The sequence below is a fragment of the Styela clava genome, chromosome 11 (genome assembly GCF_964204865.1).
Source record: "Styela clava chromosome 11, kaStyClav1.hap1.2, whole genome shotgun sequence".
Taxonomy (NCBI): Eukaryota; Metazoa; Chordata; class Ascidiacea; order Stolidobranchia; family Styelidae; genus Styela; species Styela clava.
Window position 1 is genome coordinate 2,147,347 of NC_135260.1, and position 253,068 is coordinate 2,400,414.

The 253,068-nt window shown below is 36.2% G+C and overlaps 3 protein-coding genes across 5 annotated transcripts; all 3 read left to right on the forward strand.

The window, feature by feature from the left end:
• Positions 1-9,499: 9,499 nt before the first annotated feature.
• On the forward strand, positions 9,500-194,595 carry LOC120347789 (extracellular matrix organizing protein FRAS1-like). 2 transcript variants are annotated; one of them, XM_039417879.2, is made up of 79 exons: positions 9,500-9,977; positions 16,064-16,095; positions 98,138-98,245; positions 98,372-98,464; positions 98,854-99,016; positions 99,467-99,550; positions 100,589-100,707; positions 101,219-101,423; positions 106,690-106,823; positions 107,206-107,416; positions 109,271-109,444; positions 109,842-109,985; positions 110,418-110,555; positions 111,010-111,150; positions 111,517-111,657; positions 112,144-112,308; positions 113,158-113,462; positions 114,305-114,461; positions 115,241-115,399; positions 116,223-116,363; positions 116,653-116,760; positions 117,168-117,332; positions 117,942-118,021; positions 118,351-118,524; positions 119,163-119,371; positions 119,659-119,809; positions 120,058-120,204; positions 120,545-120,699; positions 121,140-121,332; positions 121,696-121,916; positions 122,545-122,814; positions 123,835-124,007; positions 124,387-124,538; positions 125,311-125,421; positions 125,917-126,057; positions 126,575-126,690; positions 127,078-127,240; positions 127,678-127,813; positions 128,348-128,526; positions 129,162-129,384; positions 130,133-130,206; positions 130,919-131,059; positions 131,607-131,778; positions 132,134-132,319; positions 132,853-133,008; positions 133,424-133,564; positions 134,196-134,323; positions 164,751-164,891; positions 168,286-168,452; positions 168,836-168,920; positions 169,227-169,319; positions 173,156-173,306; positions 174,301-174,467; positions 174,912-175,064; positions 175,660-175,780; positions 176,105-176,230; positions 177,169-177,315; positions 177,805-177,926; positions 178,338-178,436; positions 178,605-178,748; positions 179,396-179,543; positions 180,129-180,334; positions 180,848-181,004; positions 181,702-181,820; positions 182,080-182,184; positions 182,712-182,879; positions 183,612-183,785; positions 184,174-184,292; positions 184,833-184,977; positions 185,351-185,425; positions 185,899-186,097; positions 186,629-186,843; positions 187,257-187,407; positions 187,894-188,042; positions 188,767-189,005; positions 189,363-189,523; positions 190,113-190,318; positions 191,363-191,539; positions 191,899-194,595. In XM_039417879.2, the coding sequence occupies exons 1-79, from the start codon at positions 9,911-9,913 to the stop codon at positions 192,523-192,525; spliced, it is 12,402 nt and encodes a 4,133-aa protein (XP_039273813.2). In that variant the 5' UTR covers positions 9,500-9,910; the 3' UTR covers positions 192,526-194,595. The 2 variants fall into 2 exon arrangements, with proteins under 2 accessions (XP_039273813.2, XP_077974229.1); XM_078118103.1 differs by having other exon boundaries at positions 122,545-122,790.
• A 6,380-nt stretch (positions 194,596-200,975) lies between these two features.
• Positions 200,976-206,245, forward strand: LOC120347800 (uncharacterized). Of its 2 annotated transcripts, none has more exons than XM_039417901.2 (6): positions 200,976-201,262; positions 202,004-202,077; positions 202,163-202,178; positions 203,140-203,493; positions 204,481-204,725; positions 205,171-206,245. In XM_039417901.2, exons 1-6 carry the CDS (start codon positions 201,208-201,210, stop codon positions 205,351-205,353), a joined length of 927 nt encoding a protein of 308 aa, XP_039273835.2. In that variant the 5' UTR covers positions 200,976-201,207; the 3' UTR covers positions 205,354-206,245. The 2 variants fall into 2 exon arrangements, with proteins under 2 accessions (XP_039273835.2, XP_039273836.2); XM_039417902.2 differs by having other exon boundaries at positions 203,140-203,487.
• A 29,179-nt stretch (positions 206,246-235,424) lies between these two features.
• Positions 235,425-244,641, forward strand: LOC144429746 (uncharacterized). Its single transcript, XM_078117937.1, has 7 exons — positions 235,425-235,541; positions 237,804-237,862; positions 238,015-238,054; positions 238,451-238,576; positions 238,794-238,919; positions 240,720-240,964; positions 241,436-244,641. Exons 1-7 carry the CDS (start codon positions 235,472-235,474, stop codon positions 241,616-241,618), a joined length of 849 nt encoding a protein of 282 aa, XP_077974063.1. The 5' UTR covers positions 235,425-235,471; the 3' UTR covers positions 241,619-244,641.
• The last annotated feature ends 8,427 nt before the right edge of the window (positions 244,642-253,068 follow it).

Consider the following 253,068-nt stretch of genomic DNA (forward strand, 5'->3'; position numbering starts at 1 on the left):
AATTGGTCGGATCAACTGTGGGGAAATATTTTATGGTTTACGACTAAGGTATGCGAAATATATCTCGTGAAATTCGGGTTTTGCGGTTAAAGATTATTGATACAAATATGAAGTTTTCTCATGAATCGTTTCGATAACGTGTTACTGTTTGGTTTTTCTTTTCTTTTTTGTTAGAAAAAATCGCGTTTTTCCCGACTAATAAATCAAATGGGTTTTGTGGTGGAAGCCGTGGTTGAATTCTCTAGAAATTTTTCAAATTTCGTATTTGAGTCCTGGACAACCTAATATTTCACTGTCGGGAAATATTTTATGGTCTACAACTAAGGTATGCAAAATATATCGCGTGAATTTCAGGTTTTGTGGTTGAGTCACGCAAAAGATCTATCATTTGTGGACACGAACGACCCTGCGGTTTGTTTTGCTATATTGTTGTTGTTGTTTGAGGTTTTCTTGTTGTTGTTTTTTGGATATAAATCGATTTGTGGATGGAACAATTTCAAATCTTTAGTTTATAAAAGAAAGTAGCTTTTCACTTTTTTGCTGTTTTATTTTGTTTACTGAAAACCTTTTTATATATCCTTTGCAATCGGAATGATATATTTGAGCATTTGCTTCTTGATCTTACTCTGCCTTTGTGTGACTTCACTTGTGACGTGGATGCAAAATAATATTTTAGGTTCACATCCACGCAGTCTATATCAGGACTGTAAATGGGGTATTTGGAGTCGTATTTTCAAACTATCCGGAGCCGGAGTCGAACTTCTGAAATCGGAATCACAAACTTCCAATAGCAATAAAACAAGCCATAATTCTTTTCTAAAGCTTAAAAAACAATAATTTTACCATTAATTTATTTGAAGTGGAGTGCTGAAGTGGAAACCTACAAATTTTTCTCTCCACCCGGAATCGGGAAATTTACAATCAAACTCCAGCGTCATACAAATCGTACTGAATATTATAACCGTTAGTTGGCGCGCGCGAGCATCCATAAACCAACCATTTTCACAAAAGCAAACAAACTTCGATCTCTCTCGTTTTCAACCTAAAAAGTTCTCTCGTTTTTATGGAATTTCGAGAGGCTTTTAATAGAGAGGCGATACAGGAAGATGAAATATTTCATACTGAGCTAGTACGCGGTTGAGTTTTATTAACGTTAGGTGTATAAAATGACGATGCAGTATTTAGGCATATTTTACTGTAGTATGGATATATTCATTGGGTTAGTGCTTTAGAATATGGATTTGGCGCATCCTGGAAAGCATAGCATCAAGTAAATAGATATTTATACATAATTAGTTTGATAGTTTTGTATGCAGTTTTGAAAGTTACGAACAAGTTAGAATAAGTCGAGCAAGTGAAATAAATCAGCGGAAAATACTACCATTTTTAAAATTAATTTTGGAACTGTTATGGAAGTATTGTCTTTGAAATCGGACATAGTAGCTGTTAATTTGACAATATTGGAAATGTTTTGCTGGTTGTATGAAAATGGACAAGATATGTCGATTGTACGTACAAATTTCAATGTATTAAGTATATATATTAAGAGAGTAATGCTATAAAAAGCAGACATCGGTTATACTGGTTGCAAACAGTTTTTGGCAGGAGTATGAAAATAGACAAAAAATGCCGGACGTAATGAATTTGAAAACGTAGAAAATATTGTATCAGAAGTTACCTTTTCTGTATTTCACTGATCGTCGAATTGTTCTCGGCAGCTGAGAGACGGTTTGACACTCCGGCAACCTTTTGGGCGTTAATTTAACGTTACCGATCTCTTAATAACGTATAATTTGTCTAATTGAATACGGCGCCTCGTTTAGACTTTTTTAGGTTAGCATTAGGACATTGTTTATCAATTGAGTATATTCAATGTTAGTTTAAGTTTATGTGTTATTGAGAGATAGATTTGATGAGTTGTATTAGCTAAATGTAAGGTGTACGGGTTTTCAGTATTTCGTATTTCAGTATTTATTTTCTGTATATCTGGTAATTATGTCATATCGCAAAGTAGTGTACGCAGGGGTTTAAAAAACAATCTTTCTTGGTTTAATATTGCGGTTATGCGTTAGATTTGAGTTCGAAGGTAGCTGACAGCAGACAGATTTTATTATCGTAATAATGGCGTTATAATGTAGAATACTTACTGGCTTGGAATTGACAAAGTAAAGTTATGAAACCAACTAGGTGATGAATATCCTAATTGAGCATCTATGCTGTAACTCTTGGTCAGTAAGGAGTTAAATATAATAAAACGCGCAGCGGGGGTTATTGGAATATTGCCCGGCGAATCGTGTTTTCGTCGCGGTGAATTCACGACCGTTTTCCGGCTACGATTGGACGTTATCGTCGGTGTCTGATGGATTTCTTTCACGCATACAATTTTGGGTTGGATTATCACAGCGCGGACTACTCCAAGAGCTTCGTGACTTGCGGTGTTTTATACAGCATGTACTTTGGTATCATCTCAAATATCGTGATGTAGTGAATTCACTCAGGATTAGACTTAATAATATTGGTTTGTATTCAAGTTTTTGGTCGGCAACGTACAATCATGTTGTAGAACAGTATATCAAATCGGTCGGTGTCTTACTCGTAAACCACTATTTTTGTCATTATTTTTACTTCAAAGCCTATCCTATGTATATACCTTACATTTATACTCAGCTAACCCAGCAGGTACTCTCGAAGTATGTGAACCAAGATGGCTGACACCGGAACGTAGTATGTGTACCAAGTTAGAGTTAGGCCAAAATTTTATTCCGAATTTTTTTTATATTAGTTCTATTACGAGTTCGGGGACTAGATGAGTGACTCCCGTAGTATTTGTACCTGAAATTATGGCCTAACCCTAACCTGGTACACATACTACGTTCCGGTGTCAGCCATCTTGGTTCACATACTTCGAGAGTACTGCGCAGCAAACACCACGAATCCCACCTCATACGCTTACTTTAACCGTTTGTCTACTAAAGTTTTACATTCATCCCAACTTAATCAAATGCTATTCACCAGCGAGCGCTATGATTTCAATCATCTCTTCGCTCAACGTTTTCTCGCCTAATTGCTCATACCTCGACGCACCGTTAGTGATGATTATTATTAATCATTTTATTGGGTTACTCTATCCCTATTCCTATCCTACTGTCTATATGGCAGCCCTATAGCACTGAACGCAGGAGGCCGTTCAAATAGCGATTGAGCCCAAATTTTCATTCCCATTTCTGAGTGCACTCTTAACTATATAGAAGGCAACAAATTGTAAGAGAAATTCAAAAATAGAAGCTGATCTTTCAGAGGCGAACTAGCTCTTTCATATCAAAATGTTTGTTTGGAGCGTTGCTCGAGGTAAGAATGGGAAACACCCTGCATTAGGAACACCTGCCCTATTATGTAGTATTTCGGGTACTCCCGTAGTATGTGTACCAGGTTAGGGTTAGGCCATAACTTTATTCCGATTTTCCTTATTTTAGTTCTATTACGAGTTCGGGGACTGTCTGTAATAACCAAATGAATATATCCCCTGCCCATAGGTTTCAGTCACTTTACACAACTTGATGTAAAATAGGCGAACAAAATTAGTTACCTTGGTATTTGGTACACACGTGAGTTTGTTGTTGTAGTAGCGCTACCGCACTAACCGACTGGTGCTTTGAAAGTGATGGAAACCGTGCAGGAAAACCGCATTGTCGTGTTATGGTATGATGCTTTGAATCCCAGCGGGAATTAAATGAATCCTTTGAATTTGGTCGTCGGTGGAGAATTCTGTGTTATATCTAATCATGTTTGGTTGATACTAAAAGTTCTATTTTATCGCACAATCAAGTTCGGCCGACTGTGTACTGTTTGGCGTTGAATTTGTAATAAAGTTGCACAATAAATTCGGTATTATATCGTTATTGTGACGGACATAGATTTTGAAGTGCTTATTCAACCTTTTTACACCATCTCTATTTGCGCCTTTTGTTCCCGACTAGGCTAAGTTCACACAGACACAGCCACGGGTATATAGCAATATATAAGTAGCAAATATTTATGGAACAATCAGAGAATCTTTCCGTTTTATTTTTTGACTTTATTTATCACCAAGTAAATTGGTCCACCGATAACGAAAAGTTCGAAAAGACGATTCCAACTGTGGTGAAAATACGCTAATTAAACTCTGCTCTGATCTGAACTTACCGATACCTCCTTTGACCAGAGGTTCTTTCATGATCTGTGGGCTGTGTCCCTTTTCAAAGACTATAAACACAATTTTCTATGCAAGGCACTTCCAGCAGAAATTTTATGCGCCACGTTTAATTATAAAAAGTTAACAAACAGAAAAAACGAGATAGGGATCGAAAGCCGCCGACTTATCGATCTAGCGGCGTGTATCCTTCACTCTGACTCAATAGCGACACAGCGTGTCCCATCACTAATTAATTATCAACTCGCTAATTATACGACATAATTTATCCAAAATTGATAGGCTTCTGATCCGAGATATGATGAATGCACGTGCAAAATTTGAAGCAGAATCAACCTCGCATTCGTGAGATATCGCGTGCACAGACAGACAGACAAAAAAATACCTATCAACATACTTACCTATCGAGATCGCTAAGTAAAAAATGTATCACTGTGTAAGATTGGTCATCGCGAACAGTACAGTATATAGTGCAGTTACATGCAGTAACTTAAGATGGCCGAAGGCCAAGTTTAAAACCTCTGGCTTTGAGGTTAATATAGCCATGATTCCATACCCGTTCCGCGAGATTCGTTTTACATTTTATGACTGCAAAGCTATTAAACTTCCCACTCGCCATAAAATTTGTCCTCGAGCGGATGTGGCTTTGTCCCGACTTTGAAGCCGTGTTTTTACGAACTATTCGGCGTTGCGCGCTCGGTCATCACCCCGCTGTGTGACTCCCAAGAAGTTCAAATTTAAGTTCCGTCTTTGAAGGCATGTAAGGCCTCAATGTGCCTGTGGCCTGCCGACTAAATAAAGGTAAGACTTATAGAATATAAACATATTTTCCGGGCCATTGGGATGCAACTGGGACTCGATTTACTGAAAAAAAAAAAAATTTTGTTTGTGAAAATACTTATTTAACGGGATTTTTGTTCTAATAAACGGAGGCCGCTAGCAAAGGCATTTTACCATCGGCTGATTAATTTAATGTAAATTGACTAGCATTTCTTTAGTTGCAATGCATTTATTGTTTTGCTTTCGTTTGTTGGCTTTTCTTTAATACCCGATACAAACGTTAAAAGCATAAGTAGATGAATATTTTATAGAAGAGCAGTCGGCACTAAGTTTGAGAGTCGCTGGAATGGACAAAAATTACAAAATTATGAAAAAACTGTTTTACACAGTTGCGGGGAAAAATTGATCTTTTGCACACCACTAATACAAAAATGTGAAATTTAAGATAAACACCCCCGCCACGTTAAAATAACAAACTAGAATATCGGTCAGGGACCGAAGACTAATCGATCGAAGGTTAGGGTATCCCCCAAAACAGTGGTCTTACTCCATAGTGACACCGTGTGTCCCATCACTAATTAATTATTAACTCGCTAATTATACGACATAATTCATTCAAAATCAACAGTCTTCTGATCCGAGCTATGATAAATGCACATGCAAAATCTGGAGCAGATTCAATCTCGCTTTCGTGAGATATCGCGTGCATCTAACAGACAGACAGACAGACAGACTAACAAATACCTATCAACATACTTACCGATTAAAATCGATAAGTAACTAGTAATTATGTAGTCAGGTTATAGGAATGACTTGGAAATTTGAATTTACAGCGCAATCTGCATTTTTGAACCAAACCCAAACTGAATAATCACAAATTTTCTTATTATAATGGGGATGTTTTATCTAAATTTCTAACTGTTCCAATATTTTAAATATTCCAAATTTCACTATGCGAATTTGTCGAAATTTAAACGAGAAAATGGAAGGTTGAATACTTGTAGTACAACATTAATAAAACAAATTACATTTTGTCAAATTAAGCAGAAACGATACTCTCCTAATATTTGCATACCACATATGAAATTCTCCCATTATAGGATTAAAATTTCATCATTTCATCTGCCAATTTTCGCGAGATATTTTGACTTTTTGCCAAATAAGAAAGCTTATTAAAAGGGTTACTGTATCAAACATGGCACTAATATAGAGCGCGTCTCGTAGACGCGCTTTATATTAGTGCCATGCTTGGTATATGTTGTAAAAATTTTGAACCGAAATGTTTTTGTGGTCTTAGATAAAAGCCTTCTAAATCCTTTAATTTGTCGAAGGACGAAGCTTTTAGTGTAGAACATACACCGATTGCTGATACTCCTCTGCTTTTACTGGAATTTGAAATTAAAATTGAAAATATTTTGTTACTCCGAGTTGAGATTGCTTGTAATTTACTGTGAAATCACTTTAAATTACCGCAGAAAAGTAGTAATTTAAAAATACCGGTAAAAATAACTGTGATTTTATATCAATATGATTTTTAGCAATTCATTCATATTATATTCATGCCAATAGATCTCCACCGACAAGACCATTCAAATGGCGATTGGGATCATATGTCTATTCCTAACCTACTGTCTGTATAGCACAACAGCACTGTATGGAGTAGGCCATCAATTGTGATTGAAGTTGGGACCATATATTCATTCATTTTCCTAACCTGCTGTCCGTATGACAGCACAACAGCTCTGTACGGAGGAGGCCGTTCATAAAATGATTGGACTGGGAACATAATATTCATTGCTACCGTATTACTAGCTCTATTTCCCCTAGGTTACGAAATATAGTTCATGGCACCGCATAGTCTGGCCCGGTATGTATATTCGGAACTGACTACCGCACTACAACACACGAGATGCGGATGGCAAATAACTCTGTCAAAAAGCAAATATTGCTCACTATAATGCTATTAAAAATTTACAGAAATATGAGTTTTATTTCACAGTAATTCATGAGACCATTCAATAATATCATTTTAGTTTTGATTATGATCGTTCAAGTAAGGGCCGTAGTTAAAGTACGTGCTTTATCACTGGGATATGTGCGATGTTTTAGTGATCTTGTTTAAAAATGATTGACTATTATATGTGTACTCCCGTAGTGTGTGTACCAGGTTAAGGTTAGGCCCTAATTTTATTCCGAGTTTCCTTTTTTTAGTTCTATTACAAGTTCGGGGACTGTCTGTGTTAGCCAAGTGAATATACCCATATGTTTCAGTCCCTTTACACAACTTGATGTAAAGTAGGCGAACAAAATTAGTTACCTGCATATTGGTACACATACTTCTGGAGCGCCTTTTTATGAGTGAGGCGAGTAAATATTGGGTTTTACCGCCGAGCACGTTTGACGCTACAGCTGGCACGATTGCGTTCTTTTGCGACGCTGTTTGATTTCATAAACATGGTTGCCAGGTTTAGGTATATTTAATACAAATGACGAATAATGGTGGATGGCCGGTAGTGTGTCTGTGGACGGTATTCCACTTTAATTAATAAAAAAAAGCAGTATTGAATGTGATGTTCATGCCACATCGTGACTCGAAAAATTTACTTTTAGGTATCCACCTATCGGCACGTGCTTAGTTCAACAAGTATCATCTAAAACAGGGGTGGGCAAGGCTTTTGAACCAGGGGCCAAAATTTTGCCAACCTAGACTGGCGGGCCATGTGAGTGTGATGTAACAAGTTACATTTTATTGTTACGAAGCAAATGTGGAAAACAATAAGCCTCATGCCAAAACTAAATTTAATCTCAATCTTAACAAATTCCTTGAGCTATTTTTTTCTAGCTAAAACATCAAAATTTGATTTTAGTTTGGTTGCGGCAGCATTAGGCGGGCCAGATTGGATTACTCAACGGGCCGGATTTGGCCCGCGGGCCGTACTTTGCCCATGTTTGATCTTGAACCCCCCTATCAATGTTCGTAAATATAAGAAATTTTTTCAACAACATAAAATTCACGAAAATTAATTGTAACTTGGCTTTCAATTAGCAATGACTACCAAAACCCACCTATTTACACAGCACCAGTTTTATTATTGGACATAGCGATCGTTTCAGTATCATGTTGTTGTTGTTCTTGTTATTTGACACTTTTTGGACACCTAGTGGAAAATCTAAAAAGTCGCTTTTCTCTTTGATTACTGGACCAATTGCTCGGAAATTTCCAGCGGTTACAGATAAAATTTTTCTCCAGAAGGCTATTACTTTTATTTATTTCAAATATTTCTGTTAGCTCTGTGAAATTTGTTTTTGTTTGCTATGACGTCACCGAACGTTCTGCGAACATCGGACGCCATTTTGTGTCCGACTGTACTGCTTCGCTTGGTGTGAATATATTTGTAGACCGTGATCTGACGATACGGTAAACCGTACTCTCTCGCTAACATACGTGTCCATATATTTGGGCGTAGCTCTCTTGTTATATATAAAGCATCAAAATCTTATGTGCTAACAAGTAACAGTGATGTCAAGTATAGTGTGTCTGTGGGCGGTTTTCTACGTTCAATTAATATCAAACAATATTAAATATTGATGACCCCCCCGGAACGAGTGCATTATTTATAATATATTTCATAAGTTCATCAAGATTCGACAATAAAGCCCTATCGTATAATAATCTATTTGAGCTATAGAAATTTGTACATATTTACTTGAACTTTGGCTGTTGGTATAAATATTTACGGTCATATTTCCGTCGGAGAATTTTTACTACACTGCGTTCAATAAAGCCGCATTTTTTGCATTTCAACATTGGAATATCGACAGTCGCTACGTAATTTAATGTAAACATGCGCAAAGTCCTATTTCTCATAGGACTGAAATTAAATCATTCTGGTTAGGCTTTGCCTAATCAATTTATTAGACCCTGGGAGAGATGGTTGTTATGGGATTGTTATCTCGCTATGTCGAATTTCCATTAAACTTTGGGTACTTTTCCCGCATTCAACCTATATTTACCAGGTATGTTACATTTAATAGTGTTTACACACGTTTCATGAGCAGATTTGTGAGAGTTTTTCAATCTAATTTGATATTTAATATTTGCATTGACTGTATACTTACCTACACGAGTTCTGTAAATGAACTTCAGTTCATAATAATTCTTATGCAACCAGTGCAACTGAATGAGCATTTGATAGGACGCGATGCAGAAACTTCCAAATTTAAAACTTTCTGGTTTATAAACACTTGGTGTTTTAGCGGCCGGCTCTAACTTTTCTCAATTTCACCATCGTATTTCCATATTTCAGTTTCAGTGGCGCTGTGGGATCTTTTGTACAAAGGCCTCGCCAACGCTAAAAATAAGAAAATTTCTAATTATCAACTTAGAGTTTGGAAATGCAGTTTGCGCTGAAAATTCGCTGAAAGTTGATGCTTATTGAGAGCCTTGTTCGGAGCGGTAATGCTACTATTTCTCATCATAAATATCTTTTATTTTACAGATTGCTAGTTTATTTTAGCGCTGCTAGTTTGCGTCAGTAGCTATTTTGGTTCAAATCAAGAATTTTATTTTCGGACGTAACGAGACAAGTTGCGAGAAGCAACGCTAAAAGACAAAAACTTCGGACGAAAACCCGAAATTAACTGTTTGAACCATTTTGGTTGGAAACAATTTGGAATTTAACTCGGACCTTTACAACTGAGAAGATTTTTTATTGGAGAAACTTTTTCATTTGTCCGGATATACAGTTAATCCGGGCCGCTAAGTCGGCTACGATTTCGGACGATAATTTTGAACTACAAAAGGAATACTATTTTACACCAATACAAACTTTAAAACCCTATTTTGGACGCTAAAAGAGAGTTTTCGAACGCTTGGGAGTATGCAAGCTTATCTATTGGAATAGAGGACGTAGCGAACGATACATCTTACCATAAAGCACAATGTCCGAAATTACCAAGTATATATCCTACCTGCTCGTCCTCATAGCAATTGCAACTTCTGTACAAGGTAAGTTCTTCATAAAGTATTTTCTATTTATGTTACGAGATATTTTTCTCAAAATGAAGTCATGCGCACAAATCCCGAGCTCCTAATTCCAAAATGTGGGATTTAAGAAAAACACCACCCTCGACGTTTTTAAATAACAAATTAGTAATTATACAGCTGGGTTGAATCAGGGTCAGGGTTAGAAATGATTTGAAAAAAATGAACTTCCACCGGAATCTGCATACCAAACACTAATGTTTGAGCGTTGGCCGGGGCTTTGTACAAAAGTTCCAAGAAATGTTCCAGTGTCCTGAAAATATAGTTTTATGTTTGGGGACACAATTTGCCCAAAATTTTGTGGTTCGACAATTGTCACCGCCGCCATGCAACGACGCGATCATGAATAGTCTTCAGTAGTAGGCCAGGTGGTTTACCACAAGAATCATTGTTGTATAACAATCCATCAATGTGGTTGTGATATCATAAACGTAATCGGCATTCCATCTTATGTTTGCACAAAGGGAGTTTCATGTGTGTCTAAAAATCGTTAAGGATTTGGTTTTTGCTGTAATTTTAAGCTTCAAAAATCTCCAAAAGTCCCAATTTTATGAAATTACTATGCCACGCCCATGTATGTTTTATCCAATCATGAACGAATCAATTTATCATTAAATTACTACTGATTTGTTACGAAATTGCTTTTGAGACAAGAAGAGAATTTGCGTCATTACATCCAATTGTGGTGCGTCGTAGTCACGTACAGTTCTTTACTTTGCGTAATTGAATAACGCACATCGTACGTTATATTGACGTAAACATACCATCGTCGTCAATGATCATTTGAAACACTAGAGGTATGAAAATCATTGCTCAAAAGTATTCTAACATCAAAGAATTCACGCCGCGGGAATAACAAGTTTTGCTTTGGGGCAAAAATATATATAGATCGGAGTTTAATGGCGTTATTTGGGCATTTCGCTTCGAACAAAGGCCATATACAAGCAGCCATTGATGTCTGAGGATATGTAATAAGCCACTATCATCGAGGACCGGAGTCTCTTCAGTGGGAGAGGCCAATACTCACCGCATTAACTATGACGCACTAAAATGGGCGCGTGTTCACTAAACGCCGAAAGTACTTCTAATTGGCGTGGCACAAACATTTTTGCATATGTTATTCCTTACTCCCACCGGGTTACGTAATTCAAAAATTACGTCACTGCGACGTCACAATCACGTCATAGAGCTTGCTAAAAAAATGTACGATCACCCGAAAAGGCATCTCCGCCGACGATAACGAACTCGCTAACGCGAGCGATCTTTCATAGATCGGGATCGTTACGACAACGACCAGGTAAGGGTTAGGCAATAATTTCAGGTACAAATACTACGGGAGTTACTTGGCTAGTCTCCGAGCTCGTAATAGAACTAAAATAGGGAAATTTAGAATAAAATTATGGCCTAACTTGGTACATATACTACGATCCGGTGTCCGCCATCTTGGTTCACATACTTCGGGAGTACCGATCATCTTATAAAACCGACTGAACATAACACGTGGCCTCATCCCGACCTCACCGCGGACATAAGTCAACTCACTAACTTATTTGCTGAGGTTCTCGTTCTATTTTTAGTTAAAACAGATTTACTGTTTACTTTGCTTTGATGTCTTCTGAGCGAGGATTTCCGTATTCCGGGTTGAAAGTTCACGCTGGGGTCGTGGAACTCAAAAAATTTACAAAAATCGTCGTAGTCGTCGTAAATTTACAAATACGTGTAGTCGGACCTCGGGGCACAGCGCGATTGCAGAGAGTTCACAGATACAGTGATAATTATATTAAATAAGTATATTTATTATTCAACTAATGAAAGGGCAAGAAATGCCTAAATAAAAATAAGCCTGTCATCCCCAAAATAGTAGATGCTTATACGGAACTTTTTTCGAATAAAGAGATGAAAACGACGCACAGGCCAACGCCTTATGAAAATGTCACCGCAGTTGGTTATCAAGGATGGACCATTACTATTTATTTCGCTAACTCATCAAAAATGTATTTGGGTTGTGATAGATTTATAGGTCATGGGCGATAAAAAGTTATAAATAGACGTCCGAAGTCGTATAGCATAGAAAGGACAATATTGAATTTGCCTATTGTACGTTTGTAACTAAATTATACAGACTTCCTAGCACCTTAAACATTATTTTTAATTCAGTCTGGACACATTTGAACTCATTAATAAAAGAACGAGAATATCAGTCGGTGACCGAAGCCTTATCGAACGAAACTGCGGTTTCGAATCATGATTCTATAGTGACACCGCGTGTCCTATCACTAATTAAATAATAATTCGCTAATTATACGACGTAATTCATCCAAAATAGGCTTCGATAGGCTTCTGGTCCGAGATATGATGAATGCACATGCAAAATTTGGAGCAGATTCAACCTCGCCTTCGTGAGATATCGCGTTCATCTAACAGACAAACAAACAGACAGACAGACAGACAGACAGACAGACAAATACCTATCAACATACTTACCGATCTTAAGATCGATAAGTAACAAGTCTTCGCATTAACTTGATTGCACTTGATTGGCAGTTTTCGCGTAGCAGGTTTAAAATCAGACTTGCTGCCCAATTGCCCTCTATGTATGTGCCATTTTAAATGTCGATTGGGACTACGCATTAATCTCTAACTTGCTGTCTATATGGTAGCCTAAGAGCACTGCATGAAGAAGGCCATTTAAATGGCGATTGGCGTTATGTATTCATTCCTAACCTGCTGTCTACATGGCAGTCCAACAGCCCTGCACGGTTGAGGTCAAATAGCTCGAAATGATCCTTTTATAAAAACTGTGGGGGTAAGTGACTACTTGACCAGGGCTTTGCTCAGAGCAAACACCGCAAAATTTTTCACTTTGTAGTTATTTCGGTTGAACTTTCCGGCTGAGTAAAGGGAAAATTGAACGAATGCATCAAAGTCGGTGAAAACGTCGGGATTCTTTGATCTTTGTTTTTTGTTTGTTGCGTCATATCGATCGTAATTGTTTAGTCACAAACAAAACTTCTGCGTTTCCGAGTTCCCAATTCGTTTTGAAGTTCTCACTTATGTGGCGATTTAGTCATATCAACCATGGGCCAATGAAAGGTCTCTTCAAAACTTTGTTATTACATTTTTATTAACAATAAAATTCTATAATTTTATTTTTTGACTGAATTCGTGAACTGTTTGCCAAACAAAAGACAAAATACACTTTCGTCCGGTTAGCGGACTTTGATGTCTGTCTGACTCAGCTGCGACCAATTATACTAATTTAAAACCTCTGGATGAATAACCCCGGAAAAGGGTCAAATGACGTCCTAATTGAGTAAATGAATATTTTCCCGCCCTTTCTCAAATTTTTTATTTTTCACAATTAAATTTTTATATTTTTTTTCGGCTATATTCCTAAAATTTTGAATATAAAATCTGAAAATTTGGAGCAAAACCCCGAGAAAGATGTGAATTGCAGTTTGCAAAATTTAATTTTGTTTTAATTCCCCACAACTCTTTTATTTTTTCAATAGACCTGTTGTTCTTAACCTGTCTTAGTACGTTTCATTCACCCTTATTTCTCTCTCGCAAAAACTTTGTTCTCGCTCTCTCGCAAAGCTGGCTTCCCGATATTTTACCCGCCTTATATTCCGCGTTAAACGTTAATCACCTATTTCACACCCTAGAAACTGTCAGAATCACGTTTCTATTCAAATGGTAGCAGCTAAGTCAACGATTTCTTAACGAATATGTATAGACTAAATCTGGGTTGGGCACTGGGGCGGTACGGTAGGCCGGTACGAAGCTATTGTCCTATGTTAGCACACGTGGTTCTCTAACCACAAATATTTTGAATTGTCGTGTTATCAATACCTAAGTCGTTCAAAACATGTTGTTCGCGATGTCCATAAGGTGACTATTTTAGTCAAGTTATTAATTCGCGCAAATTGTCTGTGCGATATCCACTGATGCGTCTGTATTTCGGAATTAATGTATTTATTCCAGTCCGGCCTATGTGTATGTGTAGGTCAGGATTAGGCCATAATTTTATTTCAATTTTTCTTATTTTAGTTCTATTTCGAGTTCGGGGACTGTCTGTGTTAGCCAAGTGAATATTCCTCTACCCATAGGTTTCAGTCCCATCACACAACTCGATGTAAAGTAGGCTAACAAAATTAGTTACCTCCATACTTGTACACACACTTCTGGAGCGCCCTGTTTTTTGTGGTCACCCTGTGAATACTCACGAATTGTCCATAATACCACTACAAGCACGTTCGACGCTTCTGAAACGTGCACTACGTAACCAAAACTGTATTGTTTTTAAGCCACTCCTAACCCACACACACAGTAGCAGATGACGTCTGGTTTCCTCACATTGGGGGCGGGGTAATCCATCACTCAGTTTGATTGACGTTTTGTGTATTTAATTCTATTTTTAGAACCTGGCTACATTGTGGAATTATTGCCGACCATTTTTGAAATGAACCATTCGTTTGGCTCTGGCCCGTATGCAGTGGTCCCCAACCTTTTTTGATGCCTATGGACTAAATTCCGGGCGCTTTCGGTCATGTCAGAATCAAAATTTCCCAAACTTAAGCTTGCATATTTTCGACTTTTATTTTTTCATAATTGCGCCCCTTGCGTGCATTTGTCGTAACATGCCTTCGTGATAACAGGAAATCGCCCGTCTGAAACAGAGGCCGCTTGTCTCGTTTTTTAGCTTGATTTGGCATCGCAAAATTGCAATATCGTTCCTTATAATCAACTTTTAGCGTTTTATAGTATATATCTGCCAAACTATGATGAACTAGAAGTGTTCTCGATTAAAATTTAAACGAAAATTTTAAATTTTACTCAAAATACGATAAATTTACTTTTTTCCTGATAGTAAACTTTTATACCTGTCGCAGTTTTTGCAAACAATGCTCTCGCTGTCCGAGTGTATTCACAACAAACAAACCACCGACACTGGACAATTCTCAATACATGTACAACCAATATCGGACAATGGTCAGCTGTGGGTGCCCACGATTTTGGAAACACAAGTTACCTTTGTTGAACAAGCGATTTGAAATTCCTGACGTTCTGTGTCTTTTTATGCCGGGTTTTTCTCTAAGCAAGGGTCCTAAGCCAACATTTAAAAGTAGAAGGCTTCTCTTTATATGAACGTTTCGACCACTCAAATAAAGGCGCTCCGTAAGCATTCGTACCAAGATAACGCACAACCTGAACAACCCTAACCTGGTACACATACTATGTTCAGGTTGTGCGCCATCTTGGTACGAATACTTCGGGAGCGCCCTAGGTTTCTCTCACGGATCCCTGGCGCTCTGTATGGAGCACTTTGCGTACCTATGGCACCTTTGCTAACCTGTCTTAGATATCATAGAGTGCTTATACAAAATCTTATTCAGTGTTAGCATCTTTTATAAAAGGCAACGTGAATACAACAAATAATCGTTTTAACGTATTTCTCCCGGTATATCAATAACTTCACGTGTTATTAGGACATAAATCCATGATGGTAGGCGAACAAGCCGCCTTTGTTTTTATAGAAATACTTGGAATTCCTGACACGTTTCGCACTTCAAGACTTTAGCATGTATTAGTGTGTTACAGAAGTTATCATTTTCCAGTATGCGTGCCCCCTTACAAAGGCTCTCAATAATAGTGTCCTTTGAGCTTATACGAAAAAAAAAGTTTCAGCCATTTATTTTATACGCCACGATACACGATTTCATATGAATTACTTCGATTGAATACAGTCATCGCGAATGATTCTTACAGAGAGTCTTTGCTTGTGGCCCCCAGAGGATCGCTCAATGGCCCTGTAAGGGGGTCTGGGGCCCAGTTTGAAAAACCTCAGTAAGTTGTAAACGAATTGGTTTGTTTAAAATCTTTAGAACAAGCGTTTGAGCCGAGATACATTTAACACATTGATTCCGGGTCAAATCAAATTTTTGTTAACTTCCGGGTTTTACTTCCGGGTTCAAATTAATTTGTTATTCAAACTCAACACTACACATCTAACCATAATTTAAATTATTAATTTATCTTCCTTTTTTCAGGTGAATGCATAGAAGACGGGACAAGACATAAGGTATGGTTACTTAGTTTATTCGTAAGGCATGGATTACATGAACGCTTCGTCTCAAGTTTACCAAGAACATTTCAGAAAATGTTAATTATTTCGCTATAAAATGAATTTCGTAGAATTTGAATATAGCAGGTTAAAGACTAAGTATGGTTCAAAATCCGGTAACATTTGACCAAATAAGACGTGTAAATAAGGATCAATTTTTCGTACGATATTTATATCATATCTGATATGTCGCAAATTAATGTTTAAAGTTCTCAGATAGTTTGACAGACAGACAGCTTGCTTGGATGAAATATGAGTTGTGTGTCAGGAAATTTGTTATACTCTATGATAAGATTTTGCATGACAACCAATAGGACGTACCAGTAATTGATATTTATGATGTGTAGGATTTATGACATTGTGGGTTTTGGATATTATCCGTTTATATATTTTGCTTACAATTTAAAGTGTTAAGTGTCAGGCTGTCTGTCAATGTATGTTTCTCGGATTTATTCTTCTATGGAGTTGGAATCAGGCAGAATTGCTCAGTCAGCTGTTTTTTATCAATCATAAAAAATATACATCTTACTGGTATGCTTATAGTATTATTAAGATTAATAACAGGCAGAGAGGAAACATTTTACTGGATCACCGATTCAAGCCTTATTGTTTACTCACCTTATTGTACATTTGTCTGCATTTAGAGTCAAACATTGTAACTCCTAGCCACTAACAATAGCTCTTAATTTTTGTGTAAGCAGATATTCTGGCATTCAGGGCAGGATTCGAGTGTATTTTTTATAGAAAAAAATTTGAAGGAGAAAAAACTTTTAGTCTTTTTGTTGTTGATTCTCTTTGATTTCAGCTTCAAAGCCTTGATTTCAAGTGCTTCATCTCAAATTTGCGACAGAAGGTGTCATTTTTCAGTAAAATTGCATTTTACAAATGTTTTGTCGAAAATTTGAAGTGCGGGGATTAAATTTTGGGTTGAATTACAAACCATGGCACATGTTGAGCGTCATTTTGTGACAAGATTGCCCTACTGGGTTAAAAGCTTCCAAAATGCAAGTTTTTTGTATTTATTTAAAAACAAATTTTATTGGAGTCAAGGTCACACAGAGAACCTCAATGTCAAACCGACCGTATACTAATAACGTAACCAAAATATTTGCTTCTAACTGAATGAATACATTTACTAGAGCTTCTTAAATAAATTAAAATCCAATGGCTAACTTGATAATTATATATAAATATATTGCTAATCATGGCGGAGGCATAGACACCTGACTTTCGTACTGGTAAGAGAAATAAAGTACCGGTCACACGAAAGATTTTTACGCAAATTACTCTAGTCTCTAATCAATCGAGCGTGGAGGCTTGTATACCGAGCCCTCTTCTGAGTAAAATTGTGAAATATGCCACAAAAACTCCAGGTAGTACAGAGATATATTAATTCTCGTAGTTTTAGCATTTACAAGATGTAATATTAATTACATATATTTTGGCGTTACTGTAAAATTCTAGATATTTTCCTTAATTTTTAAAAGTGAGTCTGGCTCTGGTTTCAGAAGGTGGTTAAGGGTTGATGGTGTGCGGTATCGGGTTCACAGTAATAGTCACATTACGACCACAGAATATGTAATTAGTTAGCGACTTGTAATATTATAGTGTTTTTGAAACGTTGGGGTTTTCTCCCATCAAAGTGGAGTTTGAGGATTTTTTATTATTATTTTTGTACTTTGAGTTCTTACCTACTGTATGATTAAACAAGGCAAAGGCGAGATAATAAAGAATATACATTGCCTTTCATGGATAATGCGTTATAATTATTTAATGGGGCTTATAACGTTGTTTTATGTACCAAGACTATGATATTTCTCGTTATATGCTCAAATGCTTCCACCCGTTATGAGGACGTATTCTATTACTAAATATATAATTCTGGGATTTGTTAGAAAATTGATAATATTTACTATTTATTCAGTTCTTTGCAATGATTAGTTAAAAATGATCTTGAGACGTCCCAGCAGGGACAATATACCATAAAATGATTGACGTTTTTTCAACAAGTGTACATCAAACGCGCCCGACCTGACAATACGTACCTCGATGCAACCGAACAGAGAGGACGACTCTCCGGACTGTCACACTAACAACTCGTAACTTTTCTTTTTTTCACGACGAACGTACACGCCATATATTGTAGTCGTTTGTGCAATAGTACACATTACGACGCAATATGAACTCTCACAATTCTCACGCAACGAACTCATAACTTTCCCATCGTACCCACACGCCATATAGCGTGATGCATTGTCAAGGTTGAAATGCGGTACAGATCAGATTCCAACTTTCAACACTGCGGTTTCGAAAACATCGAATCGTTCTGTCATGGAAAGATGAATAATGCGCTATTCGTTTTTCTGTAAAATAAACTTGAATTTAGCTGTAATAAAACATTCGTTTAACGTTTAAAAGCAAACCAGAACATATCATCCCAGTTCTATCGTATCAGCTTTGCCCAAAAACGAGTTTCCTTCACTTCTGAGTGAGTGCTCATTACATTACTCCGAGATGAGCCTCCTCTACTTTTAAGTGAGTGAACGCCAGTAACTTCGCTCAGAGATAAGTCTCATTTAGTTATAAGTGATTTTTAAAAACAATGTATCGGTTTATTGCCAATTTTATTACTCCTGTAGTATGCGAACCAAGATGGCGGACAGCGAAATGTAGTACGTGTACCAGGTTAGAGTAAGGCCATAATTTTATTCCAGTTTTCCTTATTTTAGTTCTATAGACTAGCCAATTGATTAGCCCGTAGTATTTGTACCTGAAATTATGTCACATTCCGGTGTTCACCATCTTGGTTCGCATACTACAGGGGTACCAGCAATTTAAACTTAGACCATGGTCACAGTCTCCCACATCTCATGACTCTGGGTAAAAACCGAAGTCATGGAAAAATGAAATTTCAATGACCTTGTAATATTATACGCTTGTGAAATATTTCGTGGCTTTTTGTTTCTCATAAAAATGACAGCTATGCTACAGAACTGTTGTCAGTGAAACCGCAGAAAAAAATACGAATAGAATTCATAACCATAACATTAAACATGAAATGCCCAAGTTTCCAATGAAGCATCAATCAGGTGTGTGACATAGACGAAATGTCGAAATGTCGATGATAAACGAAGTATTGGCCCGACGAAGGTAATACAGTAGGCTAAAATTTCGACTGCCACAGACCTCATTTGAAGCAAAACTAAAAAAAAACAAGTGTATCTCAACGTCCCCTTGAATTACTGAAAGAGAAGATGTGGGTCATACAGTATTGCCTTAATTAACTAGCCCTGTGGGTGCTTGCAAGTTCTCTATAGTCTATTTTCTTTTGAATGAATAGTTTGCCTCGTACTATTTTGTGTCGGCAATCGCTTATAGCCATCCATTAGTAGTATACCTGCTTTTACGTTACCTTACATCATCGAGCACATATAAAGACTTGCAACCTGGTGTACATGACTTGTTTACCCGCCACTCGTCTCATATTGCAAGTGTGTAGGGGCAATGTTTTGCCACCACCCCCTTAGAAATGCATTTTCAGCAGTCAATTGCACTTTCTTAAACTAACAAACCTGCAACATGATCTTCTGTCGCGACATCACGTTTGGTGATTAATTCAGGGTGGTTCCAGTGACCACGGTTTTGGTTTACAGTGCGTGTGGTCGCGTTTAGGCTGGGGTCACCATATTTAAAAACGCAAAATTCCGGACAGTGCATTACTATTTTCATGACCTCGTAGTAAAAAATATGCGCACGGTACGAAATAACAATGTTCTGTATTAGCAGTGTGCACAGTACGATAGCAGATGCAGTAAAATTCCGGATTCCGGACTTTTGAGCATTTTTTAAATTCTTCCCGGACCCAAAATTTAACCCTAAATACCGGACATGTCCGGAATTTTCCGGACGATATGGCAACCCTAGTTTAGGCACCGGGTTTAGGCCTATGATGGTTTTGATAACTTATTGTTAAAAATTGATTGATTTCCCCTTCAACTAATGGACCAATCAGTTTCGGACTTTTCTTTTTCTATGATTGGTAATTTTATTTTATTTCTTCGACGGGCCAGATATTTCACCTGAAATTTTGATGTTTTATTTAAATTGTGGGGATTGGGGGACGTCGTGCCTGTTCACAAGGTGGCCGAATAAAAACCAAAATCTATGCCATTTCAAACATATTATGGAGAGAACATAACTTTTGTGTGCGGCGTCTCAGATTACTGACATTTTGGGGTTCAATCATGCACAAACAGAAGCTGAACTTTTACATATATTATACGTGAACAGAAAGGTATTGAATTACAGGCATCAGCTGAAGGCGGGCGTAAACGAACCGATCCAAAATCAAATATTCGTTTCGTTTACGTTCGCTACTTGTATACGTCTGAAAAGACTTGTGAATTTTTGTATAAGTAATCGGAGCAATTTATGGGTTGCATTTTTTAAGCAATGATATGTCCTGACTCCTGGGTTCGATTAACTTTAACTATTAATACCAAATATCAAAGAAGCAACCCCTATTCGGTTAATAATAAAATTGCAATAAATAAACGAATAGCTCGCAGAGACCCTAGGTATCTTTCACTGAGCAATGGTAATCCGTATGAGCACTTTTAGAACCTATGTTCTGGAGAGAACTTTATTCGGCGCTCCGTAGTATTCGGACCAAGATGACGCACAACCTGCTAACCCCAACCTGATACAAATACTATGTTCAGGTTGGTATGAATACTACAAGAGCACCCTTCTGTACAAAGCGTCCTAAATCACAGAAAATTTCCTTTGCATTCGAAGAAATTTTCGAATAATAATCTCTTGTTTTAGAATCAATGATGTGTCCTGGGTTCGAATAATCTCAACTAATATAACAAAATACCAAAGCAGCGACCACTATTTTTTCTATAATAAACACCGGTATTTCATTATAAGTGATGTCTACGTAGAATATAAAATTAAGTCCGGAATTTGTTCAACAACTGGCGTCTTTCAGCTTCTTCGTTTATTTACTCAGTTCGCCACAAGCACGTCGTAACAACATAAAGCTGTAATTTGAGAGCCGCCGGTACCGCTGTGAAGTAGAAAAAAATCAGAAATTTTGGTATAAATTTTGAGGTAATTGAGACAAATTTGTTAACTTTAAATCGTTATTTCTCACAACAGTAAGAATTTTGGTTGCCTTTTATCAAAACCATCTAAAGTTTGAGAAATTTCTATAAAAATACCATCGTGGGTGTAGTGCAAGTAAGATTAGTCTAATAACTATGAATTTATAGTATATTTTACGCATTTTTATATATTTTGTGAAGGAGTGTACAACGCCATAGGCCGGTTACGTCGGCGCCACTGACTCCAGGTTTAGCGACGTAAATTTAGTTTTGTATTGAATGAAATATCTATTGGGCCATTATTATTTATGTCTGACGTATGTAGATTCGCTTTTGTGGCGAGGTATTCACAAATTAGCATTCTGAAGGGCAGGAATGTCTGAAGTGAATGAAATATTTGAATACATTTGAAATTAGGGGTATCTTAATACTGAATGCTAGATTTTAGGGAATTTTGCAGGCAATGCCGATACCTTGTTGCATACCTTAAGATCACCTTTATACAAAAAACTATGGTATCATTTTGCAATACAATAAAAACTTCCTTTTTTTGGAACAAAAATTAAATTTTTCAAACTTTTAGAGTAGATTATTTATTTGTGTTATAGTTGAGAAGCACGTCCGAAAATGAAATAAGTGTTTGTAAATTGATATATAAAATAACTAATACATGCATAAAACACTTTTTTTTGCGCTGTGTTGCATAACCTTTCCTTTTTGTATGTAATTTAATAACTGGGTCAAGTTTCGCTGATGTATATTTGTTCAGCGGCTCTTAAGAAGTAAATCCATTCTTAGGATCATCCGTAGAAAGACTTTGCCAATTTCCCTTCTGTGATTTTAATTACTAAACTTCTTAAGTAGGATTACCTGAAATTGAAAGGCTGAGAGCGCTTGGAATCTATAAAACAAATAGTTTTTCTTGGTATAGCTTATATAGCTTGAAAACTAGTTAATTGAACAGCAGTAAATATATTCACTTTTGTTCGTCGACCCTGGCCTGCAAATATCAAAGCCCAAACTGGCCGAGTCTGACTTGAAAAGCCGAAACTGGCCATGAATCTGACTATAATAACGTTAGAAATCTGACTTTGTAGAGGCAGAACATTATTATTAGTTGATATACATTTTCAACTAGGATATGGGATATGTGGCAGAGGGTGACCGTACATTTGAACCCACGTACATTTGAACCCATGTGTACATCCGCGGGTTCAATATATATGCGGGTGCTGAAACCCATGGGTTAGGGTTAGTATGGGTTCAAATATCCGCAAAACAAAAAAAATTCCATAGGTGCAATAGTATACAGGTGCAATTGTCGTGGGTTCAAATGTACATGTGTTCAAATGTACGGGAACCGTGGCAGAGTAACATTTCGCAAAAAATATAAAGCTAATCCTTATCTATAGTAAGCTCTGTGATTTTGTCAGACCAGAAAATGTTATATGTATTCTATTTCAGCACCATAACTTAATCACAATGCGTTTTCATTCAAAGTGAAACATATTATCTTTTGAAAAAGTGAAAGTACATTCTAATACGCCGTAGTGAATGGACGGCACATTCTGCATTAGACGTCTCTGTATATCTCGCATAAATTGCCTGCAGAATTTTTCATTTTATTTTTTTTGCACTAGTGAGACTTTTTGAAATTATTCAATGCATGAACCGTCCGCGAGTTCATTTCTCTAACGCGTTATCAAACAGAAACGAATATTTTACGTAAACAAAAAGATATAAAATAACAGGCATCAGCTGAAAGCGAGCGTAAACGAAACGATACAAAATCGAATAATCGTTTCGTTTATGTTCGCTACTTTTACACAGTTTCGTTTACGTCTGAAAAGATTTGTGTAATCTGAATATCCGATTTCTATGTTTTCAAACACCGATAAAAATATGGGAGGGCAAGCTGCCAACGGATGGTACAGGATAACAGAAATGTAGAAAAACTATAAACAAAGGCTGATCGAATATCCTCCAATGACCAGTCAAATAGGCTCCTCCAATAAGGGTCTACGCGACAGAGGGAAACTGTGGATTATTTGAGTTCACTGAATTGGCAGCATTTATTCTTTAAAATTTTTTTGTCATCTTTTGCACTAAACTAAGCCTTATTCAAAAATGTGAGATTCATAAAATAAAAAATACAACCCGAGCTACGTTTAAATATAACAAATTAGTAATTATCCACGCCATAAGAAATTACATCGGTGATATATCCGTTAGTACATCGAAATTCAATAAAGTTTTTTTACAGAAATAGGGTAACTGAACAGTTTGGCTATGAAATTTGCAATTTTGCCCGGATATCTTCGTTGATTTCAAATTTCACGTAAATATCCTGGGAAATTGAAATATGGTATTACTTTCACCATTGTTCCCCTAACTATAGCAAAGACAAAATTGATTTGAATGAAATTGAAAATAATACAAATTGAAGAAATCCAAAATTCAAATTAATATCGTAGACAACACAAGATAGGGTGAAAATTGCGCTATTCTTTTTTAAATCACTCGCAGTTACAGAACAAAGCAAAATTGTTTAATTGTTTATCTAGTCAACCCAACCGCATGTTTCAATAGTTTGATGTTGTGAAGAGAGCAAAGTAGAAACTAGGCCAACACTTCATATCTCGAGTATATGGCGGGATTAATTATGACAAAATATCGATAAACATAGATTTAGATGAGTGGATTGTATGACGTGGACAATGACGGATGGATTGAATCATTCATAAATTAGTTTTAGCGCGAACGTTTTTTTTTCAGAACATTTTGAATTTTTGTCTGCTTTATGAAATAGGATTGGATTTGCCAATATTTGTTATATTTTATTACGACGCTTTTTTAAGTCTTTACGTAACATCCAGACCTATTGAAAGTAAAGAGCTTCGAGGGGAAAAACTAAATTGTCATTTCATATTTATTTGCGTTCTTCACATTTCGCTTTGCTAACGTGGTTTTTACTACTGGGAAATAAACATTGGTTCAGTTCAGATTCAGAGTTAAATTCATAATTTATAAAATTTTCCGATTAATTTGTTATTCCAAGTCATTATTTAAGTGCTCAATGAATATTTTCACTTATAAACTAATTCAAAACTTTGTTCCCAAAAATACAGTATCTTAAAACGGTTTCTTTACATTTGAACCCACATACTTTTAAACCCTTGACAATTGTACCTGCATACTCTTGCACCTATGGAAATTACGGAAAAGTCTTAGGGATATTTGAACCCATACTAACCCTAACCCATGGGTTTTAGCACCCGCGTATAGATTGAACCCGCGGATATACACATGGGTTCAAATGTCCGTGGGTTCAAATGTACGGTCACCATTTAAAACATATCAACTCACTGATTGTTTATTAATGGCTTCTTGTTAAGAGCCATGTTCTGAGTTTAAGTATAACACACCTCATAATGTGTTTCCTGGACTACCGTATTGCACCACTTTAGTATCCCTAGGTAACCCCTCGAAGTGTTGACATAAATTCTTGTGTAGACTAAAATACATTTATGACGTTGCACGAGCCGCTTATGACAACAAAATTGTAAATATATAACACTTTGTTTGGTAACAATGGAATTACTAGGTTGTATTGATATGTCATAATGCGTTTTGAAAACCGCAGATGTTAATACCAGAAATGTCGAGAACCGCAATCCATACATTGCCATATCGCTAAAATCACAAAGCCATTATTCCAAAAATCATTTGCGGGGACTGAATAGCGAGCACATGGCCATGGGTGTCAGTTGAGTACAAATCCGAGCCATTTTATTTAGATCATCCGAGTCACTTCGATACTTTGATTAATAATTCACAAATCAAATAGAAAGAATTTCCCCCGACCCTTGACCCCAGAAAAATTCTTCATACACTTGACTATTGCAAAGTATCTGAGCGACTGAAAAAATTGCCATTATTACGTCATCGTTTACGTTTTGCTGACTGGTCATTGTTACATGATTAAACAAGAAAATCGATGCTCAGAGACACATTTATAGTCATATTTTTCTCACTACATCATCCTTGCATTATGATACACATATGAATTCACCAGCGCAAATGTTTAGGGGAATAATAATTAGTTAGCCCGCAGAAACCCGATCAATAATTTACAGTCGTGATTCGCATATTTCTGGCATCCCTCTACCAATGTGAAAATTTGATAACACCAAAAATTTGGAAATTCAACAACACTCGTTTATGGATGTTTCCCCGAGCATCGATTTCCTTGTTTTTTTCTGTAACAATGACCAATCAGCAAAATATAAAGATGGCGCGACAACGGCCGCTCAGACAGATATTATTAAAGCATGTTGTAAACATTGCCTCGTTTGCGCGGTTTTTCGAGGTATTTGTCAGTTTTCAGTTGTGTTTACAAAAATTAGTCGTAAATGAAGTAATTTAATTGCATAAGCTTTCAAAATGTAATAGTCGGGGAAACATCCATAGTTACCCGAGAACTTCATTCATGCTGTCTATGGCAACTTCAAAATAACTAGGACATAACCGGCGTGTTCAACCCGCAAATATTTCAAGAGTCGCTAAGTGCTGTAACTAGCAGATGTTTGTATGTTGGGTCACCTGGGTTCATATTTATTCGAGGAATTTGAAATTCTAGCGGTCATAGATTTGATTTTGAAATGTTAAGTGATAACATAACATGTACACGCTGAGTGATGTAAATAAAAGTGGCTTAGGTGGGTTCCTATTATAATTATCTCAAAGGTTATTCGATGATTAATTTCGATTTTAATAATCTAAATTAAAGTATTTTGCAGTAAAATCGTGGAATTAAGTACCAAGTGAATTGACTTGAATCATATAAACGAAATGAATCGCCAGTGTGTCTTAACTCAGAAATTGACTTTGGGATCGACTTGACTCGACACTCCGACGGCACCTGACTCGACTTGACAGGCCACTCGGGGTTTAGAAACTATTACCTAACACTGGCCGAATTCTCACAAAACTTTTTTTTAAATGTGATCGAATCCATCTTTCTGTATGCTGTCTTCAATTTAAAAAGAATGTCATCTTCTGATTATGACAACACATTCCCACTTTATATTTGAGTGTTACGTAATAATCACAATCGGCACACGACCTCACACTCTTAACAAGAATCACTTAGTTGTCGTTTTTGGATGCCACGGTGTCGCGATGAATCTTGTTCTACGGTGAAGACAAATGACCTGGATTAGTCGATATTGAAACACGGATTAGTCTTGTCATCACATATTAATCACACCTATAGATTCGGACAGGGGTGGGCAGAGTTTTTTTCGCAATGGATCACATTCAGAAAATCCTTTTTTTGCAAAGGGCGTATGTGGCGTAACATTTGCTGTTCCCATTTGCCATAATAATGACGAACTTAATGGTCGCTAATATTAATGGACTGAAGATGAAAAAAGCATAAATGTCATTTGAGCAATCCATAGTTAATATCTTGAATGAATTTGAAAATGAATCTAAATTTTGTATGTAGTTGTAAATAATTTTCACAACTTTCTCCTAAAGCAGGGAGCCGCACAAAATACCACATCTTGTCCGGGGCCATATTAGTTGAGTACGAGTCATTCCATGTAAATGTCTCAATACACTTCAAGTCTATGATAAATGGGGACTCGAGTCCATCTTGAGTAGTCGAGTCAATGAATCAATCCTCCCCAAAACCAGTTTCCAGAAATCAAATTTGACAAAAACACTCTTTATTACAAAATTTTGCTTTGGGTTTTTGTAGTAAAACGAACAATACAAAACTGCAGGCACTGAAGCGTATGTAGGGAAAGTGTGTTTTGTCTAATCTCCGTTCTACGCATATTTGAACGTGAATACAACACAACATCTGTGGGTGAAGTGGGGCTTCCAATACCGGCTCAAAATGTCTGAAACTTTGATAAAGTATGATAAAAATGCCAAAAATAATACAAGCTGGCCTCCTGTTTTGATATAGTCGTTTGTATTCTTATAGCGTGAGTTCGAACGCTGTATGTCGCCTACCAAAGAGGGATAACTGTCAGAAATTAGTGATATCCGTTGGGAATAGAAAATGCAACAATTATTACTACCGTTTTTCTATTTTATTACAAAACGACGTATACTATGCGTGGGCTTGTACTTTTATTATAAAAAAGTATTATAAAAATATACAAAATATTACAAGCTGGCCTTCTGTTTTGATATAGTTTTCGGGGACCTTCTGAAGTATTGGGGCATAGGGTTCAGGTTGTGCGACATCTTGGTGCGCATACTTCAGGAGTACCGTTTTCGGTGCTACTATAGCATGGGTTCTACCGCCATATGTCTCCTACTTAGGTAGGGTAACTGGTGGAAATAAGCAGTATCCATTAGTGGTTAAAAATGCACCGGTCATTGGTACCGTCTTCTCCTCTCTTACGAAACGAATTGCGCTATAGGTTGCCTTGTACAAAAATAGACAGTCAGTCAATCGCATGTCCAGCTGAGGAAGACAGATTTCTCCACGCGTGAATTGGAATTTGTAAACATTCAGATATGTCGTTTCAATTACGTCGGCCCTGTTGAGTGACATTGTGAAGCAAATTACGAGTCTTTACGCCGTGTGATATTGTGTGATGTTTGCCAAAGTAAAACCGGCGTGGCGAGTTGCTTGTTGGATATTAGGTGGACCTATGATCATTTTTATATACAATATGCATTTTTTACTGAGCGAGGGAGGAAAGAGAGTTAAATAATCAAAGGGAGGGGAAGGATTCATCAAAAAAAGGTTGAAAACCACTTTTCATAACATATACCCGTCATAATATACCAACACCATAAATCCCAATGACGTCATATACTCTGGTCTTAATACGGAATGTCCGTATAACTATTAATACTCACTTGTTTCTAAATAAAGCCGTGTCACATAAAGCAAGTTAGCGTATAACTCAACTCTATTCATTAACAGACCTCTAACTGGCCACTCCCGAGCTAATGTGGCGTTATTGGGTGTACGTGGCGGTATTTATGAATTCTGTTTATTATACGTTTACGTACGGGGGCGTGGTATAGGGTCGACAAAGGGCCACGGACGGTTTTGTGAAATAACTTTTTTGTATTTGATAATTATATTAGTTACAATTTTGTGTATCACTAAAAGAGAGTAAAGTCAATAAATCCCATTCCAAGCAATGAAACAAGGAAAACGGGTTTTATATTAAAAGTAAAAGCAATATCAGTTCTGTGTCTTGCATGGATGGCCTTCTTTCAACTGCACTGTGGTCACCTTGGTGGGACACGAAACCCCGGATGTGAACCACTAAGGTAGACAATGCCTGTACAGTGGCCTTTTTCGGAGTAAAGTTCATACAAAATACAGTATGGGTAAATGTCACTGAAATGCCGCCATTAAATGTTATCGAACAGCACTCTGACATATCACGATATTCGGCGACGCAATTTACAAAGCTGAATATATTTGAAAATAATGTTTAAAATACACAAAATGGCATTTATATAGAAGACCGATCGTCTTCTGCGGTGGTGCGACCCGCCCATCGCGATGGCGTCGCTTTGCCCACTCATTCAGTCATGTATTCTAGACAGTGTGGTTAGGAATCGACTTGCGGTTTCGGAAAAGAACACTGCGAACAAGGCTATGTACAAGAAGCCAATGTTGGGTAGAGATCAGGGGGAACTGGAGCTGTGAAAGTCGGGACGCCCCCATTGAAATGTAAAAAACATACATATTACATACCAATTTTTTGTAACTTGACAGGTTTTTAGACCCTCACGACTTTCCACGTTTTCCGTCCTCCGCTAGCTGCTACAATTTAAATCGGCAATTAGCAAATTTCAGAAACCCTACCTTTTCGAAAATTCCCTGTATATCCCAGTTAGAAGGGGCAACAATTTTTGGAAACCCAAGGTCGCTGGTATGACGTTTTTTTACCGAATTTATTACAACCAGGTGAGATGATGGACATGATATTTGAAACTGTGATTTTACAAAGCCCCCCTAAAAAAACACACCCGCGCCAACGCTCTAATTAACAAAATTAGTTATTATACGGTTCGGGTTTGGGTTAGGAATGCAGATTGTGCTGGTAAATCAAATTTTCAAATCATTCCTCTAGAATAATTTAAAATTTTGCAACGTGGCGGGATGTTTTTCTCAAATACGACATATTTACATTAGGCTTTGTACGAAAGATCTGAATAGCCAGGTCAACACTTTAACCCCTATAGACCACACGCTCAGTAAGAAGAAAAGAAATGAGAAATGTGTACCCAGTGGCTGGCTATCCCGCAAATTTCCTGACGTAATTTACAAATATCAAGGCGGACGCGAACGAAACGACTAATTTAGAAATGACTCCGTTACTAAATTATGACTGAAAACGGCCAAACTTACAATATTTGCCACGTAATCCCATTACGGCATTCAATACTACATTCGTTCCTCGCGCGAGCGGGAATTTTTTTGTTTATTCTATTGCGTAACAATTGTAATAATGGCTCTCGTATTGTTACGTAACGGCGTACCCATTCATGTGCTAATAATAACTAGGGTGAGGTCAATCGTGTATAGAGGTCACGAGTTATCGCGGTAACGTTCGACAGCTACTGTTCAATATTACTTTAATTATTAAGTGTGATTTTGGAAAGATTTTTCAAAAGAATTTGCTCAAAGCAAGAGGAAGGGATACCTGCAATTGTTACGTCATTATCACAGTTCTACCACGAGTATATAGAGTTTATCTGAATTCAGTATAGCAAGTTAAAAAGCCCACATATCTAACCATAAATCTGTGAATATAGGCTATTACTATTTTAAAAGCTCTTTTATTTCAGCTTGGCACGAATATGCCCGTATTTTGTTTGTACACCTTCCGCTCCGAACAAAGCTGTGTAAGCACCCACTTAGACCGGAATCTTAGTAGCAAGTCACAATACACTACCTTGCACGGAATACCTATATTATGTCTTCGAATTGTAGACATTACTATTTAAGCCTATAACGCTTTAATTTTCACATGGCACGAATATGCCTGCATCATTCAAATTTTTTGCTACGCACAAGGCTTAGATCGGAATATTAGTAGCAAGCCACAAAGCCCAAATATTACATGGAATACCTATATTCTATTTTAGAATAGAGCCATTGCTATTACAGCCTATAATCTCATATATTTCCGATTAGCGCGAACATAGCCTACAGCCACCGCAATATCTTATCTCTCAGCAATTTACAAGGATTTCATTGTGCAACGTTATCTCCAATATTTACCGCATTTGCTACTGTTTGTATACACGCATATTCAAGTTCATTTGACTTGTATGATTTAATTTCAGAACTTTCACAGTCTAGGGTGTAGAACTTTGTAAAAACATGGCGTCGCAATAACAAGTAATGTTATAATGCATAGATGTGACGTAATAAGGCAAAAGCAACTCGTCTTTATGAAATAATAACAACCCAAGTTACGTCATACTATAAAATCTTTTTGTCAGAGTGCAAAAATGCCAGTGATACTATAAAAACTTGTCGTCATAATACATGAAATTTCATTTATATTACAAAATGTGACCCCATAAATACAGAAGCATGTTGACATAATACGTAAATTTGTAGTATTAATACAAAAAGTGACGCCATAATACAAAAAATGAACGCCATAGTGCATTTTCCATAAGAAAGGCTAATAAGCCTCAATATTCGCGAGGTAACACAGCCAAGTTGCATGGAGGCACGCGGGTTCTTCTTACCGCTACTGTGACGAGGAGGATTAAATCTGCAAAGCATGTCCAAACCACAAGGAATCCATTAGTGCATATTTGCTTACGTAATGTGTACCTTGCGCACAAGTTGAAAACACATTTACACTTTGACATAGTCATGTTTATTGGGATTGATGTTCGACGCAACGTGCTAGGGAACGTATATGATTGCGCCTCCTTTGCATGTAATTTAGTCGTCTTATTTTTATTTCTTAATTTTACTTACACTAAGCTAACGCTCCCTGTAAAATGTTTAAAATAACCGTATTTAATTGTTGGAATATTAAATTCCGTCTCTTCAAAATATTTTGGTAGCCCTTTTCGAAGTCGGTTGCAAGCTATACAAAGCATTGTTCCGTTATTTAAGCGTTTAATCCTAATGCATAAAATCAGATTAGGTTTTGGGGAACAAATTTCTATTCTTAGGCTTTTTCAGAGCTGTTGAAACAAAGAGACTGAAACACTCATAAATATTGCACCCCGTGTTGCGCTTGTGCATTTTAATCCTTTTTATTGGTTTACGTTGTAAAAATCAGATCTCGCGTATTTGGGCCCCAATTAAAACCCGCCCCAAGATGCGCATTTTTAATTATGAATGGGTGATCGAAGATAAAAACGATTACCATAGAAGCCACAGAAATTTTTGAAATATACGAGGGTAACAACCTTCCAGCGAAAAATACAATCTTCATAGCAATTAGCCGCCAGTAGTTAATGAGAAAAACGATTTAGAAAAAGAAAAGAAATACTAAAAACAACAACAACAACAACAACAACAACAACATAATACTAAAACGAGTACATTTCGAGTACTCCCGTAGTATAAGTACCAGGTTCGGGTTAGGCCATAATTTATTCCGATTTTCCTTATTTTAGTGTTATTGCGATTTCGGGGACTCTCTGTGTTATCGAAGTGGATATCACCCCTGTCCATAGGCTTCCGTTCCTTTACACAACTTGATGTAAAGTAGACGAACTAAATTAGTTACCTCCATATATTTCATTTCTGTACAGACATTTCTGAAACGCCGCATTTCGTGTCCAATAATGCACCGCGAAGGCTTTATTGGCCTACAGGTCGCTCCTTAGACAGTTCGTTAAAAGTATATTTGAATTGATTCGCAAAACCAACGATCATGCCAACAGTTAAACAGTTGAGTTTGAAAAAATGACCCCAAACAAAAAGCATAAAACACAGTTTTTAGACCGAGTTTTTAATCCGGAAGCGGTTTTCCAAACAAGGCCGTATTTTTAATAACGTCCACTGAATATAATACAATCTCAGTCGTGTGCGTAACCGCTGACATGATAGGTTTAATACCTTATGTGTTTCGTAAACAATGCTTTGTTTATGATATCATGAATAATTATGCCCCGGGGAATTTGAAACTGTATAAATTTTAATATATAGGTACAATATCGTGTGTGCCAAAGTCAAAAAAATATTTGAAAAATAAATATTTCACAACGTCAATTTACTTCTAATAGATAATCAATATACGGTTACATTTTTCCAAATAGAACTAGATTTGGGGATTGAATTATGTAGTTTATTTCCATCTTTCCGAAAATTTTCAAAAACGTAGAAGTTCAAAATACTCTCAGGACCCGACTTCTTTCATATATCGTCATCAAAATAACCGAATACAACGTGACTTTTTAACGCTACTTAACCGGCGCTTCATAGGTGTGTGTGTGTGTGTACCAATTTAGAGGTAACTAATTTTGTTCGCCTACTTTACATCAAGTTGTGTAAAGGGACTGAAACCTATGGGCAGGGGCTATATTCACTTGGCAAATACAAACAGTCCCCGAACTCGTAATCGAACTAAAATAAGGAAATCGGAATAAAATTATGGCCTAACCCTAACCTGGTACACATACTACGGGAGTACCCAATTCTCTTTAACGTAATCTAACCTTTGTCAATCACACGTTAAGATACCGGTGCTCCTACATCTATATATTTTGTACAGAGAGAACAGAAATTTTTTGATTTTTAGATGAATATTATTTTGGACGGCAATTTCTCATCATCCAAAGTATGAAAAACAATATCCCGAACCCAATGCAGGTGTTAAATATCCTTCAATTTGTACAATTAGGTCGGTTAGGTGTTGATGTTATCGGGGCAATTTTCAAATATTTCTGTCGCAATTTGTGACACATTAGGTCAAATTAACTTGAGATCGTTCCAAATGGAAATTAATCATAACATATCAATGAGAATTTTTCTCAAACCAAAATCGTAAACCAAATATCTTGAACCTACTGATATTTTATAGAGGTCTTTAATATGGAAGTTTACTCAAAGCAAGGCCCCGAGTCCTCAACTAAAAAGAGAAAAAATACTACTAGAAAGGCAAGTTGTTTCACCGTTGCATGGGCTATTGGCGAAATGCGACTTGAGAAGAATATAGGTCAACGCTTTTCAAGAAAATTGCAATAATGAAGGAACCATCTATAAGCCAAAGTTCTCATAACTTTGACGGTAAAAACTTTGCCGTGGCGCTGATTACTCTTCTAATTAATAATTTTCAAAATGTTTCACGGTATAAGCAATTTTTCCATCAATACAGATTACAATCTTCGGAACAAAATGTCCCGCATTGTTTTGTTATCATATCTCAGATCTTAAATGTTACAGAAATAGTACTCTGTCTATTTGCTTATGCAATTCTTAGGAAACGTCGCCTCAGGGTTTTAAAACGGTGATGCAATTGCATTGTAATGGATGGGGAGTGGTCAGACCTCAATGCTTTGAATTTGTGACATTACCGTGCAGCCAGCGATACATATACTTTCACTCTGAAGTGGGCTTTGTGTATACATCCACTTAGGGACTTATATTTTTCTTTTTTCGAGAAATCGTTACCTATGTTTCAACGGCCTGCGAGGGCTACACGAACTCTTACTATGAAGTAGGCTTTGTAAAAATCGATATATTTTCCAATACATGCGGTGTGTAAGGTATTTAGGAGTCTAAGATACACAGTAAACTTTGTGTTATACAGACTTTCAACACGTAATTTACACGTCAAATTATTATTCTAAATGCCGATCTTGATTCGCTGCTGCAACCTATGCGGCCACTGTGGATCCCGCGATGTCATAAGGCCTGTGTTTTCACTCTGAAGTAGGTGTAAGGTGCTGTGTAAGCACACACAACTATATAAGTATGCAAGTATACGGGTCACTTTCATGCATGAATAGGCACGTGTCAAAGGTCATTAACTATACTCAGCAGTAGTTCAGGCCGGCCTGTCAACAACCGTCACTAAATATGTAACGTAAGAAATCCTTCGAGTTTTTCGTACGTGCTTGTGCCTTGCTTAAGGTCTGCTTTTAAAGGGCCTAGTTTCTTGTGTGAAAGCCATTTAGTGAAATTCTCAGATATATTCATAAAAATTCTGGCATCGTACACCAAACTCAAAAAAACTTAGAACACACACGAACTATTTGACGAGATTATTTACCTCAAAATTCTACGTAATTTATGATTTTTTTTATCAAAACAAATTCGTGGGAAAGTTTTCCAAACAAAATTGAATCAATTACCCCTTTTTGAGCGACAAAACACGCAAGTATACACTCCTGCATAGATATCAAATAAACACTATTGTGAGACCCGATAATATAGGAAGTAGACCAGCAATTTGCAGCCTAAATTGCCGCTTTCTTTAAACTAATTGAAAATAAACGACTTTTATATAGCTTTTCACGCCCTTTGCTGTCCTCTCGGAGATAATTCAATTCGTTGCACAATTGCATCAGCATATATTGCACCTATGGAATTTTTTTTTTGTTTTGCGGATATTTAAACCGTACTAACCCTAACCCATGGGTTTTAGCACCCGTATATAGATTGAACCCGGGGATATACACATGGGTTCAAATGTACGTGGGTTCAAATGTACGGTCATCAATTCAATTGATAGGGATTCTGCATTATTTGACTAAAATAGTATATTTGTTGGTTCTGGTTCTGAACCTTTGGGTCACTGCTGAGTCATAGAGACATTTCCAAGTGGGCCGCAAACCTAATAAAAATTGGTAAAGTTATTGAAAATTTCAGTTTAATTTGTGTCACTTCAGGTAAATTTTGATTGTAGTTGCAAAATGAATAATGATGCTGTTTTGTGCTATATTCCTGCGTGATCGAATGTTGGTAATTACCTTACATAACTACTTTAAAATGAGAAATCTTATACAAAGTCATAAAAAAATGAAAAAAAATCGAAATTATCGATATCTGCACTGCACCTGTACAATCCCCGTTACACCATTTTGCGCGAATAATTTCCCGCCTTTTTATCGATATAAAAATATACAAATCTGAGGTAATAATCGTTTTCACACCTTCAAGACCGCAATTTGATTTGTTTCGGGCGATCAATCTTCTACGTTAAATAGTAATTACTGTGTTATTATATGTCATGATGACATTAATTGAAAATAAAAACATATTTGAGAACTATTTTCAGTGAATTTTATTCGTTTCACTCAAAAATATCAGCTGCAAAAATACTATACTGGAACGATTATTTGCAAATTAAATTTGGTTGATATAAAATGTTTAAATGAACACGATTATTTGCAAATTAAATTTGGTTGATATAAAATGTTTAAATAAACACGAGGATAGAAAAAATGCGATCCGTGCATTCGTTTGATAAACTTAGAATTACGTTGCTAATGGTCGTGATTTAGAGACCGTTTTCTAACAAGATAGTGTTATTTTCAGTTCCTCACGACTAGGTGGATTTCGCTCGTTCGCTCGTTTGCCTCCCCCCTCTAACAAAAAAAAATAGGTATAAATTTCACTTGGGTTTGAATACTGAAACAATTTGCTTTCACCAGTTCAAAAATGTAGGCACGCTAAAAATTTCAAATGAAATTCATTCATAGAATTTGCGTGTCAGCTAAGTCCCAATAATCACATATTATGTTTTTCTTGGACGCTTTTACGTGTCGGTTTTCACACAATTGGAAACCTCAAATGACACGGGGAACCACAAATGATACAACGCAAATAATAGGTCGTCATTATTATTCGATCAATGATATGCTTTTGAAAAAATCAGAAAATTTACAGTAATTTTAGTGCTGACAATGAAGTTGAACGTATTCACGAGATAATTTTGTCGTTCAAATAAGGCATGTACCAAGCAACGAGTATTTTGGAATAGATTGATGCCATGTTATTCTGTCAATCTAAGCGTGAAGAAAAAGTCGGCTAAAGCCAAGTTATATGTAGTCATGAATAATTTTTTTCTCCCTGAACAAGGCTTGAAACAAGCAACGTTTATTCCTGAGTGCATTGGTCATACACAGCCATGAACCAAATTGTGGCGTGACGTCACATTTTTTACATAATGACGTCATTTTTATATAGTATTATAAGAATTTTACTTTTACCAATTATTTTTCTAATTACAGACTAGTGAATTATGACGTTTTGTAATAAATACATTTTTGTAATATGACGTCACACTTTACCATCTTTTTACCGCCACTAGTTTATACATTTGACGTTTTCATTTGATGTAAGATTACTGTAATATGGCGTCACGACACACTATTTTTTTTTCTTTATTTCTCCCTGAACAAGGCTTGAAACAAGCAACGACTATCCCTGAGTGCATTGGTCATACATAGCCACGAACCAAATTGTGGCGTGACGTCACATTTTACATTATGACGTCATTTTTATATTGGGTATAAGAATTTTACTTTCAACAATTATTTTTCTAATTACACACTAGTGAATTATGACGTGAAATTTTTGTAATATGACGTCACACGTTACTATCTTATTACCGCCACTACTACATACACTTGAAGTAAGAATTTTGCATTATGACGTCACAGCACACTATTTTTTTTTTCAACCCCCTCCACACTAATACACAGGGAACCTTAAACTAACTATTACCCTTGACATTCATCCAAACAAAACATTGCATGCTATCATCGATTACCACACGGTGGCCACACCTATCTGTGTTGTGTTTTGGGATCAATGGCGCGACGAACGGTTGGTATTTTAATAACCCCTGGTTACCGTTATAACAAGAAGGGAGTGGCAAAATGTATGTAATGGTACTGTACTAACAGTTCGTTAGCGTGTGGATGGATTAAACCAATGAATGCTTATTGTCGGTGCCACGCCACATTAGGTTTATTACGTTATTTTCGATACGCGGAGTATTCATAAAGTTTCTTTACAATTACAATTTTGGTATGAATTCAGTTCTCAATATATCTTAACCAGGTTTGTTGTTTTTTATTCAGTAATTGTTTAAGTATTTTTACTTCATTTAACACATCTGTGAGGGCCAAAGCATTATGGTGTTGCTAAATACCATTTGCAATTTCAATATTTTTTAGAACTTTATGGACACCCTATATAGCCTAGTAGTGTGATTAAAGCATTAGACTGCGAATAAAAAGTTATAGAGTGATTTATCAAAAATAGTACGTGGATAATTAGTTGTTCCAACTTTTTCAAAAAATGAAATTCAATGGATTTGAGCCCGTAGTGATTCCGAAAATGATTTTTTTAGGTTGGGTTGGTAAAAATTATTATTTCGTATTATTGTCTTTATCGCTAAAAAAAATATTAATCTTGAAATGTAAAAATAAATAAATAACTAGACAAAGTTTCTAAATTATTCGATAATCTTTTCTTCCTTAAATAAATATTTCCAACCAAATGAATTATGATCAGATTACAGCCGCATTGTGGGCTACTTGTTTCGTCATGATGATTCGGGTTTTTAAAATCACTCGACACGTGGTAACAACCATAACGCTCTGTTTGTTTTGTAGCAAAGTGATATCACCATGGCAACGAGTCTTTCCGCGGTCAACATCGTATTTCAATGCCAAATACTTGAGCCTTGTTTATTTATGGTTACAGATGTTCGGAGATTTTGTTTGAAACAAAATTCGAAATTTATGCATATCGAAAACAACATTATTGTATCAAGGGCTTCGTGGATACGATGGCTTAGTGTGCAACCTTTGAGCGCCAGATAAAAATAACTGGGTGAAACCGCGGGGTGCACTTTTATTTAACTTTGGCTTTCTAATAATTGCAGGCACAAAATTTTGGGCATTGATCTTATGATATTCGTTGTTCACTTCGCACAAGCTAGCTGTTTGGGCATTATAACGTCATAGGCATTACGTATTAAATTTGTCTCAGGCATACTTTGCAGAGAGATTGGAATTAACTAGTACCAGATTAAACTGAATTAAAAACTCGTATCACTACTCAAAATGGGCACTTCTCCGCGGCTCGCACAATTTTTTCTTGTCGGCCGCATTTGGCTTTTGTATTTTTGCTAGCTTCTTTCACCTAATGTACGCCGTGCTGTGTACGTCTATATAATTAATTTGGCAAGGCAGAGTACAAAAGACGAAAAAATATAAATAACAATTGTACGATTACGGTAATACAACAGATATACAGTCTCATTTACTGTTGTATAAAATATGTATATCCATTTGTAGCATTTTGCAGGGAAACATATTTATTGGTTGTTCATAAAGTCTTATAAAATTTTAAAATTGTGAAGGAGAATTTATCGATACCATGTATTGTTTTGGCCCCCACAGATGTATTGAATGAAGTAAAAATACTTGAACAATCACTGATTAAAAAAACAGTAAACCTGGTTAAGATATATTGAGAACTGACTTCATAACAAAATTGAAATTATAAAGAGACTTTAATAAGGAAACGCTGTATATGGCCTTGTCCTCGTATCTCGCGTGCAATATTTCGATTGAGTCTGTCTCACTTGTATAGCGAGACATACAAGCTGGCGCTTTTCTCGCCACAAATATTGCACGGGTCACGTCCCATATCGATATTGTCGAATTCGTAGAATTCTTGCTGCACGTTTGCACGTTTTTACTGTGTATGTAATAATAACCTGGGAATTTGATATTTTGATAGGTTTGCAATTGAGGGGGGAGGGGGGGGGTATAAAAATATTGCGAAGATACTTTGCGTATGTATAGTGGGCCTTTGATTTCTGAGTAATTTCTCGCTGGCAAACTGAAGAAGTAACGGACCCAAATATTTATCAACAATAATTTATTGAAATTGACAATTTTGAATATTTCCAAACTGAAGAGTGGGAAGTTAACTATTTTGGCATTGAAGATAATAAATAACCTTTCAGACTTCATGTCCGCCGGGGTCGTGGCCAAGAGTATTCAAGGGATAGAGAAATTTCTAATTGCTAAGTTTGACCGTAACAGCTAGTCGGAAAACATGTGTTTTTTCAAGAGTTCTGAGGGTCTTGAAAGCGTTTCAAGTTACCAAAAATTGCTATGTATGAGACAGGATCCTTGCTATCCTTTTTTCTACACTTCAAAAGGGGGTAACTGGGTGTCCGACTCTCAACCCTCCTGGCTGCGCCCCTGTTGCTTACCATTTGCGTGTCAAATTCAGTAGGCAATATGGAATCGTACAGATTCCAATCCTCTATTTAAAACTATTTACTTGACTAACACAGACGGTCCCCGAACTCGTAATAGAACTAAAATAAGGAGAGTCGGAATAAAATTATGGCCTAACCCTAACCTGGTACACATACTACGGAAGTACCGTGAAAAGTGCGTAAAGGCCGTAGAAAAAACTCATTATTCGGTTGCTTTAACGTTCGATCGAGTTATCGTAGCTTTGATCAAATATTCAAAAATGTCTGAATCAACGAACTGAACTCAATTTCGCGTGACCTTATTAAATTCATATATGTCACTAACAACATAGATTAGATTTCTGTTTACTAACCGCGCCAAGTAAACATCGCGTTGTGTAAACGCATTATTGCGTGCAACACAAAAATTTGTGACGTCATAATATGGACTTTGTACTTTCCCGCCAAAATTTTTAATTGGTTAATAAATGAATTTCATATACAGAATATAACATGTGTCCTTGTAATTTTAAAAATTACGTCAATTTTTCGTTCGCGTCCGCCCACAAATTACGACTTCAGCTGTCGTAAATCATCTTTTGATCTTAGTATGTAAGTTTTCAATCAACATATTTGGTCACTTCTAAAGAAATGTACTGCAAACTTGCGACCAAAGTCTGTAGTTGGGGATATGCGGTTCCTTGTGAAATGTACAAATTTATGCGGTCTGCCGTTTTCCGACGATTCCCTGGAGAGTTTACCTTAAATGCCAGCACACAAATATGTGATATATACGATAGATTTTCAAATTCGCATATCCTTGAGGCAAAAAATAGTGGTGTGGTGGCGATTAGAGATTAAAGGTAATGTAGTTGGGTTAGTGTCTTCTTTAATTGAGATTACTAGCGTCAGTGCACAATGCATCTGGATACATCAATTTCTTGTTATGTGATAAATCCCTTTTTCAATGTGAAATCATGTGCAATATGAATAATGCTCAAAGGCTATTGTTTCAACCCGTCTGCCCTGCCATTCAGGTAATAATTACATAGTATCGGAATATCGGCGGCAATATCGGCTTTTTTGAAATATCGGTGAAGCGATATCGGTAACGGTGTTTTAGTTGCTATCGGTATCGGCGACAAAAGTGGTATCGAAACATCTTTAGCTTGAACTAACTTATTCTAACTTTTTACAGGAGATAAATAGAATGAAAAAAAAAACAGATTGGAAGGAAAAGTGGGGCTGGTTGATGGGCTATATTAGTACCTAACAATCAAGTCTTCTTAGCTGTGGTTTTCCATTCTGAACACCGAACCTACCACAAGTACCGTTATTATAAGTTTTACCTAGTATGTGACCCGGATTATGTGTCAAATGCTTGATTACATGTTTTATTGTCAAACTGTTCCTATATTACGTCATAATGACAATGAACACATTCCCGCCAAATCATCCGGCGCGGGAAACAAAAAATTTGTAAGTAAACAGTATACCCAATGCACGCGACATGGTCTTTCTATTTACATGGGAAAATTCATATTCCTTTCTTTCTATAGTTTGCGGGCCACAACATTTATTTTCAGAAAACACAGAAAAGTCGTAAAACATCGTGAAATGTATTCTTTTAACAAATTCTTTCCATTGAATTACCTCACCTTTCACTTGAAAAATTCACAATTCGCGAAAAATAAATCACAATTTAAGAAAAATTACAAAACCCTTTTTCGTGTTTAATAAATATAGGGTAGAAGGCTTCATTCATGTATGTATTACTCTGTCGATAAATATATTTTCTTACTTATAGAAAGTTCATTCGAATTCCAATTTTTTTTTATTTAGACCAGGACTTCCCAGACTTTTAACCTCACAATCCGTCCGGATATATTAAAATTTTCTGCGATCCCCAGTTAAATCGGTTTCGTTACGCAAGCGCGTCGCTTTCTGATTGTTTGTATTCTTTTAAAATTGTGATATTTTTGTTTTGCACTAGTTTTAATTAATAATAGTGTCAATCGAAGCAAAATTCTAAAAAAAAGTACAATAAACATAGTACTTTGTGTAAAATTGGTGTACTTTTTGGGTCGTAGTGGGGTCTCGACCCCTAGTTCAGGGAGCCCTGATTTAGACAATCACTTTTAATATATCGATTCATATAAAAAAACTCTGGATTATAATATCTCTACATTCGTAACTCAACACTATACCAAAATTATCCCAGATTTGACACTAAAAAGTGATATCATGAAAATTACAACTTTAGGTTTTAAGATCTACCAGACGAGGCACAGAAATAGGCCTTTATGTGATATCTTCATTTAACGATACCCCATGTTTGGTAGGGTATGAGCTCTGATTACCAAAAGTAAGGCCTTTAAGCTATGGATTTGTCTAACTGGGTCAGACCACCTTGGCGAACTGTTAGGAATTGAAAACGATAGCGTTCTTGTTGCTTTGTGTGTAATAATCACCGTGACGTAATCCCTTTAGATAAAATTCAGTAATATTACTTGCTGTTTAGAGTAAAAGTTGATCTTTTCATTAGATATTTATGTCAAAGCTGTAGGCTTTAGACGTTTGACTTGTGCTCATCACCTACGGTAACATAGGATGCCCAAAATAAATGGAATCCACAAAATTGGTATCGAATTAATGGGTTTTATTTATTTTGGGACACCCGTTACAACTGAACTCATATATGGTCCCAATCGCCATTTGAACGGCTCTGTTGAGATCTATACAGTGTTGAACTTACAACGTTGGTATCGCTGGTTGTAAATTTTGTAATCAAACCCAATGGCCGCTACTTCGCCCGGGTTGTGATAAATTGGTGATTATTTCAAAACTTGCAGTTATTTTCACGACTTTTTTAATACTTTATATCTTGGAAGACGATCCGTCGAAAGAGAAAATGAAGTATGCTCGCAGTGTTTTTGTGTAATTTATAATGAGCCGTAATTGACGCGAATTATTGACACCTTTCTATAGTTAGCGTTTGTAGCCGATCACTCAGTCGTAAGCTACACGTCGTCATTGTGTCAAATTAACTGTTTCCTCCAAAGGATAGCCGATGAAATTACGTTCTGTTGGAAATTGCTTGTTTACGGAAAGAATCGTTGAATATGTCATTGCTTTGGCGTATGGCGTTTAAAAGACCCCATACGAGTTTGGTATAAACGTGGTACTCAGATCTCTTCATTAGTTTGTTTGTAAGTTTATTTTTAGCAACCATGAAATCAAACGTACTTTCCGTGTGGCAGCCAAATAGCCCTTTATGAGAAGGGCGATTGGAGGCCATATAGCCGCTCCTACTCCTAATCTATATAGTTTGAATTAATGCCAACAGACTTCTTTAAAGATGCCGAAAAATTCTAGATGAATGCTTTTTCGCTTATACCAAGCTTCGTGCGGAGAGATGCCGTGGTATTATGTAAAAATACCACCTGATTGACGACGATTATACTCGTCTATATTTTTATACCTGTGAAAACTTCAACTTCACGACACACGTTTTCTCGCTTCGATCCAGCTGCTTCAACGTGCTTTCATTGCTTTGCGTCTCTTGGGAATCGGCTTAGCAGACAATTAATGTGGCCTTGGATCGGTTATGATGGCATAACACACAAATAAATGACGGAGAATGTGACCTTTATGTTTAAATTCACATTAGAATCGTTTTAAAAGCTGGAAAATCAGCGAGAGCTAAGAACTTATTTAAGTCCCGCGTCTAACGTTATTTACTGAAGCAGAGATGGTCAAAGTTCATGTACTACTGGGCCAAATATTAACATTTCCGGTAGCATGCGAGCCACAATAATTTCCACCAATTAGCAATCGCCATGCGTAGTTTGCCAACCACTGCACTATAGGGTTGTTAGTCGGCGCTCCAGAAGTATGTTTACCAATATGGAAATAACTAATTTTGTTCGTCTGTCGTCTTCTTCACATCAAGTTGTGTAAAGGGACGGAAGCCCATAGGCAAGGGGCATATTCACTTGGCTAACACAGACAGACCCCGAACTCGTAATAGAACTAGAATAAGGAAAATCGGAAAAAAATATTGGCCTAACCCTAACCTGGTACACACACTACGGGAGTACCTGTTAGTCTATCTTTGTTATTTCTTATTGTAGTTTTTGGAAATTGTTATTGTGAACAGTGGGCAATTTTTTCTTTTTATTTGCAAATTCTCATTTAGAACTTATCACACATAGGTTGAGAATATTCGTGCGGAATCTGAACCCACGATAGTCTCACAGCATCAAATCTTAATGTAAGCTAAACCACCTACCTTTCCTAACCAATCAGAGTAACTTTCCCACGGTTCACATACAAAACATTACCTTGAATACTGTTAATAAAAGGGGGTAAATTTTACCTGATTTTTACGTAATTCTTACATTCTAATTTATGTTCCTTAATTAGTGTGCAGTTATCCAATCCCTCCATACTTATTTGGGTTGTAATTCTTGCTATAAGGTCGTTTTTACAAATGTACACAATGTAATAACAGTGAAATTTTGGTGATTTTACTAAGCACTTTTAGTCATGCTTCGACCAATATTTACAAACAATCATGTCGGCCCGTATTTGACACATCCGGTACATCACTGGGTCATCCGTTCGAAGAAAGTTTAAGCGGGTCAAAATGGTTTTAATTGCAAGCAGTTTTTTATGGATAAAGACTCGAGTCATTGAGGGTCTTAGACTCTTACCCCTCCCCCTCTGAAATGAAAAAATACATAAAATTTTCTAAATCATGCATAGCAATATGAGATAGTCAGGACTTTTCAATACCCACGTTGTCCCTCTTAACGGTCTAGCTTGATAACCAAAGAAATTTCAGAACAAACTTCAGTAGAAATGTCCACAAATCGTAATTAAATTGCAAATTGGGAAAACTCAATTTCCTCCTGCATCAAGATTTAATATTTACAATATATAAATAATCTTCAGTTTTGAACCTCATGCCACCCATACAAGGACAACCCATATAGTGATATAATATATACGATCTATGGTCAAATAGGTTCAATTCCTCTTTCAAAAACATTTGTAGGGCAAAAAAATATTTACGAGATTCTGAACGAAATTCCAAATTAGATTCAATTCCATTTAAACTAAAATGGTTTGGCATCACTAGACTATGACCTCTGTGTGACCCCACCAACCCGGATACCGGAAACCTCACATTTCAGCAGGAATGTGACAAAAATTTTCAGTAATTCGATTCAATTTTTGTCTGGGGGTGACATGTTTTGACAATATTGTCGTGCGCTGATAGGTGTTGAAATAATCACTCTAGGAAATGTGGACAGTGTATTAGGGAGAAATGCCAACTTGCCTCTCGCTCTCTAACCGCCACAATGCCGGCTGATTAAAAATATTCACGCGCCATGCTCATGGCGTCACCCGAGGTATTAATTGGTAGGCAATGCGGAAACGGAAAGATTCATGTCTCCAAGAATAGTAGCGCTTCATCTACAGCTGCTCTTGTACGGAGTTTTGGTAAAAGTAAAGGCGAGAAAGCATCGCATAAACGTGCCCATCCCTGCACACAGGGTGTAATAATAATAAATGAATACCCAATGCAGAAATGAGAAGATTCCGCTTTTTTCAAATATAGTAGCTAAAAAAGAAAAAAAAAATGCCTAATCATATGACGATTCACGGCCTCTCATTCCATTGTTTTGGATCAATATACTCGATGATGGAGGAAGTCTTAACAAACCAGCGAGTACGTTAACCACCCCAAAGTTAGACCATGTTTTTTTTTTCTGAACTGGGCGACCGTAAAGTATAATTCGAAACCGCAGTTCATAACCTCACGTTACTTCATACATCACAACAAACTTAAGTGCGGTATAAATATATCTTTGTTGATGTTCAAACCAAGAGAGGAATTGGAACGGATTTATGGTATTTGCTGATGGCATATCCGATTACCGGAATGAATATCAGGTATAAACACCTTTACATTGCTGTAATGTCACTTTAAGGCATATTTAGACGTCATACGAGTCCAATAGGAGATGTAACAAAAAATGTTCATCCGACGGCAATGTTCGAAATTGTTTGAATATATTGAATTCTTTTGTACATGTCCCAATAACCGAAAAAAAAACAGCACGCTCAAATTTCTTGAATATTTTTACGAAAATGAAAAAAATTTATTTAACATATTCTTTTCAATTTGTGTATGATTATGATTGACCCAACAGTTTAAGTAATCTAAGCGTGCCATTCAAGTTCAGTGTGAAATGTAACCAAATGTGCCATCGCCGAAGTGTTTTGCATGCGGTCCTCACGTTGAAAACAAAGTAAAAAAAGTCGCTGCTCTTTATTATCCTTATTTTAAAATTGTGAACTAAATGTGAAGACTGTAAAATTTCCGTTATTTTCAAAACTAGCAGCAACTTGCAGTAAAGATCGAGGCTGAAACCCATCTTGAACCAATATTTATGTTCATCACATCATGTATTTTGGGGGATTAGTCAAATATATCGACTATTAACTAGAATTCTTGTTTTTCTTATCTTTATACTAAAAGGTCACGTAAACTTACAAATTAGTATGGTATTCTGGGTCAATATTCCAATTTTTCACAATTGTAAAAAGAGTTAAACGTTAAAATATACTGTATGAAAAAAAGATTGTTTTTTGACGTATTTATGAGAATCTCTGGTTTTATTTTGATTTAGTTATTGTTGGTTTTTGTGGGATGTGTTAGCATGAACAATGCTTTAAATAAGCAAACACCAAAGCATAACTTCAAAAAGCTGTCCGGTTTTGCATAGATATCCAATTTTATTGATTTTATCGCAAACATATCACATGCTATATGGATTTTCACCAACATGAGCACATTGGAGCACATTTTTTAACCAGAAATGCAGTTTGGGGTAGGATTGTTGTTATTTTGCATTCCCCGTTTGTTTGAATTTGGGTCAAAATTTTCGAATTGTCAATAATCGGGCCAAATCCCGCGCAAAAAATCTGTAGTAAGTTCATATTTTACAAGATATATTTCCCGCCAGGATTAGAGGTTGTTCGGAAGCGTCCGCCACCATCAATCTCATTTATCGAGCATTCGTGTCTAAACTTTGAAGTAACTTGACCCAATGCCAATAGAGAGAGAGAGCGGTGAGTCTGCAAGGGGCACTTGTCCATCTGCACTCTAATACAAATATATATTTCGTTTGCTTTGTCAGGCCAGACTCAATTCAGGAAGGTCCTATTCACTATTCTTACAGCATTTTTGCGTTATACACAGGATGCGCTAGAAAAAATCATAATCAGACCCACAGAAACCCAATTAATATTCGATTTTTAATTATTGAAAATTCCACAGTTTCGCGTTATTAATAATTAAACACGGTATGTTGACACTATAGCCGGGGTCAAGTGAGGAAAGATTACATTGAAGTACATGGAGTATTCGGGCAATGTAATATTGTAAGTTAAGTATGTCCACTCATAGTAAATAATTAATAGAGTATTTTATGGGTGTACGAGTGACCTATAGTGGAGGTAGTTTTTGGCGTTGTATGTTTAAGATCCTGGGTTCAAAATCGATATCCGACGCTGCACCTGCAGTTTTACGAATTATGTGAGGTAATATGTGAGGATAAACAATTCTTGCTTTGTTTTTGAAGAGGAACGGAAAGAGACTGCTATAATACATATCCCTTAATTAGTTTTATCAAATTCCTATGTTTGGTCCCTTATTCACCCAGGTAACGTGGCGAACACAGGGTTTGAACCCGATTTTTTTTTCACCTCGCAACGCTGAGACATTCAACTCTACCCCAATTAAGCCATTTTAGATGTTTTATTCTATTAACCTTGCCAACGGGGCAGTTCAATATCGCATCATTGCCATCTCGTAAATCAAAGTATCGGTCGCTGAAAGGCGACATAATTCTTGGCACCGCCACGATTGTTATGACGTACTATTGTGGCAAAATATCTCCCAGGGGAGATAGGAGCCATGTGTATTATATAACCTCTGAAGAGCATAGAACTGTTTGAAAATGTGTAAATTTGAAAGATTTTGATGTAATTTAAAGATTTCTGATTGATATTATGGGGGTGGATTGTACTAAATAGGCACTCATAAGCCTATGCAAGATTGGATAGAAAAACGTTCTGGGAAAACAATGAATTGAAATAAAAATTAACGATTTTGTATTGTGTAGTCTTCTCATATGTACATGGATATATGGTAATTGAAATTTTGAATAATTAAATATTTTTTTTTTTTTGAAAATCACTATTTTATATTTCCATGGCTGCAACAAAACAAGTTGATATTCCTAATTTTTTCACTAGAGCAAGGAAGTGCAGTCTCATCTCTAGGGATTTTTACACGTTTGATGAAAGAATTAAACTATAAATGTGATTATACGCAATGTGATACTTTTGACTTTGCTATACTCCATACATTAAATTGATAGAAAAACAAGTCAAAATTTTACCCAGGTTTTTTGAGGCGTTTTATACCCGTATGCGGATATCATTGACGCGATGACTTAGTGGTTAAATCGTTAGACTTGACCTTGATTTCATAGCAGATTAGAATCTCGGATTCTAATTGCATGACCACTACATTACCAGGGAGTAGTAAATTGGGTAGGCTATGTCAAACTTGGAAGATTACGTTTAAAAAATTAGTATGTATAACATATATAAAGGACGCTATTTTACGTAACTCCCTCTTTACAAAATTACCTAATCTTTCCCCCTAACAGTATTGATTTTAATTGTTTCAAGTCTCGTGCTCATGGTTATATTCACAATGATGTAAATTTATCCGCTTCAACTCTTTTATATTTTCTCCTTTAATATGAGGATTACGAGGCTCGGTGGCTCTTCGGGTATTAGTGGTCGCAGTAAATTTGTGAACAGTCTCACATACAAAGGCATCACCTTAAATAACCTTGTTTTGTGACGAACCGTTAAATTCCGGTCTTCGTTAAATAATAGCTATTCGCAAATTTTATGACTACTTGTATAAGGCCTTGTTTACAACGAATATATGAATACCTCACAAAACAAAAATTCGTGAGATTTTCTAAAAGTTTTTGGCTTTTGTTCAAATTGGCTAGATTACAAACAAAAAGCTTGAAAAGGCCTAGAATTATGTACGTGGACAATGAATAGGCTCATTTCCGTTCAACACTGACTGGCTTTAACTAACAATAAGTGGATTCAAGTAGGCACTCGTGTGCCAGTGTTCCCAAACTTTGTAAAATGCATTGGTGTTGCTCAAAATAGCGGTTCAAAGTTTGCATTTCCGTTAGAATGGATGGCTTTATTATGGGTTGGGTGTTTCACTCCGAAAAAGTCGTTAAACAAGCTATGAGATGCTATTTATCGGAATTACCGTTAATTTTCTAGTTGTCATAGCTTGCCAAACTTATTGTAGCTTTGTTGTGGTGATGGGCACGGTTTGGACTTGAAGCATTCAATCAACATTGGACCAAAGCGCTCCTGCATGTGCTAGGTTTCTAATTTACCTGGGCAGTGGCGTCGCTATGGAGATTGGGGAGGACTGAAGCATTTTTGAATATTAATTGCCGATTTTAAATTACGCGGGGAACACCCATGTAGTCAAGATATCTTTGAACCACTCGGGAACTTATTAAGCATTGTGAGGTAGATAAAATATAGTTTTATGACGTCATAAGTTGAGTAACAACAAAGACAACAATTTCGTCAACAACTCGAGAACCATTGAGATCTATATTTTCCTGAGTAGTTTGGCGAGAGTTTCCCGTTTCCATGTGCCTTCGACATCATTGTAAATTGTTTTGAAGAATTTTTTGTTAATCATTTCCAAGAAGTCGTGAGCGATACTAAGACAAAATTAATACAAGAATCTGTATTTTATAATCTAACTTTGGGAATACTAAATCTCGTACGAATTATTAGTTATGCACTTTGTTTATGTATGATTGTACCCAAAAGTTTTGGTAATCTAGGAAGCTTTGCTAAAAGTTATGATATTTTTCGAAATTGTTTTAATTGACTGTTCTTTCTTTCGGTCGCCATGTGCAATCAAAATCTCTCTTAATACAACTCTTCTGTTGTTTTATTCATCAATCTTTTTGTCGTAACAGTTTGCATTGTGATATAATAACAGAAGTACTCGAATGCTAAAGAACATGCTTGTTACGTCATAAGTGCTCACCGACATGAACATTTATACTATGTTGTCATAATACACGGTCATCAATCGTCTTTATATATCTTCAGAATGTAAAATAATACACATGTAGTGCGACACTTGACTGACTCAATAGGCATTTTTGTTGGTCTTACTATCATTGTATTTGTTTGTGCTCACTCTGGAATGCCATACCCAAAATGTGAGGGTTGCGATGGCCTAGTGCACTGGTTCTCAACCAGTGGGCCATGGCCCACTCCTGGGCCACGGAAAGACTTTGAGGTGGGCCACACAACTATTAAACATTGGGAGCTTATCCAGGATGTACAGAAATGGTCAGGCAATACCGAACCGGAAAGATTACCGTTTTTTCTGAATCACAGTGGCTTATTGGCTAAATGTGATTGTTTGACAGAGCTTATAAAACGCCCCCTAAAAATAGTCACAAAGCATTACATAAATATTACTATATATAAATTTCCATACACAAAAATTGTACAACTCTTACTCTTGCATAGTTCGCATAGTTCCCCGTTTCTCATTTGTAGCCGGGATTACCGTTTCCAGATTTTTCGTTTCAAATTTGAACCTTCCACACCTATTTGCTTTCATTGTCGACTTTTGAATGTCTGGCCGCTCCTGATTTTGACAAGCATAACGCTTTGCAGAAATTCTGGCTAAATCTTAAAATATGACGTATTTTGGATTATAAAATTGTCTTGACGGAAAGTTCCGACCCGGAACTCCCCATCCCCTGACTCAAAGCAGTGTCACCCACTGACATTATTCAGAAAGCTACTGATGCTATATAAAATCGTATCGTTGGTGAGCTTATGTTTGTGTTTCACCACGATCAAGCATTTTAGCAATTACTCAATTTTACGGAAAACATGAGACCAACAGTACGCTAGCCATAAGGCCATTTAATTAACCCGATCTTATCGTATAAATCTCTCCATTCTGTTTAAGAAACATTTGACGTTTCACAATCTAACAAGAATTCGTTTATAATTGATTTTATCGTGCTTAGTAAATTGGCAAGCACCTGGTAAGTGTCAACATATAAACATAACCTTTGCTCATTAACGCCAGTACAAGCAACCCGATAGAAATAAAGCGTTATTAGCTGTAAAAAATGATCGAAATTTTATTCCGAATATTAGGAATAGGGACTGACACCTGTGGTTGATCTGCTTATGATACAGTTGTTATTTGTGATTGATTTCCACTGTATTCAACAAAATCTTACCAAACCTGATTCAGTGTGAAAAAAATATATAAATAAATAAATGTATTGTGATCAGACAGGCATATAGATTGAAAAATTCCGTTTGGGTAAACCGATATTAATGAAAAATGAATGTCTGCTCATCAATTTTTAAATATAGACTCAATTATGTCATTTGAAAATAGTTTTATGAACTTGAATATATATTTACCAAATTCTTATCTTATATCACTCACACATGTTTATTTATATGTATTTCAAATTTCTATGTTTCAAAAGGTGTTATCTTAAAATGGCATCAATCGAGACAAAAAAGTTACAAAAAAGCGGTTTTCACGGTCAAAAAGTATGTTTGTTATTACTTCGATGATTCATTGACTTTGAGACAAATTTTTTGTCTAAATTATCTCATTTTTGTTTTTTTTTATTCGAAACCGGGTTCCGGCTTCAAAAATGTGGTTTTGAAATGTCACGTTTTCGTGATTATCAGGAATGTAATAATGGTAGTCACAAAACCACTAGAATAAACAAAATTAATGACAGATTATGAAATAATAAATAAAGTAGGTCGTTTTTTTATATCTTTCATTTAATACTACTGCACATGGAATTCATATTAAGTTAAAGTACTATCCGAGTTAATATACAGGGCACGATATCGTCACATTCAAATGAGCAAAATTAATGATTAAAGATGATATAATGAAAAAATAAATTGGGTAGTTTTATTATATCTCTTTTTACCTACAACAACATTTGAAAATCATATTAGGTAATTAGTTTTATCTGAGTCAATATGTAGAGTAGGATATCATTTTCATCTAATTCGAGTTCTTATGTTTAATGAAAAAAATAATTACTTCGTTTGGCATTCACATCTAATTTTTTAAATGACCCTTGAATTTTTTAGTCCTCGATGAGTTTGTGTGTATTAAAAATCCCAAATTGCATATATACCTTAAAAGAAATTTTGGTTTAATGTTCAATCAGATAAATATCCTAATCAAACATTTCAATTTACTCTCACGTACCTGAATCTATGAAGTGAATTCTGTTTAGGCAAAAACAGCATTCGGTTTGAAAAAAATTGAAAGTTTTGAATACATTCCATTGTCATGTAACATGATCGACAACTTGAGAATACAAATTCGTGGGATTCAAAGTTTTCTAAAAATGAGTCATTTAAGCGTTTGTTTTTGGTTTCCTTAATAGATAGTATCAACAAGGTAAATTTTATGAGCAATACTTCTCGGTAATCTATTGAAACATTCTTTGGAATCACCAAGATCATAGCCAGCCCAAATTCAATTTTAGAGAAAGGGAAGCAATTAATTTTCTTCCTATTGACATGATACAACGCTTACTCATGACGTAACAATTATGTATAACTGCAATTGCCCGCAAAATTACTAAATTAAAATATTTTTTTAAATTGTTGTTTTGATACGTGGTGAAATGGGACATGATGTGGCCTTGTTCTGACGTTTCGCGTTTACTCGTAAACTATTGTTTATCGTGTAATAAACATATTATGTGGTCACAAGGGCTTATATTGTAATGTAATAATATACAAGCAAACTGATTCATATGTTTTCCGTGCTACCAATTGTTGCGTCATAATCGTAATCTTTTAAGTACATTGTCAACAAAAGACAATTCTTTGTGCGACAGAGGTATTGTGAGTTCATAATATTCAATACGTTTATATTAATTTGAGGTCGAAAACAGTTCGCCGAAATTTATTTTCACTTAGCGTTTTGGAAATTCGAAAAGTTTTTCGCTGAACCGCACCGCTTGTCTGAAACATTACATAATTAAATTCGTGAAAGTTCGTTGTCTGACTTCCGAACCACTCAACATAGTCGTCTAATTCTTGCAGTCAATCCTTCCACTCACGCAAAGACATAAAGAAAGGAAGAGTACATACGTACACGTTACGCAAACCATCCATATATTATTGTCGTCGAAGGCGAAATATACGATTTGAAGCCCTTAGATTGAAATATTTAAATAATGTTTTTGTGACGTCATGATGCTGAATATGCCGTCATAATTTAGATTTAAAATTGAAAACGACATAGTCTTCATAAACCAGGGGTGTCAAACTCGTGGGTTTTCAAGGGCCGCATTGCATTTTGGGAATTATGCAAAGGGCCGCAAACAGATTTTGATATATTTTGATAATGTATACTTAATAGCATATTTTTAGACGTGTGTAGTTTGTAACAAGCCATATATTGTGATGCAATTAAAGAGCCGAATAAAGTTTCGTTATTTTCTGAAAATTCAAATGGCATTCACATATTAATTTCTTGGTATTTCACTACTGTTGCAAATTTATTTTTTTACAAAAATCAAAGTTTTTTTACAATTATCCAAAACATTTTTGAACAAAGATTTGATGAAAGAATAATACATAATAAAAATGACCAAATCTAAACTAAATATATACTCCTAAAATACTAACAAATGTTTTTTTTATTGCATATGTCCTGACGTTTGGCATCTCTTTTGTGCCACCAGCTTACAAATATCGGGCTGAAATGATTTTACAGTACCAACTCTTATTAACGAGGTCACATGATCATCGGTCATACTGGATCGTTGAGAATGTTTGATTAGTTTCAGTAATGCAAAATATTACATTCATCATTTCATGTATAGATCAGTTAACAAAAGTAATGACTGACTTTTCGGACCATACATTTCCAGACACATTGTCTACCATTGGCATATGACCGCTTGGGTTATGATTTATATATATTGATTTTTAGTAACTAGGTAGTTGTATAATTATAATAATATACTAACGCATAAAAATATTCTATTCGAAGTTAATCTTCAAATTTGTCATATTTACTGCTGAGCTTATTCTGATTTTGTTTACTTATATTCTTTCATGGTGCTGATAGAAATGTGCCAAATTAAACAATGTGATTCAGAATTTTTAAAAATACAGAAATATTGCAATCATCTTTTTTTCGAAAATGCCACTTTCTTCGTGTACTTTGCGTTACATTTAGTTCCTTAAGTGTTTTTTATTTCAATTATTATTTTTTTGCTAGCTTGAAGTGTATCAATAATTGGATCAAATTAAAAACAAACAAAAAAATTAATTTTTCAAAACTACTTTCTGTAAATTGTCCTTTTTTTGTGTGAATAATCAATTAGATGAAAAAAAAAGCTCACAAAATATTACAAATATTGTTAAGCGTTTGAGGGCCGCATTGGGAGTTCTCTGGGGCCGCATGCGGCCCGCGGGCGCATGTTTGACACCCCTGTCATAAACAGTTGTGAGGGTAGAATACTGCGGGCGCCTAAATAATAACGTTCCATTGTTACGTCATTGTACTAAATAGGACTTCATAACTTCATTTTAAAAATCGAAAACGGCATAGTCTGGTTCTTCTGTTTAATACACAGTAGAGCGCCTCATTTTAGCCTAACGGATGATCGCTTAACGATGACTGTAGGCGCCTGTATGACAAACTTACAACTTCCTACGGAGGTGTGTCCCGGTCTCGTAAAACTGATTTATTTAATTTATTGACTTCTTTGGTTTACCAACAACTATATATCAACCAGGTATTTTATGGAGTTTTACTACATCGGAAGTAGAGATGAACCCTGTGTAGGGTGTGTTCTGTCGTCTTGAAGGTTGATTTATATATACTGAGGCATCAATGGGTCCACAAGATGTAGTTTTACTTTTTGTGGTATTCGTAGACTGTATATGGAAGCTGGTATTTGTCCAGCAGTTTAGGTGTTGCCCTTTTCCTTGTGGCGGAAATACCATTATTGAAATTGTTTCAAATACTGTGTTAATCCCTATCCACTTACACTAATAAACATAGTTTCTGCGCGTCTGTAGTTCCTTGCAACTCTTTTATCACCGCTTTTAGTTGATTGCATGGTCCGGGTTTTGAAATCGTGGATTTTTATGAGGCTTGAGGGTTTAAAATTCGTTTGAATCTACGAAAATTGCTATATATGATACAGAATTTTTTTTGTTTTACATTTCAAAAGAGTTCAAAAGACCCTACCATGAGTGTGGGAATTACATGCAACATTGGTATCTGTGATTTAAAAGCTTGACAGCCACATAACAATAAGTGTATGCTTGACTAGTGACGTGTCTGGAACGATAAACGTTGTTTGAGACAAAAGTTAGGGAAGATATCCAATTACAATTTGAATTGCGATGATTTATCGTTGAAAAACACTTAAGGCAAAACAATTACAAAAAGAGCGCTTAGGAGAAACGAGTTGAATAATGAATTTGTTGAAAATTGACCGCTTGACTGCGGAAGATAATGGAAATTTCACACTGTTAAAAAGATTGGTTGAAATTGTGTGCATTTTGTGGTATTTTGAATTTTTTAGGCGTCCTAGGGTATATATTTACATTGTGTTTGAACCCACCTGACCTCGCAGGCAAAGTAAACTAAGGCAAAAAGTGAGGTTTGAAAAAAACACCCCCGATACGTTTTAAAATAACAAATTAGTAATTATCCTGTTTGGGTTATAGTTCGGGTTAGGGTTAGTAATGATTTGTAAATTTGGTGCAAGCGCAATCTGCGCTACTGAACCTAACCCAAACCTTAACTGGATAAATATTAGTTTTCCTATCTTGGACGTTGATGGTTTTTTTTGCGGGGGCTTTGTTCATAGGATCCATAAACTGGTTAATCAAAATTTATTTTTAATACCTAGGCCAGTGGTTCCTAACTTGGACCTCCTGAATTATGCGCACCAAGATGGCGCACAACCTGAACTCAGGTTGTGTACCAGGGTAAGGTTCAGGTTGTGCGACATCTTGGTGCTCATACTTCAGGAGTACCCCCAACTTTTTATGACTCGTGGCCCCTTTTTCGGTGGCTTTTAAAATGCTCATCCCTGTTTATCATTCCAGTGGCATTTATAGTGTTATTTTTATTGGTAGATTCCAATCCCATTATGTTCAAACAATTCATGCTGAAAAAAGTGAAAACAGCCAGTGAAATAACCTTTTCAAGCAATGAAACTAGAAAGAAAGGGAAGTTTTCTTGTGAAGGGGAAAATTAAAATTAGTTTTGCGCATAGCATTGTGGCCCCCTTCAACTGCTCTGTGGCCCACTTGGAGGGCCATGGGCCCCGGTTGAGAATCGCTGACCTAGGCTATTCTGGAAAGGTTCTGGCTGTTCCAAAACTAGCTTTTACCTATAAGTGGCGGCTTATACAGAGCCTTTTTCAGAGTGGAAGTGCGCAATCCATACATGAGAAATCATTTATTTCTCTTATTCGTCTATTATCCAAAATGAATGATCGAATCCTGCTTTCTGTTTTAAGTGGTTTTGAACGCATCATCGGCCAAAAAACCTCAAAACTGTGTAGACGTTAATCTCGATAGGTTTGCGGCCAAATTGTTGAGTTGCTGTATGTTTGCGGTTATTCACGAATAATCCATGGAATATATCCGTGCGGTGTGGCCCACCCGGCGTGTATACTGAACATACATTTGTAAATAGTCCTTTTTTTCTTGTCTTAAAATCGCCAGAATTTAATAAATTGGGTAGATATTGCCAAACCGATGGATTCCAGCGCCTCTGTAAATAGTACAGAAAAATATCAGTGGCCGCTTATACAGGCCGTGTTCGGAGCCAACAGAAAGAAATTTAGGTGTTCAAGGAGTATTCGTACCAAGATGGCGCACAACCTGAACATAGTATGTGTATCAGGTATTCAGGTTAGCGTTTTTCAGGTTGTGCGTCATCTTGATACAAATACTTCCGAAGCGCCGAAATCTAATAATACAGTAGAGTGGATTTTGAATCTAATCCATACTCAAAGCCTACTTTTCTGTATAACAAACCAGCAATTTGTCGATCACAATAAGCTTTATTTAACCTTCGTTTGGTATCTTGAATTTTGTGGACACAAAACGGATTCTGAAACAATTTAACATGTTATTTGATTGTCATACGTGTATATTTCTTGTTATAGTTGAACCGCAAATCAGACAGCGTGATGTGACGGTAAATTCTTTACGAATTTGTAATTTGTTCTTTGTTTCGGTTTTGGATTTTAAGTTGAGTTTTTGGTTTTGAAAATTTTCAAAGTGAAATTTTACATTCATAGTGTTTTTTTCAAGAAATGTCTGGAAGACTTTGGAAGATTTCAAAGTATGATGAAAATATGATGAAAAACAACCAAAAAAATCCAGCAAACTAGAAAATTATTGTTTAATGCGGGTGAAATCAATTTCCGAGATTCTGATATTTTTTCCCAAATTTTTTCTCACTCATCGTCGGAGAATTTTCATCATTAAACACTTGGAATTAGAAAATAATAACCAAAATCAGATTATACATATAAACTTTAGTCATAAATTGACTAAAAATCGAACCCATTCTTTTCCAACTCCTCTATTTTTAGACCCCCTGAAGTATGTGCACCAAGATGGCGCACAACCTGAACTCAGGTTGTGTACCGGGTTAGGGTTGAGGTTATGCGAGATCTTGGTGCACATACTTCAGGAGCACCCTATTTTTTATGTCGCAATTTCAAAAGTTTGCTGTGAATAATACTTTGTACATGCAATCACTTGTACGTAACTAGCTACTACATTCTGCAAGACCGGAATTTTTTCATTTCGTCTTTGCTTATACCTGATAGTTATACAGCCTGGTTTATAAGTTCAAGAATATATTAAGGTGAAGGCATTGTCGTGTCATCAGAACCTTTAAAAACAGTCAACCCGGATTACGACTCTGCTTTCATGCTTTCCCATAACAAAGTCTTGATTTTATAAACAATTCGCGAATCAAAATGTCACGAAGAAGCTTTAGAAGAATTAACTTCCACCTCCGGGGTTAAAGGTCAATCATGGCGCCAGATTAAGAAAGTAAATACACGGCAAATCTAATCCAAAGTAACGGATTGGTATTGGCACTACATAAAGATTTGGCCGGAATTTCAAGAGTCATTACAAAGTGCAATTACAGTTTTGTGGTACTAATACTCACCGCGCTGCATGGGCGGTGCGTTTATCTTACCATGTTGGAAATAATAGAAGTTCAAGTATAAGTTTATTAGTATTTTGTTTTATTAATATTTTTACAACGATCATTTATGTCGGTCGCTTTGAACAAGGTTCTGTATGTGAGGTACGGAAGGAATTATTATTTTTTGAAGAATTGGACGCTTTATGATTCGACATTGTCGATCCAATCAGTATTTTGTATATCAGTTGTTCCCAAAGGGTGCGCCGCATTTTTTATTCACGTTAGTGCGACGTGTGTTTTCTTTTTCAACAATTTGACGTCGCACAAACAAACAGTTAACGGCTGTTGTAGATAATAAAAAAGTAAAAAAATTAAAGAATTTATTTTCTTTAATCTCTACTCAAACTGGGCCCCACACAATCATTTGGGCCTCGCAAGAGTTTAGGCGGGCATTGAACGCACCGACGCCAACACAAGTACTTGTATGATTGTATAAAACCTGTTTAAAACAATGATATATTTACAATGACACTCCACAATCGTAAACAAAAACCTCAGTCGACACCTTGATAATGATAAACAAATATAAAAATGACGATACCAACCCCTTCATTGCTTTTGTATTGTCAAGGACACTTAATAAAATGCAAATAGCAACTCAACTGAAATTTGAAATTCAAATAAAATAATTATTAGATCAACTGTAAATTTGATAAACGCCTCTTATATCAAAAGTGTGTCCCTGACTAAAGACAATAAAAAAGGGAACGTCTAAGTAGCGTTATCTGTTCCTTCGCGATACCGGATATATTTATCATTATATAATTGAGTCTTCGAATCAGATTCCCTCTTCCCCGCGAAGAAATATGAAAATCACTTCTGGACATTTTCGCTAAGCATGTTACGATTTAAAAATTACTTGACACACTATTGAGCCAAGTTCCACATTTGAAAACAATATTGAATCGGATATACAGAGTGCCCATAAAGTCCTTTATAGTTTCAATTTTGTTACAAAATCAGTTCTCAATATATCTTAAACAGGTTTGGTTTTTTATAATCAATAATTGTTCAAGTATCTTTACTTCATTTAATATATCTGTGATGGCCAAAAAAATATATGGTTTCGTTTAATTCCCTTTGCAATTTACAATTTTTTCAAGACTTCATGAACACCTATTATAACCACATCTTCAATGCGCAAAATCTCCAAGCAAAGGTATTGGTTTCTTAACGGTATTTGGATATAAAAGCCCGACCGTTAAACCCCAAATGTCACCCACTTCACAATGTTATACCACAAACGGTTTGCGTTAGGCAGGAAGTCAAATAAATGAGCAATAGTCCTTGAGATGGTCTCGTGAAACCTGTCATTATCCACGTATACAAGAAGAAAAACTGCGCAACATTGTAGTATATTTGAAACAAGAGAGTCATGCTTGAATACATGGACACGAAGGCCGCCCATTGGTACCGGTACAAACGCAACAAAAAAAATTGTCCCCATGAATTGAAAATAATAAAATTCCTATAACAACGACAATTTAGCAAAATGATATGTTTTCTATTGCAAATCGCGATTTTGCTCTTTTTAATTAGCTGATAAATAAGATGACGAGAGTAACGAAAAAGTTACATTCTTAGGATTGTTTTACCTAAGTGGAGGTAGCAAATAAAAAAAGGAAGCACATGAATTGAGATTCTTAACAAACTTATTTTTTCGCACGAAATTTTTTATCACAAATATTACCAACGTTCAGTGAACAGTCGAGATGTCACGCCGGACAGTATCATTCTGTATCGCACTTTATATATATATAGCGACCCTATATAGCTCGTAACGACGGCGAAAGCATTATACTAATATTTGGGTAGTCATAATCAATATTTCACATACTTCTATTCTATAATAATCAGTTTGCAACGTTGCATTATTTGCTAATAAACATATTTTCACTGATTATGACGACACATTGTTTATGAAGCGATAAGAATTATTATGTGAATAATGGACACACCAATATACATGTTGTAGCTTGTCACGCAAGCCTTCATTCATATAAATAGATTTTTATGTGATTAGTTACAACTCCACCACGAACTAGGCTCTGCAACTTTCACTGATACTTCGGACAACTACTATGGGGGTAGAAATCCTTGCTGGTCGATGCAAAAGCGGATAGATGTCCTATGCCATAGTAGGAATTCGAAAGTGATTTTAATAACTGACTCAGGGATAAAATGAGCTTTATTTTAAGCAGGTCTATCTATACCAGTGCTTCCCAAGCTTTTCCAGCTCGCGACCCACTTTATGTCTTTTTTTGTGCGACCCCCATTGAAATGTTACTATATGAGGAAAGAAACAGTTCCTATGCATTTTACTATTAATGCGATATAATAACGACACATAATTCTAATTGTTTCCTTGCTGCATAATTGTTACGTAGTAATGATGCAACAATTTCCCGATCTAGTCGAAAACTGCATGTAACATTCGGAAATATTTCGCGACCCACTTCTGAAAAGGACTCGTCTATACAATATTGAACTTAAAAACTTTGTTAATAAGAACTAACCTCAACAGTTGGTTTATAGGCAGATATCTGAGTAGCGGTCATTCTATTTTAACTTGGAGTTCCGAGGTATTTTGTTGCTTACAGTCAGATAGTAGTAATAACTTGGATAGGTGAGAAGGTTTAAACATTATAAAGGCAAATAAAAAATGACACCAATGCCGCAAATACATTATATTTGAGACTGTCAGTCACGGAAGCCAAAAATAGCCTCCATAATCTCTACAAATAATCATAATTAAGCTGACTGAGGTGAGACTAGGTAAATATCGAGACGAAGCGTTCACGGAGAAATATTTACTTTTTGAATAGTTTGAATTTTTTTCATTCTTACATAACAAACATTTTTATTTCTTTTTCATTGTTCCTGTCGTCTGCTGCACCATCTGTGATTGTTCACGCTTCTGTTTCATAACAAACGTGATCTCTATGGCGTTGAAAACAACAATTGTTCCACCACAAACAAAAATATTGTGACCTCACAAACCAATGAACTTTTAACAAAAACAGGTATGAAAGTTTTGCTTTTTAAAATAATTTTTAGGGAGTGTTCTGGGCAAGTAGAAATTCTTCGTGAAATTGTGTTCAGATTTTGCATGATATAATAGATATAAGTAATTTGCAAAAAGTCCAAACAAGCTCGGATACAATGATACACATGCGGGAATATAGTCGTTTATTTATAATTTCACTTTTTTTATTTATCACAATTTGAGAAATAATTTTTTTCTGTTCAAACGTCGTCAAATTTCATTGTTTTGCTAACGACTATTATGCTTAATATAATATTAATACCAAGAATTGGATACAGTAGCAAAATAACTATTTAATTATTCTACAATTTTGAAATGTTTTCTTATCTGACGACATTCTTCACCGTCCATGAGCCACAAACAATGAGCCAGTTTGCAGACGATTGTCAACATCGCAAAGCATATTTGCTTGTGTATTGTATTTGTAATTTATGCCATTATTTCTTAATAATACGTGGTTTATGAATGCGAGGCATTATATGTGATGTCACAACACACTTGAATGTTATCTATTTTGTGGTCATCAGTTTGTGTGAGCGACTATTAGGCAACAATGCTGATGACAATTAAACATTGACAATAATTGTTACAAAACAATCGTCAATACCTTAATGTCGTTCGCGTTATCAGTCGTGATATCATGGCTTTAAATAACTGCAGAAAGATGGAAAACAAAAATATTTTTTATCTTGTTTTTTGTAAATATAATGGAAATAGTGTAAGTTCTAACTGATCGTAATCGCGGAAATAACAAAAGCTCATTGAATTAATCAAATGACAGAGTTAATACCACGATTATAATTGTACACGGGTGCTAAAAAACATTTTCGAGTAACTGTCGTATTCTCCAAGAGCCATTTCTTATTATAAGCTCAGATTTATCAGTAATAACTAAAATAAACCTATTGCGACTAAAAGAACGTTGCAATTCGCAGAAATCCCATTCTTTGACTGATAGAGTTAATAGGTTCACATTTAGTATTGGCCAGGAAATACGATAGAAATTGGGTCAATGTTAAAAATATAATTTAACCCAAGTTTATCAGCCTGAAATAGCTTGCGGATAGCAATGTCTGCCTCGTTGACTCAACATCTCAGTCTGAAGATTCTGATTTCCAAAACAATTGATATAGCGAAACTGCTTTTAACTACTGTGTTTTACTATATAAACCGCCTTCATATATATGTATTATTGACGTTATATTATGCTTATATTGACGGTCCATAACGTACTATATACCTTAGTCAAATAAATATAAACAGTCAGGATTGAAATGTTATGAGCACCAGAGTGCCACATGCCATACGTCGCGGGGATTTCTTAAAACACTATTATATATATTCATAGATGAGTTATTTTCTGTTTATAAGTAGTTATTAAACTGAAGCTAATAAGCTTTGCTTTGAAAAATTGTTACTTTTTAAAAAGATTACTGATATTGCTTAATATAGCATCTCCATATACCTAGTAATTTAAGTAAACTATACCATTTTGTTTACTTATTTATTTGTCCATCTCAATATGTCCAGTATTAAAACCCTTCTGCCTGATAATTATTTAGGTCCATCAAATAATTTTTATGAGGAAGGCTAACACAATACGGGAAATATTTGATGAGAATCGGAAATGCTCAAAAATTCCAGTTTCGCCTGTCTAAATTTGGGACGCGTTGGCAATAATATATTGTTTTGCTGCTCTAGTGATAGTTACGCGTATATCGAACAATATGGCCTATATGTTTCTTTTTCTATATTGATCCTATGTTCAGAATGAGTCTCGTAACTTTCTTACCTGCGCAAATAATATGCACAGTGTGGCAATGGCCACTACTTTGTTTATTATATTTTGTGGGCCCAGTTGAGTTTTTAATTATAAGACCAAAACATTTATGCAGGAAATAATCCTTCATCAATCTCATTTACCGTGCTCATCCCATCACGCTACGGGTTAAAGTGATAAATCATTTTGAAATTGACTTTCAATTTCTCGAATTTCCCAGTGGAACGTGGAATACAAAATATAAAAAAGATTTTTAGGAACAATGCCTACTACTGTTGGAGCCTACTATGTCCAGGTTGTGCGCCAATACTACGGAAGCACCCATTAAGCCTTATGCCTATACTATATCAATTAGAAATTGCTCTGGTGTGGGTGATACACTCCTCGGGGTCGCACTCCTTTTTTCTCGTGTTTTCAAATATTTACCGACTAGAATGGAAGTAACTTTACCCCGCAAGCGTGCGGATCCTTGCTACTGACACGGAAATATGAGAAAGTCATTTGCATCATCGCTAAGAAACTTTCACCCCCACCCAGCTTGTTATCGGATTGTTTTTACCGCTTTGACAAAATAAAACATTCCCGATGTTTACTTCAACATTCTAATTTGCTGATTTTTTATACTACTCCGAATAAGGCTCTGTATAAGCTACTAACTCTAGGTAAAGAGCTGCTTTTTTTGGAATTACCGAAATCTTTCCGGTGCAGCAGTGTGAACCCAATTTATTACACTGTCGGTTATATGGGATCTCAGTGGTAGGCAAATCACGGCCCGCGGGTTAAGTCCGGCCGGTTGGGTAATTCAATCTGGCCCGCTCGATGCTGCCACAACCTAAGTCAAACTAAATTTTGATGTCTTGAATGAAAAATTGCGATTAAATTTAGTTTTGGCACGAGGCCAATTGTTTTCCATTTTTGCTTTTGTAACAGTGGTGGCGTATTAAAAATTTCACTAAACTCAGCAATAATTTCAAATTTATTAATAACAAAACATCACGTCGAAGAATTTCCATAAATCCATCGAAAGCATAAATTTGCAACCATATTTTCACAAGGTTTACCTCAATTATTCGATCAAACTCAAAATCAACATTAAATAAAGAATTCCGATTATTTGAGTTCATTCTACTCAAGATTTCCCGCCGTTTGGTTGCGTGACAATCGCCTATTGTTGTCGTAACAATCCCACAATCTTCTGATTTGTTAAGTGCTTTATTCAACATTTAAGTGAGTCTTTATGACGAAACACAATAAAATAAACATCTGGGCTCTATCATTGGGCAAAGTTAACAGGCGCCCAGCAAAGTGGGCAATGCTCTCCGTGAAATTGAAAAAAAAATCGAAATAAAAACGCTTAAACGCACGGTTTAAGGTTTTGTTAGACTCGATTTTCAATGATAAAATATTGCCAATCATGACGAATGCTTTCTCTGTTGAAAACACATTTATCGTAAAGGGAATGCACAATGGAAATGACAGATTGAGTGGCTGCATATGAAAAATTTCATCCTAAAAAAAATTAGCAATACCTAATAGCGTCATCCTCCAACCGTCGACCGCCATGCCATACCTTTGTACAGCCTTGTGACTACATTTCTTCTTCTTTTTTATTCAGCGCTTAATTATAACGCTTGGAAATGTTCTTTTGGGTCGTTTGTGGGTTAAAAAATAGGTACTCCCGAAGTATGTGAACCAAGATGGCGGGCACCGGATCGTAGTATGTGTGCCAGGTTAGGGTTAGGCCATAATTTCAGGTACAAATACTATGGGAGTCACTTGGCTAATCCCCGAACTCATAATAGAACTAAATAAGAAAAATTAGAATAAAATTAAACGTTAAAAAATATCCCAAACACCTTCAGAACGTTCGGCAAAAACGCTCGCACGAAACCTCACCATCAGTTATACGCGACAGTGTTCTTATCGTATCAAATTATACCGAATGAATGCGGGAAACTATTCAGGCAGGTTCGTCGTCTAATATGATAAAGGACTTTTTGTTCGCCCAATACGATCCCTAATTAGATAGATATCAAACTGGTATCGAATTTCTCTGCTTCTAAGATAGCATGGTCGATAACCATGGTTACTAAATGATCATCGAACCATAACTGATATTTTTACAATAACTTTATTGATAAATTCCAGTCATTAGTCAAAGGGAGACTTGGGATTCAAATGTTGGGTTGTTCTTCGGGGCAGTTGAACAGATACAGTTCAATTTAAAACGTAGGAATTGAAACAGCCATCCTTTGACATACATACGCTATTTATCGGCGTGACAGCTAATCAGTATTTTATTTCACTTATACTGAAAGTAGAAGACATATAAATAAAAGAACATCCTCAAATATATGAACACGAAGTTATTGGATTGTTACCGGTTCTTAGCTAAGCACCGGGTGTGTTGAAAGGATCGGTGAATAACCGTGACGGAATAAGAGTGTTCCACTTTCATTGAAATAGAAAAGCAAAATTTTTACTACAATTTCAGACCCCACGATATCCTAGGTAGAATAAATTTGAAAGAAGGAGTAGCTTCCATATAGCGACATTTTCCATTCTTATGTGATGAAATTTGGAATGGATTGATCTATTCGTTGCAGAGATATTTTCACCGACCACAACAACAGTTTAGCACAACGATATTTGTATAGGTCTACTTATGTCTAATATGCAGTTTTGAAAATGCCATTTAACGTTTCAAGCAAACGCAAAAATCGAAAACTAGTTCTCGAGCATCGACGACCATTTTTACCACATAACGTCACCACCTAGGATGTCCCGGTGCAACCATCAAAGGAAATGAGTAGTTGAGAACTAAGACGAGTCACTGAGTCTTCTCTTTGATATGTAAATGAGATTTAACGCTTATGGTTAATCGACGTGGGCGGTGTGATAGTCAAACTTTTGTAATGTATACCATAAAGCATTCCTATTAACATAGACCTAATAGACGGCGGGCCAAATCCGGCCCGTTGGGTAATTCAATCTGGCCCGCCTGATGCTGCCACAACCAAACTAAAACCAAATTTTGGTTTTTCAGCTAAAAAAAAAAAGCTTAAGGAATATGTTGAGATTGCCATTAAATTTAGTTTTGGCACAAGGCTTATTGTTTTCCACTTTTGCTTTTGTAACACTGGGAATATTGTTCATAAAATGTAACTTTTCATGTTACACTTACATGGCCCGCTAGTCTAGATGGGCAAAGTTTATGGCCCCAGGGTTCAAAAACCCATAGGAAAGACGCAGTTGTTACTTCTGACAACAAACTGTACTATAGTTGATATTCATATTTGTTGTATGGGGGCGATAGCCTGGTCATTTGCAAGTTTGACATAACTACGTTGGCTTTAAGATCTCTCGTTCAAACTTAATCCACAGAACTTTACCCAGGATGTAATAAATTGGGCGAGCTTTATGCAGACCTGTTTGTTCTACAATACAGAGCCACGTGCATATCGGCGACTTCTCGCCTGTGTTCCGAGATGAGTTGTGAAACATAGCGTCGAAATTCACGAACAATTAATGATCGGACGTCAACGAAACGATTTCAGACCGCAACGAAAGGAAATAAATAAACTTGCTTTAATTTAACAAATTGTTTTACGCGAACGAAACGATAAATCAAGGAAATGTAAGAATCACTTAGCAAAACCACTGAGATAACCTTTGAATATTGTCTCTAACTGTCGGTATTTACTTATTTAACACATTTAACACAGCTTCGTTCAAAGTAAAAAGCGTATAAAAATTGTGCAAAAGTACAAAAAATACCACGATAGTTAAAATGTTACAGTTTTTGTTTAAATAAACTATGTTAAATTCAAAAATTCTTGAGTCAATATTTTCGATTCGGTTCAGTTCTATTAACAAAGTGGGAAGGAAATATTTTGAGAATGTAAGACATTTCTGTCGGCAGTTTGCGTGCGTTGTGCTATTTAGTAGAGAACGTACAATTGACGTGTAAATCCTTAAGTAAAGAAACCTTAGAACCTGAGGTGTGAAAATGACACCCAGTATGCTATCAGTTTATTTTTGTTATCCGTGTATCAATTAACGGTGAAAAATGTGGCCGGAATGAATTTGATGTCAGCTTCGACAGCGAACGAATCAATTGGGATTGACCTATTGCCACATGTATTAAATAGGCATGAGTTCGATTGTTAGGAGACAGTGACATTATATGGCATTATAGTTAACGCGGAAATGTCACAAAAATATACAAAGTCTATAAAAGACGTCTGGCACCGAAAACTTCTGAACTACTCAATATAGCCGCTTTTATTAATGGCACAGTGTCTTTGCCATCAATGCATACGGCCCAAAAATGTAAAAGAGCAGTAGTTTGGTAATAGGTATAAATCGTATAATCACCAATATTTTCTAAGTTTTATTGGATGGTATAAATGTCATTAAATTTCTCAATCAAGCAAGACTCTGGGCTTACATTAGATTAACAGTGGTAATGGTAACAATGGTAAGCAAGTCAACAGTTGCTGACATTCTGGTATAACTTTTTATTACTTTAGTACTTTATGGGGGCTATTGAGGTCATAAATTAGATAAAATTGAACCCCTACGTCATATGAAAAATAAGCAACGCGAAAATAACAAACCAAAACAGTGATAACATCGTTACCTGTTAACTTAGCAAGTGCTTGCGGTGATTGATCGTCTATCTGTGCGTTCATGCAAACCATCCGTTCTTAGAATAGTGATGCAAAGACCTCATTCTGGGGGTTTGTTATTATGTTTGGGGTCATTTATAAAGTTAAAGCTGAAGCCAATGCTCTTTCAAATCATAATTTTTTTTTTTATAGATTTCGATTGGTTTGTGACTAGTTGTTTAGACTAAACGGTTCATAAATGGGATCTTTTCTGAAAAAAACACCAAAAATGTGAGTTTGAGAAAACACCCTGCCACGTTTTGAAATAACAAATTAGTAATTATCCAATTGTGATTAAGAATGGTTTGAAAAATTCGAATTTCCAGCTCAATCTGCATTTCCAACTCTAACCCAAATCCTAACCGGATAATTTTGTAATTTTGATCGAGAGTTTTTTTTGGGCGGGATGTCTGTATAAAAATCCCATGAATGTTATATTAACTCGGCTAGTTGATATTAAAGAATATTGCGATTTGGTTGCCACAAAAATTTGAGGCCAATGGATTTTTTCATTCTAAATTTTTCATCGCGTGCACATCGTTTAATTTTAATCCACTTAGCTTTTTCGCTATTATGGTTACTTTGAATTGTTCCAAGCAGCCTGTCACCAGTTCTCTTCTGGCGTATCTCGGCAAGATTTAAATTGTATATGGCTCTCAGAAAGTCAGTGATTGACGATTCTCTTCTATCAGTATCTTTCCGAGCTATTAGTTGAGATTTTTGGGATCTTTCCTCGAGCAAACTTTTATAAATATACGTGTATTCCTGTTTAAACGGCAGTAAGACGATCTGATAGGTGTTTGATTGCGATAGAGAGATTGGGGATTCGCTTATCCGTGAAGATGATGGTAAAATCAAGTCTGTGGTGCGTGGAATATAAATAACTTATATCGACAATTGATTCGCATTTTACTAAGTTAGAGCAGGCTTCAAACAAATCGAAAATGAAAGAAGTACTGCATTGCATTAGCTACATACCAGCTTCAAATATAATCCAATCACATCACGCGCTGAAAATCGCGATTATGACATGTCGGCGGAATGCTTTGTTGTCAAATGATCGGACGTCAACGAAACGATTTCAGACTGCAATAAATCGATATAAATATACTTGCTGCAATTTAACAAATTATTTTACGCGAACGAAACGACAGATCAATGAAGTGTAAAAATCATTGGCATTTTTGGAGGACAGCAATAGTAAAACTGCAACTTTTTGTTTCTCGAACTTACCGTATTGATTATGGTTGAACCATAGGGTTAACAATTTCTAAATAGCTTGGGTACTCCCGAAGTATGTGAACCAAGATGGCGGACACCGGAACGTAGTATGTGTACTAGGTTAGGGTTGAGCCATAATTTTATTCCAATTCCCCTTATTTTAGTTCTATTACGAGTTCGGGGACTGGCCAAGTGACTCCCATAGTAATTGTACCTGAAATATGGCCTAACCCTAACCTGATACACATACTACTTTGTGATGTCAGCCATCTTGGCTCACATACTTTGGAAGTACCATATCGTGTAAGTATGCAGTGATCATTTTTTTCTGAGGTAATTTCATTCACTTCCCAAATAGATGGCGTCATTTGTGAGTGCCGATATTTGGCAAAGAAAGGTTTTGGCAATTTTAAATTAAGACCACAAAATATGGTGGTTCTGAATTATGTGCACCAAGATGGCGCACAACCTGAACATAGTATGTGTACCAGGTTAGGGTTCAGGTTGTGTGCCATCTTGCATTCAATGCATAATTTGTGCATATATACATATTTTGGGCGCTCCGGAAGTATGTGCACCAGGATGGTGCACAACCTGAACATAGTTTGTGTACCAGATTAGGGTTCAGGTTGTGCGCCATCTTAGTGCACATACTTCCAGAGCGCCCAAAATATGCATATATGCACAAACTATGCATTGATATACCGTCATTAGAACATAGTATGACGTACGAAGATATGTTCAAGTGAGAATTTTTTTCCCAAGCATGTCAGTAGCCCTAACTCAATATCAGCCCTAATGCAACATCGAGTGGACAATACTACCTTTGTAAAAAAAAAAGTAGATTTCACATTATTTACTGTTGTGAACCTGATCCCGTAAATTCGTAAACTCTTAAACGCGAGGAAACCGCTAACTATCATGGAAGTACTAATTAAGTTGAGCAAACACGTTAATCGCCCCAAAATCAGAACGAACCTACTTGGCTGCTGTATTTGGTGTTTGAGCCTAATTGGATTTCGTTTTAAAGTTTTATCTTTTTTCGCCCCATATCGCACTCTCATCTGCCCCTGACGTTATATTATTTTATACATTGGATGGATTTGGGCAAATTGCCTTCACTTTTAAACACTTAATCTCGGTATGCGAACTCTCACTAGTTCCCAGCTCCAGAAATATTATTTACAAGAACACGAAGTCTAAGATATAGGGTCGTTGGTTGAATAGCGTTAGTTATCTTATATGATGCAAGATTATCTCAAATGAAGGACTTGAAGACTCCCAATAAAGTTTGGGACGTAGATTTCTCCCTAATCAAATCTTGAATGATTTAAATAAACAATAACACATGGGGGAAATGCACTGACCAGTTATGGTACCTCTACTGTATTATACTGTTAAGGAGACAACATATCTGGGTGCTTGCTATATCCTTATCCACCCAATAGCACAATCATGTCTATGTCTCTGCCCCCTGAAGGAAACCAGTGTTCACTTAATCCGGTCTTTTGTCCGCGTGGAATTACTTAAAACAATTTAATTCATCTGATCAAACAGACCGAGAGCACGTACACAAACTCCGGTGTTCCCAATTCAAAGCCAACTCAATGCTTAATCATACATTCCAAGTATCATTTACAGATAACGTAAATAATGCTTTATCTTTATCTGACGTCATAAATGACGCCACATTAGAATAATCCAATATTAATGTTTTAACAGATTTTTTTGCATCATGTCCAGTCTGAATTCAGATTGCCCCATTACAATTATTATTAAGTTTTACCTCCTTGAAGCCCGTTATACTTGTACACTCCGCCCATGCCTATGCTAACGGCGCCGTAGCGTCAGTCGTTGACTTCAAAAAACGCCGATTTTTAAAGTCCGGCTTTGGTTAAGCACACAAATGCGTGTGACCAAACTCAGAAAGATAAACAATAGCTTTGTAATACGCCGAGTTTACAAGTATACTGTCTTTAATCTTTACTTCTAGAAAACTTCGTGAAATAGACCAATTTCAAGTATTATATGCCTTATGAAAACAATATTTCAAATGTCATTGAAACCTAAATTTTTTTATTATTCACCAAGTTATTATTTACTGTTGCCAGATTTCTCGCTTATAAAATTCTATTCGTTACTGTTGCCAGATTTCATAAATATAAAATCTTATTCTTTTTCGTGGATTGTTCATAGTAGAGACAATAACATCTCTCCTTATGTAAACTTCCCAGAGTATTTATTTTCAGAAATTGTTGCGTGTACTGTGGCCAGCCTTTGGAATCATTGTCAATACAGCTGGTTTTAAATCAGATAAAAATGGAAGTATGTTCATTTTGAACAAAGCTCTAAACAACTCGTAACATTTGACCATATTATTTCAGTTTTAAAACGGTGATAGCTGAAAAATATTTTTCCGAGGTTTCCAGTGGGCCTTTGCCCCCACCCCTCCAAAGGGGGGCACAGAGCAGTTTGAGGAGGGACCACAATGCTAGGTGCAGAACTGACTTTTATTCTCCCTTTACAAGAAAACTCCCTGTTCTTCCTAGTTCCATTGCTTCACAGAATGTTTTCACTTTGTTGAGCATGAATTGTTTGAACATAATGGATTTTGAATCAACCAATAAAAAATATGAATACCACTGGACTGATAAACAAGGGGGCCATGAACTATATAAAGTTGGATGGCTAAAATCAAGTTTAATTTAAACATAAAAAAATAACACTATTTTCGTCAACATCATACTTCTCCGCATAAATGAGATAATTTGTTTGTTTTTAGTTTTTACTCTCATATTCCAACTTTGTTGCATAAAATTAAAAACAATGTTAGATTTCACCCTCCAATGCGCACAAGGTAGATAAGTCAAAAATAGAAACCCAAAGCCAATTAAAATATTTCTGAAATGCCAAGCAGTATTTTACGGGAAATTGATTCATGTTTCACAACGAGAGGTTATTACCTGGCTTACTTATAAACACATGCACAAGCGGTTGTAACCGTTGGTTAAACAATATCGTTCGCTTCGTACTGCAGGCTATTTATTTTATCTTCCTCGTGTATGTTGCATATAAAATACTTACGGGCTTGTGCACTTATACTTATCTGCGGGCATTTCTAATTAAAAAGTTAGATCGTAACTGCAAAAAATCGTCTCGAATAAGCGTCAGTCTCAGACTTTCCCTCTGTCACCCCGCTCCAAGCGAGCTTCTTTGGGCGGGGTGGCGCTTCAAACCAAATTCCTTCACTCTTCTAAGCTAAACCAACATAGTTAGGTCAATTGAAGTTCTATATTTGCATTTTTTAAATTTCTGTAAATCCGTAGTATTTGTATAGATCCAATCTCTATTTCATTCAATTGATTTTAATCCCTGGCACTCCCCAACGTATGAGACTGGCTTGTCCTAAGAAGGAACAAATCCCCCACACCCTACTATGACGTTTTCGATAACGGTGCATTTATAAGGGTTTACTCAGTAATCCTCACACTTACGATAGTCAAGTTTTTTTTATTCTTTTATGTATTTGCTTACTAAAAAATTTCCTGGGCTATGGAGTTGATTACGAATTTACTTGGAACTCAAATATGATATCATACTAAATTTTGCCAATTTTGTAAAGTACAAAACATAACATCATATTATGAAGTCACAACTTTAAAGCGTGTACACGGGTCATCATGACGTAATAAATAGGGCGACCCATGTGCTTGTTGTAGTCTTGTTCTGAGCGAAGACGATAACAAACACATAAGAAAAAAAATACGAAAAAAATCGACATCCTTAGTCCCAAGTTTGGTATCGGTTTCCGCCGAGAACCTTCTGCTAAAATATCCATTGTTACGTGATAATGTGTTGTCGCTTTCCAGAAGACAACTGGCAATTACGATTTCAAAAGCTTCTGTTACAACATAGATAACATTATGAGATCATAAATCGGCAACTTCATAAGCTGTGTATACAAATACAAGTGAGCTATGCTCAAATATATGGACACGTAGCGCCTCCCAGTGGCAATAATTTTGATGACGTCATAGCGGAGAAAAAAAGTAAGAGCCTTCTGGAGAAACATTTTATCTTTAACCACTGAAAATATCAAAGCAATTGGTCCAGTATTCGAAGAGAAAAGCGATTTTTTAAAAATGGAGACGGAGACAAATAACAATAACAACAAAATTTTGAAACGATCGTTATGGCCACTAAACGTGTCCAATAACTGATCAATCAGGGTCCATGCAGCGCATTTAAAAAAATGGACGCACAAATATTGCCTATAGGGTCTCAATCAGACGATCAAAACAGCAATTTTTAGATATATGGACACAAAGTTAAATTGACTAATACGGCCAGCACAATGGCAGCAAAATTAAAGCCGAATGGTAGAAAAAGTGTACCGAATGTCATATGAAGGTGGTCCCGCGAATTAAAAAAAATAAAATAAAAATGCCTTTATAAGACTCATTTTATCTTTAAGTACGGGAATTTATTAGCCCAAGTTAAGTATTAAAGTTGATTGGGACATTAATTGCGACAAAAGCGATTTTTTTCTCAACGCTGATAACAGCAACAAATTCGGGTCGAGTTATATATTATGGCACTATAGCAAACCAAACGAAAAAAAACGATTTTTTCCACGAGAAAAGCAACTATAATTTAGCAAACAATCCATAGCTACACTTCGTGTACAATGAGTTTACTTTACTCTGTTTATTATTATATTTCAAACTCTTCCAATTTCGATTATTTCGAAGTCCTTGTTTTCCCATTGAGGTCATCTCTGAGGTGAAATTTACGTGACAAATCATCTCAAAATATATTTGAACCTTAACCCGAGTTCAAAGGTTAAGTGGAAGTTGACACACGGAAGATTATTATCTTCTACGAACGGTGGCAAGCTATATCAGCTACCGTGGGTAAGAAAAAAATGAATAAATAAATAAACGTTCGCTCATGCGGCACATGAAGAACATAAAGGTTTGAAAACCTGGTATGTAGTGTTGATAGTTTGTTCTTTCCGGTTTGATTTGATTTGTTTTTTTCTATCGTAAAAAGGTGCGAATAATTGTCGTACCAAAATATTTATATATCAGGTTAATTTTACTGGTCCAATAACCCAGTGATAAAAGCTCTATCTTGGCGTCTTGGCGGAATACTTGTAAGATGTGTAGAACCGAATTTTTTACGATTACTCACTCTACTATGTGTTGAAAAACAAACAAAACCTCTTTGGGGCCGCTTTCTCGAAACTATATTTTACTCAAACTTCATCATTTTCTCTTCGTTCTTAACCGAACATAGACAAAATTGTTGTTTAATTTTTACAGTGTGACCTCATTTCCAAATCTAACTGGTTCTTCACCTTTTAATTACAAAAATAATTTCAAATCATTTCAATCTATAAAATCCTGAAACCTAATATCCTATCTAATGCAACCCAGTTCAACGTTGCAAGCAGGTGAATTTTACAAATGCTATCTCCCATGTCCTGTCGCCGTGACCGTACCATAAATCATGTTGATGACCAACTTGGGAATGACAAGATCTCTCGATACGTCTTTCCATTCGCAAATGATGTGATTTTAGGACCATACGGGTTGTCGGCATTACTTCTGAAGTCAAAATTAAGATTGAAATTTGAGTAAGTTCATCGTCCACGTACAACCACAAAGTTTTATGTCGTCATAAGTGCATTTAGACTACCCCCTCGGAAAACAAAACAAATTAAAAAAAAAAATTCATCGACATGCAAGATGTCGACGTATAGCATATATATGCAAATTACGGCCCGCGGGCCGGATCCGGCCCGCCGAAGTGTTTCATCCGGCCAGCCGTGCCTGCTGCAATTACGACTATAGTTTATTTGAATATAAATTTTAGTTAAAAATATCGATAAAAATAACGTCATAATGACCCCGATTGTTACATTGTGTTTCATATTATTATACAAACGCTAGCCTAGCTGTTGGGCCAGCTGTTGTAAATAAACTGCTTTTTATTCATAATTATTCATATTGAGTTATGAGCTTCCAGCCATGTAAACAAGTCTACTAATTGTAACTGGCCCACTCAGAGAAGTAATTGCCCACCCCTGACTTATAGTATCACGGGTTAAAAATCATGCTCTACGCCTCATTAGTAATATAGTAGTAATATGGGTATACAATGCCTATAATCTGCCAGAGTATTACCCTATAAATAGACACTATGTCCGTCCCATCACTAAATATATTTTAAAACTTGCGTGCTTGTGAGTTGTGTGTACATCGGCTTAGTAGTGTCCACTTTCACCTCGCTGTCACGGAAGCTATTTTGGTCATATTTCATTGAAAAGTTTCACATCCTTGCTCAGAAAAAGACTGTGCACAAAAAGTTATGTTGTATGTTTTCAATATCACGTGATAATTTTTTTTTTTTAAGTTTCCCAATGTAAAATCCCAAGTCCCCTGGAGTTGCACGCAAACACTAATGCGCTGAAAGCTGTATATATTTTCATTTATACATGTTTGCTAAAAGCAAGATCCCGAGCCCACAACTAAAAGTGGAAGGAGTACTGATAAAAAAAAGTTACAAGTTTGCTTAAAGCAAGGTCCGGTCCCTCAGCTAAAAGTGAAAAGAGTACTAAGACAACAGTTGGATGTTTGCTCGAAGCAAGGTCCTGAGTCCTCAACTAAAAGTGGGAAGAGTACTGATTGAAGAGTTGCAAGTAAGCCTTAAAGAAAGCACGCATTACCGTGCTAAACAACTATATTGTTTATCCCACGACTTTATGCTCCAGAGATGTCAATACAAAGCGATTGTGACTTGAAACAATTTTAACACTTTACTGTCCAGAAAACTGAGCGTTGTATTTAGAGCTCGACCGATATCACTTTTTGGCACCGATACCGATAACGATATATCGGCCAACTAGTGACCGATAACCGATATCGACATACCGATATCTACAACCTGAACTCGCAGTAAATACAAATAGAAAGAAAAATTCAGTTTCAGTCAATCAAAAGTTTATGTTGAAAAATAAAGCAGTCCTACACAGTGCTCGCATCATTGATAAAAGTTTCACAGCAAATAATAAGAACACACATTAATGCACAAAACAGAAGGCAATGTTTGAAAAAACCCAGCACAAAAGAAAAAAGGCATTCAGTAAAAAGCTTATGGAAGTCCATTTTTATCCATACGGTAGTAGGTGGGAGTAGGCTTGCACTTAATTTACGGAATTATTTCGAGTTACGGAAGGGAAGTTATAAATTACGTAAAGTCGTAATTATTGGTCGAGCACTTTCGCGTTTGAAACGTGCTCCTTCAAAGCAGTCAATTCCGTCGATTGTAAAAAATGAAAGTTTAACAAGTAGAAGAAGTTAGAGTTCCGGTATTCGCAGCCGTTTTTCTCTCTCTTGTTACGCAGGTGGGGAAGGCATGACGCGTTGCCACCCCGTTTGAGCGTTTGGTTTCACGGTCAAAACGATATTATTATGAGCGTTATCACCGTAACGCAATTAACACCGACAGACTTTTTTGTCTGCACGATTTGGTATCTTTTTTATTCGGCGCTGATAATGACAAATAAGAATGCGTGATAGTTGATTGTAATTCCGGAAGGCGTGTTTTTCTTTCTTTCGGTGAAACAGACATGAAACGAATTTTACCTCCGATATGGACGCTCAAAAGGAGAGAAGGCTACTTTCTTTTCCCGACAGCGCATTAAAAAACAAAATAGAATTTATTAGCATTAATTTACAACGAGTTACGGGTAAGCATTTACCGCCGGCTAAATAATTAATATTTGATATAAATTTATCGCAAATAATGTTATAACATTTAGGCCGCGAAATGATTTGATATAAAATGAAGCTTGGTAATCGGAATATCGTCAATAATTCAGCATAAATAAATATTATAAAATGCTAACTAGGTAGCAAAGTCGGATAATGTAAAAAACGGAGCAATAACAACCTTCGTCGCGAGGCAAGCGCAGGTGTAATCAAACGAGAGAATACGCTTGTCGTTGATTAATAACTTAGAAACCCGAAATTTTCATTCAATACGAAAGTCGATTTAAAAAAAGGCAACTATCGTTTCATAAATATGCGTATACCAGTGTCGGTAATGATAAAATTGATCGCATAAAATTGGGACGGGTAATTCGCGAAGGTGATAAAGGACAATCAAAGCCAACACAAAAGATAAAAATCAGAATAAATTTAATTTGAATTCACTCCTTGGTATTTGTCTTTAACATCTGTCGCCGGCGTATAGTACTGTCGGTAATATGAAAACCAAACTTCGATGTCCCATTCGGAAAAGAAGTGGATTCAAATGGTTTTTACGATAGATTTAAATGTGTGAAAAAATATCGCAATTACGGGGTCATTACGTAATCAATTTCGCCGTAATTACGGAATTGAATTTTGTCGATTACGAGCAAGCCTAGTGGGGAAGCAAGATATTCGAAGGCGAGGATTTTGCGCCGCACGAAGAGATAGGAGAGAGAGAGAAATAAGAAGAGAACTCTCTGTTTATTAAAAGGCAAAATGAGAGAAGCGAAAAGAAGGAAACGCTCGGCCGCAGATATTTCCCGGGGAAAAATACTCGTGGAAAAGCGACTAACGTTGATATATATCGGCCAGATATATCGGCCGGTTGGGCCGATATGATATATCGGCAAACACGCAATATCGGCCCGATATATCGGTTGGCCGATATATCGGTCGAGCTCTAGTTGTATTGTGTTCCCACAAAAGTGAAATTCACACATTTTCGAAGCGCGCGTAACTCGGAAGTTTCCTTAAGTATCAGTTCGTTCGGATAATGTCAGCCTTGTTGACTGACCGATGCTATCGCGGGCTTAGAAGGCTGGTCAGTTTACAAACAGTGCTTTGAACACTCGTCAAGTTTCACTAAATCGGTTTATCGCGTCCACGGTAGCAATCGTTTGAACTCTGCGCTTTAAACATGTCCTTGGCCGGCGTGTTCGACGAGTACCTTTAAACCTGATTCTCTACTATTCATTGGTTTACGGAGTTTTTTGTAAAGTATATTTCTTTCCGACATGAACTAATCTCTGTACTTCCGTAGTATGTGTACTAGGTTAGGATTAGGCCGTAATTTTATTCTGATTTTCCCTATTTTAGTTCTATTACGAGTTCGGGGACTGTCTGTGTTAGCCAAGTAAATATCCCTCTGCCCATAGGTTTCAGCCCTTTACACAACTTAATGTAAAGTAGGCGAACGAAATTGTTTACCTTCATATTGGTACACACACTCCCGGAGGGCCCCTTTGTCTTTGACTACTTTTTTTCAAGGGTCATTGTAGGGAAAGTACATGAACATTGCCGAGAAATTTGAACACGTTTTCGTTTGGTCACTTCCAACCCCCCAGCGATGTCTGTTAGATGCACCGCATTACATATATGTATTACATATTTCACATTTGTCGATTGTTAATTACCTTGTACTCACCTACAATACAATACATATTACAACTTATTACAGCTGTCTCAATGTTTATTCAATTTCTTTTGTCGCTCCCAACTTTGCCAAGGTAACCGATTGGAAAGGAAACCATAATTCTTTACCAAAATGGTTAAAAGTTTTAATTAAGCCGTACAGGTGCTGATGAACACCAAAAAGGCGGTTACAAGCATCTCAGGAACACGAAATATCAAAGCTTTTGCCGATAACACTATCTTATGCTTGAAATATAAGATTCTAAGATACAATTTGGCAATGATCCAATATTTTAATGTTGAGACCCATGTAGCTTTGGCATCTGGCGGTGAAGTATCCATTTACATGATTGTCACACAACACGTTTGATGCATTGTTTCGTAACATAAATTTTGCGTCGAGGGTGATTTGTGATATTGTCTCTAATTGTTATGTCATAATTCATAATAGTTTTGGATTTCATCCCCTTATGATAAAACAATATCGGTTATGACACATAATGGTGTATTTTGTGGAAGGATACTTTCCCACGCGCCCTGGAAAATAATGTTTATTTTGCTTTGTTTTAATTTGTAACCGATATAGAGATGATTTCAGCCTAGTGCGCCATATTGTTTATTAGATTAGACTTTTATTAAATATAGTATAACGTTCAAATCAAACAACATTATGTCACACGGACATGTCACATTATAACATTAATATATATTAAGTATGTAATAAATATATAAGTCAAATCGAGTCGCGGATCGTTCGAGTCTAGATTTGAAGTATGTCAAATCACTCAAGTCTCAGTTAGTTAGTCAATTTATTTAGATGACTAAACTCGTTTGAAGTTTTTGATAAATGAAACAGTGTCGTAGCCAGTAGAGTGAGGGTTAAAATACCCCAAACCCCTTTTGAAACGTAAACAAAGCATTTTTTTTTTGTATCATACATATCATTTTTTTGTAGCTTGAAGCGTTTTTTAGACACTTAAGACTTTTGAAAATACACGTTTTCTGGACCCGGTAGCTATTACGATCTAACTTGGCGATTAGAAATATTACCCCCCCCCCCCTCATCAAAAAAATCACCCTACGCCCCCAAAATGCTGGTTCGGGTGGAGTCAATGACTCGAATACTTCATGCTGTTATACAATCATTAAATAATATTTGATTAATTAGAGTAGTCTGTTTTTCGGTCTTTGACGCTGCCCAGTCCCCATCGAATTTGTCACATTACCGCTCAGTATAGCACATAGTGTCACAATGCCCATTGGTTACCATAGCTGTCAATCATTTTTAACCATTGTTACGGAACTATTGAAGTGGGAGGGCAGATAAATGTTTACAAATCGCGTGACAAGAAACAATACCGATTGAATCGTTAATTGGGAACCGGTAATCAGATCGCCAAACATGAGAAAACTACTAATAATGAATAGATAGGCCTTTGCGGTACCGCTTTATTCTGAATATTGGTGAATGGCCAGTTACTTGGGACATCTTTAAAGAACATATTATCAGTAACGTGATCGCTAGAATTTGGGTTTACATAGATTTGCCAGACGGTGGGTTCCAGTATATACACAAATTGTTGGAAAGTTGTCAAGTTTCCCTCACGGCACTCATTTTATGTATTTAGAAATAGAAAGAATGGGGGTGATGGTCCGGAATTACATTTTATTGCCACCTGGTGGTATTAAAACACATTATGAGTGACGTGTGGGCTAAGATTTGGTAAATTCCAATAAATACAGATTCTTGAATTGTCAAGATACGCCAATTTCTCCCCTAACTCTCTCCCCCAAGTGGTTATTTGAGGACACGAAAATGGAAAAAGGCCCAAAGTTGCATTTTAGTGCCCTCAAATGGTAGTAATCCTGGTGACGTAATCCAAAATATTTGTAACGATAAAACATACCCTGAGGCGAAATAAGAGGAAGTAAACTTTCAAATTGTCACTGAAATTTGACTTTTGGTTTCCGGAACCATTGAAAGGGCCGTCAAAAATAGTTCATTTTTAGAATTGTTTTTCATGTCATTTATTTTACGACGCCGATCACTTCGAACAAGGCTTTGCGCAAGCATTTACTGATATCTGATGTTAGGTAAAGAGATGTTAATTTTACTATTCGAAATGGCTGCTATCAAATATGGCCAAGGTCGGATTAAATCTGAACGTTAGATTCCAATACATATTCGATTTACTGAAACTTAATTATATATATAAAAAAGGATCCTGAAAATACTGTTTTTTGGGAGGATATCGTTTATTCTTGATCACACTAACACGAACGACTCTAAGTTTTAGACCAATCCAATCGGTATAATCAATAAATTCACCGCCATATAGCTCCAGGGAATTTTGGCACTTCTTCGCCCGCAACTTTACTCAGAGATGACTCCCCTTTACTATTGAGTGATTGCCAGTAATTTCGCTCAGAGATGAGACTTCTTCATTTTTCAGCAAGTGCGCGTGGCCTTAATTTGGGCAAATTCTCTTATAAAAAAGTATTCATCGCCTTCAGATTATGGGACCAATATTTTTGGTAATCCGATGTGTCTGTGGTCTTCTAATGTTTACATGTTCCGTGACAAGGTGACAAAGGCTGGTTACTCAGGACCTTATGTGACGTGACAGTAATACATTGTGACGCTACAATCTCATGTTATTTAAAACTTTATTATGACGAGACAATATAAATTTATTAAGGTATTGTGACGCAGCTGTGGGAAAACAAGCGTTAGGGAGGTTTACATGGTGTACTTTACTTATGTTCGAAACTGAAAGCATTTTCCCGGGTCGTTCAGGTATTTTTGAGTTCATGTCGCAACCATTTATGGAAACTAATCCTAATGGCAGATAATCCTAAGTAATGTCCGTGATCGCAAATGTGTTGACGTTTTTTGAACTATTTTATTTCTAGAGCTCCTTTTTGCCAAAGAGTTTGAAGTAGAATGAATACCCTTAAATAACTTTTCAATATTTTTAATCTTTTCAAAGCAGTCTTGTATACTAAAGGGGCAAATTATCAGGTGCGAAATATCTAAGCAGGCAAAAAAGCACTATAAAAATCATACATAAAATATAGGTGACCGTACATTTGAACCCATGTACATTTGAACCCATGCGTATATCCACGGGTTCAATCTATATGCGGGTGCTAAAACCCATGGGTTAGGGTTAGTATGGGTTAACTATCCGTGAAACAAAAAAAATGCAATAGCAAAGGTGCAATAGCATACAGGTGCAATTGTCATGGGTTCAAATGTACGTGGGTTCAAATGTAATGGAACCTAAAATATATCATGAAAGTTCAAATGCATAATTGCGATTCGCATTTATTCCAACTTCGTTTAGAATTAGATAGTGCTATCAGTCAGAATTCCCTGCGGATTGACTTTGAAGGCCCCGTAAATTTACCTGTTTTCCTAATTTCTGAGTTAGTTCGCTATCAATTCACTTTTATTACTGTAAAATGCCATATATTTAGCTACAATTTTATACCAGTCTTTTTTAGTACTCTCTCTATGGGTCGGTAATATTACACCTCAATCCTGCGTCTTCTTTATAACAAAATCTTGTAACGAAGTGTCCCAACTAATCCTGTGAAATTTAATAGTGTTTTAGGCGAAAATAGCGGGCCGGCGTCCTAGGTGGATCGTTCTATTGCCGTCTTGTTTACTTACTAACATTGTGGGCTAGTTCAAACGGTGCAGACTAATTAGCGATGTCGCGGAATTTCTTTTATTCATTTTGTTTTCTTAGAACTAACTTTATTCTGGCTGTTTGTATCTAACGAAAGTTGGTTGTTCAACAATAATTTTTGTTTGTTTTTATTAGTGAATGTTTATTAGCAACATCGCATATTCGAAACCTATTAGCTAAATGCTATTTCCTCCGAAATCTTTGTACAGCAGTGGCCACTCGTACAAACCCTTGTTCAAAGCGAAAAAAATATGAAAATCGCCGTGTGAAAAATGAAGATTTATTCAAAACAGGAATTCCAAAATGATAAAACACAACTGAATTCAAAACAAAAGTATTGTGCCTATTTTATCATAATATACACAATTTTTTTCTCAATAGTGCACAAAATATCAAAAATTTTTAGAGCATTTCGATGACTGTCGATGATCGAAAGGCGGCATCAGTCTATTCGTTGTTCCATTTACGTTCAAAATTTCTGCAACGTTTGAAAGTGTTAGGTTACCGAAACCTCTCAACAACCTTGCTCTAAAACTTCCCTTGAGAATAAGATAATTGTTTCATCTCGTTTCACGTTTGAAAGTGACACCGGACGCGTACACACGCGACGCGAGATCGGCCGCAAAAGCTCGCGAGTCCGGACGAATACGAACGCGAAATCGGACACTTGCATTAGACCATACGTACGATTTCTGCCGTTCCAAGTTCGCGAAAAAATGTATTCGTCCGTTCCATATTTCAGGGGTGGGCAAAATTTTTCAGTATAAGAGCCGCATGCAGCAAGTCAGAAATATGTGAGAGCCGCATAATTGATGAAATTAAAAATATTAAATTACCGTGAACTAATATAACTTTACACAAACGTATAATGACATATTGCAAAGTATATATTCTTTAACCGCTTAATGAATTTCAAAATAACTGTTACGCTACAGTTTCTCTTACTTAAATTTGGATGATTTATAATTATTGCCAGCGAGGCGTGCCGCGGTTTGCCCACAGTTGCGATATTTATATATAACTTAGATGAGGGTTCCACAAACGGGGCGGTCTGCCATCCTCCTACCTGTCAGGAATGGCGGCCACGGAGCGGTTCTCTGGGGGTGAAACTAATGGCCCTTTTAATAGCTGTAACTGCTTGTATACGACTTCGGAGTAAAAGACGTGAAACAGCTTTGTATAATAACATTATGTTGTTACATTCCGTGTGGTCTTCGCTAATATTAATTTGTAAAAGTAGTCGTTACAAATTTATTGTTAATTGTTGCACATCAATAGGCGGGGTACGAGTGTTTGTGACTTCATAGTTTAATTGCTACATTTCATTTGAATACCGTGAAATGATCAGGCATTATCGCGTCATAGTCTGTTGGATATAAAACATCAACAATATGTCAATATAACTTGCTTCATTAGGAAATATAAGAAATGCAAAAATATTGTCGGCGTGCTGTGTATCTGCCATGGTCGAGATATGGAAACAATAATTCCTATGTTCCAGGTATAATCTTTTTCAAAAACCCATTGTTGCGATAAGGACGCTCCCATTTGTTACTTAACTAAACCCCCAGGAAGAATAAAAATCTGTCATTGTTCAGTCAAATTCAATTTCCCTAAATATGTGTAACTCACAAATGTCGACTCGCACTTGCCCCTACTTGCCTAGCCAGAATGGCATCTGAATTAATTTGCATTATTAATTTATTAACCACCAAATCAATTGATTTGTTTGTTATATTCATTATAATGAATAAAACAATCTTTATTTCCCGCAATTTTTAATTTAAAAATTGTCTTCATATTATGATATCATGATATATTGATATTGTAACGTCACAAAACCATTTCAAGTATTTCAAAATAAACATAATCGCGTGTAAGCTCCAGCATTGAAATGCCAATCACATTTACACAAAATTTAACCCTGTATCATGTATAAAACATAGTAAACTAACTCGTTTATGGGGTTTCCGTGTTCGATCGACTGTGATTGTTCAATAAGTTTATTAAAGCTACCAAACGCCTTTTCGTGTCAACTCGCCCGTTCTGATGAAAGGAGTTCACAGGTGACGTGAAATAATAATAATAATAGAAATTTCACGCTTTTTATGTATAGTTTCAGTATCTTGGAAATAAAAAGAACAGTGCTTAGACGTTCTGGTAATTGACTCGATTAGAGTTGGACTCGAGTCAAAGTTTATAAAAGACTTGAGTAAGTCGAGTAACATACAAATGAAATGACTAGGACTTTTCTTGGGAAAGCCCCATAACAATATGCAAATACTATCGAAAATTGAAAAGATTTAGAATTCCAATATCTTAATATTTTGCCTTTAAGCGCCTCTGTGAGCAGTTTGCTTTCCCTTTTTTTAATATAGTCATAAATAATATAAATTACTTTATGTTAGGGATTGAATGAATCAAATTATTCACTCAAACCATGGAATTTTTATCACATTTGGTTCTCGAGATACTCATTTCTTATTTGGTTTCTGGGCATCGAAATAGTGCTATTTACGTCGTTAATTGGGTTTGTTTGTAGCTACCGGTATCTAATTCTCTTCCATATGCCTTATATGCACTCATGAAAATTGCACTAATACTATGATATGAAGTAAAATAGGTAAACAAAGACATGTAGCTGACTGGGCCTTCTTTTATGAGATTATTTTGGGGAATCGTACTCATGGAGACAAAATACAATTCAAAATCGTGAGACTACAAAACCTTTTTTATTGTCCCAAAGGCTATTCCACAAACTTCTGTTACGTCCAACCAAATTCAACTCTTGTTTGAAGACCTTTATATAATATATGCGTAATAAGGGTTAAATTAAATTGGAAGATGGAGGTTATGAACTCTCTCGCTCTTCCCGGTTAACCTGACGACATGAATAAATAAGCAGGGTCATTTGTTACCTCATAATGGTACGTTTCAACATCCAGTTGTGTCATCATAAAATCTATTTGTAAATATTGTTCTCTCAAAAGCTTAAGATACTGTCTCGTTCGGAATGTACTAAATATCGCCCTAAGTGACCAATGACTAGTTGACCATCATATTTATTTGGATTGATAATGATTGATGAACAAATCGCATGGTAACATTATAGCGATAACCTTGTATAATAATCCATTGAAATGTACTGTCAAAAGCGGTAAATACTGATGGATTTTTGAGTACTGTAACGAATAAAATAAATCATAAAATAAGGTATGAATTGACAATTCTTGCCTGAAAACATAATCTAATCAATATCTAAAAAAGTAGTTTATGATACAGTCATACTTTTTATGAAAAAAAAATCGAAATAATGATTGTATACATACCTGAAAATAGCTTTTAAATTACTCATTTTTGTAATAAGTGTTTTCATCCTTCGTTAGGTGACATTCAGGAATGCGATATCTGTTTGCACCCGGGTTTGGCCCGTTTGTTACTCCAGGGGTTGTATAAACGCCCAGTGACACATTTAAGACAATCTCACGACCTGCCTAATGGGGTTGTGATTCTTGTACTATATAACTCTTGTACTTGTGCGTGACAAACGGAAATTACGGGGAAGTCAATCGTTGGCGCATAAACCGTTTTCTTCGTATTTTTTTAAACTAGTAATGGGGTTTTGAGTCTCCTTTCATCCTGAAAACACATTTAATTTCATTTTGTATGTAAAATGTATATTTTTAGTCAGGTAAAAAACTATTGATTTATGTATGTCCTTCCAAGAGGCGCGTTATCTGGTTAGCTACTACCATGCATTTTTGAACTTGAGTATAGAATAATTAGGTGGAATATTCGGGGTACGTTGTCTTAAACATGCATAAATCTTCAATGAAGCCATTGGTTGGTTATACGCTACGAATGTGTGTAGTAATTAGTAAAATCGGAATTAATTCACGTTTTACTCAAATTTTGATAGACAAGTCGACTTTCTCGTGGTCGTGCTGACCATTGGGTTATAAATTACCTTCACTGAATTTTTATTTAGTCCTTCTTTCATTTCCTAGAATACGAGATACATTACCAAAAGGGTGAAGTATTTACCCAACGAATTAGTCGTTTGCATAATGCGTTTCCGGCTTAGTGGGTGGGTCAGTCCGCCACTTACCGACCTTTTTATTAGTATATATTACAATCGATAGCCATTTCTTGATTACATTTGCGATAACAATGTTTATGTCTGTCTGGACGTGGTTTTGTGTAAATAAATTGGTCCGATAACGTTAAAATACTAATTACTTCGGCCAAATGTTATTTCGTGCACGTCCGCGCTTTTACTTTGGCCGAATGTCGTTTCGTGCACTTCTGCGCTTTTACTAGGGCTGAATGTCATTTCGTGCACGTCCGTGCCATTACTTTGACGAATATCATTTCGTAGGCTTCCGCGTTCTTACTTTGGCAATCTGCCACAGAAGAGGTAAAATAATTACGCATTTACTTGGCTAGACTTGGTAAACTGGAGCTCCATTGCCATTTGTACTGTTGAAGTTGCAATGATAAGAGTTCGTCTAAGTCGGCCTAGACTTGCGCTATCACGTTACGTTGATGGTCAAATACAAATTGGTTCGTCTACGTCTGAAATGCTAGAAATCACTATTTTGGTTCGCGTTAGTAAACATCTGAAATCCGAATGTAATCTTAATGGGTTCAAAAATAAAAACGGGGTCATTTGGGCAAACTAATTTAAGGAATTCTGAGAAGATCGTAAAAGGAGAAAATGGTGTTACTAAAGTGCTTGAATTGACACCGCTCAGACTGCAAACATAGTCATGTCATCCATATCTTTTCACTGAACTGTCCCAACTTTTGCGAATAAAAGGGGGAGAAGATTCCCTCCAGCCATTATTGGCTTGGACCAAATAGCCTTCTATAAAATAACTTATTTATATAAGCATAACTAGAATATATGTTACAGCAATATTGGTTTGTTCTCGTTAGAATTATTCAATCTCAAGTAAAGGTTTTGAACTTGAATATCTGAAATATTTAGAAGGTTTTGGTGAAAACACCAATTAATAGACTGGTAAATTCTCGCAAATGAACTGAAGGGAATATTTTTAACTGTGGTACATTATTTTGCATCAGTGACAGTCTTTCTCATAGTCTCCTCCTCTTAAAATACTTATAATAAATGGAGGCAAGCATAGAAGAATGACCCTAGGGTTAAAGTCCTAAGTAATATTTGATCTAATCAGATGTCCATCTCAAATACTTTTCTATCTCGTTACTAAATCATGATTACTACTTTGTCAGTTTAAAATCACAAAACTTCACAAATATTAACAAAAAACTTACCATTTACCAAGTTACCATTTTTACTTTTCTAAGTATGGTCAGTAATCGTGAAGATAAAGTTTTCAGACGTAAACAAGGCATGAACGTAATTTAATACCTATAATTGGTTTGGTTATCAAGAATAATAAATTGGGTTCATCTCTTTTAGTTGAAGATTTTTAAAATATATAAATACAGAAGCATGCTTGGGAAATTCGTTTCAAATCATCAGTAATTATCTTAAATCCAACCTAAGTGTTCTATTTGAATAAACAATAGGGGTATTATGGCCACCATTAGTGTTCAATTTCACTAACTTATTGGGGATTCATACTTTTGGTGAAATTTTCAAAACTAAGAACAGAATGCATTCATTTCCACATGCGTTCCAATGCGTTATTTTTTTCAAATTTTTCAAAGTGCCTAAAGTATCGTTCTGGTAACGTGTCAACCAGCCCGGGTCAGTATGCGAGTCTGAAAGCTTTGGTAGTCGTTTATTTCCCTGAATCCACACTGTAGTTGTAACTTGTTCTGTTTTGAGAAATAGCACAGCAAATAGTTGAGTCATGTCTAAGAAAACCATAAATTGACCATTTGTTGATGTCGAAACTGTCTGAGTGAGAAAATTGATGTGGGAATCTGACAATTTGAATTCTGCGTCGATGTATTTGGTCAGCTCATGTTACGTTGTTCATTAAAGTTTGATGACATTTCTCTAAGCCCCTCATTTGTATAGATTGAAAATTTGAGGTAAAAATTAAAGTAGAAAAGTACGATACTTCCGTAGTACGTGCAACAAGATGGCGGACACCGGAACGTAGTATGTGTATTAGGCTAGGGTTAAGACATTAAGTCATTTTAAGTACAAATACTACGGGAGACTTGGCATGTCCCCGAAGGCGTAATAGAACCAAAATAAGTAAAATTGGAATAAAGGTATAGCCTAACCCTAACCTGGTAATTATACTATGGTTAAGTGTCCGTAATCTTGTTGCACATACTATGGGAGCGCCAAAATATGCCATTAAAATGAATTTCTATATTGCAATAAACCAGTATGAACATCAAAAGTTGAAAATTTTCAAAAAAAAATTGGTGCTGCCAATAGCTCTCTCGTTTTTCCTTGCTCTAAAATTATAACAAGGAATTACAGTATCTACAGAAAAAAATTGTTTAGTTGAATATTTATGTAATAAATTATTATTAACCGGGAAAACACTTTTGGGCGAGCCTACATATAATCGGCGGCGATTGCCTATACAGCGGTGAATAAATTTAACAATTTCGTTGATATACATCAAACCAAAAACATGGAGTGAAAAAATGGGAGTGATTACACAGGGCGTCCAAAAAATTTCGCCCACTTTTACAGTAATAACAGTTGCAAGTTTAAATAAATTTTATTGTATGATAAATGAGAGCTGTTATTAATATAAAATCGGGCGATATTTTTTGGATGTTTTGGAAATTTTTTTAATAGGCACTCCCATATTCATAACCGATTCGCGCTACTGTGACTGCGTGTCCAGAGCCCTGTTTGTAGCAAAGCTGTAAAATGATCATAGAAAATCGCAAGTTATAATGGTCAGTCACCCAATACGCGTTGTTGGCAAATAAGAACACCGAATCGCGTGACTGGCATCAGTATATAGTTCCGGTTAGATACACTTGAGAATATCCTGCGGTTGTTGGCGTATATATTAAATATAACTCAGCTATGTTTGTATACAGAAATAAAAGTGTATTGCACACTGCCGTTTTTGAAGTACATAAATTTGGTTGTATCTAAGCAAATACTTCAGAAAATTCGGAAACGAACGGTTATTTCACCCTGTGTTGCGTTTTGCGTTTTTATTCAGAAAAAATGAAATATTAAATCAAAAAAATTTAAGAAATAATTCTTTGTCTGAAACGGCATTTTGGTTTTCTTGAACTTTATGACATAATGCAAATTAACTTGAACTTTTTAATGAAATTAAAAAAGTAATCCTTCAACAAATTTGCTTTCGGTTTCCGGAATAAACATTCGCGTGCAGCCAGGTGCTGTGATGCGATAATACTTCATATGACAAAACAATAAATAATTTCAGCTTCTATTATTTGAATATAATCCTGCTCGGGAAGACTCAATGACTTTCTCTTGTACGGCATTGTGTTGTAATAATCCTAATACCAGCTTTGAATGTATGGTCATAATTCCATTATTGTCAAAAGACTGAAAAAGGCGCCAAGCGGATAAACTGAAGAATTACCGGAAGTATTGTGACGACATAGAGCACGCAATGTCACGCAGACGACTGCGAACATTCCAAAGAAAGCCGTTGTTTCTTCGACGTTTAGTTACATTGAAAAATATGTGGAATGTGACTACCGATTTTATTTAATGCAATCAGGAACTTTTATTTTTGGGTATCCCAGCTCACTATTTTGATTGGTAGGCTATGGAAACTGAAAAATCATTCCGAGTTTGGTTTTGGATTATCAATCTTTGTTCAGTTCAAATTTTGTTGAATAGATGAAACCTTGCTGCCTGACTTTATGGTGGTTATAGAATACATTGTCTGGCATGAATTAAGGCTTTGTCTTTTAGTTCATCTAACTTGGTGGTATATGGTGCCCTCTGAATACTTTGTCAATTTAATTGAGCTTCGAAAATCAGATTGTAATTTGAAACGGCAATTTCGTAGTCATTTGCAATTTGAGTTCGGAAATGGGCATGCGAATTTCGTAGTTTTGTGGTCAAATCACAACTTACTTCCAGCCCTCGTTATGTCATTATATATTTGTAAATAGCCCAGTATAATGAGAAAGATACAGAATTATATGGAATGCATGGGCCGCTGTATATCTGGCCCTCTCACTTATAACCTCTTGCTTATGATATATCAGACAATATTTTCGCCCGTGGATGACCGATAGTGCATAAAAGCAAAGAGATATGTCTTCCGTTTTGTCACTGTGGATGTCTAGCTTTTCATAATTTGCCCGAGGTCATACTAAATTACGGAAAATGATAGCAGTTACATGAAATAGAGCGTAATTGAAGGACGCAATTTGCGATTGGATTGGTAAAGAAAACTGCCTTGCCACGCGCGGAGCTTCAATTTGCAGGTCTTCATTATCGGTAATAGTGAACTAGGCTACTGGTTGAAATATAATGTTTGTTTTTTCATTTTTATACGTTTTTTCACCGCAAAGATTCACAGAAAAATTTAGTCATTATTTCTCAGTCTTAATCCACTAAATTTCAATCCGAAATTTTCAAGGGTCTGAGTTATTCACTACCATCAGAAGGTTTTCTGGCCGGATTGATTTAAACTTTTTCAAGGCCTCACACCAGATTAAATTGATTGGAGAGTGCATTGGATTTACAAATTCATTTCTATATGCAAAAATATATATATAATTTGCCCTAATCACGACGAAACCTATAATGAACGACTATATTATTTGATCATAATAGTAGGCTTTTTAACCCTTTGTATACACCCTGTATATAAAGTAACGTTTAAGTATGTATAATATGCCCTATTATGCTAATATTTGCTAAATCAAACACTTGCTATTGCAACAAACCCCCTACTATTTTAAAAATTCACTCTATGACTGACAGAGTTTGAATATGTGCGAATGTTTTAATCCCTTTTCAGATTCGTATCATTTCACTTAGAAAACCTTTGATAAAATGCCAAAAAATTATTTTTATGAATTCACCTATAATATATCTTTTAAGCCGCCAAAGTAGCATAGTTTTTCAACTATAAATAAACTAGGGATGGTAGCAGCCATAGAGCCAAATTGCTGTCAGGAGTTTATTCTTTTATTTTGTTAATGTCTGATCATTTAATTTAGATAACTCAGTTAAATTATGATTAAATAACTTAGTTACTTATTATGTAAAAGTCTTTTATAAATGGTGATTTAATTTTAACTCGATTCAATGATTCGATCCTCTCCCGCACTGACATGCAATAATGCACAGGCCTCCTTGGGCGTGTCAGTGTGAAACAGGATCAATATTAAACAGTAGAATTCCAGTTAATTACACACCTTTTTCACAGTACAATTTTTTCTGAATTGGGCAAGAATAACATGACCGACATAGGTAATCCCATGTAAGGTTCTGGTCGATCAAATGTGTAAGTTAACACTCAGATATCAACTTTATTCGACGTCTGTCAGGATCACCCTCTTACACAAATTATTGTGTTGTTTTGAGGTGTTATTATACTTTATTCTTAGTGTAAGCTAAATTAATGACTGCTATTGTTTGCAGAGGTGGGTAGCATACCATGGTGTGTTGGTGTTGGCTACTAAATAATTTATATTAAAGTTGTATATTTACATGAGATCTTTCAATTGGTGATCTCGATGTTTTCCGTTATAGTTATGACCACTGGTATATACGAGGATCCCGGGCGTAGCCAAGATTTCTCAGGGGGGATATCTGAAATTTATAATTGCCAAGTTAGACGGGAACAGCCAGCGGGTCCAAAAAACGTTGGTTTTTAGGGGTTTTGAGGTTCCAAAAAGCACGTCAAGCTACGCAAAATTGCTATTTTTGACACATAATTTTTAAAAGGGGAGGGGACCGACCCGCAAATTCACCCCGTGGGTGACAAGGATACTACTCCTGAATGTACCAAAATTGTTCAGGCATAGCATCCCTATACCTAATATTACAACACTCTTGATGGAGTCGGATGGTATGGGGTTTCATCCGATTATTCAAAATATTTGAGTGCAACTTATGATGAAGGTATTTTTTAAAAGCTGTCATCTCGAGGATGTTTTGAAATGGTCTAACGGTGGTTTCCTCTACGCTATGATAATATTATTACTGGACATGCTGGACACGAAATGGACTTTGGTATGGGTCATGCGGAAACATTGCCTAGTTTTTTTTTGTTTTTTTTTTCTTGTTTCCGTTAAAATTTTATACGTTTAAACTTTTTGATTGTTCGTGAAATTTGAATAAAATTAGCACAGCCACGTCGCCCACTTTTTTTCGAACAAAATTTGATACAAAATAGTAAACCGACTTACTCTCTCTTACATTTCACTTGACGATAAACGAGAGAATAGAGTTTGGAAACCCTTAGTATATTGTCACCATCAAGGAAACCATATTTGTGTATATATTAATATTTATTTCCTATGTATATACGGGATAGGCAAAATTTTTGGGCACATAATATTCATACATGAGTTATACAAAGTTCATGAAGCCTCTAGAAAATTTCTTACGAAGTCAAATAATTTTTTTTATAGAATTATTCCGGTTTCCGCTATCGATCAAATCCAATGCTAAAACCATGTTTACTTTAAAATAATAATACACAAAAATTTAAAAATTTGTCGCCAGTTTGACATCGACGCCAAACACGCCTACCAAGGTGTTGAAAATGAAGGGCGGAGATTCAATTTATTTCAGTTATTTTGTCATATTGATAAAATACATATTGCTTTGTGACGACATAAACATTTCATTTATTACGACATAAATGATAAATTGGTCGTCTGTTGATTGAAACGGATGAGAGAATTACTTTTAACATACGTGGTGAAATGTGGTTGGTTACTTTATTTACGTTTTATTGTGACGTGACAAAGTTTTTATATCAACAATGCGCTATTTGAGACCGCGGCTTCCTATGGAAGTAATACCGAACAAATATATTAATTTTTTAAACACGGCGATTATAACTAAATGTTACTGGTATAGTTACCAACATCGAAGTGCCTCAAACAGAGCAAAAGATTTATTAATGAAAATTGGCGTCGTTTTGTCTGGTAAAAATATATATTAAATTATTTCATTTTATAACTAGCCCTCCAAGATAATATTGACAAAATTAGGTTAGTAGATGCTAAACTTAGTATTTTGTTTTGTCTGTTATATGTCATGTTGTAGGCCGCTGTTTCCGAATTTTTTTTTTATTTCATCCAAGGGATAAATAGGCCTTTATTGAAGAAATGAATATTATATTCCAAATATCCAGATATTTTCAAGTGATGACAAATTGGTTCCCTTGTTAAGTGGTTGTCGCTGTGTCCTTATCAACTATTTCGTCATAAACATTGTGTTGTCTTCCGATTGTATAAACAATTGGACACTTATAAACCCATTGTGGGAAACCTTATCAACTATGACGTCACAACAAGGGTGTAGGAATAAATTTGGGCAGCTGTGAATTCCGATGACGTGTTCTATTGTGCCGCAAGAATTGGGTCTATTTTCAATCGTCTTCAAGTCGACGAAGTGTCTGTTACACAACAAGTAACTAAACATTCGAAAAGTTCTTATCAAGTCTTTTGGTTAGAAACTATTTGTACATATGACTTATAGTTGACACGTCGCCATATATTTGTACAACGTTATATATGACTAACTATGACGTTTTATAACACTGACTAATATCGTTTTATACGACTTTCACCTCGAACAAGGCTCTACACAAGCTGTCGACGACCAAGTAAGAGGTAACCATATATAATCGTAATTTTCACGGTTCGGCAATGCCCACATAATTTATTAGGTATACCCGTAGTGTGTGTACCAGGTTAGAGTTAGGTCATTATTTTAGTTCTATTACGAGTTCGAAGATTGTCTGTGTTAGCCAAGTGAATATAACCCCTGCCCATAGTTTTCAGTTCCTTTACACAACTTGATGTAAAGTAGGCGAACAAAATTAGTTACCTCCATATTGGTACATATACTTCTGGAGCGCCATTTATTACACTTTGGGTAAGGTGATGGGAATGGGATTTGAATGCATGTTAAGACCAACGCTTCTTTTCTATATTAAACCACTCATCGGAGTAGAATATATGACCTTCGACAAGGTCAAATATTGTGTCATGTTGACATTGGAGTGCGGTAGCGTGACGGGTAATCCTTAAAAATCTCGAGTGGATTTGGGATAAAAGCCTGTTTGTGCGTGTGGCGCATCTGAGAATAGAATTATTATCCGGGATTTGACATTCTTTCCGAGCGTCGCTTATTCCAATTCTGAGAACTGCAAAAAAATTTAATGCGAGGTGAAATTGGTTTGATGTACCCACGAATACAGTTTTTTTCAATTTAAATTCGAATTTCAGTCACTTCAGCTATGGCTATAAATGTCTCATCGCTTTATTGCGCGAGCATAGCTGGGTGAGGCAGTCCATTTCGAATTTTCGCCTTTCCGTGGCAACTTCACTCTTAGCGTTATATACTACAGGAGGTAGAGTTTTAAAAAATGACGCGGGCATTGCAATACTGAACTACCACGTTGTGTAAAACCGTGTACTTGGCTAAGTAATCGTTTTATTTTGAAATATATAATAAATGGATATTAAAGCCCACAAGATTCAATGTACTCTTTATCGTAGCATAAGCTTATTTACTCAGATGTGTAACTCAAGCCTTGGTTTTTAAGTAGGAATTGGAATCAACCTTGAGTTCGGAACCTATGTTGCGATTACGTCATGTTTTATCTTTCAGTTGTTTCTGTTTCAATACAAGAGAAATACCTTACCAAATAAATATTGCGTGTATGGCAGACAGTTGTAAGATAACCAAATTCATTAATGACGTTTGTTTCAAGCAAACCTTCACAGAAGTTTTAACATTTTTTAAAATACCAGTTTGCTACATAAGCCCTTAACAAATAGTAGAAAACATTCAAGTGTCCATAACGCGATGACATTAATCCTTAGAGATCTAATCTAGTCCGAAAAGCAAATTTTAGATTAAATATTGCAAATATGGACCATATTGGGTTTTCATATTCAGGTGAATCTATCTTTGGCCCGGTCCAGATAGTATTTCCTCTTTCAAATCCAATTCAACTATTTGGTATAAAAAAGTAGACAGATTACGGCTTTTGTATTAAGATAGCCTTATAAGCTCTCTGTAAATATTCCTAACTGAATTCTCGTGTTTGGGACCCTATAAATATGAATGTTGTATTGTTGGGCGACAGTTGAAAATGTGACTTTCGTTAGAACACGCCAACTCTGTAAATTAAAATTTAATGACGAATTTTTATGTTAAAATTATATAGTAAAAACGAAAGATTCAAAGTAAATATTTTTCACTAAGAATAACGCTAAAAATTATAAAAAAGTAAAAAGTAACGCTAAAAAGTATTTCTGGTATAAAACCGTTTATTTATTTAAAAAAAAATTGCTCATAGCAAGGTCACAAGCCCTCACTCAGAAGCATCTCTGAACGAAGTTTTTTGTGCATTGAAGAGTCGAGAGTCTTTAATATAAAGAAAAACAGCTTTGAAATAAATCCACCGTCCATCACTCTTTTGTCGTGCAATGCATCAAATCTTGGAAAGCCTTCGAATTAACAGTCGTTTCCTATGAATCACTTTACTAGTTTCTCGTTATCACCATTTGTTTACCACGGTAACCAATTTCGACTTTAGTCAGCCCACATGAATCAAGCTATCCCAATAAAATGAACAGAAATAAAGATGAATCGATGAAACGTGAGAATACTATGATACAGGGATTACCTGCGGCGCCGAAACTATTAAAACGTTTCAATTTTGGTTTTTCTTGCGGTCACAACAGGCGAGAAATTTTGTCAACTCTGATTTTGACTGGTTTCGATTACGCGATGTATATTGTTAGTGTTAAATTTATATACCATCAGTGGTGCGCATGTCATTTTAGTCGAATTTATTTTTAAAACGTTACGTCATATTGACAATATTTATGAGCAAATAATAGACAACCAGTCTATAACAGCAAGGTTATTTAGAGGTCACACGAGAATGGAATGTCATAAGTTAATAAACAAGAGAATTTCGTAATATCAAGAGAATTATATTTGCAATACATTTTGATTAATTGCGCGTGGGACTTAATTGCCTTTCACTCACATTTTTGGCCGCGTGTAAACAGTAGCAAATTATTATTAACGCCGATATAGATAAGCCAGATATCTTTAATAATGTTGCTTACGTACGGAATATTTGTCTCTTTTGGATATTCATATATTTTTATGAAGTCTGTCAGGCACGCACATTCACCCATATCATATAGATAAGTGGCTTTAAACAAGAGCAGTCGATGCAGATTTCAAATTAATTTCGGAGACGTCGGCTCCAGCAATTATATTATTTCGTTTGCGTCCGCATACCAAGGCGGGCGTAAATGTCGTCAAAAAATTGCGTTTCGTTCGCGTAAATTAAACCAAGATATGTTTCATATTGTTTCGTTTACATCCGCGTTCCAGTGTGACAGAATACATGAATCTACGTTCACAGAGTACATATCGTTTCGTTTAACGTGTGTTAATTCGAGAAACATAAAAATATCGTTTCGTTGACATAAGCCATGATGTAATTGTGAATTGTGAGTCACCGACAGTGAGGAATTTTTATTAAGTCTGTATCTATATACTTAGCCATTTAAAAGTTATGCTCAATACAGTGAGCAAACTCATATAGAGAATAAGAGTATATATAGTCAATTTGCCTTCGGCAGCTATGGAGCATTGATCAAATTGGCCTTAGAAAGTGCCTTTCTTAAACGTTTCATGCTTAAATCGATTTAAAATGCAATAAAAAATATATTTCGACTTGTCCAGCCGGTGTGATTACCAAGTCCAGGCCCGCCTTAAAGGCATTTTGTGTATGTTTGTATAGGAAAAAATATTGCCAAAACTCTCAATTCTTAGCAATAAACAATGACGGCTGGTTCAGTGGCCATTTTTGACATTCCTCATCAGAAGCTTCTTCTATATGGTCAGTAGCGTGTTAACTACCATGTATTCATAACTACGGTGTCCACATATGTTGCAGTACTTGTATCACTCTCATATCGGGGTTATTTTTATTCTTCCTTTTACTCACACGTTCAACTTTGTAAACCCTGTGTCACTTGTAGTCCGGCTTTACGGTTTTAAATTTCAAGTGTTCCGGTATCTGCGGTATTTTTGTGAAATCAAGTTTATAAACTCAAACGTGGCCCTGGTATGAATTTTATTGGTTTTGCCCAGGGGTCAAGGGTCGTGTTTGAAAAGCCAAATTCCGGTCGCGGTATCTCAATATTTTCAAGTTGAGTAAATAACCAACATATGTGTCATGTGGTTTGGGATATGGGAACCAATATGCTGAAAGACAGAATAATAAATAATAATAGGATTGAACATTGTAATTCGTGAGCCATGTTCCTGATTATATTATAAAGTACAAATTAAGGGGCCCTCTCCAGCAATGATATTGTAATTTGGTCATAAAAATTGGAATTAGAAACTCTAAGTTAAGTTACTTTATTAAATTATAAAATATTATATTATTCTATGACCACGCCGCGAACGCGTATTTAAAAAGTACGGAATAAAATCATGTTGCCTTTCGAGTTATTCGTTCGATCTTGCAAATCTAAACTTTGAAATTTTCAAAGCTTATATACATTTTAGTTATTTAAATATAGAATAATGCCATTATTTCATGGCACAATCCCACTACATCGCACTGGCAAAAGTGCGTTTACTCGTTGAGGAACACACTTGCATTCTTAAAAGCATTCTCCTTTTTGTGATTATTCTCTCTCTCATTTGTAAAATTCTTTCATTTCATTACCGTAATCACTTAATTTAAAGTGTAAGCTTTTAAAAACTCTTCAATTATCGCACACAAATTCACTAAAAACTGTAATTCTAGTCCATTAAGTATCCAACATTTCCTATCAGCATTGCAATAACTTTGCCGACCCATCTGCCGTGTCCAAGCAAATCCCATAGATGAAGTATTGCTAAGGACCATTCTTTATTTATCCGCCAAATTTGGCATGGTTTTATCGTCGATTTGTAATTTACTAGTTTTTGTCTTTTAAACGGAGGTCAGACTGAATATGTGTCTTAATTACTATCCGGTATCTACTAATTATGATCGAACAAATGTTTTTATGACGTACCAAAGAAATGAAAAAGACTTTCCCGCATTTTTGCTATCGTATCAGTTGTGATTGAGTATGCCATTATGACGTTGTGGATAAGAAAAATATAATATTTTCTTTTGCAATTATTACCGAACAAATGACGTAATATTCAAACTTTGCAAATGTACTTTTTCAATATTTTGCTAAAATTGTGCATTTGATTATGTTTTTCAGAATTCGTCTATATGGAGAAAAGATTCCTGCACCACTTGTTCATGTAATAATCACATAATTATTTGTCATAAAGAAAAATGTAAAGACCCTCAATGTGACGTCACTAAGGTAATTATGACTACTTAATAATAACGTCTCAATTCTCAACGTTAAACAAATGACAGCACAACGCATATTTAAGATTTGATTTCTCTGGTAATAAATGGATATTTTTTATAACTTTGCTTATTTCAGGGAGGATCACTTATTATACCCTCAAACAAATGTTGTCCGGAATGCACAAAACAACAAGGAAGATCGTGTCTGAAGGATGGAAGTGTTGTAGCGGTGAGTTTATTTATAAATATAACATTTAGATTTTGTTCTGACATTTATAAATTCATCTCAGAACAAATATGCTATTCGCTGATTGGTTTGTATGTATAGTAGATCCCAATAAAATGTATACCAAATGAAAGCATTGCACTTTTTTCTTTGTCCAACCTTATGTAAGCTAAACATGATATCAAGTGGAAACTTTAAGCAATACCTTGTAATTATCATATATAAAACATTATTTTATGTTGGTTCATCAGCTTTGTAGCATGTTCGCAACTATATCTTACAGTGAATTTTTAATTAACCTCTTAAAATGAACTACTCGTTTGGGATTTATATCAAAGAGAATTAGGCATAGCTCCGAAATAAAACTGTACTTTTATTTTTCTTCATTTTAGCACAACACACATTGGAAAGGGAGTAACTGCACTGAATGTGCATGTAACAATGGTGCCATCCAGTGTTCGCCGTTGACCTGCAACCTTGACCTACAATGCGGATATGGAGAATTACCATGGAAACGACCGGGTGACTGCTGTCAGAAATGTGTCAGCACCGGAGGTAAACAAATTTTTCATTCCGGGGAATTCCCCTTTATTTGTTTTGTTAGTTAATATATTTCAAATGTCCTACCACTGACATCAAGTGGTCATTAATAATTCAAAGCAAACAGCACCGAGAAATGCAGTTAAGCAGACCCGGGGTTGTTCATACGAAGAAAATTTCACTCGACTCGACCTACCAGTCATTAAAAAAAATCGAATCCGTATTCAACAGGTTATTTCTGGTTCGAAAAAGGACCCGACTTTTACAATCATGTTATTGATAAACAGCTACCGATGAATATTTGATATATATTTAATGACAGGTTTATTTGGATTTAATATTTTGGATGTTTCCTAAAATATTTAATGAACCGAACTTTGAAATAGATATTTTGTTTAAAGTAAACACTAAATTGTTCGGACAAGTTAAAGTTATATTTCATTTTGTTTGCTTTTCTTTTTGCAGCCTCTTGTAAATACAACGATGTAACTTACCGAGATGGCGACGTTTGGACTCCTTCAAAGTGCGAAAGAGCTAAATGCAGCAACGGTAAGATTCTGAGCGTATTTGACCGCCTTTTGTATGAAACAGACCAATTTTTGACCTGATTATCCATGTTTTCCCGAAAATAAGACCTCGCCTAAATTTAAAAATGATTCTATTATAATCTTCCCCCTAAAATAAGACCTAGTCGATAAAAGCGTGTTATATACAAGTAAATGAATACCGGTTTTTATATTTTGTATATTCAAAAATTTTGTAATTTTCTACTTTGTAATTTTGTTTTTGATAATTGAAAATAAAAGACGTTCCCCCATATAAGAGTTAGTGTATTTTTCGGAAGAAAATTGAAATTAGACCCATTTTCGAAGAAACACGGTAGTTCTATATTATTGCTGATAGAATCCCATAGATAATTTATTCCAGGGACTATGTCTATGATTACCATCTGTCAAGGAGTATAGAATGATTTGATCAATATCTTGAAATCCAAAACCGTCGCCATTCTTAGAATCGGAATCACGTGGAACTTTCCTGTCGACTTCTTAAGCTCAACGAAGTCTCTATGTTTAAAGCATTTCATCTTTGTCATGAATTATGTAACATTCAAATTCTGACTTGGCTCTACCTTCTACATTATTGATGCTGCTCATTATATGAGAGAACGATAGGACTCCTTTTCCTCATAAACACCTCAATGAAAAAGACCACAATGTCAAAAATACTCCATTTCAACCTCAAATACCCTTTTAACTGAAAATAGCGAAAATTGAAATCAGTTATATTAAATATTGTTGTAATTATGTTGAACTGTCTAATAAACGTAGGTTGGGCCAATATTTTGAAACAATCAAACTTAAAATATCTGTCAACGTCTTAGAAATAACAAAATAAGTTAAGTGCTCAGAAACATGCACACGACAAAACTGAGCTCAAATTTTATGTAATATAATTTTAACAATATAAATAAGTTCATTATGTTAAAACAAAATGTATCAAAACCGGCATTTATGGGTGGAAAGAACTCTAAGAAGATAAAACTGTTTTTTAACAAGTATTTTAACAAAGAATTTTACCAACATTCAGGTGAAATCAACTACCAGATCGCACACTGCGAACCAGTTGTTTGTCCACCGGGTCAACGATCTGTTCTGCTGCCTGACCAATGCTGCCCTCAATGTGTTGGAGCCCCCTGCATATCAGAGGTTAGTACATCAATATATATAGTTAAGGTATTAGAGGCGTTCTTTCGTGAGGAGTTCCACATTCCAACCCTAAACTGTGTCTTTGCTGAACTATTCAAATCATAAATATCAATACATAGTATATTAGGACTGCTGAGAAGTCTAGTACTCTAAGCACCACCAACGCTCTTATTGCACGAATGAGATGGAGGATTCTCAGATTCGATTTTCCGAATATCTTTTTTTTTTTTTGAATTTTTTTGGTTTTGTATCACCAATTCCTCCAATTCCAGTAGTAATGCATTTTGTGCAACCAGGGTTTATATTGAGATTTGACTCTGCAATGTAAATTTTAAGTTGAGTAGGATAACGTCTTTATAAAGCGCATGTGCGTAACTTATAATCCACAATTTATTAGAGTACTATTTTTTATCTAAAATAATGTGTGTAATAGAAAAGATGATTTTCAGCATACCTTTCAATTATGTCAACTCCAAAACATTATATCTCAAATAAAATTTTCAATGTTCAGGGAAAGCAGTACAAATCAGGGGAACAGTTCAAACCTGATTCATGTCGTCATTGTACATGTCTAAATGGTGACGTCACTTGTCACACAACCAGTTGTGACGTCATCAACGAAGAAACATTGGACGGTTCTCATCATGAATGTCGATCGGGAGAAGTAAAAGTAACAAGACAAGAAGAATGTTGCCCCGACTGCGTTTCATCCCAAGGTAGTTATTAGATTAGAGTTACCACATTTTTTTTGCAAAATGTTGCAGGAAAACTTGAAAAAGCTTAGTTAAAATTATAAGACTTGCGGGAGTACAAAATATAACACTGCAGGTGCAACAAAAAACAAAAATAATATATTAAGCAATCCGGATTCCAATCATTTAATGGAAACTTTATCCGGCATTTCCACTCAAAGCAGATTTGCATTTAACTTCGAGGACCTTTAAAGGTATAAATATTTAACAGAAAACCCAAGAATAATTGAAATATCTATCATAATTTCCTCCATAAAAGGAACTCTGTCAGGCACTTTTCGATTCTCAAAGTTTCTCATTGTTACACAATAGTAGTATATATTACGTCACTACCGAATCTTACATGTCGTCCGGTTTCACACGATAGACTTGTCACTTGTTGTCTGTTCATTGTCGCATCACAATGAAAATTACACAGCGTTATGACCGCATAAACTGATATAAAAACTCATTCAAAGGAAATCCAATGTACATTGTGTGATAACAAAGGGAGTGTAAACCACGCTGATGACAAGTCGTCAGTCAAATAAATTGATAGAAAAAACTTTGCTAAATTTTCTTCTGTCTCACGTCGGCCAGAGATAATATCTACTTATCAAGCTTGAAGCGAATAAGAACCAATACAACACGAAATAATTTTTAATAATCATTTACATTTGTACAGCTGTGAAAGTTATCTGTTCCTACAAATTTTGGGTGGCAAAAGGTCAGCAGACAATTATATAAAATGTGAAACATGATTTAACACGCAACCTGTGTTATTTATTTATGTTTTCCTTTATTGCCTTGCTCGGATGAACTCGTCTAAAAATTTCCTACTATGAAAATTTTACTACTGTTAAATGTAAGTGTACAAGCTTTGGTACTCCCGTAGTGTATGTACCAGGTTACGGTTAGGCCATAGTTTTATTCCGATTTTCCTTATTGGACACGTTTAGTGGACATAACGATCGTTTTGTTGTTATGTTGTGCTTGGTGTTCTTGTTGTTCTTTGACACTTTTTGGACACCTAGTGGAAATATTAAAAAAACGCTTTTCTCTTCGATTACTGGACCAACTGCTTTGAAATTTTTAGTGGTTAAAGATGAAATTTTTCTTCAGAAGGCTATTACTTTTATTTATTCCAAATATTTCTGTTAGCTCGGTGAGATTTGTTTTTGTTTGCTATGACGTCACTGAACGTTCTGCGGACATCGGACGCCATTTTGTGTCCGACTGTACTGCTTCGCTTGGTGTGAATATATTTGTAGACTGTGATCTGACGGTACGGTAAACCGTACTGTACTGCGAACAGACGTGTCCATATATTTGGGCGTAGCTCTCTTTAGTTCCATTACAAGTTCGGGACTTTCTGTTTTAGCCAAGTGAATAAGTTTCAATTCCTTTACACAACTTGATGTAAAGTAGGCGAACAAAATTAGTTACCTTCATACTTCTGGAGCGACAAAAGTATCACTGTAGTTTCAGAGCCTTTGTCATCGCATCATGTATGTATACAAACACCGATAACACCGGCATTCTTTGATCATGTTTTCATCTTGACCCTGTCTTCAAAACCAAAACAATTTGGTATTGATACGTCACGATTACATTTAAAATCACCTTTACGATGCAATAATAGATGTCAAGATGTCGCCTGTAGTAAATTTAACTGAAATTTTGCAGCATAATGTAACTAAAAGGACTATTTCACTAGATTATATGTTTTTACATCTTCATCATTTGAACATAGCCAATCAAAGAAATAGAACTACTGATTATTTGAAAATACCTGAGCCTTCTGGGCTCGGCATTGGCTACCCGAATTGTTCTGAATTTAAGTCAAAATCATAATCTGGATTTGGAAATATATTATTTATTATATTTTCAATGAGGTAGTACCTTTAAATTTGATATACTATTATTGCGTTACGTTATTGGAATCAAACCGTTACCATCCCAAGTACCCCAGTCGCCACTCCATTTTTTGGACTCAAAATCAGTTATTAGGTATTCAATACAACTACAAAGTAATTATATTGAAACGCAATACTATTCAAATTGGATTTTCTTGTTTAATTTGAAATTACCCTTAAATTACAATATTATGGCGACATTCTGCCCGGGAAATCAAATTCTTGCGACAATCTTTCGAAATCTTATTTGAATCCAGTATTGGCTACCAAAATTGCTTTGTCGGATTCTAACACGGAACGCAGCACGATTTGAATTTTCTTGTTTCATTTGAAATTATTCGGAAATTAGAATATTATAGCCACATTTCACCTGAGATGGTTTCGTGAAATCGATTATACTTTGATGAGATAATGATTGCTTGTATTACGTGAACCGGGCCACAAGTTATAATAGGGCGACCTGGTCCATGTTTCAGGGTTACATATTAAATAAATTTCTTTTGATCTGAATTTTAGGTTAAAATTTGAAAAATAAACAATTTCTCGTTAATGGTAATAGAGCTTGGAATATTTAACGAAATAAGAATTTTATGGTGAACTTCCACCCCAGTTGTTTCGTGAAATCGATTATTCCTTGATGAAACATTGTTTACTCGTATTAGGTGAACCGGGTCAGAAGTTAAAATAGGGCGACCTGGAACATGTTCACAGGTAAATCAGATAAATTTCTTTCGACCTGGATTTTGAGATTTAAATTCAAAAAACAAAAAGGAATTTTGGTTTGAAGGAATATCTCTTGAAGTTTCGAATCGGCATGTATTGTGTTTATTTTTAAAAGTTTTGCAAAACGAAATTCGTGTCGATAATATTTCAATAAGAATTGGGTATAAATGTTGTGGCGACCTTTCACCTCAGACTGTTTGGTGAAATCGATTAAACTTTGGTGAGAAACTGATTCCTTATATCACGTGAATCGGGTCAGAAATCATAATAGGGCGACTTTGTTCATGTTTTAGGTTGACATTTTTGGTTGATTCGTTCTGATATGAATTTTATGGTTGAAATTTGAAAATTAAACAATTATTTGTTTATAAGTGCTTGAAGCTTTGCAGCGCTATGTTTAGTATTTATTTATGGAAGTTTGAATTAAAATTTTCAAAACGAATGGGTGGTATTAGAATAAGAACATTGTGGCGACATTTCACCAGAGATTGTTTCGTGAAATCGATTATCGTCTGATGAAACAATGATTTCTTGTTATTAGGTGAATCGGGTCAGAAGACAGCTTAGGGCAAATTATGGTATAAATTTCTTCTGATCTGAATTTCAAGTCTTATGTATGGGAGAAGAGTTTGAAAGTTTAACAAGCTATGCATAGTGTTTATTTTTTAAAATATAAATTTACCTTTTTTTCGTAAAGAATTGAGGAATCAGAGTTTTATATCGGAATATTACGGTGACGTATGACCCTTAATTGTCTCATGAAATCGATTAAGTCTTGATGAGATAATAATAGCTTGTATTAAGTGGACCGGGCCAGAAGTGAGTTTAGGGCAACTTTGCCCATGTTTCAGGGTGACATGTTAAATAAATTTCTTCTGATCTAGATTTTAAGGTTAAAATCTGAAAAATAAACAATTTTGAAGTTTCAATCAACGAGTTTGTTTTATTTTTTCGACCATTTTTTCGAAACTGATTGATGATGGCGCCGTAAATTAAACAAAAATGGACGTTCAATAACTTTTCGGAATGTTATAGTAAAACCCCCGCACATTATTTCAAGTACAGTGAATTAAAAAAAACTGGACGTCAAAAAGTATTCGAAGTGTTATAGTAATACATCAACACACATTTATTTCAAATACTTTTTTACGAAGAGATAGCAAACGTGTCGCCAACAATTAAAAATTGAAATGTTTACAACCGCTGTAGATGGCTGGTCAGTGGGTACTCCCGTAGTATGTGTGCCAAGTTAGGGTAAGGCCATAATTTTATTCCTATTTTCCTTATTTTAGTTCTATTACGAGTTCGGGGACTGGCTGTGTTAGCCAAGTGAAGATACCCCCTGCCCATAGGTTTCAGTCCCTTTACACAACCTGACGTAAAATAGGCGAACAAAATTAGTTACCTCCATATTGGAGCGCCTTTTTTATATCTGCAGAATGCAAAAGGAATTTCAATATGCCTTTGATAAACCCTATAGTTATAAGCGTACCAACCGAAAAAAAAATATTATTCACCTTTGACACTTAAATATGGGAATCGGTGGAAATTGTTGAAATTTGTAAAATTATTTATTTTTATAACGCGATGTAACGTCAAATATAGAAAGCTATCTGATTTTTGCCACCGTGGTTATTATCAGCCAATTACTCGGAAGGTCATTCTACAGAGATTGTTATCGTTGGCAAACAATTTTACGAAGGTTATAATGTTAGGATTGATCCTAAGATCTTCAAGTTTGCAAAATTTGTGTTCTCAAGAAATGATATATTATTAATTTGGAAAAAAAAAATTATTGTTGGGTCAAACACTAAATGTCGTCTCTCTTAGGCCTTTGGGCCTAAGCTTCAGTGAGATAGTAGTGTCGAGGTTCACTATATATCACTACTTTTCACATTGCCTTTATAACTCTGTTCCTGTCTATTGTTCTATCCATAATAGACGGTTATCTAGCAATACGCGCCACTTGCACTCTGGCTTTTGTAAAGTTGGAATAGTTTGTAATTTGCATAAATATGTATTGGAACAATACTGAATAGGTAAAAAAATATTAGAAATTCTACCCTCAAATGCAAAGTGCTATTACCTTAATAATAATAAAACAGTAAAATTTCAATTTGAGAAATAAAATCTGCACGAATTCACCACACGCTAGATATTATAGGACTAAAAATTTGGCAAAATTCTACAATTTCAGGTAAAACTCAAATCCAATTATATACTGATGTAGCCCTGTCAATCAACCGAATCGAGTTTTACGTAAATTATATTGTTCGAACTGAAATTTTGAGCCAAATCGGATGTCGGTCATTCGAAATTGCTGTCTTCTCGTACTTAGTACAATTGGATAAAATGCGGACCAGAGTGGTTTTCAATTTCACGCTTTGGACGAAATTACGAGGTGTTTATTTGATTTTGAATGCTTTTAATGAGAATTCAAATCATACCGACATCCACGCACAAAGGCATAGAGGAAGAATAGGTTGTTATCTCGTTACCCCGTCTGATTGTCACTGCGTACACGCTACAACTGTTTACTGGTCTGCGCAAAGAGTAATAAAAAACGGTAATGAATATATCCGCATTTGTAATATTACTTTGCTTATTTGCAGCTCATTGCGACTATGAAGGTGTCCGTCATTACCACGGTGATCTCTGGAACGGAACCAAATGTCAAATGTGTTCCTGTAACAAAGGAATTGTCAGATGCTTCGAATTACAATGCTCAGAAGTAACATGCGAAAGAGTAAGCTTTAAAATGTTGTTGAATATTTTTTCACCCGATTCGAATTTATTTATGTAACTGGACTTTATCCGCAAAAATTGGAAATTGGGCTTGTATTTCGCCAGTTGTTTATACGGCGAGGTCACGAAAGACATGTATGGCCAAGCGTTTTTATGAGAGTTTGCTGAAAGCAGACGGACTAAACAGACCATTTTTGCCTTCCATATTGCTACTTTATCTCGCAAAATTCGAATCATTGGGAATTCGAGAAATTCCAGTCTTTGCTTGTACTTACGTTGTGAAAAGGTTGCTTGACGCAAACCGTTACGATACCGTGGGCCTCACTAAAAAGTATTTTCATCTGCCTTCTATTTTGAGTATACAACCATGAATAATTTTGCAGAATCAAAAGCTTATTCACAAGCCTGGATCCTGCTGCCCAGAATGCGTGCCTGTGACTTCTCAGTGCTTTCACAATGGCTTGTTATATCGCCATGGTGACGAATGGCAGACCAGTCCATGTGAAAGATGTGCATGCATACACGGAGTGACACAATGCTTCAATGCCGACTGCCAACCTTGCCCAGAACATACTGTACCCGTACACATGCAAGGTAGGAAAATCCTATGTATTCAGATTGCTGGGTCTTTTATTTAACCCACCAAGTCTCAAACTTTGATGAACTACAGACTCCTTCCAAAAACTCATCGTCTTTCGTTATGCCTAATAGTCAATAATCAATTTCAATTTTTCAATACTCAAAGATGGCAGTAGTTGCCAGAAGTCTTATCATCAAGTCAAATTATCCTGCTTATAACCATTCATCTGAAATTGAATCATTATGGCAGCCGATTGTATTTATTTCCAACTCAGAACTTTTTCCAGACTTTTTTGCGTCACCGTCCTTAACCTTGTTGCGCTGCCAAAACCACATCAGTGTAACGCGACCTCATTTCGTCTCTTTTTTGAGAAAATTAGAAATTTGATCTTTAACGTTTTGGCACAATAATAGGCCTGTCGTGCTGAAGGTTCACTGCATTATTTAGTGGTTGAATCTATATTTAGTTCTATACGTGGCACAAGGCACAAGAACTAGTGGTTTCAAAGTTTGCAAAACTATCTTTGCATCACAACTAGAGTATCTCAATTTTATTTGACGTGGTGTCTTTTTATTATGACGTCACATTTTATAGTATGCCGTCATATTTTATTATGACGTCATGTTTTTGTATTATGTCGTTGCAATTGCAGTGCAAAGTGCAACAATCTGTAACGTATATTGACAATCAATTTCAAAGCTACAAAATCCCAAATTGACTGAATTTTTCGACAGCGCATGAACTCAAAACACTACAAAGATTCTCTTCTTACATTGTCAATGTCGCATGACATGTATGACACGTTTCACTTGTACGCACGCTATTGTTGGAATGTTGTAGACACGCTATGAGTTGGCAGGCGCTGCGAATTCTGAGTTTGGCATATTTACACTGTAAGCTCAGCCGAAACTCTGAATAACCTGGGTCGGTCTTTTAATGGTCGTAAAATAAGTCAACTGATGGTGCTCCCGTAGTATGTGTACCAAGTTAGGGTTAGAATATGATTTTATTCCGATTTTCCTCATTTTAGTTCTATTACGAGTTAGGGGACTGTCTGTGTTAGCCAAGTGAATATCCCACCTGCCCATAGGCTTTCGTCCCTTCACACAACTTGTTGTAAAGTAGGCAAACAAAATTAGTAACCTCAATATTAGTACACATACTCCTGGAGTACCCAAATGATTAGATTGATACGCATTGAATGCATAGCGGAACAAGTTGCCTGAAAGAAAAAGTGCTCGCTCCACGTTACAAAAGGACTTTTAAGCTCTAGTACTTGAATTTTAAATTTGCCATAGAATATGGAGTGAGAGTAATTTCCCTTGATTTACAAACATTAAAACCACCCATGTGGACTGTTAGGTCATGGTCACTCATATGTTAAAGGATGTGTGACATAAACAGGCTATATTTAGCCGTTCAAAGACTTTGTGTGATGATTAACACCTTACTATTAGAGTATTATTTTCGGCTTTCAAAATTTTTATATGGAAAACTTTACCCAATGCTAACACAAATATCACCATTTTTCATTTAGGCTAGAGATATTTGAACATTATTAAAAGAACTTTAAAAAAGTTTTCACATGAACATTGCAATTGATTGGCAATATATGTTCTTTGTAGCTCCGCCAAAAACCTGCAGTCAAATATGCCAGCCCTGTATGCAATCCACCTGAGAAGGTCTTTCATCTGCCGATTGAGACTATATAACTGTGTATACAACTAACTATGCTTGACAGTTTTTAACCGGGCTCTCGAAACTGCGTGCCCCTCAATAGTACAGCTAATTTACTACGCTTGTTTTGATTAGGATATCTTCTTCAAATAAATAGCACTGGCAGCATAATTTTCATTTTACACTTACAGGTGAATGCTGTCCAACATGCGAACCCGTTACCTGCCACGCGGATTGTTTAACATGCAATGGGCCTAAGTACGGTCAATGCACAACTTGTAAGAACACGAGGCATCTACTACAGGAAGGGAAATGTGTCAGAAGATGTTTGCCTGGGTTTTATCAAGAAGGAAAGACTTGTAAACGTAAGTTGCTTATTTCATATTCATGGGCAAATGGTTTTTAAACATTCATATGATACGTAAACCCCTTCCAAAGACTCGCGACCATCTCTTCTAAAACAAGAGATCGATGCTCAAATATATGGACACGAAAGCCACAATGAAGTACAGGCATGCAATCTGTCACAGTAGTCTACCGCCACAAAGTGCGCAATTGTCAATTTAAATGGCGTCATTGCACACAATAAAACGAATCCCATATCCTTTTTCACCCATTATATCTTACACCAAAGTTGGTTCTCTAACTCTAAAAGCGGCAAAACTGATGGACCAAAATCTGAACTTGATCCACACGTGAATTACATTATTCGTACTTCATTCTTAAATTTGAAGTAGCAATACCATTACATTATATTTTAAGGTTGCCATTCTACTTGCGAAACTTGCACACTGGCGAACTCACCCAACACTTGCACTTCATGTAAATCTCCTCTGCAACTACAGGACGGAACCTGTGTCGAGGATTGCATTCTCGGATACTTCGACGACGATGGACTTTGCAAACGTAAGATGACTTTTATAACATGCAAAAGACATATTAGTCATCATTACTAGACCATACAGCCCTATCGTCCATGCTACAACAATAAATGTAATAGGAAAACAACCAGCGAGACGATAAATGCCCTTTGATGGGGAGGTAATAATGAATGCTGCATAAAAACATCCAAATATGGTAATAATGGCAGCGGTGTCAATCATGTTCCAAAGGCTCAGCACAATGCGCCAGTGGGAATGTCAATTGTAACTCCTATATCAGTGATTCTCCTGCTTGCAAATAAAGGCTGAGGTCCTAGACTTTCGATATCTTTGACTGTTATACCGAAAATAATATAACCATTGCCTTAGATTACTTACAATGCATGCTTACCGCCTCAAAACTTCACTTTTCGTGTCTTTTCTGCTACTGACCTATGACCCCTGATTCCGTTTCTAGATTGCATGAAAGGATGTGCAAGATGTCTGAGTGCCAGCGTTTGTGTCGAATGCACGAATAAAACTATGCTGGTACAAAATGGAGATTGTGCGGAGCGATGTGGCAAAGATTTTTTCTATTCTGATAACATCTGTAAACGTAAGTAAAGTGTTTTTATTCCATATTTATTATTAACTATTGCACATATAGCAGTTATATCGATCTGTGAGCACTGGAGGGCGATATACAGCTCCTTTAGAATTACGAACGGTGTTATGACGTCATTTTTTATCATGACGTGAAACTTTATTATGACTTCAGCTTCTTGTGTGAATAACTACATTGATGGCATGTCCAATCATTCGATGAGATTGTGAATACACTGCTGTGCACAGTTATCAATGATGCATACCTCTTATTTGTTCTATCGCCTCTATGCGCATCTACCTCTGTTGTGCGAAGTTCCCATCTTTCAAGCTGTTTCCCTAACAGGACTTACTTGAAGTCCCACATCAGGCTGTTTTTCGTGATATCATCATAACGTACATATTCTCATTTGTATTCTTCTTCTATTTTATTATATTCAACTCGGTATTTTTTATTCATTTTGTAGCTTGTCATTCCTCATGCGCATCCTGTTCATCGGACTCCAACATATGCGATGCTTGTCCGCCAGGAAAGATAATGCAGAACCATCTCTGCGTCAGTGAATGCTCGCAGAAATATTACAAAACTAAAGACGGGAAGTGCGCAGGTATGCATTCTTCGAATTGCATTACTAGTCTGCACTTGATCTTTTTCACGTTTTCCTATTTTGAAGAATTCCACCTAATTCGGGGATTAATATTTGAATTTAAAAGGCTACGGCAAACTTGATTCGTATGATAAATTTATATATTAAAAACTTATTTGTGTCATGAAATCCACGAAGGCCACAAATTTAAATTATTATATCTCTTTCATTTTGAAGACAGGGAAACTTTCTTTTAGCCAATCAATGTATTACATCTCAGATAAATATGTCACAGACACCCCTATCAATGTCTTAATCGACACTAATCCATCAGATCCTTTTAAAATCATCTTCTAACATCTTCATCTTTTCAAAAATCTTTAACAGCTTGCCACGAGTCATGTGCATCATGTGTTGGACCTTCAGTAAACCAATGTTCGACTTGCTCGGAGAAGAAATTGCTTCATAGCGGGAAATGCATTGATAATTGCCCGGCAGGATTCTACCCGAGCGACGGGGTATGCAAAGGTAACGAAAATGTTTTGCTATGATCTTATTTTGTTTGTCAGATTGGAATCGATTATAGTCAAATTATATATCTACTGATCCGTTCCACCTATACTCAAATCCAAGTCTTGTTCCGAGTAGAGGGATCGGATAACATATTGTGCATATTTTGCCCTAAGAAAAAGGTCGATGAGACGGGTTATTCGTATAGGCAATCGCAATATATAGCTCGGCTACCAGTTCCGGTTCGGGTATAGTTAACCAGTTAACTGTCCTGAATTTCAGTGCACTATTTCTTGACCTAAGATGCAGTAAAAATGATAGGTGATTTGAATTGTAATGAACAAAACCTAAAAATTCAAGATAATCAATGCTTTTCATGTGCGATTGGCTGGAAGTCATGACATTACTTTAACTACAAACTGGTATCAGAGCAATATTCAAATTCTTGTGTTTTATGTTCACGAATAGAACTTCAACCAAACTTTTCATTTTTTTGTCTTGCAGCCTGTCACTCAAGTTGCCATCTTTGTGTTGGTGGATCCCCCTCTGATTGTACAGCATGCTCATCCAATACGCAAATGCTCCAATTGAGATCCGACTTGTTCGCCACTGGTCAGTGCGTTGAAAACTGCGATGAAGGACATTACATGGAAAATAGAGTTTGTAGAGGTAAGAGTGATCGGCATATGATGGAAGTAGGTTGATATGGTTAGCTTACATGTCATAGGTTAAAGTTTTAGGGGTGGACAAGGTTCTTGGACTAGGGTCCAACAATTTTGCCCACCTAGACTGAAGGGCCATATAAGTGTGACTTGAAAAGTTACATTTTATGGACAATATTAACAGTGTTACAAGAGCAGAAGTGGGAAAAAAATTACCCTTGTGCCAAAACTAAATTTGGTGGCCATCTCAACTAATATCTTGAGCTTTTTTTTAACTTTAAGCTTCAACGTCAAAATTTGGTTTAGTTCGGTTATAGCAGCATCAGGCGGGCCAAATGGAATTACCCAACGGACCGGATTCGTCCCGCGGGCATAGTTGGCCCATGTATAGGTTAAACGGTAGTGAGTGGACCTTTTACGAATAACCCGTAAGATAGAAGCATCAATGTTTTTCATGAATCCGACTTCAAAACTTGATCATTTTCCCAACGTTCCATATCTATTCTACATCTCGAACATACCGTGAATCGCCACTTCTTATGTTTTCTCTAAGCATTTACCTAAAGTTTTATATATATTCCAACCTAAAACATACAATGAATCCAAACTCTTCATGCTCACTCCTTTCATATGCCTACGCTAAAGTACTGTATCCATGCCTCTGGCTGAAATCTTCTCCCATTCATATATATGTAAGTCATGTAACTCTGACTGGTTTCAGAGCCTGCCATTTAACTATGTCTTTATGAATCCTGCCCAGCTCTTAAGGCTCATTATATACAGTTTGACTCATACAGTCAAAACCAATCACTGTACTAAAAGAATCGTAATCAAATGTTTGTTGTATTTGTTCCAGGCTGTCACGAAACTTGTGCCAGATGTGACGGACCATCAAACACCAATTGTACATCCTGCTTCAGTCACGGTTTTCTTCTAATGACATCACACATGACGTCACAGTTGAGACAAATGTGTCTGTCAGCAGACGAATGCTGGGCTCTCAGCCTTGTCGCTGATGAAAGAACGCAACAGTGCTACGATAAAACGAAACTGGCTGAATGTGATCAGATGAAAAAGTCGATGATTCTGACCTTGGGCTCAAGCGATGACCTTGACATTGAAAAATGCGTCACGGTTTGCCCGAAAGGAACGTACAAAAAGGTAGGCTGATAGAATTGAGTTGAGCAATATTTTTATGTTTATCATTATTGAACAGGGATTTGAAACTATGGGTCGTTTCGTTGAATTCTTGCTGTTGTTATTTTTGATGTTGTTGTTGGGAAAATCGCTTTTATCTTCAACTAACGAGCTAATCGAATTCTCCTTTTAGTACTCCATGGAGGATTTTGCCATGAGGCCTTTTTTAACTTTCTTCATAGGACTCAGATTTGTTTTATAGGACCATATAAATTCACCCAAAATTTTACACTAACACTACGCTGAATCGTAGTACACATCTTGTGTGCCTGCTGTTACAATCAAACCTACTGTCTATATGACAGCTCAGTAGCTCTCTACAAATGATGCCATTGGAGTGGTGGCTAAGAGTATATATCTATTCGCAAACTATTATTAGCGACAAATGGAGAAAACAACAAAATAGGCAACGTTCAAGGGCTTAGAACGGGGGTGGGCAAGGTTTTTGTGCCAGGGGCCAAAATTTTCCCACCTAGTCTTGCGGTCCATGTAAGTGTGACGTGAAAAGTTACATTCTAAGAATAATATTCACAGTTTTACATAAGCAAAAGTTTGAACCAATAAGCTTCGTGCAAAAAATAACTTTAATCACAATCCCAACCAATCCCTTGAGCTATTTTTCAGCTAAAACATCAAAGTTTAGTTTTGTTGTGGCAGCATCAGGCGGGCCAGATTAAATTACCAAACGGGCCGGATTTGGCCAGCGGCCGGTAGTTGCCCATGCCGGGCTTAGCAACCACCAATCTATCAGTATAGAAACCCAAACCCATTTGACACTGTTTCATTTTAAGCTTTATATGTTTCAGACTACTCCTAGCGGTTCTATGTGCGTTCCTTGTACCAGGGGTTGCGCATCATGTGACTCGAAAGACAATTGTATCGAATGTGACGACAAAAAATTACGCTCTCAAATGACGTCACAATGCGTAGAATCGTGTGAAGACGGATACTTTGCTTTGAAAGGTGCGATTTTGTAATAATATTTTGTGTTCATATTTTTGCAATAAATTGCATTCAAGGTTTCCTAGAAAAAATACTATCATTCTATCTATTACATTGGCTGGTAATAGTCCCAGCAACCCCGAACGATCTAAGGTTCCACATAAAAATATTATCGAGAAAAAGATATTAAAATATTAGTTAACTTGATATTTGAGATTATTACTTTCACCAATCTAGTAGAAAAAAATTACTTTGCAAAAACAGAAAGGTCAGTCGACCAGTGTCCGTTCTATTATCTTTTAAACAATTCCCCAACAACTCAGTTTTTGGGCCAATCTTCAGATCGCCTTATAGTCAGTGGTTCTCAACCTTTTTTCTTCCGTGGCCCACTTTTGTTGCACGAAAAATTCTGTGGCCCACCAACTTCCTCTTTCAAGAGGAAAACTACAAGAAAAAACTATTTTGTAAAGATTGACACTTTGATAATTAAAATGAGAATTACCACACAGTAGCAAGAACGGCATCACCATTCATTGCTACTACAATAGTTTCACTAATTTGTCTATAACCCTAGCAAATTTCAATAGGTTTGGGGCCTACCTGAAAAAGTTTTATAGCCATGGCCCACTGGTTGAAAACCTATACCTTATACGATAAGCGTTATTTCTATCTCAGTCAATATCACCACAATGACTAGGATTGGTTTAATGTGACGCCCAATCGAATGAAAGATAAGTTTCGATGACTTTTCATTGGGTAAATATTATTGTGATTGGAAAGTAAGTATATTTGTTATCTAGGTCAATGTGAATCCTGCCCTTCGGCATGCACTACCTGTGAGCTTCCACCTAGTGGAGGAACAAGACCTCGTTGCACATCATGCAAAGACACAGGCGCAGTTCTTCAGTTCGGGGAATGCATTGCTGGATGCGCAGAACAGTTTTACTCCGATGTAGCAGGTAATGAGTTAATTTCCATTTTTTGAATCAGAAATTTCAACTAATCATTGAATAATATTATGTGGATAAGGAATGGATACGGCGAAAAAATAAATAGTTCACTTATATTTTATTACAGAATATTACAAAGATTTGTATACAAACATTTTACTGTATTATATGTAGCATGTCGTGATTCAAAACATATTCACACGCCCTATTTGTCAATTATAATATATCAATCACATGGGCCAGATAAAATGATATGGAATACAACTCAAAGTATTTCCTCGGATACTGATCCAGGACAACTAACTGGCTTCAGACTTGCAATATTCTACCAGTAAATTCGTCACTTTGCTATTTTTATTGATACTATATCGCTCGTTCTTTGTCTGAACTTTATCCCCACATTTCCACCAAAAAGGTTCTTGATCGTTCCTCCTCGATTTACAGCTAATTGTATAAAAACACTAATTATAATTTAAAACACGGGTGTGCAACCTGCGGGGAGCCAAATGCCTTTGCTCCGCTAAGCCTATACCTGAGTCCAATTTATTATCTATATGTCTATGACTTTACAATGCCTTACCAGCTGACTTGTGCCAACAACGCATGTCGCAAGATTAAAATCCAAAATTTTTATGCTTGCAACCACTAGATAAAAAAAAAAGTGTGGCCCGCGGTTTCACCCAGTTATTTCTATAAAGGTTGCACACCCCTGATTTAAACTATTCCTCTTTGAGCTCATGATCGCGGTGGTTTACATTCAATATTATGTATGTATTCTGTTTGTCCATTTCTCATATGTATCTGTATTATTTTTTTTTATCTCAACACTTAGGGAGCTCGCTTGGAACTCCGATTTGCAAAGAATGTGATTGGAGTTGTAACCGGTGCTGGGGTCCGGATTCAAACCAATGTCTTGAATGTATGCCTGGCTCAAAACTACAGAATGGAAGATGTGTGAAACAATGTACTTCAGGTAAGTAACTGTTATCTTTAAATTTCGATTTAGTCAAAATTACGCTGGCCTTGCAGTAAAACCTGTTTTAGCCCTGGTCATTCCATAATTTAGTCCACCTCTTCACATAAGATATAAAAATGGTCCAGACGTAAAAATTCTCTGCATTTGATGACGGAAATCTTGCTCCTACTTATAGTGATGGCCACAGAATTTTTTCCATACTGTAACTTACAAAATTAGTAATCAAAATTATATCCATACCTTGACAGCGATAATATTTTGTTAACACATTATTTTCTGTTTTCAGGATACTACCAATCATCATCTGTTTGTCTTCCATGTAAAACCAAGCATTGTGTCTCCTGTGCTGATGAAAACAGTTGCTCTGCATGTCGTCTTCCACATCATATCCATGGTAAGCTTTAATTTTATGGTTTGAAGATTCAGTGAAAAAAACATAAATACAACATGTAAATAATTCATTCTCTCCCCCGGATTAAAAATACCACAAATCTATACATGAAATTACTCGCAGCAGACATTCTACTCACAAGGATTTATTCGGTTCATGATACCTGGCATTATTAAAAACTGCACAACAGATTATGATATGGGTGTCGCTGCTAGATAACCAGCTTTAGTTCCCCGTTCCTTCTCCAGTGAAAATTGTATTCAGCATTATTTCTTTAAACTTTGCATGTTATTTTTTTACTGGATGGAAAAAATAAATTTGACTATGACATGTTTTATTTTAACCCATCTAATAATACTCACTCTCTCTATCAAAATAAACTTAAAATAAATGTTTAAATTCACTTGCAGAAAACAAGTGCGTCTCATCCTGTCCACAAGGATACGTTCATGATCCAACAACCAACACATGTGTAGCATGTCCATCACATTGCCTTCACTGCACAACCCCAACATCCTGCGACCAATGCGATGCTCAAACTTTCATGCAGGCCGAAACCGACCCATTGGATAAAAGTGAGTTTTTTGTTATACTTGTGAAGTTCCAAACAGAACCATGTTTTCTCATACCAGATTTTTGTAAAAATAGCACGGAGCTGGGAACGTGTTGTCACATCTGTACAGGGGCGTGCCCAGTTCGGTCCCCTCTTCTTTTAAAATGTAAAAAAAAATGTATCATACATAGCAATGTTTCGTAACTTGAAACCTCAAGACCCGCCAGCTGTTACGGTCTAACTTAGCCAATAGAAAACTCAAAACTTGTGTTGATATTAACTCCTGACTTCAAGCGTCCTTGTAGTTCCAAAAACCTGTCAATATCACCACCATCACCACAAATTATGTGTCAGTCAAATAGGTTGGAGTTCAAATATATAAACCGTTTTTGTCTTATTGAGCTCTTTTAAAAATAATTTCCTTGTCTTTCACGATTTTAATACGCCTCTTCTTCAGAAAGATGCGCTTAACAAGCAATGTTTTCAGTTGGGCATTGCCAATTTATCACACTCTTGGAGAGATGGTGGAATTTGAACCAGAGATTTCATACCTAGAATTCCAACAGCAAGTTCAAAATATTCAAGGCTTTACCTACTAGGCCATTGGTTAAAACTATCTTCGAATTTACAGCCCCAAGACACAGACGAAGTTCACTTTGCGGAAATTGCAGAAACGGATACTTTGGAAATGAAATGACAAGACTGTGCCAGGTATTGTTTTCTGGACTGATTTGCATTCAAATGGTCTAATAATTGTTTCTAATATAAAATAAATTTACACAGAATATATGTGTGTCTGGTACTATAGGAATGCTCCGGAAAATTCATCTATGGAATATTTATTTCAGTCTCTATCTCCATACTTTAACAGCGCCCTGTTCGAGTCAATAAAAGTTGTGAGCAAGTTTGATTCATTTCTGGCTTAGATAAAAGTTGTCAAACCCAATACTATCAATTTTAAACTTTTGCAGCCGATCGGCATTTTCCCCCGTCTTCATATTTCACCTTAAAACTTTGAAAACCATTTGTTATATATCCAGGCGAACAACGAAGCACCAGCTCTTTCCATTCTTCGACCTATCATCGTCACAATGAACGGAAGATCAGTCATTGATGACAAAATAATAGAGGCTTCAGACAAAGACTCAGCCGATGACCAACTGAAACTTATTTTGGAAGCACAACCACGAAACGGGCGGATTGAAGTCGATAATGTAAGTAGTGTTTTCAATGATTTGACTGATTCACGCCCCACGCTGGCATCATATGTCCTACCATATTTATATAAACTAGCTAACTTCCTTTGGCGATAAGAATCATTTACTTATGAGTGAGTGCGCGTGGTCTTGTATTTTCTACTAAACATTGATGCTGAAAAATGACGGAGGTCATTCTGCCTGTAATCCAATTGTGGTTGAGATAAACTGACGAGTTTGTCTAGATGCGGAAATGAGGTCGATTTTATGCGATCCTCTTGTCTGACCCCACCGTCCTATCAGCTGGATATGACTCATACCTTTCTTGGTATAGGAAATGCAAACTACTTCTATACCAAGGTTTATTTTGTACACTCCACCATCACTAGCGTACCGAAAAGGCATTGTACAATGTCCCATTCCAAGCGACTTTAAATCGCACGAACGAATTCAAGGTTTTCTGTCGTGACGTCGGGATCTATACTTTGGCGAGGTTTGCATTATGATTTGCGCTTATCTTCTTCAATGTCCCACCTCTGTATTTTGGCATCTAGTTTTTGCGAATTCTTTCTTTGTTTCCCCGTAATTTTCAGGTTCTTCTACATCAGCTCGCCATGCTATCTATACCGAAACTGATTTTTAAACTTTATTTTCAGATCAGAGTTCGAATCGGTGACGAAATTCCACTATTAAAAATCAAACAAGGAAGTGTTTGGTTTGTTCCAGATGAGATTGTTCGTCTACCTCGTGTTGCAAGGGTTAAAGTAACGGATGGTCATCTTGAATCTGCATCACAAGACATCAACATACTGATTGTATCCACTCACCCACCTATGGTTGTCAGGAACAAGCCGCTTGTAGTCAGGTGAAACAGCTTCTCTTTTTTGGCAAGTACTTGAGTGGCGTAGCCAAAAATTTTCAAAAAGCGGGGTCTGAAATTTTTAACAGCCAGATGTTAGATCGTAACAGCTAGCGAGTCCAGCCGAAAGTCAAAAAATTGGATTTTCAATAGTCTTGAGGATATCGAAAAATCGATTACGGGAAAGCGATTATTTCAACGAGAACAAAAGCTAAGAAAATGGTACAATCCGTGTCCAATTTCATGCCAATTGCTCATTAAATTAAAATGCATTTTTATTTTTATCATTCTAGCTCTGGTCAAACAACAGAGATATCGTTGTCAAATCTGATGATAACCGATGACGACAATTCAGCTGACGTCACAATAACCATTGTTTCATCACCAAAGTATGGATTTATCACTAATACGAATCACGTGGACACAGAGGTTTTGGACTTCACGGTAAGATTACATTTCTTTATTCATTAAAAAAGCTATTGCGTTGGCACTAATCCGACACAAGTCTGAGTAATATCAGTACCGTACGAAAAATGCCAAATGATATTCAGCTGCCGGAGTAAATAAAAATAAAACAAGTATGCTCACTTATCGGTAGTCTCCTTCTTATAAATATATGAGAGTTGTACTTTAAAATATGTGTTATTGGCCGCCCGATTTGAAGAATAATATCCTCTGTTTGCACCACCCAGCTTGAAGACATCGATCAGAATGTTTTACGTTACACTCCGAGGAAAGGACTGAAGTCGAAATCAACCTTGTATGACGTCATCGGACTTCAAGTATCGGACAAATATCACGTGATCAATGTCGCACTCAGAGTGGAAATCGTACCCAAGGTAAATGAGAACTTACAATTATGCTGTACTTGAACCGTTCAGCGTGCTCATGTACGAAAGCTCTTGGGAGAGCAACTTCGCAATGTATTTATTTACTTAAACTTTCGTTAGTTCGCAGTAGCAATAATTACTAATCGACTAATTGACTAATGCATATGGTGCTAATTATGAATGGGGGAATTTGAAAATCGACGAGGCACGGCGTATTTCATTTGTATATAAACTAGCTAACTATGAGTTGAGCATAGCGCATATACAAAAACCTAAAATGAAATTTTTAACTCGTGTTTGTTTTCAGACTAAATATTGAAAAATTGAATTTTACTTTTTCCATTTTCAGGCTTCTTCTGCACCGTCATTAGTTACCAACAAACCATCTCGTGTAAGAAGCAAAGGGCTGTTGCACATTACAAGCGAGTTGTTGAACACTGTCGGGAAAAGAGTGAAAGACAAATCCAAACTGGTCTACGCGCTCAAACCTGTGAACTTTACAAGGTTGGTAGCGTTATTTTTTACTTGTTTGCTCCAATTGTCCCTTTATTGTAGTTTTCGACTCATTATACTCTTGATATCTTCTTCTCGCATGATGGCATACTAATTAGACTGCTGGACTAAATCTAGATTTTATGATCAGAAGAGTGGGGTCATCCGAAAGTGCTGATATAGGCCTACAGTAAATGGTTCATTGTATAAGAGCTGTGGAATTCTTTTCACCAACCTTTCTATTGTAGTACTGACTCGAAGTGTTTAAAGTACCAACTCAACAATACGTACTGTCATCTTAGCTTCACTTGTTCGAAGGATTGATCCAAATATACCATAAACATGGCCATAGTGGTCGCTTGCAAGTTGTCTGTCAAACCGCAATTAATTTAATAACAGCCAATAGTAAAAAATGATTTCCGTCGCTTATTTTAAAACCCTTTTTTTCACAGCGGAGAAGTCGTTAAAATTTCACCCATGTCATCTGATGACCCAATGCTAGTGACTGACAACTGGGTAAAGATGGAAGACACCGTTTACAGATCTCCGCCATTGATGAGGTTTTCACAAGAGGACGTAGACGAGGGCGATGTCTGGTATCGTGATCTAGGCGGCCTTGGTGAAGTTGAGGCGTTTGAATTCCAGGTAACAGTAACTCAATATTTACAACCTTTCGCCTCAGAATTGAAAAACACTGGGAGTTTCAGATTCAATTCAAATAAGCCAGATTCAAAATCAAAATTTTCAACCTGCCAAAGAGACTTCTTGAAGTTAGGGTTCGGAACTCGCAACTGATAGAATGAGGTTTGGTAGTGGTTTAAAGCCCATGGATCAAAATATTGTCGTTCCGAAGTCGGCCAAGAATAGGGCCAAGTTTATTTACGACCCAAATGTTATTTTTACACTATGGAATTGTGAAAATAGTTTGCGACTCCAGTGTTCTGATTATTAAGCAAAGCAAAAATCTCAAAACGATGGTAACTAATATAACAACAAACGTATATTCAGGTTATTGATGAAAACTACCGACCAGCTCGTCACGTCACGGATGACGTATTCCGTGTGTCTGTGATCCCAGAAAACACAGAGAAGCCTCACATAGCAAGAGGAGTAAGTTTCCCACCGCAGATGACAGCAACCGAGGACCATGTCACTGTTTTACACAGTGGATATATCAGATATACTGATGAAGACACTCCTGATAGAGATTTGATTTATAATATTACGAAGTAAGTGATTGATATTGAAATCAGTAAGATTAGTGGATATATCCAGTAGTGGGATTCAGCCGGTTCGCACCGGTTCTATAAAACCGTCTCACGGAATTTTATGAGATCAGCAAACCGGTTAGCATTAATGGTTTATTTACTAAAAAAAAAGATGACTTTTTGTATCAGAACCGGCTGAAAAATACGACTTTTGTGATGGAACCGGCTGACAAAAAATTTGAATCCCAGCTCTGGGTATATCTATTCTTTATGTGGTTCAACATGGCTCGTGTAAACAGCTTGAGGCTGTTTGGGCTAGTTATTTTATAAGGGAGCCCCATCATACTACCTCAGTCGGGTGTTTGTATACTTCAGCTTAGAGTGTGCTTACGGCTTTCTTTACCTTTGACAGCGTATATGGAATGCACCATCATTACATTGGTATTATATAGGAAGTTGAGGCAGCAGTATAAGTCTTTGAATTAAGTCTTTCGTGATAAATTGACAGACACCTATCCAACATACCTATATGAGCGACTTTAAAAATTAATAAAATTTCATTTCTATGCCATAATAAAAGCCACTGTTTTGGTTATACAACAAGCACACTTACTTCCAAGAGCATGTAATTTAATAAATACATTAACAGGTCCATTCCGCCATTCTTTGGAAGTATTGAGCACGCAGACAACCCTCTCGTCCCGATCACCGTCTTCACACAAAGTGAAATCGATTCAAACAAGATCATCTTCCGACCTGCCAGTGAAATTATGATGTCATCAATGGGTGATGGTATTACTGATGAAGTCATAATGGATGACGATTATGATGATATAATGGACGGCGAAACCGCAGAAGACCTTTCGGAATACGGATACACATACGATCATCATAAGTATGAAGCATTCACATTTGAAACGTGAGTGGCTTCTCATGCATCTTCATATTCTACCCAGTGGCATAGTTTAAATATCTCAAAATATCATACAAAAATTCAAAATATTCAAGCAGGTTTAAACTAGTCTACCCTCTGGATAACCAAATTTTTATGAAATGTAACTGATACCCTTTTACATACAGTACATTCTCAATATTTTTGTTTTTGTATATATATACATATATATATATATATGGAATGAGTGATTTTTAAAAAAAGAAAACGATAGTTTTGTTCCATCACTTAACCATTCAATATCGAACTTGGATCTAAAACAAAACAAAACTTCTAAAAACTGTAACTATGACACTGGCTTCATTTGCTCAAACTTTCGCATAAGCATCGGTGTATTTATAAACGCTTGTTGTTTGTTTTCACTCATGGCTGAATAATGTATTGGTGGGCATTGGCATTTTCGTTTGCAATCAGTTTAAAAAATAACGCTTCTGCATTTTTGCTCTCATCTCATGTTATCAACGCTATCATGCTGTTAAAATTGCTTTTTGCTCGGGGATTTCTTGTTTCATATATCTTTCACTATATTGGGAGTAACTGTAATACATTTTTGATTTTTGCTTTAAGAAGGATCACAATAACTCGCTTAAAACTAAACGAATCTCAGCGTGGTATAACCAAATGACATATATATCAGAGTTGAACATATTGCAGTTTGCGTTTATTGTGCTCCTTGCCGTATAAAAGCAATGCCCCCTTATTGGAATCCGGCCAGAATATACCTGGTAAATAAATGTACAATTTTTGGTCACTTGTAACTCACGAAACAGTGGTATTTGCTCTTTTAATTGTTAGCTCCTGTGTGGGAGGGCGAGAATGCGGTTACCTATTTCGTTACACCAGGAAACAATCTCCTCAGCAAAAAGCTTTATTTGGTACAAACTGGGGAATCGATACGACCATACATGCGGTCATCAAAGTCATCTCCCGCCATAAAAGTAAACTTACTGGCTTTGTCAATTTGGTTATCACATATTTTTATCACAGTCGAGGTCTCCCTAAAGAAGTACAATTCGAATACACAGTATCAGATGGTCAACATACATTGGACCCAGCTAAGTTTACAATCAAACTGGTCGACCAGGGGAACACTGCCGGTCCTACTTTCACCAATCCACATCCTAGAATTGATGTCACACAAGGGGGAACTGCTCCTATTGGTATGAATTATGCCAAAATTCTTGTTTTGGACTTAAATAGAGAAAAGTATAGGGTACATGTGAGGGTACATATAGAGTATACGTGTGAAATTTAGAGACATGTTTTCGAACCTCTGATTATCAAACCGTTAAAATGGGATAGGATTAAGGGTATAACCTTGGTTAGCGTAAATATCACATTTCAGGTATGATAATGAGTGCTTTATAAAGTGTGATTAAATATTGTGTTAAAAAGCACGAAGTTTGACTTGAATCAAAATGGGCACGAGGTCGTCATATTTCCCAACTTAAATATGATATTTTTCTCTGTGACTGGTGAGGACCATCGATTTGGTGAACCATCGTGCCTTTTTTATTGTAAATTTTTAACATGTCACAGGAACGCAACAGCTGAGCATCACTGATCCAGATACCCACCATAGAGACTTGATATTCACTCTCGTGAAACGACCCCGTCACGGGTCAGTGGTCAGAAATGACAGAGGAATGAGAGTGATGTTGAGAGAAGGAGATTCATTCACGCATGACGAGGTAAGGAAAAAAAATTCAGTTACCTTATTAAATATCAGTGTTTTGTATGTATGTATGTATGTTTGTCAAATCAATATAAAAGAGTTTACATTTATCAATATTGGAGACGGGATGTATGCACAAGACCATACCGGCCTAAAATACAAATATGCGGCATGCACCCCTTTTGATAAGTAATAAAATAAGAGTAAAACGTTAAATCAATTACGTATAATATGGTCCTTTACTACAGACAATTACCTAGTAGGCGCTAAACTTCGAATCGCGGGTCTAGTCGAGTCACGAGTGAATCATTGACTTTCCCTGGTGGTTGGTAAGGTACGAATTCCAGTCATTTGACAAAGATGGCGCTTCCGTAGTATTCGTACCAAGATCGCGCACAACCTGCTAACCCTAGACTGGTACACATACTATGTTCAGGTTGTGCGCCATCTTGGTACGAATACTACGGGAGCACCCATATATGTGGTATATGAGCGATTTCTTGTAAATTAGGAAGAATTATTCCTGCCTTCATAATATAAATGTAACGGAGGTTACGGTTTCAATGGTACGAAATGACTAAAAAATTAGTATTCAAAGTATGACATTTTCAAATATTTTGGTATTTTGAAGTTTTTGAAATTCTTATGCGTGGCCAACCCGCTTGAGGACACCGTCGGCTGTATTTTGATTTTTCAAATTTTTAGGTATGCTTAGCTTTCATTAACAAGCTGTCATAAGTTATACTGAAACAGTTTTCAAGTCCTCTAGTAACATATTGTAATTTCAGATTCAGCGCAACTCACTTCATTATGTCCACGATGGATCAGACGAAGTACTAACTGATCAACTACAAGTCAGCGTGACAGATGTAACACACACAGCGACAAAAGTTATTCAGGTTAGAAAATCTGCCTGCTGAACTAAATTCATTGGGTATTTCTGATTTAACACGCGATACAGGGCAGTAACAAGTTCATCATAATATAAGGACTACAAGTTTAGGATGACATGCTTTTGTATTTTGATGCCCAGTCGGTTTATTACTACTGCCTCTCGATATCAACGTCCTATACAGTCGGTATTTTTCGATGGGACCCATAAGAGTCTAAATGAGATGTATACAGTCTGCTATGTATTTTTTTATTTTTTTGAATGTATCGACTAACGTTTTCATAACATATTTGTCAATCCCGTCTCAACGCACAAAGGTAGGAATGGATTAACCATAATCAATATAAGCACGTGCTCAGAGCACCAAGTAAAAGAAGGCACCACGTTATTTCTATAGACGAACATGCACATACGCACTTATGCAAGTACACAACGGTTACAGTAAAACACATTTGATGGTAGATTAAAACACTTTAAAATCGATTAAATTATTTTTAACCAGGTATCAGTTCTCAAAACGGACAGCACAGGCCCCACTCCTGACCTATCGAGTGAATTATCGTTGGTAGTCAACGGTGGAAGCGTAGCAACTCTGAAACGAGAGAACCTTGCCTACGCGGATCACGATTCGACCGATGCCGAGGTGAGTGTTTTTATCAATTGAGTAAACCTATATATAAATAAATAGCTGGCGGTTCAAGCTAAACAGTAACAAAAGGAAATAAATGCTGCATTACACAATATGCTTCATCCCCTGGGCAGGAAGTGTATGTACATTTGGATCGTTTGCTCAAGTATTATTGTTACGCAATATTGGAATGTCAATAACCCGAGATTGGTATAACGTCGGTCAAGGTTTATTACGCACTAAGTGTACATATGGATCGCTCCGCTTAATTTTTGTTATTGTTGAAGTGATTATTGTTGTTATGTCGCACCGATTACGTTATCTGTGTATATTCATGAGTTTTTATTTGAAATTCCCCTCTTAGTCAATGTTCCTAAGTTAAATAAATTTTGTTTAAGAATTTTCAGAAAGTTAAATGGTATAATTTGTTCTAATAGTAATGTGTATTTTGTCTAAAGTTTTATTTTATATTGTCGACGTGAATTTTGTTTATAACTTCCTAAAATTATAATGTGCGCATTAAATTAAATAGATTATCTACCACGTTGAATCTGAACTTCTACATGGAATACTTGACAGTGAAGTGCTGGGCGATATTGTGTCGGGGGACACCTTCAGCCAAGCGGACATCAATATTGGACATATCAAGTAAGCAGCAACAAATAAGTTTTAATTGATCGCTCTGTTGCGATTCTCATGGGTACAAACGATCTTTGATAGGGGGTACCTGGGATATGTGAACATACATGCATGCATGTGGGACTAAAAATCTGTTATAGTCGGCCGATTTCTCTTGTTAGATGGAGTGTTGGAGGCGATGCATTAAATTGCGGTACAGAAAATTAAGAAAACGAGAGTTTTGAAACAATGCCGATTGCCCAATAAAGGGTGATCAAATTGGGGAAATAAATCAGATCAAATCATTTCCAAACCATGATACGTATTCTTTTCTTTCCAGTTATCATAGCTCTGTGACAGCTGCATATGCATGTAGTGGCATATTGCTGATTTTAACCAGTCTTTTTTTCTTCCAAGATACCGCAGCTCTGTGACAGCTGGTGCCAAACCACTCACCGACGAACTCCACTTCAGTGTGACGGATAGATCAGGCAACAAACTATCGAATCAGTTGTTAACAATCACAATCACTCCCGCAGATAGCCAACCGCCAGTGGTCACTGTTGGAACAGGAATTCAGGTGAGTTATAAATTAGATTTCGACGTCAAACAGTACAATTCTTATCTTATAGGTTTTGTTTAGTGTTTTGTGGTAATGTTTATCAAAATGATAGAAAATATTACAATGGGGAAAGTTCTATGTCCTCAAGAACTCCTTCGCTTGTCATGCATCTACATACGTCCAACTGTTTCCCTGATGTATCCGGAATCAGTTTAGTTTAACTTGACGGCGACGTCTATCCAATCAGAGGAATATAACTATGCATCAGTTGACAAAAACTCATATGTGTCCTAATTGTCTACATGCCTAACCATTGTTGCAAATAAGAGTTGGTTTCGTAATCACTGATTAACTGGCGGAATTCATATCCTTTGAAGACGAAATTTCTCCGAACTGAGAGTACAAAATTACCATTCCCATAATCATATCATAATTTAATCTATTAATTTTGTTAGGTCGAAGAAGGCGGAAGTGTCCTCATAACACCACGTGACGTGATTGCAACAGATGCGGATACTCCGAAGAAGGATTTGAAGATCACGGTCACAACAAAACCAAGGGTTGGATATTTCTTGAACACATTGAGAACAGGTTAGCGACTATTTTTAGTAAGAAAATTTGCTCAAAGCATGGCATAGTACGCGCGCTCACGTAGAAGTGAACAAGACTCATCTATGAGCACAGTTACTTCTTGAGATTACTGGCACATATCGCGTATTGAATAATGTAACCAATTAAAATGGACAAAAATTTTCAAGGAATTCAATTTTTCTTTGACAAACAATTATCTTAATTTTAAGCCTTGGTTGTGGCGTTGTATAAATATGGCTCCTTAATTGATTTGTCTTTGTGTTAGTGGATCCGTGTGCATTGGGTATCAAAACACTATAGCAATAGAAAAGTCTTTCAATACACTTTTGCAAATTTAATTTATATTCCATAGACTGACTTTAAATAGAAATAATTTTTTGAAACTTTCATAAAAAACTTGGTCAGAGGAATCGTTATAGAAATCAAGTTATGAATATCTGTAGTTTCTGGTGGAGTTGACTCTTTTTTTGTTATTATAGTTAATATGACGCAAAAAGTTCCAAATAATGATTAGTCTGATATAAATTTTCACAGACGTCTTAAACGCTGACGAAGAAGAAGTTTGGTTCAGCATGCAAGACGTCCTCGATGGAGCAATATATTATGTTCAGAGTCTGCACCGACACTCAGAACCAAAGAAAGATTTCTTCAAGTTCACGGTCTCTGATGGCCACAACGTTTCACCGAATTATAGAATGAATATTACTATAACGGTAAGAGTAAATTTATTTGGCAATTTTTTTAGTTTGATTTAGAGTGGCCCGACTTCAAGCCTGCTAAACTCCTGCGCCCCAGTCAGGAGTGTTGTGTCTCACAAAACCCCTGGAAATTTACGCTACTGGATATTCTTTCTATATTTTAAATTATTTAACCTCGGATACTGGGCTGTGCCTCAAACCTTCCTCGCTGAAGTATATTTTGCAATGCCTGTGCAAAAATTGAAACTTATTGTCTGAAAACCGGTATTTCGGCCACAAACCTTTTGGTGTGAAAATTACTTTACTTACTTACTGAGATCCGAGTTTTGACAAATATTAGACCACGCCATTCGCTTCCAAATTTGAACCGCTTATCACTCAATACTAAAGCATAACATTTTGATGAAATGTCGATGCCCTTGAAGGTCAATAATTCATTATTGAATCACCTTTAGACTCTGGAAGATTATCAGCCTTATGACTACAGTATATTTGAAAATATTCTTAATGTGCGATTTTTCATTGTTTCTTGTTGTTTATTGTTTAGTACAATTATAAATCATAAGACAGAGTTAAATTCAGTAAACAAGCGGCGTTATCTGTATTTACTCTCAAGTTGGTCATTAATATTATTTCGTTTCTATCTCCAGCCTACTAACGACGAAGAACCTTCTGTCAAGACGAACACTTTAATCTGCAAAAATGGTCACGCAACAATGATTCTCAACGCATCATTGCTCGTGCATGACGAAGACACTCCCACAAACGAATTGGTTTTCACTGTGACGTCATTACCACGCCATGGATACCTTGTAAAGTTTTCAGAAAAGATGCCACATGACATGATGAATAAACTAAAGATGATGGGAAATGGTAAGCATTGCACTGTTTGTATACTATGGATCTTCTATCCTGTTTACGCGTCAATTCTTTGGCTGTAAATGTTTGATAATCAAACTTGTCACACAAAAATACCGAATCATGCAGCAGCTTAGATAAATTTTGACTACTCTGGGGAAGGTATCTAAAATATTTGAGCCTTGTGTAGTTTCGTACCTAACATACTTCTAGTGGGCGTAGCATTACATTTTTTTGATATGGTTCCGGGTGCTCGTCTGCGCGTCTTGGATGGTAGTTCGTATAGTTTGAAGGGATCTATTACGTCACTGTGACGTCGTAGTGACGTAATTTTTGGATGGCGTACGTAGTCAGGTGGGTGTTAGGATTAACACGTGAAAAAATTGATATGCTATACCCACTAGAAGTATGTTAGGTACGAAACTACATGAGACCCAAATATTCGACCAGGACTCTGGATTTCAAATTTGCAATTGCGACAACTTTGCCATTCGCGCAGAATTCAATATTCGAACTCGGTCTTAAATGAATTTAAAACCACTATCTCCGCTGACTCCGATAACAGAAAAAAAACTGTTGTTGTATTCTTTCCCACACTGTCATGGTTTACACATATTTATCAAACATGGGGGAAATGATTGGAGTGAGCCTATGAAGTAATATTCATAAAATCTACGGGGCTGGGACAAAACATAACATGTATGAGACACCAAAAAACTTTACAACCCATTAGCATATTTTATACTGAGCTTATATTTTACAGGCGCTCTCCAGCTAGACATGATGGAAGAGAAGAAGTTGATGAAACTAAGAGTCGGATCCACATTCACCTACCAGGTACCCACGTACTCAATAATCATTAAGTTAATTACTAGTTGTCTTCATTGGGGCGGTTGATTATAGACTAACACAAAAAACTATCTGGCCTAATATATCATTTTTTGCAACACAACGAAATGAGTATAATAATAACGCATAGACAAATGATGCGTGGTTATTCCAGCTTTTGATGTTATATCGAGTGTTAATTTGCGAATATGAGAAATATTTTGTTATTATCTCTTAATCACATTTATTGTTGGAAAGAATTAGAGCATCAAATTGACTATTTGGCAAAACCTTTGAACTCGATAAAATCCTATAGGGAATAGATACATTCAGATTCTCATATGATTTTTTACTATCATTTTCCATTAACGTAAATTGGTTATTTTCTCAATAATATCTATAAAAGCTTTTGCAATTTTCAACTATTCCATAATTGTATTAACCAGTCAAAATATATTAAAAATGGGCCGCTTATTCACGAATTTCCCTCCCAACAAGGCCCTGCATAAGCGGCGTCACTGATATCATACGATATGCAAGGAGCTACTGTTATTTTGAATCACCGTGATCTTTCCAGTTCAGCATTGCCTACCCAATTTATTACACCCTGGTTGATGCGACGGGCATGGGATTTCATTGATGAAAAATTACAAATTCATGTCCAAATATGAACTTTTACTGCTTGGATATTTCTAATCACTTTGATATTTCATGTTTCCAGGACGTCCTCGATCAACTGATTTGCTTTGAAAGTGAAGGATACGCTTCTCATGCGTTAACAGTGCACAGACGCAGAAGAGATACTCTTGGCTTTGTTCTCAGTGATGGACATTACGAGACTCCGGGGAGCATCAATATTGAAGTAAGAACTTTAAGTTAAATTTAGATTTTCATATTAAGTGCTCTACTTACTCTAGCGAGCAGTAAATTGAACTTAGGAAGTAACGCTGGCAGGCCATTTGGTAACAACTGAGGCTTGTTGATTGGCGAATGTCGAGTATTGATATGACTGGCCCTTGATCTAATCTTCGTAGTCCATTATTTGGTTAGCGCATTGCCGACTAGCCACCATTTTTATTTTTCAAATTTATTTTTCCTGTTATCAGGATAAAGTGGTTAGGATTGAGCGGCTAGGTTGAACTTGGACTGACAATGGTTAGGATTCGGGATCTAGCTGTTCAGTCAGTTGACACTAATCGACACTTCAGTGATTAGTAATAATTGGTTAGTGATTGCTGTTTAAGGGAGTATTTTACACTTCCTCTACGAACAAGGTTTTGCACAAGCAGTGACTAACTAAAGTGATGGGCTTGGTAAGGGTATTGGACTTCTCTATACTGTTGAAACTAACTAACCAATACATTAACTATCGCGCAAGCAAAATTCTCATTCCAAAATGTTTTTACCAGGTTGAGCCGGACGACACCGCTGCGCTAACATCAACAACAGACTACAACGATTTTGATACGAGTGATGCTGAGTCTGAATTCCATGAAAACGTGATCGAGGAGGAAGTAATGCTGCATAAGACATTGGTTGTGCCAGAGGTTGAAGCAAATACTGGAATCACCGTGGAGAAAGGTATGGCGAATTTCTCATCTCCTTGCCGTCTTAGGGTGCTTCATGTACCCGCTGGCACATGGACTGGTGGCCGACCCTCGTTTGTTGACCTAAACGAATATGCCGACCCTAATATAATTCATTTTGTCATTCTTGCGATCGCAAACCAATTCAGCAAACGCGGTGCTATTGTCGTACCTGAAAAAATACGCGACAAACGCTTGAATATTTGAGCATCGCCCTCTTGTTTTTCTGAAGCTTATATTTGCAGTGTTTCTATCGTTCCAGAAACACACTTTGCGCATAGCGAAGCTCCTTTAATTGCAATTATACCAATCCAATTTAGTTTTGCTAACATTCTCATCTTTATTGCTAGGCACTACGACAGTGATTACTCGTACTAACTTGCGAGCATCAGATAAAGGAAGCCTTGACAATTCACCACGTTATGTTGTTGTCCGTGGACCAACTGTTGGATTTCTTCAACTGCATAAATCACAATTCCTAATCAACGTTACGTCAAGCGGAGAAAGTGAATTTTATCAGCAGGACATTGATGAAGGTATAAGTCTGTTGTTTTTGATCGCTACCGCAATATAATTTTTAGTATACCTTTGAATGAGTGGTCAGGAGGGAGCCATACAAGCATTTTAACTATTTGGTGCGCTAGCAAAATTCATTTAAAGTCATTGACGTCACTCAATTGTGCATATCTTTTAAAAAATTCTGGGTAAAGGGAGTAATCACAACTTTTAATGGGAATTTTTCAATTATTGTATTTCAATTTCTCAGAGTTTATTTGCAATTTTGGTGCGTTGGCAAAATTCAGTTTAAAGTTAGTGACGCCATTGGTCGCCTATATGCTCTGCCTATTCCCCTAAACATAATTTTGCATATTTGCTACTTAGTTCTTGGTAATTTAAGTTGAATGATATATTGCGATGCCAAATAAACTTTTCATGTAATAAAGCAACTTGGAAAAAAAGCATGTGATTCCAAAGTTCGAATGAATAAAAAGAACTCAATCTTTAGGAGCTATGCCATTAGCCAGTGTTGGAGCAAAAAAAATTCTAATTTACAATTTTCTGTTTTCAGGAATGCTCCGTTATGTTCACCCAGAAGAAGAACAAGGAGGGAATTTCAATTTCCGCTTCAATGTCGTTGGAGCATCTGGAAGTACTTTGCCAGAACAGACATTCAACATTCTTGTCAAAGAAGATAGGAGACCGCCAGTGATTAGAATAAATGACGGTATGATATAGTTTATATATTGTCCATTATCTATACTGGGACTCCATTAATTTGGTATACGTATGTAAGGAGATCACTGAGAAGGAAGCAAAAATTTTGTACAACCAGTTTTCTTCACCAGCTGGAATAGTGCTTGTTGTGAAATGAAGTTGTGGACTGTTTTCACATAGGATGGAAATGACAGTGGACCAACGATTAACATAGAGAGTTTCAGTATTGGTGGTTATCAAACGACACTCAGCAGATTCTTAAGCAGTGGTTTCTTATTTAAGGTCTTCAAATACCACAAACCCAAAGTTTTTGCGGATATGATGAGCACTTACATCTGATACTGATCATATACTACTCAAGTCTGAATCATACAGTTAATGTTACATCCAGGAATACAAAATATAACTTTCAATTCTTTATCCAGGGATTGCGGTCCAAGAGGGTTCATCGCAGAAAATCACATCAGAGAAGCTTTCTGCCAGCGATGATGTTGGACCTACTCAACTTTTGTACACAATCACTAAGGAACCAAAGCTTGGTAGAGTCGAATTCGTCAACAGACCAGGTAACAAACTAACAAACTATCGATTACATAGACAATTTATATTGAAGAACAAGCATATCTGTTGCAAATTTCTTGCTATTTATTTGCATATTTATCGACTTGAACAGCGCGGGTTTTGTTATAATCTGTCCCTACTCTGTTATATACGTGCTTTGGATTGATTAAATATATTTATAGACAATAGACAATAAGTTTATTTCGTCGTGCAAGAAATCACAACACAAATTCAAAATAGGAAAAAGTAATTATGCGTTACAGTAACGGATTTCATTGCAATTGACTGGAGGTCGCGAAGATGTTAAATTCATACAAGGAGATGTTAAATTCATACAATTTTCCAAAATGCGATGTTTTTATAACGTTTGTGCATATGAGAACGAATATACTTGAATACAATATGCTCAAAATAAAAATTTTAAGTGTTATGTAGCGAAAAGATTTATTAATTCACACAAGGTATGAAATACCAGAGCATGTCCTCGACCTCTACAAGCAAGATAGGAAACTAATTTTGCATTTACTAAGATTGAATGCACATACAAATAATACGAAACATAATACAATCTTTTTATAATATTTTTGTAGCGTTCTTGCAAATATACAAAATTCTCATTGACAATAATTATTACAGGCCACCGGATTCGTTCCTTCACCCAAAGCGACGTGAACAAGGGAAAGGTACAATACACGCATACAAGCGATGAACAACATCACCTTAGCGACGTCTTTGCATTCTCTTTGTCAGATGGAACGAACAAGGTACCTACTATTCATTTTATTTATTAGAATAATGGTTATATTTCTATCATGTATTGCTTATCAGTTGCGATTATCACAGGTAAAACCATATTCGCGGTATCTACTTATCTATATTTATATGTGCAAAACTAAAGATCATATTTCGGTTGTCGTTGGCATAGAGTTGGAGAGCTAGATCACATACAACAATATATATATATGTATAGTGTCACACAATTCTTTTTTCATTATTACAGCATCCTCTTGCAAGTGTTAGGACATTTTTATTTTTCAAATTCAGTACCTATGCCACAAATTTGAATTTGAAGCTGCTTGTGTAAAAGCAACAAGCACCATGTAAATATCTTTCCAATACGGGCAATATATCTATTTCTATTAGTTTTACATGTCAGGTTGTTCAGATCTCTATACTGTTTTGTATATAAATTGTGGATTATTATTTCAAATTTAGTTTAGATGTGCAAAGATGAGGACTATTTGAATAGACATATTTACAACCACACCAGAAATTAGATTACTTTTCCTTTGCTTTAAAAGAGATGTTATTTTGGGTTGTGGTGGACTAAAGATAAAGACATTAGAAAGAGTGAATTATCCAATACAACTATACCCATATAGTGTCATGTCATAATTTTAATGAAATAGTCAATAGTTTTAATGAAATCGAAATAATATCTATATCTCAATCTAAAATTTAGCCTTGACTGTGGTTTCCTTATACGTAGGAATTCCAGGTTTGCGGTAGCGGTCGAAATATTTGATCTAAAAGTAGAATCAGGGAGTTGATGAATTGCTTGAATGACGTTGGTGTGGTTTGTTATGGGTGTTAGTATTCCCACCAAGACGAATTGTGTGTATTTGTTTTAGCGGAATAGTTTGACAAGACAAGTTGTTAACATCTATCACGAATTAACTATACTTATTTTAAACCAAAATCGCTTTCCAATTCGGTAGCAAACATTCAAGGAAGTCGTAGTTACGAATGAGCGAAAAGGAGAATTTTAAGTTTACAAACTATAAAAGCAAGTTGGAATTTTGATGAAATCAAACAGAGCTCGCCATTCATTTATCTCTTGTATATAAAACCCCATTAATAGTCGACCACCAATAATCGAATGGCGTCTTGATCGATGCGTTTTTTTCACACTTTGAAGGGTTTTACGATACAATGCACACAACTGACACAAGGCCAACCCAATAATATCTTAATGTCATTTTAACGACTAAATACACAGATACTAGGGCGCGACTTTGGATGAAAAACAATATAAGTTTACATTGGAAGATGAAATTATCACTAAATATACAAATGCTCAAGGTGTGTTCATTACTCATAAGAGTGATTGAAAGCAGTGGATAGTAATACTAGACTTGAAAAACTTTCAACTAGAACAACATTTGGTTATCTATTATGCTTGGAAAACTCTCCTATTTGCAGCCACTACCAATACAGCCTTTACCTGCCAGGGTGCCCAACTTTCATGACGAAAGTTTTTTCAATAGCCACCGTTATGCAGAATGCGTAATGTCTCGTAGTAGTTTTCCTAATTGACTTGAACTGTTCGGGTCAATCAAACACGATTCTATATATTTCAGCAGCTCTTGACATTTCAGTGTTCCTCGTATTAAATTTTCAAAGGAATTTGCTCATAACAAAATCGTGGGCTGTCACCCGAAAGTAATGAAAACTGATCTTTAATTAAAGTTACGAAACTATATAGAATCGTGTTGGATTGACCCGAACGGTTCAATTCAATTTAATTAGGAAAACTACTATGAGATATCGCGCATTCTACATAGCGGAAGCTATTAAAAAAAAAACTTTAAACGACTGTATTGGTAGCGACTGCAAATAGGAGAGTTTTCTAAGCAGATAAAAACAATCGTATGTTTTTCTTGTTTTAAGTATTCATTGAAACCTCATTTTGTCTTTAACACTAGGATATGTTTACATTACGAACCACTTTCCTTTTTTTGACCGAAGATTAAGAGCTAGTTTGTCAGAGTATCATCTCAAGTTGAAACCCCAAACCAATTACAATAGAACCGTGAAACCTGCCGGAGGTTCTCATGCGGCTTTTTAATTCAATTACGACTCTGTTGAACTTACACAAGCATATGAACAGAATGTGGCCCTATTTTGTTAATGCCATATATATATTTCCATCATTTTAAAAGGACTGTAACATCTTTATAGAATTGTAGAGGTGCAAATCGAAGAGAAATGTATCCAAACTTTAAACTTATAAAACTATTGATTATTATATTCATACTTGAGTTACAAATTTTAATTGAAATTGGTAAGACTTCAAAACAAAAAAACATTCATGTCAGCTCAGCGAAACCGCGCAATGCTTTTCTATCAAGAGTTTAGCTTTGCCACTACCACAAGGTTATTTTATTCTGACATGAAACGTGGTCTGCTTTCCTGATCACGGATTCTCTTCCTGTTTTCATAGTAATATAATCCTTCAGATTTTGTTAGAAAACCTCCCAAAATGAAACTTAAATCCAATTACAGTTAGACCGTAAAACCAACGGAAACGGTGCGGTGCAGGTTCTTTTCTTTTGAATTCGTGCTTTGATGACCATGTATCGGATAGGAAAGATAGCTTACCTAGGTATACTGACATTTATTGCTATAATGTTTACACATTTTTTTCACCGCACATCGAAAACTCAGTCTCTAGTGTCTAGTCTAGTCAATTAGAATGCAATGCAATTGTGTGGTTGAGCAGGATCATGAAAAAGAAAACCAAACCCATGCTGTCTTGTTGGGGAAACTTGAAGCTCCCAAATATCAAACTATGGTGTGTAACAAAAATAAATCTTAGAGCAATTCAGAATAAGACCATCACCCAGTATGATGTTTGACCGCACTTGTAATTAATACCAACCAGTGAAATCGGATTTCTACGATTTTTGAAATTAAAAGTAAAAGTATTCAGGGGCTGAATTTGAAGTCTTTCGTTAAATACTAACGCCAAAGTCGTTACCAATGTTATTGTTATGAAGTGTGGTTTCCTATGTTTTGAAGTGTGTCAGACGGTTAATAGGTAAATTGCCATCAAAGTTAGATATATCTTTCTGGTATATACCTATCAGTTGGGTTACGCGAGACTAACTACCTATCCTTCCTTTATGCGTTCACACTTGTAAATTCATATGCGTATAATGCAAGGACGCAGTATACGAAGAATATCGGTGACTAGTCTTTATGATTAATCAGTCTGCACACTAACACAAATATATTTCTGCAATAACCCAGACGAAACGTTGCAAAAATAAGTTTGTGTTGAGATTTTACTAGTGCTGCAAACAAAATGGTAGAAGTATGGTCCGCTTACATTACGTTCAAAATGTCGCGGTCACGCACACTATATGAACAACCCTCTTCAATTTGATTTTGTGGTTTTATGCCCTATTCTAGCTTTAAATGCTTCACCACGCATCGCAGAAATTGTCACTTTAGCCGTGCAACTCCTCGTCAACCATAGCAAACACTGTTGTTGTATTTGACGACAAAATTGTCAGTTAGCTGCCATATTTATTACGTCATAGTTGGGAAGTTGAGAGTGTCATATTGCTGTTATCCGCGAACTTCTGTGGGAAAGTCTTGTCGTTGTAAATATGTTTGAATTGGGGCGGGTAACCCGATATGGACCTGGTTTCTGGGCGTAACGGGTTGACTATCTGTTGTTTTATTTAGTTTTCTGTAGAGAAAAAAAAAAATTAGCATTCGCAGAAGTGAAAATTAATCTATGGGAATCTGATTATTCATTTCTTTGTCTTATGACACACATACACTGATGGGAATCAACTTTTATCAATAATAAAAGCGCACCGTTGACATCGAATTGAATTATAAATTGTTTATGTTGTTTTGGGGATCAGGGCATATAAGTTTTAGTAAAATTTATCTAGAGAGTGTACCAGACATTGGCCTGACTAAACAAAACGTTAAATGTAGACTAATTCAATTTATAACTGTATTTACCTTGGGCGATAAGGGAAAATATAATTTTTCGCTGGTGTAAAACAGCTATATTGAATACTGATACGTAGTAAAATATGGAAATCCTATTGTACTTATTGTTGATGTGAAACTTGAATATTAATACTGGTTTTAGAAGTCTAGGTGGTCTTCATGAATACCCAATATATCAAAGTAAATCCTACATAAATACAACAAATATGCAGGCAATCCTATTATATGAAACTTGAGAATAATTTGATTAATTTACATCTGCGCTGACATCTTTGAATAAGTTTAGATTGCGGTTTCAGCTGAAGCTGTTTTCACTGAAGTCGAAGACTGAAGCCTAAATATTTTTCGATCCGTCGTCGAATATAAATTCCTCACGGTTCTTATTGTAAATCCGCGAATATGTGTATTCGTTTACTTACAACAATGAAAGAGGTATTTCTTGAGTGCTTCACATACAAAGAACACGCTAAATAAAATGGCGTCATATCAAAACTATTTTATAATATTATTTTATGATTGGAAAATTCACTCTTTGTGCAAATTATGAAATCATAAAACCCTGTCAAATATAATCCTTTATGACGATAGAAATCAAATTACGATATTATAGTGTTACCTCATAAAAGGTCAGAAGATTTCCGGAGAAAAGCCCAAAAGTATTCATTTTAGGAGGTAATTTAGAAAATTATGGCTTTTAGGTAAATATGCGGCACGCTTTCGGTGTCTACTTACATTCACATTATATTTATTTAAGAAACATTTCTCCAAGATGAAGTTTAGTTAAGCTCTGGAAACAAAAGAACCTTCTAGAATTGCTATTTTAAATGGCATGCAGTTTGCTTTGGTAAGGTCACAAGCACTCGCGATGAAGCAAATACACGCACTTGGAAAAACTAGAAATTAGGGTATAAATGACACCCAAGATCTTAATAAAGAAGGAAATTACATTAACTACTAAATATAAATACATGAACTTTCTTTTATGGAACATTTGGTTACGAGAAATGTACTTTGCTTTGCACGTCAGAGTTTTCACGTAGACCCAGCAGACCAGATCCCTCACTATAGTGAATTGATCCGTCCTTTATAAAACCTTCCTCAAGCTCTATAAAAGTATATAGCTATCAGTTCCTAGTTTGGAGGGGATGCGCGAAACGCTTCATTAGCAAAATAGACAAAGCGTGTACATAAATGTTGCATATGGTTAGAACAACACCTGTGTACTTGACATTTGTTTATTGTACTTAAACCCAAGTGGCAATTTTCGTTGTCTGAATGTGAGGCGGGTCGGATGTCACGCCAAATAAATTCAGTTGAAAATATTAATTAAAAAAAGTTGCCATGTCATTTTGTACTATTCAATTTGCTAGATATGATAATACGGGAAATATTCTTTATAATTAAGGTACCTATTCTGTTGCATCTATCTCTTTTGTCACTTCAAGCAAAGCTGTTCATATTGAGCTTGAAATTAACTTATTTTTATTCAAAAAATTGGTTTGGGAAATCGCATTATGGAATTTGGCGATTTATGACTTATTTCAAATTATAGTATGTTTTGATGCAAAATAAATGCGCCTATATTGGTTGTAATTAACCTCAAGATAGAATTCTATAATAGTAAATTATTCGCATGTGTGCTCCAATTCCGTGTAATAAAGTGACAACGAGTCACAAGAATAATTACAATATTGCCAACTTGAAGGAAAACCAAAATTCAATATAACTAAAATAATGTGTCTGAAAGCGAACGGACCGATTTGAACTTTTTCACAAAAATCATGGCAGGTGATAAAGGCAGGTTGTTCGCACCCCAAACACCTGGCCTACTTCAAATGCCTTTGTGTGTTCTAGTGCAGTAAACTCTTTTTATTCAACCTTGTCATTTGAGTCATAAAGTCACTGACTGCGCTTCAGAATACTAATTTGGTAGAAATTTTTGTTTGTTAGAGTTGCTTATGTTAAGGTGAAATATTGTTCAAATGCACAGAGAAAGGTAGACTGTTATAAGTTATAAATTCTACAAATGTTTTTATCCAATACAGAGAAACATTGATATGGCTAAATTTGGACTAGATACTGAGCAGAGTTGTTCCATATATATAAACAGATGGAGGTAATATCTGAGACCGAAATGTATAGATATAAAATTGTTTATTCGCTAGAATATAATGAGATGGTCAAATCAACTTCTTCGTTATTTAGCGAGCTCGTTTAAACTAGATTATTGATAAGTTAATAGATACTACTAACTGTTAAATTACTTTTGGGCTTCCCTACAAACAGAATACCGTCTCAATATATATTGTGAAAAGGCGAAGTTCAGAATTTACCGACAATTTATAGAAGTGAAAAACAAAATGTCATGGTTTCGTTGACACAAAATGTAAGCCCACACTACATTATGGTCCAACATATACAGTCAAAATAACATATTTCGTAACTTAACAGCGAATAAAAATGGCCAGTGATGCTCGTATAGTTCAACAATGTAAATATCACAAAACGAGAGAGGCAGACGAAATGCAAACAATCGTAGACAAACGACAAAAAACAGGCGTCGCAAATTACATTTGGCGTCATTATGTAGTTAGATCGTCGTAGAGATAGGACAGGGCAATTTGTTACCGCAGTTTAACAGTTACTGGCGAATATAAATCAATTTCGACTTTGGATAAAAAGAAAAAAATAACAAACAACGAAATTAAAGTATGACTGTGGTTTGCGAGGCATCGAATGAGACTGCACAAAGCTAACTGTGTCGGTGGCTTCAGTATTATAGCACACAAGAAGATAAGTGAATGCAGTTTGAAATTGGCAGTTTATATTATGGGGAATAGGCATTGTATTGTTGAATTTAACGAGTTGTAGTTACGTCGTGATATTTGGTTTAGATAATTTGATTCTGAAACCTTAAGACAGTTTTCTTTAAAAATATCAATATTTCTTTGATTCATTTCTGGTTTGGTAACCTCACATGATATAATTGTAGGAATTTTCGCACTTGTCGACGTTCTAAATTTTTTATATCTTGAGTTAATCTATGTAAGTAGTTGCGGTTATGTTACCAAATAGCAAGTATTTAATATAGGCCAAATTTAGTTATTCGTATATTTATTTCGCACGTATTGGAAGTTGTGTGTCTTTGTTATTTAATTTGGCAACTTTCCAGTGTAAGTACTTAGTACAAAGGCCGATCGACCTTGAACAAGTTCATAAAATGAAAGCGCATCTACTCTAACGCGAGGTGGTTGAAATGAGATAGCTAGTAAATCGCTAATTCTGTTTCCTCTGGGCTTCAGCGTTTATGGACAAGGAAGGAGATTAAAAATAGGATTTATGAGAATTGACTCTTTGAATACGCTGAATTGGTATTACATTTAATTGTGGCCAGGCTATGAGGATATGGTCAATAACATGTATCTGGAATCTAGGAAACAGACGTCCTTTTGTGTAACAAGTATCATCTCTTGTCTTGATTATGCAGCCGTTGGTGCTAAGTTTCTTGTTTGGGCTCTGGCCAGAATGAAAATTTACTTGTTTTTTCTAGTTCTGATCAAGTTTAGGTCTAGTTCTATTTTTACTAATGCGGTAAAAAAAAATTTACTGTGCCCAGTCCAACTGAAGTTATTTTGTTCGAAACCGCCATTAAAACTGGGTCAAGCAGTGCGATGCTGCATTTAAATCCTCTTCTAAATAGATACACATCAGATATGTGTGTTATATAATACCGACCTATTTGTAGTTTCGAATGTGAACGAATATTCCGAGCGATGAGTATTTTCTAACATGCGGTTGACGTCTTTTGTTACCTGTGGTTCAGATAACATTGTACGGTAATGTATTTCGAGAGGATTAGATCCTTATCAACCACGGTCAAAACGACAGAGGTGAACTTGCTTTATAATAGCAAATTTAAATTTAGCTAACCTAAAACTCCATGTCCTAAATATCACACCAGTTTAAATTTTATTGAATTATTGCCTTTTACTCAAACGATTTTTTTACTACAAAGAGTAATATGCGTATTCATAAATTGAATTGTTTGTTATACGGTTGGAATAATTTGATATATATTTGCTCAAGCCCAAAACAACTCAATTAGAAGCCGTTAAACAAATAATTTACTGATGTGTTTTAAAAAAAGATCGAAGGAAACAACTCAATTTGAATTTTTCCTCACAATCAATAATGATCGTTAGTTTTTCGTTACCGTTTAATACTCGAAACCGGCAAAGAATTTTAGTTTGGCGAATTACCAACTTCTTCGGTTTAGCACTATACGTTTCCTATTAAGGTCATTCTTGTCTGACCTCAAAATTTAATCCCTGTGGACCACCAGAATCGTTGTTTATATTATGTGTGGTCTTAATCCGATGTGATATGCTAGTTTGGGAGGATTAATCGGAAATAGAACGGGCGAGGTCACAAAACCTTGTCAAGGAAGGTTCATGGCGAGTGCACAAAAGTTTTATCGGCGGTGTGGCGCATCCTGTTGGGCGTTAGATATACGCTCGGCACCGTACCTCTGAATCCAATGCGAGAAAAGTTGTGTGAGAGAGGATTGCTGGACTTCTCGCCGTCGTAGGGTGGTTCACGTAACCCCTGGTCGGTTACGGCTTGCTCCACCATCCATGCTTTCAAATACAAATAACTGGCCAACTAATCCCATAGCCGACATAAACTGGTAACCTGACGAGAGGCCGTGGTTTGCCTTATGATTAAGCCATCCTCTCGACTTCCCTCTCCCCTGGGATAAATATGTAAATCCTATCCTACTATGCTGTAGTGAAATGACGCATAGTGATGGGGGCTGGTAGTTATTTTTCCGATACCCTTCAAAATCATCGTGCACTAGATGTGCACGTATTAAAATAACAAATTATCTATATCTATGTCAAAAGCACATCGAAAAAATATTCAAACACAGTCAATGTTTGTTCAACCCGTAAAATATTGAGGGTATTCGTTGCTTTAGCAAATACATTTCTTACAAATAAGATGTGTTTGACCTTATAGCGCAACTCGTTTAATGGAACCATATGCCAACAAGCCCCGTTGCTTGCTCTTACCCCTTTCATATAGCTTGTTCCTACTTAACAAAGTGATTTTGGCGAATTTCCGTATTAAACGTAGCAATGAAAATTTTGGTAGGTGAACATATACCGTAGATCTCAAAAACCACAATGTTTATGACAAGAAATTAATACGCTCACCAGACAATCATAGGAACCCAGTAGACGATCATGTCGTATGCTGACTCCAGCATATTTGGTAGCATAAGGCGAGACATTCTCTAAGAACTGTGTAATTAAACGAAGAACGAAGATGTGCTCATAAGCATATTAAATAGCGATAGTATTAATTTCATACATTATGCTAAAGTGAAGCTCAGGCTCATTACATTAGGAATCTCAAGATAGCGGTCGTGTAAGTCGGTGCGGTTACTTTGGTCAATGTGTTGCATAAATAGTTTTGTCCAAGGCAACCCATAGCGCCAGAGGAGCAGGATAGTGGAAATAAGCGAATACGTTGAAATCAAGCTCTTTCATAAAAAAAATAAGTAAAGTAGTAAATGCATGTAATGTATTGAAAATATATGTGGAACTTGTAATTAACAAGAAATAATACACCGTTGTTGATGTTTATTTACTTTACGTGTTGATGGCTGTAATTGTTTACTTTCAAATCTTTCTGCAGCACTCAGACTATTTCTGTATTGAGTCAGGATTTAGACAAATATTTTGAGAGTATTGATGTTGCTGCTTAGATTAGGTTATTCATTTCCACAGCACTAAAAAACTGAGTCGCATGGAGGCAAAGTTTCAAAATGTAATAACGTAATAACAGCCTGCACAAACCTAATTGCAACTTTGGTTATTTGCACAATCTTTCTCATTTCGAATGGTAAAAATTTCTACATTTCCAGACTGAAAAGTCTTAGATAGCTACTTCATCATTGTTTATTATTGTTTGGTTCAAATGATGATTGAACTAATATCTCAATCCAAATATTTTTTGGTCTATTAATTCCATGGAATGGAGTAAAATTGTTTATATTAGAAATATTTTGTTTACTTGTGCAACCCCAAAGAACCCAAACTGTCTCCTTTTTGCATTATACTCGAATTCCTTCGAATGGCGTATTTATTACCTCACCAAAGGGTATTTTCCAAAGTAAATATTATCGTAGGTGTAGATTGAAATGGGACTAATTGTTAAAAAGTGCGGGACAGACTAACGATTATCATTGACCGATGAAACGAGATTTCTGAAATGCCTGAACTAAACTCTTGTTCCACAGAGAAAAAAAATTCAGGCCAATTAACAAATGATAATCCAATATCAAGTATCAATTAATGAGCGTCGAGGGGGATTAGAAGGAACATGAACACTTCGTCTGGACAAAACCTCAAGTCACTTTTGAAGAAATTTATATTAATTTCCATTCGGTTCATACCTAACTGTGCCAACAAAAAGAAAAATTTTAGTTCGAACGAGCGGAAAAGGCCATGTTTCTTTGTTATTCTATTGGCTGCAAGCATTGACTCTACCAGCAAATTCAGCCAAGCAAATAGCTTAATTAAGTAACCATCACTTCTCTTTACAAACAAAGTCCAGATTTTAATCTCTATTTCCATTACCATTGAGTGGTTGGATAAGAGGCCGATTTAGCAAAGATAGCAATAGACAAAAGCACTTTGGTATGCGTTAAAATAGTAGCTAAAAAATAAATGGTGGCAAAGTAGAAGCAGTGTCGAGCGTAGCATTCAAGCTTCCGTATTAGAAGTGATTTGTATTAATATTAATAGAGTATATCAGATGGTTCATCAAAAGGAGTGTGTAAAAGATTTGGACAAATTCATTGGAATTCATCATATGTTGCCATCCATGACGTCGTCACCACAGCAAGTAATAGATGGAAATGCTAGGCTGTCCGGAACATGGCCGGTTTGCATAAAGCCAAAAAAACTCTACTAATTCTTGATTTGAAAAATATTTCAAAATGGGTTCATTTGATAATTGTTTGTTTTGAAACACAAATTACATTTCACATTTAGTGATCGGACAAAAATCACACTTCATTTAAATTTCGACACTGAAAAACAGTAAATATCAATCGAACAGCGTTTATTTCGAATATTTTGCATTGCCAAATTTAACTTCTATATAAATTTACAGTGATTTTTCCATATTCCTCTGTGGTGATTAATGTCATAATATAAACTTGATATTTCATTAGAATATATTAGGAACAGTAAATTTTGGGCATTAGCGCTTTTGATTTGAGGTTTGCTCAATTAAAACTTCGATTGTGAGTTTGTCGTTCGGCGTTTCATTTCTATATATCTGACTTGCGCAAGTTTACTTCGGTTAGCGCTTCAACTTTGCTCTGAACTATTATAAACATGAAAACGCATGTGACACGATTGCATACCAATACTCAAGGATGGGATTAATAAACTTGTTTCCAAAAGAGCCATCTCAAGTTTACTGAACCCGTTATCTTAATCTTATTGTAAACCGAGGCTTTGTTTGTGTAAGCCGATATGGGTTTCATTTATCATCACTTGGGTACTTGGACTTGTTTATCTTGAACGAAAGCCAAGTAATAAAACTTTATTATTTCATGGATATTTAGACTTAAAACTGTCTGTAAGGATAGTTGGGTACTCCCGAAGTATGTGAACCAAGATGGCGGCACCGGAACATAGTATGTATGACAGGATAGGGTTAGGCCATAATTTCAGTTACAAATACTACGGGAGATACTTGGCTAGTCCCCGACCTCGTAATAGAACTAAAATAAGGAAAATTGGAATAAAATTAGGGCCTAACGTGGTACACATACTACGTCCCGGTGGTTTACATACTTCGGCAGTACCGATAGTAATCCCCAGGGAAGAGAAATTCGAATTTCAACTAGGTAACTAGCAATAACCGTGGATTATCAGAGCAGAAAACCAAATTTTCGTGAATAGCATTTTTGAACGTTTAGATACTTGTGGCCAAGCTCTCATGCGAATTAAATCACGTCTAACTAGTGTACTTTGATAGAAAGTTGTCGGAATGATCTGTGTAATCGAAACGCAAAATCATGGTAAAACTGCATGGTAGCAAGCGAACGATATAACGTTTCAAACTTTTATAACATTGGCCCATTCATGCCTTACAGGTACAATAGCGGAATTCTCAAACCCCGGACTATATCTAGAACCAGACATGATTATCACTGAAGCCCACGCAGATAATACCCGTGGTCGGAATACAATACATTTCAAAACAAGCAATTATTTCAAATTTGTTATTTTACCCCTAATTTGGAAATCACCCAGAACGTTAGTTTATCACGATTTCCTTAATTATGTTAACTATCCGGTAAATAGGATTAACTTTCGGCGCCAGTGCGTAATTGTTTGTCATTCATACACTTGTCGTTGACCGCTATTGGCAGATGCTTCAAAAATTTAAGTCCAAATCTAAAACCATACAAATGGGCCGTAGCAAATAGCAATCGACAAGAAGTTTATATGGGTCGGTTTCAGAGTGGTATTTGACTGCCAACAGTCATGTAACTTTTCGTTATTTAAGCTTGAATGGCAGGTTCTATTGGGGATCTTTAATAAGAAATTGCCTATCGAAGTTTACCTTCGTCTAGTTAAACTAATAAAATTAATTTGTGAATCGATATCTTAGCGTTTTCAGTTTTGCGATTTGTATATATGGAATTTGACTACCATAAGCCATTTTTGCAATTTTAAAATACTTGTTTACAACGATTTTTTCTTGAAAATTCCATGTGTATTCAACTGATAATAACAATTTTTGAATCGCTATTTCTCAAGTTTTGTCAGTTTTCATAATCGTTTATAATAAATTTGCCTGCCAACAGCCGCATCGGATCCCAATCTCAAAATAACTAGCCTTGAAGCGACCCATGTGTTTGAATTTCAATTTTGTCATGTGTATCCAACTGATAATAACAGTTTTGGAATCGCTATTCCTCAAGTGTTGCCTGTTTATGAGTTTGTATACTCTGCCACCCACGCCGTTATCATTAATCATCATTAACTGAGGTATTGTACATATTTTCGTCATATATGATACACAACATAAATAGGAGAATAACATTGGAATTTTAACCGGTTCAAATCAATCATTTTTATACGAAATATTTACTACGTTGTGAACGATGCGGAAAATAAAGACTGTTTCTGAGAAATCTAACGGTATTTAAGTCTGATTTAAAATAATAAAATTTTTGGATTACAGAGTTATATTCAAGTTGTATGAATTGGAGGTATAGTGATACTTGTGTGACTTTGCGCAGTAACTTTTGTTGTAGATGTGCACGTATTTTTTTAGTTTAAAATGTTCTACACAAGATTTGATAACATTTTGTAGCTTTGGATAGGCATCCAACAATAGGGCCCCGACTGAAGTTATTAGCAATTATAGTATGCTTATTTCACAGTGTTTATCAGATTTAGGAATAAGAATTTTGTACTGTTATGTTATATTTGAATATAGTCAACATAAGTATCATTTGTAATTATGAGTGAAATATCTCTATACGCAATTATAAACGACTGGCAGTTTTTTAAGGTCTCCAACCAAAATAGATTATTTTACCGTAACATATGATACAATTAATCAAAATTTAGTTTGGTGAGACAGAGTTTATATATGAAAATAATTCACAAGATAATTGAATAATTTGTCTAACAAAGTATTGCTAAATAGTTTTGGTGTTCTCTATATATATGTCAACACGACACGATTGATGCAATAATTTGCTCAGAGTTATTTTCAAGACAATTAGACTTCCAGTGTTTTATATTTTAAAATAGACCTTGAATTCAAAAATATAGGCGACAATGAAACACAAACCCTTTTCTTGAAATTCTCATTCTATTCCAGTTGTCCGGAAGGTTTTATCCTCACTCTTAGCTTGTAAGTGCAAATGTAGATAGCTCCTGTAGAAAATAAAGTATTTCATCAGATCAAATATAGAAAGTCTTACAATAGCCTTAGGTAGACCAGCAGTTATTAGCATTGTCAGTGAAAGCCAGTTGTTTTAAATCTCCGGAAACTATTTGTATCTCATTATCTCTAACGTAAACATATCATATTGCCATTAACGTTAAATCACGTTCATTTGTCACCGCTAAGTGAGATTTTGGCAATATCTTTGGACTCTTTGGATAAAATTTGGTGGTAATTTTTTTGCATTCATTGTTGAAGTACGTAGAATGCAATATAATGGGAGTGAATATTACAGTTATAATGGACAATAAGCCCAATTCCTTCATGTCGTTTTTAACTATTACCAGTCCAAGGCGATACCAATAAAATTTCAACTAAAATTTAAGTAAAAAAGTGTTTAAGAGGTCTTTTCTGTTAACAAATGAATTTATATCAGCTACGTTTCGACCGATCAGACGGTTCCAGGACAATATTAAAATTTATTTGAATCGGAATTAAATATATTTTATGTATAATTATATTCACATTTCTATAAGAATCTATTTCGACACTGTTCAATTGTAATCTCGCGTGCAAAGTTTCTTATTTCTGTGATATAGCCTATAGGCCAGCATTGACGAACAGGTGTTGGCCTTGTGTGAGTTTACTTTTGTCACTTTTGATCTTTTCAGCAAACATTTATTGGCCAGGTGTCCTAAGGCGACTTTTATATTATTAGATAACAATACATTGTTATTTATTTTAAATTAAATCGTCGTCTATAGATGTATTATGGGTATACTTATGTTCTGTGATATAACAATCGGTCGATGATTGTGTGAGATTTTCGTTTATTCGACCTTATTTTGATAAAATTTTACTACGTTCACTTAATCCTATGTCATCTTGCTATATGGCTATTTCAATCAATTGATGAAAAACTTGTCTTGCCAATATGTGTTTTGAACATTTAGCTCTATAACAAAGGGATTTCGAAGGTGGCGTTGTCACTTCTCTATTCAAGTATTGTTTAAATATATATAATTAAGTTTATTGATATATTTGGTTTTCTCATAAAAATATTTTTCATTTTTCGATTATTCAATATTATTCACATTGAAAACAAATAATTTTTCTGCACCCCATCGAATCAATAAAATCTTAAAACGTTGGTATTACTACTATTTCATCCCCCTAATAGAATTTTCCAATATATCTATGAATTTCGGTTTCCTTTCATCTTCATTCTATTCAAATACAGCCAGTGTTGACGGGAAGTATCTGTCCTCAATCTAATCCGACTTTAAGCCTAAGTCATGCCTAAATACTTTTCTATTGAGTCGCAATAATACCCGGTTGAATAACTACCTATGGATAGATTAATTTAATTCTTTGAAGTTGACCGAAACGTATTGAAAATACCCACTATGCCAGGTTTCCTCTACAATTAGAGAAAAATAAATAACCTCGAATAGGTTTTCCCTACGTTTTACAATGTGTATGACCACGAATTTCTCGCAATATTTTAAACGTATATCGTTCATCATTCCCTTTAATCTTGACGATACATTCAAAATAATCGAAATCAAAATATTTTAAAAACTAATCACACTGGATAGCGACGGCTTATACGATTCTGCTAGATAAATTAAATTTTGAAAATTTTTCGAGATGTCTCTATATAACGGATTGCTGTTTTAAACTATGACTGAATATTTTGAAACCATAAAAATCCCGATCGGAATTTGAGAATTTCATGCTATTTTACCCCTGATAAGCCCGTATTTTCAGTGTATTCGAAAATAAGTAGCATAAATAATTTTGCTGGCCCTAAAAATTGACCAACAAGTATAGTTGAATCAAAAATTTTCAGAGAACGAAGTTGTAATACAAACGTTCTGTAATGTTGGGTGGCCCAAATACTTGTTTTGTAAAAACAAAGAAACCACTGGCTTATAAAAGGTTAGTGAACAAGCTTCCAATCAAAATAGTTTGTTCAATACATTAATTAGTTTGGGGTTAGTAAAGACAAGGAATAAAGACTCGATGTGTGGCCTGTCTGTGTCGGCTTTGTTTTATAGCTAGTTATTCTGCAAACAGAGCACCCGATAAGAACCGACAGAAGTGGTGTGCTGATGTTTACATTCAAGTATGCTCGGCAAACTTTGAGAAACGCGTCAAATTCACCGGAATTTTGCGTTTATTCAAGATTTGAAACAGTTATAGTCAGTCTCAGTTTGGCTTTATCAGCCCGTAGTTCCACAAAACCTCAAATTAGTATTCTATAATAAATTAACACAACTTAGGAAAGATACGGAGGATTTAAAATTCTACTTAGATGGTCAAATAATTTTACTTTTCCCCTCTTTAAGCCGCTTTGAAGTTGTGGATGTGTGTTCTGCGGTGGCTAATGATATCTTGATAGCTCTATTATGAGATAATTGATACGTTATTATAACATCAAACAATAGCTTTTTGTGTTCTCAATCAACTCATAGTGATTAATCTTCCGACGCCCTTGCTTTATGTGGAAATAATCATTTACGTTATGAATTTGTCTAAACCAAGCATTGGACAAGCAAGATTAGGGAGTATTAGGCTGCATTGAATTCTAAACTCACATTGCTAAATTTTTACGTGATCTATATTGATCTTACCACAAGTCATACTTATAGGTTTTCACTAGCCTGTTTATACTTTCACAGTGAATTATTCTAATGCGGCAAATATGATCTAATTTCATTTACTAACGACTAGTTTGCAAATCAAAACTATTCCCGACACTATTATACTGCAATAAAACCATACACCCACAGGTCAATTGATAAAGTATATTATTATCACAATTTTGCTAATTAACGTAATTGGACTAACAATGTTTATTTATTTTGACCCGACTGCGTAATACAGTAATTTCATTTCACGTATTCTAGTCTCCTTGGGGGAATATTTGGTCAAACGTAAAATATCTTACGAGAGCGCCATCAAACTGCGGGAAATAGAGCCATTCTATTTGCCTGAAATTTAATAGTGGCCGCGTACTTATTCACACCTTAGGTCCGTTCTGACACCATAGTTATTTCTCCGTTTTGTCGACAAATTTTATCGGTTTGGACACAGAATATCTTCATCGTTAACTTTTTGACTCCACTTATAAAAAGGTTATCACAGTTCAACCCGGTTACTGGAAAAACAAACATTATTTCATTTATAGATTACACACTGTCAGAATAGAAAAGGGTATTTTTTTCGTGATTGTCCAGTGGCAGAAATGTGAAAAGTACTGGTTTCCGCATTAGGAGATCTTCGCAATACGTTTTTACTTTTTCTCTGCAGTATTAGAACCTCATTGTACATAACTTATAGTTGAGTGCAAAGAAGGTCTAAGAAGAATCAACGTATAGAATACCTATTCCAAACTGTCCTGTAGTAAATTATTTTCTGTGGGTGTTTGCTACTTTTACAAAGAGTGAACTCCCTTTAAATGAATAAGATGTCTAAGTTGTCAATCGGACAGGGACTGGCAGATGTACGAAAACATTTGAGAAAGTCTTACTGTGGTCAGACAAATCCTACAGAATAGGATATATGAAAGTAAGATGCCAGATTTTTACAACACTCTATAGACAATTTTCTGAAGGGCATGAAGCTAATTAAAAATAGAAATACTTGTTAGATTTGATCTTGCCCTCCGTATTTGGGGTATTTACGTTCCATCCACGTATTTTCAACGTGTTTTTTCGAATGAAGCATACTTTCGACTTACTAACTGTTATTTGTAGCTTATTGTTAGCTATTTATTTTTGAGGTGGGCGCGAGACTTGACAAAGATGAGCTTAAAAAGTTGAGAACCACCTAATAGTTCGTAATATGTGATCAATAACCATAAACATCTTGAAAACACAACACTTTCGATTATTATAGTGTGAATAACTATCAAGAATCACAGGAAGGTTTTGCTACAGAATTATTCCTAGCGGTGACCGTACATTTGAACCCACGTACATTTGAACCCATGCGTATATCCACGGGTTCAATCTATATGCGGGTGCTAAAACCCATGGGTTAGGGTTAGTATGATTTAACTATCCGTGAAACAAAAAAAATTCCACAGGTGCAATAGCATACAGGTGCAATTGTCATGGGTTCAAATGTACGTGGGTTCAAATGTAATGGAACCATTCCTAGCAAGTACATGCGCACCAACCTTGTTTTCCTTCCCTTTAGTAGAAAGTCCAAAATTCATTGCTCACGTGATTCGCCTCATTCGTAACACAAATCCATGTTATTTAAGTACAACTTACAGTCACGAACTTGGCAATAACCTGTCTATATCTTTCAACATCTCGGACGTTTCCAATCCCTCACACTTTATGGGGATTACACGCGTCTGTGCCAATCACCAAAGTCAAAACCAAACCGCAGAAGGATTGAAATATACAAGGGTTATTTGTTAAACTCGACCGCACTAGGAAAAAGTTTGAGCGCTGAAATTTAACAAGAATATTAGATATGTTTTTGAAAAATTACACAAACAACACATGCAATTGAGCATGGAAAATCTTGATCCGATTTTATGTTTTTTTGATAGTAATTCCAACCTCTTTTATACAAGAAATTGGTTAATTGTGCATCGAATATGCGGTGTGATAAATCCACCTTATCCACATAAATGAAAAGGCTTTAACATTCTGGTCTTTAAAAATATGATAAATATAGCATTTATATTTTATTCTCAATATGGTATGCAGCAGACCCTAAATTTTGCGGAAATTTGCGGTCTGCATACAATTTTACAACATATATTATACTAATAATACAATAAGGCTTTCAAACCGAGTCTAAATTATCGCTTATTTCGTGACCACATCTATAGACAAAGATTATTACCAGACAACAGATTAAAGCCACAGTCGCGAACGCCATAAAATTGATAATCTGAAATGCTGTTATAATTTGAGATGAATCTTCAAAGTTTTAAAGGTATTGTAGACTTATTATATCATGATAAAAGATCTGGCCCAGATTTTTCATATAGTTTTGCGTTTTTGATAGTGTCCGCAAAAAAATGTGAATAAATTTTTTAAACTTTCAAATATGTTTTATTGTGGTAGTCGCTCAGTATGGAGATAAGCTATTTTTAAATTATTCATAAAAACATATTACAGAGGGTTGTCATGAAATCTTACGTTTTTTGTAGTGTCAGCAGTATCGCGACGTTTTCGTGTTTGTATTTCCTGAACTTCGGAACTTTGATCAGTCATGTGTTGAATGATTAAGGTTAATGGAGATCAGGTGCGCCCATTATGGAATCCTTTGTGCTTGATTTCAATTTTAAATGGGCTAATGAAAAAAAAATAAGAATTTTAGTATTTCAGAAATTGAAATTGCCTATGTTTATGATGGCTAATATTGCCTTGTCAGTAACGTCCCTTAACATATAACCCAGATATTATTAACAGTCTAAGCTTGCAAGAACACATTTGCATTTTTCAAAATCCAGTTAGACTGGGGGTAACCTTGGACATGTGTCTACTAGTCCTAAGATTATGACTTTTCCGTGAATTACAAAGTTATTCCAGTACACCGCCCTATGGCATTAAAACAGACTAGCTCTTGACCCGTATACTCAATAAAATACCTAGTGAATATTTTGTTCGGGGAAAAACGATAGGCTATATGAATAAAATAGTCACACCGTTGGAAATTGTTTGTTAAAAACACAGATGAACGAGGTTCGCTGTTTAAAGGAAGCTTGTTTCCCGCGTTTAATCTAATGGGGCCAAAGGGGTGAAATAGGGATCAGGCTCAGAGGTCAAGGCACCCGTATCTTGACTTTTCACTTTTAGTAATTACCATGACCCATATGTCGGTTCTGTGTCGATACTTCTATGAACGACACAACCTGGTAATTTGGCAAAACAAAAAGGCGTCAAATGTCACACATCGTTGATAAGCGCGCAATAGTGGTTTTATTTACATGGCAAACATAAGATCATTGCTTCTTGTAACCGGAATAAAATGAACGTTTCCCAAGACTGGGCTTCTAGTAAAATTCTGTTTAACCGTTTATTGCTTTGAGAGCCAAATTGCGCAATTTCCGTGCTTCATACTTTTCTCAGTATATATTATCAAATCTGCCTTCCTGGACTAAGTTTACGAAATAAATTTATTACTCTTCATAATTTGACTGCTTTTAATGTTTACAAAATTTGTTAAGAATCGCGAACTACTACCATGTATACTTAGTCGCTTGGATAAGTTTCAAATTAGGTCGTAACGAAATGGATGTAATGAGATGGCACGTGTCGGTTGTTTACGGTCAATAATCGTCGGTACTGCGGAATGTAAATGATGTCATCATCCATCAAGCGGATGTCCGAGTAAAAATTTTTTTCGATGCGAATTTGGTACTGAATTAGCGGCTTTACCCATTGTACTGTATTTAACTGATATTTAAACTAGTAACAACAAAATGGTAAAACAAAACGGAAATGACAGTCATTTTTTGGCAAAACATCGGGTTATCGCTTACATTCAACTTCTGCATTCAACCAGGCCGCTTAAACCTACCTAAAAGGCTGACTTCTGTTATTAAATATTATTCAGCTTCCTTTCCTTGTTTTCCTTCTTATGATCATATGTTAGACTCCCTCAAAGGTGACGCTGCTCGATAACCAAGACTGGTTTATCGCGTCTCCCTTCACGCCGAAATACATTATTTTATTTTTTACTTTACTGTTTTTATATTATATCGTAATTCCGGTATGTGCAAAATAAATTACTGATAACTATCGCGTCTCCCTTCACGCCGAAATACATTATTTTATTTTTTACTTTACTGTTTTTATATTATATCGTAATTCCGGTATGTGCAAAATAAATTACTGATAACTGCGAACAGAACACGATGTAACGGTGGCGCGTACACATTGCCCGTGCTGCCATATAAAAATATCGATAAATAACGCCTCGCTGATATCTCGCGTGATCGCGCCAGTCGGTGTCGAGGAGTGCTCAGCAAAAATGATTCTTGGCTTCCTAATTATTTCACCCGCGATTTTGATATGCGCAAACGAAGTCCTGCTCATGTAACATGGATTAGACTATGACATAAAGAACGGGCTTTAATATACTCGCTAATTTTCTAAACATAATATCCATAAGACCTAAATGCAGGAGCTGATTTGTTACAGGTCCCACATGTTTATTCATGTTTATTCAGTTTTCTAGCTATGTTTTTTCCTTGAACAAATTTTTTCTCGGGCCATTTGCCATAACCATTATAGCATGCATCGGAAGCTCCATGCATAATGATTGACAACCCGTTAAATTCCTGGCGCAACATATTTCATCAGATTTAGAAGTTAACGTCATGGTATATTATTTACAGTGTAACCCAATACACTTGCAATTGCATAGACCCGAAGCACCCTTGTTGCCACATTTAATGAGCCGAGACTGTCTCGTGCACTAATCCTCTTGTCTGAAGGTTTCAAATCCCGTTTTCTATTTTAGCTATTTGACCTGAAGAATCAGATTTCTGTGCCGAAACGTTTATTTTTTTTTTAAAGTTTGCTATCCAGAAAATACAAGTAACCAAACTTGCTTAAAACTTCATATATATAATTTACTCTCAATGCAATTTTAAATAATTGAAAATATTGCAATTTCAATTTAAAACGTCCGTTGTCGAATTTGACGGGATAGTGGCAGCAACATAAATATAAACTTATGTATATACGTGGTGACGATCGCATATCGGTTAAAGCGTTCGGTATAAGCTACAGGTTATACTAGAGCCCAAATACCATGCCCGCCGTTTCACCCACGGTGAATTTAATTGAGTAGGTCATGCTAAAAAATATCATAAAATATTCTTGCCTGGGTATCGTTAGATATAAGTCGTCGCTTGTATACGGCCTTGCTTCGATCGAAAGAAGTTTCGGATAAAAAAGGGGTTTAATAATTAGAGTCATTACAGTAAAAATGCGCTTGAATACGTGCTATTCTGAGGACTGAGGTCATTCCAAATATGCATTTTTGATGATATAGCAAGCGCAAGTTTGAAATTTTTGTCTGGCAACCAAAAGTATTTGTTTTAACCAGTAATTTGTGCCAATCTTCGAGATCTCACCTCTCTGTAATCTACCTGTCGTTTTGAATAACGAATGTTTGTTCTTGCTATCACGCGTGATTTATTGGGGGCCGTAATATACTTCTAGTACATAGTACAGAGATTTTCAATCTTTTTAGTCGGCCGGAAGCCCAGAACCCCATTCAACATTCCAAGGTCTCGAGGGACCCTGGAATTTAATTTCTTCTTATGGTATAGATTTTATAGTAAATATATAGATAAAATAAAAGAAGTTTAATTATTAATAGTGGCTAACCTAATAGGCATTAGAATATATTGTAACGACATACATACATATATATATATATATACAACCCTATATATATATATAGGGTTTTGCCTAACCCGGTTCGAAACCACTGGCATAGCAGCGTATATACCAATTTCAACTTGTAATATATTAGTTTCAGCGTAACTCATGTTCTGCGAAGAGCTTCCATATAAGTAATGGTGTTTGGTATCCCTAAAATCAAAATATTTCGATATATTATTTTATTGAGACTTTCGTCATTTCATTTATTTTATAATGGAATTTTAAGGAGTCCTTATTTATCTTATTATTAATTCGTTATTACCTAATGCGAGTTACAAGTGGTAAAAGACCACAAGTGCCACATTTGATATGAGCATGGTGCTTGGATTTAGTTAAATATGATAGTCCAGAGGTATCTTTTTTATTAGGATAGGTGATATTAGTTCTAGCAAATAATAAAAGGAAGGCTGACTCCTATTGAATCGACTTCATAAAAATACTATGCGGACGGCACCCAAATTTTTGGTACCGTTCATATAAACAGCTTTAAAATCACAATCATTTGTCATCTGGACCTCAATATGAAGTTTTATCGAAACATACGACCTTTAAAATTGATTTTGTATATACAACAGAAACCACATTATTTTGGGTGGTTAAACCAAACCTGGAATTTATAATGACAATGTGGTTTGCTAAGATAACGCAATATTTTGGACTCATTTTGCGGATTACATATTTTCATAACTCACTGCTTTTATTTGGCGAGTCTGTTTGTCATGAAAACATAAGGTAGGAAAGATAGAAATTGTCGTATTTAAATAAACACTGTAAGAAAGTAAATGACGAACCTCTGCTTACCACTTATCTTACCGGTACACGCATGATTATTGGAATTGCAAACCAGTAAGAATTCAGATACATTGGCGCAGATAATGTGGGAACCGACCTCGTACAAGCAGTTACGAGAATGTCACCACGCTCCTTGTACATACACAAGATCGAATGGGTTGGATTCTACCCTATTCAGCTATTTCTGTAAAACTAAATTAAGATAATATATAATTAAATAACTCACCTGAAACTCCTGTTGTTCCTCTTTAAGCAGTTAACGGTAGCGTTCTGAAAAGCTAGCTGTAACGCGGATATCCCGTACAATTCTGCCCAGCATAAATGCCGGTAAGCTTTGAAAGCATGTTGAAGTGTTGCCAAACGTTACGGTACGATGAAATGAGATAGTACTTTCGCCAGTAACAGTCTCATACTTTTTGAATTTTAAAATTGGTTGAAATCAAAGCTACCTGCGTAATTTATTTTAGATATGTTCATTGTACGTATTGGATCTCTATATTATTCAAATGAACTTGAAAGCAAAAAATATAACACAGGTAAATCTGGCAACTGTACGCTTTGTGGACCATAATTACGTCACAATTATGTTTTAACATCCTTCATCATGCCACGTTAAATAATAGGCAAATCGCTCATAAATGTTGACGAGAAATATAAAGGCTGAAGCTCGTCCCCAGTACACCCGAAATATCCCTGCCTATATATAAACAAGCTCTTTTTTTAATATATTAGCTTCGAGTTTCCCATTCATCCTGTACCATGCTTGGTGCGCTGTGCTGAGTAGATTTTGGTGGGTTACGTTTCATACCACTTTCTCTCGTAAAACTGAAAACGTCGCAATATATAAAGGGATGCGCCATTGCTGGTTCTCATAGCGCACGTGGGTTGCTTGCGCTCACATTCCAATACCTAATGCAACGCTTTACAGGAAATAATTTTAAAAAGCTCATGTCGATTTTGCAAAAGTGTGGACTTATGCACGTTTAGTATTGTGTTGTTTTACAATAAACGGCCTGTTTCAAAGATTATATTAAGTTTACCGCTATAGGCTACTCCGGCGGTATAATTTGGAAAACGGGTAAATTCTTGAGTGCGCCTTGACGACCTACTTCATTAGCGAACGATACTCGAATGTTAGGAAGGACTGTACAGTCAGGAGCTATTGAGATTAGAAATTCGTAATTTCTTGAATCTAAAAAATTGAGTTGTCAAAATTCCGAAGTAATCACAGCCATATAAGTGCACTTTTGAGTTTTTCGAATACACAGTCCTGTCTGTTAAAATGTGTTGTAAAATTGTAAATTATAAGACGCAATGTGTAGTGATTAAACACTTTGCTACCAGTTGGTCATAAATTAATTAGGTTATACGCTGCAGCCGGTGGACCACATACTTGAAATATTGGGATAAGTTGGCCATGGCGCAGCGTATGTGGACCTAGCGAAGGAAAGGGCAAAGAGAGTTGTTTGATAAAAGTATGATATATATATAACTAAAAGTGCACTCTATCTTGGAAAATTTAATAAATTTGTAAAGAAATGCAAAAGCGCATCATTGTTAATAATATGCCCAACAACTAAGTATTTTATTTTCATACAAATTTCTTGGAATATTTTTTTTTTCAATTTTTGGTTTGTTCGGCGATGACAAAAAAGTTGGATCAGATAGCGTATGATTATATAGTTAACTTTTTACTTGTTTAAGTTTATTTTTAACACAGAATTGAATTAGTATATATATTCATTTGGTTCAATCAAGGCGTATAGGGAGACATATTGTTAAAGCACATTTGTATATGCAATGTCGTTTTATGACTGGAAAAAATAACCACTTCAATTTTTTCTGAACCAGATTTAACTATTTTAATGTCATGGAACCTTTCAAGGGTTGGCAACATGTCAGATGATAGGCCTTAAGCCTATGAGCATTGACATTGGTTACTATATGTTACCTCGATATTTTGGGTGTCATATACGTATAGTAGGGCAATGACGTAATATTACTTGGATATACAACCAACTGATCCACTGTGCAACATGAGTTTCTTACGTTTTGTATTGCCTTTCTTCCTGGTGAGTAACTGAGAGCACTGAATATTATGAAATTTGAAACTAAATAATGTTGTGATAAGTAGATTACTGCTAGATTCTTAGTTGTGGTGGAGGATTCCGATCTCTACAAAATTTGGAAAAATTGTTTTAACTGTTTATTGCGGTATATTTTTAGTTTCGATAATTCGACTCGCATCAGAGGCCATAAATTAGAATCTACTGCGGTTATGAGCAATGCGAAGAATTTAAATAAAATTAAAAGTTTTAACAAGATCAATGAGTTTGATTGTAGTCTAAGAACAAAGCGATTCCATTTTGTGGAATTTTTTCAGATTTTGACACTTTTTCTCGAATTATATTTATCTCATGTGTCGCCTTATTATATATATATAACACATTACTATATAAATAATTTTTCCTATAACTTTTCTCAGAATAGAGCTGTAGGCATGTAACATTTTCATAACTCCAGGTGGGACTTTGAGAAAAGATTCGAATTCAATCTGCGGTATCAGCGTGGATAAGTCCAGAGCTGTAGTCGCTAAGCCATCTCGACCACGAATTCGATAGCGTAACAACAATATTATTACTCATTGCCCTTGCTTGCACAGTTCAGTTCTGCAAAGTTATTTGCAATACCGGTAATATTCCGTCTTCATAAAATGTATTCACTCGTTTGATAAGACCGCAACGATATTTTATTGAACTTAATCTTATTTGAACAGATATGCAAATATTAATCGAGAAAATTTCTTTACTTTTGTAAAATTTAAAATTCGTCTTTGTAACACAATACAACACGCACTCGCCGTCTGGTCAAATAATCATCGGCGCCCCTATGAGATTCGATTACCCCGTCACGCCGACTACTCGACTCCAACCCCAAAATTGATTGGACGGTTTCATATATACCACAATGTGCTCTATTGTTTTCCTTGTGTTTTAAATATCTCTAAAAAATGTCAACTTATGTTATGAATGAGGGTTTAATCACAAGTATACTGTATGTCAACATATAAGAGAAATAATGAAAACTGGAAGGGCCTACTCCAATTTCTTTGAAATATGTAGTAACTTCACGTCTCGTTCTGTCGTCAGTTGGCGCCCAGTGGTGCACGTTAGGAATACGAAATACGGGACTCGATTATCCCGGCAAGTCACAGCTTCGCTCAGACCCCCATTATATCCCTCCCCCCTCCCTTTTCAATTTTCGAAAATTAGCCACTCCAAGATTCCACCCGTCGAGTGTTGCGCATCGCGGTATGCGTTGGGAATACGGGAACTTTAACACCCTTCGTGGATAAGCGGGTTCGAATCCCGCGGAGGATAATTATGTGAGAGAGGATTACCGGATTCCCCGACGTCGCAATGTGGTTCTCGCAACGCAACTATTGGTCGTTAATGGCCTCCACCACCATCTAATACCATGACTATGAATCAATAAAGTGGTGAAATGATTATTTCCTGGACTGGCAACCGTACAAGGGCTGGCTGTGGCTCGCCATATTACTAAGCCGTATTATCGGCTTTCCTTTTCCGGAATAAATGAGAAAAATTATATCCCAGTCGCGTCGACTAATCGTAAGGTTAGTCGTCAGCTAATTCCAGTAAATACCTGACCATAAAAATCTAACAGAAGTGACAACTTATTATTAACGGTTTTTGTAACTCGCATTGTTGTCAGGTCAGATGACAATTTAACGATTAATCATTTACACTTGAACGATTACATTGTTACGATTGAAGCAACGTGTTTATTGCAACACAATAAACAATAGGATTAAAAAGAGTTTTATTGTGTCGTAACAATACTTACGAGTCATAAAATTGTCATCTTTAGTTCTATTGAAGAGAAACGTCGTTCACTTATCGTCGCGAAAGCGATGTTTATTCGTTTTTCGTTCGTAATATACATTCCCGCACAATGGCTCATAAAATCTAATTCAGCCATCGGAAGACGGTGAAAAGTTCCGGTTTCGGGATACATTTTGGCCTCTGAAGCAACGCACACTCCACATTTCGAAAAATCAAAATGTAACTACTTTAGAAACTTCTAGTCATTTATTAAAGATTCATTATGAAAACGACCTAAACTTTTCAATTTGCATTGTAACATTTTTATAATTTTGTTTCACCGCTATCCCGAGCAATGCTCACTTAAACGCAAGGCGCTGCCATTTTGAAAGCAGGGAGTCCTTTAGTTTCAACATTGTCGAGTCAATTTTTAGCCCAATTTATTGAAATAACACTCGGTTTGCTTATATTCATCGTTCTTCATATAATCATTTTAAATACTCCTTCTGAGAAAGACTCTGTGTCAGCAATCATCTATGGGTTGGCATCGCCGAAATGAAATATTTGATTTTCATTTCGGCGATGCCAACCCAGTGCATTAGGCCATTTATAGAAATAATCCTCGATTTACTAATATTTAGCGTTTTGCGCAAAGGAACCCATGCTGCGTTGATAAACTCACTCGAGCGAGCTGACCTACATATCGAAATCTCGTCCAATCTTAAACAAACTTAGAATCACGAATTCACATAAATCCACCATTAATATTATTTACTATTCGTTGGAAAGTGGAATTAGTGAAAACATTTTTCCAAGTCATTGGCGTTTTATCTTAAGTCCGAAACTGATCAGTCCAGTGAAAACAAATATTTACTCGAGCCATCAATCAAAACTTGAAGCTAAGATGACGAATTTTAGAAACAGCTTTTATTTATTATAGCAATTTATAATTGTGGCATAGTACTGCTTTAGCCTTGCGTCGAGTGTGATTTGGACTAGGAGACTAAAACCTTGCTTTGGGGTAACTTATATTTTTATAGGCCGGTCTGTTGCCTTTATTCCGAACAAGTTTCTCATAAATAATGAAGTAAACGAAAATGTTTGAAATTTAAATATCCAAAATACGGCGGGCAAGATCAAATCTAACAAATATTTTCATCTTTAATTAGCTTTACGCCCCCTCAAAAAAATTGACCACCCTTAGTAGTTAAAAATGAGTGGAGTGAGTCAAACCGGAAATAGGCCGGATTTTACCGGATTGTATTTTAGTTAAATCTTGTTTATTTCTTTGTCCAGGGCGATTTATCTCGATTTTCTGAACAAATATTTTGCCCAAAATATTACTCACTAATTAACTGAAAATGACACCGGGACGAAAATTTACAAATTAGTTAAAAGTTCGAAAATTGCAAACAAAGTTTAAGCAATTGGTCATTACTGACCAAAAGTACCAAAATAAAGGATTATCCGTTTGCTGTTAAAAAATCGAAAAATACAGATTTTATGGTGACTTCTGTATATAATATCTTGTGGAACATTTGTATTTACCCCTGACGTGGCCGGAAATGTAACCCGCTGTAATGGCACGTTATAGCTAGGACTCTTGACCCAACTAAACCAAAGTTTTACAACGACCGGCATATAGATTATAGCGTCTTGATAACTTTGCAGGGTATCCATGAAGTTCCTTTACAATTTCAATTTTGTTTTGAAGTCAGTTCTCAATATATCGTAACCAGGTTTGTTATTTTTTTAATCAGTAGTTGTTCAAGTATTTTTACTTCATTCAATACATCTGTAAGAACCAGAACAATATATGGTATCGATAAATCCCCTTTACAAATTTAAAAAATTTCAAGACTTTATGGACACCCTATATAATGACTGTAAAATGTTATGAAGTTTTCTGCTTTTTATAACAGTATGGTGTGAATGAACGCTGATAAGAAACACAACATTTTTGACCACCGCGCTCGAACTCGGTCAGTTTTGCAATCTGTGACTCATTGCGGTGTTATGAATGACCTCTGATAAAGATTTTTGGGCGTTCCAAAAGTATGTGTACCAATATGGAGGTAACTAATTTCGGTCTCCTACTTTACATCAAGTTGTGTAAAGGGACTGAAACCAATGGGAGGGGGATATTCACTTGGCTAACACAGACGGTCCCCGAAATTGTAATAGAACTGAAAAAGGAAAATCGGAATAAAATTATGAACCCTAACCTGGTACACATACTACGGGACGTATCGATTTTTGCGCACAGCGATATAATAGCGGGCATCGCTGGCCGTCAGTTAGTGCCCCTTCTCCTTGTGTTGTTGATGTGGGTTGGCTATGTCAATTTCATGATTTGGGTGGATACGTCGCATGGGGGTGTGAGTGTTTTTATTAAAATTCAAAGCAAAATCATCGCACTTACTGATGCACTGATTTTGTTTTTAGTGAGAGCTTCGAACCTCGATCAAATCTTTGTGAAAAGCAATATTCACATTCAAAAAGAGATAATTTACAGCTTTTTTAAAAGCCCAATTTCTGTAAAGTTTATTTAAAAAAGTCGACCATTACTTAAATAAGGGTCATATGAATTTTAATAGGCTGTAATGTCACACTAAAATATAATTCTGTTTTGAATAGCGCGCACAATGTTATTCAGGAAACCTGGCGTGTCTGGAATTGGTTTTTGCTTGTATAGTAAAGTGCTTTCAATTGTGATAAATATTCAGGATGTGTGACATTGTGTCGATCAGTTAATGTAAACCCTTGAAAAAAATTATTATAGAGTTATACTGTGTTATGCCTGGATAGTAACTTCGTTTTGAAATCCTGTAATAAGACGCTCTTAGCCTTTGGGCTCGAAAATCTTTTTTGTGCAATTTATTGTCGTGCAGCCTTCTATTTAATTCACATACATAGATTAGTCCGCTCCAGGGCTCTATTATTGGTTCACTTGTTCAGTAGTTTTCGGAGATTCTACATAACTTGGGAAACATAAAGCCTAACATAGCAGCATCGGTATTTATCCGCTCGGATGGTTATATTCTGGCTAGTCCTGACATGTGCCAAATCCGGCCCGCTCGGTAATTTATTCCCGCTCCGCATGATGCTTCCACAGCCAAACTAAAACCAAATTTTGATGTTTTGTTGAGATTTCGATCAAATTTAGTAGTTTTGCCTCGAGGCTCATTGTTTGCTTTGCTATTGTAACACTGCAAATTATGAATTTGTGAAATGTAACACTTTACGTCACACTTACATGACCCGCCAGTTTAGGTTTGAAAAAATTGTTGGCTCCCGGTCCAAAAACTTTGACCACCTCTGGGCTACTGACACATTCATGATTTGGAATTTTCTACTTATCATTCATATAAAATCTTTCTTTTCAGGTTTTCCAGGAGTTTTTCATCACTGTTCTTCCTGTCGACAATTCTCTCCCAGTTTTACAAAACAAAGGAATCAGAGTACAGGAGGGGGTCAGGAAAACCATCACTGAATTTGAGTTAAAAGCGACGGATAAGGACACAGCTGTGAGTACTTTTTTTTCATATTTTTGACCAGAGCACGACTCTAGATAAAAATCTGCTAGGCACGGACTACCTCAGCTTGGAAGAACCCTACTTTTCAATGGTTCCCCAATCTTTTCAACTCCGCAAAAAGAATTCCAAAGCTTTTGATCTGTCTAGGTTAGAGTCGCAGATTAAAGATCTTGGTTTAAAAGCCCAAGTCCGATCAAACTCTCAATTCATGATGGAAATTCCATATTTTCCATGGGGAGGTATCATATATAAGACGGCTTACTCATAGTGAGCCACGCTCTCTCATTCGGCTACTCGTCCATGTCGAGAAAACTGTGCTGATCAATGAGTACCTGAACAACCCCAGGACTGTGAGGAGTCTAGCGATTCTCCAGCATATAATTATCCCCATCAGGATTCAAACTTGCGAGCCTAAGCAGGGCAATCAGAGGTGCGGTCGCAAGCGTATTCCAAACGCTTAGCATGATGCGCCAAATATCGCCTTTAATTATTCGGCGCTTCAGAAGTGTGTGTACCAATATGGAGGTAGCTAAATTTGTTAGCCTACGTTACATTAAGTTGTGTAAAGGAATGGCTAACACAGACAGTCCCCGAACTCGTAATACATCTAAATATTCTCAGTTCAACCGGAAAGTCTAACCCCAATCAGTATTTTCCTTGGTACATATACATACGGGAGTACCAATAATTCGACTTGTCTTTACCTGTCAATATTTTCAATCAATCTTAAAAACTAACGGATTTGTAAAAAAACGTTTCTCGTTTCGGATCATTTCATTTAAAAAGCTATGAAATTAAATCAACCAAAAACAAAACATCCGCTTTTGACTTAAATTTAACGAGTTAATCTGACCGAAACTAACTCAAAGGCTCAGGATACTTTCGTTTTTTAAACACGAAGTGTATCTATGAGTCATCTCGCTATGCTTTTGTTGTTGATTTTATGAAATTTACCCCGATTTTTATCAATTTACTAACACATTTCCTGTGACATTCGGTACGCATCCTAATATGACATTCGGTTCTATTCTTTGCATCACGGGTGATCATTATAATCATTGCATTGAACACTTGGTTTTGATTCTATTTTAAGTGTGTTTAAGTGTGAAAAACTCAGGGATATCATCCCTATGTAAAATAGTTTCATGTTTTTATCTGATGACAAAAGATTATCTTATCCCTCCCTTCAACAACCAATCGAAGTTTTAGAATAATTTCATGTCATTTCCCGGGTAAACCCAAGCGCGCCCAGGGTGTGTTTTATTCTACTAAATACTTCAACATTTAAAGAAAAGATGTCTGTCTGGTCCAGGGAAGCCCCCTTCCACAGATTTTGATACAGAATCGGGTACAATCTCGTTGAGCATTCTCAGAATTATTTTTAAACAATTCTGTTTTATCTGGGGAAATACCCCTCCCAAATATATTTCACGGCCCTTCACTCACTCACTAAGATTTAGTCTCAATAAGCGTTCTTGGGATTGCTGCTTTCTTTCTCTATGGTTGACGAAACCTGAATAGATCTTAAATGGATTTTAGGAGATTTATTTTAAATCGTAGAGGATGAATCGTTAAGCCTGACCTTAAGCCAAGTAAAACATTATTTAAAACTTTTGGACCCCAATATTAAAATACTTTTATTTCCAAATTTTAAATCTTTAAAGTTTATATTTTGGGATATTATTAATATAATAATAATATACGTAATTCTGAATCCATCGCATGACCTGACAATAAATTCGCCTAGGATATACAGATAAAGAAACCAACCAAATTGATGATTTCGATGGGTTGCAACTGCAAGTAATAAATACCAGGAATAGCCCTAAAATTATATGCGTGCTAGTCTATAGCAGTGTTCTCCAACCGATGGGTCGCGACTCAAAACTGGGTCGCCTGAAAATCTTCTTGAGTCGCTTGCTTTTTCACAGCGTATCACAGCGTAAAGCTTGGAGGTATCTAGACGTTTGACGTTTAAAAACTCTACGCAAACCATCTAACAAATTAGAGAAAGATAAATTCGGAAAGATTTTGTCAATTCCGATTTATATTAGCTCCCTACATATCAGTAAATACTTGCACCGATTCTTACTCTCATCGAAAGTGCAAAACATCAAAAGGAATCGGCATTCACATCCAAATCATAAAATAAACAAAGTAATAGCTTGTTGCTTGAAAATTATAAATTCCGATATCCGTTCCCTATTTGTATATCTCGGTCAGAAGGATTGAATTTCAAAGCTAAACTCTTAAAATGCAATGAAATAGAACTCCTCTGTATTTTGTAAATTCCATTCTCCAAATAAAAACGCGTCCAATACACACGATACTCATCTAAATATAATCCAATGCAAACTGATTTTGTTTGAGCAAGGATAACCATGGTTTCCGTTTTCTCCGTTGCCAGTTTTGAACTGGGAATAAATTTTTTTTGCGCGATGATTTTGCTCAAAATATGATCGAAATTTGGCATGCGCAATGAGCCTTATACTTTTTTAATGAACTTTTATCATACTGAAAATATACAAAAATTGTTTTTACCAAGTATATTCCCTGGCATTCAAAAATAAAATATCAGTTTTAAGTGCGATCAGTTTTCTTCTCCATTGTTGGAACGGTTCGCTCAGAGAAAAGTCATCCAAGTTCACGACTAACTGGTTAAATATATCTATAACCGATGGATTTAACTGGACGAGAGGTCGAGTTTCCTTGTTTGTAACTGAACCATCTTATTCGCTTTCTTCTTCCTGTGATATAAACATGAAAATAAGCGCATACACAGAAGCGAATCATTATTTCTTAAATATAACTAACGTTAGCAATTTATTTGGTACCCCCGAAGTATGTGGACCAAGACGGCGGACACCAAAACCTAGTATGTGTTAAATTTTTTCAACATATCATGAGTATACCTTCCATTAATATCTTATAGGGTGATTCTATCTGGATTTTACGAAACAACAATCCTAATCCTACTTCCTTTATATCGCCAGATGTGATATTAATCCCAAGCTATGCTGCTATTTGTGGTGAATTAAAATTTATATTCTGAAAAAATTCGCCCTCTTTGTACATTAAATATAAAGATATATATAAAAATATGGAATTTCAACGGTAAAGTTTTCTACTAAATCGGATATAAAACGACAAAATCTCAATCTAATCTAATGTCTGGTTAGATTCTAATCTTCTAAAGTTTTTTAATAAAAGCCACGGTTTGTGACATAGCGCATGTCGCACGCCTATAAAAACAAAATTTAGTTGCCTAATCCCAATAACGAATCAGAAAGATTCCGGCCCAAGGATAGTAGTTCATTGCTTGCTTGCCCAGGCGTATAAAAACGTCGGAAAAATGTTGTGTTATACTTTACAATTTCTATTACAGGATGCCTTGGTCACCTTCACAATTCTTCAATCTCCTGTGCATGGGAACATTGAACGCACAAACAGCCGGGGAGATCGTTACATTCCTGTGACTGGATTCAGCATGGAAGATATTTATCAGAGTCGAATCAGTTATAACCATGATGGAAGCAATTCTGTTGAAGATAGGTTGGTAGAGTTGGTAGAATTTTAACTAGGAGAAATTTCCATGTTTTTAAATATAAGTTCAAGTCCACTCATCTGAAAACAAATAACTGGCTAACTAATCCCATACCCGACATAGACTGGTAACTGGACATGGCCTTGGTTCGCCATATGATCAAGCCGTCTTATCGGCTTTCCTCTTACCTGGTATAAATGAGTAAATCCCACCCTATCCTAAATTGCCAAAGCTCTATTTATTAACTATTAAGTTAAAGAGTGCTGATGGTAGAGTTGCAACTCGGGGATTCTAATTGACTTTCCTATTTCCGATATAAATGTCTAAATTGGTTTAAATCCTATTCGAGAAAAATATACCAAAAAAAAAATAATCTTTCAACTAATTGCAGATTTACATTCACTGTTGAAGACGGAACCAACAAGGAATTCATAATAACAGAAGAAGGAGCGCAAGTTACAACAAGCTCACATCAGGTATTTGGGGAATTGCATAAAAATTCAGCATTTCGTGTTTCCTAAGCCATGACTTATATCTTCTTTTTTTTCCATATACATACAGTAAAAATGAGCCTCCTTACGTAAAAACATTTATGCTCTCTGTTTTATATCAATTACATTTTTATGTAGTTTAAATGGTTGAATGCCATGTCAAGTTCATGCATCTGAAACAGATAATTGGTTAGCCGAAATCATGCCCTACTAACCATACCAGGAGCCCTGGTTTGCCATATGATGCTTCTTTGTCTGTCTAACTTTAAACGTTTCGTAATTTTATTTCAGTTCTTTGACATCACTATACTTCCAGTAGACGATGGAACCCCAAGGCTTGTCACCAACAAAGGCCTGCATCATCTTGAATATATGGATAATAAGGTAAATAAAGATAAAATGTCACACAGCCTGTTATCCTTGGGGCTAGGTTTGAACTGCATCGTACATTTTTATATGAGTTTTGTAGACAAGTGCAGTATCTCAGTTTTTCTGTTTCAAATTATAAGGGTCACATAGCGATATTCTAGTTAAATATAGATAAACTAAATGGCTGGATTCTAGAATACCAAACCATACTGATATGAATATTGCTACGGTTGAATATTTTGCATGCCGTTGATCACTCTGCCTGAGTTTGCAGACTAATTCATGAGATTAATAATTTTGTGCTGTAATCTCACTGCGTAGGGTGGTTCACGTACCCACTGGTCGGCTACCACTTTCTCCTCCATCAAGTCCATGCATCTGAAACAAATACCTGGTTAAATAATCCCATAACCGATATGGACTGGTAAACAGACCACGGTCCGCCACATGATTAAGCCGTCTTATCGTCTTTCTTCCCTTGGGATAAATATGTAAAACCATCCAGCTCACAAGTGTGTTCATCAGAAAGTTATAGAAGATTTAAACTGTGTGCTCTTTGACCTCAGGCAGAACACTTTCAAAATATTTGTGGTTTTTCAAAATTTTACGCATGACAAAATGACAGCTTAATGGATTAGTGACAAAACTGATTTCTGATAAAGTTTAAAAACGGGAAAAGTTGTCCTAAGTTTCATGTCAGGTAGATAAGATAAAATGTCCCAGGGTTGGGTTACTTCGCTTGACAGTTATACATTCATCCACCTTGATATTTGCTGATCATTTATCAGTGATCGAGCATCAGTGGGGTTAAGAAGGACTACTTATAGTTTTTATGAAATTTTCTGGTATGATTCACACATTTACATTACTGATTTACAGTGTAATAGTATTTTTATTTATATTGTAGGGGAAGAGGAAAGCTGATTAATTGGATATTTAGGAATCTTTTTGTTGGTGTAAAACAGTATTATTGTGTCAAAATATACAGATATCCTGTTTCGATTTCCATACAGCCATGGAAAGAAAAACAGTCGGCTATTTTGCCACACGGTTTAACCCTCTTATCAGTTTTCCTCTCACTCTGGAGAAATATGCAATGCATAATCTATCATAAAATCCTATAACTCAACATTACAACAGTCATGCTCACAAATTTTCAATCTGTATATAAATTAGTGTAGGTATTCTTATGGTGAACCATGGTCTATTGATGGTCACCTTGACGTACTTTGGTGTAAACTTCTTTTAATAATCATTGTTTGATCTATGTCATTATTGTTAGATTTAACATCGAGTGTCGCTGCTCGATAACCAGTCTAGGTTTCTTGCATCTCCTTTCACCCTTAAGTACCATTTTACTTCTATTTGCATTTTTTAAGCATAAAGTGTACTTTAGTATGATGAAAATATAAACTACTGACTACTGATACTAATATTTGATTACCAGTCCATGTCTGGCATGAGAATAGTCATTCAGTTATCCCTCTCAGATTTACAAGGTCATGATCTGGGTTCAAGGTCATGAATTAGGGTTTAGAGATTAATCTTTGCCGCCCAATCCTTTATCATTCGTTAAACACTTCAAATATGCAAGAGTGTTATTTCTGCGGTTAATGTGGCTTGACTAAAAACTAGTTAGGTGTAGATTAAACCGGTTAATTTTCTCTGGTTGCCAGATTATCACACATCAGCCCTTGTGTTATCATTAGGAATTTATTTCCCACTTGAAAAATAGATTCGACTCAAATTAATCTTACATTTATCTCTGGCAACAGTAAGATAATTCAAGTGTAATTGCTTAGCTTAATGGATTTTCAAATAAAAATTTCAAGTGCCGGGTGATAATTATGCTTAGCTTGCATTTCGTAATGTTGCACAGCTGTAGCTATTATATATCTGATACTTTAACTAGGCATTGCACCAACGCCCTTGCTAAGTAGTTAGCATCAGGGGTTTGCGGTCTGCCCCAGTCATTCTGGCAGTGCAATTCTCTATTTGAAGTTACCGGTATTTGAAGTTTTTTTCACATATGGTTATAAAGTAGTATTAGAAACAAACCTTTCTTACTGCAATCCCAAGAAGTGTCTGGTGTGCATTATAGTTTTAAATAATTAAAGTCCGTTTTGGTAGTTCACGTAACCGCTGGTCGGTTACGGCTTACTCCACTATCAAGTTCATGCTTCCGAAAACAAATAACTGACTAATCTCTTACCTGACATGGACTGGTAATCAGATACGTGGCTGTGGTCGGCATATGATTAAGTCGTCCTATCAACTTACCCTTGGGATAAATATGTAAATCCTGATTTTAGTAGTCCCAGTGATTTGGCTAAGAGATAGGCATTTTCAAAATTATTAAAAATGCCCTACCTGTTTAGATATTACATATTTAATGATAATAGCTCTCCATTTCTTCATAATTATCAGCATCAAAGCATTTGTCGAGACTACAGCGCTTCCGAAGTATGTCCACCAAGATGGCGCACAACCTGAACCCTAACCTGTTACACATACTGTGTTCAGGTTGTCAGGTTGTGCGCCATCTTGGTGCACATACTTCTGGAGGTCCGAAACTACTTATCCTAACATAAATGTTATATTTTAGTTTTCTTTTGAATTACCCCTGGCATGGAGGCAGGTCAGTATGTTTGAGTCAACAATCAATTTCACATATCAATCATAAAATTCAGTTAAGGATAGCAATGTCAAAATGGTTCAAATTTTGATTTTGTCAAGTTTTAGGAAGCAAATGTACAAATCTGACCAGTCAAATCTTATTCCGCTTAATAGAAAATTTGCTCCCTTGCTGCTATAAACATAAAACAAAATACTTTTACAGAAATACGTTTCCTGACTATCGCCAAAAATTAAATTTTTGATTCAAGAAAGTAAAGACATTTTAATGTGTTACAGTTTGAATTATGCTTAATCTCCAAGTCCTTAGCCATTCACAGTGTGCCTCAAGAATTTTAGTTTTGTGAAAGATTTCGAAAACCGAGTCCCATTTGTCATCTTCTATTTGTCATTATATCACTGCCTGCCTTCATATATAATCAATGAGCATTCTGCCAATGGAATGGCAGATGGAATTTGTCTTTGACTTTATCCAGACATCTAAGACTTGCTATCATGTGTGTGGTATTTCATGAGTGTGCTAAAACTAGTTAAATGAATGTCGAGCTTTTTGGTTGTGAGTTCACATATCCATACTGTCATTGTATTACCAAATTTTAATATTAAAGTTATTTTTTATGGACTTTGAGAAAGAATTCTCTTAAAAGGACTGGGGTTCTGTATAGGAATACTATTACTACTGCATTTGTATACTATTTTGTATAATGTTTGGTCCTCATAATCATTAACAAGAGAAAGGTAATAAACTCACTGAACAAATTCCTAAGAGTAATTGACACTGGAACATCAGGAGCCGAATATGTATCATCAAACATTCGATATATTAATATATAATAATATAATTTTATTTGGACTCCAATTATATAATTGTTTGAGTATATTTCCTTTGCCAATTATTGTTGAACATTTAACTTTGGTCCACGCAGACAGACGACACGAAAATGTAAATAGTGATATATTCATCAGGAGGCACATAGGTGAATTGGCTGGCACTTAAGGGGACACTATGTAATCTTTTTTCTCATGTGTTACCCTTACAGATAATAAGTTAAAAGTGAAATATATTGTAGTAACTTATAGGAACTGTAAAATAGAAACAAGTTGAACACAAGATATTGTGGGACATGACAGATTTAGACTATAATACCTCAATTTCTTTCTGTGAAATGTATAATTTACCGAAACACAAAAATTAAAATAAAATTATTTTAACACAGGCAATGGGGGTCATATCGAAGCGTCAACTTCTGACTGAAGATCCAGATACATCAGCAGATATGATAACGTACACAATCACTTCTGATCCAAGGCATGGACACATTGAATCTAATCTTCAACCAGGACATCCTTTGAAGGCATTCAGTCAGAGTAAGTTAGATGTTATCCTGATTGAAGTTCTTATTACAGAGGTGTGAAACCTGCAGCCGGCAGAGAACCTTCAAACGAGTTTTTAATTTAGTTCAATCTAGTATGTGCCAGTAATTCCAATCAATCCCTTTTGTGTTGCAAAACCTGCAGCTGTGTCCAATTTGTATCTATGACATCAAAACTAGAAAGCCTATGTTGAATAAAGTGTGCCTGTGGTTTCACCCGGTTAATTGTATCTGGCCCTCTTTTATTAAAGGTTGCACACGCCCGTCTTATACAATGCTTATGTACGTCTTTCTCTCTGAAGGCCCCATACAAGTAGCCACTGATATCTAATGATATGTAAGAATATACTATTATTTGAAAGAACTATAATCTTTCCGATTTGGAATTACCTACCCAAGCTATCACATCCTGTATGAGAACTGTTTTATATCTAATGTCAATTGATATTTACTACCACACACTCTACACTGCAATTCTCATTAATTTCAGTAAGTTCTTTCCACTTTCTTGTCACCCTTAACTTTGCTCAAAGATGAATCTTCTTTTTGAGTGAGTGAACGTGACAATCCTTGGATTATATTTCGATAAAAAAAAGTTTTGTGCCTTGAAAAGTAAAAGCCTATATGTTGTTGGATTCATGGTAAAATGAACATACCTGTAAAAGTTTCCATGTATGCTGGATATGATGTCATGATTCTCGATATGATTATGCCATTTTAATGGCCATCCTTCACCACAAATATGAGTGTCCATAGAGTCCCTTTACATTTTTGATATGAGTCAGTTTGCAATATTTCTCAACCAGGTTTGTTGTTTTTAATCAGTAATTGTTTAAGTATTTTTACTTCATTAAATACATCTGTGAGGGCCAAAACAATATATGGTATCGATAACTTCCCTTTGCAATTTTAAAAAATTTCAAGACTTTATATACACCCTATATATGTATATAATTATCCTAATTATATTATATTTTTTCCCATTACAGAGGATGTAAATATGGGTATTATTCGATACATACTTTCTGACACTTCAATGGACCAAACTCGTGATTCTTTCATGTTCAACGTCAGAGATTCCATGCCCAACGTAGTCACTGGAAACATCTTCCATATAAGATGGAGCGTGTTCACTCTTGATAAACCAACTTATATGGTAAGAGAACCGGAAACGGTTGTTTTGGTAAAATTATTTGCGTGGCCGATTGATTTGAATCCTTGGACACAGTTTCTATACTTAATTGTGTGTTTATTGAATTGGCCTATTCACTATCTAACTTTATATATTTGAAATAAAATAACTGGTTAATTGTTCTCGCCATGAACCAGTAACTAAAATTGAAGTCTCGTTGTTTCTGGATGCGCTGCGGTGTGGCTCATCGTGCTAAGCGTTAGGAATACGCTCGCCGCCGCACCTTCCTCCACCATCAAGTTCATGCTTTCAAAAAAACAAATAACTAACTAATCTCATACCCGACATGGGATGGTAATCTGACGAGAGGCCGTGGTTCACCATACGGCTGAGCCGTCTTATCGAGGGAGCTACTATGATTAGACCATATTTCAGGATGAATGAGTGACCTATTCCATATTTTTAAAGGTAAAAGAAGGGGCCGGTCACATAGATATTGTAGTAAGGAGACATGGCAACTTGAATTATGCCATCGTACTTTGCCGCACTGAACCAGGAACAGCTACCTCTGTCACATCTAACACCCCTGGACAACTGGACTATGTGGAACATGCAGGACAGGTCAGTAGATTGATTGATTATCTTTCCCAATTAACAAATATCTTTCCAGAGTGTGCAACAAAACTCTTGAATTAAAATAGTTGTCTCCATTCTTGATAAAGCATTCCTGCAAAAAACCTGCAGAAATCTAATCGATAACATAATAACAGGAAGTTATTCATATCGAATTTAAAATTTAAAATGGAGGCTTACCTAATGATAAGTTTTATTCTCAAGATTTACCATTTTCATTCTCGTTCATATCATCCCTGTTGATGTCTGAGAAAAAACAACTCGGAATCTTTGAGAATAAGATTTTATGAGGCGTTATCTTTCATTGATACTTAGGTGCTACTGTTTGAACTAAAACTAGTTCAGCACCTTCTAATATTAAGTTTAATTTTGCTTACTCATATGACAAGGTTGTGAGATGAGAGGGTCTCTGCCCTGGGTACATAAATAGAGATAGACCAAGACTAAAAAAAACTGGCTAAAACATATGGCTAACTTTGCCCTTTGTTAAGTTACCAGTATGAAATGTTTGTGGGTACGTATATTTTCATATTATCGTTTTATATCTGCTTAAATTTTGTGACTTGTGTTTTTTCTAATCCAGGTTCAATTTGATGAGCATGAGGACGAGAAAGTTTGCACGATTGAGATCAAAGATGATTCAGTTTATGAAGGAACCGAACAGTTCACTGTCCTACTTGCTCAGCCTAACTATGCATTGCTAGGTATGTTTCGCTAAACATAATACAGGATAGGATATACATATTTATCGTTGGGGAAAGAAAAGCCGATATGACAGCTTCGGCATGGGATTCGAACCTGTGAATCCATGCAGGATGATCAGAGGTGCAATGGGGAGCATATTTCTAATGCTAATCATGATGCGCCACACCTCCATTACGGTCTGGGATTTAGAGACTTCAATCCAACACTATTTTTAAAATAAATAGCTATAAGATGTGTTTTCAATCTTAGCTCCAAAAAAGGAGCCGCTGACAAAAAAAAACCTTGGCAAACCAGACATTTCTTATAATTTTTGTCTCTTTCAGGGTCAATCACAGAAACAACAGTTACTATTGACGATTCTGAAGACAAACCAACATTGCAGTTTGATGAATCAGAGAAAGTTGTTCAAGAGAATGATGACACCTTCTTCCTTACTATCAGAAGAACAGGTAGAATTTTTTGATATGATGACTACCGTATATGCTTGTTTTACCGCCCGATCTTGATTAAGGGCCCGTTTGAATAGCCGCCCGTGTGAACAGAACATAAAAATAAACAAGGGCCGGTGCTTGAATACCCGCCCGATGTGGAAGCTGATTTTTCAGTGATAAAAAATAAGAAGCGCTTTTGTCACAACGCTGTTGAATTTTAAGCGCTGGTAGATAACACTCACGCCTTAGGCGTCTAATTACATAACAGATAGCATTGATTACGTAACTCCGTGGTTCTTAAACTGGGCGTCGCAACGCACAAGTGTCTTATTTCAATATTGATAGAGCGTCGCAAAACTTTTCTTCTTTTGCGGGTTTGTACCTGCGGTGTGTAGAAAAAGTCAAAACTTTCATTATTTTCGTTTAAATCATACTTGAGAACTGGAAATGACAATATATGAATTATTGTAACGATCGATCTTATCTATATAGATATGTTTTTTTTATATATTTTTGTGTATAATTTTACTTTAAAAATAACAAGCGCCCGTGCTTGAATAAGGGCCCGGTTAGTGAGTTTGGGTAAAAAAATATGGGCCCGGGCTACAAAACGAGCAAATACTGTATGCTATTCTCTCACCTTTTGCTTTTAAGAAGGATCTATGCACGCAGGTTCTGATCTGTTATGATTATGAAAAACGGAAATCCTTCCAGTTCGGCATTGTTTACCAAATTTATTACACCCTGGGTGAAGTTGTGGGCATGAGATTTTAATTTGAGATGCTAACAAGTTAAGACTAGCACTAGCATTTTCATTCTTATCTTGGGGTGAACTCCTTGATATTATAGGATGGTTTGGCTAACCTCTGGGCTTTCCTTGAGATAAATATAAAAAATCTTATTGTAATATCTTGTTTTTGGGGCAAAAATTTACATTGAGATTGATTCCATTCCAGGTGACATCAACAAGAAGGTAACTGTGATCTGCCACACACAATCTGGTACAGCAATAGGGTCAAGTGCATCCGGGCATGTCGGATCTGGATCAGATTATAAAAGCAGAGATCGAAATGATGAACATAGTGTTGTTGTTTTTGAACCCGGTAAGATATTATGCATTTTTGAACAATTTTGAGCTTAATATCTTTAAATTTCAGAATTGAGCATTGTAAATTGATCTATTTCTTATAAGCTCTAAAGTTTTCTGAATTGTTATTTGCCATGACACCCTAAAAAAATTGAAGCTGTCATCTATTTTAGTGCATAAATTATTTTTTCAAGTGATTTTAAAAAAGTGGTAATTTCATTAGTCATGCTCCATGCCCTTAGATCGTTGTTTGGGCTGAGAGTGAGAACTAGTGTTATTACCCGGAGCCTTGATGAAAATTGATATCATCTCTGTCTTTCATTGAAAATCATTTGAATACTCTGTTTTGGTAGCAAGGTATAATATTTTGTTTGTTTTTAGTTTATAGTTCAAGTTCAGTTCACACTTTACCTGAGATTCTGAATCGATTCCCTTTTTTCTATAATATTGATACTTTTGATAGAATATTGCCTTATAATGCGCTTTCTCATTATCTCTCTTACAGGCGTCAGTACAGCAACCTGCGATGTGAAACTGATTGATGACAGCATTTATGAAGAAGATGAACAATTCACTGTCAAACTAACTGATCCTTCTTCTGGTGCTCAAGTCGGAGAAATGGCCAAGGTATTTTTTGTTCAGATATTATTTACAGAAAGATGTATAAGATTATGTAGATTGTGCCTCTAGTCATCAAAAGATAAAGCTGTTTATGCAGATGACTGAATACATCAATATTTATGAAATTGTAAGGACGACTTTGCTATTGAATTAAAAAATATTTTTAAATCTTATAATCTCGGCTTTTATCCCTGCCCATGGATTAGTGAATCGATGAATAGTCAAAGAGCTATGGGTACATAGAAAGATGAATGACTTTAATCGGAATTATATCTCACCAAATTTCATAATAAATTGGAATAGATTGTAGAAATAAGTTTCAATATTCCCGTATTCAAACCGCAGTTCCAACCTAAGTGTTGAATGCATTAACCACTAACAGCCCTTGATCATTACCTTCTCATCACCTATTTACAGGCCGAAATTACAATTGCCGGGCCGAACGATGCAGCCTCTGTCTTTTTCTCCAACAATCATTATGAATTTTCTGAAAACCAAGGAACTGTTGATGTCACTGTAAGTATTGATATTTTTTTTGTTCATTCATCTGAAACAAATAGTTACCGATAGTTATTTGTTCCTGTACACGAAATCAGTTCGTGGTTTGCTATATGACAGGTCGTCTTATCAACATTTTTTCAAGTTTGAAAATGAATTTTACTCAATATGTTACACTCAATTCAGGTTGTTCGAACTGGATCTGATTTGAGTCAATCCACAGATGTTTGGTGCGCTACCCGTGCTATGGATCCAGTGTCAGCTGTTCCCGGAGAAGATTTTGTTCAGAGTTCTAACAAGGTTACATTCAGGACTGGTGAAACTACAAAGGTATGATATTTGTTGTGATGAGACAGTTGGTGTTAAATCAAGTTTTGCTCATATTCAACGGATTCCGGCTTAGCGATGTGGCTGATCGCGCTGAGAGTTAGGAATACGCTTGCAATCACTCCTCTGAATACATGCATGGGTTTGCAGGTTCAAATACCCATACCCGACATGAACTAGTAAATGGACGAGAGGCCGTGGTTCAGCATTCGATTAAGCCGTATTATTGTATTTTCTCTCCCTCTGGATAAATATGTGAATCTGGCTAATTATTTGTTCAATTAAAAATAAACAGACTTTTTACTTTTTATGACATAATTTGCAATTAAGCTTTAAACAAGGCTCTAGACATGCACAGAGAATGTAAACAGGTATTTTGTTTTCAAAGTGTCGATATATTGCTGACTCTCTGTCTAACCTAGAACATAACTTGTTTTAAACTTCAAGAATTGGTACATATTTCAAGTTTTTTCTGTACTGGTACATCTTTAACTGCATTCTAGTGGCATTTCGTTTATCGTTTATACCTATTTGTGTTGTCTTGTTTCATGTAATAGAAGCCAAAATAAAAGACATCACTTTTACTTTGTATATTTTTCGCAGTCATTTGCATGCATTGAATGATATTTAAAATTTAACATATAATTCAGGTCTGCTCAATGATGATCTTAGATGACTCACAAGCGCCATCAGTGGAGGGAAATGAGACATTTGAAGTTTATTTGAGTTCTGTTCTCCGAGCTAAACTTGTGACTCCACATCATGCTGTTGTGACTATTAATGACACCCTGGATGACAGTAAGTTTTATTTATTCATGTCTGGAGCAAAATTAATGTTCTTTTCTAGTGACTCCAGCACTGGAAACGCCCTTTTTCGTGCCCCCTTTCCTCCTGTAATACCATTTTACGTTTGTTTTTTATTTTGTTTGTGCAAAGTGTATTTACATGATAGTGAAAAAATAAAATACTGATTACTGATTGCATAAGCTTAATTCCAGCTAAAATTTGGAATCCTTGAGCTTTCTTTACATATGCTTTAATTATTTGTGCTTGTTTGAACTTAAATCGAAAAATTGAGTCAAACAGTACATTGATCAGAGCAATGGCGAGCATAACATGTTTCTAGCGCTTTAGAGTTAGACAATCCAGTTTGTGATAGCAAGTATTGATGTTCTTTGGAATCCTCTCACTATTTAAAAAGCACAAATTAATCATGTTTTTCATTTTAGGTTGTTAAACTTGTTACATTTTGTAATGTGTTTCTAGGACTTACAAATTTGTGATTTAAAGTCTCAAGTTCTTTAAAATTATTTTCACCTTTCTCTTTTTCAAATCCCAATATTTATCAAACTTGTTTTACTAAAACGTTTGTTTAAATTTCAGTCCCAACAATGGAATTCTTGAAAACATCTGTCGAAGTAAAAGAGAAAGACAAGCTGGTTTCACTGGCAATAACTCGGGAAGGTGACATAAGCAGTTCATCTTCTGTCATCTGCTATACAAGACGAAACACTGCAGAAGTAGAGCAAGATTTTAATGAACGAGCAAACACTGAGACATCAAGAATTGTTTTCAAACCAGGACAAAAGGTGAGATTTTAATATGAAATTACGATACAATTCATTTCAATGAATTACTCTTTGTTGGTATTTTTGAATCCACGTAACTGGAACAAATATCTGGCTACTCCAGTAGTTAACCTGATTGGTAATTGAACTAAAAGTCAAGGTCCCTCCTATGATTGAGCTGTCATATTGGTTTTACTCTCTACTGAGAGCACTTGCTTGTTTTGGGCACTTGCAAATAAAACACTTGTTTGTAGGAGACCCAAGTCATAAGACCAAAGGTCAATAACTGGTAAAGAGATATTTTTATAGAACTATAAAAAAGAGCATGTCGAGTGTACCGCCCTGAAATTCTGATAAAGGAAATCTGATGAAACAGCTTAGTCATTTACCCTATCATGGCAAAGATTCCAGCACTTCTCATTCATATAATCATTTGCCACAAGAATTTGCCCAGCAAGCCAAATTTGGACTTTAAGGCCTTATGACAATCACTTAAATAAAGAGTACAATCAGCCGTCATTTCCAACTTTTCAGCTCGCTTACTGCAATGTGACTATAGTGGATGACAATTCATATGAATCAAGTGAAAGATTCAGCGTTCATCTTACTGGTGCTATCGGGAGTAAATGGTACGGAGCGACAGTCGGAGAAAAGAAAGTCGTTGAAATTACAATCACAAATGATGAAGATGGTGAGGGTTGCCACATTTTGTCTATTTTTGATTGAATTTGGCCAAAGCCTCATATTCTAATAATATAAGTACTTTAGTAGTGTTGGAATATATAATTTTGATTATACATGCTTATGCTAAAGTATTTGTGTGGTTGAGTAAGGGATTTGTGCCTTTGGTTGGTATTGAATTATCATAAAGTACGAGTGAACAGAAATGGAATATAACAATGAAAAAATTGTAAGAAATAATAGGAAATTTTGGGTCATATTTAGTGTTGTGGTAATATTTTAATTTACCATAGTATGCCAATTTTGACCCCATAAAATTTAAAGTTCTCTTAGACTCTTAATGTTTTAAAATAAATAATGACAATTAAAGTTATCCCCCAAAAAGCAACCTATTTTCACTAGTTCAAACCAAATGTTTGAGAGTGAAATTAAATATTGTTAATAATTCTACAGTCTTGCACCCAAGCTACCAGAATTCGGTTTTATCTCAATAGACTTATACTTCTTTATTACACCTGCATAATGCACAACATAGATACTTGAGCCAACAGAACAAATTAGGGAGGTACACATTCGCGACACATCAACACTAGACAGAATAGTACAATCAATTATAAGGACAATACTTGATAAGCCATCATTGGCCACAAATATAAAAAGCAAATATTAGTTTGTCTTTAATAACATTTCAATACTATTCCTTCTAGCTCCTACAATCATGTTTGAGAGAGCTGAGTTCTCAATCCGTGAACCAGACTTTGGCGAAGAAAGTCGACAGCTCGTTGTCAAAGTTATAAGAACTGGAGATGCAAATGAGATAAGCAAGGTAAGATTTTACTGCGATTCTGAACCTTTTTAAAATTTTGCTCAAAACTCCTGAAAATCAGGAGGTGACCTGCTGATATGACATCCTGAATATGACATCCGCAGCATTCATTATGGGATTCTTAAAAGCTGATTTGCCAATGCATGTTCCTGCATTTTATTTAACTATCCCCAGTTGGGGTTAAAATTAAGTGCAATAATATATCACCAATTTCAGTTGTGTTTTTTAGCTTTCATGAGAATTTTTCTTGCTATTCTAGGTTCGTTGCAGCACTAGAGATGGTTCAGCTACTTCTGGATCTGATTATGAACCCAAGAGTCGAATGTTGAGATTCCAACCTGGTGACACAGAAGTTAGTTTCAGGGTAAGTTTTTGATCTGATTTTTTTTTTATGGGAACTGCACTTATCATAAATGTGTGGTCCACAAAATCACTTGTTGTTTAAGATTTCTTCACCATATAAGTCTTTGAGTAATAAATTTACAATTCTCCTAGTCAAACTTGACTGGTAGCCAGTCAAGAAGCCATAGTTTACCATATGCGTAAGCCATCTTCTCCTATGTTAAATATGGAAAATCTTATCCCATTTATCGGCATCTGAAACAAATAACTGGATAACTAATCTAACCCTAATCCCATACCTGACATTGACTGGTAAATGAACGAGAGGTTCGCCATATGATTGAGCTTTCTTCTCCCCTAAAATAAAGGACCTCCAGATTGGTGCGCAACCTAGTATGTGTACCAGGTTAGGGTTCAGGTTGTGCGCCATCTTGGTGCACATGCTTCGGGAGCGCCGAAATAAATATGTTCATTCTGTAATGATTATGTCGAATGATTTATTGACTCTCCTTAGCAGACTTAAACTTAATTCGACTCCTTCTCATTCAGGTTAACATTCTTCCCAACGATGACACTGAATGGCACGAAACCTTTTTACTGGTGTTGGGACCTGATGATCCAGTGAATGCAGTGCTGGGACCAATATCACAAGCTACTGTTACTGTACTTGATAAAGATGCTGCTGGAAGTTTAATTCTACCTACAACTCCTGTAGTGGTGAGTGGTGGCAAGTGTTTTATATAGGATTGTACAAAGTGTTGCTCCAAGACTTAGATTGACTTTGTTAATTGAAACAAAATTGAATCGATTGATTGAAATAACAGACTCTGACTCAACGATTGTGTCGTTACCACTCAGGCATTAGAAAAAATTCTTATTTTGTATGTAGATATGTTTTATAGTTTGCTTATTGCAATGAATATTTTTATAAATATTTATATACAGGGTGTCCAGAAAATTTAGCCCAATTTTATAGTAATAACAATTAAAAATTTGTTGGTATTTGTTTATTTATAGTCCTTATTGTGCTTGTAGTTCTTATTTATCATACAATTAAATTTATTTAAATTTACAATTGGTATTACTATAAAATCGAGCAAAATTTTTCGGACACCCTGAATACTAAAGAGTAGCAATACGCGAATTGATGTGTTTCCATGGGCAATATTACTATGACGGATTAGATTGTGGCTAGGTTCTTTATTCCATTTTGATTAACAACATGTGCCGCAATCATTTTAGTCAGTCATAATCCTCTGCTGTGTGTATCTCTGGTGTGTATCTTACTAAAGTTTGTGTTTGGAAGTTCATGGAAAATCCCAATTTTAGGGGAAACAGATTTTAGGCATTATTATTGTCATTTTATATTTCAAAATTAATTGTTTGCTTTGTTTAATTACATACAATTCACTAGATCTCATAATTATTTAACTATTTTTTTTATTTCAGGTGTCACTCCTCAATTACGATAATGTCAAAGAAGGTTTAGAAACAAATCCATCTCCAGGTTACCCCCTTGTTTGTGTGACCCCATGTGACCCACGTTACCCAGAATATGCCGACACACGAAACCATTGCGAGGAAGCTGGAATTAACGCTTCTGCTATTATATTCAGCTGGGAGGTGAGTGTTTAAAGAGAATAGGATTCTACATTTCCATATTTATCTTGGGGAAAAGAAAGCTGATGAGATGGCTTAATCTTACAGAAACTTTGAAATCTCTGCAAACGGGGTGTTAAATATAGGAATTAGTTTTTCGAATATCCAGTTTTCATGGCTATTTGTACGAGGTGTTTGTGTCTCTAACAAGGCCCAAGACAAGCTGCTACTTAATAACTACGTAATTAATAATCACACTCTCTGCAAAAGTAATCATTAGGTTTTAAATCTTTGAACCGCAGTGCTAACATGGTTACTTCATACTCATTATTAGAAAAACAAAAAATTCGGAAGTTGTGCTATTTTAAATGAAGCCCTTTTGCAGTTCATATCGATTTCTCTTCTATTTCAGGTTGCCATGCCAACCAATATTGAAGGAGGGGGGAGTCAACCATTTGAAAAAGTTCAGGATGAAACTCCTTTCACTAGTGTGAACACTAAAGTGTTGGACAGTATCTATTTTGCAAGAAGGTGGGTTAGCATATTGTAGAATATTTGCTTAGCATTATCAAAATAAACTGCTGTTTTGGTGCTAGAAATCCTTTTTTCTTTACCTAATGAAACAATTAATTTCTAGTTTCCAACTGAAGTTAAATATATTTCTTGGCATAAATGGGCTCATTGTTTTGCCCAAAATTTTGATGGTTTTGAGGAAAAGTCCGGAGTCTGTGCATCAACCACTTAGCTGTTTATACAAGGCAAACTCCCAGCATATTTTAAATGTGGTATTAGAGTTTGTTCGTAGTGGTATTCAAATATAATCATATGCATTTTGATTAAGTTTTTCCATGTTGTATGCTCTACTGTTTTCATGCTCTTGAGTTGTTTACAATTTTATTTGGTATTGGTATTATGTTTACCAAAGCCTAGCAACATTATACAGGTATCATTCATAACCCAATTTCTTACTCACTGGACTGGTTATGGTCTAAAATCAGAACTTTTTCTCTCGTCTAATCTAATAATTTTGCTCTGGATGCCATCTTTCATCTATATTTACATTATCTTTAGGTTTCATGTACGATGCATTGCCCAAGCAGTTGACAGTCAGACTGGCACAGCAGGAACCCCACTTCGCAGTAATGTGGCAACTATCAGCACAGATTCTGGGCTTTGTCACAATCCCATCATGTCAGGGACAGAGCGGGGATTCCAGGTAAATGCTTATTTTAAGCAAGATCCGTTTAGGTCAAGACTTTTAGTTTTATGTTAACTGAAGATTTACAATTACCAATGATTTCTAAAACAAACATTTACAATCAACATTCTGCATCCATTCACATCCACAGATACAAAATGATAGAAGTAGACATCTGCCTAATGTTCGACACACTCTTTTCAGTTTTATTTTACCCTGGGTAAAATTACAAATGAACCACGACTTCTGGTTACCAATTCAAGTGCGGATTGAGAATAGATAGATCCAGAGTTGTGTGGTGAAGAAGCGGTATCCAATACACAGTTATGTGAACAATTCTAGCAATATTCCCAATGCACTGAACACTATTCTATTTCTAATTATGTTTCAGGCTCAAAGTTTTATAGCAAAGTTGGATTACATTCCACCGACATCTGAAGAACATCCTGATTCTTTGCAAATATCAGTAAGTCCTTGTTTATTCAGTTTTTGTTTCTAATTTCACTACTACACGTCTGATTGATTGACTTGCTGTTCGTTTTGTGTTTTTTGTCGACTAATTTGGTCCAAGTTGAAGATTTTTAGCTCTAACCACAGGCCTGCCACATCACCCAGGGTGAATAAATGTAGTGGGAGGCAATGCTAAACTAGAAAAATTCGAAGACTGCTGAAATAGTCCTGCGCTTCCTTTTTGTTTGTAGCTTTGTTATAAGCAAGGCTGTAAAAATGACTGATAATAAAATAACTTTGGTAACACTAGTATTTCAAGCTAAATACCAACTGATAAACACCTTGTATTGAAAACCTTGATATTAAAAGCTGGATTTCATTGTTGTTGTTTCCGATGTATTGTGAACTCGGAAATTAAACTTGAAATTGTGTATTGTATACCGAGAAATACAATATGTGTATTTCAATCAATGCTATTCACTTTCTTAGGTTGAAATTCCTCACCAAGATGGCCGACTACCTCTCATATCAACTATGCCATTCAATAACCTCAAATTACTTCTCTCGCGATCAATTGATAGGCAACAGCACTTGTGCTCAAACATGATGTACAACGGGAAAACTGTTCATGTTAAACCTTCTGACCTTGTCATCAATGATGAAGAACTACTTCATGATATTGGAAAATGTAATTTTTAATGTAGCGTTTCATAAGTGAGAAAGAATTTCGCTCTAGAGAGCAGTTTTATTGTTTTCGGGACACACAGTAATATTACATTGTATTTGGTGTGATTTTATTAATATTATTTAGCAATTACGGTATGGGTTATTATTTTAATATATATTTTATGCTAATATTATAAAATTTTCAAACTGTATAAAAACCAGAGTACAAGTTACACATTAGTGGCTAATGATCCATTGAATATTAAAAAACAATTGGATATTCTTAAACATACCGACAGGGGAATTGAGAGTTTCCAAATAGGCATATGGAGGAATATTGACTCTGATGACCGTATGGTCGTATCGCTACCTCGAGTCTATACCGAAAAACTTTGTGAATGTTGCTGTATATTTTTTTATTGTTGCAAACTTGCAATGCTCATTTTTATCTGGTTGACAAAAAAAAATCTCTCCCTCTCCACGGGTTAATTGATCTTTATAATATATTCCATATTATATAATATTATTTAAGAACCTGTTTGTCTGTTTCCAGATCTCGGCTTCATTGAGCCAACAGATTACTCCAAATTATCTCTCGGACCGGGATTTGACAAACCGTTCCAACTTGATCCAACTGTACGAGAACCAAAGTCAATCGACTTGTACAAATACTTGAACTTGAAGAGCTGTGTTTGGAAATTCAAAGCTCATTACAAGATGAACCAACTTATTGATTATTGCAATGGAAAAGTAGATCCTGATTATCATGTTAGTTTACTTTCTACAAATTTTTTAAGCTCCTTAAACAGCAATATACTTGCTTCCATACCACTGATTACTTATGTAGTTCTGCAGGTGGAAGATATGGGACATCGTATTACTGCATGAGTTCACTGGTCCAGATTATGTATTGAATAACAATGGATTCCACCTTTGAGAACTATGCATATAAAAAGCTTTCCTATAGTTGATCTGGACTTTTATTCCGTTATATTCCGCTCAGTCTGTTATAAATCTGGAATGGTAACAGTTGAAAGTCCGTCAATTTTACTATATATTTAATATACATTTTTGCCCGTATAAATCATTTCGGACTGGTCCGAAAAAGTGACTGTTTTGGAATAGATGGAAATTTCTTAGTCCGGCAAATCATAAATTAATAATTTTCTTCCATTCCTCAGGTCCGGGATTCTCCTAAGTCTCTTGTCACAGTAACAGTGCCCCTGCATGTCTCGTATGTGTATGTAACTGCACCAACTGGATGGGGAGCTCTGGAACACAGGACTGAGATGGAATTCTCGTTCTTATATGATGGTGTTATGTGGAAAGGAGGTAAAAATAAGTCATTTATGCGGTGAATGCCTAGAATAGTGAATTCGAGAGTCCTCGATGTCACCACCACCTCACCCAGGGTGTAATAGATAGGGTAGGAAATGCTGAATTTGTAACGATCCTGGCTTCTCCAAAAATAGTAGCCACAGAGCCTTGTTCGCGTCGAAATTGGTAATAAGCGTCATTTAAAAAAGTACATCTATGTGAAACCCTTACTGATATGCGTTAACCATCGCTATTCCCTGATCTGGGCTGACAAGCATACTAGGGTTTGTGATGTGTGACAGTATATTTTTAACCACCCAATCAACCTGTTTTTGTTTATATATACTCTTCATATGTTTTATGGGCTGTTTTCGACAATTGAGCCGGCAATTGTTTGGCAATTACAGATTATAGGCAATTATTAACTTTTAGGTGTAGAAATCTTTAACATTTTAAAGCGCACACTTCATATTTTCTATTCTTTCTTATCTTCATCTACAGAGGGAATACAGACAGAGGGCGACCGAGCTGCAAAGTTCCAAGTTACAAAAATGAAGAGTCGAGATGATGGAAGACTGGAAATCATTTTTGAAACCATTGTACAGTTTAGAGGACTGTTTGTCCTTGAGCACCATACATTACCAGGGAGGGTAAGTTTTTTGCTCCCTTATTTTGCAAAATGAATGAATGTTCTTATCATGGATAGCTAACAGTGGAAAGCGACTTGCCTTTTGTTTGTCAGCTAATAAACTGCGGTTGCCATGGTTACCTCGCCTGTCGGGTCTGGAGTCTGCTTCCATTGTAACTGTAAATAGCAACGCTCGGATATTATGTCGCTTAAGTATATTTTATTTCCGACTTTTGTTAGTCTTTTATGTTCAACGTATTTTCCGCCTCCCGCCTCCCTTCGCATTGAAATGCATTTTTTTATCTTTTCTTATTCTGTATCTACAATGTGTATTTTCGGCATGTGTAAAAATAAACAACTGACTGATATGATAAACTATGATATACTACATATTACATGCCTTAATTTTTGTACGAAATTGGTTAATCGGATACTGATACATAAAAATATATAGTAGGTCAGTAAATCTTGCATTTCAGTTGATGCACCTAACACTCCTGAAAATAAAAACTCTTCAATTAGGAGTATACGTGATTTTTTTTTTAAATAGTCTTTTCAGTATCAGTAACTTTTTATGCAAACAATTAAGCCTGCCTCAAGTGGAGGCCATGGTCTGAATTTGAGATCTCCACCATATGATTCTTACATAGTTAAGCAAATGTACTACAGTGACAAAGTCTTAACCAACTTCGCTTATTCTGGTCCAAATTTTTTATAAGCAACTAATTTAAATATTGTTGTCACAGAAATCAGCTGTTATTGCTCCCGATGGAATTAACGTTCAATTTGAACTGGAGAATGTTTGGAACGAGAACAAATTCGATTCCCCTCACCAACACTGGAGGGCAGTAAGCAAATACAGTAAGAAGGATTACAGCGGAGAGTATGAGATACAACTTCTACCTTGCACTGTTACTCCAACTGCTAAATGGAAACCTATTGAACCTGGTCAAGAGGTATCATGTACCGCATATGCACCTGTCAAGTAAGAACAATTTTTTATATGTCACTTTTGCCCTTTTATTGTAAACAAGGTTCACTACACTACTGATAAGCAGAAAAAAAACGAATCTTTTTGACAGGAATCATTCTGATTTTGCATTGTTTTGTGAGAATAGAATTAAACATAATATCTCTGACCTGCCATACAAGCATAGTTTGCTCCCATACTTTAACTATTGCCGGTAGGTCATTACTCACTTTTATACTATCATTCATTAAGAATGTTTTGTCAGCCCTTCCAGGGTGCCAGTAGGGTCCACATCTTAACCTGCAGCTCTTCAAAAATACTCAATAGTCTCCCATGTCCGGAGTAAAATAAAAAAAAAAATTTTTTTTGCAGGTTCAAGCTTCCAATAACTTTCCAGCAGACCAGCCGCCCTGTTCCTGTTGTTTATTCATTGAACACAGAGTTTCACCTCGGAAATAACGAAAAACTTTTCCTGATGGATCCAAGAGAAGCTAAAGAAAGTGAATTAGATTACAAGGGATCGTTCTCCAAAGGTGGGTTGGATTGTTTAAATATTTTTATGCTTATCCCAGTGAGAGGAAAGTTTATAATCAATCATATGGCAACTCCTGCTTATTTTTGTAGATTAGGGAAGTCATAGTCAAGTTTATTTTTTCCATCCAGTAAAAAAAAAAGTAAATTGTAAAGAAATAATGTTGAATACAAATTTCACTGGGGAAGCCGTGGCGAAACAAATCTACATAATTTGCAGATATAAAATAATTTTGGTGGACTAATGCGTTACTCCCATACCAGATTATATCATAATTTTATTCCGATTTTCCTCATTTTAGTTCTATTACGAGTTCGGGAACTGTCTGTGTTAGCCAAGTGATATATCCCCTGCCTATAGGCTTTCGTCCCTTGATATAAAATAGGCGAACAAACTTTGTTTGGTTCGGTCCATATTGGTGCACATACTTCTGGAGCACTTTTTTGTGCATTTTTATCCTAATCCAAAATGTTATGCTTGTTTTTCAAGTGACTCAACATATTGTTTGTCCGTATGTTTTTGTTGTTATGTCATTTTTTCATGCCAAAGTGACCAAAATAAAATTAATTGATTCATTCATTAACTTTCAGGTCAAACAATATTCGGCCGAGTCTTATGGAGCCCTGACCAAGATCTACACAATGCATACAAGTTGCAATTAGAGAAAGTTTACCTCTGCACTGGGAGAGATGGTTACATTCCTACTTATGACCCAGAAGGCACAGTTTATCATCAGGGCCCACAGTATGGATGTATTCAACCGAGCAGAAGCTTGCAGCATAGGTTCTTGTTACTTGTAAGTATGAAATGTGAATTCTTTTAGCTTATTTTATTTCATTTCTTTTACTTAGGCTTGTATTTTCCCTGCACTCTTCTTTGCATTTTTGTGGAGACTTTAAGTCAGCAATTCACAAACTGTTCCGCATGCTTTTTTGGAGTGTTCTGCAGAACAAGGTTCGAAATTGTGACTAAATTGGTCGCCATGGCGATCTCAGTCATACTTTGGCGACTCTGGGTTGTTAATTTGTCTCCCAACTGGCGACAAATAGGCCTTGTTATCTAAACAAGCGGAGAGGCCTCGTGTAAGTCTGTAAAGTATGGCGTTTTCTTGAACCGTTTAATATCGTTAACGGTTGGCCTAATTTTTTAATTGTAAAGTCCACAACAAATCTTTCAATTTTACCATAGGCTAAATGTTTTTAAAACTACCCATCAATTTTACCTTCTAATTTGTTGGTCACGCGAAAAGAGATAAAAAGGAGAGATGTTCCGGGGTAAAAAAAACGTTGAGATCTCCGATTTAGGTCATCAACTCGAGTCATCCTTTATCAAAGACTCGGAGTGACTCAAATGATATAAATGAAGCGAGTCAAACTTGTGTTTGAATAACCACCAGTAAGGCTTAGCTCGGTGATTCCACCCGACTTCATGGCTTAACTTGTCCCTGGTTCAGTTGAACAGCCGCTAGTTCTCTTCTATGCACTGGAAGTTTTTCCCCGTCAGGAAATTACTGTGCTAGGTTACCCCGGAAATTTCTGCTTATTGGAGCTGTTTCCTAGACAATTTTGACTTGAACTTTGCTTGGCGATGTGGTGCATCGTGCCAAGCGTTAGGAACACACTCGCCACCGTACCTTTGATTACCCTGTGTGAGTTCGCAAGGATCAAGGAGAGGATTGCTGGACTCCTCACTGACGTTAGATGGCCGGTTACGGTTTCTTGACATGGACTGGTGACCGGACGAGATTTCCATTTAATTATGTCATCTTATGGACTTCCTTCTCCCCTGTAATTAAAACAGAAATCTTATCTTATCCTAACTTCTTTGTCTTTTTTTACAGGATCGAAGCAGCAGAGATGCAGAAGACAAATACTTCCACGATGTTTCATTCGGAGCACATTTTGCCTCAGATGTTCCAGATTATGCCAAACTTGCTGAATTGCCAGGGGTTGATGGGTTCCTAATCAGAGTTGACGCTCTGTACAAAGTAGAAGCAGGGCATCAGTGGTATCTACAGGTGAGAATCATATTGGAAGTTGAATGTTAGAATTTATTATATCTGTTCTGTTTGTCTAAGACAGAGTTTCTCAGAGACTACTTATCGTTCTTTTAGGATTTTGCGCTTTTGTGTATTTCTATTAACTTTAACTTAAATCAAACTATATATAAAGTTTTTATTTTAGTTTCCCGCAATTAATTGAACATTCATTTATTTCATTGATTTTTTAACATGATGTGTGGTTAATTTTACTCTCATTCAATTATTTTTCTTGTCATGCTCTAGTTAAATATGTTTGTTTGAGGCAATATGATTTCGGTTCGATGAAGGCTATTTTTCCTTTTGAATTTACTGAACAAAATCTTTTTAACCGTCAGGTAATGTACGCAATTGGGCCAGAAGATATGATGTTATCGAGACGTCGTCGAGCAGCTGCGATTATTCCATTACATCGCAAACGTCGTAGCATCACTGACGATATCCAATCTTATCGCAATGGAACCAACATGAAAGGAATCGTGGTCGAAAAGGAAGAGGGAGCGCCTGCTACTCTCATAGCGATTGGAGTTTCATCTGTTGTTCTCCCAATATTATTTTGTTGTCTTTTCGCTCTTTGCTGTGTTCGTCGACGACGACGAAAACAGAAAGGCGATAAAGTCAAACAGAGCCATATAGTGGTTGTCCCACATCACGATAAAAAATGTGTCGATGATGACATCAGTGATCAAGAGTCTGGTGAGTCATGGCCACTATCTAGCGAGAAAGAGCACAAACGTTCGAACTCTGCTGGTCTCGCTACCGTTGTTTCGGTGAAGAAACAAAAATATGAGAAAAACTACCAACGTAATGTTAATGTAAACGACGTTGAAATGCAACCTCTAAATAGGGGGCAGACTAATAATACCAAACCTCGCTCTCAAGTAGGTAAATCACGAAAAAAGAAAAGCATACCCATTGTAGACAATCTAAGAATGAACAATGAAGAAGATGGCACTGAAGTATGATGTAACAATAACACTTTTATTGCACTAATTATTACATCATAAGTACCATCACCTCAGCAGACAACAAGTGTTATCCACGGAATTCTGAATCCAAATACTTGCCTACTTTGTTATTGTTTTCGTAAAATCGCAAAGAATTTTAGGTTAAGAGTTATGATATTTATATTTTTATTGTATTTTATGCACCAAAACTTTAAATTTTGAGAAAAAAAAATGATTTGAGAATGATTGAAAATGTATGTGGCCTGGTTTGATTGAACAAGATTCGAGTGAAATACAAGCTGTGCAGCATTAAAATCGTTAGCTTTTCTCTCCTCGAGATGGGAATGGAAATCAGCGGAAATATTATCCACTGACGTATTTGAAATTTATTCTTAGTACAGAGAGTTGAATAATCGATTTCAAAAGGTTAATATATTTCAAATACTGTTCCAGTGTAATTTATCAATCCCCCAAAATAATTCCTGCTATTAAATATACCAATTTGTTGCACAGCTTATATTACACCCACTCTGTTTTGCTGAGGTTGTAAAGGTTTTCGTTTTAATTTGAAGGTTCCATATGAATGTCAACTTGTGTGTTTTAAATCGAATTGTTTTCAGCCAGTTCTCTGTGGTGATTTCATCTTCTACCTCTATTTGATTTTATGTCGCAAACCATCTTAAAATTTGGTTATTTGAAACGTCTTTATAATTCTGATAAAACATAAAATTCGGATTTCATATGGAGAAATAATTACCATGGAAGTTTCAACCCCCGACCCCAGGAAGTTTGAAAATACATACTGAACCATCCTTTTCTCGTTTTCAACTTTCAAATTCAAATCACACATATATAAAGTTCTTTAAACTCTAAGAAAAACTTGTTTCCCACTGAGCATTAATAAGGAAAGAGTAATGCATAATTTAGGAATGAGTAAATGAATTTCACAGTTACTAGATACACCTCCGTATAAGTTTCCTCGCCATTAATTTTTAGAATTTTGTTTATTGTGACTCAGCATATTTTATTTTTTATGATCGACTATGTCCTGACGCGACAATTTTTGTTACCTGTTCGATTCGTGAATTCCTCCCCACTCACCCCCTAAAATTTTTTTTCTCTTATCACGAATTGAATAAGTTACAAACCATTTTGTCAATCCTTGTTCGTTTTGTTTGTCTGTTTTCCCCCCCTCTCCCCACTTTTTGCATGCTCTAGAAAGCGGGGCCATTGTATCAAATATTGAAAAATTACATACCGATAATGATAATACAGAGTTATTTCACTACTTTTGATATGAAAAAAGGACAATTTCCAAATGTTTTTCAGGTTAATATACCTTTCATTACTGAAAAAATTCGAAAACCAAGAGTTTGAGAAAATAAGTTTAATTGACTCGTGTCACAGATATCCTGTGTTTTGTTTTCCAAATTCAGTAGTTACTTGATGATCTGAAATTGCAAAATACTAAATGTACTTGCTCCAAGTACAAGATCCAAATTTTCATGGAATCCCAATTTCCCAAGTTGAAAACGATTTTAAATATTGTTGTCGTATTCATTATAATATGTTATTGTTACTATTTATTTTTTCTGTAAAGATACTGTATCTCCTTAACAAGTTTGTAAATTAACCAACCCCCCCTTTATCTCCAATTTTTCACTGAGATATTTGAAATCCCTCATCATGATTCACAAAATTATTTAGAGTATACATGGGTATTTCCCATTCAAATTTGAAATCTTATAAAAAAAATTCTATATCCTTACAATCCAGTTTGGTCATCGGCAATTTCATTGCATATGGATTTTTTTCACGGGAATCCCCCCCATAACTAACCAAAATAACTCTTACTAACAAGATCTAACTTATGCATGTATATCACTTATTTATTATGTTTAAATGTTAACTTTAACCAAATTTTTGCCTGAAGTTTTTTTGTTTTCGTTTCATTTGTTTTCGAATCTGTAAGATTTGATTTTTGTAGTTACTACTCATTTTTTTTCACAAAAAAAAGTTCTGGTATAATTCTATGACAATAAGTTGGCTATTTACTGATGATTTACACTCAACAAAACTAGCATTTCTTGTTTAAAAAAATTACAAATGTATTAGAGGTTTAATGTAGCTCTCAACTTTTTATATTCATATCACAATTTCAGTGCCTGATTCTCCCAATAACTGTTATACTCCTTATTGGAGCTCTTCATTTATTTGGATTAACTAAACGTAACTCAAAATTTTTCCTTAAAGCTATCACCATTTTATGGTCAAGGATGTCCCAAGTACATTAGTGATTCCAAACCAAACCAAACAAATACTTTTTCAGAGTCTTGTTTACAGCATTGATATTAAAATACTATCACATCATACGATATATACCGACATCCTTCCTTTATTATAGAGAGTACTCTTTTTTTTTGCAATTTTACTCCCCAGACCCCCATATACCTTATCTTTTTACCTATTTAATATGTACAGTTTTTAATTGTTTATTATTCTATGAAATAAGTAGTCTGTGACTATTTAGTCCCCTATTGTGTTTCTTTACCTAACTTTGACCTCGACTTGCTTTTAGAGGTCACTTTCAAGGTTAAGCTCAGTTTCGACCTTGACTTGCCCTACAATATCAAAAGTCATTTTCAAAGTCAAATATTTGCTGGTTTTTGGGCTGATATTGCATTCAGTAAAATGCTTCCACTGATGTAACTTGAAATCAGTCAACTTTTCCCGAAATTTCGAATAGGACTTTAGGAGTTGGCTTTGTTGTACTGGTAGTGCTGATAATTATAAGGAAATATGTAAGTTTTAAAACGCTGATTTGTACAGATTACATAGTCCTAACACATGGGCGTCGGCATTATTTCGAATATGGTATGCTCACATGGATAGCAGTGTAAGATTTGATTCTGCTACAGAATCAAAGTCAAAACATCTGGTACAATTGACTGGCTATCTGTCTCCTTGCTGGTTACCCGCATGAATGTGCTTCGACATCGATTCTCCTTACCCAGAATAGATTTTACTTTCAATAAAACCAAAAATGGTGTTTTAAAAATTTGACAATCCAACCAAAATTCTCCCCCTTTTCTCCCAATATTCAAAAGATGTGTTACTATTACTTGAATTACCTGAATTTTGCATCTTTGATCAGGCAGAGCACACACCCCCTTAAATTTTGTGCCGACGCTCACGGCTTGACACTGATGTTTCATTTCGTATTACTTGGATTTTGTGCCAGAATTCAAAATGGAGTATCATCTAAGTTTACTTGCTATAGTTCCAATACTTCGAATTTGCAGCCTAATTGTAACGACCGAACTGTCTTTCCTTCAGTATTTCGATTCGCTTTAGTTGTAGTTGGGTGTAGTGATGCGTGTTTTAACCCCTTTATGATATCATAAAGGTTTCGTAGAAGAGTTTCTTTTTATTCATTTTTACACTTGCATTCTGCGCGTGTCATGTTTTTATAATTCCCAATTGCCTACATTTTGATAACTGCGATTTGTGTTCAGAAATCCCCATTTGAAAACTCAACTTTTACTTAACGGTAGTTCTGTTATTTGCATGTGTTTTACCCTTTAGTAATCATGTAATATTCATATAAATTACTTTCAATAAACCGAAAGTGACTTTTACAAATTCTATAATTATTATGATATAACTCGGGGACGGGCAAGTATAAGTCAGAAACGATATAGGAGGTCTTTGTATTCCAAAGAAATAAAGAACATAGGACTTGGTCAGATCAGAAACCAGGCCTTGGTAAGAAGGGAGATATTCAATCGGTCGGCTTGACCCATATCCTGTTGAGCGTGTGCGAGAGGAGAACTAGATTCATTCACTTACGACTCACAAATACCAATCCAGTTCATACATCTGAGATGTTTAACCAGTTAACTGTTTTGGAATTAGACCCAGACTGGGACCCCTGACCAGAGGACAAGCTGAAAGGTTTGAGAATCGAGGTTTCTGTTGAGAAAAAAAATGAATTCCTCCACTGGACATAGACATTCGGTAGTTCTGGTCTAGATCTCATGCGTTTAGACAAGCCTGTCTGCTGAGTTGACATGTCGCTATTCTTGCAGATTGTATGAAAGCATTGCTCCGACTTCTCAACGCCAACAGTCAATGCTAAAATCTATACCACAAATTTGCCCCGACACGTAACAAGCACTCAATGTTTGTTAATTGCATGATTTGTGACGTCACTATCTTATCAGCTGCTAGCAAACAATTGTTTCCGCTACGAAAGAGAGTGAGTCTTCGTACAACGTCAAAAATGATGCCTAAGACCAATGTGAGATTGGATCTGAGGAGACTGTTGCATTGTTTTACAATCCTGCTTATCGCTATCGATATAGTCACCGATGTTTTAACTATAAGGATTTATTATCAACAACATTCAATTGTCATCCTAATCCTATCTATCGTATCACTATTGGTTGGCGGGACAGTGAATTTTTTTTATTTGAAAGATGTTCTTGAAAAGAGCTGTGATATCCCTTTCCATGTAAATCCTGGATTGGCAATTGGATATATTCCACAGTTAATAATAAACTTATACACCATGTCGTTCTGTGACCTAGAAGCAGAAACGATACAGTATGAATCTGCTATGATATCATTCCTAGCTATATGCATCGGGCTTGTTTGTATCCATTCTAATCCTGGTTGTCTGTTGATGCTTTTAACTAAGCTTATATATTTGGTGTCGAGGATAGTAGTTGTTCTTTATTCCTTTATCAGTTTGTCCTGGTTTGCAGGAATATTATGGGTTCTACAGAATACGATTTCCTACAATGCCCTCATCACTAATAACTTGAATTCACCCATGATTGGTCCTGCTCCGTTATATACGGTAGATGGATATTTTAACAACCCGATTATATACGTGTATTTTACCGTTAACAATTGTGTCACGTTTCTCATCTCTTCGTATTTTGAGATGTACCCAAATGCTTTCTGTTTTCATCCAAGTATTGCCATAGGGGCAGTGATTTTGAATTTTGTTGGTCTTTTCATTCTATTGAAATATGGTGCAAAATATAAAAAAGAATGAGTCGTTTCAAATACTGAGGGAAACATTCGGAGAAAAATAATCGAATATCATTTGGTTTTTGTTGTTAGTCATCCCATGTTTAAAAGTACTGTTTTTTTGTGATTTGCCAACCAAATGATCGCATAATCAGTTTTCTGTTCTCCGTAATATATAGAAATGCTTATTTTATCTATATCCTAAAAATCCTATTCCTAACCCCCACCCGAGTACGTCGTTAAAAATTACGTCAAAGAGCTTGCTCGTCTGAAATGGCAACCTCGTCGACTATCATGAACTCACTAACGCCAGCGATATAACGAGAGAAATAGCTTGCTCGATTTCGCATGATTGTCTGTGCGTAATATCAGACGACCATCCGTATAGTTTGCGGGGCCTTATTGCGTCACTGCGACTTGGCCGCCTTGATATCCGAAAGTCCGGGTTTGAATTCAGTATCTGGGCTCAAATACGTCAAACTGCGACCCTACAGCCTTGTTGTAACAACTGAAATATTTTTACTATATTTTAGTATTGTGAATCGCTTTAATTGTAATTATATATGCGTTTTGATCTACTTTGTGACATAACAAATGTTCCGTAGTAAACCATTTTTTTTTTCAATTTCTCGCGTGCATTCTGCACATATATCATATTTTTTAATTGTTACACGCATGTATTCCATTTTATTTTCTTTTGTGCCGTTTGCAAATCTATCATGTTTTTATTTTTCAATTCTTCAATTTATGCATTTTGATTTGCGCCCAAAAATACGCCCTTAGTTCTGTTACTTTGTAGTAATCATGTAATAATACAAATATACATTGCTTTCAATAAAATGAATATGAATCACATAACTCCGGGTGTTTAACCTTTAATACAAGAGGGTTAGATCAGTGGTTCTCAACCTTTTTTCCTTCGTGGCCCACTTTCGTTTTATAAAAATTCTGTGGCCCACTAACTTTTTCATGCAAGAAAAAAACAACAAGAAAAACAAGACTCTTTTGGCAAAAAATAAATAATTCCACTTCCGAAACTAGAATGAAAAGTAGCAGCATCATTCATTGCTACTGCAATAAAAATTTGACTATAATGACACAAATGAAACTAAACTTTTCAATAACCATAGTAATTTTTAATAGACTTGTGGCCCACTTGAAAATGTCTCTATGGCCCAGCAGTGGGCCATGGCCCACTGGTTGAGAACCAGTGGGTTAGATAGAAGTAACTGGGTGAAACCGCAATCCGCACCTCTATTTAGCATAGGCTTTCTAGTAGTTGTTGGCAAAAATTTCAGGTTATTGATTTTCTAACATTGTAAAGTCACATGCATGGATAATAAATTGGACCCAGGTATATATAGGCTTCGTAACGCAAAAAAAAATTGAATTACTCAGATGTACCAAATTAAATGAAATGAAAAACTTTTTCGCGGGACGCACATTGTTCAAAATTGGCACTTCACCGCGGGCCGCACAATTTTTCCTCGTGGCCACATTTGGCCCGCAGGCTGCACAACTTTTGACGTATCCTAATAAATCAGCGCTTCTCAACCTTTTATTGGCGCGTACCACTTTTGTGTTTTTCACTCAAGCTGCGTACCACCAAAAAAAAAAAAATTGTGGGGGGAATAATGGCACAAGAAATGCGATACGGTAGCTTATTATGTGGCACTACATCCATTTTTAGACCTTCGTGCAAAGTTCCAAAGTATTTATTATATGCAGTAACAACGTATTAATTGCGTACAAAATTACGAGGGAATTCACCGTCAGAGCTAGTAGCTTTAATCATCGCGAAACGAATCGATTTATCGCAAAACTCGGACGAATACACTTTGGTCGGCGATAGCTTTAAATCTTCAAATTACCGATCAGCCAACACGTACATCTGGTAGCAATAGTAACACCGTTAGGACGTATCAAGGCGCAATCAAGATATCTCGACACGTGTCGACGACTCCCGCAAAACGCTCCCTTCGTTGCCGATTTCTTAATGTAGATACATTGTGGACGTACATTGTGGCGAAAACATGCCCGTCTCGTTTCCTTTTAGGTGGGCAACAGCGGGCGAGCTATAAAGACAAGGAATACATTTAGTATGAAAGATAAAGCGAAATCGTTTCCGCCATATTTTAGCCAACTCAAAAGCTAATTGTTGCAATAATTCAAAACTGCTCGCGTACCACTTGGAAAGCTCCCGCGTACCACTAGTGATACGCGTACCACAGGTTGAGAACCGCTGTATTAAATGAAGCACGGGGAGAGTTTAAGCAGGCAGAATTTTTCACGTCTTCACTCAAAACAAGGCCCTGGACAAGCTGCTACCAAGCACCCAACGCTTTAATCGCTATGCCATAAGCCAGGGGTGGACAATTACTTTCCTGAGTGAGCCAGTTACCGATTATGGACTTGATTACTGGACCGGAGTCTCGAAATAAATAAATATATGCACCAAGATGGCGCACAGCCTGAACTTAGTATGTGCAGCAGGTCAGGGATATCAGGTTGTGCGCCATCTTAGTGCACATACTTCTGGAGCGCCCAAAAATGGTTTAGTTACAAAGCACTAGCGCAACAGTCAATGTACAACAAACGGCGCGCCGGAAGTATTCGTACCAAGATGACGCACAACCTGAACAATCCTAACTGGTACACATACTATGTTCAGGTTGTGCGCCATCTTGGTACAAATACTTCGGGAGCACCCAACCAACAAACAGCTAGGGTACTGAGTGTCACAATGATTAATGGAACTGATGTAGACGACGATTCGGTATTTTCAACGGAAATTTATATCTATTAAAACTATTTCAGCAGCAAAACTATTTCTATAACTAAATTTCAGCAGACACAAGTGGGCCGGATCCGGCCCCCGGGCCCTAAATGTCCATCCCTACCATACGCTATACTGTATATTATATAGACATAGCAAAATACCCCAGTATAGAAGTAAAGAGGCGGGTAGGCGGGTAGGCGGGTTTAACCACTTTACGGTCAGCATTTCTTTGCTAAAGAGTGTGGGCAACTTGGTCCCGATTGGGAACCGCTGGTCTAGGGAAACAGCTATAACAAAGCATAGGTCGCTGAAGAGTTGTGTCGTCTGATATGCTTTCGTTTTCCAGGGTTGATTTAAAGTTATGTCTTGTATTCCTATCTGGTGTTGGCGTCTAAGAAATCTTGCATACGCTAAAGTGTTTTTAGCAGGGTTTGATTATCTCGGATAAGGAATTAGATTTGAACTTTTGCTGGTTACTTTACATTAATTATAAAATCATGTGCAAAGTTTACAACCCAGCGTTTACATTGTCTATGACGAAATATTATACACACATTAACCTTTGAGTCAATTAGTTTGAATTATAATTGGGCCTTGTACGAGTCGAAAATAAACAAGCATGATGGGTATATCTCAATAAATATTCACGCTAAAATTGCGATTGAATTTGCGAATTTTCTGACAGTGTAGAATAGGAAAAGTGAGGGCAGGAATAGGTTTCGCTATTTTTGTTTTGTTGTTCTCTCAGAGCACCCGTTAGTTTGGTTTGGAAGTTTTTAAACACGTTCGCTAAGGTATTAGTCTCGAGTTCTGAGATAAAAGTGCTCGTGAAAAGGTTGCAGGCACCCACTGAGTAAATTTTGCTCTGAATATAGATAGTTGCTATGGAAACATTCAAATTCATCGCTCTGTTCATGTGTATTGGTGCCGCCAATACAGGTAAGGATTTATTTTTTAAAATACTAAATATCTGTAAGCAAGAATAGGGGACATTCTTATCTTCGCAAAAGTAGGATTCTTATTTCCAATCCGGAACTCCGAGTTTCATTTTCCCATCCTTTAGTGTTTGAATTTTTATTTTTGAATCCTCTGGAGTCGGATTTTTATTTGCAAATCGTTTGGACGCGGAGTATCATTTTTAATCTTCTGTAGTTGGAGTTGCATTTTCGTTTTTTTTTCTGAGTGATGTCTGGTTTTTGAATCCGCCGGAGTCGGGGTCCTATTTTTAAATCTTTCGTTGCCGGAGACTTGACTACAAGTCCTTCAGACTTGGAGTCTTCTTTGCGAATCACCGGTGCCGGAGTCTCATTTTCAATTCTGTAGTAGGTGTCTCATTTTCGAATCCTTTAAGATTGAAGTTTTGTTTTTAAATCCTCCGGAGTCGGAGTCTTTTTTTAGAATATCCGGAGTCGGAGTCTCATTTACGAATCCTACGTAGTTCGAAGTCTAATTTCGTATCATCCAGAGTTGAAATTTTATTTTATAATCTTATGGAATTCGAGTCCAATTTCCACAACTTTCGTAGTTTTTTTAAGCAGTCGGTGTCGGAGTCCAATTTTCAGAATCTCCGGCGTTGAAGTTTTAGTTTCAAATTCTCCGTAGTCAAGAGTTTTACATACCGGTATATTCAAATTCGGAACCGAGGACGAAATAACGTGTAAAAATATTTTTTATTCTCAGTCGATATCTATGTGAGAGTTCGATTCAGCGGCAGTGCGGTGATGACGTCATACAGTAATCAGGAAACAATCACGGTGAGTAATTGTGGATCATATTACGCTAAGTTTGATATATTCAACCCTTTCGTAACTTAATCAGTTTTATTGTTTTGTTTTTCAGGCGAAGAACGAGCAAGGTGAGTAACGGGAAATTCACTACGTGAGTGCATATTATTATTTTACGTGGGTTTTTTATTATTGACAAATTTCGCTCCGAACAGAGCCTATACCCTATACCCTACAGCTACCACTACTATCTAACGATGTGTATGGTACTATATTTATTGTAAGGGCTTGAATCTTTTTGGTTCAGCACTGTCTGCGAAATTTATTACACCCTCAGCGAGGTGGTGGGCATGGGATATGTAACCAACGATGACAGCGTAGTGAAGTCCTCAGAATTGGACATATTTGTGGCGCATTTCTGGGATGTGTTATTTGTAAATTTTGTTTGTTTTAGGTTTCAGAGTTGAAGACAAAATTTTTGACTTATCGAAGTTTTTGAATTTAGGACTCGCGTAAACTCTGAATTCTTCAATTCATAGACCAGACATTGGCAAACTATGGCCCGCGGGCCAAATAAGCCCCGTTGGATAATCCAATCTGGCCAGCCTGATGCTGCCACAACCAAACTAAAACAAAAAATTTGAGGTTTTAGCTAAAAAATAGCTCAAGGAATTTGTTGAGATTGGGATTAAATTTAGTTTTGGCACGAGGCTCATTGTTTTCTACTTTGGCTTTTGTAACACTGTAAATATTGTTCATTAAATGTAACTTTTACGTCACACTTAGATGGCCCGTCAGTAAAGATGGGCAAAATTGTTGGCCCTTTGTCCAAAAACCACCCCCGTTGAACACTGTTAATGACGCTCAGTCAACTATTTGGGTTTCTGTAGACTCCTTACTTTTTTATAATAAAAAGTCTGAAATGCGGACTTATTGGAAACCAGAATTTCGACTCCGAAATTATCAAGCGTTGACTCTATAGCCTTGACACCAGGGTGGTAGTCGGAGTCAATTCGGTGTAGGTGGTTGTAGACCTAGTCGGGTATACATAGTAGGACTTTTGAAAATATAAAATCGTTTTATTTTTCGCAGAATTACGAGAAAAGTTGACCGAAACCCTGGAAAGAGCGCTACTGGATAAGCAGATAGAAGAGGTTACCATAGAAACCGATATTTACCATGGCAACAAAGTTCAGTCAACACAAGTCACCAAGTTTGACGTGACAACTGCGGATGGACTGGATGACACTACTTTAGTCACCACCACAAAAAGTGATGACATCACTAAAGCCGTTACGTCATCTGCAGCAAGAAGTAGCCACCGCACCAGGAAAGCTGATGACGTCACAACATCGGAAGTGCTTGAAAACGTGTTCATAACTCGATCGATCACTTCTGTTGCTTCCACACACCAAGAGTCGACCATGACTGTGACCACAGGTTGGGGTAAGATTTTTATAAGTGCCCTGAGTGAGAAGAAAGTCATTAGATGGTTGGACCCTGGCAAAATATCGCCAATAATATTTCAACAAGAAGTAGTATTCATGTTCCAAAAACTTTTGAATATATTTATTCATGACACCACAATATCGAAAATATGATGCCATACTATGAAATATGACGTCATACGATAAAAAAATGGCGTAATAATTTAGATGATTGACTTAAGCCGAATTTTTTCCAAAATCTTCAATATTGTTGAATTCATTGCTGCATAGCTCTTTCCCTGATCGTATTGACTTGAAACGTTAATTCAAGCTTAACGTAAATTTATATTTACTAGCGCGTAATGCCCCACCATAACCAAAAATAGCCTCTGTTTAGTTACCAGTCCATGAGTGCAATTTCGAACTATATTTCTAATACCACACCAAAGTGAAGGTTTTGAGGGCCTCAATATATTCGGGTTTAGCCAGAAACACGATAGCTCTCAGTCTCTAGTGGTTTTCAAACGTTTGGGCGCGCCCCACAAGGAGGGAGGGGGGTACAAGTTAGACAAGTTTTTGAAGGGGCGTGAATTGAAAATAATATTCCATCGATTCCATCTATGTATTTTCAACGTTTTATTTTTTTTTGGGGGGGGGGGGGGGGTTATTTGTAGCTTATTGTTAGCTAGTTATTTTTGAGGTGGGCGCGAGACTTGATAAACTCTAAAAAGGGGGCGCGGCCTAAAAAGTTTAACTATCATCTATTCGAGATGGTTGTAAAAGCAAACATGATGCAAAACTGTGTTATCACTGCTGATTATCCGAGACACTACTACATCAAAGTTGAGATACGGAAGGCTTGATATGTTCTGTCTTTCTAAAAACATGAATGAGACAGCTTGCTGTTATCGATTATTTGACATTCTATAACAGAAGTGTCCTGTATTCCCTTGAAAAGCTAGCGATTTCAAATTAGTGCAAAAAACATTTTGATTTTATTTTGCAGATGTTCTCAGTACTACTGTTCCTAATGGTTTGGAATACGATGGCAAGTTGTTTATCCCTCTGACTCCTCTAATAAGGACGGCGAAAAGTAAAAAAACTGAAGCAGAATCGAGATGCAAGGAGATTGGTGGACAATTGGCGAATATTTATAATGACGATCACATGGATAGAATAGGAGATTTCATACGATCAAATTTTGAAATTGGAGGAAGCAAAGCTTTTCATCTTGGAATGACCTATAACGAGGTGAGAACTAAAGGGGTTCCGCACGCAGGGGCAAGGAGTTGACGATCACGGCGTTCATTTCCGAATCAAAGTTATCTGAGTCAACCCTCGTATTTGCCTTGTACTTCTAAAGCCCACTAAAATATGGCGAATAGCAAATTCTCTGACGCAAAACCATTTATAGATTCAGAAGAAAACAATTAAAAGCAATTTTAACAATGACGTTACGTTTACAATTATGACGCCATAACATCCAATATTTCTACTAAAATGAAATTTCAGATAACCCACTATTGCGCTTTTCTGCTTTCAAATATATTCATCACATAAATAGTCACGTCATAATACACAATAATGACCTCATAGCACGATGATATGACATCATAAGAGTAGGAAAGAGTGGTCTTGTGCCCCACATAAGAGAACAATAGTGATCGCAGATTGATCGCCGTTTTCATATTTTCAGAATGAAAGTGTTTCCTTCCGTAACGGAACTGCAGTGGACAAGACTCATTTCAGGCGGGGAGCAGTTTTTACAAAAAACAACGGCAAACTAGTCTATCTGCGTGTGACAAAGAATGGAGAGAGAGTCAATCAGTATCTTTGGAATGGGGGGGACGTGAAAAGATTTGTACTATGCGAGCGCTGAGCTCGAAACATATTTTATGGTAAAAGCAGAAAAAAATGCCTGCTTTTGGACTTTTAACTAGTTATTGGACACGAAATGGATATATATATATACATCGTTTTGTCGTTTTTTGTTATTGATATGAAAAAATCGCTTTTATTATCACACTACTGGACCAGTTGCTTTGATATTTCCAGTGTTTATTTGGTACTCCTGTAGTATGTGTACCAGGGTTAGGCCATAGTTTTATTCGGATTTTCCTTATTTTAGTTCTATTACGGGTTCGGGTATGTCAGTGTTAGCCAAGTGAATATACCCCCTGTCTATAGGTTTTTGTCCTTTTACACAACTAAATATAAAATAAGTAAAAAAAAATAGTTACCACCATATTGATACACACACTTCCGGAGCGCCGGTTATTACTTATCGATCATTAGATCGGTAATTATGTTGATAGGTATTTGTCTGTTTGTCTGTTAGATGCAATCTGCTCCAAATTTTGCATGTGCATTTATCATATCTCGTACCAGAAGCCCATTGATTTTGAATGAATTATGTCGTATAATTAGCGATTTATTAATTAATTAGTGATGGTACACGCGGTGTCACTATAGAGTCATGAATCGAAACCGCAGTTTCGATCGATAAGTGTTCGGTCTCCGAACGATATTTTCGTTTAGCTATTATCACGGTGTCTCAAATAATTTCTTGTCCAGTGATGGAATTCATAATTTTAGAAAGCTTTCTAGACGCTTTTGCGTCGAACACATTAACAACAGGTTCGCTGGTTTAAAAAATATATGCATGTTATGACGTAAGCTGCATCAACATGACATGCGTTACATAAATATAATATTTAACTTTCGAAACGCAAAATACCGTGTTTTCCTAAAAATAAGACCTAGTCTGAATTTTTAAAATCGTTTCAATATAACCTTAAAATAAGACCTAGTCAATAGCACAAAGACTTTTTTCTCTCTTACACGTTTTAAATGATTAATAATCTATGTTATTTTTAATAAAGATGTGTTATTTATAAGTAAATGAGTATTGGTTTTCAAATTTTGTATATTCGAAAATATATGTTCTTTGTATTTTTAAACTCGTATTTTTTAACTAAATATTGAAACGTTTGGCTTAATTGTGTTGGCATTGCAGGTATCACATACCGGGTTCAAATCTTATGCCCCCCATTTCACCTGGGAATAATTTTCAAACTTTCACTATCCGCACTTTGTTTGGAAACTTACCTATCGTTTGCCCATAATTCTTCTAATAAAATGTCCGCTTTGTTGCTTTTATTGTATTTAATTACTATAAAGATCCCATTGCAAGACCCTGCATACTTTTCTTTCATTGTATTGTGTCTTATTGATTTTGTTGTTTATCATTTGATTTTTCTAGGATGCTACGAAGGCTTTAACCCGTCATAGCAAAACTAGCTTGAAAATCAAAGCAAAACTTGTTTTGAGAAAAACGTATATTTAATATTTTTAAACTTCTGTAAGTTTTTACTGAAATACTTTTGGTGAATATTTCTTCGAAGAACTAATTGAATACCATCTGAAGAACACCTACTGACCTTTCTTATATACTATCGTTGTTTTGTGAGTTGCACAGTGGTTCCCAACTCTTTATGGAACATAACCCCCTTCCGGAGGGTTTTAGCACTCTTGGCCCCTGTTTATCATTCGAGTAGTATTTATAGCTGACTTGGGCAAACTACGGCCCGCAAAGAAAATTGGGCCCGTTGCGTAATTCAATTTGGCTCGCCTGATGCTTCCACAACCAAACCAAACCGAAATTTCGACGTTTTAGTTTAAAATAGCTCAAGTAATTCGTTGAGATTGCTATTTAATTTAGTTTTGCATGGGGCCTATTGCTTTCCACTCTTGCTTTTGTAACACTGTAAATATTGTTTATAAAATGTAACTTATTACGTCACACTTACATGGCCCGCCAGTCTAAGTGGGCAAAATTGTTGGCCCCTTCTCCAAACACCTTGTCCGAATCTGATTTATAGCGTTAGATCCCAAATTCCGTTATGTTTAAATAATTCATGCTCAATAAAGTGAAAACACCCCGTAAAATAATTTTATCAATCAATGAAACTAGGAAGAACGGAGTGTTAACTTGTAAAGAGAAAAGTTCAATCAGTTTTGCTTCGAGCACTGTGGCCCATAAAACTGCTCTGTGGTCCCCGGTTGGGAGCCGCTGCTAAGAACGGGTTCGCATTTGTAATTTATTTTACTAACAACAGGTTCTCCAATAACAGAAAACTATGCCGAAGTTATAGCTTTAAAAACAAGAATGTACATTATAAGAATGTGTTACCACAAACCTATGAATCCCACTACATGCTCTGAGCCCAAACAGTGAAACCTAAAAAATAGTTTTGACAAAATGAGCGATTCGTATTTTTTGATTTTTCATTGAAATATCTGAATATTGCTTCATACTAAGATCACATGCTAGATTAAAAAGGGTACTCCCGTAGTATGTGAACCAAGATGGCGGACAGTAGAACGTAGTATGTGTACCAGGTTAGGGTTAGGCCATAATTTCAGGTACAAATACTACAGGAGTCACTTGGCTAGTCCCCGAAATTGTAATAGAACTAAAATAAGGTAAATTGAAATAAAATTGTAGCCTAACCCTAACCTGGTACACATACTACATTCCGGTGTCAGCCATCTTGGTTCACATATTACGGGAATACCTTAAAAGTACCTATTTTTTGGAATATCTACAAATAATATTATTCGAAATCTCAAATTTCACCATTTTTTGAAACATCTATATTTTTTTATTCTTTTATTTTCTGATATTTTGTTGCATCTTTGCTTTCTCTATGAAAAAATATTGTAGAGATGTCATTGCAAGGCTGAGATATTGATCCTATTATATATTTTTGGTATTCGTTTTATTTGACAATATGACAAAACGAAGGCTTAAACCAAATGAGCAAAAAAAATTTTTGAGAAAATAAGCGAAACGTATAATTTTATTTGTTAAACACTTGTGTTTTTATATTAAAATACTTTGGTAAATACACTTCACTTTTTTTAATTTTTTTTTTTTGGAATTTTAAAATTTCCCATATTAGTCCCATTACTCATATTTTTCTGATTCCAAGACGAAAATGAAATATTCTTTTTATAATTGGGCACTATGAAGCTTCCATTGCAAGACTAAGATATTGTCTTTCCCCGTATTTTTATTGCTTTGTTTGCTTTATTTTATGGAATATTTCATTCGTTTTCAGGGACAAATAAAAAATATTATTGAATTTGAAAGTTTTTTGTATCTCATCAACGTGAGAAAAAGACAAATGCTATTTTAATACACATTCAGAATGAATTGATCATAGTCGCACCATAATAGACTTTGATCAATGTTCGTAATAATTAAGTAGTTTAGAACGGAAGAACCCAACACTTGATGGGAGCAAGAGCATGGCCAGACTAAATTTTTTAGCGTTGTTGTTAGGCTGTCTTATAAGCGAGTTGGCATTTGGGTTCAAGATATGATATGTCTAACTACTCTGTTAGGAAGTCGAAGTACACGCCCCCACAAGTACTTCTAGTTGGCCTGACTCGACAATTTTTGCATATGTCATTTCTTACCCCAACCTGACTACGCCATCCAAAAATTACGTCACTACGAAGTCACAGCGACGTAATAAGGCCCTTCAGTGTATACGGATGTTCGTCAAAACACGCAGACAATCATCCGAAATCGAGCCGAGCAAGCTATATCTCTCGTTTTCTAGCCGTGATGATATTGATAAGAGAGAGATAGCTGGCGTTGAGGAGTTCATTGTAGTCGGCGACGTAGTCAGGTAGAGGATAGGAATATTAAGTCAAATTTCGATGCAACCTCGCTACTATACCACTTTTGATCGTCACCAGCTAAATTCAATATAAAATATATTTACTATGCCACCCCATACCCGCACGCATTAATGTAATCTCATACGCTTAAGTCACGCATCAATGTAATCTAATATGCATAAGTCAGGATTCAATGCTCTCTTATATTCAAAAACTGGCAGATTACCTCGCGGTTCTCACTCTGAGCGCACTCTGTAAGAATATTAAGTTAGGAACCATTTTGCCGTGTGAGATAGGTGAATAGATAAGGTATTATCTGTGATATATGTAGATGGAGTAGTATAGATGAGATAAAGAATTAGATATACGCAGGATAAACAATGCGAATCAGATAGTATAAATATATAAGGCAGGTAATGTGAGAAAAGAAAGATAGATTAGGTTTTTTAAAGTAGATAGCAAGATAAGACATTGAACGATACCCAGATAAGATACCTCATCATATTATCAAGCTATCTCTCGTATACTAAAACAATTTAAAAAAGAATCTTGTTTTTATTAAATATGAAATGCTGAAAATTTAAGCCTATGAAACAAGCAATAGTGACGATGTGAAAAAATTTGAAGTTGGGCATATTTGCTTTGAATAAGAAACGGATCCATGCTGCATTCTCACCTGGAATCTCTTTCAATTACTTTCCCAATAGCCTGCATTATTTTGTCCATTCTTTCCGATGCCAACTCTTTCATTTCGGCTAAGATTTCTCGGCTAGATGGCGGCAATGCACTCTACCATTCTTGGTACTGAAGTATGTAACGTAAGCACAATATTGAGAGGGTCAAGTCCTTATGATCTCTTTGACAAAACTTCACTCTCTATGCTAAGCCCATACAGTACAACACATCAGACATAAAATTTATTCAGACAACTTCTAAGTTCCAAACTCGAGGCAAATACTGAACCTTAATACAACCAAACATCCCTTTTCAATCATAATACAACCAAATACTCTCCCATCTCAATACAACCAAACATACCTGCCATTGAAATACAATCGAATACACCTGCCATCTTGATACAACCAAACACCCTCCCATCTTAATTCAGCCAAATACCCCCGATCTTGATACAACCAATAATATCTGTAATCTTATTACAACCAAACACCCTCTCATCTTAATTCAGTCAAATACCTCCGATCTTGATAAAACCAAATATACCTCCATCTTAATACAACGAAAAAATCCTGCCATTTCAATACAAACAAATACCCACCCATCTCAATACAATCAAATACACCTGCCATCTTAATACAACCAAACATGCCTGCCATCTTAATACAACCAAACATGCCTGTCATCTCAATACAACTAAACATACCTACCAACTTAATACAACCAAATACACTTGCAATCTTAATACAACCAAATACCCTCCTGTCTTAATTCAGCCAAATACCTCCAATCTTATTACAACCAAATATACCTCCATCATAATACAACCAAAGACCCTGCCATCTTAATACAACCAAAAACCCTCCCGTCTTAACACAACCAAACATGCCTGCCATCTCAATACAACCAAACATGCCTGCCTTCTTAATACAACCAAAAACCCTCCCGTCTTAATACAACCAAACATGCTTGCCATCTTAATACAACCAAACATGCCTGCCATCTCAATACAACGAAATATACCTCCATCTTAATACAACTAAATACACTTGCAATCTTAATACAACCAAACACCCTCCTGTCTTAATTCAGCCAAATACCTCCAATCTTAATACAACCAAAAATACCTCCATCTTAATACAACCAATAACCCTCCCATCTTAATTCAGCCAAATACTCCCGATCTCAATACAACCAAAGACACCTGCCTTCTTAATATAACCAAACATGCCTGCCATCTTAATACAACCAAACATGCCTGCCATCTTAATACAACCAAACATGCCTGCCATCTCAATACAACCAAACATACCTGCCATCTTAATACAAATAAACATACCTACCTTCTTAATACAACCAAAAACACTTGCAATCTTAATACAACCAAAAACCCTCCTGTCTTAATTCAGCCAAATACTCCCGATCTCAATACAACCAAAGACACCTGCCATCTTAATACAACCAAACATGCCTGCCATCTTAATACAGCCAAACCTGCCTGCCATCTTAATACAACCAAACATACCTGCTATCTTAATACAACCAAACATGCCTGCCATCTTAATACAACCAAACATACCTGCCATCTTAATACAATCAAACATACCTGCCATCTTAATACAACCAAACATACCTGCTATCTTAATACAACCAAACATACCTGCCATCTTAATACAACTAAACATACCTGCCATCTTAATACAACCAAATACACTTGCAATCTTAATACAACCAAATAACCTCATGTCTTAATTCAGCCAAATACCTCCAATCTTATTACAACCAAATATACCTCCATCTTAATACAACCAAAGACCCTGCCATCTTAATACAACCAAAAACCCTCCCGTCTTAATACAACCAAACATGCCTGCCATCTCAATACAACAAAATATACCTCCATCTTAATACAACCAAATACACTTGCAATCTTAATACAACTAAATACCCTCCTGTCTTAATTCAGCCAAATACCTCCAATCTTAATACAACCAAATATACCTCCATCTTAATACAACCAATAACCCTCCCATCTTAATTCAGCCAAATACTCCCGATCTCAATACAACCAAAGACATCTGCCTTCTTAATACAACCAAACATGCCTGCCATCTTAATACAACCAAACATACCTGCCATCTTAATACAACCAAAGATACCTGCCTTCTTAATACAACTAAACATACCTGCCATCTTAATACAACCAAAGATGCCTGCCATCTTAATACAACCAAGCATGCCTGCCATCTCAATACAACCAAACATACCTGCCATCTTAATACAAATAAACATACCTACCATCTTAATACAACCAAAAACACTTGCAATCTTAATACAACCAAAAACCCTCCTGTCTTAATTCAGCCAAATACTCCCGATCTCAATACAACCAAAGACACCTGCCATCTTAATACAGCCAAACATGCCTGCCATCTTAATACAACCAAACCTACCTGCCATCTTAATACAACCAAACATACCTGCTATCTTAATACAACCAAACATACCTGCCCTCTTAATACAACCAAACACACCTGCCATCCTAATACAACTAAACATACCTACCATCTTAATACAACCAAAAACACTTGCAATCTTAATACAACCAAAAACCCTCCTGTCTTAATTCAGCCAAATACCTCCGATCTCAATACAACCAATTACACTATCATCATAATACAACCAAACACCCTCCCGTCTTAATACAAACAAATACTCTCCCATCTCAATACAACCAAACATACCTGCCTTCTTAATACAACCAATTACACCTGCCATCTTAATATAACCAAACGTACCTGCCATCTTAATACAACCAACTACACATGCCATTTCAATACAAACAAACATACCTGCTATCCCAACACAATCAAACATACCCGCCTTCTTAATACAACCAAATACACATGCCATTTCAATACAACGAAACATACCTGCTATCTCAATACAACCAAACATACCTGCCTTCTTAATACAACTAAACATGCCTGCCTTTTTAATACAACCAAACATACCTGCTATCTCAATACAACCAAACATACCTGCCTTCTTAATACAACTAAACATGCCTGCCTTTTTAATACAACCAAACATATCTGCCATTTCAATACAACCAAACATACCTGCTATCTCAATACAACCAAACACACCTGCCTTCTTAATACAACCAAACATACTTGCCATCTTAATACAACAAAATATTCCTGCAATCTCAATACAACCAAACACACCTGCCTTCTTAATACAACCAAATACACTTGCCATCTTAATACCACCAAACGTGCCTGCCATCTTAATACAACCAAACATACCTGCTATCTTAATACAACCAAACATACCTGCCATCTAAATACAGCCAAATACACGTGCCATTTCAATACACCCAAACATACCTGCCATCTTAATTCAACTAAACTCACCTGCCATCTTAATACAACCAAACATACCTGCCTTCTTAATACAACCAAATACTTCTGCCATCTCAATACAACCAAACATACCTGCCTTCTTAATACAACCAAATATACTTAACACCTTAATACAACCAAACACTTATGCCATTTCAATACAACCAAACATACCTGCTATCTTAATACAACCAAACACACCTGCCATCTTAATACAACAAAATACACATGCCATTTCAATAAAACCAAACATACCTGCTATCTCAATACAACCAAACATACCTGGCTTCTTAATACAACCAAATGCACCTGCCATTTCAATACAACCAAACATACCTGCTATCTCAATACAACCAAACATACCTGCCTTCTTAATACAACCAAACACACATGCCATTTCAATACAACCAAATACACCTACTATCTCAATACAACCAACCATTCATGCCTTTTTAATACAACCAAATACCGGCGCAAGAGCATACCTGCTATCTCAATACAACCAAACATACCTGCCTTCTTAATACAACCAAACACACTGGCCATCTTAATACAACCAAACGTGCATGCCCTCTTAATACAACCAAACTCATCTGCTATCTCAATACAACCAAACATACCTGCCTTCTTAATACAACCAAATACCGGCACAAGATCATACCTGCCTTCTTAATACAACCAAACACACCTGCCATTTCAATACAACCAAACATACCTGCTATCGCAATACAACCAAACATACCTGCCTTCTTAATACAACCAAACACACCTGCCATTTCAATACAACCAAACATACCTGCTATCGCAATACAACCAAACATACCTGCCTTCTTAATACAACCAAATATACATGCCATTTCAATACAACCAAACACACCTACTATCTCAATACAACCAAACATACATGCCTTTTTAATACAACCAAGTACCGGCGCAAGAGCATACCTGCCTTCTTAATACAACCAAATACACCTGCCATTTCAATACAACCAAACATACCTGCTATCTCAATACAACCAAACATACCTGCCTTCTTAATACAACCAAATACACTGGCTATCTTAATACAACCAAACGTGCCTGCCTTCTTAATACAACCAAACATACCTGCTATCTCAATACAACCAAACATACCTGCCATCTTAATACAACCAAACATACCTGCCTTCTTAATACAACCAAATGTACTGGCCATCTTAATACAACCAAACGTGCCTTCCTCCTTAATACAACCAAACACCGGCGCAAGAGCTGCATGCGACACGTTAGCCGCGGGTTGGCCACTCCTGGCCTAGTGCTTGGACTTGTTATCGCAAGATTACCTTTTCTGGTTCAATTTCCTTGCCCCACCTCAACATGGTATATTAAATTGGGTGGGCAATGTGAACCCTGGATAATCCCGGTTCTCCCAAATGACAATACCGTAACCCCTTAAATATCGTTATATATCAATGGCTGCTTGCACAGGGCCTTATTCGGAGCGAAAGACCCGAACAAGCTTGGTATAATATATGTTAAGCCGAACGCTTTAACAGCTAGGCCTTGCGCCACCAGTGCGCTGATGTCAATCATCCGGAAATACCTGTGACAACTCTAACAGTGAATTGTGTGGTAAATTTACCCTTTTTGTAAACAGCTATCATGCGTTGGGAGCATGGATTCGAAAAATGGGAATAAAGTTCAAATATTGTTTATGGTAATTACTCAATAATGAATCAGGCAATGATTACACACACGGTAGCTAGAAATATAGGTGATTGTGCAACTTTTCCGTTCATTCTCACGCAAACTTTTTTCTATATTTTTGAATATTCGTGGAAATATCGCCACTCATTCGGTACGACGATTTCAATTTTAATTGGATACAGTCGTGGTCATTATTACGTTATTTTTATCGATATTTCCAACGGAAATTTCTATTTATAAAAACTCTAGTTGGAATTTAAGCAGACACAAGTGGGCCAGATGAAATGCTTCGGTGGCCCGCGGGCCATAATGTCAGATATATCGCAACGTCATTTGGTACCCCCATTTCAAATTTGATTGGATGACGTATTAAACACACGCAAACAATATTTTTGTGGGAAATCTACCTTGTGAGGGAATTACAAGGAGAATCTAACCCGAGTTCCACTATATCACTTTATTGCAGCGGTTATTACCTCTTTAGCACTTTATTTAGATTACTAGGTTTACCCCCCAATGCATCCATTAGAAATTAAAATGATTCATTATATTCATTTAATGTGACGGCTGCCTTTATTTATTGGCAAATAGCTGTTCAATGTCTGATTGAGCGCAGTGATTTTCCCATACCACTACCACAGGGGTTAAAACATTCCCTTGAAATTTCCGCCAAGGGTTGGGTCATATTTGCCGCAAAATATAATTCAATTCCAATAGTGTTAGGTTTTTATAGTAATTTGACTTTGAAATCCTACTTTTATTCCCCCCTGCTATAAAGAGAGCCCTGGGACACGGACTTTCATTTCCACCTTTTATTTACCTTTCATAATCATTTTGAGTCGTAAAAAGTGTAAATCGGGATGAAATTAACGCGAAAATGTTGTATGAAACAGTATGGGCGCGCTTGCTTGATTCGTCACAAAGCCAATCAAATTAAAACCAAAATTATGCGACAATTTTTCGACTTATCGTAAATATCTAAAATAAAAAAAATGGGAGTCGGGTGCAGGAAAGAGACACATTGCATATCACAGCAATCATCACTAATATTTTTAACTCCCGAGTGTATGATCATTGCCCTATTTAACAATGAGTAACCGACATGAACTCTATTCTAAATTTATTCTAGACACCCTGCCATCTTAATTCAGTCAAATACCTCCGATCTTAATACAACCAAACACCCTACGATCTTAATACAACCATTTACACTTGCCATCTTAATTCAACCAAACAAGCCTGCCATCTTAATACAACCAATCATACCTTCCATTTTGATACAACCAAAGACATCTGTCATCTTAATACAACCAAAGACTCTCCCATCTTGATTCAGCCAAATACCTCCGATCCAAATACAACCAAAAATACCTCCATCTTAATACAACCAAACATCTTATCTTCATAATTCCACCAAATAATCTCCCGTCTTACTACAATCAAAGAGTCCTGCCATCATAATACAAACAAATACTCTCCTATCTTGATTCAACCGAATACCTCCAATCTTAATACAATTAAATACATCTGCCTTCTTAATACAACCAAATACACTCACATTTCAATACAAACAAGAACACGTACTATCTTAATACAACCAAATACACCTGTTATCTTAATACAACCAAACATACTCTCATCTTAATTCAGCCAAATACCCCCCATCTTAATACAACCAAACAAACCTATCATCATGATTCAACCAAATAATCTCCCGTCTTAATACAACCAAACACCCTGCTATCTTAATTCAGTCAAATACCTGCGATCTTAATACAACCAAACACACTTGCCATCTTAATACAACCAAACAAACCTGCCATCTTAATACAACCAAACAAGCCTGTCTTTTGAATACAACCAAACATACCTTCCATTTTAATACAACCAAAGACACCTACCTGCCTTCTTGATATGACCAAACACACTCTCATCTTAATTCAGCTAAATACCCCCGATCTTAATATAACCAAATACACTTGCCATTTTTATACAACCAAACAAACCTATCATCATATTTCAACCAAATAATCTCCCGTCTTAATACAACCAAAAAGTCCTGCCATCATAATACAACCAAACTCCCTCCCATCTCAATACAACCAAACATACCTGCAATTTAAGACAACCAAATACCCTCCCATCTCAATACAACCAAACATACCTTCCATCTTAATACAACCAAACATACCTACATCTTAATTCAGCCAAATACCTCCGATCTTAATACAACCAAATATACCTCCATCTTAATACAACCAAAGAGTCATGCTATCATAATACAACCAAAAATACCTGCCTTCATAATATAACCAAATACCCTCCCATCTCAATACAACCAAGAACGCCTACTATCTTAATACCAACAAATACACATGTCATCTTAATACAACCAAACTTCCCTGCATTTTTAAGACAACCAAATACCCTCCCGTCTCTATACAACCAAACATACTTGTCTTCTTAATACAACCAAACACACCTGCCATCTTAATACAACCAAACATACCTGCCATCTTAATACAACAAAACATACCTCCATCTTAATTCAGCCAAATACCTCCGATCTTAATACAACCAAATATACCTCCATCTTAATACAACCAAAGAGTCCTGCCATCATATTACAACCAAATACACCTGCCTTCATAATACAACCAAACATACCTGCCATCTTAATACAACCAAACATACCTGCCATCTTAATACAACTAAACACACCTGCCATCTTAATACAACCAAACATACTCTCATCTTAATTCAGCTAAATACCCCCGATCTTAATACCACCAAATACACCTGCCTTCATAATACAACCAAACACACCTGCCATCTTAATACAACCAAACATACCTGCCATCTTAATACAACTAAACACACCTGCCATCTTAATACAACCAAACATACCTGCCATCTTAATACAACAAAACATACCTCCATCATATTTCAACCAAATAATCTCCCGTCTTAATACAACCAAAAAGTCCTGCAATTTAAGACAACCAAATACCCTCCCATCTCAATACAACCAAACATACCTGAAATTTAAGACAACCAAATACCCTCCCATCTCAATACAACCAAACATACCTGCCATCTTAATACAACCAAACATACCTACATCTTAATTCAGCCAAATACCTCCGATCTTAATACAACCAAATATACCTCCATCTTAATACAACCAAAGAGTCATGCCATCATAATACAACCAAATACACCTGCCTTCATAATATAACCAAATACCCTCCCATCTCAATACAACCAAGAACGCCTACTATCTTAATACAAACAAATACACATGTCATCTTAATACAACCAAACTTCCCTGCATTTTTAAGACAACCAAATACCCTCCCGTCTCTATACAACCAAACATACCTGTCTTCTTAATACAACCAAACACACCTGCCATCTTAATACAACCAAACATACCTGCCATCTTAATACAACAAAACATACCTCCATCTTAATTCAGCCAAATACCTCCGATCTTAATACAACCAAATATACCTCCATCTTAATACAACCAAAGAGTCCTGCCATCATAATACAACCAAATACACCTGCCTTCATAATACAACCAAACATACCTGCCATCTTAATACAACTAAACACACCTGCCATCTTAATACAACCAAACATACCTGCCATCTTAATACAACAAAACATACCTCCATCTTATTTCAGCCAAATACCTCCGATCTTAATACAACCAAACATACCTCCATCTTAATACAACCAAAGAGTCCTGCTATCATAATACAACCAAATACACCTGCCTTCATAATACAACCAAATATCCTCCCATCTCAATACAACCAAGAACGTCTACTATCTTAATACAACCAAATATACCTGTCATCTTAATACAACCAAACTTCCCTGCATTTTTATGACAACCAAATACTCTCCAATCTCAATACAACCAAACATACCTGTCTTCTTAATACAACCAAACGCACCTGCCATCTTAATACAACCAAACATACCTGCCATCTTAATACAACCAAACATACCTGCCATCTTAATACAACCAAAAACACCTGCCATCTTAATACAACCAAACACACCTGCCATCTTAATACAACCAAACATTCCTGTCATCTTAATACAACCAAACACACCTGCCATCTTAATACAACCAAACATACCTGCCATCTTAATACAACAAAACATACCTCCATCTTAATTCAGCCAAATACCTCCGATCTTAATACAACCAAACATACCTGCCATCTTAATACAACCAAAAACCCTATCATCATATTACAAACAAATCCCCTCCGTCTTAATACAACCAAATACACCTCCAATCTCAATACAACCAAATAAACCTGCCATCATAATACAACCAAATACTCTCCCATCTCAATACAACCAAACGTCCCTGCCATCTTAATACAACCAAACACTCTCCCATCTCAATACAACCAAACGTCCCTGCCATCTCAATACAACCAAACACTCTCCCATCTCAATACAACCAAACGTTCCTGCCATCTTAATACAACCAAACACTCTCCCATCTCAATACAACCAAACGTCCCTGCCATCTTAATACAACCAAACACTCTCCTATCTCAATACAACCAAACGTCCCTGCCATCTCAATACAACCAAACACTCTCCCATCTCAATACAACCAAACGTCCCTGCCATCTTAATACAACCAAACCCTCTCCTATCTCAATACAACCAAACGTCCCTGCCATCTTAATACAACCAAACACTCTCCTATCTCAATACAACCAAACGTCCCTGCCATCTCAATACAACCAAACACTCTCCCATCTTAATACAACCAATAACCCTCCCATCCTAATTTAGCCAAATACCTGCAATCTTAATACAACTAAATACACTTGCCATCTTAATACAACCAAACGTCCCTGCCATCTTAATACAACCAAACACTCTCCTATCTCAATACAACCAAACGTCCCTGCCATCTCAATACAACCAAACTCTCTCCCATCTTAATACAACCAAACACTCTCCTATCTCAATACAACCAAACGTCCCTGCCATCTCAATACAACCAAACACTCTCCCATCTCAATACAACCAAACGTCCCTGCCATCTCAATACAACCAAACGTCCCTGCCATCTCAATACAACCAAACACTCTCCCATCCCAATACAACCAAACGTGCCTGCCATCTTAATACAACCAAACACACCTGCCATCTTAATACAACCAAACATACCTGTCATCTTAATACAACCAAACACACCTGCCATCTTAATACAACCAAACATACCTGCCATCTTAATACAACCAAACACTCCTGCCATCTTAATACAACCAAACACACCTGCCATCTTAATACAACCAAACATACCTGTCATCTTAATACAACCAAACACACCTGCCATCTTAATACAACCAAACTTCCCTGCATTTTTAAGACAACCAAATACCCTCCCGTCTCTATACAACCAAACATACTTGTCTTCTTAATACAACCAAACACACCTGCCATCTTAATACAACCAAACATACCTGCCATCTTAATACAACAAAACATACCTCCATCTTAATTCAGCCAAATACCTCCGATCTTAATACAACCAAACATACCTCCATCTTAATACAACCAAAGAGTCCTGCCATCATAATACAACCAAATACACCTGCCTTCATAATACAACCAAACATACCTGCCATCTTAATACAACCAAACATACCTGCCATCTTAATACAACTAAACACACCTGCCATCTTAATACAACCAAACATACTCTCATCTTAATTCAGCTAAATACCCCCGATCTTAATACCACCAAATACACCTGCCTTCATAATACAACCAAACATACCTGCCATCTTAATACAACCAAACATACCTGCCATCTCAATACAACCAAACATACCTGTCTTCTTAATACAACCAAACACACCTGCCATCTTAATACAACCAAATATACCTGCCATCTTAATACAACTAAACACACCTGCCTCTTAATACAACCAAACATACCTGCCATCTTAATACAACAAAACATACCTCCATCATATTTCAACCAAATAATCTCCCGTCTTAATACAACCAAAAAGTCCTGCAATTTAAGACAACCAAATACCCTCCCATCTCAATACAACCAAACATACCTGCAATTTAAGACAACCAAATACCCTCCCATCTCAATACAACCAAACATACCTGCCATCTTAATACAACCAAACATACCTACATCTTAATTCAGCCAAATACCTCCGATCTTAATACAACCAAATATACCTCCATCTTAATACAACCAAAGAGTCATGCCATCATAATACAACCAAATACACCTGCCTTCATAATATAACCAAATACCCTCCCATCTCAATACAACCAAGAACGCCTACTATCTTAATACAAACAAATACACATGTCATCTTAATAAAACCAAACTTCCCTGCATTTTTAAGACAACCAAATACCCTCCCATCTCAATACAACCAAACATACCTGCCATCTTAATACAACCAAACATACCTACATCTTAATTCAGCCAAATACCTCCGATCTTAATACAACCAAATATACCTCCATCTTAATACAACCAAAGAGTCATGCCATCATAATACAACCAAACATACCTGTCTTCTTAATACAACCAAACACACCTGCCATCTTAATACAACCAAACATACCTGCCATCTTAATACAACAAAACATACCTCCATCTTAATTCAGCCAAATACCTCCGATCTTAATACAACCAAATATACCTCCATCTTAATACAACCAAAGAGTCCTGCCATCATAATACAACCAAATACACCTGCCTTCATAATACAACCAAACATACCTGCCATCTTAATACAACCAAACATACCTGCCATCTTAATACAACTAAACACACCTGCCATCTTAATACAACCAAACATACTCTCATCTTAATCCAGCCAAATACCCCCGATCTTAATACCACCAAATACACCTGCCTTCATAATACAACCAAACATACCTGCCATCTTAATACAACCAAACATACCTGATATCTCAATACAACCAAACATACCTGTCTTCTTAATACAACCAAACACACCTGCCATCTTAATACAACCAAACATACCTGCCATCTTAATACAACCAAACATACCTGCCATCTTAATACAACCAAAAACACCTGCCATCTTAATACAACCAAACACACCTGCCATCTTAATACAACCAAACGTACCTGTCATCTTAATACAACCAAACACACCTGCCATCTTAATACAACCAAACATACCTGCCATCTTAATACAACAAAACATACCTCCATCTTAATTCAGCCAAATACCTCCGATCTTAATACAACCAAACATACCTGCCATCTTAATACAACCAAAAACCCTATCATCATATTACAAACAAATCCCCTCCGTCTTAATACAACCAAATACACCTCCAATCTCAATACAACCAAATAAACCTGCCATCATAATACAACCAAATACTCTCCCATCTCAATACAACCAAACGTCCCTGCCATCTTAATACAACCAAACACTCTCCCATCTCAATACAACCAAACGTCCCTGCCATCTCAATACAACCAAACACTCTCCCATCTCAATACAACCAAACGTCCCTGCCATCTTAATACAACCAAACACTCTCCCATCTCAATACAACCAAACGTCCCTGCCATCTTAATACAACCAAACACTCTCCTATCTCAATACAACCAAACGTCCCTGCCATCTCAATACAACCAAACACTCTCCCATCTCAATACAACCAAACGTCCCTGCCATCTTAATACAACCAAACACTCTCCTATCTCAATACAACCAAACGTCCCTGCCATCTTAATACAACCAAACACTATCCTATCTCAATACAACCAAACGTCCCTGCCATCTCAATACAACCAAACACTCTCCCATCTTAATACAACCAATAACCCTCCCATCCTAATTCAGCCAAATACCTGCAATCTTAATACAACTAAATACACTTGCCATCTTAATACAACCAAACGTCCCTGCCATCTTAATACAACCAAACACTCTCCTATCTCAATACAACCAAACGTCCCTGCCATCTCAATACAACCAAACACTCTCCCATCTTAATACAACCAAACACTCTCCTATCTCAATACAACCAAACGTCCCTGCCATCTCAATACAACCAAACACTCTCCCATCCCAATACAACCAAACGTGCCTGCCATCTTAATACAACCAAACACACCTGCCATCTTAATACAACCAAACATACCTGTCATCTTAATACAACCAAACACACCTGCCATCTTAATACAACCAAACATACCTGCCATCTTAATACAACCAAACACTCCTGCCATCTTAATACAACCAAACTCACCTGCCATCTTAATACAACTAAACATACCTGTCATCTTAATACAACCAAACACACCTGCCATCTTAATACAACCAAACATACCTGCCATCTTAATACAACCAAACAAGCCTGCCATTTTAATACAACCAATTACATTTGCCATCTTAATTCAACCAAACAAGCCTGCCATCTTAATACAACCAATCATACCTTCCATTTTAATACAACCAAACACACCTGCCATCTTAATACAACCAAACAAACCTATCATCATGATTCAACCAAATAATCTCCCGTCTTAATACAACCAAACACACTGCTATCTTAATTCAGTCAAATACCTGCGATCTTAATACAACCAAATACACTGGCCATCTTAATACAACCAAACAAGCCTGCCTTTTTAATACAACCAAACATACCTTCCATTTTAATACAACCAAAGACACCTGCCTTCTTGATATGACCAAACACACTCTCATCTTAATTCAGCTAAATACCCCCGATCTTAATATAACCAAATACACTTGCCATTTTTATACAACCAAACAAACCTATCATCATATTTCAACCAAATAATCTCCCGTCTTTATACAACCAAAAAGTCCTGCCATCATAATACAACCAAACTACCTCCCATCTCAATACAACCAAACATACCTGCAATTTAAGACAACCAAATACCCTCCCATCTCAATACAACCAAACATACCTGCCATCTTAATACAACCAAACATACCTACATCTTAATTCAGCCAAATACCTCCGATCTTAATACAACCAAATATGCCTCCATCTTAATACAACCAAAGAGTCATGCCATCATAATACAACCAAATACACCTGCCTTCATAATATAACCAAAAACCCTCCCATCTCAATACAACCAAGAACGCCTACTATCTTAATACAAACAAATACACATGTCATCTTATTACAACCAAACTTCCCTGCATTTTTAAGACAACCAAATACCCTCTTGTCTCAATACAACCAAACATACCTGTCTTCTTAATACAACCAAACACACCTGCCATCTTAATACAACCAAACATACCTGCCATCTTAATACAACAAAACATACCTCCATCCTAATTCAGCCAAATACCTCCGATCTTAATACAACCAAATATACCTCCATCTTAATACAACCAAAGAGTCCTGCCATCATAATACAACCAAACATACCTGCCATCTTAATACAACCAAACATACCTGCCATCTTAATACAACTAAACACACCTGCCATCTTAATACAACCAAATATACTCTCATCTTAATCCAGCCAAATACCCCCGATCTTAATACCACCAAATACACCTGCCTTCATAATACAACCAAACATACCTGCCATCTTAATACAACCAAACATACCTGCCATCTCAATACAACCAAACATACCTGTCTTCTTAATACAACCAAACACACCTGCCATCTTAATACAACCAAACATACCTGCCATCTTAATACAACTAAACACACCTGCCATCTTAATACAACCAAACATACCTGCCATCTTAATACAACCAAACATACCTGCCATCTTAATACAACAAAACATACCTCCATCTTAATTCAGCCAAATACCTCCGATCTTAATACAACCAAATATACCTTCATCTTAATACAACCAAAGAGTCCTGCCATCATAATACAACCAAATACAATGCCTTCATAATACAACCAAATACCCTCCCATCTCAATACAACCAAGAACGTCTACTATATTAATACAACCAAATATACCTGTCATCTTAATACAACCAAACTTCCCTGCATTTTTAAGACAACCAAATACTCTCCAATCTCAATACAACCAAACATACCTGTCTTCTTAATACAACCAAACACACCTGCCATCTTAATACAACCAAACACACCTGCCATCTTAATACAACCAAACATACCTGCCATCTTAATACAACCAAACACACCTGCCATCTTAATACAACCAAACACACCTGCCATCTTAATACAACCAAACATACCTGTCATCTTAATACAACCAAACACACCTGCCATCTTAATACAACCAAACATACCTGCCATCTTAATACAACAAAACATACCTCCATCTTAATTCAGCCAAATACCTCCGATCTTAATACAACCAAACATACCTGCCATCTTAATACAACCAAAAACCCTATCATCATATTACAAACAAATCCCCTCCGTCTTAATACAACCAAATACACCTCCAATCTCAATACAACCAAATAAACCTGCCATCATAATACAACCAAATACTCTCCCATCTCAATACAACCAAACGTCCCTGCCATCTTAATACAACCAAACACTCTCCCATCTCAATACAACCAAACATCCCTGCCATCTCAATACAACCAAACACTCTCCCATCTCAATACAACCAAACGTCCCTGCCTTCTTAATACAACCAAACACTCTCCCATCTCAATACAACCAAACGTCCCTGCCATCTTAATACAACCAAACACTCTCCTATCTCAATACAACCAAACGTCCCTGCCATCTCAATACAACCAAACACTCTCCCATCTCAATACAACCAAACGTCCCTGCCATCTTAATACAACCAAACACTCTCCTATCTCAATACAACCAAACGTCCCTGCCATCTTAATACAACCAAACACTCTCCTATCTCAATACAACCAAACGTCCCTGCCATCTCAATACAACCAAACACTCTCCCATCTTAATACAACCAAACACTCTCCTATCTCAATACAACCAAACGTCCCTGCCATCTCAATACAACCAAACACTCTCCCATCTCAATACAACCAAACGTCCCTGCCATCTCAATACAACCAAACGTCCCTGCCATCTCAATACAACCAAACACTCTCCCATCCCAATACAACCAAACGTGCCTGCCATCTTAATACAACCAAACACACCTGCCATCTTAATACAACCAAACATACCTGTCATCTTAATACAACCAAACACACCTGCCATCTTAATACAACCAAACATACCTGCCATCTTAATACAACCAAACACCCCTGCCATCTTAATACAACCAAACGTGCCTGCCATCTCAATACAACCAAACATACCTGCCATCTTAATACAACCAAACTCACCTGCCATCTTAATACAACCAAACGTGCCTGCCATCTTAATACAACCAAACATACCTGTCTTCTTAATACAACCAAACACACCTGGCATCTTAATACAACCAAACATACCTGCCATCTTAATACAACAAAACATACCTCCATCTTAATTCAGCCAAATACCTCCGATCTTAATACAACCAAATATACCTCCATCTTAATACAACCAAAGAGTCCTGCCATCATAATACAACCAAATACACCTGCCTTCATAATACAACCAAACATACCTGCCATCTTAATACAACCAAACATACCTGCCATCTCAATACAACCAAACATACCTGTCTTCTTAATACAACCAAACACACCTGCAATCTTAATACAACCAAACATACCTGCCATCTTAATACAACTAAACACACCTGCCATCTTAATACAACCAAACATACCTGCCATCTTAATACAAACAAACATACCTGCCATCTTAATACAACAAAACATACCTCCATCTTAATTCAGCCAAATACCTCCGATCTTAATACAACCAAATATACCCCCATCTTAATACAACCAAAGAGTCCTGCCATCATAATACAACCAAATACACCTGCCTTCATAATACAACCAAACATACCTGCCATCTTAATACAACCAAACATACCTGCCATCTTAATACAACTAAACACACCTGCCATCTTAATACAACCAAATATACTCTCATCTTAATCCAGCCAAATACCCCCGATCTTAATACCACCAAATACACCTGCCTTCATAATACAACCAAACATACCTGCCATCTTAATACAACCAAACATACCTGCCATCTCAATACAACCAAACATACCTGTCTTCTTAATACAACCAAACACACCTGCCATCTTAATACAACCAAACATACCTGCCATCTTAATACAACTAAACACACCTGCCATCTTAATACAACCAAACATACCTGCCATCTTAATACAACCAAACATACCTGCCATCTTAATACAACAAAACATACCTCCATCTTAATTCAGCCAAATACCTCCGATCTTAATACAACCAAATATACCTTCATCTTAATACAACCAAAGAGTCCTGCCATCATAATACAACCAAATACAATGCCTTCATAATACAACCAAATACCCTCCCATCTCAATACAACAAGAACGTCTACTATATTAATACAACCAAATATACCTGTCATCTTAATACAACCAAACTTCCCTGCATTTTTAAGACAACCAAATACTCTCCAATCTCAATACAACCAAACATACCTGTCTTCTTAATACAACCAAACACACCTGCCATCTTAATACAACCAAACACACCTGCCATCTTAATACAACCAAACATACCTGCCATCTTAATACAACCAAACACACCTGCCATCTTAATACAACCAAACACACCTGCCATCTTAATACAACCAAACATACCTGTCATCTTAATACAACCAAACACACCTGCCATCTTAATACAACCAAACATACCTGCCATCTTAATACAACAAAACATACCTCCATCTTAATTCAGCCAAATACCTCCGATCTTAATACAACCAAACATACCTGCCATCTTAATACAACCAAAAACCCTATCATCATATTACAAACAAATCCCCTCCGTCTTAATACAACCAAATACACCTCCAATCTCAATACAACCAAATAAACCTGCCATCATAATACAACCAAATACTCTCCCATCTCAATACAACCAAACGTCCCTGCCATCTTAATACAACCAAACACTCTCCCATCTCAATACAACCAAACATCCCTGCCATCTCAATACAACCAAACACTCTCCCATCTCAATACAACCAAACGTCCCTGCCATCTTAATACAACCAAACACTCTCCCATCTCAATACAACCAAACGTCCCTGCCATCTTAATACAACCAAACACTCTCCTATCTCAATACAACCAAACGTCCCTGCCATCTCAATACAACCAAACACTCTCCCATCTCAATACAACCAAACGTCCCTGCCATCTTAATACAACCAAACACTCTCCTATCTCAATACAACCAAACGTCCCTGCCATCTTAATACAACCAAACACTCTCCTATCTCAATACAACCAAACGTCCCTGCCATCTCAATACAACCAAACACTCTCCCATCTTAATACAACCAAACACTCTCCTATCTCAATACAACCAAACGTCCCTGCCATCTCAATACAACCAAACACTCTCCCATCTCAATACAACCAAACGTCCCTGCCATCTCAATACAACCAAACGTCCCTGCCATCTCAATACAACCAAACACTCTCCCATCCCAATACAACCAAACGTGCCTGCCATCTTAATACAACCAAACACGCTTGCCATCTTAATACAACCAAACATACCTGTCATCTTAATACAACCAAACACACCTGCCATCTTAATACAACCAAACATACCTGCCATCTTAATACAACCAAACACCCCTGCCATCTTAATACAACCAAACGTGCCTGCCATCTCAATACAACCAAACATACCTGCCATCTTAATACAACCAAACTCACCTGCCATCTTAATACAACCAAACCTGCCTGCCATCTTAATACAACCAAACATACCTGTCTTCTTAATACAACCAAACACACCTGCCATCTTAATACAACCAAACATACCTGCCATCTTAATACAACAAAACATACCTCCATCTTAATTCAGCCAAATACCTCCGATCTTAATACAACCAAATATACCTCCATCTTAATACAACCAAAGAGTCCTGCCATCATAATACAACCAAATACACCTGCCTTCATAATACAACCAAACATACCTGCCATCTTAATACAACCAAACATACCTGCCATCTCAATACAACCAAACATACCTGTCTTCTTAATACAACCAAACACACCTGCAATCTTAATACAACCAAACATACCTGCCATCTTAATACAACTAAACACACCTGCCATCTTAATACAACCAAACATACCTGCCATCTTAATACAACCAAACATACCTGCCATCTTAATACAACAAAACATACCTCCATCTTAATTCAGCCAAATACCTCCGATCTTAATACAACCAAATATACCTCCATCTTAATACAACCAAAGAGTCCTGCCATCATAATACAACCAAATACACCTGCCTTCATAATACAACCAAATACCCTCCCATCTAAATACAACCAAGAACGTCTACTATCTTAATACAACCAAATATACCTGTCATCTTAATACAACCAAACTTCCCTGCATTTTTAAGACAACCAAATACTCTCCAATCTCAATACAACCAAACATACCTGTCTTCTTAATACAACCAAACACACCTGCCATCTTAATACAACCAAACACTCTCCAATCTCAATACAACCAAACATACCTGTCTTCTTAATACAACCAAATACACCTGCCTTCATAATACAACCAAATACCCTCCCATCTCAATACAACCAAGAACGTCTACTATCTTAATACAACCAAACATACCTGTCTTCTTAATACAACCAAACACTCCTGCCATCTTAATACAACCAAACTTTCCTGCCATCTTAATACAACCAAACATACCTGCCATCTTAATACAACCAAACACACCTGCCTTCTTAATACAACCAAACATACCTGTCATCTTAATACAACCAAACACACCTGCCATCTTAATACAACCAAACATACCTGCCATCTTAATACAACAAAACATACCTGCCATCTTAATACAACCAAAAACCCTATCATCATATTACAAACAAATCCCCTCCGTCTTAATACAACCAAATACACCTCCAATCTCAATACAACCAAATAAACCTGCCATCATAATACAACCAAATACTCTCCCATCTTAATACAACCAAACATACCTGCCATCTTAATACAACCAAACACTCTCCAATCTCAATACAACCAAACATACCTGTCTTCTTAATACAACCAAATACACCTGCCTTCATAATACAACCAAATACTCTCCCATCTCAATACAACCAAACACACCTGCCATCTTAATACAACCAAACATACTGCCATCTTAATACAACAAAACATACCTCCATCTTAATTCAGCCAAATACCTCCGATCTTAATACAACCAAACATACCTGCCATCTTAATACAACCAAAAACCCTATCATCATATTACAAACAAATCCCCTCCGTCTTAATACAACCAAATACACCTCCAATCTCAATACAACCAAATAAACCTGCCATCATAATACAACCAAATACTCTCCCATCTCAATACAACCAAACGTGCCTGCCATCTTAATACAACCAAACAATACCGTAACCCCTTAAATATTGTTAGATAACAATTGCTGCTTGCACAGGGCCTTATTCGGAGCGAAAGACCCTAACAAGCTTGGTGTAATATATATAAGTCGAATGCCTCAACAGCTAGGCCATTGCGCCACCCAGTGTGCTGATGTCAATCAGCCGGAAATACCTGTGACAACTCTAACAGTGAAGTGTGTGGAGAATTTACCGTTTTTGTAAACAGCTATCATGCGTTGGGAGCATGGATTCGAAAAGTGGGAATAAAGTTTAAATAGTCTTTATGGTAATTACTCAATAATGAATCAGGCAATGATCACACACACGGGAGCTAGAAATATAGGTGATTGTGCAACTTTTCCGTTCATTCTTACACAAACTTTTTTTTATATTTTTGGCTATTCGTGGAAATATCGCCACTTCATTCGGTACTCCGATTTCAAATTTGATTGGATACAGTCGTGGTCATTATTACGTTATTTTTATCGATATTTCCAACGAAAATTTATTTAATAATGAAAACTCTAGTTGGAATTTAAGCAGACGCGAGTGGGCCGGATGAAACGCTTCGGTGGCCCGCGGGCCATAATGTCAAATATATTGCAACGACATTTGGTACCCCATTTCAAATTCAATTGGATGACGTACTGAACACACGCGAACAACATTTTTGTGGGAAATCTACCTTGTTAGGGTATTACAAGGAGAATATATTTCGAGTCCCACTATATCACTTTATAGCAGCGGTTATTACCTCTCCAGTACTTTACTTAGATTACTAGGTTTACTCCCAATGCACCCATTAGTGCTCATTTATTGTAAAAAGAAATCAAATTGAATCATTATATTCATTTAATGTGACGGCTGCCTTTGTTTATTGGCAAATAGCCGTTCAATGTCTGATTGAGCGCAGTGATTTCCTCATACCACTACCACAGGGGGTGAACACCCCCCTAAAATTTCAAACACTCCGCCAAGTGTTGGGTCATATTTGCCGCAAAATATAATTCAATTCCAATTGTGTGAGGTTTTTATAGTATTTTGACTTTGAAATCCTACTTGTATTACCCGTGCTATAAAGAGAGCCCTGGGACACGGACTTTCAATTCCATCGTTTATTTACCTTTCATAATCATTTTGAGTCGTAAAAATTGTGAATCGGGATAAAATTAACGCGATAATTCTCGCACAAAGAAGATTTCTCACAAAAAAGTTGTATGAAACAGTATGGGCGCGCTTGCTTGATTCGTCACAAAGCCAATCAAATTAAAACCAAAATTATGCGACAATTTTTCGGCTCATCGTAAATATCTGAAATAAATAAAATGGGAGTCTGGTACAGGAAAGAGACACGTTACATATCACAGCAATAATCACTAATAATTTTAACTCCCGAGTGTGTGATCATTGCCCTATTTAACATTGAGTAACCGACATGAACTATATTCTAAATTTATTCTAGGTCATTACAGCCCATCGCGTGATAATCATGATCAAAAAATTTTAACTATCATCCTGCGATTTACGTCAATAAACCATTAGAATTTAGGAAATGAGCTTTTGAATATTGTGCCGTTTTGAACTAACATAACCCTGGTATCAGATTTTTTGCAGTCTAACCATTGCAAATGAAATAGCAATGCAAGAAATAATCAGACATCTAACTTGCTTTTGTATGTTGTTATCGAATTAAATCTCCGCACCAATTCGTTCACTTCAACCGTCATTATCCAATTTACTTCTTCACAAATTTCAGGATAAATTGTATTTCCCATGGGACATGTGGGACACGAAAACCCTATGATTTTCAAGGAAGTGATGGTAATACAACTTGTTATGGATTTCGTGTCCATATATTTGAGCATAGCTCTCTTGTTAGGTATAAAGAGCAAAATATATTCAGCATTAACAATATACTCCGTGAAGGGGCTGATGGACACATGGATAATAGTTATTAATATAAAGTTAACAAAGTCCGTCAATTTTGTTGTTTTGCATGTCTCTATGTACATGTAGTTCTATTTGGTAGACGCTAAACCTAAATCTAACAATTTTTATTGAATTTTATTCCAATGGTATGAGATGGAATGGGACCGAAAGTATGTCCTATGGACAAGCCTGCTAATTCCTCTTTACAGCGCGATGGCCGAGAAGTCAAAGCGTAGTTTCACATCTTGGGTCGAAATTCCGTACCCAACTACTAACCCAAGGTGGGATAATTTGAGGAGGCAATGCCGAGCCGGAAAAATTTCGGTATTTTCGAATAATCGTAACTCTTTACATGTCGTTAGATATCACTGGTAGCTCCTACAAAACCCTTTTTAGAGCGGCGTAAATAAGTGCCCTATATATAAAACTAGTAAACAAATTATTGTTTTTCGAGATTTATTGGGAAGTTTTGAATCATTTTATCGTCATTGAAAGTCTGTGATTCCGATTCTTGGAGTTACAAATCACGTGATATAGCGTTAACCGTGCAAATTTACAAAGGAGCAAAATACAAAGTGTTTTATGTCCATGAATCGCGGTATTTCAATGCATTTCTACGTCTGATATGTCAGTTTTTGAAAATTTAATAAGGGCTTTGAATAAAATTATAATCAGAATATCTTACTGATATACGTATTTGGTGTGAAATTTGCGTTGGGCTGTTTGAACCGAAATTAAATGATTGACGTGAACTTTTAAACGATATTAATCACGAATATGTTTTGGAAATGCGATACCTTGAAATCATGGTGTCACCTATGAACAATACAGCGGTAATTTAGTTTAACGATAGCTGGAATTGCACAGGAAGTTTTGATAATATTGTCTGGTTTTTAGCGCCATATGCTATCGTATACCTACAGCAGCATATTCGATAAATGTTATCTAATGCCACGCCTGGACCAAAGCTCTGTACAATCATTTGGAAGTTCAACTGTGGCACAAACATAAGTTTATTGCACTAACACATGGCCATGAAATATTGTGATCAACTGAACAGACATATGCGACTCAAATCGCTTGCCCTTCTGGGGTCCTCGACGACTACACAGGGGGTTCGCAGCGATATCAAAGAGTCTGAAATAGATATATTCCAACGTATATCCACTATCCATGGTTACATAGACATTCATAAACGAGATAAAGATGATCCTTGCTTTAGCGACTGTGAAGTCACAGAGCTACAGGGTCGGTCGCTACATGGTCATGGTTTATAATTGACTGTATGCGTTATTGAGTTATACCAATCGAGAACTTGTGCGACTTTGCCATGATCATTTAACCCCCATTTCCGCAAGAAAGAGGCGTGAAACCCAGTTAATTGTGTGAGACTATTTAAGTATATATACACAATTAAAATATTTCAATTGGGTGACCGTACATTTGAACCCATGTGTATATCCGCGGGTTCAATGTATATGCGGGTGCTAAAACCCATGGGTTAAGGTTAGTATGGGTTCAAATATCCGTAAAACAAAAAACATTTCCATAATTGCAGGTGCAATTGTCGTTGGTTCAAATGTACGTGGGTTGAAATATAATGAAACCATTCAATTGTTCAATTAGTACCGACAGTCCGGATATCGAGGTGCAATTAGTTCATAATTTAACGCATCGCCATTAGTCTACCAATATTTAACGTTAATATGCATGTATTCAGACTTCCATGAGTTTTATTTCGTCAAAAAATATGTAAAACTGTATAGAACAGTGGCCGTAAATTCGGGCCTACGAGTTTTCTTGTAACAAATTGATCTGTCACATTAATGTAATTTGTGTTGTTATGTTTTAAATCCAGGTGAAACATTATCCTTCCTCGTTGGTTAGGCATATAAATTAATACGCAGTGGATGGGGCCCCGTAAAAAATAACGTCCACAAACAGGGGTCCGTGGCGCAAAAATTTCGGGAAACTCTGCTCTAAATTGATATATGAAATCCCAAAGTTACCGTATTTTACGGACCATAGGGTGCACCGTCAATTAATTGCTTAGATTTGGGTTTTGTAAATACAAAGTCAAACCGGTGTTATAAGGCGCAACCGGTACTGGTACTGGTTTTGACTAGACCAGTGGTTCTCAACCTTTTTTCTTTTGTAGCCACTTTCGTTGCATGAAAATTCTGTGTCTTATTAACTTTCTCATGCAAGGGATAAACTACAAAAAAATCAAGACACTTTTCGCAAAAATAAAAACTTTCACTTTAATATTTAGAATGAAAGCAGCAGCATCATTCATTGCTACTGAAATAAAAATCTGACTAAAATGACACAAATGAAACTAAACTATTCATTAACCGTAGTAATTTTTAATAGGCTTGTGATCCACTTGAAAATGTTTGCATAAAGCACTACTTAAATCCTATATTCGACGTCCAAGGTTCTATATTCTACGTCCGAATTCCTATATTCCACGTCCGAAATCTTATATTCTAAGTCCGAATTCCTATATTCGACGTCCGAAGTTATATATTCTACGTCCGAATTCCTATATTCTACGTCCGAATTCCTATATTCCACGTCCGAAATCTTATATTCTAAGTCCGAATTCCTATATTCGACGTCCGAAGTTATATATTCTACGTCCGAATTCCTATATTCGACGTCCGAATTCCTATATTCTACGTCCAAAATCCTATCTTCGACGTACAAAATATTATATTCTACGCCCGAATTCTTATACTCGACGTCCGAAATCTTATATTCTACAATGGCGTGGTAGTGATTTCGTCGTTTCATAAAGATAGAAAGAGCAGCATTTACCAAACTATCTTTTTTGTGACGCAACACGTATCCTAAAATTTAAAAGAGAGAAAACAATTTCCCTTCCCGCTCTAGAGTAGTGAGTGAGCTTGAATAGAATATATTCCGGTGCGAATAGATTGAGGCTTCATTCTAACCTTTGCTGTTCGGGTATCGACTTTCATCAAAGCAAAGTTGACGAAGCTCTTGTATTGGAAATGAAGATTCCGATTCGACACAGTTTCGTCGTACTAATACTGTTGGTGGAGGCGTATTTATTGGTTAAAGGTCAGTATAACCGTGCATGCTTTGTTGGATTTGCTTGTTTTCCTAGGTTTTGTTTTTGAGGGCGCGCTATGAAATAATTAATTTTCTTCGGATATTTGATACCTAGCTGGTGAGATACTTCTTATTTTACGTGAAACTTTTGCCTCAATAAATAAGGCAGGATAATTGAGCTGCTCTAAATGAAACTGATAATTGAATATTTAAACATGAATAAAATTTTTGTGCCAAAATTTCATAGTGTTGGCGCTGTTTTTTAATTGGCTATTATTAATTGCCGGTTTCACTGAAGCAAAAAATAAAATAAATATTTAAAAACCTACCCAGCAAATATGAAAATTATTGGTTTGTACAGAGGGTTAGTTATTTAGAAATTGTTTAAAGCAGAGGTGTGAAACCTTTAATACAGGGGGGCAAATACAAATAACTGGGTGAAACCGCGCTGTTCGCTTTGAACAAGCTCGATATTATAGGCATGGATAACAAATTGATTGGACTCATGCATACCATTTGCAACGCAAAAGGATTGGAATTATGCACACTTACCAGAATTAACTACCGGTAAATTTAGAATCCCCTGCACACCCTTGGTATAATGAATCCCCAAAATCAGGTCATTGATATTTAAACAGCATGAATGCTTTATACTCTTCCTGATAAAGAATCCAGAAATGTAACGTAACCGTGAATTGAAACAGTTTTTTTGACATATTTCAAATCTGTTTTCTCGCGTCACTTCTGCGATATTGTATCAGAGAAAATATTTATTTATTCCGGCGTAGGGGAGCCGGTGTGACGGTGTAATTAAATGGCGAACCTCGGTCTCTCGATGAATGTTTTAAACCGACATTTGAATATGAAAAATAATTATTTTTTCAACGATAGCTTTTTCCCCGAACATCTCGTTTGTTGTGTCACGTATTGGATGCGTTGCTGTACCGTAAATAGGGCCGGATTTACCAGGCAAAGTAAGCTAAAGATTATGGGTCTCAAATCTTAGGGCCTCGGCATTCCATTTGAGAACTGTTATTCATTTTTAAATCGTTTTTAAATTGTGAAAGATTGTTCTAGAATAAAAACGGTTTAAAATTATATTTAACCTTATATTAATCAAGAGAATTCTCGTCCCAAGTAGTTACCGTTTTGAAAATTGAAAACAGCGCAATATTGAATTTGTATACATTTGAAAACTGTACTCTGGTGCCATGGCGTTCTGTTACGGTCGGAGCTTCTTAATCTAGTTGGACGATTAGCGACGTATTTTGCCACGCAATTTATTCATTAATATTATATTATATAATAATATGTTATAATGTTTTTATGACGTCATTATTTAAGAGGAGCCTCACAAACGGCGCAGTCTAGGGCCTCTCATCATCTAAACGCCGCCCCGACCGTAGATCGTACTAAATGACCCTTCCTTCATTGTAAAATTATTTTGGTTTGGAAATTTCCAATAAGAGGATTTCCTCATTTAAAAAATTTCGGTTTTTAAACTTAAAACAAATCGCTCAATGATGGCCCATTGTTGAAGCGTTTAACTCGGATATTCTGGCATCGCGGGGTAAAATCTCGGGTTCTATTTTATACCCACCATTCCACCCAGGACGTTGTAAACTGAATAAGCAAAGCCGAATCAACAAGATTGCTGCCTGTCTAAAATATAGCAGCTAATTACGTATCACGTATCAGTGGGCGTGACTGCCAACTGTTAAAGCGTTTTGCGACTCGAAAATTTTGGCATCTCGGGGTGAAATCTCCTCAATCCTATTTTATATTTTAAACTTAGATTTAAGATTCAAAAAGTTTCAATTGTGAAAATCCTCTTAGACTGCTCACACAAAGCCTTGTTCGGGTAGAAAGACGTATAAAGAAAGCATCAAACTACGGAGAATTTACTTTCCCCGAGTTCATTGCTTGCCAAAAAAAATGAAACGATTTTCAGAAACCAGATATTATATCGCGGTGATCGGTCAGATCTTTGCCCACGCCCGCAAGACCGCTAAACATTGTTAGATTCCCCAATGGCGGGCGTAATAATTCAAATTTGATTCGACCAATCATCATCGAGGAAAATAGTGCGTTCGCATGACGTGGGTAGCAGTAGGAAATTAAATATGGAATGAGCGAATGCGCGCCATAAGGAAGTTCTGAATTAGTCTCGTTATGAAAAAAGTTCAGCAACATAACTTTCGTTTATCTGTTATAAATCATTTTGATATGAACGATTCGCTCGATTTCTAATTTTAATTTTTTTTCCAACAGGAGAGCAATGCTGGATTCCTATGGTGTGCGACGATCAGCTTACTTGGAGAAAACATAAGGTGAGAGCTTTAGTAGTAGTTTCATATTGGTGGTATTTTAAATCCATGGGAACACTTTTTGCAGGGAACACTTGCTAAGCTAAGGCCTTACTTTAGCAATGTTCAGCATTCATGCCCATATATTCAAAGAGTTCTTTCTTGTTCTATTTCAGGAAGGACAGTGCACAAAAGAAGAAGAGAAAGCTTTGGGAGGTTCGTGTCCACAATATAATTTCTTTAAAATATGTTTTCAATTTTCAAATATTTGCCAAATGATTTGATAGCAAACATGCCCGCAAACAATCGTTTTGGTACTCTTGGAGTATGCGTACCAAGATGGCGGACACTCGAACGTAGTATGTGTACCAGGTTAGGGTTATGTCATAATTTTAGGTACAAATACTACAGTCAGTTAGCTGGTCCCAAAACTCGTAATAGAACTAAAATAAGGATAATTAGAATAAAATTATCGCCTAACCCTAACCCATCTCACATTCTTATTTTTACCCAAAAAGAAAGGGGTTCATATCTTCTAACAAAAAATTCCACTTGATACGAATTGTAAAACTAATGGCTCAATTTAAATTCAGTTTCATTTATGTTTCGCAGCTTTAACACAACGATTAGACGGGATGAAAAGTGAGCTCTATCAATTAGAAAAGGTGTTGGAAGAATCAGAGACGAACTCCGTGCCACTCTCTGTTGTAGGTGTTAAAGAAACGACCACTCCCCGGGGTATAAAAATCTATGTCTTTTGGTATCGCATGCACTAGCATAGATATTGAAAAAAACCTTTTAGTCATAGTAATCGGTAATAAGGCGATTGTGCGAAAACGCTGAAAAGAAAAATTTTAAAATTTATTCTCATTGCCGTTCAGTCATTCTTACCTTAAAGTACCCAAAACTATAAATCTTGCTCTAAACTTGTGTTATAAACTCACTTTTTTCACAGGATACAAGGACGAGAAAACTTCTTCGGCCCTCACTTCAATCGTCCCTGCTACATCCCCGTGGTCAACTAAGGAAGCCTTTCTTTCTACCGTGCGTCCACAAACTACAAAAGTCGAACAGAGTACAGGTTGGTTTGGTCTCCTCTTTCTCGTTTTTCACTGGGAAAATATTTCTCCCCTAAACGCCATAAACGCGGCGGTGTGGATCATCGTGCTAAGCGTTAGGAATACGCATGACGAGTGAATGAGTGCCTAATTTATGTTAATGTCGATTTTTCATTTTTGACAAATTTCGCACCGAACAGGGCCTATATAAGCTACCACTACAATCTAACGATATGTATGGAACTATATTTATTGTAAGTGCTGGAATCTTCCTGGTCCAGCACTGTCTACAAAATTTATTACATCCTCGGTGAGGCGGTGGGCATGGGATTTGTAACCAACGACGACAGCGTAGTGGAGTCCACAAGTTTGGGCATATTAGGGGCGCATTTCTGGAATGTGGAATTTGTAAATTTTGTTTGTTGTAGGTTGAGAGGTTCAGAGTTGAAGACAACATTTTTGACTTTGAATTTAAGACTCGCGTGAACTCTGAATCCTTCAATTTATAGACCAGACATTGGCAAACCACGAGAAGCGGGCCAAATCCGGCTCGTTGGGTAGTTCAATAGGGCCCGTCTAATGCTGCCACAACCAAACTAAAACAAAATTTTATTGTTTTAATTAATAAATAGCTTAATGAATTTTTTGAGATTGGGATTACATTTAGTTTTGGCACGAGGCTTATTGTTTTTTATTTTGGCTTTTGTAACACTGTAAATACACTTCATAAGTGAAGTGCTTGGAAGTGTTTGGAAACGTGTTCACAACTCGATCGATCTCTTCTGTTGCTTCCACACACCAAGAGTCGACCATGACTGTGACCACAGATTTTTATCAGTGCCCTGAGTAAGAAGAAAGTTCATTAGATGGTTGATCCCTTGCAAAATAACGCCAATAATATTTCAACAAGAAGTAGTATTCATATTCCAAGAACTTTTGAATATATTTATTCATGACATCACAATATCGAAATCATTATGTCATAATATGAAGTCATATGATAAAAAATGGCGTAATAATTTAGATGGTTTACTTAAGCCGAACTTTTTCCAAAATCTTCAATATTGTTGAATTCATTGCTTCAAAGCTTTTTTCCTGATCGTATTGACCTTAACGTAAATTTATATTTACTAGCGCGTAATGCCCCATCATAACTAGAAATAGACTCTGTTTAGTTACCATTGGTGCAATTTCGAACTATATTTATAATACCACACCAAAGTGAAGGTTGTGAGGGCCTCAATATGTTCGGGTTTATTCAGAGACACGATAGCTCTCAGTCTCCAGTGGTTTTCAAACGTTTGGGCGCGCCCCACAATTGGGCAAGTTAGACAAGTTTTTGAAAGGGCGTGAAGTTAAATGATCTTGCCCTCCATATTTTGGATATATACATTTCTTTATTCTTCAGAAATTGCGATTTCATCTACGTATTTTCAACGTGTTTTTTTTTTTGGATAAAACATACTTTCGCCTTACTATCAGTTATTTGTAGCTTATTGTTAGCTCGTTATTTTTGAGGTGGGCGCAAGACTTGATAAATTCTAAAAAGGGAGCGCGGCATAAAAAGTTTAACTACCATCTATTCGAGATGGTTGTAAAAGCAAACATGATGCAAAACTGTGTTATCACTGCTGATTATCCGAGTCTCTGCTACATCAAGGTTGAGATACGGAAGACTTGATTATGTTCTGGCTTTCTAACAACACGAATGGGACAGCTTGCTGTTGTCGATTATGTGACATTCTATAACAGAAGTGTCCTGTAGTCCCTTGATAAGCTAGCGATTTCAAATTAGTGCGAAAAGAATTCGATTTTTTTTGCAGATGTTCTCAGTACTACTGTTCCTAATGGTTTGGAATACGATGGCAAGTTGTTTATCCCTCTGACTCCTCTAATAAGGACGGCGAAAAGTAACAAAACTGAAGCAGAATCGAGATGCAAGGAGATTGGTGGACAATTGGCGAATATTTATAATGACGATCACATGGATAGAATAGGAGATTTCATACGATCAAATTTTGAGATTGGAGGAATCAAATCTTTTCATCTTGGAATGACCTATAACGAGGTGAGAACTAAAGGGGTTCCGCACGCAGGGGCAAGGAGTTGACGATCACGGCGTTCATTTTCGAATCAAAGCTATCTGAGTCAACCCTGGTATTTGCCTTGTACTTCTAAAGCCGACTAAAATAAGGCGAATATCAAATTATCTGACGCAAAATCATTTATAGATTCAGAAGAAAACAATTAAAAGCAATTTTAACAATAACGTTACGTTTTCAATTATGACGCCATAACATCCAATATTTCTTCTAAAATGAAATTTCAGATAACCCACTATTGCGCTTTTCTGCTTTCAAATATATTCATCACATTATAGAAAACTGCATCAGCGATCAGTAAATAGTCACGTCATAATACATAGTAATGACCTCATAGCACGGTGATATGACATCATAAGAGTAGGGAAGAGTGGTCTTGTGGCCCACATATGAGAACAATAGTAATCGCAGATTGATCGCCGTCTTTATATTTTCAGAATGAAAGTGTTTCCTTCCGTAACGGAACTGCAGTGGACAAGACTCATTTCAGGCGGGGAGCAGTTTTTACAAAAAACAACGGCAAACTAGTCTATCTGCGTGTGACTAAGGATGAAGAGAGAGTCAATCAGTATCTTTGGATTGGGAGGGACGAGGAAAAATTTGTCCTATGCGAGCGCTGAGCTCGAAACATATTTTATGGTAAAAGCAGAAGAAAAATGCCTGCTTTTGGACTTTTAACTAGTTATTGGACACAAAATGGATATTTATATATACATCGTTTTGTCGTTTTTTGTTATTGATATGAAAAAATCGCTTTTATTATCACACTACTGGACCAATTGCTTTGATATTTCCAGTGTTTATTTGGTACTCCCGTAGTATGTGTACCAGGGTTAGGCCATAATTTTATTCGGATTTTCCTTATTTTAGTTCTATTACGGGTTCGGGTATGTCAGTGTTATCCAAGTGAATATACCCCCTGCCTATAGGTTTTTGTCCTTTTACACAACTAAATATAAAATAAGTAAAAAAAATAGTTACCACCATATTGGTACACACACTTCCGTAGCGCCGGTTATTACTTATCGATCCTTAGATCGGTAATTATGTTGATAGGTATTTGTCTGTTTGTCTATTAGATGTAATCTGCTCCAAATTTTGCATGTGCATTTATCATATCTCGTACCAGAAGCCCATTGATTTTGAATGAATTATGTCGTATAATTAGCGATTTATTAATTAATTAGTGATGGTACACGCGGTGTCACTATAGTGTCATGAATCAAAACCGCAGTTTCGATCGATAAGTGTTCGGTCTCCGACCGATATTTTCGTTTAGCTATTATCACGGTGTCTCAAATAATTTCTTGTCCAGTGATGGAATTCATAATTTTAGAAAGCTTTCTAGACGCTTTCGCGTCGAACACATTAACAACAGGTTCGCTGGTTTAAAAAATATATGCATGTTATGACGTAAGCTGCATGAACATGACACGTGTTACATAAATATAATATTTAACTTTCGAAACGCAAAATACCGTGTTTTCCCAAAAATAAGACCTAGTCTGAATTTTTAAAATCGTTTCAATATAACCTTAAAATAAGACCTAGTCAATAGCACAAAGACTTTTTTCTCTCTTACACGTTTTAAATGATTAATAATCTATGTTATTTTTAATAAAGATGTGTTATTTATAGGTAAATGAGTATTGGTTTTCAAATTTTGTATATTCGAAAATATATGTTCTTTGTATTTTTAAACTCGTATTTTTTAACTAAATATTGAAACGTTTGGCTTAATTGTGTTGGCATTGCAGGTATCACATACCGGGTTCAAATCCTATGCCCCCCATTTCACCTGGGAATAAATATTTTTCAAATTTTTACTATCCGCTTTGTGTTTGGAAACTTACCTATCGTTTAACCCTAATTCTTCTAATGAAATGTCCGCTTTGTTGCTTTAGTTGTATTTAATTACTATAAAGATCCCATTGCAAGACCCTGCATATTTTTCTTTTATTGTATTGTGTCTTATTGATGTTGTTGTTTATCATTTGATTTTTCTATGATGCTACGAAGGCTTTAACCCGACATAGCAAAACTAGCTTAAAAATCAAAGCAAAACTTGTTTTGAGAAAAACGTATATTTAATATTTTTAAACTTTTGTAAGTTTTTACTGAAATACTTTTGGTGAATATTTCTTCAAAGAATTAATTGAATACCAGCTGAAGAACATCTACTGACTTTCCTTATATACTATCGTTGTTTTGTGATTTGCACAGTGGTTCCCAACTCTTTATGGAACATGACCCCCTTCCGGAAAGTTTTAGCACCTTGGCCCCTGTTTATCATTCGAGTAGTATTTGTAGCTGACTTGGGCAAACTACGGCCCGCAGAGAAAATTGGGCCCGTTGGGTAATTCATACTGGCCCGCCTGATGCTTCCACAACCAAACCAAACCGAAATTTCGACGTTTTAGTTTAAAATAACTCAAGAAATTCGTTGAGATTGCTATTTAATTTAGTTTCGCATGGGGCTTATTGCTTTCCACCTTTGCCTTTTTAACACTGTAAATATTGTTTATAAAATGTAACTTATTACGTCACATTCACATGGCCCGCCATCTGAGTGGGCAAAATTGTTGGCCCCCAGTCCAAAAACCTTGCCCACCTCTGTTTATAGTGTTAGATTCCAAATTTCGTTATGTTCAAACAATTCATGCTCAATAAAGTGAAAAGACCTTGTGAAATAACCTTATCAAGCAATGAAACTAGGAAAAGCGGAGTGTTTACTTGTAAAGAGAAAAGTAAAATCAGTTTTGCTTCAAGCATTGTGTCCCCCTTCAACTGCTCTGTAGTCCCCGGTTGGGAGCCGGGAAACTATGTCGAAGTTATAGCTTTAAAAACAAGAATGTACATAGAATAAGAAAACCTAAAAAATAATTTTGACAAGATGAGTGAAACGTATTTTTTGATTTGTCAACGTCGGTACTTTTCATTGAAATATCCGAATATTGCTTCATACTAAGATCACATGCTAGATTAAGAAGGGTACTCCCGTAGTATGTGAACCAAGATGGCGGACAGTAGAACGTAGTATGTGTACCAGGTTAGGGTTGGGCCATAATTTTAGGTACAAATACTACAGGAGTCACTTGGCTAGTCCACGAACTCGTAATAGAACTGAAATAAAGTAAATTAAAAAAATGGTAGCCTAACCCTAATCTGGTACACATACTACGTTCCGGTGTCTTGGTTCACGTGTTGCTGGAGTACCTTAAAACGTATCTATTTTTTAAAATATCTACAACTAATATTTTTGAAATCTCAAATTTCACCATTTTTTGAAACGTCAATATTCTTTTTATCTGTATTTTGCTGATATTTTGTTGCACCTTTGCTTTCTCTATGAAAAAATATTGTAGAGATGTCATTGCAAGGCTGAGATATTGATCCTATTATATATTTTTGGTATTCCTTTTTTGTTTTACAATATGACAAAACGAAAGCTTAAACCAAATGAGCAAAAACATTTTTTGAGAAAATAAGCAAAACGTATAATTTTAATTGTTAAACTCCTGTGTTTTTATATTAAAATACTTTGGTAAATACACTTCGCCTTTTTTAAATTTTTTTTTTCGAAATTTTAAAATTTGAAAATGAAATATTTGTTTTATAATTAATCACTATGAGGCTTCCATTGATATTGTCTTTCCCTGTATTTTTATCGTTTGGTTTGCTTTATTTTATGGAATATTTCATTCGTTTTCAGGGACAAATAAAAAATATTATTGAATTTGAAAGTTTTTTGTATCTCATCAACGTGAGAAAAAGACAAATGCTATTTTAATACACATTCAGAATGAATTGATCATAGTCGCACCATAATAGGCTTTGATCAATGTTCGTAATAATTAAAAAGTTCAGAACGGAAGAACCCAAAACTTGATGGGAGCAAGAGCATGGCCAGACTAAATTTTTTAGCGTTGTTGTTAGGCTGTCTTATAAGCTCCCCCAAAACGTAGCGCAATTGTGATTCAATTGAGTTATTTTTAAGGTAAAACATCAAAATTTGTTAGGTAAATCACTGTTGCGGCAGCATCAGGTGGGCCAGATTGAATTACTGAACGGGCCGTATTTGGCCCACGAGCCATAGTTTGCCCATGTCAGGTATAGGCCCTGTCTAAGCCAGCACAACGCGCAATTGTCGTGTAAACACCTCTACCTCATAAAACAAATTTATTTCACTCACACAGAAGTTCTTCAATTTATTCATGCGCGCAATAACTAAAAAGTACATGCTGCAGTGCATAGAAAAGAATGTACAGCAAACGGAAAGGAAAAATAAGGAAATTAAAAAAATAGTTGATTGAAAGGTTTTCCATTAATGGCGAACTAATCGTACAATTATATATGGCCAGAGATAATAGCGGGCTTTTGATGAGAAGTTTCACATATTTACTCAGAACATGGCTCCAGACAAGAAAAACAGGAGTAAATGTTCTTAAATGAACCAATTTTGCTAGAATATTTAGGTTTAGTGTAGTTTCGTACCTTAAGTACTTCCTAACCCCCACCTGACTGCGCCATCCAAAAATTGTGTCACCACAACGTCACGATCACGTGATAGATCTGGATGGTGTAGTAGCGTGGGGGTTAGGTTTGACATGTGCAAAAATCGTTATACGCCCACTAGAAGTACGTGAGGTACGAAACTATACAGAACCCGAATATTTCATCTAAATTGCCGCTAGGTAGACTAAATTACTTCGAAGACATACGAAATATATCAAATGGGGAAAATTATAAAATGCTTTTTTAGAGGAAATAAGCAAAAATGTATTTTTAACTACACTATAGAATTTCCGTAATTTTTCAAATATTTCTGTGAATATCGCTTTAAAATAAAAGTACTTATTTTTTTGTAACATTTTCAAATGAAATTTTTAGAAATTTTGACATCAGACTCAAACTCTAGATTTGTACACTGTTTAATATTGAAATAGCGAGTTGAAATTTGGGTTCAAGATATAATATGTCTAACTCAAGGTGGTCCAAACCCAGGCTCGCGGACCACATGTGGCCCGTCACTTCATTATCTGTGGCCCGTGTCGCATTCGGAGAGGAATCAAAAACCTCATTTCGTATTGTTTCGCCATAAAATTGACCAAAAATTTTTTGACATATTGTTGCATCACCAATGTCACTGAATTGACTAGTGTTATGGCTTGCTGAGGCAACTAGCGAAGTTAAAGGATCAAAGTTCTTGGCACTATTGTGGCCCGCGAACAATTCAAAAGTAATTTTGTGGCCCGCGGAGCTGCCAATCTTGGACCACCCTGGTCTAACTACTCTGTTAGGAAGCCGAAGTACGCGCCTCCACAAGTACTTCAAGTTGGCCTGACTCAACAATTTTTGCATATGTCATTTCTTACCCCCACCTGACTACGCCATCCAAAAATTACGTAACTACGAAGTCACAGTGACGTAATAAGGCCCTTCAAAGTTTACAGATGTTCGTCAAAACACGCAGACGATCATCTAAAATCGAGCCGACCAAGCTATTTCTCTCGTTTTTTAGCCAAGATGATATTAATAAGAGAGAGATCGCTGGCGTTAGTGAGTTCATTGTAGTCGGCTACGTAGTCAGGTAGGGGATAGGAATATTAATCAAACTTCGAGACTATGCCACCTCGCTACTATACCACCTTTGATCGTCACCAACTAAATTCAATATAAAATATTTTCACCATGCCACCTCTTACCCGCACGCATTAATGTAATCTCATACGCAGAAATCACGCATCAATGTAATCTCATACGCTTGAGTCACGCATCAATGTAATCTAATATGCACAAGTCAGGCTTCAATGCTCTCTCATATTCACCAACTGGCAGTTGACCTCGCGGTCGTACGTACCTGCCATCTCAATACAAACAAACATACCTGCCATCTCAATACAACCAAAAATACCTGCCATCTCAATACAAGCAAACATACCTGCCATCTCAAGACAATCAAATATACCTTCCATCTTAATACAACCAACTATACCAGCCATCTTTATACAACCAAACATACCTGCCATCTCAATACAACCAAACAACCTGCCATCTCAATACAACCAAACATACCTGCCGTCTCAATACAACCAAATATGCCTCCATCTTAATACAACCAAAAATACCTGCCATCTTAATACAACCAAATTTCCCTCCAACCTAATACAACCAAATACCCTCCCATCTCAATACAATCAAGCATGCCGGCCATCTTAATACAACCAAACATACCTGCCATCTCAATACAACCAAACATACCTGCCATCTCCAAAAACCATACCTGTCATCTTAATACAACCAAACACACCTGTCATCTCAATACAACCATACATACCTGCCATCTTCAACCAACCATACCTGTCATCTCAATACAACCAAATACACCTGTCATCTTAATACAACCAAATATACCAGCCATCTTTATACAACCTAAACATACCTGCCATCTCAATACAACCAAACAACCTGCCATCTCAATACAACCAAACATACCTGCCATCTTAATACAACCAAATATGCCTCCATCTTAATACAACCAAAAAACGTGCCATCTTAATACAACCAAATTTTCCTCCAACCTAATACAACCAAATACCCTCCCATCTCAATACAACCAAATACACCAGCCATCTTTATACAAACAAACATACCTGCCATCTCAATACAACCAAACATTCTGCCATCTCAATACAACCAAACATACCTGCCGTCTTAATACAACCAAATATGCCTCCTTCTTAATACAACCAAAAACACCAGCCGACTTAATACAACCAAATTTGCCTCCAACCTAATACAACCAAATACCCTCCCATCTCAATACAATCAAGCATGCCGGCCATCTTAATACAACCAAACACACCTGCCATCTCAATACAACCAAACATACCTGCCATCTCCAAAAACCATACCTGTCATCTTAATACAACCAAATACACCTGTCATCCCAATACAACCATACATACCTGCCATCTTCAACCAAATACACCTGTCATCTTAATACAACCAAATATACCTGCCATCTTTATACAACCAAACATACCTGCCATCTCAATACAACCAAACAACCTGCCATCTCAATACAACCAAACATACCTGCCATCTTAATACAACCAAATATTCCTCCATCTTAATACAACCAAAAAACCTGCCATCTTAAAACAACAAAATACACCTGTCATCTTAATACAACCAAATACAACTGCCATCTTAATACAACCAAACATACTTGCCATCTTAATACAACCAAACATACCTGCCATCTCCAAAAACTATACCTGTCATCTTAATACAACCAAATACACCTGTCATCTCAATACAACCAAACATACCTGCCATCTTCAACCAACCATACCTGTCGTCTCAATACAACCAAATACACCTGCCATCTTAGAACAACCAAATACACCGGTCATCTCAATACAACCAAACATACCTGCCATCTCATACCAACCATACCAGTCATCTTAATACAACCAACTACACCTGCCATCTTAATACAACAAACTTTACCTCAAACCTAATACAACCAAACACCCCCCCATCTCAATACAACCAAAGACTCCTGCCATATTAATGCAACCAGACTCACTTGCCATCTCAATAGAACCAAACATACCTGCCATCTTAATAAAACCAAACATACCTGTCATCTTAATACAACCAAAGACTCCTGCCATATTAATACAACCAAAGAAACCTGTCATCTTAATACAACCCAATACACCTGCCATCTTAATACAACAAAATTTACCTCCAACCTAATACAACCAAATACTCCTGCCATCTCAATACAACCAAACACACCTGCCATCTCAATACACCCAAATACACCTGTCATCTTAATACAACCAAAAACTCCTGCCATCTTAAAACAATCAAACCTACCTGTCATCTTAATACAACCAAAGAAACCTGCCATCTCAATACAACCAAACATACCTGTCATCTTAATACAACCAAACACACCTGCCATCTTAATAGAACCAAACATACCTCCATCTTAATACAACCAATAACCCACCCATCTTAACTCAGCCAAATACCTCCGGACTTAATACAACCAAATACACCTGCCATCATGATACGACCAAATACTATCCCGTCTTAATACAACCAAATAAACCTACCTTCATAATACAACTAAATACTCTCCCATCTCAAAACAACCAAATATTCCTGCCCTCGTAATACAACCAAACATACCTGCAATCTTAATACAACCAAATACTCTTGCCATCTCAATAGAACCAAACACCCTTGCCATCTCAATAGAACCAAACATACCTGTCATCTTAATACAACCAAAAACTCCTGCCATCTTAAAACAATCAAACCTACCTGTCATCTTAATACAACCAAACATACCTGCCATCTCAATACAACCAAACCTACCTGTCATCTTAATACAACCAAACATACCTGCCATCTCAATACAACCAAACATACCTGTCATCTTAATACAACCAAACACACCTGCCATCTTAATAGAACCAAACATACCTCCATCTTAATACAACCAATAACCCACCCATCTTAACTCAGCCAAATACCTCCGAACTTAATACAACCAAATATACCTTCATCTCAATACAACCAAAAACTTTCCCGTCTTATTACAACCAAATACACCTGCCATCATGATACGACCAAATACTATCCCGTCTTAATACAACCAAATAAACCTACCTTCATAATACAACTAAATACTCTCCTATCTCAAAACAACCAAATATTCCTGCCCTCGTAATACAACCAAACATACCTGCCATCTTAATAGAACCAAAGAAACCTGTCATCTTAATACAACCCAATACACCTGCCATCTTGATACAACAAAATTTACCTCCAACCTAATACAACCAAATACTCTTGCCATCTCAATACAACCAAACATACCTGCCATCTCAATACATCAAAATACACCTGCCATCTTAATACAACCAAAGACTCCTGCAATCTTAATACAACCAAACACTCTTGCCATCTCAATAGAACCAAACATACTTGCCATCCTAATAAAACCAAAGAAACCTGTCATCTTAATACAACCAAAAACTCCTGCCATCTTAAAACAACCAAACCTACCTGTCATCTTAATGCAACCAAACATACCTGCCATCTCAATACAACCAAACATACCTGTCATCTTAATACAACCAAACATACCTGCCATCTCAATACAACCAAATATACCTGTCATCTTAATACAACCAAACATACCTGCCATCTTAATAGAACCAAACATACCTCCATCTTAATACAACCAATAACCCGCCCATCTTAACTCAGCCAAATACCTCCGATCTTAATACAACCAAATATACCTTCATCTTAATACAACCAAAAACTTTCCCGTCTTATTACAACCAAATACACCTGCCATCATGATACGACCAAATACTATCCCGTCTTAATACAACCAAATACACCTACCTTCATAATACAACTAAATACTCTCCCATCTCAAAACAACCAAATATTCCTGCCCTCGAAATACAACCAAACATACCTGCCATCTTAATGCAACCAAAGAAATGTGTCATCTTAATACAACCCAATACACCTGCCATCTTAATACAACAAAATTTACCTCCAACCTAATACAACCAAATACTCCTGCCATCTCAATACAACCAAACACACCTGCCATCTCAATACACCCAAATACACCTGCCATCTTAATACAACCAAAGACTCCTGCAATCTTAATACAACCAAACACTCTTGCCATCTCAATAGAACCAAACATACCTGCCATCTTAATAAAACCAAAGAAACCTGTCATCTTAATACAACCAAAAACTCCTGCCATCTTAAAACAACCAAACCTACCTGTCATCTTAATACAACCAAACATACCTGCCATCTCAATACAACCAAACATACCTGTCATCTTAATACAACCAAACACACCTGCCATCTTAATAGAACCAAACATACCTCCATCTTAATACAACCAATAACCCGCCCATCTTAACTCAGCCAAATACCTCCGATCTTAATACAACCAAATATACCTTCATCTTGATACAACCAAAAACTTTCCCGTCTTATTACAACCAAATACACCTGCCATCATGATACGACCAAATACTATCCCGTCTTAATACAACCAAACATACCTACCTTCATAATACAACTAAATACTCTCCCATCTCAAAACAACCAAATATTCCTGCCCTCGTAATACAACCAAACATACCTGCCATCTCAATACAACCAAACATACCTGCCATCTTCAACCAACCATACCTGTCGTCTCAATACAACCAAATACACCTGCCATCTCAATACAACCAAATACAACTGCCATCTCAATACAACCAAACATACCTGCCATCTTAAAACAACCAAATACACCGGTCATCTCAATACAGCCAAACATACCTGCCATCTCCAACCAACCATACCAGTCATCTTAATACAACCAACTACACCTGCCATCTTAATACAACAAAATTTACCTCCAACCTAATACAACCAAATACTCCTGCCATCTCAATACAACCAAACATACCTGCCATCTCAATACATCAAAATACACCTGCCATCTTAATACAACCAAAGACTCCTGCAATCTTAATACAACCAAACACTCTTGCCATCTCAATAGAACCAAACATACTTGCCATCTTAATAAAACCAAAGAAACCTGTCATCTTAATACAACAAAATTTACCTCCAACCTAATACAACCAAATACTCCTGCCATCTCAATACAACCAAACATACCTGCCATCTCAATACATCAAAATACACCTGCCATCTTAATACAACCAAAAACTCCTGCCATCTTAAAACAACCAAACCTACCTGTCATCTTAATGCAACCAAACATACCTGCCATCTCAATACAACCAAATATACCTGTCATCTTAATACAACCAAACATACCTGCCATCTCAATACAACCAAATATACCTGTCATCTTAATACAACCAAACATACCTGCCATCTCAATACAACCAAATATACCTGTCATCTTAATACAACCAAACACACCTGCCATCTTAATAGAACCAAACATACCTCCATCTTAATACAACCAATAACCCGCCCATCTTAACTCAGCCAAATACCTCCGATCTTAATGCAACCAAATATACTTGCCATCTTAATACAACCAAAAACTTTCCCGTCTTATTACAACCATATACACCTGCCATCATGATACGACCAAATACTATCCCGTCTTAATACAACCAAATACACCTACCTTCATAATACAACTAAATACTCTCCCATCTCAAAACAACCAAATATTCCTGCCCTCGTAATACAACCAAACATACCTGCCATCTCAATACAACCAAATATACCTGTCATCTTAATACAACCAAACATACCTGCCATCTCAATACAACCAAATATACCTGCCATCTCAATAGAACCAAACATACCTGTCATCTTATTAGAACCAAACATACCTCCATCTTAATACAATCAATAACCCGCCCATCTTAACTCAGCCAAATACCTCCGATCTTAATACAACCAAATATACCTTCATCTTAATACAACCAAAAACTTTCCCGTCTTATTACAACCAAATACACCTGCCATCATGATACGACCAAATACTATACCGTCTTAATACAACCAAATACACCTACCTTCATAATACAACTAAATACTCTCCCATCTCAAAACAACCAAATATTCCTGCCCTCGTAATACAACCAAACATACCTGCCATCTTAATGCAACCAAAGAAATGTGTCATCTTAATACAACCCAATACACCTGCCATCTTAATACAACAAAATTTACCTCCAACCTAATACAACCAAATACTCCTGCCATCTCAATACAACCAAACACACTTGCCATCTCAATACACCCAAATACACCTGCCATCTTAATACAACCAAAGACTCCTGCAATCTTAATACAACCAAACACTCTTGCCATCTCAATAGAACCAAACATACCTGCCATCTTAATAAAACCAAAGAAACCTGTCATCTTAATACAACCAAAAACTCCTGCCATCTTAAAACAACCAAACCTACCTGTCATCTTAATACAACCAAACATACCTGCCATCTCAATACAACCAAACATA

What these genes read in the sequence shown, in the direction of transcription:
- LOC120347789 (XM_039417879.2), top strand. Translation starts at nt 9,911, where the DNA reads ATGTCCGAAATTACCAAGTATATATCCTACCTGCTCGTCCTCATAGCA. An exon ending in AAGAGCTAAATGCAGCAACG is followed by an intron (nt 99,551 to 100,588) that starts GTAAGATTCTGA and finishes ACCAACATTCAG; the next exon opens with GTGAAATCAACTACCAGATC. An exon ending in TTACAACAAGCTCACATCAG is followed by an intron (nt 168,921 to 169,226) that starts GTATTTGGGGAA and finishes ATTTTATTTCAG; the next exon opens with TTCTTTGACATCACTATACT.
- LOC120347800 (XM_039417901.2), top strand. Translation starts at nt 201,208, where the DNA reads ATGGAAACATTCAAATTCATCGCTCTGTTCATGTGTATTGGTGCCGCC. An exon ending in GACTGTGACCACAGGTTGGG is followed by an intron (nt 203,494 to 204,480) that starts GTAAGATTTTTA and finishes TTTATTTTGCAG; the next exon opens with ATGTTCTCAGTACTACTGTT. An exon ending in TTGGAATGACCTATAACGAG is followed by an intron (nt 204,726 to 205,170) that starts GTGAGAACTAAA and finishes TCATATTTTCAG; the next exon opens with AATGAAAGTGTTTCCTTCCG.
- LOC144429746 (XM_078117937.1), top strand. Translation starts at nt 235,472, where the DNA reads ATGAAGATTCCGATTCGACACAGTTTCGTCGTACTAATACTGTTGGTG. An exon ending in TTACTTGGAGAAAACATAAG is followed by an intron (nt 237,863 to 238,014) that starts GTGAGAGCTTTA and finishes GTTCTATTTCAG; the next exon opens with GAAGGACAGTGCACAAAAGA. An exon ending in AGAAGAGAAAGCTTTGGGAG is followed by an intron (nt 238,055 to 238,450) that starts GTTCGTGTCCAC and finishes TATGTTTCGCAG; the next exon opens with CTTTAACACAACGATTAGAC.